Source organism: Oncorhynchus tshawytscha, linkage group LG33, assembly GCF_018296145.1.
Source record: "Oncorhynchus tshawytscha isolate Ot180627B linkage group LG33, Otsh_v2.0, whole genome shotgun sequence".
Classification (NCBI taxonomy): Eukaryota; Metazoa; Chordata; class Actinopteri; order Salmoniformes; family Salmonidae; genus Oncorhynchus; species Oncorhynchus tshawytscha.
This window is the reverse complement of record NC_056461.1, coordinates 33,795,416-34,057,507: the sequence shown is the minus strand read 5'-3', so window position 1 is coordinate 34,057,507 and position 262,092 is coordinate 33,795,416. Positions and strand designations below refer to the sequence as shown.

Genomic DNA, 262,092 nt, shown 5'->3' with positions numbered 1-262,092 from the left:
CCGGAAAACCCTATGCAACTTACATGTCTAGGCAAACAGAAATTCAGAAGGTTTAACATCATTTATCATTCAGCAACTGTTACATTGAGTACATGGTTATATTCTGTTATACTATGTGTATACTCTAAACGCATTCATAAGGGGCAGTCCCCCTTTTTGCACATGGCACAGAAAATTCAGTCTGCATGATGAAAATGTCCAAGTTTCACATCATCTAGTTTGCACCATTTGCACAAACATCAAAACGTTGCAGGTTTATGCACTATTACTGTACCTGTCATGGGGGATTTGCTACACAGTATACAATTGTCCATTCTATGTTTGTTTTTCTGCTGCCACACTGAGCCCACTTATACCAAACATTTTTATGTTGCTTTTCTAAATTATGGGTCAATGCTTGATTCTGGGGTAGTTTCTTGTGTGACCCCCCAAAGGAGCGGACTCCCGGCCACCACCTAAATCCATAGGGGAGGGACTGGGTGGGCGTCTGTCCACGGTGGCGGCTCTGGCGCTGGACGTGGACCCCATTCCAACATAGTCTCTGTCCACCTCCTTCGCGTCCCTTGATTGGCGACCCGCCGCCGACCCAGGCCTACTAACCCCAACAAAGGGCCCACCTGGACTGAGGGGTGCCTCACGACTGAGGAAGTTCAGGACCGAGGGGAAGCTCGGGACTGAGGGGAAGCTCGGGACTGAGAGGAAGCTCGGGACTGAGAGGAAGCTCGGGACTGAGAGGAATCTCAGGCAGGTTGATGGATCTGGCAGATCCTGGCTGGCTGGTGGTTCTGGCAGATCCTGGCTGACTGGTGGTTCCGGCAGATCCTGGCCCACTGGTGGTTCCGGCAGATCCTGGCAGTTCCGGCAGATCCTGGCTGACTGGCGGATCCTGGCTGACTGGTGGTTCCAGCAGATCCTGGCTGACTGGCAGTTCTGGCAGATCGTGGCTGACTGGTGGTTCCGGCAGATCCTGGCTGACTGGCAGATCCTGGCTGACTGGCGGATCCTGGCTGAACGGTGGATCCTGGCTGAATGGCGGATCCTGGCAGACTATTTTTTTTAATTTCACCTTTATTTAACAAGGTAGGCTAGTTGAGAACAAGTTCTCATTTGCAACTGCGACCTGGCCAAGATAAAGCATAGCAGTGTGAACAGACAACACAGAGTTACACATGGAGTAAACAATTAACAAGTCAATAACACAGTAGAAAAAAAAGAGAGTCTATATACATTGTGTGCAAAAGGCATGAGGAGGTAGGCGAATAATTACAATTTTGCAGATTAACACTGCAGTGATAAATGATCAGATGGTCATGTACAGGTAGAGATATTGGTGTGCAAAAGAGCAGAAAAGTAAATAAATAAAAACAGTATGGGGATGAGGTAGGTAAAAATGGGTGGGCTATTTACCGATAGACTATGTACAGCTGCAGCGATCGGTAAGCTGCTCAGGTAGCAGATGTTTGAAGTTGGTGAGGGAGATAAAAGTCTCCAACTTCAGCGATTTTGCAATTGCTCCAGTCACAGGCAGCAGAGAACTGGAACGAAAGGCGGCCAAATGAGGTGTTGGCTTTAGGATGATCAGTGAGATACACCTGCTGGAGCGCGTGCTACGGGTGGGTGTTGCCATCGTGACCAGTGAACTGAGATAAGGAGGAGCTTTACCTAGCATGGACTTGTAGATGACCTGGAGCCAGTGGGTCTGGCGACGAATATGTAGCGAGGGCCAGCCGACTAGAGCATACAGATCGCAGTGGTGGGTGGTATAAGGTGCAGCTGCAGATTTTCACCGTCTCTGGTCCCTTTTCGCCACTCCTGGCAAGCTCGCCATTTACGTGGTGGAAATATTCAGTCAATAATATTTCTCATAAACCGGAGCCTTACAATTACAATAGTAACAAGTGACAAGCCGAGCTGGATCATGAAAACAATTGACTTTCCAGCCTCTACACACATTTCTTATACATATTTCCTCCTTACGTCACACACACATAGTAACTCCTCTTTATGTTAATGATTCATCCCCTCTGGCATTTAGCCACCATTATGTTTTTGCCTTGCACTCATTTTAGTTTGGTTTCACATTAGGGCATGGAAACATTAGAGCCATAGCAATGGTTCAAAAATAAACAGACATTTAATCCTGCTAACTCCTCTGAAATGAGCACACATGTTCTGGAAAATTCCCTTTAGTGTCTGTGTCATAGACCACATTTCCCATCAGACATCAGCCTCCTGTGAGTAAAGTGTGACAGTTCAGAGACCTTCAGTTCATATCTGGCTGTTGTTTGGTTGTCTGGCTGTTGTCTGACTGTGACTCTCATGTTGTCACTAGTTACCTGAACACGGTGACGACGTCAAGTCTGTGGGACCCGCACCTTCTCAACCCTCTACCTTGTAAGTCATTGATACATTATTGTATGAATTAGGTCAAATCACATTTGATTTGATTTGTCACATACGCCGAATACACCAGGTGTAGACTTTACTGTGAAATGCTTACTTACAAGCCCTTAACCAACAATGCAGTTCAAGAAATAGAGTTAAGAAAATATTTATCAAAAATAATAATAATAACACAATAAAATAACAATAACGAGGTTATATGCAGGGGCTACCGGTACCGAGTCAATGTGCAGGGGTACAGGTTAGTTGAGGTAATTTGTACATGTAGGTAGAGGTCAAGTGACTATGCATAGGTAATAAATTATGCAACATTGCTTTCATTAAATACAAAATAAACGTTGCCAGTGTTCTTAATGAATTGTGGCAAGAGAATCGATGAGAATACTTTTCCTAGTCTAGAAGATACCAGATATCTGAACGTGATTCTCTTCCGTTTTTAAGCTTCTCTGTTCTATAGGTGAACTGATAGTCCAGTGTTAAACACTCAGTGCCAGTCTGACTTTCTCCCTTTCTCCTCAGGGGTCTGAATGGTGACAGAAACATGCCGGTGGTCCGGGGACTGGGCTCAGGTATGAGTTGCTAACACAAGATGTGCAAAGTATATGTAACAAAATGCTTTACAAACAACACAGACCTGAAGTACACCGAAGAAAACACAATGTAAAGGTGTAATGTAATGTTTATCTGTCTGCAGCTGACCCAGAAGAGGTGAAGAGGCTGAAGGACACCAGCTTCTTCATCTGTAATCGATAGCTGCTTCTATGATTAGGGTATGCAACAAATTGCATTTTTTTAAATATTGTAATTTATTTAATTTTAATTGACAACAAATCAGTACAGAAAGTACATGGGGAACACAAGTATATATAAATAATATACAAAGGACAATTGGGATAGGGGCGGGGCTAGGGGGTACAATATCACATTACACAAGGACCTTAAGGGACATACAGTGGGGAGAACAAGTATTTGATACACTGCCGATTTTGCAGGTTTTCCCAGCATGACAACGACCCGAAATACACAGCCAGGGCAACTAAGGAGTGGCTCCGTAAGAAGCATCTCAAGGTCCTGGAGTGGCCTAGCCAGTTTCCAGACCTGAACCCAATAGAAAATCTTTGAAGGGAGCTGAAAGTCCATATTACCCAGCGACAGCCCCGAAACCTGAAAGATCTGGAGAAGGTCTATATGGAGGATTGGGACAAAATGCCTGCTGCAGTGTGTGCAAACCTGGTCAAGAACTACAGGAAACGTATGATCTCTGTAATTGCAAACAAAAGTTTCTGTACCAAATATTAAGTTCTGCTTTTCTGATGTATCAAATACTTATGTCATGCAATAAAATGCAAATTAATTACTTAAAAATCATACAATGTGAATTTCTGGATTTTTGTTTTAGATTCTTTCTATCACAGTTGAAGTGGACCTATGATAAAAAAAATTACAGACCTCTACATGCTTTGTAAGTAGGAAAACCTGCAAAATCGGCAGTGTATCAAATACTTGTTCTCCCCACTGTACATGCACTTATTATTCTAACAGCTTTTTTGTTAGTAGAGTATTTAATTGTCTCAAAATACAGTTCAATTTATTTTTGTAAGGTAAGAAAATGTGGTGTTTTGTTTGTAAATTTACATTTGTGAATATGAAATTTGGCCAAAAGAATAAAGAAATTAATTACATAAAATTATTTAAATGAAATATTATACTTAATATTATGCTTAAAATTAGGCTTATAAATTAAGGACCATGACAAAAGAACCTGCTGATGAAAGGCAGAGAGTTTCACTGGAACTTTGTCAATATTATAATTGCAAACCAACATGATGTTAAGGCCACCAAAAGTAGAGAAGACATGATGAGGAATACAATTCCACATAGAAGTGGGTCTTCTTAGAAATTGATATATCCAATTGACCTTAAAAGTATTATTTAAGGTAGTCAAGTCCAGAAATATTCAGCCCACCATACTCATAAGTGTTCATTATAACAGTTTTCCTAACGTAATGTGCAATATGTTAGCCTAGAGATACCTTCAGCCTTAGTTATTAGGACTCTTCCTTTTAAAGATAAGTCCTTCTGTAGCCATTGACTTAGCTTCTTCTGGGGTTTTTTTAATAAGAGGGTTAAAATGTAGTAAGCTTCTAGTCTTCTGATCCTTAGTAATGGTTATGCCGAAATATGTAAGTTCTTCTTTCACTGAAATACCATTATATGAAGGTGTCACACAATCTTTGAAGGCCATGAGTTCACATTTATTAATGTTAATATATAGACCAGATGCTTTGGAAAAAGATTATCACATTGACCGATATGGGAATTTGGTCTTTAGCGTCTTTCAGAAAAATTGTAGTATCGTCAGCCAGCTGGCTCATAATAATTTCTTTACCAGCTATGGAAATACCTTGTAGAGAACTATCATTTAAATAATTTGAAAGAAGTTGGGTGATTTATAAAAACAGATACGGAGAGATCGGACAACCTTGCCTAATTCCTCTCTTTAACACAAATTTAGGTGAGGTGCCATGTTTCAGTTTGATAGAGCTGTTACCATTTGTATAGAGAGTCTTAATCGCCTTTCAGAAAAAATCCCCAAAGCCAAGTCTCTCAAGGGAGTGGAAGAGGAACTGATGCGCTACTGTGCCAAATGCTTTATAACAATCTAAAAATAATATGAAGCTATCCTCGGTTATTAGGTCTGAGTAGTCAAGTATGTCTAATACTAGTCTGATATTGTTAGAAATATGTATGTTCCTCATAAAGCCAGACTGTGTTTCATCAATGATTGCATACAGGAATTCTTTAATTATTTTTGCAAGTAGTAATATATTTAGTCATTATTAAGAAGACAAATTGGACGCCAGTTATCGATGAGCAGCACTTCTTTTTAGGCTTAGGTATCAGTGTTATTAACCCCTGACTCATTGTAGGAGGCAGAACAATGTTTTTAATACTCTAAAAATACTTCAAGTAGGAAGGGAGCTACTTGTTCAGAAAATAATTTGTAAAATTCTGATGTAATTCCATCAACACCTGGTGATGTATTGTTCTTTAGATGTTTGATAGACTCTATACTCTTTTCAACTTTGATGGGTTCATCACACTGTTTCGATTCTGTATCACTGATAGAGTGAACATTATTCAGTGAATTAAAAAACATATCTGTGGATTCCTGAGAGTACGTAGAGCTATACAATTTCCTGTCAAAATTACTACAGTATTAAGCGTTACATTTTTGGTCATCTGTAATAACACCATGAATGTTTAACTTATGGATAGTGTTATTTGTAGAGTGAAATGTCTCAAGTCTAAAGAAATAAGATGAATTCTGTTCTCCCTCCTCAATCCATTTTTTCCCCAGATGTAATAAAGGCTCCTTCTGCTTTTAATCTATATATATTATCCAGTTGATGTAATCTATATATATTATCCAGTTGATGTAATCTATACATATTATCCAGTTCATGTAATCTATATATATTATCCAGTTGATGTAATCCATATATATTATCCAGTTTATTTTGTAACTCAATCAGTTCCATCTTCTCCACCGAGAGGCCGGCTGGGGACCTCTGAGAAAGGGAAGTTATCTTAATGATCACCTTTTCCTCCTCAGCTCTTCTGGTCTCAGCAAGATTACTATCATATTTTCTAAGGTATTTGGACACCTCAAATTTAATGAGCTCCCATTTCTTGCAATAAGATTTTTCTTCACAAGTACTTTCCCAAAAGTGTGAGAGCAGATCTTTAACCTCAAACTTGACTATATAACTATTTAATAACAAACTATTTAGCTTCCAGTAGGATCTACCAAGGTTAGTATTGGGGATAAATATTTATATATCAATGTGAATGGCCCTATGGTCTGTGAGGGAGTTGTACAAATATTGTTAGTAACACACTCCCTATCAATACATTTGGATATAAGCCAACAATCTATTCTGGACTGTCTGGAACCTGTTTTGTTACTCCAAGTGAACAATCTGTCAGCTGGAAACCTCTCTCCATATATCAGTAAGATCAATCTTTTCCATAAAAAGTTAAATCCACATTCTGACTGGTTGGCCTATGTACCCGGGGACATCTATCAGATGGAATATGCATAAAATGCATCCTCCAATTGCAACCTCTTGTCTATGCCCACACATATTGTCTGAAGAAAATGTTAGGCATATGTCAGTAACACCAAATGTTAGTCACACCAAATTAGTCATTGGTCATTTCTAAATAGGACATCATTACTGTCGATCATGAACGTTTCCCGATGAAACGTCCAAAGACGCAAATGTGCGTCTACATTATTTGATCTCATTATTTGATCTCAATCAGTTTCATGGGATATGAATTTAGATCTTCTTCAATCACTGTTTCGTGAGTGAATTACAGCAGTTGGTGACACCCCCTCGTTCAGCTGAAACGGTGGCGCAGGGAATGCAAAAATATTCGTAGAAATATTTAACCTCCACACATTAACATTATTAAGTCCAATACCTCAAATGAAAGATAAACACCTTGTTCATCTACCCAGCGTGTGTCATGCCCTGGTCAAAGTATTTTGTGTTTATCTTTATGTATTTGGTCAGGCCAGGGTGTGGCATGGGGTTTTGTAATTGTGGTGTGTTTGTCTTGGGGTTTTGGTGGTGGTATTGGGATTGTAGTTTAGTGGGTTGTCTAGCAAGGTCTATGGCTGTCTGGAGTGGTTCTCAATCAGAGGCAGGTGCTTATCGTTGTCTCTGATTGGGAACCATATTTAGGCAGCCATATTCTTTGAGTTTGTCGTGGGTGATTGTCCTTAGTGTCTTACTTGTACTCTCTGTTAGTTTGCACTAGATAGGCTGTTTTCGGTTTTCATTACGTTTATTGTTTTGTAGTGTTTAGTGTTTAGTCGTGTTTACGTTTTGTTTAATAAATATGGATCGCAATCGACACGCTGCAGTTTGGTCCGACTCTCCTTCATCACCACTAGAAAACCGTTACAGAATCACCCACCACCAACGGACCAAGCGGCGTGTCAACAGGCAGGAGCAGCCGAAAGAGGAGAGGCAACAAAGGCAGCAACAGCGCCGCAATGAGGATTGGACATGGGACGATATATTGGATGGCAAGGGTTGCTACACATGGGAGGAGATCCTGGCGGGAAGGGATCGCCTTCCATGGGAACAGGTGGAGGCACTTAGGAGAGCAGAGGCAGCCGGAGAGAGGAGCCGGCGATACGAGGGAACACGGTTGGCAAGAAAGCCCGGGAGTCAGCCCCAAAAATTTCTTGGGGGCTCACAGGGAGTATGGCTATGCCAGGTAGGAGACCTGCGCAAACTCCCTGTGCTTACCGGGGGCTGGAGAGAGGGGCAGGCACCGTGTTATGCTGTGGAGCGCACGGTGTCTCCAGTGCGTTCCAGCTTCGCGTATCGGCCGGGCTAGATTGAGCGTCGAGCCAAATGCCATGAAGCCAGCTCTACGCATTTGGTCCCCAGTGCGTCTCCTTGGGCCGGCTTACATGGCACCAGCCTTGCGCTCGGTGTCTCCGGTTCGCCTGCATAGCCCAGTGCGGGCTATTCCACCTCGCCGCACTGGCAGGGCAACCGAGAGCATTCAACCAGGTAAGGTTGGGCAGGCTCGGTGCTCAAGAGCTCCAGTGTGCCTGCACGGCCCGGTCTATCCGTCACCACCTCCACGCACCAGTCCTCCGGTGGCAGCCCCCCGCACTAGGCTGTCTCTCCGGCCCATCCTTACGGGGGCTCCCTCTTCTCCAGCGCTGCCAGAGCCTTTCTCCTCTCCTGCGCTGCAGGAGTCTCCCGCCTGTCCAGCGCTACCAGAGCCTTTCTCCTCTCCTGCGCTGCCGGAGTCTCCCGCCTATCTAGCGCTGTTAGAGCTTTCCTCATCTCCAGCGCTGCCGGAGTCTCCCGCCTGTTCAGCGCAGCCAGAGCCTTACTCCGACACAGCGCTGCAGGAGTCTCCCGCCTGTTCAGCGCAGCCAGAACTGTCAGTCTGCATGGAGCAGTCAGAGCTGTCAGTCTGCATGGAGCAGCCAGAGCTGTCAGTCTACATGAAGCAGCCCGAGCTGCCAGTCTGCATGAAGCAGCCAGTCTACATGGAGCAGCCAGAGCTGTCAGTCTGCATGGAGCAGCCAGAGCTGTCAGTCTACATGAAGCAGCCCGAGCTGCCAGTCTGCATGAAGCAGCCAGTCTGCATGAAGCAGCCAGAGCTGTCAGTCTGCATAGAGCAGCCAGTCTGCATGGAGCAGCCAGTCTGCATGGAGCTGCCAGAGCTGTCAGTCTGCATGGAGCTGCCAGTCTGCATGGAGCTGCCAGTCTGCAAGGAGCTGCCAGTCTGCACGGAGCTGTCAGTCTGTAAGGAGCTGCCAGTCTGCAAGGAGCTGCCAGTCAGCACGGAGCCACCAGAGCGGTCAGTCTGTAAGAAGCCGCCAGAGCTGTCAGCCTATATGGAGCAGCTAGTGCCGCCAGTCTGTCCAGCGCCGCCAGTGCCCCCAGTCTGCCCAGCGTCGCCAGTCTGCCCAGCGCCGTCAGTCTGCCCAGCGCCGTCAGTCTGCCCAGCATCGCCAGTCTGCCCAGCACCGCCAGTCGGCCCAGCACCGCCAGTCTGCCCAGCGTTGTCAGTCTGCCCAGCGCCACCAGTCTGCCCAGCACCGTCAGTCTGCCCAGCACCGCCAATCTGCCCAGCGCCGCCAGTCTGCCCAGCATCGCCAGTCTGCCCAGCGCCGCCAGTCTGCCCAGCACCGCCAGTCTGCCCAGCGCCGCCAGTCTGCCCAGCGCCGCCAGTCTGCCCAGCGCCGCCAGTCTGCCCAGCGCCGCCAGTCTGCCCAGCGCCGCCAGATCTGCCAGTCAGCCAGACTCTTCCAGATCTGCCAGTCAGCCAGACTCTTCCAGATCTGCCAGTCAGCCAGACTCTTCCAGATCTGCCAGTCAGCCAGACTCTTCCAGATCTGCCAGTCAACCAGACTCTTCCAGATCTGCCAGTCAACCAGACTCTTCCAGATCTGCCAGTCAACCAGACTCTTCCAGATCTGCCAGTCAACCAGACTCTTCCAGATCTGCCAGTCAACCAGACTCTTCCAGATCTGCTAGTCAACCAGACTCTTCCAGATCTGCCAGTCAACCAGACTCTTCCAGATCTGCCAGTCAACCAGACTCTTCCAGATCTGCCAGTCAGCCAGGATCTGCCAGTCAGCCAGGATCTGCCAGTCAGCCAGGATCTGCTGAAACCACCAGCCAGCCAGGAGCTGGTAGATCTATCTACCTGCCTGAGCTTCCTCTCACTCCTGAGCTTCCTCTCACTCCTGAGCTTCCTCTCACTCCTGAGCTTCCTCTCACTCCCGAGCTTCCCCTCAGTCCCGAGCTGTCCTTCAGTCCCGATCTGCTCCTCAGTCCAGTGGGGTTCTGGGTGAGGACTACTAGGCCATGGTCGGCGGCGAGGGTGGACTATCCAGGGACGAAGGGAGAGGGGACTAAGACATTAAAGGAGTGGGGTCCACGTCCCCGCGCCGGAGCCGCCACCATGGACAGACGCCCACCCGGACCCTCCCTATTGTTTTGAGGTGCGTTCGGGAGTCCGCACCTTAGGGGGGTTCTGTCACGCCCTGGTCAAAGTATTTTGTGTTTATCTTTATGTATTTGGTCAGGCCAGGGTGTGGCATGGGGTTTTTGTAATTGTGGTGTGTTTGTCTTGGGGTTTTGGTGGTGGTATTGGGATTGTAGTTTAGTGGGTTGTCTAGCAAGGTCTATGGCTGTCTGGAGTGGTTCTCAATCAGAGGCAGGTGCTTATCGTTGTCTCTGATTGGGAACCATATTTAGGCAGCCATATTCTTTGAGTTTGTCGTGGGTGATTGTCCTTAGTGTCTTACTTGTACTCTCTGTTAGTTTGCACTAGATAGGCTGTTTTCGGTTTTCATTACGTTTATTGTTTTGTAGTGTTTAGTGTTTAGTCGTGTTTACGTTTTGTTTAATAAATATGGATCGCAATCGACACGCTGCAGTTTGGTCCGACTCTCCTTCATCACCACTAGAAAACCGTTACAGCGTGTCAGATTTTTAAATGTTTTACGGCGAAAACACAACATATATTTATGTTAGACCACCACCAAAACAAAGAAAAAAAACGTAGCCATTTTGTACTGCAAAAGATAAAATGACAAAAGCAGGATTTTTTTAAATCAATCACTAACCTCTTGAAAATCTTCATCAGATGACAGTCATATGACATGTTACACAGTACATTTATGTTTTGTTCGATAATATGCATTTTATATCCATAAATCTCAGTTTACATTGACGCCATGTTCAGAAAATTCTCCAAAATATCCGGAGGAATTATAGAAAGCTATGCCAGATAACAGAAATAGTCATCATAAACTTTGACTAAAGATACATGTTCTACATATAATTAAAAAGATACACTGGTTCTTAATGCAACCGCTGTGTCACATTTTTTTACGTTACGGAAAAAGCCTAACATTGCAATAATCTGAGACGGCGCTCAGACGTAACAATATTTCTCCGCCATGTTGGAGTCAACAGAAATACAAAATTACAACATAAATATTCCCTTACCTTTGATGATCTTCCATCAGAATGTAGTGCAAGGAGTCCTAGTTCAACAATAAATCGTTTTGTTTCATAATGTTCAATTCTAGTGTCCAAGTAGCAGCATTTGCTACCCCTTTCAGCTCAAATGCCCAAAAATGACTTCTGGTCCAGGATAACTTTGCATCAAAACTTCCAAATTACATATTACAGGTCGACGAAACTGGTCAGACTAAGTGCAGAATCAATCTTCAGGATGTTATAATCATATAGATCCAATAGCATTCCAACCGGACCATTCATTTTCATCTGGGGCTGATTGGAACAGCCAAAGCACTCAAACGCAAGCGCGCCTCAACAAAATGTAAATCGTTTGCGACACTTACTACTTTCCTTCCCATTAGGTCAAAGTTCACAGCAAATGCTCCATTACACTTTCTACTGAATGAGGACATCTAGTGGAAGACATAGGAAGTGTTTCCAGATCCATAACTTGTTGGGAAGAGAGGGGGCGATGATATCAAAGTTGCTCCAACTTTCAGGATTCCAAAACTAGTTTGGAAGATTGCCTGCCCTGTGAGTTCTGTTATACTCACAGACATAATTCAAACGGTTTTAGAAACTTCAGAGTGTTTTCTAGCCAATAATAATAATAATATGCATATATTAGCAATTTAGGACAGATTTTGATGCAGTTCACTATGGGCACGCAATTCATCCAAAGGGGAAATACTGCCCCTATCTCTAACAGGTAAACTATCCTGTATTTAGCGCGTATTCTGGCTGGTGGTGCGCACTGTGGCGTCTACATTAGATGTTTTTTAGGACTATTCAGCTAACCATTCTACTATCTCCTAAGAAATTAGGTGATGTTTTTGGTGTAACAGTAACGTTATAACATGTTATTATATTTGGTTTTATGTTGAAAATGTATTAATTATTATGTGATCTGGCGAAACATTGATTCAGCTTTGATCTAACTTTACAAACTATTACCATTGTGATAAACGGCGGAGCGATGCTCTGGTGCAGTTCGGCAGCACTGCACCCCTGCCTAGTGATAAAAAGTATGGATACAACTTTCCTGAAGACTAGTAGAACAGGGGTCCTAAACCTGTCATTCAGTGCTACAGTGTCTTCTAGACCAGTGGTTTCCGACCAGCGGTACTAGGACCCCTAGGGGTACTGTACTTGGCCTAACCACAGGGGGTACTTGAAGACTCATGAGACCATAGGCTTACTGGTAAAATGCACATGAGTGGGTACTTCAGGGGTACTCCGTACAGAGCAAGATTCAGTTGGTGGTACAGTAACTGGAAAAGTTTGGGAACCACTGTTCTAGACCATTAGTTCCCAAACTATGGGGCGTTGGCAGGGACCCCCCCCCCCCTCCAAAACAATATAGATATACATACATACATATAGTGAAGGGGTTTGAATAGTTTCTGTATGTACTGTATGTATATGTTTGCAAAGCTGTCATCAAGGCAAAGGGTGGCTACTTTGAAGAATCTCCCATATATATTTTTTTTGGTTACTACGACGTAATTACATGTGTTCTTTCATAGTTTTGATGTCTTCACTATTATTCTACAATGTAGAAATAGTGAAAATAAAGACAAACCCTGGAATGAGCGGGTGTGTCCAAACTTTTGACTGGTACTGTATATATAAGCATTTGGAAAGAATTCACTTTTTCCACATTGTGTTACATACAGCCTTATTTTACAATGGATTAAATCATTTTTCTCCTCATCCCATCTACACTACACCAAAGCAAAAAACGTTTTTTAGAAGTTTTTTTGTAAATTTCTAAAATATAAAAATTGAAATCACATTTACATACGTTTTCAGACCCTTTACTCAGTACTTTGTTGAAGCACCTTTGGCAGCGGTTACAGCCTGGAGTCTTTTTGGTTATGAAGCTACAGGCTTGGCACACCTGTATATATGGAGAGACTTGAAAATAGCTGTGCAGCGACGCTCCCCGTCCAACCTGAAAGAGCTTGAGAGGATTTGCACAGACAAATGGGAGAAGCTCCCTAAATACAGGTGTGCCAAGCTTGTAGTGTCTTACCCAAGTGTCACGGTTCCACCTGTCACCAGAGGGCAGCAGAGACTGTCCTAGAGACATTAATGACACTCAGGTGTGTCCTATTACTCATTTTGATTTCACTGTTAAAAGAGGTGTGTTCTCTGGTTTCCTTTGCAGAAGCTTGAAGCGTGTGTGCGTGCGTGTTGCCTGAGTGAGTTTGAGACTTAGTGTTTGTTGTGTTGCTGTGATCCTCCGATTAGCGTTTCTCAGTAAAGTTATGTTTATCCTTAACTCATTTGCATATTTGTTTTTATATATAAATAAAACTTGCAATACGATAATATTTATTATTATTATTTATGTATAGTTTCAGTCTGATGAGAGTTTTAAAAAAATAGCCTGTGGTGCCTGACCTTAAGGCATGAAGGATATACTCTAGGCATGAATGCATATACTCTAGAATGTTATGAAGAGTGATCAGATGAATTGCAATTAATTGCAAAGTCCCTCTTTGCCATGCAAATGAACTGAATCCCCCAAAAACATTTTGACTGAATTTCAGCCCTGCCACAAAAGGACCAGCTGACATCATGTCAGTGATTCTCTCGTTAACACAGGTGTGAGTGTTGACGAGGACAAGGCTGGAGATAACTCTGTCATGCTGATTGAGTTTGAATAACAGACTGGAAGCTTCAAAAGGAGGGTGGTGCTTGGAATCATTGTTCATCCTCTGTCAATCATGGTTAACTGCAAGGAAACACGTGCCGTCCTCATTGCTTTGCACAAAAAGGGCTTCACAGGCAAGGATATTGCTGCCAGTAAGATTGCACCTAAATCAACCATTTATCGGATCATCAAGAACTTCAAGGAGTTCAATTGTTGTGAAGAAGGCTTCAGGGCGCCCAAGAAAGTCCAGCAAGCGCCAGGACCGTCTCCTGAACTTGATTCAGCTGCGGGATCGGGGCACCACCAGTACAGAACTTGCTCAGGAATGGCAGCAGGTAGGTGTGAGTGCATCTGCAAGAAGGGAAGCAAAGAAACCACTTCTCTACAGGAAAAACATCAGGGACAGACTGATATTCTGCAAAAGGTACAGGGATTGGACTGCTGAGGACTGGGGTAAAGTCATTTTCTCTGATGACTCCCCTTTCTGATTGGGACATCTGGAAAAAAGCTTGTCCGGAGAAGACCAGGTGAGCGCTACCATCAGTCCTACCATCAGTACCATCAGTCAGTGTCATGCCAACAGTAAAGCATCCTGAGACCATTCATGTGTGGGGTTGCTTCTCGGCCAAGGGAGTCACTCACAACTCACACTCACAATGCCTAAGAACACAGCCATGAATAAAGAATGGTACCAACACATCCTCTGAGAGCAACTTCTCCCAACCATCCAGGAACAGTCTGGTGTTGAACAATGCCTTTTCCAGCATGATGGAGCACCTTGCCATAAGGCAAAAGTGATAACTAAGTGGCTCGGAGAACAAAACATCAATATTTTGGGTTCATGGCCAGGAAACTCCCCAGACCTTAATCCCATTGAAAACTTGTGGTCAATCATCAAGAGGCGGGTGGACAAACAAAAACCCACAAATTCTGAAACTCAAGCGTTGATTATGCAAGAATGGGCTGCCATCAGTCCGGATGTGGCCCAGAAGTTCATTGACAGCATGCCAGGAAGGATTGCAGAGGTCTTGAAAAAGAAGGGTCAACACTGCAAATATTGACTCTTAGCATCAACTTCATGTAATTGTCAATAAAAGCCTTTGACACTTATGAAATCTCTAAAGACACTGAAGCAGAAAACTTTGTGGAAATTAATATTTGTGTCATTCTCCAACTTTTGGCCAGGACTGTACAAAGCTGTTAAAGGCAAAGGGTGTCTACTTTGAAGAGTATAAAATATATTTGATTTAACACTTTTTTGGTTACTACATGATTCCATATGTGTTATTTCATCGTTTTGATGTCTACACTATTATTCTATAATGTTGAAAATTGTTTTAAAAAATAAAATAAAGAAACCCATGAATGAGTAGATTTGTCCAAACTTTTGACTGGTACTATCTATTTATCTCTACATAATGCCTCCCGAGTGGCGCAGCGGTCTAAGGCGCTGCATCACAGTGCTAGCTGCATTACTACAGATCCTGGTTCAATAACGACCGGGAGACCCGGATGCAAAGCACAATTAGCCCAGCGTCGTCCATGTTAGGAGAGGGTTTGGCCGGCTGGGATGTCCTTGTCACATCGCGTTCTATCGACTCCTGACAAAGTTTACACTGTATTTATGATCAATTTGATGCTATTTTAAATCAAATCAAATCCAATTTTATTTGTCACATACACATGGTTAGCAGATGTTAATGCGAGTGTAGCGAAATGCTTCTAGTTCCGACAATGCAGTAATAACGAACAAGTAATCTAACTAACAATTCCAAAAAAAAAACTACTGTCTTATACACAGTGTAAGGGGATAAAGAATATGTACATAAGGATATATGAATGAGTGATGGTACAGAGCAGCATAGGCAAGATACAGTAGATGATATCGAGTACAGTATATACATATGAGATGAGTATGTAAACCAAGTGGCATAGTTAAAGTGGCTAGTGATACATGTATTACATAAGGATGCAGTCGATGATATAGAGTACAGTATCTACGTATGCATATGAGATGAATAATGTAGGGTAAGTAACATTATATAAGGTAGCATTGTTTAAAGTGGCTAGTGATATATTTACATCATTTCCCATCAATTCCCATGATTAAAGTGGCTGGAGTAGAGTCAGTGTCATTGACAGTGTGTTGGCAGTAGCCACTCAATGTTAGTGGTGGCTGTTTAACAGTCTGATGGCCTTGAGATAGAAGCTGTTTTTCAGTCTCTCGGTCCCAGCTTTGATGCACCTGTACTGACCTCGCCTTCTGGATGACAGCGGGGTGAACAGGCAGTGGCTCGGGTGGTTGATGTCCGGACAGAAAATTGACAATGACGGCCTGCCCGGCTAAACCCGGACGACGCTGGGCCAACAAATTGAAAAGACATTACAACCTTGCATAACATCAATTCACATCCCAAGTTTAGATAAGAAGAATAACCTCATACAATGCAAAAAAATAATATTCACCTGAAGTGCTGGTACTGCTTGATCTGTGGCTGTGGCCTGAAGTACGCAGTCAGGTGTTGTTGCCAGCCATAGCTTTCCACCAGCACCGTACCATCCTCCAGTCAAACCAGCTAAAGCACCAGTCGGGGGCAAACTTAGTGTAGCCTGTGATCAGGAAGTGAAGGTCCAGACTGTGGTGGAGCTTGTGCATGGTCCGCCAGGCACAATACCAGAGCACAAACTTGTTCTTGTTTTGTCCACTGCAGTTATCACAATAAAAGGTTCACACGTGTTTCTCCAACTACGTAGTTGGTGGGGAAAAAATGGTGCATGTAGTTGATGACGCCGCTGCTGCCTTTGCTGGATGACATGCCTTCATCAATCAAGTAGTTGCCTTGTTGTGGAAATACTTCACAGCAGACACCGTCAGTCTGTCTTTACACAGCTCAGTGAAGGGCATTTGCCTGCTTCCCATATACACTGCCGTTCAAAAGTTTGGAGTCACATAGAAATGTCCTTGTTTTTGAAAGTAAAGCACATTTTTCTGTCCGGCTGGGGAGAACAGGGTCCTCTCAATACCTCTGGGTTGTATATGATGTGGTTTTGGCCATGAACCAGTCAGTGGTAATAAGGCTGTATCTCAGGCTGTATCACACACCCGGATGTGATTGGGAGTCCCATAGTGCGGCGCACAGTTGGCCCAGCGTCGTCCGGGTTTAGCCGGGGCAGGCCGTCATTGTCAATAAGAATTTGTTCTTAACTGACTTGCCTAGTTAAATAAAGGTGACATTACATCCCTCCCCTAGACCCCCTTATCCAATGTGATTTGATTTGAGTGAGGAGGCGGTGAGGAGACAGGATGCAAGAAAAAAACAGTGTTTTCTCGATTGGATTTGCTAAACTCCTGCATCAGTCAGTCTTAAACATGTCTAGATTGATGTCCACCAACTGTCTGCTTTCGATGATGTCATCATACATATTAACAATGCATTCGGAAAGTATTTTGATAAGGCACACACCTGTCTATCCCCCAGTTGACAGTGCATGTCAGAGCAAAAACCAAGCCATGAGGTCGAAGGAATTGTCCATAGAGCTCCGAGACAGGATTGTGTCGAGGCACAGGTCTGGGGAAGGGTACCAAAAAATGTCTGTAGCATTGAAGGTCCACAAGAACACAGTGGCCTCCATCATTCTTAAATGGAAGAAGTGTGGAACCACCAAGACTCTTCCTAGAGCTGGTCGCCCGGCCAAACTGAGCAATCGGGGGAGAAGGGCCTTGGTCAGGGAGGTGACTAAGAACCCGATGACCACTCTGAACGAGCTACAAAGTTCCTCTGTCTTGATGGGTGAACCTTCCAGAAGGACAACCATCTCTGCAGCACTCCACCAATCAGGCCTTTATGGTAGAGTGGCCAGACGAAAGCCACTCCTCAGTAAAAGGCACAACAGCCCGCTTGGAGTTTGCCAAAAGGCACCTAAAGGACACTCAGACCATGAAAAACTAGATTCTCTCGTCTGATGAAACCAAGATTGAAGTCTTTGGCCTGAACTGAAGGCCAAGCGTCACATCTGGAGGAAACCTGGCACCATCCCTACGGTGAAGCATGGTTGGCAGCATCATGCTGTGGAGATGTTTTCAACATAGGAGTCTCTGAATATCCTTGAGTGGCCCAGTCAGAGCCCGAACCCGATTGAACATCTCTGGAGAGACCCGAAAATAGCTGTGCAGCGACTCTCTCCATCCAAGAGTCACACCCAAGAGGACTCGAGTCTGTAATCGCTGCCGAAGGTGTTTCAACAAAGTATTGAGTAAAGGGTCTGAATACCTATGTAAATGGGATATTTCCGGGGGGTTAATACATTTTGCAAGAAATTCTAAACTTGTTTTTGCTTTGTCATTATGGGGTATTGTGTGTAGATTGATGATGGGGAAAAATAACAATTTAATCAATTTTAGAATAAGGCTGTAATGTAACGAAATGTGGAAAAAGTCAAGGGGTCTGAATACTTTCTGAATGCACTGTACGTTCAGTATATTGTGAGTTTGACATGGATGACTTATGCCCCACAGACTGAACTAACACACATCTGGGTTCTGCTGTCTCTCTCTTTCTGTTCTCAGGAACATGGAGAAGGAAAGAAGAGAACAGACAAGCTGCCTGATAGGACAGATAGAAACAGGTAGATAGACGGATGGACGGATGTGTGTATGACATCTGTCCTGTATTCTGTTACTGGTTGTTTTCAGAAGTGTTTAATGTAATTCATAATAATAATGATCAATTGATTGGATTTCATGAAGCACTTTTTTATTTTAACGTAACCTTCATTTATACAAGTAAGTCAATTAAGAACAAATTCTTATTTACAATGATGGCCTGTCCAGAGGTGGAGACGACAGTTAAATAGAACGCAACACACAGAAATCACAAGGGATTAGCAAGACAGATATACAGTACGATTCAAAAGTTTGGACACACATACTCCAGGGTTTATCTTAATTTTTACTATTTTCTACATTGTATAAAAGTAGTGAAGACATCAAAACTATGAAATAGCACATATGGAATCATGTAGTAACCACAAGTGTTTAACAAATTAAAATATATTTGAGATTCTTCAAAGTAGCCACCCTTTGCCTTGTTGACAGCTTTGCACACTCTTGGAATTCTCTTAACCACCTTTATGAGGTAGTCACCTGGAATGCATTTCAATTAACAGGTGTGCCTTGTTAATTTGTGGAATTTCTTTCCTTCTTAATGTGTTTGAGCCAATTAGTTGTGTTGTGACAAGGTAGGGGTGGTATACAGGAGATAGCCCTATTTGGTAAAATACCAAGTCCATATTATGGCAAGAACAGCTCAAATAAGCCAAGAGAAATGTATTACAGGAATTTTATTCCTCTGTTCTAATACCCAATTAAAATTAAACACTCTGTCAATTCATAAGAATTTGTAAGACCCTTATTTTATAGGAATGGACAGAGCCCGGTCTTAACGTCAAATAGCAGCCTTTATTCACGAGAGTACTGCCACAATACAGGTTACCACAGGTTATAAACTGAAAATGACGTCAGTAGTTCCAGCACCACCCCGTGCCATCTCCGTTCCAGTACAAAGGCTGTATCTCAAGCCTTCCCACATCCGTCTCCCTACCAATTTAATATAATTTACGAGTCAAGGTTGTCTCATTCTAGCCAGTCTGATTCATTTGTACCAAGGAACAGACAGTCATTGTTCTAACTCTTGACCACATTCACACACATTATATTCAGTACCGGGAACAAGAAAGAAAATTCATACATATACAGTAACATTTAGTATTCTGATTAGTACATATACAGTAACATAACAGTATTCTGATTAGTACATCCTGATTGAAATGTATACATAATTAGTCATTATAGATAAAAATTCCCTTAACATATCCACCCTTTGATTAAATATTATACATCCAATCACACATGGTAGTTATATTGTAATATTAAAAAGCCTATTTCTATTTTTATTAGAAATATTTCTTGACATCACACATCACCTAAACATAACCCCATACTTGCATTCACCATAACTGTTTCTCAGGCCTACATCAGAATCATAACTCTTCTTATCTGGATTTTCGTGACAATCTTCAAAAAAAAACAGTCTAATATTGAGACGGGATACAACCTAGCCTCCCTAAACATCAAAAATGGTCTCATCAAATATAAATTCCCCGCAAATAAAAGATCCAGATTCGTCCACTTGTTCTGTAGACATGCATTCAGTACTCCACGGGTCAGAACCTGGAATCGGCCCATACCGCACCATCTGTTGTGTCATCGATTTCTCCAGAGTCCTGGAAATAAGGCCTTGCACACAGGGAATTAGACAACAGCCACATAAAACTAAAACAGTCACACAGGTGAATGTAGCCCATAACACAGTGATCATAACATTTTTCCATTTTCCAAACGTACTATCAAACCAATTAGTCAGAGAAGTATCCACCCCAGAGTTTTCTGCCAACTCGTGAGCTGGAGTGGTCAAACCAGCTAAGGCTTTGGTCACTGATCCTTATTGAAATCCCCAGAGTTCAACCAGCCTGTCAAATCAGACATGGTCTCGTCAGTGATAATATTTTCTGTCCTATTGCAGGTACTAACTTCCCCCACATATTTCCCATGTGTACTGTACCGGGCCAAACAACAATATTCTCCTCTGGTCACTGTGAAGGGAGGAAGTCTTGATTTAAGGGGAACCTGGGGATATAAATAGTGCAAATCAATACAACTGTCATTATCTGGCATTCCTGCTTTCATGAACAGCTTTACCATACAGGCCATTCCCTTAGGGGAATTAATTCCGTTTAGTGGAAAAGGGATAGTTGTTAACTGGGGTTTTGCATTTGCACAGGCATAGCATTATTCTTTAGCTACTGATCTGGCCGTATATTGAATCCATTCCAACCACACGTTCAAATCCCCAAACCCAGTCTCCACCTCTATAACTTCTTTAAGGTCTTTGGTCTAAACTATTCGTACTGGTCCTTTACCCTGGACGATTACACTAGGAATAGCCGTTGTGTTAGAGAGATTGGTTGAACTTCGGCCAGTCATATTCTCCTTATCAACTCTAACTTCTGCCACCTGGAACGGTACCATAGTATCAGTTGAAAACTGGTCAAAGCCTACATACCATAACCCGAGATCCTGGGTATTGACCGCCTTAATGTTAATTCGCACCTTTATATAATACTTCCTCTGCTCGGGAACACAGTCCGAAACACCAACCCTTACTATACTTCATCTGGTCCCAAATTGGGTGTATGGGTTTACATAGCCATCCCTTTCAGTGTGAGCTATGACCTGGCTCCATGAATTACATGGTGATTTACACAAATACTTCCCATAGAGACCCATGGTTCTAGACTGCCAAGGAGTGAATGACCCCATTTGGTCTACATAAAATTCTACTGAGATATCCCTGCCCAATTCCACTCTCACTTCCTTACTGTTTTGTTTCAGGGACCTTTTGAGATGCTTTGGTAACATCAAAGTTCCCTCGTCTAGCACATGAGTCAAGTTATCCTCTTTGGCATTCTCCGGGGGATCATGGTGGATCAGGAATATGGCCCCCACAATTAAACAGCTCAGGACGGTCAGCGCACATGTGAAGCCCCACCCTCTCCCCGAGAACATATCAACAGCCAGAGGCCAAGCCATCACTTCACTTCTATGAACACTCACAGCTGGGGAAAAGTCGGGTATAGGGAATCATCAGAAGGAGTTTGACCCCCGTTCCATATGGGTCACGGTTCCTCTCCTACTCCTGTGATTGTTCGACAGTGTCAGTGTGTCTTACCCTCTTACAATGTGTGATATGCACCCAGGTAGCTCTTTCGGCTAATCTCACCGCGAAGGCAGTCACCAGGAATACTTGGAATGGTCCCTCCCACCGTGGCTGCTTCCAGTTTTTTTTCTTTGGTGATTGGACCCAGACCCAGTCTCCTGGTTGAATCTTGTGTGCCACCTCCTTCTGTAGTTCTCCTGTTGGGCATAAAACTTTTGACATATGGGTTTGGATAATGAACAACCTCCTCATGTGTTCCACCATACTGCTTTCTATTTCTATATCTGCTTCCTCCAATCGTCTTAATTGGGGCATTCTATAGGGTCTACCAAAAACCTCAAATGGAGATAGCCCCTCCCTATCAGGGGTTATTCTAATGGTCATTAACACTATGGGCAGGCATTTTACCCAGTTCATTCCGGTACTTAGGTGTGTTTTCCTTAATCGACCTTTTACCGATTGATTCATGCGCTCGATAAGGCCAGCGCTCTGGGGATGATAAGAACAATGTTTCTTCATATTTATATTCCATTTCTGACCTATATTATCAATTACTTGATTAGAAAAATGGGAACCATTGTCACTATAAATAGTTTCTGGCAGTCCAAATCGTGGGATAATCTCTTGACATAATGCTCTAGCCACTGTTTCTGCATCTGCTGAAGATGTAGGAAATGCCTCTATCCATTTAGTATATTTGTCAATAATTGTTAAACACCATTTCTTATTTTCACTTTTAGTTAATTCAATAAAGTCCATTTCCAATTGTTGGAATGGATACTTAGCCGCCAGGTATTCCCCCTGTGGTGCCCTCACTTTACCTTGGTGGTTACTTTGTGCGCATATAGTGCACCGTGAGCAAAAGTTTTTAAAATAGTTAGTTATTCCATATGCTACAAAGTGTTGTTTAATTAACCCTACCATACCCCCTGTTGATACATGGCTTTGGCCATGTATCAATATAGCAGCATATTTTAACAGTGACTTTGGTCAAATTGGTAGATTCCCTTTGTGCCAGATACCTCCTCTATCTACGGCTCCCATTTTGACCCATTTAGTAACTTCCTTAATGGGGGCTCCAAGCTGACTTTCCCTCAGTATTTCGGTGTTGATATAAACTTCCTCCTTTAAGCGTGAGTCTATGTGTGAGTGTGGTTTCCCCCCCGCTCTCTTCGCTTCCTCATCTGCCCGTCTATTCCCAATACTGACGCTGTCCATGCCCTTAGTATGTGCCTCGCATATACAAATGGCTAATTTTTTTGGTAGTAGAATTGCCTCTAGTAAATTCAAGATTAGTTGCGTGTGAGTAATGGGATTACCTGCTGTGGTTATCATGCCCCTGTTTCTCCACTGTGCTGCGAATACATGAACAGTGTTAAAGGCATAAGCACTATCAATATGTATCGTTATGCATTTACCCTTTCCTAATATACAAGCCCTGGTAAGGGCCACAATTTCAGCTTGTTGAGCAGAGTAATTCTTTGGTAAAGCTTCAGCTTCCAGCACCTTAGTAAGAGTCACTACTGCATAACCCGTAGCATTTGAGCCATCTGGGTTCTTCCTAGAAGACCCATCAACAAACATAGTTATTTCTGCATCTGGCAAAGGCAGATCAGTTAGATCTGGCCTGGGGAGAACCATTTTCTCTGTCTCTGTTACACAATCATGGGGACTCCCATCTGTGGCTATAGGAATTAGAGTGGAGGGGTTCAAAGTGGTACAACGCTCAATTGTCAGGTTTGGCATATTCAACAGAATAATCATACAAGACAAATGTCTTGATGGTGACATGTACGCCATTTTATGTTCCAATAACAAAATTGAGACAGCATGTGGGACCCTCAATGTCAAATCATGGTATAGTACTACAGAGGCAGAGTCCTCCACAGCCCGTGCTGCAGCCACCACTGACTGCAAACACAGGGGCATTGCTTGTGCCACCTCATCGAGACGGGAGGGATAATAGGCCACCGGCTTATTCTTCCCTCCGTGTTTCTGAGTCAACACTGCTGTCATGAACCCCTCCCTGCAATCCACAGTCTGTGTGAATTCACGGTCACACCTAGGGAATGCCAGAACAGTGTCAGATATCAATAGCTGTTTAACACAAACTGTTTCTCCGCCTCTTTTGTCCATACTATTTAGTCTTTAGCTGTCATAGCCTTACCATAGATCAAATTACTAAGTAACCCTGTATGCAATGCAAAGTGTGGGACCCACACCCTACAATAGTTCATCATTCCCAAGAAACTCATCATCTGTTTTTTGTTCAATGGTTTGGGTGTTTCTAGAATGGCTGTGTTCCTGGTTGAATTGAGAGTCCTCCCTTCCTGAGTTATGGTGTGTCCTAAATAGATAACTTGTTTCTGCCAGAGCTGTAACTTCCTCTTATTAACTTTGTGACCTTGGTCAGCTAAGGAGAGGAACAGAGCAAGAATATCCTCTTTACAGGCCTCCTGTGAGGAGTTAGACAACAGGATATCATCCACGTATGTCAAAATTTGACTTCCCTGGGGAGGGTCGCATTTTCCAAGATTCCTAGTAATAGCCTGATTGTAGATAGTGGGGCTTTCCAAATAACCTTGAACTAGACGGCTGTAAGTCCATTTCTTTCCTAAAAATGTGAACCCGAACCACCCCTGGCTGTCTGGGTGTAATGGAATACTAAAGAAAGCATTAGCAAGGTCTATCACAGTAAAGGAAGCATTCTCAGGCCTCAGCTGGTTTAACAGAGTATGCGGATCTGGTACACAAGGTGTTCTTGGTATCACACTGTTATTGACCGCCTGTAGGTCCATTACCATTCTCCAGTCAGTGCTAGGGAATGCCTTCTTTACTGGAAAAAGAGGTGAGTTACAGAACGCTTCATCCCCCGGTATGATAACCCCTCCCTTTCTTAACTGTTCAAAAGTGGGTGTTATTCCTTTAATCGCTTCTGGCTTTAATGGGTATTGTTTTTGGTAAGGCCTATAATTTGATTTTGGGACTACTTATACCGGTGTTACTCCTTTAACTAATCCCACATCCCCGCGACCCTGAGACCACAGATATTCAGGTATTCCTTTTAAATCTTCTTCCTGTTTTTCTGTTAACAGGTATTCTGCTTCTCAGAACTCTCACTAATGTGCACTGCGGGGGCACAGTTTGCTCTCCAGTTCAGTTTACGTCTGTACAGTGCCTTGCGAAAGTATTCGGCCCCCTTGAACTTTGAGACCTTTTGCCACATTTCAGGCTTCAAACATAGAGGTATAAAACTGTATTTTTTTGTGAAGAATCAACAACAAGTGGGACACAATCATGAAGTGGAACGACATTTATTGGATATTTCAAACTTTTTTAACAAATCAAAAACTGAAAAATTGGGCGTGCAAAATTATTACTATCATTTGTTTTTCAACCGGACAATGACCCAACACACCTCCAGGCTGTGTAAGGGCTATTTGACCAAGGATATTGATGGAGTGCTGCATCAGATGACCTGGCCTCCACAATCACTCAACCTCAACCCAATTGAGATGGTTTGGGATGAGTTAAACCACAGAGTGAAGGAAAAGCAGCCAACAAGTACTCAGCATATGTTGGAAAGACTGTCTGAAAAGCATTCCAGGTGAAGCTGGTTGAGAGAATGCCAAGAATATGCAAAGCTATCATAAAGGCAAAAGGTGGCTACTTTGAAGAATCTCAAATATAAAATAACCGTACGGCCGTGATGGGGCCGACCCGGTGTGCACGTTCTCCGAGCTACAGTCTGAGTACCGCCTGAAGCCACACTTCCTGCAGAACCTCTCAACAGCTGGACTCAGCATGCACGCGCACACCCACACACACACACACCCACACACACACACACACACACACACACACACACACACACACACACACACACACACACACACACACACACACACACACACACACACACACACACACACACACACACACACACACACACACACATACACAGCTGAATGACTGCCTATGAATATATGTAATGTAACACTAAGCCTTCTTGTCTTTGTATGTATCTTGAATCTCTCCTTCCCCAGGGTCATGAGTTGTTGGCGGGTGCTCCAACAGGTTCTGTCTCCCTCTCCTCACACACCTCCAACAGTCTGCTAACCTGGGCTTCAGAGCACTGGTCATCTCCCCAACCAGAGAACTGGCCAGCCAGATACACACACACTCACCTTAAATATCCAGCTAACCTGAGCTTTATTTAGAACAGTGTTTCCCAACTCCAGTCCTCCAGTATGCCCAAAAGCACACATTTGTGTTACGGGCCCAGCTCCAACAGTAATATGGTAAGAAATACAGGCCCAGCTCCAACAGTAATATGGTAAGAAATACAGGCCCAGCTCCAACAGTAATATGGTTAGAAATACAGGCCCAGCTCCAACAGTAATATGGTTAGAAATACAGGCCCAGCTCCAACAGTAATATGGTAAGAAATACAGGCCCAGCTCCAACAGTAATATGGTTAGAAATACAGGCCCAGCTCCAACAGTAATATGGTTAGAAATACAGGCCCAGCTCCAACAGTAATATGGTTAGAAATACAGGCCCAGCTCCAACAGTATGGTAAGAAATACAGGCCCAGCTCCAACAGTACTATGGTAAGAAATACAGGCCCAGCTCCAACAGTACTATGGTAAGAAATACAGGCCCAGCTCCAACAGTAATACGGTAAGAAATACAGGCCCAGCTCCAACAGTAATATGGTAAGAAATATATGCCCATCTACAACAATAACTACAATACATAGGCAGGGAATATATTCAAATGATATATAAATACACTGAGCTCTTTCTTTTTTCTCTCTATCCTCTCATCCTGGCCTCTCTCTCTCCCAACCCTCCCCCTCTCACTCTCTACCTACTTCATCTCCCACCTGCTCCTCCCTCCCCCTCTCACACCCTACCTACTTCATCTCCCACCCGGTCCTCCCTCCCCTCTCACTCCCATTCCTACTTCCCCTCCCACCCCTTCCTCTCTCTCCCTTTCTTTTTTTCTCTCTCTCTCTCCCTTCCCTCTCTTCCTCTTCCTCACAGCCAGGGGAAAGAAAACAGCAGTAAACAACTGTCTGGCTCTTTATTCCACAGAAATAATATTCTATTGCGTATGTTGTTAGAAACAGTGATTTCATTGGATTTCTTCTTTGTTTTGTTGAAGTCAATTAAGAACTAATTATTATTTACAATGACAACCTGTCCAGAGGTGGAGACAACAGTTAAATAGAACAACACAACACACAGACATCAGACATTAAAAGAGATCACCATGACAGATACACAAGACAGATATACATGGCAACAGGGCTTTCATTGTTAGCAGTACTGCTAAAAACTCTGTGCACCTCTATTCAGTCGAATAGGTTTTGATTTTGCATTTTTTTGCATATGTTGATAGAATGATAGAAACCATAGTGCACGTCAGATCTGTTGTTACTCAGACTTGTAGGAAAACCTCTGAGTTTGAGCACCTCGTTTTGTAGATTTTGTAGTGTTATTGATCTTCAACCAGATATGAAGGAGAGGAGAAAACATGAAGGGGAAAGAGGAAGGTGGAAGTCTTCGGGATTGAACCCTTACCACTAGGATTACATCCTGAATCCAGGATGCAACGCTACCACTAGACCAAACTCAAACTAGTCATGGAACAGATAAAGTTATTTTACAGTTCAACCTGATTACATTATTTTACAGTTCAACCTGAACAGACGTCCACATGATGGAGAAGCAAGGTATGTTGGGACAGTTTACCTCACTATTAAACTTGAGGGGCAGTGTTTCCAGACTCGTATTAAGCCTAGTCCAAAACTAAAACCCTTTTAATGGAGATTCTCTATTGAGAATTTGTGGGATCAAATTTTTGGGCAACATTTTTTAACACACTGCAATGTATGAAGGGTAATATCGTTTAAAATAAATTTAAAAATATATATATAGAGAATTTTGTTTGTACGTCACTAGGTTCAGCGACAGATACTCAAGTCTCTTCCGGTAATATCTACCACGTTATACAAGTTCCAGACAGCAAGGGACATAGCTCTGTCAAAGTAAAAAAAATTCAGTTCAGTATTCAACATAGTTGCCTATTGTACCATGATGGTAAGTTGATTAGCTAATATCATATTTTGTTAAAGGTTTACTGTTGTATATGTTGTGAACTGGGAGTATATCATTGAACTTTCTCTGATGTGCAGCGGTTTCCATCTTGAGCAGCGCAAGTGATTGCAGCAATTTCCCGACCATGCTAAGTTAGCATTGACTAAATTATAACAGAATCTACCTATGAATGTTGTAAATATATGTGGTGATATGGCTAGTCAGCAGACATCCGGGCTACAGTACTTTGTTCTGATCTGATGCTTGTGATAAACATTTGAATGATTAGAAGGTTTTAAGTTTTGGATGAGGCCTGCTAACGACACAGCAGCACCACGTGTCGAGCAGATCAGCAGACAAAAGAGGGACAAAAAGTTGTGATTCACAAATACAGTATATTACAATACAGCTTTTAGAAACATTAACAGGTGTTTAGATTTGGCCTTTTGGTATTTTTTTGTGAAGAGAATTTGGCGTTTCAGGTACCATTGTTGAACTCCATAGCTGGGACTGACATCCTTAGCCTATAATGGTGCAGTTTATAAAGATAATATAAGCATATTTGGATGAAAATGTGTTGAGGGTAGATACTGCTATTTTACAAGTGTAGTAGTATTGTGCATTAAGTTTGTTTTATTGCAGCCAATGTTTCGTCTCCATTGCACTGCCTTTTCAGACATGAGATGTTTTATTGCATCGTGGTTGTAGGACAGATGTTTTATTGGATCGTGGTTGTAGGACAGGTGTGTTTATTGCATCGTGGTTGTAGGACAGATGTGTTTATTAGCTAATGGCATCTTGTTTTATTCTTCTACCTCTCAATCATATTAACATGTCTTGATTACTTATTACAATGTAATAAATTATAACCTAATTCACAAAATGAACACTCAAATTATCAACTATACCAGGAAGTCCCCGAACCCCTCTCTGGAGAGACCAACCCTCCTCCCAGCATCACCCCTCTTCCTGTGAGTGTAGACATACACACAAATTGGCAAATAATCAGTGACTATGGTTAAAAACAGTTTTCAGACACATTGATACTGTAGGTTACTATGTTTACTATGTGTTGTGTTTCAGGGTCCAGTCCAGTGTGTAGACAACCCCTCAGGTGATCCTGGAGAGGTGGTCTATGACACAGACACATTTCCCTTCAGACATCAGCCTCCTGTGAGTAAAGTGTGACAGTTCAGAGACCTTCAGTTCATATCTGGCTGTTGTTTGGTTGTCTGACTGCTGTCTGTGAAAAATAGAGGTAGGGTTGTAGAGAATCGAAGGACCATGAATGTAACCACTTTAGAATGTCCGGTCAGAACAAGGATGAGGTGGCTTTCCAGGTTAAGGGGAGTTTAACGGAAGAAGATGTCCACATTCACACATCACACACATCTGACCACTCATGGTTCATATCACTGAGAATCATGTCCAGTGAGAACTGACATGAACTATATGTTGTTTAGATGCACAATTAAACATCAGACATACAGGGATTCAGTCCACAGGAGGAAAAGTGCAACAGGAGGGTAAACTGTGGAAGTGCTCATCAGGATAGGGAAAGCACGTCTTTGACCACACAGTGTGCTGGGGTCAGACTAACTAAAACTGTAGTCCCGGGAATCAAGGCTGCTGATAGGCTGAACGAGATGTGGTGATAAGTATTTGGTGTGACCTTGACCAATAAGACACTAACAAAAGTGGGGGTCCTCTGAATAGGAGACTAACACCGTACCCAAACCGGCCGCAGGTGTCGCAGGTGTGCGCTGTCTTGCGCAAATAGATTTTGTTTTTATGGTTAAAAACAGTTTTCAGAAACATTGATACTGTAGGTTACTATGTTTATTATGTGTTGTGTTTCAGGGTCCAGTCCAGTGTGTAGACAACCCCTCATCCGCCTCCTGTGAAGTGTAAATAGTGACGGTTCATCCTCCTAGATCTATCTGCTGCCTTACACACCATGAACAATCAGATCCTCTCACGGTTGGGTGCCTCGGGCTCTGCACACTCTTGGCTTACAGATTGTAAAATAAACAAACATTTTTGCTAAAATAATGATTATATTATTGATTGATTGACTATGGCTTTTCAAATCACCCAGTATTGCTATCTGCAATGTTAGTTCTAGGCAAATGTTGCATTTCTTCAGCCATTCCTGGACCTGTGACCAAAAACAAGCTACATATGGACAATACCAAAATAAATGATCCAATGACTGCCTCCTCTCAGCAAGATCTGCAGAGCTTGGTTGCAAGAATTTTGTATAGTAATTTAAATTGAAAAATGTAAAGCTTTGAATCCAGCGTTGTTTTGCGTATCAATTCATAAACCATGTGCCATGGAATGGGTCGAAAAACATCGAAAATCTCTTCCCAACTATTTTGCAATTTATATGGCACAGCTGTCAGTGTTTTGGTCCTTAAATGAAATTGCTATATGTTTTCATTTATCACGCTTTTCTTTAATCATTTATGTTCTTTAATGCAGGGCCGACATATAAGTTCCTGTTACGGTTTTCTTGCGGTGAAGGAGAGTCGGACCAAAATGCAGCGTGGTTAATTCGATACATCTTTAATGAAGATGAAACACGAACAATACAAAAACAATAAACGTAACGTGAAAACCGAAACAGCCTAAACTGGTGCAAACTAACACAGAGACAGGAACAATCACCCACGAAACACTCAAAGAATATGGCTGCCTAAATATGGTTCCCAATCAGAGACAACGATAATCACCTGCCTCTGATTGAGAACCAATTCAGACAGCCATAGACTATGCTAGAAAACCCCACTAAGCCACAATCCTAAATCCTACGGAAAACCCCAATACTAAACACACCACATAATAAACCCATGTCACACCCTGGCCTGACCGAAATAATAAAGAAAACACAAAATACTAAGACCAGGGTGTGACAGTTCCTTACTTTTTTCTCCTTCTACTTGCCTGTTCCATTTTTTGGTTGTAATTTTGGGTGGAGCAGACATTTCTATATGTGTGTGTTAACTGCATGTGTAACATAACTCCACCAGTCCTATTTATAATATCATTCACTAAGATTATACCTTTTTTTTTTAAGTTTCTTCGAAAAATACGTATTTTTTTTATTATAAATTAGCATATTCGAGTTTAACCACAATATTAGTTGTATTATTTGTTCTGTCTTTTCAGATGGATTCAACTGAAATTGCAACCAACTTTCTAAGGCTTGTTTAAAAAATAAAACATTTTTGACATTATTTCCTTTTCAAACAACCGGAAGTGAGCAGGTGTAATCTGAATAAATGGGAAAAGGTCATTCTTGAACATAGCATGAGACATTCCTACCAATTTACTAGAGAACCAGTTTGGATTTAAGTATAACTTCTGCATGACTGATGTCTTTAGTGAGAGGTCTAATGCTTTAATATTTAATAATTTCTGCCCTCTGAATTCATATTTGTAATATAAAGAGGCCCTTTTAATTTTGTCTCGCTTGCCATTCCAAATCAATATTTTTTGTTGTTGATATAATTTAAAAAGCAGGTCACTAGGTGTAGGCAAAACCATAAGAAAATAGATAAATTGTGATATGATTAAAGAGTTAATCATGGTGATTTTCCACAAATAGACAGGTATTTTCCTTTCAGAGTTAGCAAGATCTTTTCTATTTTTGCTAACTTTCTATAAAAATGTATTGGAGTGAGAATTTATTTATTTTGGGATTTGTTTTCCGAGTATGTTCACATCTCCGTCAGACCATTTAATTGGTAAATTACATGGTAATGCAAAATGTGAATTTTTTTGTGATCCAATATGTAATACTTGGTTTTATGTCATTTGGTTTTCCAGAGAGGATAGCAAAAGTATCCAGATCCTCTATGAGGCCGTGGAGAGATTCTAATTGTGGTTTAAAAAGAAACGTGAATCATCAGCGTACAATGACACCTTCGTTTTTAAACCACGGATTTCTAATCCCTTAATTTTAATGTTTGATCTCATTTTAACAGCTAAAAACCTTGTTTTACTCCTCTAGATAGTTTAAATCTTTCTGAGATGTACCCATTATTTACTATTTTACACCTAAGGTTACTATATAGAACTTTAACCCATTTTATAAGAGATTCCCCAAAATGGAAATATTCTAGGCATTTATATATAAACTCCAGTCATACTTTATCAAAAGCCTTTTCAAAATCAGCTTTGAAAAGTAGGCCTGGTGTCCCCGATATTTCATATTAGTCTATTGTTTCCAGTACTTGTCTTATATTATCTCCAATGTATCGTCCATGTAATAAACCTGTCTGAATAGGATGAATAATATCTGACAATATATTTTTAATTCTATGCGCCAAGCATTTTTGCATCACAAACACTGACGTGTAAGAGGCCTCCAATTTTTTTTAAATAGACTGGATCTTTATATATATACCACTTGGGTCCTGTTTCAGTAATAATGATATCAGACCTTCTTGTTGCATGTCCGATAATCTACCATTTATATAGGCATGGTTAAAACATGCTAATAAATGTCCTCTGAGTGTATCAAAAAATGTTGTGTATACTTCCACTGTTATGCCATCCAGCCCTGGAGTTTTCCCAGCCATAAAGGCTTTAATTGCATCAAGAAGTTCCTCCTCTGTAATTTGGCCTTCACATGAGTCTTTCTGTACAGATGTTCATTTTACATTATTGTTGGGGAAAAAATCCATACAATTAGCTTCGGTTAGTGGAGATGGAGGAGACTGAAATGAAAACATATTCTTAAAGTACTTTACTTCCTCTTTCAAAATATCATTCGGTGAATCATGCGTGACTCCATCATTTGTAACAAGTTTCAATAAAAAACTGTTGGTAGCATTTCTATACTGAAGATTGAAAAATAATTTGGTGCATTTTTCCCCATATTCCATCCAGTTCGCCTTATTTTTTATAATATATTACACTGGATCTTTCTTTAAACAAGTTCCTCCATTTCTTTTTGTTTTTCCTCTAACTTATTATGTGGCTCTATGGTACAGTTTTATTGCTATCTAATTGTACTGTTAGTCCTTCAATTTCCTTTGTTAATATGGACTTTTTTTTAATCTAAATTGCTTTTGTTTTATACATGAATACTGAATTGCATGGCCTCTAAAGGCACATTTAAAAGTGTCCCATACAATAAGGGGATCTGCTGTACCTGTGTTATGTCTGAAAAAGTCAGTTATAAATTCTTCTGTCCTAGTTCTAAACACTTTATCATCTAGTAGGCTTTGATTACATTTCTAATATCCTCATCCACGTGGAAATTCTGTAAGAGTAATATTCTGTAAGAGTATATATATATATATATATATATATATATATATATATATATATATATATATATATATATTATATACATATATTATATATATATATATATATATATATATATATATATATTTATATATATATTTATATATATATATATATATATATATATATATATATATATATATATATATATATATATATATATATATATATATATACACAAAAAAAAAGTTCAATAAATTAAATACAATAATGTGATGATCCGACCGCATTCTGTCCCCTATCAACATTTTTTAAAACTTTTGGTGCCGGAGAGAATAGCATAGGAAAGTAGTCAAGACGACTAGCCTGATTAAGCCTCTGCCATGTATATCTCACTAGGTCAGGGTATTTAAGCCTCCATATAGCCACTAATTCAAATATATCCATGACATTCATAATTTCCTTAAGTGCCTGAGGGTGATAGTTTGTAGTGTGATTTCCTTTACGGTCCATAGAGGTATTTAAGACCGTATTAAAATCTCCCACCATAATAATAGAGTCTAGTGTTGCTTGTAGAGTTGATCAATTCTTATATATATTTTCAAAGAAGCTTGGATCTGTAGTATCTGGGATCTACATCTGTTTATATTAGTTACTATGCTGTATTACGGCAGTGTTACGTTACTACACCTATTAGGAAATGCACATGCGCACTGGGGTGCCGGGAACTGTAGAGCACGAGGGGTTTTGACTAAAGGAAAACTAACTGTACTCCCGTCTCCTGCCTGGTCATTTCTCCACAACACAAATATTACAGTGACGACGAGGTGATTAAACTTCTTAAACGGACATTGCTTGAAGGGAAGAATGTTGCGTGAGTAATGAAACTCAAAATAATTATGTAATTCTTCAGTTATTTTTTATTTTCTTTCGCCAGTGGAAAAGGCTAAGCACTTCTAGTAGGTACAGTGTTCAGGAGCTGCCAAGTAGCAAGACTATTGGAGTCCAGAATAGCGACACTGTCCTCTGGTGGTTAAATAAATAAAAACTAATTGAACCTATTGAAATTAGGCGATCTCAGTGGAGAAATATTGGGGGGATAAAAGGAAGAAGGAACGTAACACGGTGTGTACATTATTACAAATGAGTACAGTGAATGAAGTAATTGCAGAAACTTCTGAAGTGAAGACTTAGATGAAAATTAAGGAATAAGGAAACTGAACAATTAACTATGAAAATGGCAACCATTGGTCGAGTACCAGAGTTTGAGGCTACAAAATAGGATTTTGATTCCTATTTGAAGCGTTTTGAGCGTTGGCTGGCTGCAAATGAAATCGAAGATGAAAAGAAAGCAGACGTATTTCTCAGTGGTTTGGGTCCAACTGAGTATGAATTGCTGAAAGGTCTCATTGAACCAATAAAAGAAGTGGAGTTGAACTATGCAGAACTGACTGAAACTCTTTCAAGCCAATTCTCATTGCAGAACGTTTCAGATTTTACCAACGTCACCAGAGTCAAGGGGAAACCGTGGCTGACTACATCCTTGCTTTGAAAAGGCTGGCAAGTACATGTGACTTTGCACGATTTCTTAATGATGCTCTTCGAGACAAGTTTGTATGTGGTCTCACAGGTAAAGCATATCACAGAAGGCTTTTGTCAGAGAAGGATCTGACCTTTAAGAAAGCCTGTGATATCGCACTTGGACTCGAGCTTGCCCACAGGGATACTATTGAGCTATCGGGACATGCAAAACGTCAGAAAGGTGTTCACAAGGTCAGGGATGCACGTGGTGAAAAAGGCTCACAAAAGTCACACTTTTCTCCGTCCCGTCCTCAAGTTTACACAAGAACAAAGCAGCCCACATCTCAAAAGTTCTAAGCCAAGTTGCTACAGATGTGGGGGAGATAATCATCAGCCCAGTGATTGTCAATTCCAAAATGAAAAGTGCCACAATTGTGGAAAGGTTGGACATTTACAGAGAGTGTGTAAAGCTCCAAAATGCACAGGAAGAGCGCACAAAGTGTCAGACGCAGCACAAGAAGAGGAAGGTACAACTGAAACAGTATTGGAACTGTTCACAGTGTACACAGCTCAACAACTAAAAGATGGAATCTATCTCAGCATGGAGTTAGTGGGAAAACCAGTACTAATGCAGCTGGACACCGGAGCGTCTGTATCCCTGGTTCCAGAGAGACTCTACAAAGAAAAACTGAGTGTGCCCTCTTCAGCCAGCGTCCATCTGCCTTTCTTCATATACTGGTGACACTATTCCTGTTTTAGCACAGATCCAGGTACCAGTCCGGTACTGCTGCAGGCAGTTGGTGAACTTGGCGGAACTTGGTGGAATGGGTCCCCACAACACAGAGATTAAGCTGAGACTCGCGTGTGATGCATCTCCATACGGAGTAGGAGCCGTCATCTCACATGTTCTACCGTCAGGTGAAGAACACCCTATTGCATTTGCATCACGGACTCTGTCACCAAGTGAGAAAAATTATGCTCAAATTGAGAAGGAAGCCCTGAGCATAATATTCGGAGTGAAGAAGTTTCACAAATACCTCTACGGAAGGAAGTTCCAAATGCTGACAGATCACAAGCTGTCAGCCAAGCTGTCGGCTATACCAATCCTTGCTGCACTTCGAATGCAACGTTGGGCTCTGATATTGTTAGCCTACGACTATGAGATTGAGTACAGACTATCCAGTGATCACGCAAATGCAGATGCACTATCAAGACTACCATGCAATAATGACTCAGACAGTGAAGATGATAGAGCAGTCTCCCAGATCTCTCTCATTGACGAACTGCCCATATCTGCTCCAGACATAGCAGAGGAAACAAGGAAAGACCCAGTGCTTTCCAAAGTCTTGGACTTAACATTAGGCGGTTGGCCAATCTTTGTAAATGACGATAACCTTCGTCCATTCATCGACAAGAAAGACCAGTTGTCCACTGATCAAGGATGTGTTCTGTGGGGATCAAGGGTGGTAGTACCTCACAAAGCACTCGCCCGCAGGTACAGTGGGGCAAAAAAAGTATTTAGTCATTATGGTGGAAAATAAGTATTTGGTCAATAACAAAAGTTTATCTCAATACTTTGTTATATACCCTGTGTTGGCAATGACAGAGGTCAAACGTTTTCTGTAAGTCTTCACAAGGTTTTCACACACTGTTGCTGGTATTTTGGCCCATTCCTCCATTCAGATCTCCTCTAGAGCAGTGATGTTTTGGGGCTGTTGCTGGGCAACACGGACTTTCAACTCCCTCCAAAGATTTTCTATGGGGTTGAGATCTGGAGACTGGCTAGGCCACTCCAGGACCTTGAAATGCTTCTTACGAAGCCACTCCTTCGTTGCCCGGGCAGTGTGTTTGGGATCATTGTCATGCTGAAAGACCCAGCCACGTTTCATCTTCAATGCCCTTACTGATGGAAGGAGGTTTTCACTCAAAATCTCACGATACATGGCCCCATTCATTCTTTCCTTTACACGGATCAGTCGTCCTGGTCCCTTTGCAGAAAAACAGCCCCAAAGCATGATGTTTCCACCCCCATGCTTCACAGTAGGTATGGTGTTCTTTGGATGCAACTCAGCATTTTTTGTCCTCCAAACATGACGAGTTGAGTTTTTACAAAAAAGTTATATTTTGGTTTCATCTGACCATATGACATTCTCCCAATCTTCTTCTGGATCATCCAAATGCTCTCTAGCAAACTTCAGACGGGCCTGGACATGTACTGGCTTAAGCAGGGGGACACGTCTGGCACTGCAGGATTTGAGTCCCTGGCGGCGTAGTGTTTTACTGATGGTAGGCTTTGTTACTTTGGTCCCAGCTCTCTGCAGGTCATTCACTAGGTCCCCCCATGTGGTTCTGGGATTTTTGCTCACTGTTCTTATGATCATTTTGACCCCACTGGGTGAGATCTTGCGTGGAGCCCCAGATCAAGGGATATTATCAGTGGTCTTGTATGTCTTCCATTTCCAAATAATTGCTCCCACAGTTGATTTCTTCAAACCAAGCTGCTTACCTATTGCAGATTCAGTCTTCCCAGCCTGGTGCAGGTTTACAATTTTGTTTCTGGTGTCCTTTGACAGCTCTTTGGTCTGGCCATAGTGGAGTTTGGAGTGTGACTGTTTGAGGTTGTGGACAGGTGTCTTTTATACTGATAACAAGTTCAAACAGGTGCCATTAATACAGGTAACGAGTGGAGGACAGAGGAGCCTCTTAAAGAAGAAGTTACAGGTCTGTGAGAGCCAGAAACCTTGCTTGTTTGTAGGTGACCAAATACTTATTTTCCACCATAATTGGCAAATAAATTCATTCAAAATCCTACAATGTGATTTTCTGGATTTTTTTTCACATTTTGTCTGTCATAGTTGAAGTGTACCTATGATGAAAATTACAGGCCTCTGTCATCTTTTTAAGTGGAAGAACTTGCACAATTGGTGGCTGACTAAATACTTTTTTGCCCCACTGTAGCTATGGTGGCCTGGACTGGATCAGGACATTCAACAGCATGTAGGCCACTGCTCACCTTGTGAAGCTGTTCGCAACAAGCCTGCTGCTGCACCTCTGCATCCATGGTCCTGGGCTGCTACACCTTGGGAACACATCCATGTTGATTACGTCGAGATTGACAAGCAACATTTCCTTGTTGTTGTCGATGTCCATTCCAAGTGGATGGAAGTGTTCCCTACTCAACTGACCACAGCTGAGAAGACAATCAATCTTCTCAGACACCTGTTTGCATCGTTGGACTAATCAAGGAGCTCGTATCGGACAATGGCCCTCCTTTCACATCAAACGATTTTGAAATGTTTCTCAAGAACAACGGAGTAAGGCACATCCTGTCACCACCTTACCATCCGGCATCAAATAGAGCAGCGGAGAGAGCCGTGCAAACCTTTAAGAAGGCCTGGACTAGACTCGAGGTTCAGTCTGTGCCCACCCACCAAAGGCTTCCCCGGTTCCTGTTTACTTACCGTAACACACCACGCACAGTAACGGAATGTACACCAGCGGAACTGTTTCTGAAATGCCAACCAAGCACCTGCCTGACATTGCTGAAACCAGACTTGTCAAGCACTGTGGCAAAGCACCAGCTACAGCAGAAGAAAGCTCATGACAGACACTCAAAGACTGTCAGAGAATTCAAAGAGGGAGAGAGGGTGATGGTACGTGATTTCAGACACCCCAAGCGCCTGTCATGGCGTTGCCCTCTTTGGGTACAGCGAGCACCATCCCCCGCTCTCTGCTTCCAGAACCAGACTGCTGTGGTCAAAGTGAGGTTGTAAATTCCTAGGGAATACCCTGCCATATGGCCACACAGTATAGAGATAGAGTGAAGTTTCATAGAGAACAAAGGAATTTCTTCCACCTCACAGGACTTGAGGTCTGAACAACGTTTACGTTCCGGAGAAGGTATAAAATATCGGTGAAGAATCCAGCTACGAACTGGTCCGTTTGTTACAACTTGGGGAAGCTCATGGGAGACGGTGTGGCCACATTACCATAACACTGTTTATATAATAGCCTCAGATATGAGGTTTACATCTAATTGTTGAATAAGATGAATGAGTGAGTGTGACACTGTTTGTAAAATTGTGTAATGTGATTTTGGACTGTTTAATTGTTGCAGGAATTAAATTCCTCTGTTTTAATACCCAATTAAAATTAAACACTCTGTCAATTCATAAGAATTTGTATGACTCTTATTAGTATAAAATGGACAGAGCCCAGTCTTAAAGTCAACCAGCAGCGTTTATTCACGAGAGTACTGCCCATTATACATTTTATCGCAGGATATAATCTGAAAATGACGTCAGCGTTTTCTAAACTGTTCCGTCTCTTCTCGACACTGGTACAAAGGCTGTATAATTCTCAAGCCTTCCCACATCGTCTAGAGTTGAGGTCAGCCTGTGTAGATAAGCATTCTAGCCAGTCTGGCGATATAGTTCATTCATTTCTACCAAGGAACAGACAGTCATTGTTCTAATTCTTGATTATATTTACACACATTATATTCAGTACTAGGATTAAAAAGAAAATTCATACATATACAGAAACATAATAGTATTCTGATTAGTCAGTCCTGATTGAAATGTATACATAATTAGTCATTATTGATAAAAATTCCCTTAACATTAATGAAGGAAATTCCAATACCCTTTTGAGTTGAACTAAATCAAAGGACCGTCCATGAGCCCAGTTAGGGTCAGGCATCCTGGGACAGCCCCTTTTCTGCAATTCCGAATAAAACCCAACTTTGAGAAATTCTCAGCAGACTATGTTTCTCTCAATCACGGGTGGACGAAGGTTGCAGACCATTGCTGAATCTTTTAACCATACCACGTGGTTAAACTCTTAGACTATCGATACTGACAGAATAAGAACAAGTCTTTGATATTAATTACTCGTCTGCAGCTAGGAATTCAGTATCATTGAACGCGAAGAACGACAACCGCCAAAACATCCATTCTACAACAACATGAATGAATGTCACTCTGAACTATCCACTATAACCACGATAGAGAGAGAGAGAGACGGACAATTCTACAAAAGAAACAAACTTTTCAACAGCGATCAAGAAGACACACTGAGCGTAAATATATACACTGCTCAAAAAAATAAAGGGAACACTTAAACAACACAATGTAACTCCAAGTCAATCACACTTCTGTGAAATCAAACTGTCCACTTAGGAAGCAACATTGATTGACAATAAATGTCACATGCTGTTGTGCAAATGGAATAGACAACAGGTGGAAATTATAGGCAATTAGCAAGACACCCCCAATAAAGGAGTGGTTCTGCAGGTGATAACCACAGACCACAAACCATAAACACTTTGCTTCCTGGCTGATGTTTTGGTCACTTTTGAATGCTGGCGGTGCTTTCACTCTAGTGGTAGCATGAGACGGAGTCTACAACCCACACAAGTGGCTCAGGTAGTGCAGCTCATCCAGGATGGCACATCAATGCGAGCTGTGGCAAGAAGGTTTGCTGTGTCTGTCAGCGTAGTGTCCAGAGCATGGAGGCGCTACCAGGAGACAGGCCAGTACATCAGGAGACGTGGAGGAGGCCGTAGGAGGGCAACAACCCAGCAGCAGGACCGCTACCTCCGCCTTTGTGCAAGGAGGAGCAGGAGGAGCACTGCCAGAGCCCTGCAAAATGACCTCCAGCAGGCCACAAATGTGCATGTGTCTGCTCAAACGGTCAGAAACAGACTCCATGAGGGTGGTATGAGGGCCTGACGTCCACAGGTGGGGGTTGTGCTTACAGCCCAACGCCGTGCAGGACGTTTGGCATTTGCCAGAGAACACCAAGATTGGCAAATTCGCCACTGGCGCCCTGTGCTCTTCACAGGTGAAAGCAGGTTCACACTGAGCACGTGACAGACGTGACAGTCTGAAAATGCCGTGGAGAACATTCTGCTGCCTGCAACATCCTCCAGCATGACCGGTTTGGCGGTGGGTCAGTCATGGTGTGGGGTGGCATTTCTTTGGGGAGGCGCACAGCCCTCCATGTGCTCACCCGAGGTAGCCTGACTGCCATTAGGTACCGAGATGAGATCCTCAGACCCCTTGTGAGACCATATGCTGGTGCGGTTGGCCCTGGGTTCCTCCTAATGCAAGACAATGCTAGACCTCATGTGTCTAGAGTGTGTCAGCAGTTCCTGCAAGAGGAAGGCATTGATGCTATGGACTGGCCCGCCCGTTCCCCAGACCTGAATCCAATTGAGCACATCTGGGACATCATGTCTCGCTCCATCCACCAACGCCACATTGCACCACAGACTGTCCAGGAGTTGGCGGATGCTTTAGTCCAGGTCTGGGAGGAGATCCCTCAGGAGACCATCCGCCACCTCATCAGGAGCATGCCCAGGCGTTGTAGGGAGGTCATACAGGCACGTGGAGGCCACACACACTACTGAGCCTCGTTTTGACTTGTTTTAAGGACATTACATCAAAGTTGGATCAGCCTGTAGTGTGGTTTTCAACTTTAATTTTGAGTGTGACTCCAAATCCAGACCTCCATGGGTTGATAAATTTGATTTCCATTGATAATTTTTGTGTGCTTTTGTTGTCAGCACATTCAACTATGTAAAGAAAAAAGTATTTCATAAGAATATTTCATTCATTCAGATCTAGGATGTGTTATTTTAGTGTTCCCTTTATTTTTTTGAGCAGTGTATATTGATTGCAATTGTTCCCGAATGAGTTAGCATTCATGTGTAAAGGATTAGCATTTCAATTGTTATAATTATTAACTCTGTAGTGACTTCTTAGTCGACCCCCACTTCCCTTTTGTCTAACAATCCGCCATGCCGGTTTAACCCACTAGGGCACATTCTCCTACCATTTCTTGTAACCATATTTTCTTTGTTGTTTTGTGTATGCATTTCTGTGAATTACTAAGTTAGTTATAAATAAATGATTTAAGACAATTGATGTATAGATGACTCATAGTGAAGACTGGGTTCGTGCAGATAACCAACAATTTACAACGTTTGGAATGAGACTAACGTGAGGTAAAGTAAATCATTCATTAATCAGAAGACTATGGATCAGATATGAAAACACCTGAAAAGTTATTTTAGGAAATGATAACTTTGTAATCTGAATATTTTCCTTGGTGCCCCAACTTCCTAGTTAATTACAGTTACATGATTAATCAGTTTGATCACGTAATACTAAAACTACTAAAACTAAGTCTTCAAGATCATCTGCTACGGTCCAACACCCCAGCAGAGACATGCCGAGAGAACAAGAACAATAACGACCCCCAGGACTAGTCTCCTGACTGTGGACATACGGGAGAGACAGAGCCTGACCATCTACCCGAACCTGGTCCACCACCGGAAGCCCAGGAGGAGCGGAGATATCCTATTCGACAGCAAAGGGCACCTCAAAAGCTTGACCTGTGAGTTGAGCTGTTTAAGGAGGTAACAGTGTCACGACTTCCGCTGAAGTTGGCTCCCGGTGCTCGGTGGTCATCGTCACCGTCCTACTAGCCGCCACCAATCCCTTTTTCGTTTGTCTGTTTGTTTTGTCTTATTAGTTTCACCTGTGTTCTGTTGTATGGCTTAATGAGCTTCCCTATTTTAAGTACCTGTACCCGCCCTTGTTTTGTGCGGGATTGTCTTTATGTTACGTGTTTTAGGTAGAGGTGTTTATATTTTCTGGACTTGGCACCCTGTGTTTTTGGGTAGTCACTTTGTTGTCCGCGCCCTGTGTTGTTGGGCTTGTCATTTTTGTGTGCTGTATTAAAGAGCACTTTTCCCCAGTGGAACTCTGCGCCTGTGTCACGTTCTGACCTTTATTTCCTGTGTTTTGTATTTAGTGAGTATGGTCAGGGCGTGAGTTGGGTGGGCAGTCTATGTTTGATTTTCTATGATTTGGGGTTTTCTATGTTTCGGCCTAGTATGGTTCTCAATCAGAGGCAGGTGTCATTAGTTGTCTCTGATTGAGAATCATACTTAGGTAGCCTGGGTGTCACTGTGTGTTTGTGGGTGATTGTTCCTGTCTTTGTGTTTTGCACCAGATAGGGCTGTTTAGGGTTTCACACGTTTCTTGTTTTGTTGTATCAGTTGTTCATGTGTAAGTTTACATATTAAATGAACCATGGACACTTACCACGCCGCATATTGGTCCTCTGACCCTTTTCGCCTCTCCTCTTCGGAAGAAGTCCCTTACAGAAACACCCACCCAACTCGGACCAAGCGGCGTGGTAAACAGCAGCGACGACAGCAGCAGCAGCAGCAACAACAGCTGCCAGCATCACAGGACTACACAACTTGGGAGGAGATAGACAGGTGGGCGGTCGACCCAGGGAGAGTGCCGGAGCCCGCCTGGGATTCAATGGAGCAGTGCAAGGAGGGTTACAGGAGGATGAGGTTGGCGAAGCCAGCACGGCAGTGCGACAGGTACGAGAGGCAGCCCCAAAAAATTTTTGGGAGGGGGCAGACGAGGTGTGGTACTAAGCCAGGTAGCAGACCTGAGCTCACTCCTCGTGCTTATGATAAGCAGCGCATTACTGGTCAGGCACCGTGTTATGCGGTTAAGCGCACGGTGTCGCCAGTGCGTGTCCATAGCCCGGTGCGCTATAGGGCAGCCCCCCGAAAGTGCCATGCGAGTGTGGGCATTGAGCCAGGGCGTATGGTGCCTGCTCAGCGGGTCTGGTCGCCGGTACGCAGTTTTGGTCCAGGTTATCCTGCGCCGGCTCTGCGTGCTGTGTCTCCGGGGCGCTGGGAGGGTGCAGTGCGTCCTCTGCCTGCGCTCCGCTCATGCCGGGCAAATGTGGGAGTGGAGCCTAGGGGAGAGGTGCGTGTAGTGAGCACTAGATCTCCCGTGCTTATCCACAGCCCGGTTCAACCTGTGCCTGCACTCTGGAGGGTCCGGGCTAGAGTAGTTGTCCAGCCTGGGGAAGTGGTGCCAAGGTTGCGCACCAGAGCTCCAGTGCTCCCCCACAGCCCGGTCCTTCAGGTGCCTCCTCCTAACACCAAGCCTCCTGAAGGTCTCCCCAGCCTGGTGGTTCCTGTGGCAGCCCCACGCACCAGGCTGTCTCTCCGTCTCCTCCCTGCAGGTGGTCCCGCCTGTCCGGCGCTGCTGCCGGAGCCTCCCGCCTGTCCGGCGCCACTGCCGGAGCCTCCCGCCTGTCCGGCGCCACTGCTGGAGCCTCCCGCCTGTCCGGCGCCGCTGCCGGAGCCTCCCGCCTGTCCGGAGCCTCCCGCCTGTCCGGCGCCGCTGCCGGAGCCTCCCGCCTGTCCCTCCCGCCTGTCCGGCGCCGCTGCTGTCCGGCGCCGCTGCCGGAGCCTCCCGCCTGTCCGGCGCCGCTGCCGGAGCCTCCCGCCTGTCCGGCGCCACTGCCGGAGCCTCCCGCCTGTCCGGCGCCGCTGCCGGAGCCTCCCGCCTGTCCGGCGCCACTGCCGGAGCCCCGCCTGTCCGGCGCCGCTGCCGGAGCCTCCCGCCTGTCCGGAGCCTCCCGCCTGTCCGGCGCCGCTGCCGGAGCCTCCCGCCTGTCCGGCGCCGCTGCCGGAGTCTCCCGCCTGTCCGGCGCTGCGGCCGGAGTCTCCCGCCTGTCCGGCGCTGCTGCCGGAGCCTCCCGCCTGTCCGGCGCCGCTGCCGGAGTCGGAGGCGCCAGAGCCCGTCAGCCCAGAGGCGCCAGAGCCCCTCAGTCCAGAGGCGCCAGAGCTTCTGCCCCTCTGTCCAGAGCTTCTGCCCCTCTGTCCAGAGCTTCTGCCCCTCTGTCCAGAGCTGCCCCTCTGTCCAGTGGGGTCATTGAGAGGGGTGGCCATGGTGAGAAAGCCACGGAGGCGGACAATAAGGCGGACTAAGACAATGGTGAAGTGGGGTCCGCGTCCTGCGCCAGAGCCGCCACCGCGGACAGACGCCCACCCAGACCCTCCCCTATAGGTCAAGGTTTTGCGGCCGGAGTCCGCACCTTTGGGGGTACTGTCACGTTCTGACCTTTATTTCCTGTGTTTTGTATTTAGTTAGTATGGTCAGGGCGTGAGTTGGGTGGGCAGTCTATGTTTGATTTTCTATGATTTGGGGTTTTCTATGTTTCGGCCTAGTATGGTTCTCAATCAGAGGCAGGTGTCATTAGTTGTCTCTGATTGAGAATCATACTTAGGTAGCCTGGGTGTCACTGTGTGTTTGTGGGTGATTGTTCCTGTCTTTGTGTTTTGCACCAGATAGGGCTGTTTAGGGTTTCACACGTTTCTTGTTTTGTTGTATCAGTTGTTCATGTGTAAGTTTACATATTAAAAGAACCATGGACACTTACCACGCCGCATATTGGTCCTCTGATCCGTTTCGCCTCTCCTCTTCGGAAGAAGAGGAGGAAATCCTTTACAGCCTGATTCCTTCACCCACCTAGTCCCGTGTGACAAACAGACAGTAAAACAAACAAACACTTTAATATGTACTAGATAAAAGGAAAGAAAAAGGACATTACCTGGGTTAGTTATTAGGACACAAACTCCATCTTCGGGGCAGAATAATCCCCTGGATTTGTGCTGGGCTTTGAAAAGTCTGCTTCAACCCAGTAGTTGAAAAATGTTTAAGAATGCATTGTTCAGATATTGCATTAGTAGTTACCTAACATATTTACCTTGTTCTCTGGGAGTTAAACACTATGGGGGAGGAGTGTAGTACCTGGGATCTACATCTGTTTATATTAGTTACTGTGCTGTTACTAAGCAGTAATGCATTACGGCAGTGTTACGTTACTACACCTAATAGGAAATGCACATGTGCACTGGGGTGCCGCGAACTGTAGAGCACGAGGGGTTTTGACTAAACGAAAACTAACTGTACTCCCTTCTGCCTGGTCATTTCTCCACAACACAAATATTACAGGATCATTATTATTTGGACCATATAGGTTAATAAGCCATATCTGTTTATTGCCCAATAACACATATAAAATTATCTATCTACCATGACGATCTGTTTGGACAATTTGCACATTTGGATCAAAATTACTGTTAATTAAAACAATCACCCTTTTTGAATTTCTATGCCCATGGGAGAAATATATTTCCTGTAAACAATAGATATTATATTCCTTCTCCGTTAGCCAGGTAAATACTGATGGTCTTTTCTTATTATCTGCCAAGCCATTACATTTGTAACTGGCTATACTTATTTCACCACTTACCAGAGAGAGTTGCATCCCGATAGGCCATGTATCGAGCTAGAAAGATCCGCGGATGTACGGTGGAGTTCAAAATCAGGGTCTGTGAGTAAAGTGCTGTTACTGCTAGATGTCGTTTTTTGAGGTTCTTGCAGAGTTTTCAGAGGCTTGTGGACAAACCAAATTAGAACCAAATTTTATTCCTATTAGTCACGTTTAGTAAATTGTTTGACACTAGTGATTTTGCTACAGCACGAAGCGATTACAAAGCTCTACATTGTCTGTGATGGACTGTATTGGTTTAATTGAAATCCTCAAAAGCAGTTTTTCTACGTACAGAGATAACTCGGGGGACTTTGATAAAGTTCTCAAGCTAACTGAAGAGATGATGATTAAGCATGATATTATTAATTGGGATGTGAGCGCATCACGGCAGCGAAAACTGCCTGTAAATTATCAGACAGTGTAGTCACAACTTCATTAGGGAAAACATCCAGCATCAAGAGTGACAGTGACCTGAGGCAATTTTGGAACAATATTCTAGAAAGACAGATTACTGAGTTGAACTCAAGATTTCAAGAACACACATAGGGGATCATGCAAGGGCAGCCTCCTTTTCCAAAGAATTCAAAACCTGAGGCCTTAAGGAGCACCTGAAGACCATGTTTCCTCCTTACATCACACACATAGTATCACATTTATTTGTATAGCCCTTCTTACATCAGCTGATATATCAAAGTGCTGTACAGAAACCCAGCCTAAAACCCCAAACAGCAAGCAATGCAGGTTTAGAAGCACGGTGGCTAGGAAAAACTCCCTAAAAAGGCCAAAACCTAGGAAGAGAGAACCAGAACCAACCTAGAGAGGAACCAGGCTATGAGGGGTGGCTAGTCCTCTTCTGGCTGTGCCGGTTGGAGATTATAACAGAACATGGCCAAGATGTTCAAATGTTCATAGATGACCAGCACGGTCAAATAATATTAATCACAGTGAACAGGTCAGGTTTCATAACCACAGGCAGAACAGTTGAAACTGGAGCAGCAGCACGGCCAGGTGGACTGGGGACAACAAGGAGTCATCATGCCAGGTAGTCCTGAGGCATGGTCCTAGGGCTCAGGTCCTCCGAGAGAGAGAATTAGAGAGAGATACTTAAATTCACACAGGATACCGGATAAGACAGGAGAAATACTCCAGATATAAAAGACTGACCCTAGCCCCCGACACAAAATACTGCAGCATAAATACTGGAGGCTGAGATAGGAGGGGTCAGGAGGCACTGTGGCCCCATCCGATCATAACCCCGGACAGGGCCCCCACACCACAAGAGGGATATCTTCAACCACCAACTTACCATCCTGAGACAAGGCCGAGTATAGCTCACAAATATCTCTGCCATGGCACAACCCAAGGGGGGGTACCAACCCAGACAGGAAGACCACGTCAGTGACTCAGCCCACTCAAGTGACGCACCCATCCTAGGGACGGCATGGAAGAGCACCAGTAAGCCAGTGACTCGGACCCTGTAATAGGGTTAGAGGCAGAGAGAATCCAGGTGGAGAGAAGGGAACCGGCTTGGCAGAGACAGCAAGGGCAGTTTGTTGCTCCAGTGCCTTTCCGTTCACCTTCACACTCCTGGGCCAGACTACACTCAATCATAGGACCTACTGAAGAGATGAGTCTTCAATAAAGACTTAAAGGTTGAGACCGAGTCTGCATCTCTCACATGGGTAGGGAGACCATTCCATAAAAATTGAGCTCTATAGGAGAAAGCCCTGCCTCCAGCTGTTTGCTTAGAAATTCTAGGGACAATTAGGAGGCCTGCGTCTTGTGACCGTAGCGTACGTGTAGGCCTGTACGGCAGGACCAAATTCTGAAAGATAGGTACGAGCAAGCCCATGTCTTGCTTTGTAGGTTAGCAGTAAAACCTTGAAATCAGCCCTTGCCTTAACAGCAAGCCAGTGTAGGGAGGCTAGCACTGGAGTAATATGATCAAATGTTTTTGTTCTATTCAGGATTCTAGCAGCCGTATTTAGCACTAACTGAAGTTTATTTAGTGCTTTATCCGGGTAGCCGGAAAGTAGAGCATTGCAGTAGTCTAACCTAGAAGTAACAAAAGAATGGATGAATTTTTCTGCATCCAGTTTGGACAGAAAATGTCAGATTCTTGCAATGTTACGCAGATGGAAAAAGCTGTCCTTGAAACATTCTTGATATGTTCGTCAAAAGAGATATCAGTGTCCAGTGTAACGCCGAGGTGCTTCACAGTTTTCCTTGAGACGACTGTACAACCATCAAGATTAATTGTCAGATTCAACAGAAGATCTCTTTGTTTCTTGGGACCTAGAACAAGCATCTCTGTTTTGTCCGAGTTTAAAAGTAGAAAGTTTGCAGCCATCCACTTCCTTATGTCTGAAACACAGGCTTCCCGCGAGGGCAATTTTGGGGCTTCGCCATGTTTCATTGAAATGTACAGCTGTGTGTCATCCGCATAGCAGTGAAAGTTAACATTATATTTTTGAATGACATCCCCAAGAGGTAAAATATATAGTGAAAACAATAGTGGTCCTAAAACGGAACCTTGAGGAACACCGAAATTTACAGTTGATTTGTCAGAGGACAAACCATTCACAGAGACAAACTGATATCTTTCCGACAGATAAGATCTAAACCAGGCCAGAACTTGTCCTTGTAGACCAATTTGGGTTTCCAATCTCTCCAAAATAATGATGCAGAGCCTCGGTCTGACGCCATTAAAAGGTAATTTACCACCTTCACAAGTGCAGTCTCAGTGCTATGATGGGGTCTAAAACCAGACTGAAGCATTTCGTATACATTGTTTGTCTTCAGGAAGGCAGTGAGTTGCTGTGCAACAGCTTTTTTTAAAATGTTTAAGAGGAATGGGAGATTCGATATAGGCCGACAGTTTTTATATTTTCTGGGTCAAGGTTTGGCTTTTTCAAGAGAGGCTTTATTACTTTATAGAGAGACGTTTATTATGTTCAACATAGGAGGGCCAAGCACAGGAAACAGCTCTTTCAGTAGTTTAGTTGGAATAGGGTCCAGTATGCAGCTTGACGGTTAAGAGGCCATGATTATTTTCATCATTGTGTCAAGAGATATAATACTAAAACACTTGAGTGTCTCCCTTGATCCTAGGTCCAGAGTTGTGCAGACTCAGGACAACTGAGCTTTGGAGGAATACACAGATTTAAAGAGGAGTCCATAATTTGCTTTCTAATGATCATGATCTTTTCCTCAAAGAAGTTCATGAATTTATTACAGCTGAAGTGAAAACCATCCTCTCTTGGGGAATGCTGCTTTTTAGTTAGCTTTGCGACAGTATCAAAAATCAATTTCGGATTGTTCTTATTTTCCTCAATTAGGTTGGAAAAATAGGATGATCGAGCAGCAGTGAGGGCTCTTCGATACTGCACGGCACTGTCTTTCCAAGCTAGTCGGAAGACTTCCAGTTTGGTGTGGCGTTCCAATTTTCTGGAAGCTTGCTTCAGAGCTCGGGTATTTTCTGTATACCAGGGAGCTAGTTTCTTATGACAAATGTTTTTAGTTTTTGGGGGTGCAACTGCATCTAGGGTATTGCGCAAGGTTAAATTGAGTTCCTCAGTTAGGTAGTTAACTGATTTTTGTCCTCTGATGTCCTTGGGTAGGCAGAGGGAGTCTGGAAGGGCATCAAGGAATCTTTGGGTTGTCTGAGAATTTATAGCACGACATTTGATGCTCCTTGGTTTGGGTCTGAGCAGATTATTTGTTGCGATTGCAAACGTAATAAAATGGTGGTCCGATAGTCCAGGATTATGAGGAAAAACATTGAGGTCCACAACATTTATTCCATGGGACAAAACTAGGTCCAGAGTATGACTGTGTCAGTGAGTAGGTCCGGAGACATGTTGGACAAACCCAACTGAGTCGATGATGGCTCCAAAAGTGTTTTGGAGTGGGTCTGTGGACTTTTCCATGTGAATATTAAAGTCATCAAAAATTAGAATATTATCTGCTATGACTACAAGGTCCGATGGGAATTCAGGGAACTCCGTGAGGAACGCTGTATATGGCCCAGGAGGCCTGTAAACAGTAGCTATAAAAAGTGATTGAGTCGGCTGCATAGATTTCATGACTAGAAGCTCAAAAGATGAAAACGTCATAGTAACTCCTCTTAATGACTCATCCCCTCTGGCATTTAGCCACCGTTATCTTTTTGCCATGCACTAATTTTAGTTTGGTTTCACATTAGGGCATGGAAAGTTTAGAGCCATAGCAATGTTTAAAAAATAAACAGTCATGATTGATTTGCACTTTCCGCACCAAAGTACATTCATCTCTAGGAGACAGAACACGTCTCCTTTCTGAGCGGTATGACGACTGCATGGTCCCATGGTGTTTATACTTGTGTACTATTGTTTGTACAGATGAACGTGGTACCTTCAGCCGTTTGGAAATTTCTCCCAATGATGAACCAGACTTGTGGAGGTCTACATTTTTTTCTGAGGTCTTGGCCTAATGGTCTAATTTATTTTAATTTTGCAATGATGTCAAGCAAAGAAGCACGGAGTTTGAAGGTAGGCCATGAAATACATCCACAGGTACACCTCCAATTGACTCAAATGATGTCAATTAGCCTATCAGAAGCTTCTAAAGCCATGACATCATTTTCTGGAATTTTCCAAGCTGTTTAAAGGCACAGTCAACTTAGTGTATATAAACTTCTGACCCACTGGAATTGTGACACAGTGAATTATAAGTGAAATAATCTGTCAGTAAACAATTGTTTGAAAAAGTACTTGTCATGCACAAAGTAGATGTCCTAACCGACTTGTCAAAACTATAGTTTGTAAGCAAGAAATTTGTGGAGGGGTTGAAAAACGAGTTTTAATGACTCCAACCTAAGTGTATGTAAACTTCTGACTTCAACTGTATATGTAGCAAAAAAAATGAAAAATCAACAAAGACAGTTGTCCTCCAATGAGGGGGGTGGTGGAGGGGTTAAAAATAGTAATAATAATAATACATTAAAAAATAAACACACCCAAGCCCCCACCCTGCCACTGATTGGATCCTTTGAACCATCTGTATATATCCTTAAAAACATAAAACCTATTCTCTCTCCACACCTCTCACGTCCTCACCCCCTCTCTGCTGCCCTCAATCATGTCCACATCTACACTTGGTTTCGGAAACAGCCACGGAGGAACATTCCCCGGTTTAATTGCTGGCCCTCTCTCTCTCTCCCCCAGTCCATATTCTTGTTAGAGGTGCACACCGTCACCTACTGTATGGGTTGTAAACTACGTGCGTATGTATATACAGTGGGGCAAAAAAGTATTTAGTCAAATCAAATCAAATCAAATTTTATTTGTCACATACACATGGTTAGCAGATGTTAATGCGAGTGTAGCGAAATGCTTGTGCTTCTAGTTCCGACAATGCAGTAATAACGAACAAGTAATCTAACTAACAATTCCAAAAAAAAACTACTGTCTTATACACAGTGTAAGGGGATAAAGAATATGTACATAAGGATATATGAATGAGTGATGGTACAGAGCAGCATAGGCAAGATACAGTAGATGATATCGAGTACAGTATATACATATGAGATGAGTATGTAAACCAAGTGGCATAGTTAAAGTGGCTAGTGATACATGTATTACATAAGGATGCAGTCGATGATATAGAGTACAGTATCTACGTATGCATATGAGATGAATAATGTAGGGTAAGTAACATTATATAAGGTAGCATTGTTTAAAGTGGCTAGTGATATATTTACATCATTTCCCATCAATTCCCATGATTAAAGTGGCTGGAGTAGAGTCAGTGTCATTGACAGTGTGTTGGCAGTAGCCACTCAATGTTAGTGGTGGCTGTTTAACAGTCTGATGGCCTTGAGATAGAAGCTGTTTTTCAGTCTCTCGGTCCCAGCTTTGATGCACCTGTACTGACCTCGCCTTCTGGATGACAGCGGGGTGAACAGGCAGTGGCTCTTTGCAAATAAATTCATAAAAAATCCTACAATGTGATTTTCTGGATTTTTTTCCCTCATTTTGTCTGTCATAGTTGAAGTGTACCTATGATAAAAATTACAGGCCTCTGTCATCTTTTTAAGTGGGAGAACTTGCACAATTGGTGGCTGACTAAATACTTTTTTGCCCCACTGTACAGTGCATTCGGGAAGTATTCAGACCCCTTAACTTTTTCCACATTTTGTAACATTACAGCCTTATTCTAAAATTGATTAAATTGTTTGTTCTTATCAATCTACACACTATACCCCATAATGACAAAGCAAAAACAGTTATTTAGAAATGTATTACAAATACAAAACTGAAATATGACATTTCCAAGTGTTCAGACCCTTTACTCAGTACAACGCTCCCCATCCAACCTGACAGTGCTTGAGAAGACCCGCAGAGAAGAATGGGATAAACTCCCCAAATACAGATGTGCCAAACTTGTAGCGTCATACCCAAGAAGACTCAAGGCTGTAATCGCTACCAAAGGTGCTTCAACAAAGTACTGAGTAAAGGGTCTGAATACTTATGTAAGTGTAAATAATATTTCCGTTTTTATTTTGAATACATTTGCAAAAATATCTACAAACCTGTTTTTACTTTGTCATTATGGGGTATTGTATGTAGATGGATGATTGAAAAAAAACAATTTTATCAATTTTAGAATAAGGCTTTAACTTAACAAAATGTGGAAATAGTCAAGGGGTCTGAATACATTTTGAATGCACTGCATTGCCCACTAGAGGTCCCTGTTGGATTATACATCATTCTTCAATAGACAAGGATGGCAAACTGAGAAAGTTTAATTTAGCAGAGGGAAATTCACAATGATGCTGTACACTCAACAGTACTCATATTGGGTCACCACTCACTGTACTGTTCAGAGCTAGCAAGAAAGACATTTCACTGTACTTGTGTACGTATCATTAAAGTTTGAAATTTGATATTGGGTCACTGTACTACTGCACTATTTTGCTTGATTAATATCCTATGTATTTTCAATCATGGAATGCAAACATTACATCTGTGCACTTTCCGATGCTAAAATAGGCTACATTTTGTGATATTTGGTAACTGTTCTGTATCAGGCTACCACAATATGAGTGCTGAAAGGAAAACACTGGCTGAGTAGTACTTGCAAAACTTTTGATATTGATAAGAGTTTATTAAATATCAGGCAACACAATGCAGTAGGTCAGCATGTCGGGTTATTATAGGCAGTGATTGTAGGGTTCTGGAGAGACATGGTTTTGTGTTAGATCGTCACTCAGTGTCAGATCCTGAACATGCCAAGAAAGGTGGAGTGAGGCTTGAGGACAAGCCCAGCAGATTTCCTGGGAATGGAGAGTTCCAGAGTGGATCCTGGCTCCAGGTAATGGACACCTGGGAGAGAAACACCAGTAACTTCAGCACTGGGTGTAGTAGTGCTGTAATTGTGTTCCGTATTCTAAGTAATTAATTTGAATGTCATTTGTAACACACGCTGGCCGGGGTTGAGTCGACTCACCGGCTGTGTAGCAGGTGTTTTGGGCCACGGTGATGTTGCTGGGCATACTCTGTATGCACTTCATCAAGATGGTCTCAATACCATGTAGACGCTTCTTGATCACATGACCCATAGTCCATGTGGTGTCTTTATACAGCACCTGTACACAAACATAGTGATGGTATAGAGGGACCTTGGCTTGACCGCCTCTCAAGAGATGACAACGTCTAGTTTTAATAGGCTACCTGACTGTAGATGAAGTAAGTCCCTTCGGTTACCACGGTGACCTTTTCTCCAAAGACCTGCAGCCCCTCCCCTAGACGACTCAGTCCTAGAGCCCATTCTACCAGAGTGTAGTCATCTTCATCTGAGACAACATAGTGGTTAAAAACATGGAGTATGTGTATGTTGGAGACAAAATAATGTTTGAGAGTATTGTAGTTAATGCAAAGCGCCGTTTATACCGGGTTCTAACATGTGTCCTTTTTTCAGATGTTGTCCACGTTCCGATTGTGCCCACATTTTTAGCCAGGTGTAGACAATTAAAAGACGCATAGTGATCTAATTTTGAAAATATCTTATAGGTTTAAACGGGCATGATCAGGACAAGATAAGGACGCATGTTAGTGGCAGGTGTAAACAGGGCTATAGCGTGTGTGTGTGTGTGTGTGAGAGAGAGAGAGAGAGAGAGAAAGAGAATGTACAGTATAGATGTGAATTCATTGCCCATTCGACTCACCATATGAGTGTGATGACAGAGGAACAAGATGAAGAAAGGCACTACTCCCTGCTGGATGACATGGAAATTATAAATGATTAAGTAAATTGTGTGTATGTGTGTGCGCGTCGGAAGGGACTGACCAGTGCGCCGCTGTCTCCGTCTCCCATGTCTTGAAATCTCCCTCTTTCCTCGAATTCCATTCCATTGTGTATGTCTGTGAGAGTCAGATATCTGTGTCAAATGCCAGATGACATCAGATGTGAACCTCATAGTGTGACAAGAATCCGTTGTTTCAGATATGTGGTAAACAATCAAGTAATTGTCATCCTTTTCCAGACTTCAACTCCATTGAGAAGTGTGGTGGATAATAAACCTTATTGCTCGAACTCCAAAGCATTAATAACTTAAAAATAGCCCAGTAGCCTAAGAATATTCATTGATGTCTCATAAATTCTCAAATCATACTTTACACATCAGCTGATAGCATGATAGGAGTCAAATGTTTCAGATATGTAGTAAATAGGGTTGGTGTAGGTTACTTTCTAAATGTAAACTGTTCCAGTTATTAGTTACCTGTCCAAAATTGTAATCAGCAACGTAACTTTAGGATTACTCAAAATCAGTAACGTAATCAGATTACTTTGTTACTTTTGGATTACTTTCCCCTTATGGGGCATGAGGTGGGGTACTCCAGTCCTCGTGCATGATTGTCACACTTTCTCTCCATCCCTAGAAAATGCAGCTGATTAATCAAATTGCATTCTGAACTGAAGATCATGATTAGGTGATTATTGAAGTCAGGTGTGTTAGCTGGACCTGGGGAAAAACTGTGACACCAATCAGGCTCTCGAGGACTGGAATTGCCCACCCCTGTAAGACTAAAAGGATCCATCAAATGCATTTGGTGTGTCATCATAGTGGTCTCTGGCTTGTGGTCAGGCTGAACAAAGTTAAACTTGCACCTATTTTAGATTCTGAATTGAATGTCATTGAGGAAACCGAAAGGTATGATCATGTATTTTTTCACAAACATCCTTTCTGGCTTTAAAAGTAATCCAATAAATAATCATCTAGTTTTTCAAAAGCATGTCTTCTGATTTCAATATTTTTCCAGGTTATTTTGTAATCACAGTACAAGCATCTTGATTCCTTACTTCAAAATCTGAAATGTCCTAGTGGGTAGGCCTAGCCTACGAATATTTATTGACTTCTTATACATTCTCAAAAACATAGACCTACTTCACACCTCAAGCAAAGTTTCACAATAGTGTTTTCTTTTTCGTGTAGCCTATAACCTATTAGTAAATGTATGAACTCACCTACCCCGCAGCGCGAGATATCAGTAGACGATTCCTTTATGTCCCCGCACACCAGACTGGTCCACTGACGCAGCTCCCGCAGTTCGACCTGCATCTCTCTGACCCGGTTGGACTGCAGGACCATCAAGCAGGCCAAGAACAGCGACACAGCGTACAGCAGATATGAGCCATGAAAATGTACTGTATAACGGTTTGTCATTATGTCACACAGGCGATACCAACTGTTACGAGGACGAGGGGATGGCGTCCTTTTTCAATGAAGGCTTTGTCAGGGCCGTAATGATCCCGTTACAATGTGCACTTTCACTTTCTTCATGTCATCATCCCATCATTTGGAAAACGATGACTCATGCAGTCTCGGATTACAAAACTGCTATGAAGACCTGGAGGACGTGTGAAAACAAAGTGATAGGCTACAGTAGGCCTGAAGTCTGAAGCTAAAGTTAATGTCTTTATTAAATGTTTGTACTACAATTTGTTTTGAGAAAGGCAGTGACCAAGACAGGCAAGTGGTTCATAAAAATAACTGATTGTAATAACTGAATGAAAAGGGAATACAGTTCAGTAGGTTTGAAGCACTGTAGACTACATTATAATTAATTAATGTATATATGCTTGGCTCTCAAGGGAAAAGGAGTACTTGACAGCCAAACATGAATACATGTACTTCTAGTCAGGCCTATGTGCTTGTCTGGCTATGACAGAACAGGTCAAAGGGTCCTTTGAGAGATGGACTCAGTTGAAGGCTGATGCCACCAGTTTCGCACTCCACTACCTCAAAGACCGCCTCGCCAGCCCTTCAAGGAACTTCTCAGAGGAGAGGGATGGGCTTGGTCTGTCAAAACAGGAGCAGGGTGAGTAGCCAAGTCAAATCCTTTTTTTCTCCAATTCATTTCTTCATATAACGCTCCCCAGTTCAAGACCATACTAGTCACACTGGAATGCAATGTTATGTATTTATTTACATTTTTTTCATTGCTTGGCTATCCAGTATAAAATTAACTGACCAAATGTTGTACATCATTTTTAAGTAGTAAAATCTGATCAAATTAATTGTAACATTGCAAAACATATCCCTTAAACTCTGAATCTGATCAATACAAACTATGAGCCCTTATACAATGTGAACTCTACAAGTGCTTTGGAGAAATGTAACAAAAATTAAATTATTCCTCTGGAGTGTGCCCAATACCCCAAAATTCATTGTGGGACAGACGAGGGCCTTGCCAACCCCCCTTGGCTTGTCTATCAGCAGTTGCCAGGACAAATGACAGCATCGGATTTCCTCCAGGAGCAAGATGGGATGCTTGTTCAAATCCTCCAAACAGACCCTGCAAAGACATCACAGTCGAATAAGGGATATCCACATTTGCTTCCTCAATTCCAGTTACTCTTAAATATAATATCAGTCAGTGAGAGTTGAGTCCATGCCTCCTTCTGGGTGTAAGGGCGAGTGAGGGTTGGACTGAGGTAGTCCGTAGCTTCATCCTGCTTCTCCACTGTTGTGCTGATAGTCATGCTGCTGTCCTCTGCTTGCTTCTGGGAATGGCCCTTTTCTGCCTTACACCTGGGTTTGGAGCCCCACCAACTCCCCCGCTTCAACCTGGGACATGATCGTGTTTGGGTTCATTTGAAGAACTACTGTTCTATATTTAATGCTTATCGTCCAAAGGCAACCAACAATGGTAAAAGTAGGAATAATATGAGTTTCTGTTTTATTTAGTCACCTATGATATTCTACTATGACTCAACAGCCTTTCAGAGTTGCCTTTGTATATTTCTATCCCTGTGTAGCACATGGGGATGTGTGAAACTTAATCCTCAGCCTGAAGTGTCCCCACTTGCACCAGCGAATAGCTACAGTAGCTTTTTGCGTGGCGCTGACTGGTAAGACGGTTCAGGAGGGCGGTCACGTGTCCTAGCAAGGCAGAGTTCCTGCCAGGTATGGGCCGAATCGGTAAGTGGTATTCGCTAAGCAAGCAGCATGATGTCCTTTACACCTGCACTGAATGTATAACCACATTTCTGCCCCCATGGCATCCAATTAAAATCAGTTTCCCCTCATTCTACCCTGAGGGTACAGTAAAACCAACAAGTAATACCAACGAGCCACAGGCCATCCATCTCCAATGTCCCCTCTGCACTATCTAGCATCAGAAACCTTTCACTTACTGGTCAATAGAGCTCTGTCTCCTGCGGAGGTCCCCAATGTGCTGCAGCACTGCTGCCACCCTGGGTTGCACCACCTGGCTGCTCTGTGCTGCACCCCCTGTCCTCCCCTTCTTCTTCCGGCCCATCAGTTCCACTGGAGAAGGTAGCTTTCCTAGACCCAGCCTTCCCCTTTTTTTAACTCTCTGTCCTGCTGGAGGTGATCCTGCCATGTCCATGCCAACCTGCATGTAAACATAATGGCAAATAAAATCTGAAAACGTTTTACCTCAATCGTAGGATGTGCCATTTTAAAAATGACAGCCACAGTGAAACATGTTTACCAAGTCTTAGGGTACTCACTAGTCCTTCAGGTTTATTTGATAACATCTGCATCTGAAATGGGCTGTAGGATGGGGTGGGCTCAGGAGACACTTCACTAAGAAACAGCATACAGACCTCTATCAGTAAGAGTGAATTTGACTGGAGCATTTCTAAACCTTGTGTTTATAAAAAAGTGAGATTGTTGGTGGTGAAAGTGAAGAGGACATCCACCTTGGCTGACATAGAATCCTGTGCCAGAAATTGTCTCTACTCTGAGACAAGGAGCTAGACTGTGGGGGAGGACTAGGCTCAGTCTCCATCTCTGAACACTGACGCTGCACAACCTTGGACCTCCTGAGGGTGTGAAGAATACAACACAAAGCAAGCCTCATATTACCTGAAATAATGGCTTAACTTTCAAAAATAATACGTTCTGAACTCTTGCAACATAAGCAACTCACTTGGCAAACGAGAGGAACTGATCACCATCTTCTGCCTCTGGTTGTTCTACCGGAGTAAACTGCCTAGCATTATTAACAACTCTGTCTGCTAGGTGCCACATTGTTACCCTGGGAGGGAAGAGCAGCTGAAATACGAATACTAATGTAGAACGTGACCTTTAATCAATTAATAATAGTCTTGAAATAAAACTATTGCCTGGTATCCTAGCCAATACCAGAACGGCCCTACAATAAAAACATATTTTAATAGGCTAACGTTAGCCAGCCGGTTTCCAATCCAGCCTGCATTTAAGGCCAACAAACGATATCAAAGTCCCGCGCAAAACGTGAGCGCGTGCCATAAAGTCAGCAGCACGCGAGGAAAATACACAGCAGATCAACGTAATAGATCTACTCCTTGGCGTCACCTCTTCAAGTCCATATTGCTTGGCATGCAACATTTCTCGGGGTAGTTCTTGTTAAAAGTCCTCCCCATGATGTCTGTCTGCATTCCTCACTATACATCTTGGAAATGGTGTTGTGCTTTAGTCTACTTCCAACTCACTGCAAAGAAGGTGAGATCACCTCTGAAAATGTTATGCCAATTATCTCTTCCAGTTATCCTTTATAGTCTTGTGTGCAGTTTCACTCAATTTCCAATAAATAATAGCTAATGCAAAACAGGCCTGAGAGACGGGAACACAAATGTATCTAAGGTTCAGTATTTTTTTATTGCATGACAAATCTTAGTTTGCAAAACAAAAATAAATGAGACACATTCACATGGCTTTCCAAAGTCCTACACTGCACAGGACTAGGTATAGCGCTTAAGTGGATGGACTTGACAGGGGGTGCGTTGTCTGCACAGCAAAGGAATTTCCCCTCTGCTCCTTGTCTAGGCGTTGGAGAATTTGGGCAGCTGGTTTCCCAGAACAACCCGTCTCTCCAGGCCCTCCTCTGTGATGGCTGCCAGACGAGCCACTCCTCCACTAGAACCGTCCCGCTCCATGGCCAGTGCCAAGGCTGTATGGAGAGAGACATTAACAACACCTAGATGTGACCCTACAACCAACATATTACAGATCCAACTATCAAGTATTTTCAGTTCAGTTGTCATGACATATGGTGGAAGAGAGATTAGAAAAGCTACAGCTGAAGATATTTGAAACAGCCTAATGACAGTGTAAAGATCATAGGTGGGCTACAGGGTCCGCTGTGCTTGTGCAGGCAAATGTTCCTTCCCAACAGATTCAAATAATCTACTTATCAAGGTCTTACATTTTAAACAACACTATTAGGTATATTTCAATCAGCTTTGTTAGTACAGGGCTCAAACAATTGCCTGCAGACACTGTTGCTCTCCAGGATTGGAATTACCCACCACTGTGCTAGACTGTCAACCTCTGGTCCAACTCACCCTGGGTACAGAAGTGAAGACACTCCTCCTTGGTCATCCCAGGCTTGTAGTTAGAATCCATGAAGCCATATATGTAGGAGCTGCCAGAACCACCTACTGACACTGGCTGCCTCACTATCATACCTCCCATTGGGACTGTGTACACCTGTGTAAGAGGGAAGGGTCACTGGAGAGTCAATCCATGTAATCTCAGCAAGCCATGACACCCACCACCAGGGCCTAAAATGTCATTTTTGGTCACCAGCCACTGTGGCAAGTAGATAAAAAAAAATACATCTACCAGCTACTAGGATTTCTTACCAGCCAAAATATGTTTTCGCCATAATTACATCAAAAACACAAAACGGATGACCATGCTTTGTAATGTTTCTAAAACAATAAATGTATTAGTAAGAAGTAATGTGGTGTATTGCTCAATTTCCATTTCCAGAGTCTTTTAATCAAAATATCAGAGACAAAATGTTTAGCTGCCCCTTTAATGATGTGAGTTTACCATGTTAACGACACCACTTAATTCCTGTCACGATTTGAGATCTGACTAGTGTGTGTCTTCACTATCAGTTGAAGCAGATGACTCAAACTACCATTGAAAAACAACTGAGCTTGAGGGCTAAATGTAAATTGCCCAAAAAAACATAAGGACAAAGTCTTAGTAGACTTATAGTAGACTTGAGTAAATTAGACCAACTTTTATGCCTGTGGGCAGTGCTTTCAAAAAGGAATCCATCAGCTCTTCATTCATTGCACACAGCAGCTCCCCTGTCAGGCAGTGTTCCTGTGCGAGGTGGGATATAGTATTCCTATTTCTTTGTGTATTTAATATCTAATGAATCAAAACAGCTACTGCAGAATTTTTCTAGCCCTAACTCGCACGTGCTCACACTGTACTATTTTTTTTAAATTTGCGAATGTAATGCTCTCACTGTAGAGCCCTGCAAATTGACCAACATGGCTGGTGAAACAGACATTCTTACCCGCCAATACCCAGATCTTCCCACATTTGGCAGGTGCTAATTTTATACCCTGCCCACCACCATCCCAGATTGTTCTGAAATCCTTTCTTTGCTTTTTGCGGTGGAATGACCCTACACATTTCTCTGAGACAGTGGGGGAAAAGTGGTTGGAGTGTATGATCCAAATACAGATGCTTATAACTCACCTGTCCACCCCTTCTTTTGTCCCAGCCAGCCACAATGATGCCAGCCATCAGCTCCTCTCTGTATCTGTAGCATGTCTGTTTGAAGAGATTGGCTGCCGTTTGCACAAGTGGAGGCTCATCCAGCTCAATACTGCAGCAGGCACAGAGGGAGAGATATTTCACAGTGAATAAATATAGAATGACACTCAAGAAAGGCATTTCACTGTGCTTGTACATTAAAACTTGAATCAGACACTCAAGACAATATTTTGATAGTTCTCAAAGCACTTATTTTATCCTGGGAGTGGTATGAAGATAACCACTAACTATATAGCTGTGCTGAAGAGTTTTGATCTTTGTGTAGAGGTATAGCCGGTGTGTTACCTGTGAAAGCCCAGCTGATAGGTGACTATATCAGCAACAGCCTGTGTGTCAGCTGCAGAACCAGAGCGGCAGCAGAAGATGCGGTCGTGAATGGGAGTCAACTTGTCAGTAACTCGATTGGCAATGTAAGCACTACAACCAGTTGGGGAAAAAATAACGATTGGGAGTATTAGGCAGCTCTAGCTATAATGTTTTTAAAACACAAAAATGTCAATGGAATAGAAGCCGACTTAATCAGCAATCTATTTCTATTAGGTCATGAAGCCGGTAAGACAGTTGCTTGATTTAAAGTAGCTTAACTTACCCTGTTGTTGTTCTAGAGTCCGCGCCAATCACAACCCCTCCATCAAACTCCACTGCCATAATGGTAGTCTGCGATTAGACATGAAGAATCAGAACAACATTTTTGCTTTATTTATGTGAAAATAATCCCAATGACATTATGTAGAAAGAAACGGTAATGGCTAGCTGGCTACCAACAAAATCAGCTGTAAAAAGCTATAGCTAGGTACATACATGGCGAGCGCTTCTGCAGTCTCATTGTTAGCTAGCTAGCTAGCTAGCTGAAGTGGCATGTAAATGCCTGTGTTCAGTTTGGGCAACGCAATCAAACCTATGTAAAGTGAACGGTGCTATACTACATTTCCTCACCCCAGTGCTAACTTCTTCTTGTGCCCACTCTGGCACCAAATCAACTGTACTAAAAGCATTTTCGGACCGGTTCGCTGACATGTACACAGCAGCCATCTTGACAGTTGATGAAATAATGTTCTTCTTCGCTGGTCTGGTTTAACAAATTATGTTGTGCTGACTATCGCCACCTGTTGGATTGCATGAGAATAACAACTTCAAAAATCAAATCAAATTGTATTTGTCATATGCGCCGACTACAACAGGTGTAGTAGACCTTACAGTGAAATGCTTACTTACAAGCCCTTAACCAACAATGCAGTTTTAAGAAAAATACAAACAAAAATAAGAAATATAAGTAACAAATAATTAAAGAGCAGCTGTAAAACACCAATAGCAAGGCAATATACACGCAGTACCGGTATAGAGTGAATGTGCGGGGAACCAGTTAGTCGAGGTAATTGAGGTAATATATATACATGTGGGTAGAGTTATTAAAGTGACTTATACATAGATAATAACAGAGAGTAGCAGTAGCATAAAAGGGGGGGGCAAATGCAAATAGTCTGGGTAGCCATTTGATTAGATTTTTCAGTAGTCTTGTGACTTGGGGGTAGAAGTTGTTTGGAAGACTCTTGTACCTAGACTTGGTGCTCCATTAGCGCTTGCCATGCGGTAGCAGAGAGAACAGTCTATGACTAGGGTGGCTGGAGTCTTTGACAAGTTTTAGGACCTTCCTCTGACACCGCCTGGTATAGAGGTCCTGGATGGCAGGAAGCTTGGCCGCAGTGATGTACTGGGCCGTACGCACTACCCTCTGTAGTGCCTTGCGTCGGAGGCCGAGCAGTTGCCATACCAGGCAGTGATGCAACCAGTCAGGATGCTCTCAATGGTGCAGCTGTAGAACCTTTTGAGGATCTGAGGACCCATGACAAATATTTTCAGTGTCCTGAGGGGTAATAGGTTTTGTCATGCCCTCTTCATGATAAAGGTGGGAGTGCCAGTTCTAGATGATAGTCAAATCATGAATTTAGAAAATTCTCGATTTTCAGTATATATGAGCAAGCCCAATGCCAGACTTTCTTTAATTATTATTGTATGCTTTGATAACAGGATATGAAGGGAATTGTCAAATATTCTCAGTAAGATTATTTGTGAAACACTGAACCACTCTCTGGTATTGGATCTGCTACAACTATTTCTTAAGGCGAGATTGAATTTTGCTCCATGGATTTTGCTATTGATTGGGATGATGGTTAAAACATGTAGTGTGATTCATGGGGAACTGAGGAAAAGCTTTGCAAGAGTACTGTATAGATGGGAGTACTATGAAAGAGCAGCAGATTTGATTTGATTTGACTGCAGAAGATGGAAGTGACCATTAGTGTTCTGGCCATTCATTCAAACCATTCATTTTTCAACCAAAAAAAACACTTGAATACATTACTTTGACTTTTTTCAGAAAAGAAGAAGGTCTGCACAAGGTTGAATGCAACTCTAAACTACCATTTCTAAAGACTTCTGGTGTGAATACACTGATTGTGTTACAAGGACTATGACGCAAATCGCCATTTTTAGGAAAAAACACCCGATATTGTGTATTTGTAAGCTGTGAGAGAGCCTCAGGATACCCACAGATGTGATGGTGGTGGTACTCTCGCTGCATTGCAGATGTAGTCACCATGTCCTCTGGCTGTTCCTGTGCCCTTCTAGGTCCATCCTGTCTCAAACAATCACATCCGCTTTCTTATTGTGTGTGTGTGTGTGTTTCTATTTGCAGGCATCTGTAGGATTATCAAAGTGCCAGGTTCTTACATCTCTATACAGTTATGCAGCAGATAATAATACTAATAACCGGCACTGCAGTGGAGGCTGCTGAGGGGAGGACGGCTCATAATAATGTCTGGAATGGAGTAAATGGGATCGTATCAAACACATGGAAACCACATCTTTGATGTGTTTGACACCATTCCATTGACTCCATTCCAGACATTATTATGAGCTCTCCTTCCCTCAGCAGCTTCCACTGCTGCACTGGATTAGCCTAGATAATTATTTGAGGGCATCAAATTGGGGATGAAGCACACAGACACACGCTATATGTGCACACTCATTTTGTTTGCAAAAGAAAATGCCTTAATCGTCCAGACTGACCTCTTCTTCTGTGCCTTGAGGCGCAGGTCAATATAGGCAGACGGCGAATAAAATGTGTTTTAGGTCAAACTCGTGTAATGTGAGTATGAAACATAACCTGAAATGTACTCCACTGCAGTCCTGGAGGCACTGAAGGAGAATAAAGGCCAACCCATTATTTCTGTTTAAAACAGCCTAGATCCTAGTAATGCATACACACTGGCTCTCTCCCTCACTATTAGTAACCATGGTTTCCTAAGCTCTAAGGTGCCTAGTTGTTAGAGAACCTTGGGGTCTGTAATGTTCAACGGGAAAAGAGAGATTGGCTTTAGCCAGCTGCCAGTGTGATTTGAGTCAATCAAAAGAGCGCTTAGAGAAGCTTAATCCCAGATAATCGCCACTGCAGCATAGACCAGGACTAACACAGCATTGAAATAGTCCCTACTGCCATCTCCACAAGACTAACCGATGGCCCTGCACAAGACAGACATATCAAAAATAGACCTAATGATAAATCCACTCAAACATCAATGAGTTTTGATGGAATCACTGAGTTGTTCTGTATTGATGCTCACTCATTCATTCATGCATTCAAAAGCTGTCATCAGTCAGACCTCACATTGTATCCAAACAGAGTTCCAGATTCCTTTAGGCGTAATCATATTCTCCTTAGTTTAGAATAGTAACCTATACCTATATCTATCTGTTTCATAAAACATGAGATTTCTATGAGGGCTCAGGGCTATTGATCCACAATGTCTCCCCAAGTGTGTGTGTGTGACAGGTTCATTACTTTCTGTCATTACTAAAGCCATGTTTACATTGGCAGTCTGAAGTGACGCAAATTCTATTTATTTGCATATCCAATTCAAATCTGTTATTTTTCCTGCAGTCTGAACAGCCAAAAAGCACATGGAATCGGATATTTCAAGACACATTTAAAGTCAGATACAAATCTGATTCCTGGCCATGTGACTTGTGTCTGAATGGTCAAATCTGTTTTATTTGCCCTCAAGTGGTTTTAAGACTGTTATTTGACATATTTTGTTGCTTGATAGCTACTCCCTTCACAGTTTGACAAGAACATGTGGTAGCTAACTAGCTTGTTAATTGTTTACAAACAAATGAGTGAATGTGCTAGAAAGCTAAACAGCTACCAAGCTATCTAGTTGACTGCTGTGGCTAGCTAAACAGCTACCAAGCTATCTAGTTGACTGCTGTGGCTCGCTAAACAGCTACCTAGCTATCTAGTTGACTGCTGTGGCTAGCTAAACAGCTACCTAGCTATCTAGTTGACTGCTGTGGCTAGCTAAACAGCTACCAAGCTATCTAGTTGACTGCTGTGGCTAGTTAAACAGCTACCTAGCTATCTAGTTGACTGCTGTGGCTAGCTAAACAGCTACCTAGCTATCTAGTTGACTGCTGTGGCTAGCTAAACAGCTACCTAGCTATCTAGTTGACTGCTGTGGCTAGCTAAACTGCTACCTAGTTGACTGCTGTGGCTAGCTAAACAGCTACCGAGCTATCTAGTTGACTGCTGTGGCTAGCTAAACTGCTACCTAGTTATCTAGTTGACTGCTGTGGCTAGTTAAACAGCTACCTAGCTATCTAGTTGACTGCTGTGGCTAGTTAAACTGCTACCTAGTTGACTGCTGTGACTAGCCAAAATGGACTTGTTTTGAAAGTTGGAAAATTGTATCCTATGAGGCATTAACAGTGTTTTTACCCAATGGTTTTGAATATTCAAAGCAACTGGGAAAGTCCACCTTACCTTGCTACATAACTTCTGAGTGATAGGAAGCACAATCACCACCACCAATCAACCTACATCACTGCACATACACCTGTCATTACTATGACAACTAGCATGGCCTTGTCTGCTGTCTGAATACACACAAGTCCATTTAGTCACTTGTAACTTGCTGTTTGGACAGTCAGTTGTCCAAAACGGATTTGAAAAACAAAGTTGATTTGAGCATTAAGGCCTGCAGTTAAACAGGACTTAACAGTCTGGTTTCTCAGAAACAAATTTGGTTGAGGCATTATTCTTAGGGCCCATGTGTCTTGCTCTAAATGTTCATGAGGGCAACATGCCTCTCTCACTCTTTATACTTCATTCCATCTGCTCTTTCTTGTATCTTCTTCCTCTTTTCTCTCACTACTTCCCCAACAGTCTCTGTGAGATGGACTGACAGAGGAGCCCACTGCATTACATAGCAGATGCACCCAGATGATCCTGTCCTGTACTGTCCTACATAATCAGTGAGAGATGGAATGGTGGCTTTTCTCCAATGAGGAGAGGAGATGTTCTCTCATTAAGTACTGGGGCTCAGCCAGAACACCAGCCCAGAACCTGCCAATTACACTCACCGCTGGCCAGATGCCTGTGCCAGCTGCCGGCTGGACGCCACCCTCTCACTTTAGTAGCCAATGGAAACTGGCGAACATGAGCTTCAGTTGTTACATCCAAATCCATTATTCACGAGGAAGATAATATCTGAATAGATTTTTGGATCAATAAGATTGTTTTTTTTTCGATAATGTTAGAGTATGTGGTTGTAAGTGCCCCAGGAAAACGTCAGAGAACAGATCTTTGGACACCTTCACTGAGCTGGTGTTACGTGCCTCCTTGAAGGAGGGAGGTGCACAAATCAGGAGCAGGAGAGCAAGGAAATCCCAGTGGCACAATAGTTTATTTAGAAGTCCCAACTCAACAACAACATGGAGGGGAATACGCCCAAACGAGGTCGCCACACAGGGAAATAAACGTCGCACACGGAGGAGAAACCTCTACTCCTAAACACATATCAAACTGGTACAACTGCCGTGTGAAAGAAAACCCTGTGGTGCAGACACGCACCCCTAACAAAGTAACCACAGCGAACAATCCAAAAAGACTAGCAGGCAGCGGAGGTGAATAAACCCACCAAAATCAACTAATAGGACACAGGTGTAAACAATACAGACAGACACAAACGAAAAGGAAAAATGGATCTGTGGCAGCTAGTAGGCCGGCCATGAAGACCGACGAGCACCGCCCGAACAGGGAGAGGAGCCACCTTCGGTGGAAGTCGTGACAGCTGGCTCCTATTGGCATGGCTATAATCCCTGTGGAGCGGGAGATAAAGACCATTAGGGGGTTCAATGTGGTGTGGACCCTCATAATGTTTAGCTGGTGGATAGGTTTGGTCTCGCTGTCTTCTGTTCCTATCTTATTTTTCTTTCATCCAGGCCTTGTGCTAATCTGGGTAAATGTAAGCTGGTAGGGCTTCAACATAAACCCCCCTCTGTCCCTCATCTCAGAGGGACATAAAGAGAGAGAGAGAGATGCAGATTGTTGTTTCTGTCCATCTTCAGTAAAAGAAGCAATGCTCATAAATCCGTCTCAGTGTTTGAATGTTGTTGTCACTTTAGGATTGATTTAGATTCATACTGGATTAAGACATCAGAAAAGAGCAATCAAGACTTGTTGACGTTTAACAGGTGTTTTGAATCAGCGGGACCAGTGAAGAGTTTTTTCTGCTTCAAGATGGATTTTTTAACTCTTCATCTCAGCCATATCCTACCTGCATAAACATGTAGATCTGTAACAGTGATACTGGTTTGCATAACATTTTTGGTGGGCATATTGTTTGCTACTTTTTGGTCACATAGATGCAAAAGAAAGAGGACTTGTAGGCAACAAGTAAGAGCAGAGGAGTGAGTCAGAGCTGGCCTCCCAAATCCTGGAGGCCACCCACAGGCTGGTGGAGAAACGCAGACTGATGCTGTACCTCAGAGAATGTGCAATCTCCCTGACTGACTATGAGGCTGAATGCACTTCCATGATATACAGGTGAGAGAAAGAGGTAGACGGAGAGCACTGCCATGATATACAGGTAGGAAAGAGGTAGACGGAGAGCACTGCCATGATATACAGGTAGGAAAGAGGTAGACAGAGAGCACTGCCATGATATACAGACAGAAGAGAGGTAGACAGAGAGCACTGCCATGATATACAGGTAGGAGAGTGAGGTAGACGGAGAACACTGCCATGATATACAGGTGAGAGAGAGGTAGCCTGAGAGCACTGCCATGATATACAGGTAGGAGAGTTAGACAGAGAGCACTGCCATGATATACAGGTAGGAGAGGTAGACAGAGAGCACTGCCATGATATACAGGTAGGAGAGGTAGACAGAGAGCACTGCCATGATAACAGGTAGGAGAGGTAGATAGAGAGCACTGCCATGATATACAGGTAGGAGAGGTAGACAGAGAGCACTGCCATGATAACAGGTAGGAGAGGTAGACAGAGAGCACTGCCATGATAAAAGGTAGGAGAGGTAGACAGACAGCACTGCCATGATATACAGGTAGGAGAGGTAGACAGAGAGCACTACCATGATAACAGGTAGGAGAGAGGTAGATGGAGAACACTGCCATGATATACAGTTGAGAGAGAGGGAGACAGAGAGCACTGCCATGATATACAGGTAGGAGAGGTAGACAGAGAGCACTGCCATGATATACAGGTAGGAGAGGTAGACAGAGAGCACTGCCATGATATACAGGTAGGAGAGGTAGACAGAGAGCACTACCATGATAACAGGTAGGAGAGAGGTAGATGGAGAGCACAGCCATGATATACAGGTAGGAGAGGGTAGACAGAGAGCACTGCCATGATATACAGGTAGGAGAGGTAGACAGAGAGCACTGCCATGATATACAGGTAGGAGAGGTAGACAGTGAGCACTGCCATGATATACAGGTAGGAGAGAGGTAGATGGAGAGCACTGCCATGTTATACAGGTAGGAGAGGTAGACAGAGAGCACTGCCATGATATACAGGTAGGAGAGTGAGGTAGACGGAGAACACTGCCATGATATACAGGTAGGAGAGGTAGACTGAGAGCACTGCCATGTTATACAGGTAGGAGAGGTAGACAGAGAGCACTGCCATGATATACAGGTAGGAGAGGTAGACAGAGAGCACTACCATGATAACAGGTAGGAGAGAGGTAGATGGAGAGCACAGCCATGATATACAGGTAGGAGAGAGGTAGACAGAGAGCACTGCCATGATATACAGGTAGGAGAGGTAGACAGAGAGCACTGCCATGATATACAGGTAGGAGAGGTAGACAGTGAGCACTGCCATGATATACAGGTAGGAGAGAGGTAGATGGAGAGCACTGCCATGTTATACAGGTAGGAGAGGTAGACAGAGAGCACTGCCATGATATACAGGTAGGAGAGGTAGACAGAGAGCACTGCCATGATATACAGGTAGGAGAGGTAGACTGAGAGCACTGCCATGTTATACAGGTAGGAGAGGTAGACAGAGAGCACTGCCATGATATACAGGTAGGAGAGGGGTAGACAAAGAGACAGAGAGAGTGAAGATAAAGATGAAAGAGAGAGTGTAGCCCCACTCTCTCTAAAATTAGTGATACATAGTATTCAAATGTTTGATGGTAAAAAACATAATCATCTCCTTTTAACACCTTGTATGTCCTGTCCTATTATCAGTGGTAGTACACTCTTTAAAAAAAGTGCCATCTAGAATCTAAAACGGATCTTTGGCTGTCCCTATAGGAGAACCCTTTTTGGTTCAGGGTATAACCCTTTTGGTTCTGGGTAGAACCCTTTTGGGTTACATGTAAAAACCCTTTCCACAGAGAGTTCTACCTGGAACCAAAAAAGGGTCCTCCTATGGGTACAGCCAAAGAACCACTTTGGAACCTTTTTTTCTACGATTGTAGCCTAAAAAAGGAATGTATGTTCTCATCACTTTCACATTGATTCCATCAATCTGCAAATGATAATAGGTTTATATTCCAATGTGTTTTAAATCGGATTTCCTAGTGTAGTGGAGGTAAGCCTCCTGATTTCACACACACAGAATCAAATGAATTCTGAGAAAGAGAGAGAGGATGGGATTATGTTCTTATATGAGGAAGGGAGGGAGGGCGTAGGGTGTGGTTTGTGACAAATAAAACATCAGTCTTTGGCAGAGCAACAGACAGGGGCACAGCCTGCTCTCATTACTCCTGCTATCTGTGGCTAATACACTGGCAAACTGTTTTAAAAATACATTTTTGGTATGGAGTTGTCACTTTGAATGGCCTGTTGTTGGTGTGTGTGTTGTTTTCTACTCCAGAACCCAGGTGAAAGCCCCTGGCTTGTTTATCATCACTAAGAGATGATGGTGATATGACCTAAAAGAAAGTGACAGATGTGCATGCTGCTTGTGAAAAATGTTCACCTTGCAGTTATACATTTCCCCCACTAGAGACCAACAGAATGCCAGTGTGTCCCTATAGCTCAGCACCGGATAACAGGATTTCAACACACAGATGGTGTAAAATATGGTTGTGTGAACCATTTTTCTGACTGTAAAAATGTTTGTGCCTGACATTCTAATCACAATCATGTTAGTAGGATGTGAGCCGCTTGTCACACTCTTACCCTCAGTTTGACAGGGTTATGGTTAAGGTTAAAGGTCAATGTTAGATACATGATTTTACAGCAGAAGGTTAAGGTTTGGACTAATGCTAGGTTTAGGGGTCAAAGGTTGTGGTTGAGGTCAGGATTATGTATTTTCAGTATCATCAGTTGGATAGGGACCTGGCCATGGTTCTGCAATTATTCCAGGTATGATTTCCCAGTTTAGGCCCAATGTAGTCAAAATGCTTTAAAAAAAAATCTGTGTTTTATATCATATGGTACCACAGCTGATGAAACTAACACCTTAAAAGTGTGAAAACATTTGATCAGTGTTATTTCCTGATAGTTGCTGGTTGAAAATACAATCTACACAGGACCTTCTAATCAGCAGGTTTTCACGGGGGAGAGTTTTGGCTTTCCATGGTGACATCACCATGCTGTAAATTGGTTAATAGACCAAACCTCTCTGTCTGTAACAGCTATACTGAACAAAAATATAATTGCAACATGCAACAATTTCAAAGATTTTACTGAGTTACAGTTCATATGAGGAAATCATTCAATTGAAATAAATTCATTAGGCCCTAATCTATGGAATCCACATGACTGGGAATACAGATATGCATCTGTTGGTCAAAGATTCCTCCCCAAAAATGGGTCTCACAATAGGCCTCAGGATCTTGTTGCGGTATTTCTGTGCATTCAAATTGCCATTCATAAAATGCAATTGTGTGTTATGCCTGCCCATACCATAACCCCACATCCACCATGGGGCACTCTGTTCACAACGTTGAAATCAGCAAACCGCTTGCCCACACGACGCTATATACATGGTCTGTGGTTATGAGGCCGGTTGGATGTACTGCCAAACTCTCTAAAACAACGTTGGAAGCGGCTTATGGTAGATAAATTAACAATAAATTAACATTAAATTATCTGGCAACAGCTCTGGAGGACATTCCTGCAGTCAGCTAATTGCACACTCCCGCAAAACTTGAGACGCCTCCCGAATGGCGCGGCAGTTTAAGGCACTGCATTGCAATGCTAGCTGCGTCACTACAGATCCTGATTTGATACCAGGCTGTGTCACAAACAGCCATGACTGGGAGACCCATGCGGCGTCGAACAATTGGCCTAGCATCGTTCGGGTTAGGGGAGCTTTTGGCCAGCTGGGTTGTTCTTGTCCCATCGCACTCTAGCGACTCCTCTGGTGGGCCGGGCGCAATGCACACTGACACGGTCGCCAGGTGTACTTTGTTTCCTCCGACACATTGGTGCGACTGGCTTCCGGGTTAAGCGAGCATTGTGTCAAGAAGCAGTGTGGCTTGGCTGGGTCGCCTCTCCCGAGTCTGTATGGGAGTTGCAGAGATGGGACCAGACTGTAACTACCAATTGAATATCATGAAATTGGGGAGAAAAAGGGCAAAAACATTTTTTTTTTTAAACTTTGAGACATCTGTGGTATTGTGATGTGTGACAGAACTGCACATTTTAGAGTGGCCTTTTATTGTCCCCAGCACAAGGTGCACCTGTGTAATGATCATGTTCTTTAATCAGCTTCTTGATATGCCACACCTGTCAAAGGATAAATGTTCACTAACAGGGATGTAAACAAATTTGTGCACAAAATATGAGAGAAATCAGCTTTTTGTGCGTATGAAACATTTCTGGTATCTTTTATTTCAGCTCATGAAACATGGGACCAACGCTTTCAGCTCATGGAACATGGGACCAATGTTGCGTTATATTTTTTGTTCAGTGTAGTTTTCAGTTTTCCCCTACCCACTTCTTTTTGTTGCTAAAAATCTATTTATGCCAATTTGAATGGAAATCTTTTACAGTAAGGGATTTGATATTGATATAAACATGTCTGCATTGGGTCTTTAACCCTCACATCATCACTGGTGCTGAAATAGCAAATACATACATCAGAAACTCTGCACGCCAATGAAAAAGCAAGTGTATTTGTATTTCACACAGCTGAAATGAACTTATCTACTGTATATTAATGTCCGTTTTACATGGGATATTATGATGACACATTTTATTTAATCATAAGGTAAATGTTAGTAAATGTTACAGGTAAACAGGTAACTGTAAATGTATCATTTTGACATAGACATTTATTAATATAGTCTGTGTATGTAATCCTAGTTGGATGAGTTTGTGGGGCACTCAGATTCCAAACAAAAAGATCAATGCTTAGTTTTGCTTTTAGGATCATTGATTTGTTTTGGTCTCACTCAGTACACTAGCCAACCATCTGGCACCAATACTGTAGACTGCCTGATAACTTATGTCATGGTTCCCTCAAAAGCCAATTGAATAAGAGCTGTCTCAACCATTGTCTCCTATCCACATGTATCCCTGTCCCCACCATTCACTCTGAACTGCCAACAGTACTAGGCTGTATAATACTAACACTACCTCACAGACTGTAGAGTTAATCAAGCAATTGATCAACTGTATGCCTGTGTTTCAATACAGGGGGAGAGAGAGGGTGACAGAGACAGAGACAGAGAGATGGAATGAAACATAGGGGGAGGGGGAATCATCATCCATATGCTTGAGTATTTATTGAAAAGGGAGTGGTCATTAAGGGTTTATTGAAAAAAGTGAGGTTGCTTTTAACAGACATGCGTCTGCGTGTATACAATGTGTTGAATTTAAGGCTGGCAGTGCAGTCCCGGTTTGTCGATGTGTATGTCTGTGCACCAGTGAAAGGGAAGAGTGAGATTCTTTATTTGTGAATTGTCAGACTGGTCTTATAGACTAGACGTAACATAGTACATGTAAATCCGGGCCACTGAGGTTAGTTTAATATGTTATGTTTGGTATGGTTACATAAGATATAAGGTTACTTAAGGCAAACTTGAAAGGAAGGTCGTTGGGTAGGCGTGTAACGAGAACTTCTAGCAACCCGAAGATTCTATGTTCAGATCTCATCAAGAACAACAGTATTTGAGCTAATTAGCAACTTAGCATGTTAGCTAACCCTAACCTTAACCCTTTAAACTAACTCCTGAATGTAACCCTAACCCCTAACCCCTAGAGCTAGCTAACTAGTGGTGCAGCGGTCTAAGGCACTGTATTGCAGTGCTAGAGGCGTCACTACAGAGCCTGGTTCCATCCCGGGCTGTATCACAACCGGCAGTGATCAGGAGTCCCATAGAGGTGCGCACAATTGGTCCAGCGTCGTCCTGGTTAGGGTTTGGCCAGTGTAGGCCGTCATTGTTAATAAGAATTTGTTCTTAACTGCCGAATTAAAGTAAAGGTGAAAAAAATTGCCACAATAAATTGGAATTCGTAACATATCATACGAATTCGTAGCGGATGATGGACGATGATGATGGACGTCCACAAATTGACACATACCATACAAAATGTAACATATCATACTTCGAGTGTCTCGGATTTGCTTACAGAATAAAATGAAATGCCCTAAAACCACGTTGGAATTGTGCTATTAGAATAGATTGTTATTTTCTGTTAGAAAGCACCCGTTTTGTTTAATTTGTACAGAGTGTGTGAGAGAGAGGAGGGGGGGGCCGCCTTTCGCAATCATCGACTTTGAATGTTTCGTGATTAACACGTTGGGACCCGCTGCAAGGAGAACCAGGGATTGGAATGATACTTCTGAAGAGAATTGCCACCATCATCAGCATCTCAAATGAAACAGATGGGACACAGGGTAACTGTGGCATCGATTTATGCATTTGATTAAATCATCACATTTTTGCCGATCATGCCAATTATGCTGTGAAATGGTTACTGTGTGCCAGGATCCTTTTTGATTGGGGAAATATATAGCCGGACTGATATCCGAAATAGATTATTATAGCAGTTATGCTATTGACAATATTCAACAAAGTGGATAAAATTACCACACGATTTGGCGCTGCTGATGCTGCCTTTTGCATCAGTTCGATGTTGCCTGAGTTTGGGCACTGTGCCAGATAGGGGAAATATACTGGATGTGTGCATTAGAAGACTATGGTGTTTTAGCGCGTGTTGAATTCTGTTAGCATATACATTTATGGGAATGTGCGAAAAAATGTCTGAAGCTCATCTACAGTGTGGTTGTTGCGAAGCACTCCGGGGCTCAAGCTGGGCTCGACACTGATAGACTAACCTACGTTTGTAGCTGAAGAGGAGACAAGCAAGCTGATTAATGCTTTACCACCCTGCCTATCAATCAAGCTGTATCAAAAACATATAGCAAGCGTCTTCCTCGCCACCACGATCTTTCCGAATGTCTCTGCAAGACTAGGCAAGTCAGTCAAGTGAGGAATCTGTTGCGCTCGCCTTCCTTGGAGAGTGCGGTTCGAGAGGTAGCCTACCCGAGCCCGTGGAGCTGCGCCCCTTGATCAGCCTACGAGGACGACACTATGTACCAGCTTCCCGCTGATGATGATGGGAGGAATCAATGTTCTCACTAGAAACCTCTTGAGACTAAGCGAACTCTGAGGAGCTCTGCCTGGGCTGCAACAGGACCAGACAGGAGAGAAGAGACCGAGACAGAGCAGACGCTGACTGAGTGCGCCAGGTTGGGCCTGGGTTCTTGCCTGCGCCTGTGGCTCTGGACAGATAAGACAAACCTTCCCTCTTTGGGCATTTGTCTGGACAGGTACATCTTAGCTCTATCCCATCTACACTCTACCAAAGCAACTTTAAGTTGTAGTATCAATTTAGCAGACATTAGTATTTTGGGGTCTGACCCTAAGCCGCATCCCAAAGAGCCTCTCCAGGGGCCAGTTTTGTTTACCAGACTAGGCAGTGGTCACCATGCAGGTCTCTTTTGCCTGCACGGAGCACAACCTGAAGAGCCGCAGTGAGGACCGGCTTTGTGGTCTTCGCACTGCGCCACCCCCTGGGGGAAGCAGTGGGGGAAGTGGTGGAGGGAGCAGCCAAGGGGGTAATGGCAACTACAACACCCAGGGCTCAGCCAAGTCCAGGGAGCAGTCAGGGTCCCGCCCGGTCCCCCAGGGCCATGCCCACATGAAGGAGGCAATAGGGCGCCACAGCAGTATGAAATACAGGTGAGCAGGGGGAGGGAGGGATACGGAGAGAAGTGCTGATTATTTGGGGTGTAGAGTCAAAGGGCATGCCAACAGAGTTGGCACAAACAGGTTGGGAGTGTATCTAATTCAATTAGTGTTTTTTTAATGTTGTTCCTGAAGAGTAATGAAGGCTCATGAACCTCTACCTAAACGATGGATGATTATGATGAAGGACTCAGACACTGCCCTCTCTCTCCCTGGAACATGATGGCAGCTCAGGTTACCCCAGAGCACTTCCACTTACCATGAAGGGCCTCTCAGACAGCACCGGCTGCCAGGGGTAACTTCATTGTATTTCAGTTAACACCTGAGTTGTTGTGGACAGTGAGCAGCTGCATGAGGATGACATCATTTATGGGGCTGGGAGTTTTGGTGTTTGTGTCTCTCATGTCTGTTCTTGCATGTATGTGTAAGCTACGGTGAAAATCACAACAGCCTCGTCATATTTAGATGGTTTCCCGAGCATTTATAAACGTTGAATTCATCCAGCTGTGAACGTTATAGTTGGAAGTACAGTACGTACTATGTGCTCCTTTGATAGAATTAGCATCACCAGATAAAAACAATAATGGTCTGTTTCTATTGCACATATTGTGATATTGAAATACAGCAGACAGACATCTCTAATCCCTTTTATTCATTCCAGAATCAGATGGAATGGGATAGAATTGAACAGTCTTTATCAGATTGAAAGCTGCCTATACCAGATGATGTAGGAAGGCAGCTATATTCTGGATGGGTAAAGGAACATGCCCCTTAGCTCAATCCTGACACCATTCTCTTCACTCAATTATGTTTTAATTTAAGAGGCAGTTTAAGTAGGGAATGAGGCTCAGGAGGAAATGCCAGGACATAGTGGTTTATTTCATTTATGCATATATTGATTTAATTGGATGGGGAATACTACCCCTGAAGGGGTGACAGGTAGCCTAGCGGTTAAGTGCGTTGGGCCGATAATCAAAGGTCACTGGTTTGAATCCCTGAGCTGACTAGGTGAAAGATCTGTCAATGTGCCCTTGAACAAGGCACTTAACCCTAAGTTCCTCTGGATAAAAGCATCTGCTAAAATGTAAATGGTTCTGTCATAGTTTTTTTTTTGTTTTTATAAGGTTGCAGCCAATAGGCGATGGAATAGTGACAGCCGCTCCAGTTGCCAACGGTAACACCCCTGTGGTGCCTAGTGCCCACAATTTATGTTATTTCCAAAAGCAGAAGACTTATTAGTCTGCCTCTACTGGAGCACTCATCTCAAAATTCACCCTGCTGCCACCACCAGGGAACAGTGTCACTAAGCCCCATGTGCAAGGACGATTATCAGAGAGCACTTTATATACATTTATATCATTATTATTCATCTGAAACATTCTTTTGACCCAAACATTTTGGACACGTGTTACACCAAAATGTTATGCATGAGAATCAGTTTGAATATGATCATAGAATATGAAGTCCTTTTCCCACGCTAACTTAAATGGCCAGCGAAGACTAGGCCTTCTCTCCTAAAACAAGCTTAATCAGCATCACTATCACTATCCCCACCATCATAAAGTGACTTTACCTCACACACGTATCTACTATAAGACATGCTCATTTCACTTCTCGTAAGGAGAACAGCAGACAATGATGATACTGATTGTAGTGAGCCCCGCTGTGTTGACTGTGTGAGTCTTCTCCTTCTGAGGGAAACAGCTGTGAAAGGGGAGGAGAGGTGGAGGTTGGGGAACTCACAACCTCCCTCCGCCTCCCTTTTCTCTAATTGTTCCTTAACTGCATATTTTAACTCATTAGCCAGAGTATTCATCAGAGCTGAGAGGGACTCCTCTTTGGCAGGTTGCAAAATAGAGGAGAAAAACACATGTACAAGTGTGTATATTATACACGGGTGGAAATGTTTATTTATTTTTAATAATCTATTTCAAACATGCATATAATACATACCTGTACATGTGTAAAACAGGACAAATTTAAGCTCCCACCAAATTATTATAATTATAAATCGCCACCAGTCCCTCTATCTATCTATCTATCTATCTATCTATCTATCTATCTATCTATCTATCTATCTATCTATCTATCTATCTATCTATCTATCTATCTATCTATCTATCTATCTATCTATCTATCTATCTATCTATCTATCTATCTATCTATCTATCTATCTATCTATCTATCTATCTATCTATCTATCTATCTATCTATCTATCTATCTATCTGTCTGTCTGTCTGTCTGTCTGTCTGTCTGTCTGTCTGTCTGTCTGTCTGTCTGTCTGTCTGTCTGTCTGTCTGTCTGTCTGTCTGTCTGTCTGTCTGTCTGTATATTGGTGTCTCTCTCTCACTCCTGTCTCCTTTCTAATTCTCTAAATGTTCTCTCTCCCTGTAATCTCTCTTCACCATTCTACCCCTCTCTCTTTTTCCCTGTTACACTCCCTTCCTCTCCTCTTCTCAGTCAACACTTGCGGTGCATTGCAGCATTCTCTGCACGGTAGTCTTGAGAATCTGTTGTGTGTATGTGTGTGTCTTTGTATAAATGTGTGTGTTTTATATTCATTTTCATATAGAACGTCAGCAGGTGTAGATGATGTATGAGAGTATGCATGCATTAGTATATATGAACATAAAGGCTTGTTTGTATTATGTGTGTGTGTGTGTGTGTGTGTGCGACACATCTTCATGTGTTAAACTACTCCTTTGGGTGATGTTTAAGCAATGCAGTGTACATGTATATTTGCATACTCTGTCTATCCAGTTTGAGATGAAACTCCCCTGTCTTGTTGCATGTTCCAGTTCTCTGAGTCTTGGTGTGAGTTGGAGCAAAATGGTTCTTTGGCTGTCACCATAGGAGAACCGTTTTTGATTCCAGGTAGAACCATTTTGGTTCCAGGTAGAACCCTCTGTGGAAAGTGTTCTACATGGAACCCAAAAGGGTTCTAACTGGAACCAAAAGGGTTCTACCTTGAACCAAAAAGGGTTGCAAAGGGTCCTCCTATGGGGACAGCTGAAGAACCCTTTTAGGTTTTAGATAGCTCCTTTTTTTCTGAGTGTAGTTTGAGGGAAGCCTCCAGGACCTGGTTTCCCCATAGCGATGGAACTTAGGCTTACTAGTGTCTTTAACAATGCATCTTACTAGTGTCTTTAACAATGCATCTTACTAGTGTCTTTAACAATGCATCTTACTAGTGTCTTTAACAATGCATCTTACTAGTGTCTTTAACAATGCATCTTACTAGTGTCTTTAACAATGCATCTTACTAGTGTCTTTAACAATGCATCTTACTAGTGTCTTTAACAATGCATGCCGAAGATGTAACATGTGTTTCCCAAAACACCACACAGAGAGAACAGTGTGTCGTTGGAGCATGTGTCGATACTGATAGGATCAAAAGAAAGACAGCGCTGTTCTCGGATCAGCTTTCTCAATTTAAATCTTACCTTGACATTAGAATTATTTCACAATACTGAAGACGAATCAGCAAGAGATGTTACCACATATGGCTTCAACAATTGAGGCAGCTTTTTCTAATAAATTCTTACCCAATTGAAATGCACAAAATCACAGATTTGGCACGTCATTGTGCATGTTAGGCTACACATCATGAAATATATTGAGACAAATTACAGACGGTAGCCCACAAGTAGCAAAATAGAATTGATTGAACATTACATTTATTTCAATATGAATGAAATGGGCCTATAGCTTACAGTAGACTATTTATATTTGAATGCGGTCATCTCGGTTTTCATTTGAACCGTCTTTTTATATGTGGCTTGTTTATATCAATTGCAAAGACAATGGCAACTTTGTTCTGAAGTTATTGGTGGTCACAGAGAGACAGATAAACCATATGATTCTATGTTTAGCGGAGATCTTCTGTGTATAAAGTGACTCGGGAGGGCAAAAATGCATCTAACGAAGCACTTAGCTGTTCTACGAGTGGTCTGAGGCAGGCTGCTGAATGTTTTCAAGAGCAACGTTAATAATGATGGTTTCAGCTCGGAGAGTTAACAATGCTCCTACAAAGGTTCTAAGAAGTGCTAAGCATTAAGATGCTTTCAGGAAACCCGGGCCCAGGATTAGAAGAACAAGGTCAGGGTAGGGTTGTTAGGAGAAGGTTGTGTGGAGACCAGCTCACAGTCCAGCTCACAGACCAACACACAGACCAGCTCACAGACCAACACACAGACCAGCTCACAGACCAACACACAGACCAGCTCACAGACAGCTCAGACCAGCTCCAGACAGCTCACAGACCCAGCTCACAGACCAGCTCTGCACACCACACAAAGACCAGCTCAGACACCAGCTCACAGACCAGCTCACAGTCCAGCTCAGACCAACACACAGACCAGCTCACAGACCAGCTCACAGACCAACAGACACCAGCTCAGACACCAGCTCACAGACCAACACACAGACCAGCTCAGAGACCAGCCCACAGACCAGCTCACAGACCAGCTCACAGACCAGCTCACAGACCAGCCCACAGACAAGCTCACGGAACAACACACAGACCAGCTCACAACCATCTCAGGCCAGCTCAGACCAGCTCACAGACCAACACACAGACCAGCTCACAGACCAACACACAGACCAACACAGACCAGCTCAGAGACCAGCTCACAGACCAACACACAGACCAGCTCACAGACCAACACACAGACCAGCTCACAGACCAACACACAGACCAGCTCACAGACCAGCTCACAGACCAGCCCACAGACAAGCTCACGGAACAACACACAGACCAGCTCAGACCAGCTCACAGACCAGGTCACAGACCAACACAGCAGACCAGCTCACAGACCAGCTCACAGACCAACACACAGACCAGCTCACAGACAAAGACACAGACCAGCTCAGACACCAGCTCACAGACCAGCTCACAGTCCAGCTCACAGACCAACACACAGACCAGCTCACAGACCAGCTCACAGACCAACATACAGACCAGCCCACAGACAAGCTCACAGAACAACACACAGACCAGCTCAGACACCAGCTCAGACCAGCTCACAGACCAGCTCACACACCAGCTCACAACCATCTCAGACCAGCTCACAGACCAGTTCACAGACCAACACACAGACCAGCTCACAAACCAGCTCACAGACCAACACACAGACCAGCTCACAGACAAACACACAGACCAGCTCAGACACCAGCTCACAGTCCAGCTCACAGACCAACACACAGACCAGCTCACAGACCAGCTCACAGACCAACACAAAGACCAGCTCAGACACCAGCTCACAGACCAGCTCACAGTCCAGCTCACAGACCAACACACAGAACAGCTCACAGACCAGCTCACAGACCAACATACAGACCAGCCCACAGACAAGCTCACAGAACAACACACAGACCAGCTCAGACACCAGCTCACAGTCAAGCTCACAGACCAACACACAGAACAGCTCACAGACCAACATACAGACCAGCCCACAGACAAGCTCACAGAACAACACACAGACCAGCTCAGACACCAGCTCAGACCAGCTCACAGACCAGCTCACACACCAGCTCACAACCATCTCAGACCAGCTCACAGACCAGCTCACAGACCAACACACAGACCAGCTCACAGACCAGCTCACAGACCAACACACAGACCAGCTCACAGACAAACACACAGACCAGCTCAGACACCAGCTCACAGACCAGCTCACAGACCAGCTCACACACCAGCTCACAACCATCTCAGACCAGCTCACAGACCAGCTCACAGACCAACACACAGACCAGCTCACAGACCAGCTCACACACCAGCTCACAACCATCTCAGACCAGCTCAGACACCAGCTCACAGTCAAGCTCACAGACCAACACACAGAACAGCTCACAGACCAACATACAGACCAGCCCACAGACAAGCTCACAGAACAACACACAAACCAGCTCAGACACCAGCTCAGACCAGCTCACAGACCAGCTCACACACCAGCTCACAACCATCTCAGACCAGCTCACAGACCAGCTCACAGACCAACACACAGACCAGCTCACAGACCAGCTCACAGACCAACACACAGACCAGCTCACAGACAAACACACAGACCAGCTCAGACACCAGCTCACAGACCAGCTCACAGTCCAGCTCACAGACCAACACACAGACCAGCTCACAGACCAGCTCACAGACCAACACAAAGACCAGCTCAGACACCAGCTCACAGACCAGCTCACAGTCCAGCTCACAGAACAGCTCACAGACCAGCTCACAGACCAACATACAGACCAGCCCACAGACAAGCTCACAGAACAACACACAGACCAGCTCAGACACCAGCTCACAGACCAGCTCACAGTCCAGCTCACAGACCAACACACAGAACAGCTCACAGACCAACATACAGACCAGCCCACAGACAAGCTCACAGAACAACACACAGACCAGCTCAGCCACCAGCTCAGACCAGCTCACAGACCAGCTCACACACCAGCTCACAACCATCTCAGACCAGCTCACAGACCAGCTCACAGACCAACACACAGACCAGCTCACAGACCAGCTCACAGACCAACACACAGACCAGCTCACAGACAAACACACAGACCAGCTCAGACACCAGCTCACAGACCAGCTCACAGTCCAGCTCACAGACCAACACACAGAACAGCTCACAGACCAGCTCACAGACCAACATACAGACCAGCCCACAGACAAGCTCACAGAACAACACACAGACCAGCTCAGACACCAGCTCACAGTCAAGCTCACAGACCAACACACAGAACAGCTCACAGACCAACATACAGACCAGCCCACAGACAAGCTCACAGAACAACACACAGACCAGCTCAGACACCAGCTCAGACCAGCTCACAGACCAGCTCACACACCAGCTCACAACCATCTCAGACCAGCTCACAGACCAGCTCACAGACCAACACACAGACCAGCTCACAGACCAGCTCACAGACCAACACACAGACCAGCTCACAGACAAACACACAGACCAGCTCAGACACCAGCTCACAGACCAGCTCACAGTCCAGCTCACACACCAGCTCACAACCATCTCAGACCAGCTCACAGACCAGCTCACAGACCAACACACAGACCAGCTCACAGACCAGCTCACACACCAGCTCACAACCATCTCAGACCAGCTCAGACACCAGCTCACAGTCAAGCTCACAGACCAACACACAGAACAGCTCACAGACCAACATACAGACCAGCCCACAGACAAGCTCACAGAACAACACACAAACCAGCTCAGACACCAGCTCAGACCAGCTCACAGACCAGCTCACACACCAGCTCACAACCATCTCAGACCAGCTCACAGACCAGCTCACAGACCAACACACAGACCAGCTCACAGACCAGCTCACAGACCAACACACAGACCAGCTCACAGACAAACACACAGACCAGCTCAGACACCAGCTCACAGACCAGCTCACAGTCCAGCTCACAGACCAACACACAGACCAGCTCACAGACCAGCTCACAGACCAACACAAAGACCAGCTCAGACACCAGCTCACAGACCAGCTCACAGTCCAGCTCACAGAACAGCTCACAGACCAGCTCACAGACCAACATACAGACCAGCCCACAGACAAGCTCACAGAACAACACACAGACCAGCTCAGACACCAGCTCACAGACCAGCTCACAGTCCAGCTCACAGACCAACACACAGAACAGCTCACAGACCAACATACAGACCAGCCCACAGACAAGCTCACAGAACAACACACAGACCAGCTCAGCCACCAGCTCAGACCAGCTCACAGACCAGCTCACACACCAGCTCACAACCATCTCAGACCAGCTCACAGACCAGCTCACAGACCAACACACAGACCAGCTCACAGACCAGCTCACAGACCAACACACAGACCAGCTCACAGACAAACACACAGACCAGCTCAGACACCAGCTCACAGACCAGCTCACAGTCCAGCTCACAGACCCAACACAAAGACCAGCTCAGACACTAGCTCACAGACCAGCTCACAGTCCAGCTCACAGACCAAAACACAGAACAGCTCACAGACCAGCTCACAGACCAGCCCACAGACAAGCTCACAGAACAACACACAGACCAGCTCAGACACCAGCTCAGACCAGCTCACAGACCAGCTCACACACCAGCTCAGACACCAGCTCACAGACCAGCTCAGAGACCAGCTCACAGACCAGCCCACAGACCAGCCCACAGACCAGCCCACAGACCAGCTGACAGACTAGCTCAGAGACCAACACACAGACCAGCTCAGAGACCAGCTCACAGACCAGCTCACAGACCAACATGCAGACCAGCTCACAGACCAGCTCACATGTACGCATGTTTTATGCTCATATACTGTAGTATAAACTGTAGTATGTACTGTAGGCGTATATACTGTAGTATGTACTGTAGTATATATACTGTTGTATGTACTGTAGGCTATATAATGTAGTATGTACTGTAGCATGTACTGTAGGCTATATACTGTATTATGTACTGTAGTATGTACTGTAGTATATACTGTAGTATGTACTGTAGGCTATATACTGTAGTATGTACTGTAGGCTATATAATGCCGCAAGTACTGTAGTATGTACTGCAATATATACTGTAGTACGTAATATAGTATGTAATGTAGGCTATATACAGTAGTATGTCAAATCAAATCAAATCACATTTATTTGTCACATACACATGGTTAGCAGATGTTAATGCGATTGTAGCGAAATGCTTGTGCTTCTAGTTCCGATAATGAGGTAATAACCAACGAGTAATCTAACCTAACAATTCCAAAACTGCTACCTTATACACACAAGTGTAGAGGGATAAAGAATATGTACATAAAGATATATGAATGAGTGATGGTACAGAGCGGCATAGGCAAGATGCAGTAGATGGTATAGAGTACAGTATATACATATGAGATGAGTAATGTAGGGTATGTAAACAAAGTGGCATAGTTTAAAGTGGCTAGTGATACATGTATTACATAAAGATGCAGTCGATGATATAGAGTACAGTATATACATATACATATGAGATGAGTAATGTAGGGTATGTAAACATTATATTAAGTAGCATATGTACTGTAGTATGTACTGTAGGCTATATACTGTAGTGTATACTGTAGTATGTGCTGTAGTATGTACTGTAGGGTATATACTGTAGTATGTACTGTAGGCTATATACTGTAGTATGTACTGCAATATGTACTGTAGGCTATACACTGTAGTATGTTCTGCTGTATGTACTGCAGGCTATTTGCGTTTATGTGTGTACTGTATGTTTATTTGTGTATGTTTTGTTTCTCCTTATGCTTTTTTCTTTCTGTTAGCGTGTGTGTGTGTGTATGTGTGTGTGTGTGTGTGTGTGTGTGTGCCTATAGTCCCCCACAGACTGACAGACAGCAGCTTTGTGGATCACAACACTGCAGAGGGAGGAGGGGGGGTAGTTGTCACACATACTGACAATGACAGTGACACTCCATCACCCTGAACCCAATATAATAATAAGAATAATAAGAATAATATGAATATGAACAATGTATATGAATATTGATAATAAGTGTGTTTTGCATATCTAGCAGTGGCAGCTCTAATTCATACATGCCCCTCTGTTTGTGTGTTTGTCTCTCTGACTGTCCCAGGGCCAGATATTAACTTGATTTCAACTCTCAAAGTGACATTGATGCATGATATACGCTAAAGGCTCCAGCCTCAGTTTGTGTTCTCCAAAGAAATTTGAGGATATAATTAAGCAAGCATATTGAGCTACACACTGAGAAAAAAAGGTGCTATCTATAGCCTAAAAGGGTTCTTCGGCTGTCCCCATAGGAGAACCAATTGAAGAACCCTCTTGGGTTCCATTTAGAACCCTTTCCACGGAGGATTCTACTGTACATGGAACCCAAAAGGGTTCAACCTGGATTCCAAAAGAGTTCTCCTATGAGGACAGCGGAATAACACTTTTTTTCTAAGAGCATAGGTACATGGGAGCTGTAAAAACATAAGCTTTCAGGAAAGGCTTGAGATTTTGTGTAGATATCAGCTAAATTGTAATATATCTGTGTTGATGTGGTCAGTATGTTGTGATTTGAATCCCTGTCAGCGTTGAAAGTGAGAGCTAGACTGTTGCCCAGAGGCTGGATTATTTTGGGGAAATAGAATGACTAATGTAATTTACAAAAAAGTACTCCATCCTCTCCTTGCAGATACATCTACATTGGATCAATTACACATGCGTTATTTCATGAGAGTACATGTGACAGGCACACAAACACACAACATGCCTATGTACGTACACACACAAGGGCACACAAAAGCACAATTCCAAAAATAGCTGGCCAGGCAAATAACAATAGAGCAGAGAAAATAAAGCAGCTCTCGTCTGCCTCGATCTAAACGCTCTGACAGTCTGTCTCTTTCGATAGAGCTATTTGTAGCGGACGCAGACAGACAGACAGACAGACAGACAGACAGACAGACAGACAGACAGACAGACAGACAGACAGGCAGGCAGGCAGGCAGGCAGGCAGATAGACAGGTGTACAGACAGGCATGGAGGTAGACAGGTATACAGGCAGACAGACAGGCAGGCGGGCTGGCAGATAGACAGGCAGATAGATAGACAGGCAGATTGGTAGACAGGCAGGTAGACAGACAGGCAGGCAGGTAGACAGACAGACAGTTTGACAGGCAGGTAGATAGGCAGTCAGACAGGCAGGCAGGCAGATAGACAGACAGACAGACAGACAGACAGCGAGGTAGACAGGCAAACAGGCAGGTAAACAGAAAGACAGGCAGATAGCCAGGCAGACAGGTAGACAGACAGTCAGATAGAGAGACAGGTAAACAGGCAGGTAGACAGGCAGGCAGGTATACAGGCAGACAGGTAGATAGGCGAGGCGCTGGAGATGAAGACAGTGAGCAGCAATGAGTTCTGCTGCAATTCTACTGCCTTCCCAGCTGGCTCCTCGGCTAATTAGAATGGAGGAGAGCGCCAGCAAAGGAGGGGAGTAGGAGGAGGAGGGCAGGGATGAAGCCCGCAGAATTTCAGTGGCACATGCTTGCATGACCAGGGCTCACTGCAGCTCTCTGATTCCAGTTCTATCCTTCTCTTCAACAATCAGCTTTCTGGTAATCAGATGTGGCATGCCCAGCACTGGACTCCAACCATATAAACAATTTCAGTCAACCCATGTGGAAAGGAGAATGTTATTATGGATATACAAGTATATACTGTACAGCTTTATCTGGTGTAGGGGTTAAACCACCCAGTGCCCTATTGTTATAGCCAAGTACACTATAATACACTGAACTGTTGATGTGAGAAGGGTAGAGGTCACCTGTTCAACAGGGGCCGTCTGGGTACTCAGGCGATAATCACTGCCAGAAATACACTCACTTATCCAGATTGATAAAGCAGTGTTATTCAGAATGCGTATCTGCAGATTGTGTTGTAAAATTTAGTTGAGAGGTGTAGGCTTTTAACCTAGTTATTTAGGAACCTCATTCTGTGACTGTTCGTACTATGCTAGAAAGCACAAGAAGTGCAAACGTAGGTAGATTTTGGGGTAATGGTATACTGTACATCTTTGTCATGTCCCTAAGAAAGTGTTCATAACTCTTATTGTCATCGGGTAGGGAACTGTGGATCTGTCTCCGTTCATTCGTACGTTAGTCACACGCGATATCTCAGAAAGCACTGGGATGATTTTGATGAAACTTGATGGTGAATGATGCGTCTTGCCATAGAGATCGGGCATTTACAAAGTTACACTGATTACACACGCGATATCTCAATTGGCCCATGGGGGGGAGGAGGGCTGCATAATTTGTGGGGGATGACATGTTTACTGTTGCCTTGTTTTCTCTTCCCTGACCCCTGTCTTTCTCAGGAACCTGGGGAAGTCTGGTCTGCGTGTGTCCTGCTTAGGGCTGGGTAGGTACAAAATAAATGGACCAGAAAAATATGCATTAGAGACTCCCTGAGCAATGTAACAGAACTGATAACAATATGCATTAGACTCCCTGAGCAATGTAACAGAACTGTCTCTCGCCATCTGTCTACCTGTCTGTCTGTCTCTCTGTCTGTCTGACCGTAGGCACCTGGGTGACATTTGGATCACAGATATCTGACGAGGTGAGTTATGTAACAATGTTTTGGGACACCTTGTTTAATTACTGCAGTGTGCTAAATCAGGGTCACACAGAGTGTTTCTTGGTAGTCTTAAATAAATCTACGTTGAAACAAAAGTACACACCTCACACACATGGTTATGGGCTTAACAAAAAGAGGACACCTGTACCATGTCAGATATTTTGAGTTTGCATCCCAATATTACACTTTATATACATTACTGAAATATAACAAAACTGTTTGACTTAGGTTTTTTCTAATAATCTTTATGAATTAGGTCATTATAAAAAATACTAATAACATTCCACCCATGAGGCCAAAGAGAGCTTTTTTGGTCATTGACTGCAGGAAAGGGCTACCCCATTCTGAGGCTGCACCTTTTTGACCTCTCAGTCTCTCTATCACAATGTTAGTGTCTATGTCTGTCTCACTCTGTCTCTTTCTCTCTCTCTCGCTCTGTCTCTCTCTCAGTCCCAGTCTCTCTCTCTTTCTCTCTCAGTCTCTCTCTGTCCACTGTCTCTCTCTCAGTCCCAGTCTCTCTCTCAGTCTCTCTCTGTCCACTGTCTCTCTCTCAGTCCCAGTCTCTCTCTCAGTCTCTCTCTGTCCACTGTCTCTCCCTCAGTTTCTCTCTCTCAGTGTCTGTCTCTTTGTCCCCTCAGATGGCTGAGAACCTGATGACCATTGCCTATGAGGCCGGGGTGAACCTCTTTGACACAGCAGAGGTGTATGCCTCCGGCAGGTCAGCTTTTCACACCTCCTTTCACTGCTCTGTTCTATTCCTTATCTTTGTCTGTATTCACTTCCTGCCTCTGTCTATCACTCCATCTCTTTCTGTCAATCTTTCTGTCTCCCCACTGATTTTTATTCCATCACATCTTCTCTCCACAGGGCTGAAATCACCCTAGGGAACATCGTCAAGAAGAAAAGATGGAGGTGATATTACTCATATTTCTAATGTGACTCATGTGGATATGAATAGCTGTCTGTCTAACTATATTACATCATAAATATTTTTCTGTGAACTTTGCTTTTCACATTTATTAAGAACAGACAGACCTTTTTTAAATATGATAGATTGTTTGAATAAATAGATTGTTTATTTTCATACTTGTTTTATTATTGCTGGTTCTGTTGGCACTTTTTCAAATGCTTTTAGTTTCTCTGTGGTTGACATCAAATTACTATGTGATGAAAAGATTTAGTCTATTTCCTTGTCCCCTCTAACCTCTCCTCCCATTTCTTTGGCAGGCGTTCTAGTTATGTTGTGACAACCAAGATCTATTGGGGAGGGCAGTAAGTATCCTGGGAAAAAGATGCCAGATATAACAGTCATAAGTTCTTCATTGTTCTGACAAAGTGACTCTGTATTGTTGCTGTCACTCAGGGCAGAGACAGAAAGGGGACTTTCCAGAAAGCACATCATTGAAGGTAGAGTGAAATTGACTTATAATAGGATACAGTGGCAATAGTGATTATGAAGATGATGACGATAATGATGATGTGAATTATGATGATGTGAATTATGAGGATAATGACCATACTGATGAAGATGATGATGTGAATGATGATGAAGATGATGATGATGCCCATTACGTTGCAGGTTTGAGAGGATCCCTGTCCAGACTCCAGTTAGATTATGTGGACATTGTCTTTGCCAACCGGAATGACGTCAACAGCCCTATGGAAGGTCAGTCATAGTCACACCAGTCCTTCGACTTTATTGTCCATCTGTTACAACGGAAATGTGTCTTCTGCTCTGCTCACAAGCCTTTGTAGCGTTTATTACTGAATGCACTCGTTAAAAAGTGTCTTAATGTTTACATTCTAAGCATGCAATATCTTTGTTGCAGTATGTTTATTACCCACGTATAACAAGTTGGTTCATGTTATTTGCAGAGATTGTCCGGGCCATGACCTTTGTAATAAATCAGGGCATGGCAATGTACTGGGGCACCTCTCGCTGGAGTGCCATGGAGATCATGGTTAGTCCCCTGTTATTGCTCCCTGTTACCTAATACATTCCAGTCAACCTGCTCTTGTCAGTCAATGATGTAAGGCCATGGGTTCTCTGTGGTGATGGTGTTATTCTGTTTCCCTGCCACCAGGAGGCGTACTCAGTGGCGCGTCAGTTCAACCTGATCCCACCTGTATGTGAGCAGGCTGAGTATCACTACTTCCAGAGGGACAAGGTGGAGGTGCAGCTCCCTGAACTCTACCACAAGATAGGTCAGTCATCCACACTCACACAGCCCAGCGAACAGCACCGGATGTCCTCTCAACAGGATCTCTCTGTCTCCCTCTCTTGTCTAGGTGTAGGGGCAATGACCTGGTCTCCTCTTGCATGTGGACTGATCACAGGGAAGTACAGTGAGGGTGTACCTGACATCTCCAGGGCTAATATGAAAGTGAGTTCTCCAGACAAAATAAACATGTTTTTAATTAGTGGATGTGTGTTTTCTATTTAATTGGAGTTCTGTAGGTGCTCCCCGACTGTGTGTCTATTAGGCCTACAACCGTGCATGACACCGTTAAATATTTCCGGGTTTGTTCCGTCTAATATTGGTGCAGGGTTACCAGTGGCTGAAGGAGCGTGTCAACAGTGAGGAGGGACGCAACCAGCTGGCCAAGATTAAAGAGCTCCACCTAATGGCCGACAGACTGGGCTGCACCGCCGCACAGCTAGCCATCGGTATGGTGTGTGTTTGTGTATGCGTGCGTGTATGTGTATGTGTGTTAATTGTTTTGTCCATCTCTGTTATCTTATGACTGTCTGACACTCAGAGGCTGCGTTTAAACAGGCAGACGAATTCTGATATTTTTTTCACTTAATCGTCTTTTGACCAATCAGATCAGCTCTGAAAAAGATCTGATGTGAAAGAAAATATCAGAATTGGGATAAACGTAGCCTAACATACTGTTTAGAATTTTTTCAATTAATTAAAAAGGATGTGTCAATCTGCCACATCCACACAGCCTCCATCTCTAAGCCCTCTCTGTGTTCTCTCCCTCTTTTCTGTCCTCTCAGCCTGGTGTCTGCGCAGTGAGGGAGTGAGCTCAGTGCTGATGGGTGTCTCCAACACTGACCAGCTGGTGGAAAACCTGGGTGCCCTTAGGGTAACCACCCTCCCCTCAACATCACACCATCTTGATGTTACACTGCAATGCACACTCAATCAGAGCTCATCAAACTAATGACATTGTTGTGATATAAGCACACCTGCATATACATTAATATACAGTGGGGAGAACAAGTATTTGATACACTGCCGATTTTGCAGGTTTTCCTACTTACAAAGCATATAGAGGTCTGTCATTTTTATCATAGGTACACTTCAACTGTGAAAGATGGAATCTAAAACAAAAATGCAGAAAATCACATTGTTTGATTTTTAAGTAATTAATGTGCATTTTATTGCATGACATAAGTATTTGATACATCAGAAAAGCAGAACTTAATATTTGGTACAGAAACCTTTGTTTGCAATTACAGAGATCATACGTTTCCTGTAGTTCGTGACCAGGTTTGCACACACTGCAGCAGGGATTTTGGCCCACTCCTCCATACAGACCTTCTCCAGATCCTTCAGGTTTCGGGGCTGTCGCTGGGCAATATGGACTTTCAGCTCCCTCCAAAGATTTTCTATTGGGTTCAGGTCTTGAGACTGGCTTGGCCACTCCAGGACCTTGAGATGCTTCTTACAGAGCCACTCCTTAGTTGCCCTGGCTGTGTGTTTCAGGTCGTTGTCATGCTGGAAGACCCAGCCACGGCCCATCTTCAATGATCTTACTGAGGGAAGGAGGTTGTTGGCCAAGATCTCGCGATACATGGCCCCATCCATCCTCCCCTCAATACGGTGCAGTCGTCCTGTCCCCTTTGCAGAAAAGCATCCCCAAAGAATGATGTTTCCACCTCCATGCTTCACTGTTGGGATGGTGTTCTTGGGGTTGAACTCATCCTTCTTCTTCCTCCAAACACGGCGAGTGGAGTTTAGACCAAAAAGCTCTCTTTTTGTCTCATCAGACCACATGACCTTCTCCCATTCCTCCTCTGGATCATCCAGATGGTCATTGGCAAACTTCAGACGGGCCTGGACAAGCGCTGGCTTGAGCAGAGGGACCTTGCATGCGCTGCAGGATTTTAATCCATGACGGCGTAGTGTGTTACTAATGGTTTTCTTTGAGACTGTGGTCCCAGCTCTCTTCAGGTCATTGACCAGGTCCTGCCGCGTAGTTCTGGGCTGATCCCTCACCTTCCTCATGATCATTGATGCCCCACGAGGTGAGATCTTGCATGGAGCCCCAGACTGAGAGTGATTGACCGTCATCTTGAACTTCTTCCATTTTCTAATAATTGCGCCAACAGTTGTTGCCTTCTCACCAAGCTGCTTGCCTATTGTCCTGTAGCTCATCCCAGCCTTGTGCAGGTCTACAATTTTATCCCTGATGTCCTTACACAGCTCTTGTCACGGCTTTCTTCTGTTGAAGGAGAGGCGGACCAAAACGCAACGTGGTTATTTTGATACATCTTTAATCAAGATGAAAATAGAACAATATACAAAAACAAGAAACGTGAAAAACCGAAAACAGCCCTATCTGGTGTAACAAACACAAAGACAGGAACAATCACCCACAAAACCCAACACCAAACAGGCTACCTAAATATGGTTCCCAATCACAGAAACAGACAAACAAGACATCCAACATAGAATGCCCACTCAGATCACACCCTGACCAAACAAAACATAGAACATACAAAGCAAACTATGGTCAGGGTGTGACAGCTCTCTGGTCTTGGCCATTGTGGAGAGGTTGGAGTCTGTTTGATTGAGGGTGTGGACAGTTGTCTTTTCTACAGGTAACAAGTAAAAAAAAGGTGCAGTTCATACAGGTAATGAGTGGAGAACAGGGGGGCTTCTTAAAGAAAAACTAACAGATCTGTGAGAGCCAGAATTCTTACTTACTTATGTCATGCAATAAAATGCAAATTAATTACTTAAAAATCATACAATGTGATTTTCTGGATTTTTGTTTTAGATTCCGTCTCTCACAGTTGAAGTGTACCTATGATAAAAATTACAGACCTCTACATGCTTTGTAAGTAGGGAAAACTGCAAAATCGGCAGTGTATCAAATACTTGTTCTCCCCACTGTATATATATTTATGATTTTAAAAAATTGAGGCATTCTTATTTATGTCACTTAAAATTCCATTATAGATTGCGCAAACAAGCAAGCAATCACCAAATCATTATGTCCTAGTCCTAAACTGACATGCCATGTTATGCCTGCAGCTTATTTCACAGATGACTCCTCAGACCGTGGCTGAGATTGACTCACTCTTGGGAAACAAGCCCCACTCTAAGAAAGAGTCGCGAGCATGAAGAGGAAACGATGGAGCCAAAGACAATCAGAGAAAGATGAAGAACAGCCGAGGAACATCGCTCTTTCACCATCCAGTATAATCAAAAACTTGCATGTCCTCAGTAACATTTTGCTTCAAGAATTTGCGCATATCCATTTTGCGCATTGCATTGTACCATGTATGAAAAAAGGAAATATTTTAACGTGCAAAATCAAAGATTATAAACTGGGTGGTTTGAACCCTGAATGCGGGTTGTCTGAAAGCCGTGGTATATCAGACTGTATACATCAGGTATGACAAAACATTTATTTTTACTGCTCTAATTATGTTGGTAACCAGTTTATAATAGCAGTAAGGCACCTCGGGATTTGGGGTATATGGCAAATATACCACGGCTAAGAGCTGTGTCCAGGCAATCCGTGTTGCGTTGTGCATAAGAACAGCCCATAGCAATGGTATATTGGGCATATACCACACCCCCTCTGTGCCTTATTGCTTAATTAGATCACATATATTACAGATCCCTCACTGACTGATCATGTCCACAAACAGAGGGTGAGGCCAAAGCATGGAGCATTAGGTTTCTGTCTTCCAGAGAGGCCAATGAGGGCAAAGTTGGAGATGGAGAGAGATGGTGGTTGAATGAAGGAGGCGCTGCACTCTACTTTATCAAACATGATGGTGTTATCAATGAAAGGAGAACTCTTTGATGCCATGAAGCAACATGAGGCTCAGCTCTCTCACTGAATGTGTGACCAGCGCTACCATAGGGCACTCTTTCTCTGCAGCTGCCTCTGAGTCCGCAGAATGCCTAGTACCCAGCAGAAAGCCAAAGGTTAGCATCACCTCGTCATCTCCGTATGTGACTGGCCTGTCACTCTATGTCCTTTAACAGCAGTTTCTTCCTTTTTATCTTCTCTGTGTGTAAACTGTGCACATGTCCCTTTAAGAGAGACCAGCCCAAGCAGGGTGTAAATGTGGCATGGCTTTAGTTATTTGTGCAGATTTGCAGTGCCCCTGTAAGCAGTCTTTTTGCACTAGCAGGTGGGATGGGCTGATCCAGGCTCTGCACTGGCAGGCACATCGTGGAGCTTCGCTTTATTCACTGTTTGCAGCCCGCTGACATAGTCTGTGTTCATGTGATGTGTATTGTCCTCCATATCAAACCATTTCTGCGTCAATGACAATTAAAACCAAGGCTTTCCCTGCTTGTTTGGAAGAACCTCTACTCCTTCATTAAAGACTGGAGTGTGGACCCCGTAATGAGAGGCACAGTAGATCATTCCTACTCAGCCTGAGACACAGGGTAGAACCCACTGTGGTAAACTAGCAGTCTTTTAATGTGTTTATGATGCTTTGTTTTAGCAACAAAAACATTTAAATGAGGCCAGATAACATGCAAATCATAACCTTTACATCAAGAATTCCGCTGTCCTCAAAGTGCAATGTTCACACCATAATATTGTCTGTGTTCAGTCTCACTGAGACTGAGTCAGACAGAGAGATTGGTAGCAGAGTGATGTCAAGTCCCACTGGGCAAAAACTGGTTGAATCAACGTTGTAATTTCCAAAATAATCAATGTGATGATGTTGAATCAACGTGGAAAACTGATTGGATTTGTAAAAAGTCATCAATGTCGGGGAATGTCGTCTTTTTTTCACCCAACCTTTAACCTCAATCCAATGACAGGGTGCCATTGTTGTTGATGATTTAAACTTGAATTCACACTATTTGACAACTCAACCAAATGCAACTCAAAACTAGACGTTGAACTGACGTCTGTGCCCAATGGGGTGTTTGAATTGATGAGACTATCATTTTAGACATAGGAAGTTAGGAACTCTTTTAGCAGTGGACAAATGATGGGTGAGCACACTGACATACAACAAAACAGAAACACATGTACACACTCGCTTACACTGTCATCAGCCTGTGAAAAAATATTTCTATATGTTGCAAAAGATGCAAATAAATGCACAGGACCTAAGGTCGATCAGGATTTAGACTGGTGGGAGGTGTTATATTTGGGGGCAGGGACATAAATGATGATTCTGTGTCACGGCCGTTGAAAGAACTGGACCAAGGTGCAGCGTGGTGAGCGTACATATTCTTTTTATTAGAAAAGACGCCGAACAAAACAATAAACACTACACCACAAACCATGCCACTAAAGGCTATGTGCCATAAACAAGGTCAACTTCCCACAAAGACAGCTGGGAAAAAGGGCTACCTAAGTATGGTTCTCAATCAGAGACAACGATAGACAGCTGTCCCTGATTGAGAACCATACCCGGCCAATCATAGAAATACAAATAATAGAACATAGAATACCCACCCCAAATCACACCCTGACCAAACCAAATAGAGACATAAAAAGGGTCTCTAAGGTCAGGGAGTGACATTCTGACTGATTGAGATTTAGACTGTTGTTTTGGAAGCAGATTATATTGTGTATTTTATTGGACAGCTTGGACACACAGCTGCTTAGCATATTTCTGTAGCTCATTGTAGTTTTTCTTTCAAACCAAATATAAATATTGTCGAATCTCTCCCAATTTTATTATATATCTCTGTCAATTTTCGTCACTATTTAACATCTGTTAATTACATGTAGATATTACCCCCAGTATCAGGTTTACTCCTGCTATGTGAACCTGTCATGTAAACCCTTGGTTTGTGATAAGGCTCAGGAAATACTCCAGGGCACTAGTGAATTTGGAATGAGAGAGATTTGTTCCACCATTGTTATCCCCCTGTCATTACTGATGAGTGTTCCCGGTGCTTTTCGATACATGTCTGTTTATGTTTTAATCCCTGGTGTATGTAAATACTTTACTGTTATTAATTGGAATATGTTGAATTCATGTGAAGATTCTGAAGTGAGCAAATGACAGATCCAACCAGCTTGACATGTGGTTTTGTTCTGTGTTTCTGTACCGTTATTAACAGAATCTAAGTTGAACTGAAAATCAACTACCCAATGAACATAAATGCCTAGACTGTAACTTGCCTGCATAACTTATATTTTACTGTCTTGAAACAAAGAAAAGTAAACAAAAAAAGAGAGAAAGAACCCCTGTTTTGAATGTATTATGCTCGCCCTTAAAATATCAGAGAAAATGATATCTCATATAACTCCTATGTCTTTTGTAGGTGGCCATGCAAACAGATATACTGCCAGCTTGGCAGGGCCACACACACACACGTCACACACACACAGTAGATTTCATGGTCTGTCTGCCTTCCGACTATTGTGAAAATTAAGATAAATATTTTTCATTTATTTTAAATAATATCAAGCTTCCGTACTGTATATCCATGTTCCCACAATAACCATTAAATGGCTAAAGTGTTTTACAATATTACATTTTTTAATAGGGAAGAGCAGTATTTCAATGACAGGTAATGTTGATAGTTATTTCATGCTACAAACAGGTTATAGAAAATATTCTAGTGGCTTTCTATTAATGCATCCCTTATACTGTATGCATCAAATCTGATGTTATTTACATACTCATCGCACACAGTCACTCATTGAGCGATCTGGTTATCAATTTGGGTGTGAGCAGAAAGAAAACAAGGTGGTTTACATTTAGCAGACAGCCTTGTGTAAGGGGAACGTCAAGAGAATCATTACCCTGGCAGCAGTGGACAGAGGTATTTTGGAGATGAGATGACAAGACATTCATCATCACCACCTTGTGCCTGTGTGATTAGATGGACTGGTCACCACCTGCTGTGCTCACCATCCCTAATGGATCCACACCAGTTCCTAGTGCATTTTACAGGCTCTTCTCAACCATGTGGAATGTATTTTTCACAGGACACAGACGCTATGTGAGTGAATAATAGCCAGCCAGAGTACAGAAGTGTCCTGGTGAGTCTGCTTGCACTCTCACTGCTGCACGTCACATCTTCCCTCTCCAGTCTGCTGTCTGTCACTAGTCTGTCATCACTACTTCCTTGACTCTCTCCTTCTGCCTCACTTCCTGTGTTGAAGTAAACCCTCGAGACAACTGGAGGTCTGACCTTTGCAGAGTGAGAAGCGGGGAGTGGGGAGAGATATCAAGGTTACTTGTGTTGCCAATACTGACCGCTTCTGTGTTATGCACTGCACATACTGGAAAACCAGAATTTATGTCAGATTACATCGTTGAAACACCATCATTTTGCTGGAAAAGGTATACAAGTGCTACAAGTTCTACTTGCTGCTCCTTCCATTTGTGTGTGAATGAAAGAGCTGATTCATACCTCATCTTAAGATCAACAATATTCTTCACCTCTTGACAGAGAGAAATCACATTGACTGATACAATGCCAATGAAGTTCAATGTCGCATACGTATACACACTGCATGGTTTACTGTTTACGGAGGTCCTCTTTTCATACATTTAGTGTGACTTTAACTGTAAGATATAATCCTCCCTTCATCTGATCAATCGCTAATTGTATTTTTTCATGAAAAGGGATATTAATGCTTTATATTTAATGTTTTACATTTTAGCAGACACTCTTATCCTGAGCAATTTACAGGAGCAATTAGGGTTGATCACTAGGCTCAAGGGAACATAGACAGATTGTTCACCTAAACTCCTTGGCTTAGGGATTCGAACCATCAACCTTTCGGTTACAGGCCCAATGCTCGTAACCGCTAACGCTGGGCTACCTGCTATTTATTTCATGAAGAAAATGTTCTATCATTGATTAGAGCTATTATAAAAATTTGATAAACGTATATTGCAAATTGCAATACATTGAAAAAACGTGTTTTTTATTTACACCGTAATTAAACTCAAGAAACAAAAAATGTATATTATTTCAGTACATTCACTAATACAACCCACCATTTGTCAATAGAAGGCTATAATAAATAGCCTGTTATTCTAATATTATTTGTTGATATGCGCATGCGTATTCCCTCCCCACGAATGATTTTAAACATCGTGCTTCCGGTAGTGATCATTCAGTCCAAAATGGCGGACCTCCTGGGCTCAATTTTGAGTTCGATGGAAAAACCTCCCACAGTCGGAGACAAGGAGAGCCGACGAAAGGCCCGAGGTATATTCAGTATTACTCTACAGTTATTTATCCCCAATTCGTTTGTATTATTCGATTGTAAAGATAAGAGTATTTCGTAAATGTAGCTGTTTACAGGATCCCTTCCGTGGAGTTCTCAACCTCCCTATCGTCTATACAGAAAAGTATCCAGTCACGAACGAGTATTTGCCCTTGTAGTGAATTACGTTTTTGTATAAGATGCATCCTATTGGTCAAAGTCAGTCCTTCTAGTGCTCTCATTGGCCAAATGAGCCATCATTCATTTTTTGTTTGCGCACGCAAAGCAGCACAAACTGGTTGAATCAATGTTGTTTTGATGTAATTTGTCAACGTATTGTGACGTTGAATCTACGTAAAAAATATTTGATTTGAAAAAATATCATGAACTTAAACTACATGATTATGCCCGCATGGTTACCAAATATTAAAACAGACAAACCTTGTATAAAATGTTGAATGTATGCCTATTAAAATAATAGACTTTCAACATCTGCTATCAGAAAACAAAATAGTCTGGGCAGCACCTCCTACTGGAGGACTATCTATCTGCCCTTTGGGCTCCCTTCAAGGGTTTTAACCAAGCCCAGCTATGTTTGACACTGACTATTACCCATGCACTATCGTGAGAATGATTTGTTGAGAGATCTGCCCTTAACTTCACTGTTGCTTTCGAAGTCATTCCAAAGAGTAGGTTTAAGAGAGCAAATGAAATGTGACCTTACTTTGTCAATCACCAACTATGTTTTTTAGGCCTACAGTGCATACGGAAAATGTATTCAGACCCCTTGACTTTTTCAACATTTTGTAACGTTACAGCTTGAATCTAAAATGTATTTTTGTCCCCCTCCTCAACCCACACAATTCCCCATAATGAAAAAGCAAAAACTGGTTTTAAACATTTTTGAAAAGGTATTACAAATAAATAAAATATCACACATACATAAGACCCTTTACGCAGTACTTTGTTGAAGCACGTTTGGCAGCGATTACAGCCTTGAGTCTTCTTGGGTATGAGTCTCAAACCACTGGAAGACTGAAACAGGTTTCCCTCAAGAATTTCCCTGTATTTAGCGCCATCCATCATTCCTTCAATTCTGACCAGTTTCCCCGTCCCTGCCGATGGAAAAACATCCCCACAGCATGATGCTGTGCTTCACTGTGGGGATGTTGTTCTCGGGGTGATGAGAGGTGTTGGGTTTGCACCAGACATAGTGTTTTCCTTGATGGACAAAAAGCTCAATTTTAGTCTTATCTGACCAGATTACCTTCTTTGATATGTTTGGGGAGTCTCCCACACACCTTTTGGAGAGCACTAAATGTGTTCGCTTGGTTTTTTTCTCTTTAAGCAACAGTTTTTTTCTGGCCACTCTTCCATAAAGCCCTGCTCTGTGGAGTGTACGGCTTAAAGTGGTCCTATGAACAGATACTCCAATCTCTGCTGTGGAGCTTTGCAGATCCTTCAGGGTTGTCTTTGGTCTCTTTGTTGCCTCTCTGATAAATTCCCTCCTTTCCTGGTCTGTGTGTTTTAGTGGGCGGCCCTATCTTGGTAGGTTTGTTGTGGTGCCATATTCTTTCCAATTTATAATAATGGATATAATGGCGCTCCGTGGGATGTTCAAAGTTTCAGATATATATTTTTTATAACTCAACACTGATCTGTACTTCTCCACAACTTTGTCCCTGACCTGTTTGGAGAGCTCCTTGGTCTTCATGGTGGTGGTGCCCCTTGCTTAGTGGTGTTGCAGGCTTATGGGCCTTTCAGAACAGGTTTGTGTGTGTGTAGTGATCTATATATATATATCTCTGAGATCATGTGACACTTAGATTGCACACAGGTGGACTTTATTTAACTAATTATGTTACTTCTGAAGGTGGGCTTCATAGCAAAGGGGGTGAATACATATGCACACACTTTTCTGTTTTTTGGGGGGGGTCGAAGAAAATGTCAACATGTTTTTTTTCACTTCACCAATTTGGATAATTTTGTATGTCCATTACATGAAATCCAAATAAATAAATAAATCATTTAAATTACAGGTTGTAATGCAACAAAATAGGAAAAATGCCAAGGGGGATGAATACTTTTGCAAGGCACTGTAACCTTTATTTAACTTTTAAATGGGTGAAAGTGCTGTAATTGGCATTTGGGTGAAAACTAAACAAAAAACAGACATTGTTTTTCCATTGGAATTTGGTTGTGCTTTTAGATAACCTATAAGTTAGTTGAATTTCTAATGTGTTATCTTATTGAACAACGTCTCAACCAAATATTATCCACATTGAAATGACGTAGTGTGCCCAGTGGGTGCGTTATTTGGTAATAATGAACATCATACTGAACACTTGTTATGCAAGTCACATGTGCTATGTCAGTAGTCCGTCATCCAAAAATGATGTGAATTACACTTAAGCAGCTATAGCATAGGATCTTGTTGCTCTATGGATTCATTTGCTCAGATGACACTAAATCCAGAGTTTACCAACATAATTAAAGTGATGTCCAGGTAATTTAAAGTATAGTCTGAATAGCATATATTTCCTATACCATCTGTTATAACATCTCATGGGAATTAATAGGCCTATATTTTCAGTATGAAAACAATTGAATAATATAACCTTGTTTTCTATCCCTCAACAGAACAGGCAGCAAGAATGAAGAAGATGCAGGAGGATGAGAAGAAAAAGAAAGCCGAGTTCAGGAAAAGGGTGAGAGGCTCTGCCTGCTGGCGGAGGATTATATTCTGTCTATCTCCTTTGTGGGGTCATTTTCTGCTCATCCAGCTGAATGTCCAGTCAGTAACTTGGACAACCTAAATCCCAAGAAACAAATCCAAAAATTGTTTCCAATTCTTCGTTGACTGATCTTTGGTGGGTAAAGAACAATCCAGTTTATACTGCCTTCATCTCTTTTTCAGATGGAGAAAGAGGTGTCAGAATTCATTCAAGACACTAAGCAACAGAAGAGGAAGTACAATCCCATGGGAAAGATTGAAAGGAGCATATTGTAAGTGAAAAATTATAAATATATCCTTGAATCTATAAATAGAGAGCATTATGTAATAAGTTTATTTTATGAGAAGACTACAAACATAATATTTAACAGTTTGCATGTAAACTTTTACTGACATCCTGGCTTGTTAAAGGCATGATGTAGCAGAAGTTGCTGGTCTGGCATCGTTTTCTTTCGGAGAGGATGAGGAAAGCAGATACGTCATGATTTTTAAGAAGGTCAGACCTCTTTTGGATGTTCTTTATGGCTGCGTTCACAAATATCACCAGATTTACATGCCCTTCCCATGAGTTGCACTGTTATTTTAGTGCATAGTGGTGGCATTTTATTATGTGTTGTATATGTGTTATTCTTCCTGATGCGTAACTGAATGTATGTATTCAAAATGACTGTGGCAGGAGTTTGCTCCATCAGACGACGAGCTGGAGGCTTATCGGAAAGGAGAGGAGTGGGACCCCCAAAAAGCTGAATACCGCCGCAGACTTAAAGTACGACTGGAGACTCAGTCACACTCACCGAGGAACAAAACTGAATAGAAACACATACTCTAGTATACATGTCCATAACTGTATATCATTTGGCAGAATACATTCATTTACACAGTGAAATCCGATTTCAAGTAATGTAAACTTGTTATAACATTGCAAGTACTGATGGTTCACACTTTCTGCACCTTAATAGATCTAATCACTCTAACTGTAGTCCTTGACATGTTGCAGGTAACCCTTTGCTCTATAATATGTTGCTGTCTTTTGTTCACTCAGTGTAATATCTACGGAGTATAGGTTGGGTTCAGAGCTATTGCTCAAAGAAAGTGTTTGATAATTAAACCTGTCCACTGCTCTTCAGGAGCAGGCTGCGTTAGAAGAGGAGACCACCGGTAAGACACAGAAGAGGGCAGCGTCTCCCAGCTCCAATTACCGTGACAAGTACAGCCATCTGATCGGCACCTCTTCTGCTAAGGATGCAGCACATACGCTAGAGGCCAACCAGGCATATGGCATGGGTCAGTGTGAAGAGGCTCAGTATTGATTTCTCATCCTCAGTGAATCACATCTCCTCATGGTGTGTGCTGTGTACTTTGCCTAACAAAATGTATTTGTCTCTCCTCCCTCAGTACCTGTGGCCAACAAAAGGGACACCCGCTCCATAGAGCAGGCCATGAATGAGATTCGGGCCAAGAAACGTCAGAAGACAGGAGATGAAGACACCGGGGCAGGGAGCACCTCCACCTCTTGAGGGGGCTTTTGTGTGTGTGTGTGTGTGTGTGTGTGTGTGTGTGTGTGTGTGTGTGTGTGTGTGTGTGTGTGTGTGTGTAAAAGACAGAAAACAGCAGTTAGTCTGAGTGTAAAAGAAAGAAAACGTATGAGGGGCACAGAGGGAGTACCTCAAATCTGTATTAACCTAATGGAAGCCTACTACATTGAAAGATCCTACATGTTTCCCAGGACATATACAGTAGGTGAAACTTGTAGGTATGTAAGGAAGGTTCTTGAATTATGTTTCTCCTCTGTCCTTGACTCGGGTTGACTGTTTTTATGTTCCAACCAAATTGGTCGTGTGGAAGTCTGATTTAAGAGCATTTTGTCTATTGGCTTTCTTTCTGTTTACCCCAAAGTCCTGTAATTTCTCCCACACAAATTAATCCTTTTTCTCAGTGAACGCAAAGAGGAGAGTAGCACAACCATGAGGGGCAACAGTAGGTTGCCGGTAGTTTAGCATTTGTCTGTTTTCACCTTTACGAGGAAAATAATTCCTATTGTGACATATCGTGGCAGTTAGGAGTTACAGGATATGTTTTTATTATGTTTGTTTTTAGCTACATTATGGGCTCTATTCAGTCTCATCGTTGAAGCGTTACAGATTACCTGATAGGTCATTTCAGAGTGAGCGGACATATGCAGCGTTTACTGTGAATGCAGTCTCCGCTAAATGTCAGTCACGCTGTACCCACTTGGACACACACTGGTTGAACCAATGTCTTTTCCATGTCATTTCAATGAAATTACGTTGAACCAATGTGGAATAGATGCTGAATTGACGGCTGCGCCCAGAGGGTAACACTGAACTTTTGCGGTACGGCTTGAATAGAGCCCTAAGTCTTTGTTCTCGGGCCCATATAGTGTTTCGATCCCACAAATGAAAAGTGAATGGAGGCTGAAGATTTAATTTGAGAATGAAATCACTGCAGTTTGTAGGCCTACATGGTAGATATACTAGCAAACATCAAGTTGATGATGATTACATTTCTGGGGTCATATTCATGGGGAAGTGTCTCATTTAGAGACGCAAAGCACTGTTTGAATCTCACTGTCTATAAATCATTGTTACCTTCAGCAAATGTAATACAGCTCTGCTCCGTTGTGTAGTCTGGTCAAACTGAATCAGTCACATTTTTAAATGAGAATTGAAATACGTGTCCTATGCTAGGTGGACAATGTTGTGTTGTCAATGTTTTATTCTACGCGCTCGTTCACTTGCTCAGTGTGTAAAGATGTTGGCATGATGGCATCTAGCTGTAACCATTTTAATCCCTTTCCTGTATGTTTTAATAAATGCTGGAGAAATGTTGATTTAATAGGCCTTTTATGTTGTGTCCCATAACATTGCAGTGTGTTGGTAGCACTTGTAGCCCCTTTCACCATTTTTAGGAGGGTAGCTAGATGTCTAGCGAACAAAAACAGTAGGCCTAAAAGTATCTTTACAAATGTTTTAATGCTTTGAGGCCTCAATCTGCACTTTAATTTCTAATTGGGCAATTCTCCAACACGAAGTACCACCCGTCGGCCCTTCAGTCCTCGTCTCACATCTGCGAATGATCTTGACTGTGGAAGCAAGCTTAATCGTTTTCGTGGCCATCTCCATTTCTCAACCATCGGACCCACTTGACATCGGGGGCGTCGACTCCGAGGCCTCTCTCTCTGAGGTCTGTCATGACGGGGCCTCGGACTTTGTGGCCCTCCACGGCGACCCAGATGCTGGTCGTTGCGTTGAGCAAGCAGCGCCACTTGCGCACGGGTCCTAACCATTGTGCTCCAGTAGGAATGTGGTTCTCGGTATTGAAAGGTCTTACCTGCCTTAGAATCTTTGACAAATTAGTAGCAGGCTTTTGACCTCAAGGAGGTCATGTCATTTAAATTATGACATCATAGGCTCCCATTTTTATTATGACATCACAGGCTCCCATCCCACTTTCATTAGCGGGTGTGTTCAATCTGGAGTGCCAGAGTGTGCTCTGGGTGTTCGTAAATTGAGTGTTCTAGCCGAGGAGTAGGGTTGATCGAGCGTTCTGACCTCACAACGGCAGTCAAGCACCTAAGCTAACATTGGCTAGTTTGCTCTACTTCCAGACACAAATGAGAGAATCTCATTCTGACCATTTTACTCGCCCTAGCAGAGTTGGTTAGGGTGTTATCTTGTCCAGAGCGTTGGTGACTAACTGCTGTTGACAATGTAATTGTTTTTTTGCCGACGTTTACTGACACCGGCTATATTCAACGGGGTTTAAGTGTTTGTAAATTAATCAGTTATTCTGCGCTCTGGCACACAGACGAGAGTGCTCTGAAATCGAAGTAGATAGCCAGAGTGAATTTGCTAGACACTGACATATCTAGCAGGGTGTTATACTGTTTATGTTAGGGCTACTGTGCATTTGAGAGACACTAATATGTTCTGACTCCATTAAGTTATTTGACAATATCTATAGGCTTTATTCCTACTTTAGGCCTACTTGACAACCAACAAACTTTGACTTATTCATTCCATTTTCTTTGACATCACATCATTCACTTCACCCAGTTTATAAATTGGCGTATTCTTCCTGTAGGAGGCGCCTTCGATGAAAACCAAGAATAAATTCGTGATTTTATGGGGAGTTTCACACTGTCCTGGGGTTTGCTGTCGCAGTTGCTGCTATTTCATTTCATATTGACAAGGATTTATCCCCCAACATGAAGCATATATTCTTATTAATTAGCATCTGTTTGTTCGTTGGTTGTGCTTCGGATGTTATAAGAGCAAGAAAAGGTAGGACAGACTTTCTCTGTAAATCTAAAGTTAAACCGTTATCCACAATTGATGAAATGCGCCTGTAGCTCAAATCAAACGAAGAGTTTTACTATAGGTATACACTACAACTACTCACAACTGGCGATTAAACATGGGTTTATGTTATTTTTTTCCTTTTCTGGATTTCATCATTGTTCCAACCAACTTTTAAAAAATATATTTGGCAAGTTTATACAGCGTGTATTTCTAGCCTGTCTATAAGGTCAGTGTAGTATTAAACTGTATTTAGTATTAAACTGTATTTAGTATTCAATTGTGCTAATTCCGGTTGAAATGTATTAATTATATAACCACAACATTAATTATATAACCACATAACATCAATTATGACAGTATACTGATTTAATCCACGTGTTTTTTTGCCAGAAGATATTAGCAGTTATTACTCTGACAGGTTTGTGAGCCATGGAAGATCATTTTTTATTAGATTAGTCTCTTTCGTTTTCTGTTTATGAAAATTCCTGCTTTGCGTCATATTAAAGTGCTTCTACTGCTAAAATAACTTTCCATCTTACCTTCCATCTTTACTTTCCATTTTTTTCACCCAGTGTCTGCAGTGTTCTGTTCTTTCAAAGAGAAAACATACAGTCCTGGAGACAGCTGGCATCCTTATCTGGAACCCTTTGGTTTCATGTTTTGTATGCGGTGTTCCTGCACTGAGGTACTGTACCCATAGAATTAGAGTACATCATTGGTCAGTTTTGTCACATCTGTAGCCTAATATGAAACCATGTACAAGTGTACCAAAAGAAGCCCAACACTGCCCTATACTCTACTGTATCAAACTGTCCAAATCTGAGTATTGGATTGTAGGCTACTGTGTGCAAATAGGATTTAGGCTACTGGCTATACAGCCTATTGGCAGTTGCTTTAAAGGGTTCTGATGGGTGGGATTTCAAGGTATGCCTGTAAACCATGTAACATTTCCCTCATAGACAGGCCATGTGAAATGTAACACAATTAAGTGTCCTACTCTGCGGTGTGACAACCCAGTGACTGACTCTCAGCAATGCTGCCCTCGCTGTACAGGTACGATCAAGCATTCTCATACAATAAGCACACACAGGCAGAACAATGAAGTTATTTAATCATTTCTATGACACCATTTGGTAAAGTAGTACCTGTGTGCTTTTATGCCATGTCTAGTCACAGGACTTCAATTGCATACAGCAGTTCTATCATTGAGGGAAAAAAGGCTAGAGGTGTGTAAAACAAAAACATCCTGCTTTGGCATTCACTTATTCATCTTGTGCTTACCATTCATTATCTGCTCAGATGAGCCTAGGATCCCAGCAGGCTTGAGAGCCCCAGTGAAGTCCTGCAGGTATAATGGAACGTTCTACCAACCAGGGGAGACCTTTGCCAACCATGACCTCTTCCCATCTCGACAAACCAACCAGTGTGTCATGTGCACATGTTCAGTAAGTCACACTCTCTCTTCCTCTAGTTTATGGTGTACAGCTCATCACTCTGAGAACGTAACTGGAAGTTTTTCCTCATGTGTCAGCCATAATACTGGCAGTAAGCGACTTTTCTTTTTTTTTTAGGAACTCAGTTTGGTCTCAACTTATTGTTGAGAGTTAGAATAGTAGAATACACAAGGTGCAATTTTGAAATTTGGTTGTGCATCAGCAGTTTTTTTCTTGTTATTTCAGTCACTGACAATCACTCAATTAGCCCATGTCAGCAAAACATTTTCAGATTGGTATGTTAGTCTAGCCAACTATCTAAACTTGTAGTAATCATGGTTGAATTATCGACCGGGCAAGAAATGGTATGTGCCCACATTTCTATCCATTGGTTTTGTTAGTCACTCTCACTCAGATATCATATTAACATGACAAAGTGTGTAGAACTGCAAGAAATTAGCTTTAAAACGGCAAAAATGTATCCCCACCCTTTGGCATTGCACTGAATTGCAGGAAATTGGCTTTAAAACGGCACATTTTTATCTCCGCCCCATGGCAAAATGTGTAGAATTGCAGGAATTAACTTGTAAAAAAAATGATCTCTCTGCCGTCAAGAGGGAAGCCACTAAAATGTTTTGCTCGCGAGTTGGGGGCCCCGAAACAACATTTAGCTTAGGGCCTCCAAAAAGCTAGGGCTGGCAATGTCTACAATCACTTCTGTTCTTCCTTCACCTTTGGCTTTCTTCCACATTTGTTTTTAGAATGGAAATATTTTCTGTGCCCTGAAAACTTGCCAGCCGCTGACCTGCTCCTCACCAGTCTCATTCCCAGATACCTGCTGTCTGGTGTGCAAAGGTGATCACATTTGTTTCTTACCACAGCAGATTTCCCCCCTACTTTCTATTGTTATCAAAGTCAATGTATATCCTCTTCATTTGTCTTTGATTAGATGGTGGCATTAATGGGTACTCATCAGTGGAGGATGTAGGCCAACAGCTGAACCGAGGCGTTGTAGGTGGCTTTCTGTTCATTCCTTGATGGGTTTAGTCTTGTAGATTTGTCCAACCATAACATCCAAAACACCACACATTTGCAGAGAAGGGAGTGGGGTGGGGTTCCAACTCACTGGCATTGGAACGGCACATACATCCAAAATAACCCCATAATAACTGTGTCTATTTGTCTCTGTGAATACACAAGAGGCATTCAGTGGACCAGTGTGCTGGAGAGCAGTTCCGAGGGCGGTCTGTCCGCTCTACTCCATCCACTGTCAGGGGTACTCCCAGAGGCCTGAGCCTGCCCAAGCTCCACTTCAAAGGTGCTGCAGAGACCACTGTCAGGGGTACTCCCAGAGGCCTGAGCCTGCCCAAGCTCCACTTCAAAGGTGCTGCAGAGACCACTGTGAATTTCCTGCTGCAGAAAAAGCACCAGAAGGGTGAGAGTTAAATGATAGCCCTACAATAATTAATCATATTAATTAATGCTATTCATCTTATTATTATTATTATCATATTAATAGTAGTACTATTTTCATGGCCTACAATAGAGAGTCACTTACCTGGTCATTGAGCAGTCAATGTATTCTAACTCTTACAGCTCTGTCATTGTAATAATATGTAGTACTAGAGCATATATGTTGTTCCTATTTCTCTCAGCATGTCAGTACAGCGGCAACACCTACTCTCATGGTGATGTGTGGCACCCAGTCCTGGGGAAGGTCCTGGAGTGCATTTTGTGCATCTGTAAGGATGGCATACAGGACTGCAAACGCCTCTCATGTCCCAGCCAGTATCCATGCCAACATCCCGTTAAAACCGTGGGGAAATGCTGCAAGATTTGTCCAGGTACTGTGGCTCAGCAGTATTTACAATGCACTTCCAGAATATAATTTTAACAATAGGTTTTGAACAATATACATTTTTAATCTCTCTGATTTCTGCCCCTAGAACATAATGCTGAGAGCAACAGGACTGACTGTTACATGAATCTTGGACATGACAATAACAACCTCTTGGTGTACAAAGTTAAGCCATCGTCAAAGGTTCACACAGAGGACACAGTTAGGATAATTGCTATTGAAAGACAAGGGACTGCTGAAGTTGAAGTGCAAGTATGGAAGACAGTAGGAGGTAATAGGAGGGGGACGTATTAGAGGGCACTAGCATGGCAGTGTTAATAACAATGTTACAGCTGTGGATTACCTAACTATTCAGAATGTCACCCAATATGTATTTTCACTTTTCCCAGAAGTTTTACAATTAATGGAAACTGGGGAAGTTCTGAAGAAAGATCTTCTAGATAATCCAGATAACTACACTTTACTGGCGACATTGGATGAAGGTGAGTTTATCCATGTTTTTTGTGTGTTTTTTGTTGTTTTTGCATGCATACCTTTATTTTCCAGTAATTGAAAAGTTCTCTAGGTATAAATCTTGTAATACTTTAGTTTCTTTTTTTTCCATTTCTAGACATAAGGTCATAGACCAACCAGACATATTGTAGACCAAAGGAAATTTCATTTCATTTCAACTGATTAAAAAATGGCTGCTTCCTCTTGTCAGTGACCATCTTGTTTCCTGCTGAGGGAAAAAAAAGTTATGGATTTGTACGCTTTTTGTCTGCTGTTGGATGGCAACATGTCAATTCTTTGTTCTTTTTACACAGAGACTTGGAAAAGATTCAAGGAGGAAGAAGACAACCAGAAGGAATTTCCCAAGACCAGGACCTGTGAGGATGGTATCAGGGAGGTAGTGAAGTTCTTGTATCCAGACCAGCTAGAAAGCCTGTGCTCTTCTTAACTCTCATCCCCTGACTTTGACATCAATGGAAAATGCACAGCATTAATGTGCATTTCATTAAACATGAAACATAGCACTGCTTATTGGTTATAGAATAACAAGCTTTTGTTTATTTTTTAAATGTCATCATAACTCATTACAATGTGATGTTCCATATTCTCAGTAACAATTAGTCAGCAGAATTGTCAACATTGTCGGTAGCATTTGGTAGTAGAAGAAACCAAAATGGAAAAAATACTTTCAATGAATTACAGTTGTTTTCTGGCATACTGGAATACAGTAAAAACAGTATTATCTAAAAAATACAGGTGTACATGTATATAATAGAAAAATACACTGGGCAAATTAGACAGCCATCTGGCAATAACACCTTTATAGAGTAGACCATATTTACAATCACTTTACTGTTCTGCTAAATACTGCTGTTTGAAATTGTATGCCTTTTCAGAATGGACCGAGAAATATTCATTAACATATTTATTGTAAATACAAATATGCTAACAGATGTCATTTTGAGGCAGAGCGTACAACATTGGTTTGTTTGACATGTTTGTTTGTACATTCTGTAGACATTTGAGTGTGTACTGGAAGGTCCTTGCCTGAGACGCCATGGCTTTAGTTCATTGGGCTATACTGCCCTACCAAGCAAAAAGGCAGTAACTGCTCATTTGGTTGAAAATTGGTTAATGTCATTTTTCTACATTAAATACATGCTTAAACATGTGGACAAGTATCCTGCCTCTATTGTATTGGGTTTTGGAGAAAATGGGGGTCATGTTAGCAGTTACTGCATAAAGTTACTGTGAAACCAAGGTAAATAAAAACCATTTTTCTCAGTTCCACGCTCTGAGCAGTTACTGCCTTTTTGCTGGTAGGGCAGTGAACATATAGGGCTTTCCTCAGAAAATGTGGGTTTGATATCTGGGCATCGGTATTGCCCTGCAACAGCAGTTGTATCTATTCTTTCATAAGAGTGGCTACATTGATTTGCTGGAACTACTTTCTATTATGTTCTCTGAGGTGTTTATCATTATGTTTGGCCAGTTTTCTACAGACTAAGTTTCCATAGGATTATGTGTGATTTCAGGACTTGATGCATCTTTCTTCCCTTTGCACAGTGGCAAGGCATTCTTGCACGTGATTGACAAGGCTAAAAGTTGGAGCCAACCAAAAATATGATATAGTTGAGCTCTACCTGAGGCAAGAATTCCTGCACAAATCAGGCTGTTGTTATTCCTTGGACTACCCTCCAGTGAACCCAGTCAGACCAGGGGAATTTCTCCTTTATAAATTGTGCCTGTAATTTGGATTTGTGCTCCAGTGCTATAGTTTGTTTTCTCAAGGGTTGTAATGGCCTAACAGGATGAGCACAACAATAGAGCTCTGTTAATTTGATATAAATGTAGGTCATGAGTTGGAAGGACACCAACATTTTCCAATACAGAGAACTGAAGAAGAAGAGAGGGCTCAGGGAGGAATAATATTGAAAAATAAGAATACTGTTGATGGAGGACCCAGTCTTTAAAAAAAGGTATAGAGCATGGTTTCCCAAACTCAGTGTTGCCCCTCAGGTGCACATTTGGGTCTTTGCCCTAGCGCTACACAGTTGATTCAAATAGCAAACTCATCATCAAGCTTTGATGATTTGAATCAGCTGTGTAGTGCTAGGGCAAAAACCTAAACGTACACCCAGGGGGGGCCCAAGGACCAGGTTTGGAACACACTGGGATGGAGCACAACAGTAACATGCTTGCCAAATAGTTAGACACAATTAGATGATTTGCCGTATGTATAATACACCAAACCCAAGAAAAATAAATCCTTGGTCTTTAAAAATGTAGGATATTATTGGAGTGTTCTTCTATCACATCAAAGAACTATTATGAAACGTTATTGAGATAGAATGTCATTACTGTTCTACACACATTGAGATAGCCTGTCATTACTGTTCTACACACATTGAGATAGCATGTCATTACTGTTCTACACACGTTGAGATAGCCTGTCATTACTGTTCTACACACATTGAGATAGCCTGTCATTACTGTTCTACACACAATGAGATAGCCTGTCATTACTGTTCTACACACATTGAGATAGCCTGTCATTACTGTTCTACACACATTGAGATAGCATGTCATTACTGTTCTACACACATTGAGATAGCCTGTCATTACTGTTCTACACACAGTGAGATAGCATGTCATTACTGTTCTACACACGTTGAGATAGCCTGTCATTACTGTTCTACACACATTGAGATAGCATGTCATTACTGTTCTACACACATTGAGATAGCCTGTCATTACTGTTCTACACACAGTGAGATAGCATGTCATTACTGTTCTACACACGTTGAGATAGCCTGTCATTACTGTTCTACACACATTGAGATAGCCTGTCATTACTGTTCTACACACATTGAGATAGCCTGTCATTACTGTTCTACACACAATGAGATAGCCTGTCATTACTGTTCTACACACATTGAGATAGCATGTCATTACTGTTCTACACACATTGAGATAGCCTGTCATTACTGTTCTACACACAGTGAGATAGCATGTCATTACTGTTCTACACACGTTGAGATAGCCTGTCATTACTGTTCTACACACATTGAGATAGCATGTCATTACTGTTCTACACACATTGAGATAGCCTGTCATTACTGTTCTACACACAGTGAGATAGCATGTCATTACTGTTCTACACACGTTGAGATAGCCTGTCATTACTGTTCTACACACATTGAGATAGCCTGTCATTACTGTTCTACACACAGTGAGATAGCCTGTCATTACTGTTCTACACACGTTGAGATAGCCTGTCATTACTGTTCTACACACATTGAGATAGCCTGTCATTACTGTTCTACACACAATGAGATAGCCTGTCATTACTGTTCTACACACATTGAGATAGCCTGTCATTACTGTTCTACACACAATGAGATAGCCTGTCATTACTGTTCTACACACATTGAGATAGCCTGTCATTACTGTTCTACACACATTGAGATAGCCTGTCATTACTGTTCTACACACAGTGAGATAGCATGTCATTACTGTTCTACACACAGTGAGAAGCTGGCTTATCATCTGAAATCCATGTTTGCCTTTGAGTTGAGCTGCCCTGTGAACAGCTTGTCAAAAGGCTTGTTTAGGTCAACAGGTGTAAGATAAGCCCATTTGTCCCTGTGCCATTTTCATTGCAGTAACAAGAGCCATACACCGAGTCCTGTCGATATGGGAACGGTGCACAGACTTGTGACTAATATCCCTCATCTGTGAACCCCAACAGTCCACTCTCTCCCTTCACAGCTACAATGACTCATTGTGTTGGCTTCACACATTGCGCCAGACATTGCTGCCCATCTCTCACTAAAGGTCTGACAAAATATTTTGAAACAGAAGCCCCTCAGTTGTAGACCTTAATAGTTTTACAATGAAGCTGTGACTTATTTCTACAGGCTGTTGGACTTGACAGTTCCTGGCAATATCTTATTTTGAGAGGTTCAAGGTGGTCCTCTTCCATAAAGGAGGTAGATGTGCCTCTTTCCACTTCTCCATAAAAAAACACATCTCATTTCTCTTCCAAATTGATGAATGAGAAAGTATTTGCTATATGCCAGAATGCAGTGTTATATTTAGAGGAAGTAACTTGATCCCGGATAATAACGCAAAGTACAGCATCCCTCATTGTGGCAGGCCAGGTAGTGAACAGGGGTGGTGGGACTGAATTTTTTTGTCACATTGACATTTTTATACCTCAAGGTTCTATATTTTATTGCTGGTGGAAAATCTTGAAACTTTTCAGCATTTATATGGTCTGTTAATTTTTTGGAGGGGAACGTTTCAAATTCCCTCTAAGTAGCATTTGGCCAATTCAGCTATGCATGCTTAGTCTTGGCTCAGGCAATAGTAACAGCTGGGGGCAGTCAGTGGGTATAAATCAGGTAGTGGGGTCAGCTCTCTGTAGGAGCATGTCTACTCAACCCTGCTGCTGCCCATTGTTAGAGAATATGTCAGACCAGGGAATTCTCCCAGAACTGAAGAAACCTCACCATTTCAAGTACATTAAGGGTTAGAATCGGAGTAAGAATATTTACTACAACACTGTAATTACATTGTAGTGTTATTGAAAAGTGTCTCAACGTGTGAGTAGCAACAATATATTATTGTTAACTTATTATCCAAAATGTAGCCATTTCCTGTGGATAACGGGCTACAGCGAGCCGTTAGTTGCAGTAGATGGAGGCAGGTGAGGTGAGCAAACTAAATAAATATTAGAAATATCTGTCCCTGTGCTGCTACACCATAACTATGGTGCCTCACAGAAACAGTGTTTGTGAGGAACTGAAGCATTGCAAATCAATCAAGCAGTCTTTTGATTCAAAGGGAGCCAAATTGTGTTAAGTTAATTAAGTCTGATAGATGTGTTTGCTTTCATAGCTGATTAAGGTGTTCAAGAGAACCCCTGAGTTTTTGCTTCATCAAAATACTTCCGAAATCTATTAAGGGCACTGTTTTTTACACCCTACCCCTTTCCTTAATTAAGTTGGCCCTGATCATTTCAGCTGATGATCTGGGCAGTGCCAAGAAAATATGGACAATACTGGGATTCATGTCATAAACACTTCAGTCATTACACCCTCTTTCCTGAACCCCACTGTTAGAGGTTCACATTTTTAAACACATGCTTGTAATGGAGGCATGACTGATAAACCAAGACCATGTTTCACAGGAATATTTTTGTTCATCGCTGAAATTATTATTGTTCAAGAGAAAAATTGACTACAAATGTACAATTATGGACCATTCAATCCCTCTCCCTATGATTTCATGTTAAGTGTGTACTACAGTTTCTAAGTATACTTGTGCATCAAAAAGACTATGATGAATGGGGCCAATCTTGAATAAACTCATTTGGCACATTGATTAATGAGGAGTGTTGGTGAGGTAATCAGCTGTTTGGCCTCAGAGCCAAATGAACTGTTTCAGCCTCCCCACACAGTAGTATTCTCCTACTGTTAGGCCTCAATTTATGATCCAAAACAACAGTTGTATCTAAACATCTCTCAGGCTTGATTGCAACGATTAAGCCAGATGTGGAGATACTGGCGCACCCAGATACACTGAAATTGACCCGAGGATATAAATTCCTGAAGATCCTCAGACTCCTCATTGCCTTTCTCAGCTATGTCTGCCTATGTTTTCTTTTGGACAGAGAGCAGAGCCAGGTTCTATTACATCACCAAGTCCTAAGAGCATGTGTAAAAACCTGTTTTCAATTAATCACTTTCTTTTGAAGAGTTTTTCAAGAAGAGAGAGAAAGGGATTATAAAAGTAAATTACAAGTGAATGTTTATTTGCCTTTAAAGTTGTTTGTTGATATTAATCTGAACAAGAACTCAAAATAGACAAGAACAAAAACTTTTTTTCTCTCAAACGGTTTTTCTCAAACGCAATTCACAACCACATGTTTCTCTAACATCTAGAATCAGAGAGAGAGAGAGATCTGTTCAATAAGGATTACTGGCAATCAGTGCCATTGCAATTTAGTCAATTGTATCAAGAGGTTGAGCAGTGGCTGTACCAGTAGTGAAATGTGTGCTGTATTTGTATAGTGTAGTGTGTCTTCACATTGTAGATGTAGATCTATTACAGCATGCTTTACCTTGAGATAACTGCATACTTATGGTTTTCTGCGGACCTAAAATAAACATAAATATAACCGCGAACATTATTTTATACATAAAAACAAACAGGAGGGCAATGAACCGTCTAACAACCTCCAGATGTACTCGGTAAATCATAGGATTTCATGTGATGATGACAGATAGTATTTAAACGCAACTCAACATATGTATTATTTGTATGCATGAAATCAATCATAGATGTTTTTCTACAGGCAAGTGTTTTTTTGATAACACTTCTAACTAAAATGTGCAGGTAAAATGTGCAGGTAAATTACCATGCCATATTATCTTCTGATTTCAACATGTATTTCTGCTTGTTAGAATATGAATGTAATGTATGTTAGTTGTTTTATGTGATTATTGACAGAGAATTAAGACTGCAGAAGGAATGTGCATGGGCTGCGCATGCTTAACACAGACAACACCATATCTAATGTATTCAGAGACTGGGAAGAAATCCAGTGCTCAAGGCCTGTTTGAATATAGTAATGTGGAATCACTTGATATATTTTTTTAAATGCCCACTGATTTATTCCACCTGGGTTTTAAAGTGCATTCCACATCTGCCTAGCTGGAATATAATTTAAATCGTACGGTGGGCAAGACCATGCAATCAAGGAGAAGGACAGAACAAGGGATGGACAGAGAAACCAAAATGTGGGATGGGCAGTGATCAAGGGATGGACAGTGAGTGCACATTCAGGACCACATTCAGGTGGTGTGGCAACACTAAACCACAATTACAGAGTCGGAGTACTTTGTAATTGACTGTATGTTACACAGTAGAGATCTTTAATCTACGCTGATTGTATAACTAATTCTGAAATGTGTGAAATAATGTCCCTCCTTTAGCAAACTCACAGCTGACTGACACTGTGTTTTAATTTCTTTCCTTGAATTGAGTTTTAATCATAAAGTCTCAGCCTGTCAGTTTTGAATAATACATAATGCTATAGGCTTCTAGACTCCGTAGGTAACTATCTGTAGAGTACATTTGATGTTGTGCTGTTGTTGGGTTCGGAAACTTCAGATCTGCAAATAAGTCATTGTGTTTTCACTTTTATTTGCCTGGTTTAATTTGTTTTGTTCACAGCTTTCACCGTGTTTCTTTGAGTATCACTTTTATCAGTCTAGATGCAGGGATTTTGACTGTTTTGTTTTATGTACCAAAAAACAAAGATTCATTAGTCCACATACCTGCATGCCCCATCCTCTCGTAAAGAGTTCTTTCCTGCTGTGTGTGATAGTGTATGAATCTCCCAGCCCCTCCCTCACACGAATGTACCTTTGAAGAAACCTGGAAACAGTTCATCATGTTCCCTCATTGCATAGCCAAGTCATGGAGAGGGAACCCTGCCTCAGTTTAGACCATCCGTGGCCTGTTTTTCCATTGCATGGGTTTGCTCAACAGTTGCCTTTTACTCATGAAAGCAACTCTGCTTACTGCATGGCACACGCAATGTGTTATTTTATTATTCACTAATATGATATATTACAGATGTGTAATGTCTTACGTTGGCATCTAAAATAAGACAACTTTCATGCTCTTGACCCAGAGCACCTAAAGTAAGATTGGGGTCAGTTCAGATTTGGTAACTGTTGATTGATGAAATTAATCCAAACATACATTCCCAAAGCACATGAATGTCATTTCATCTGGTCCTGTGAAATTCAGAGAGAAAGTTTCAATTGATAAGCCTGTCAAAGGGACAGGGTACTATCCTGCATCAAGGGACGTTGCAAGCCGTGCGGCAAGCAATAACACGGCTGTGGCACTGGATCAGACACCAGTTGATTCCAAAGTGTGCTTCCAGAGTTAAGCCCTGCCAAAGGCAGACCATTGTGTATCAAACATAACCTGAGTGCCTATTGTGCCAAAGTGATATCATGCATGTCAAAACCATAGGAAGCAAACCTATTACTCAAAGATACGATGCATCTAAATGGCCACCGCTGTGTTTTCTACACCAGTGGTTCCCAAACTTTATAGTCCTATACCCCTTCAAACATTCAACCTCCAGCTGCATACCCCCTCTAAAGCACCAGGGTCAGCACACTCTCAAATGTTGTTTTTTGCCATCATTGTAAGCCTGCCACACACACACAGTATACAATACAGTTATTAAACAGAAGAATGAGTGTGAGTTTTTGTCACAACCCGGCTCATGGGAAGTGACAAAGAGCTCTTATAGGACCAGGGCACAAATAATCATATAATAATAATCAATAATTCTGCTCTTTATTTAACCATCTTACATATAAAACCTTGTTTTTTTATCGAAAATTGTGAATAACTCACCACAGGTTAATGAGAAGGGTGTGCTTGAAAGGATGCACATAACTCTGCAATGTTGGGTTGTATTGCAATGTTGGGTTGTATTGGAGAGTCTCAGTCTTAAATCATTTTCCACACAGTCTGTGCCTGTACTTGGTTTTCATGCTAGTGAGGGCCGAGAATCCACTCTCACATAGGTACGTGGTTGCAAAGGGCATCAGTGTCTTAACAGCGCGATTTGCCAAGGCAGCATACTCTGAGCGCAGCCCAATCCAGAAATCTGCTATTGGCTTCTGATAAAAATCTATTTTCACAGAACCGCTTGTTGCAATTTCGATGAGGCACTCTTGTTCAGATATCGGTAAGTGGACTGGAGGCAGGGTATGAAAGGGATAACGAATCCAGTTGTTTGTGTCATCCGCTTCAGAAAAGTACCGCCGTAATTGCACACCCAACTTACTCAGGTGCTTCGCTATATCACATTTAGCATTGTCCGTAAGCTTGAGTTCATTTGCACACAAAATATCATACATTGATGTAAAGACCTGGGTGTTGTCCTTGTTAATGCAGACAGAAAAGAGCTCCAACTTCTTAATCATAGCCTCAATTTTGTCCCGTACATTAAATATAGTTGTGGAGTCCCTGTAATCCTAGATTCAGATCATTCAGGCAAGAAAAAACATCACCCAGATAGGCCAGTCGTGTAAGAAACTCATGCAAGCGGTCAGACAAGTAAAAATTATGGTCAGTAAAGAAAACTTTAAGCTCGTCTCTCAATTTAAAAAAATGTGTCACTACTTTGCCCCTTAATAACCAGCGCACTTCTGTATGTTGTAAAAGCGTTACATGGTCGCTGCCCATATCATTGCATAGTGTAGAAAATACGAGAGTTCAGGGGCCTTGCTTTAACAAAGTTAACCATTTTCACTGTAGTGTCCAAAACGTCTTTCAATCTGTCAGGCATTCCCTTGGCAGCAAGAGCCTCTCGGTGGATGCTGCAGTGTACCCAAGTGACGTCGGGAGCAACTGCTTGCCTACTCGTTACTACTCCACTGTCTCCGTCATGTCTTTTGCACCATCAGTACAGATACCAACATGAGCAGCAGCTACATACGGACCATTAGTGGAAATCCCAGGAGAGATTAAGGGTTAATGTGATTGGATGTTAATTATTTGATATGGCTACCTATATCTGACATGGTGTTATTTCACTGAATACTAGATGGTTTAATTAGATTTTTGGCAGTGAAACAAGGCTCCTCAGGTGAGAAAAAAACCTGTATAGCCCCACCGGAAAATATAAATGGACTGTTTAAAACTGCGAGGGGAAAAAAAAGTTCTTGATTCACATTTTTATACCCATTTTCTACACAAACCATTTCCGTGATTGGATCAGACTGTATATTGTGAATATTGAAAATGTTTCAACTTGGCTTTAATATACTGTAGCGAACACAAGTAAATATATGAAAACACCATCTTTAATGAATATGCAGATTAAACTTTCAAGTTCATTTTCTACCATAAAAAAAATAAAAATGCATTCCGACAGACATTTTTTTCCCCACAAGACCCAAGGAAAGGCACCAGTTGAGGAGGCAGGTAAGAGCGTGCCGTACTGCGGCTGTTCAGAATCTGTTCTGGTTCCCCACAGTATGAACCCTTCAATACTTGCAGAATTGTAACCAATTTCAAACCCACAAAATAAATGCTACAATAACATGGCAATGGTCAACTAGCTCTGACGGTACTTTACAATGTGTTGTGGATATATTTATGCCACTTTATCATATACAGTAATGTGGAAATATATTCAAAAATTGTTTGTTTTTTTAAATAGGAAAAAAATGACAGCATTCTTCCAAATGTTGCCGGGACATTTGATAATGTGCGTCACTCTAGATTCTCTCCATCTGGGCCTCAAGTCCCTCAAAATGGATGTTAATCTTCTCAGTGTTCAGTACATTGCGAGTATGTCGGACATTTCTTTTGAAAGAATCCCATAATAGAAGCCTGCTTAGTTGATTTATTAGAGGCTGCAACATTCTTCCTTCTCTTCTCCTCCCCTTTCTTGCCAGTTGAGGGTTTTGGTAGGTCTGGATTCATCTGGGATGGTTTACTTGCCTTAAAGTCATCCTCCGTCTCAGAGTAGGATTCACTCTCATAGCTTTTCTCAGTCACTGGAAGGTAGACAGTTTAAAATGTTTTTGAGATGAGACATCATTAAGACATTGAGATAATATATATATATATATATTATCTTAGCTTTAACAGACACACACTTCGAGAAGAAATAGGCGTCATGTGTATGTCAGAGGCGTTATACTTAAGCAAAATGTTAACAAGAAAATTTTGAATAGAAAAAAAACAAAAAAAAAAATATTTTACCAATGCACCCCTCGTCATCCAAAAAGGTTTCAAGACAGGTCTCCTCTTCCTCCTCTTACAATCCGAAAGCTCCTGCATGGACTGCTAGGTAGATAACGGTCAATACAAATTGGTGATTTAAAAAAAAAACAGATTAAAAAAAAAAGTCTTACTAATTATATCCTGCAACTTCAACAGTTTAGTACTTAAATCAATAAAATGGGAACGCTTACAAAAATAGCAAAAGCTTCTCTTTTTTTGATTCAGAAGGCTTGGTGATGGGCCCCTCTGTTCTTGCAACCTTGGAGGACAATCTGGAATAACTAACATAGAATAGTTCTGTTATTAACCATGAAACAGTTGAACTCTGAAGTCCAGTGTGAATGTCGAGGGGAGCCTGAGCAATAAGCATGCCCTCCCTTTACAGCTCATCTTAACCTCATCATCAGTACTGTCTGACTGAGGCTTCTTTATCCTCCGACGCTTGTTCTTCTTCTCTTCACTATCGGAATGGTCAAGACGCTTGCTCTTACTACTGAAAGGAAAATATTCTGTTAAAGCATATTCTGGAAATGCCATTCAAAACACTCGCCGTTCACCAAGATGACAAGGTTTCTGTGAGATGTTGGTTCTGAGCAGGGATGGAAGTTAAGCTAGCCCGCTAGCATTTTTCAGACTGGGCTAGTAGAACATGTGCCAACGAGCCCGGTGGCCAGTGAATTATTGTTATTAGAATTTTTTTTTATAAGTATCGCTCGGCACAGACTTTGAATACGAATAAGACCCAGGCTAGTTTTAAAAAAAACTGTCTACTAGCCCGGCTGGATGGTGACCAAAATCTTTAAGATTCATCACTGGTTCTAATATACTATACAAGCCCTGTGTCAAACAAATACTTCCTCTTATAATCACTGCAGTGTCCATGGTATTTTTTAATTATGACACAAGTTGTATATTCATACAAGGACTCCTATAAGAGTTAGTAATACACACCTAATATCTTTCTCAACCACAGCACCTTTTGGTAGTTCCTCCTTGACAGGAGTCTCTGCTTTAGGGACTGGGCTTGAGGGCTTCTCATCCACTGAAGAGGACATATGGGCTGCTTCTACCTCTTCCTTGATGGATTTGTCAGATGTAAGCCAGATGTGGCAGACATACAGGATTTATCTTAAGAGATGTAAAGGACAATAGTGCAGTATTTACATGTGAAATTATAGAACAATATCTCCATATATGATATGCGAATGTTGAAAAACTCACTGGTTGCTTGATTCCCAAAGAAGTTACTCATAGGATGTGTCTTTGGAGCTGGTTTAGTTTTGGAGGGCTCAACCTACAATATCAAATAAATGTGACATCACAAGGTATAGCATTATGTGTTGTATCGGATTAAATGAACATCACATGGCTTTTGCAGAGCACAGAAACACGCACCGCAGGTGCATCCTCTCTGCTCCAATGTTCACTCTTTGCTTGACTCTTGGAGACATTCTTGTTTGCAAACATTCCCATAACGCCTTTGGACTGCTTGGAGGTGGGTTTAGAGGCCAGACTAGAATGACCATTGATGCCAGATTTGGTGTGCGACGTCTCTAGCGGTGGGGCCTGTGTCATCTCATGAGCCTGCTGCACCTCTGTCGAGGACATGGGTACTGCATCAGCACAGCGAATTGCACTGTACCTGCAAATAGATTGGTATGTTCTGATAAATAACTCACCAAACTTTATATTTAACAGCAATTTCTCAATCTATTATTTGGACTGCGTCAAGTAAGAAGTGTGAAGACGGATATACCTGCTGCAGTTCCTTAGGTTCTCTTTCACAGCATCATAATCCGCACTGTACAGGGGACCACTGTCTTTCAGCACTGCCGTCTGAACACTGTACACTGACGGTCAGGCTCTGCTTCGACTTCACATCTACAACACATGACAGATGACATTTATACATTCACAACACTTCATATTCATCCAGATGGAGTTAGGAAAGGAGGTAGGTGAACTGGTCATTTACCCTCCAACTGATCCTCTTGCACTAATGACACCTTGTGACACTTAAGGGGAAAAAAAGCATTGAAAAATAACCTAAGTACAAACTCAGACATACCAAAACAAAGCAAGAATCCTATGTCCAACGTTGTTTCCAAATGGGCCTACTGTTTAATGTCGAGTTATGTAGGGGCATGGTGAATGAAATTGGGCTTTTTGGCTTGTTCTCTTACCGTGGTATCATTCTTGACAAACTTGCCAGACACAAGGTAGGTAGCATGGAGCAGAGCTGAGCTGTCCAGGTAATGATATAGCACTGAAATATACACATCATGATGGACTCGGTTGTAAAAGGCAGTTTAGGAGGTTGGATCTGGATACACATTGCTTGGCTAAGTTGACATGGACCCCAAGAGTGAGACTCAGCCATTTGTATGTCACCTGTTAGCACACACACAGTTTTTAAAGTCTGTTGTCAGAGATCTGTGGGATCCATACAAATCAAATTGTATTGGTCACATACACAAGGTTAGCAGATTTTAATGCGAGTGTAGCGAAATGCTTGTGCTTCTAGTTCCGACCCAATTTATGTAGTTTACCCTGAGACTTGCAAGCTCGATCTGGTATGTTATATTCCTATCTTCTAGGAAGGAATACTGCTCGAAGTTTCCCCCAACCGACTGTGTAGTCACACAATTTCGGGACCTGATGCGGTCTTAAAACTACACTGCATCATTCGACAATAGCAAGGTGGGCAAGTGATAGCTATCTAGCGTAGCTAGCCTGAGCAGTCAGGTAGCTGACCCGAACAGCTAGTTGGATCGATCGAGATAGATTAGTTAGCTAAGTGACTTACGATTTTATTCTGGTCGTTGACAAATTCATCAATATTATCCAAAGAAAGGTCATCCATTGTCCAATGTATGTTGCTATCTATTCGATAACTCTTTTGCCTCCGTTTCAGGCGGGAACACACCGACGTCACTTACGGTCCTTTATTTACTTCCTGTCATGAGTGTTTGTGTGGGATATGTTCAAGAGTATCAAGCGTTCAGGGTCTGTTGCATAGTATTTGTACAGAATCATAACGACACACAAAGTTGAAGTGATGACAGGTCACCCCATATCACATTGGCACCTTGTTAGATTGTTTTACCAACTAATTTATTAAAACAGATTTTATTGATACCCCACTGAAATACAAAACTGCCATGAGCCTGGGTGACAGTGCCTCCATTTGCAAGATCCACTGTTACCTTCTTGTCAAGGTTGAATATAGTTGAAACAGAGCTATTTAATAATGAAAGACAAACAAATGCATGATGATAATGTTATACATATACATTATGTTATACATTAACAGTTGTCATAGATGGGCTAAATAAACTCAATAAGAACGTTTTCCCTTCAGCCCAGAAATAATTTGTAGCTGATCATTCTCTTCACCTAAATTGGAAGAAGAGTGTTTGGTTGCTTGTTTAATGTTCATGTTTCCTGAAAGTACCAGAGTTTGTGAATCTCTACTTGTGGTTGGTGGTCCTCTCATACTCCATATGTGTTGCTTGCTCCACTGCCTTCATGTGAACCATCTTGTACCTTTTCTTCATATCCCTCAGCAAAGTCAAAGCCTCTTCATACTCATCCTTGAAGACGCCCTTGCCTTCTAAGACGTTAGCTATGAAAGAACAGGATTACATACTTAACAAATAATATGACATATAATAAATAGATAGATATTCACTTCCCATGTTATTGATGACAATAAAAAGAGGTTTAGTACTTAGAGGGATTTCGCTGATTGTTTTCCTCTCGTTTATTTGTATGAGCATCTCTTCAACTCTTTCTCCTCTCTGCTTTCTTGGTCTCAGAGATGGTAGATTTCCAATCTGAGAATTAAAGGTTGTTGTTGTTTTATTATTAAATATGGATGACTGACACACAACTCAATAGGTTGAAGCAGATAACACGTGACAGATGAGATCATATGACATTTTCACTAGTAGGCATGTGCTTCGAATGTTATTCACATAGCTCACCCTTTTCTCCTTCTCTTCATATGGCTTCTGCAGGCAATCAAGGTTAGGTTTGGAATCTCTGTAAACTAGGAGATTCTTGAGTTTTTGTTCCAACATTCTCACAGTGTGTTGTAGTCCTGTAGAACACATAAGATCACATTACTTAAGGGAGTGCAGCATTGAAATTGCCCACAATCCCGTTGACTCGTAGGAAAATTCGACTTAAATGATTCATAAAAGGGTCCTCCTCACCAACAGGCTCCACCATGTCTGGATCTGGTTTGGCATCCAATAGCAATTCAAAGCCTCTGAATTTTCCTGGAATTGCATTTGACTCATTTTTCTCCTCAATCTCTTTGACTTCTTCTGTCTCATCAGATAGCAGATGGTATTCAGATTCATCATGTAAATCTGTCACCTGAGAATAACAAGTTAACTATTATACTCATGTCACCATACTGTACATTGGCATGTTCAACCAAAGCAAATAACTGTCCTCCTGAATATCATGAAAGAGACCATGCAAATCACCTGTGTCACAAAGAATGACTCTCCATGTTGGAAGGTATCATCTGATGATTCTATTGCATCCTCTATTGCCTTGACTCTATGAGCAGTTCCCATGGATTTCTGTTTATTTTCCTCATCCATTGCGTGTGAGGAGCAGCCAGACTTTTCTGTTGACTTTCTCTCTACTGAGAGAGGATTCGTACAATGATCTTCAACATGCTTCTCCTCCAGAGAGCCAGGATCAAGTAAGGCAGGACTAGAAGATTCTTCAAGGAGAATCAATAAAGGCACCTTTGTTACCTTTGGGATTTTGTTTTTTACCTGAAGAAAAAGATAAATATGAATGTTCCTCAATTAGTTTCAAAATCAAAAGTTAGTCTCTGTTAGACCCGAATGATGTAAGATGCATTGAGTTTGAAAAATATTGAAATGAAAACTAAGACTGTGCAGTCAAAAATGTGCAGTTATATCTTACTTCCTAGTTAAATGAGTATGTGCTGTGCCGAAATGTGGATTAAGAATATTGCATTCAAACCTTTCGTTTTGAGTCAATACATAATATCAAAGGGGGCTTCACAACTTCTGATGTCTTTTTGCGCCTAATTCTAATACCCAACCTTTCCTGGAGAAAGTATGTCAGAAGTGGTGGGTCACCTGGATGGAAATACAAGAAATGACAAGAATAAAAAGTTAAAGGCCCAGTGCAATCAAACACTTTATTTCCTGTGTTTTATATATATTTCCACTCTATGAGTTAGGAACAATACTGTGAAATTATGAAAATTCTGATAAATGCCATTTTAGTGTAACAGCTGTTTGAAAAGACCGCCTGAAATTGCAGCCTGTTTTGGTGGGATGGAGTATTGGCTTTCCTGGTGACATCACCAGGCGGTAAATTAGCCAATAAGAAAGAGAGTTCCAAACCTCTTTGCCAACAGCTAGTTTTCATTTTTCTCCTACCCACTCAGACCACTCCCAGACAGTCCTAGCAAAAATGTTGCTTGAGAAATTGCTCTTTCCTAAGAAGCTATTTTTGGTTGTTTTTTTTACCATATTAAATGATTTGATATTGAGATTCAAATGGCTGCATTGGAACTTTAATAAAATGTCTGTGTTGATACTTAAATAGATTATTTAACAAAAGCTCAAATTCATATCTAATAAAGGCTTCAAATAAATATGGAGAGTCAACATACCACTTCTCTGTGTGGTCAGTGGGTTGGAGTGAATAACAATCTCACTGAGCATAGGAAACAGGGCCACAGACAACAGTGCTTCTTCCTCAACAATCTGGAGGCAATAATGAGACACAAGTGACTCCACTTACTCACAGTATAGTCTTCCCAAATATATTCAGACAATATACAGACCTTATTGTCAGCCAGATTGAGGAAACAAAGCTCTGGTAGTGGCAAACCGTATGCTCCAGAAAATTTCTCAGTGTCAAGGGATATGCGAATGGGGGAATCGTCTTTGGATTGACCACACTCATCCTATAACAGAAAGACCATGCAGAAAAAAGAGCAATAAGTTGCAAGTGTTAGTGTTATAGAGTATGAAGAAGTAATAAAAGCACAAAGAAGTGATACAAATCACCATAACAACTTTGTACCTCTGAACTGTTCTTGATATGTTCATGCTGGTGTTTCGGAACACCGGAGACAGCTAGATTTAAGAAATAGTAAACACATGAATATTGTCCAAAGAAGTGTACAAGCCAGCTACGTTATTTTAAAAATATAGTATACCAACCATTCATGTATTCAGTCTCTAACCCCTCAAAGACATGGTGATTCCTGAGGTCCTGTAGGTCACAATTTTGTTTGTGAAACACCTGCTGGTGTTGCAGATATCCCTTCTGTTGCAGGTTCCTCGGCAACACCTCTGGTACCTCTGAGATACGATTCCCTTGCAGGTTTAAATGCTGTAGCCTAAAATGGACATGCCATATTGCTATGGAAGTTTACAGATATATACAGTAGGTATACAGGTAGGTGTGTATTATGCACTGTAATGTATTGGAGTATTTTCTTAATTTACCATACTGTGGACAGTAAAAATACTAACTTTATAAACAATGACTGACCTTTTCAGGTTGGCAAGGCTGCTGAAGACACCAGAGGACAGCTTATTGTCATCTAGCATCAGCACTTCAAGAGTTTGAAATCGCATGCCATTATCCTTTGCACTATTCAGTAGGAGTAAATATTAGCTTATTATTCGCCATACTTATAGTTTTCATAAAATTACTTTAAGTGTGTATTGTCCATCACTGTTTGCAGGTATTCAGTGCAAACTTGTATAACGAGACAGAATGTAAATCTCTCTTCTTTGTAATTCTATACTGCCACCTAATGGAAGGTAGGGTACTACACCATAAACTTTAAGCAGATAACAATTAACAAGAGCCACGTTTCTGAACACTTGCACACCAGGAAGCCACTCATTTCATTCCTGTCGTTAAACCCTGTTGAGTAGGAATATTTCATCAATGACTGGGTGAACTAAACCAGAAAACTGCACCTACCTACAGTAAAAAGTTGACTATTTACAATAAAAACAATTTGATTCCAGTAACATAAACTTACCGTTGTGAGGGGCCATGGGGAGGGGCTGCCAGGTTGGGAGGAAGAAACTGAAGTTGATTCCCGGTGAGATGAAGGACTTTCAGACAGGGAAGTAGACCAACGGACATGATGTCATCACCAGACAGATTGTTGTAAGACAAATCCAACACCTGTGCCACATGAAATACAGTTAAACATAATTTAGTTGGGAGAGATGAAGGTAATTCCTTCTCAATCCAAGTCAGTGTAGTGATTCAATTAGAACATCTAAAAACATCTGGCTTAAACAATGAATGTATCTGCCTTTCCAATATAGCTTTGCCAACATGTTAATTATGAGAGTACAGGGTATTGTAGAACCATAGTGTTATTTTACCTCCAGGTGAGGGAAATCTTCCGCATTGAGTGTCACATTGCAGAGGCCATTCAAGGATAGCTCAAGTTCCCTCAGAGAGGGGAATTTACCAAAAGGCTCTGAAACAGAAAATCATTTTTGTTGTTGTTACTTTTCTATTCTGTTTAAATGAACATTTATGTATAAGATGTTAAATAATGAAGAAAAAACACATAATTACATGATATACCTATGGTAAGACTGTTGTCAGATGCGTTGACATAAGCAACATTCTCAAAATCCAGGAAATCTTCTGTATTGATCTGTTGAAGAAAGAAAAAAACGTCAAACATTACTGAACTTTATGAAGCTATGTGTCTACCTATAAACTATCTCCCATTGGAATTAAGACTGTTTGAATTCATCCAACACTAAATTAAATGAATCGCTCAAAGAGCAAATCTTACCAAATTCAATCTCTGATCACTGATGTCAACAGAGCACAGGTCAGATGGCTTGTCCACACAATGCAATGACAACTACAAGGCAATATAAAACAATCTCAAAATAGTTATTTTTATTAACTAATGAGATTAAATATATTATTTCATAGATACATTGTTCATTGTTTACTGCATGGGTTGGCGATTTATTGAAAAAGAGTTGTAAACCAAATGTGTTCTTTGCTTACCAGGAGAGGAGCATCCAATGTATAGCCAGGAATATCTGATGTCGCACACTCTTCAACCCGTGTGCACTCAGACACAATTGAGTTTGAGGCAAAACTGTTTCCCTCTGATTTCTTAGTTCGTGTATATTTGTATTTATGTTCCACTGCATTTCTGTGAGCAACCAGCCAGTGACCAGCCCCTAACGAATCAACAGAAAACAAGCACCATGCTGAATTATTTTATTCCAGACAGTCTTGGATAGATTAATCAAATGCCATTCGATAGGCCTATCAGTGAAGTGATAAGACTACAGTGAACAGTGAATACTATTGCTGTTAGAGAGTGGTGAATTCATACCGTTTTTTCGTTGATGAAACAATGGTCGGATGGGAAAACAATTGACGGGGTAACTGTCTCCCACATCGAATTTGTAGAGTCCGGCTGCAGCCATTAACGTCCACTGTTACATCTACAGCAAGTACCTTTTTGTTGAGAGCTATCCAGACACAATTTACAGCCCAAATTGACCTATTTTACCATAACTGTTAATTTACCAGCCAGACATCATTAAAAAAAAACAATTTTCATGATGTACGTACATGGATAAACATCCAATCAGTCAAGACTCCGGTATCCTAGCAACACGTCAACAAGTCGGGACTACATTCCCTCCAGCTGTTGGCAGTATAGAATGTTTTGGTCTCTTTTGCCGCCACTGACTTTTCACACAACATGGGTGTATTCATTACAACAATTATGTTGCAAAACGTTTAGCAACAGACACGTTTACTCCAAATGGAAATGTGCAAATTTGCAACAAAAACGAGAGTTTCAATTGGACAAATTCATGTTGGTAGCGGTGTTGTTCCATATGCTCTGTTTGCCCCCGTTTGGTTCTTCAACGGTAAACGGTTTCCGTTGCAGGACGTAATGAATACACCCCAGACGAGCTACGTACGCTGTTATTTCACGACACGCTTCCACATTTAATAGCGAAAGGAAAAATAATAATAATAAATAGTTTTAGAGGTAGCTAACGCTATGCTCGTTTTAACTGGGTCTCACGACTCAACGGTGTGATTTGTAGGCTAAGAAGCCTGCTCCTGTAAGTATGTGTTCTGGCTTATAACGACGTCGACGTAGTAGACCATCTTTTTGCATGTAAAATAGCTTGATGATTTACTTGTAAGCTAGCAGTCGTGCGAAGCGTTTATCCGATTCAACCTATACGCCTTTCTTTCATGTCAAGGGAATAAATATAGTGAATTTAGTGGCTCAGGTGATATGTCATGTGTGTTTGAAGTAATCCCTCTGTTAGCAGGAACCAGCAATTTCAGCTATGGGGAATACATCATCAAGGAGTTATTTACCAGGAATCGAAATGCAACCTGCAAAAACAACTCTGTTCAAACAGGAGCAAACTGGGACAAGATACAGAATTCCAGCTCTCATTTACCTAAAAGAGAGTCAGACATTCCTTGCCTTTGCAGAAAAGCGCTCTTCCCTCAGTGACAGTGATGCAAAAAGTATTGTTATGAGGCGAGGAACTCAACAAAATGGATCCACTCAGGTAAATGTCCCCTCCAAATCTAAACACATCACAGGCATAATACACAGTTGAAGGTGTTCATCTTTAATTGAGTTGTTTCATACAGCTTACAGTTTCTACTTGTTCATTTTTGTTTAAATTCTTTTCCATTGTTCCCCAGTGGTCAGAATCCCAGGAGCTGTTGTCAGCATGTTTACCAGACCACCGCACCATGAACCCCTGCCCGGTGTATGAGAAGAATACCAAGACTCTATTCCTGTTTTTCATCTGCATTTTAGGGAACACTTCGGAGCACCATCAGATCTGGACAGGCAAGAATAAGGCCCACCTGTGCTACATCACCAGTAATGATGAGGGCCAGAGCTGGAGCCCGACAAAGGACTTGACAGAGAGTGTGATTGGCAAAACAGTCAGAAGGTGGGCTACATTTGCTGTGGGACCAGGCCATGGCATTCAAATGGAGAGTGGAAGATTGATCATACCTACCTATGCCTATTATATCCACTTCAAATGCTTCTCCTTCCCCTTCCCCTTCACGGTACAGCCTCATGCTCTCTCAATATACAGTGACGACTTCGGTCAGACATGGCAAATGGGCAGGATGCTTCAAAGAAAGTCCTGTGAATGTGAGATGGCAGAGATCATAGACCACGAGGGCAGGAGTCACCTGTACTGCAACGCCCGCCATGGAGGACATAGAGTGGAGGCTCTGAGTGAGAGCAGTGGGGTTTACTATGACAAGCCTCGCTTGGCTCCGAGGTTAGTGGAGCCAGGCCATGGTGGTTGCCAAGGTAGTGTGATTGGCTTCCCTGCCCCTGAGCAAGGTGAAGAGGGCATGGGTGGTACCACATCATCACCACGGGCCTCAGACACACAAACCTGGCTTCTCTTCACCCATCCGACCAATAAGAGGACGAGGAAAGACTTGGGAGTGTATTTGAACCGTTCCCCACTGCACACGTCAGGTTGGGACCGGCCCTGGATCGTCCACAGTGGACCCAGTGGTTACTCAGACCTGGCCTACAGTGAGGACACTGAGCACTTTGCTTGCCTGATGGAATGTGGGGAGAAGAGTGAGATTGAACAGATTGCTTTTGTGTCTTTTCCACTCAGTGATGTCATGCAGACCATTGATGAGAAAGAAAAGACCTTCTAGGTTTTCGTTAGGGTTGTATTTCAGAAATACACTCTAACTCCAATCAGATTCAGTGGTCAGTAGATGCATTATCATCCCTATACTTTATTAGTATAGAAAAAGAAGCAATCTGAAAAGAATATGATCATTTATATCAAAGTCGTTTTGTGTAGAAAAGGCAACTTACACTAAAATGTCATTGAAATGCAATCATAGTTAAATGTGATATAATCTGTAGATGTGATCATTTTATGAAGTCGGACTATGAACTGCAATGCATGCTGTCATGGGACGACAGTCTATTTAAACAGCATACGTTTGTTACTTAGTTCTGCAATATAACTCCTTTCACCTCTACATTGATTCAAAGGATTCAGTTCCTCATGCTTGTCAAGCACACTGTGAAGAGAACAACCTGCTCAGCCACAACTCTGCTCCCTGTTGAATGAACAGACATCCCTCGATCATGAAGTTGTTTGTTATCTACTGTGACTCATCTGTTCAAACTGCATGGGCTTCCCAATGCCACACTATCCAACCCTGTCTTTATGCACATTGTATCCCTGTCTGGACAGTTCAAACATTCCCCATAGCATTATAAATGTTATGACTATGTAATTTGTGAATGTTATTGATGTAATTTATGCTGTTGTTCAGACCCACTGTAATGACAGTGAGCCACTCTGAAAAGTGTCTGCTAAATGACAGATCAGCTTCATTTGCTGAGAACTCCAATGTGCCAAATTAGATTATTTTTCCCTGTCTCTAAGTAATGCTACAATATTAGTCCTGTCTCAACTATCTGCACAATCCTGTCCCTGCCTGTATCCATGGCTATGCAGAAAACATATTGTTAATCATTTCTGTGAATGGCATGCAGAACTATCTTTTGAAAATAAATGTAAAAAATCTGATAAACTATGTTTAGCTTTTTGATTTACAAAGTGTTGTGAGCAAACAATGTGGTGCAACTGCCTTCCACCTTTATCTCCAGGCCAGGGTTGAACTTATTTAGCAGGTACATGAAGAAATCAGTTTACTTATTAACATGTTATTATCAATTATGTAACAAAAGTGAACAATCTTGCTTTCTTATAAAATACAGTGCATTCGGAAAGTATTCAGACCCTTTGACTTTTTCCACATTTTGTTACGTTACAACCTTATTCTAAAATTGATTAAATGGCTTTTTTTCACATCATTAATATACACACAATACCCCATAATTACAAAGCAAAAAGAGGTTATAATTCTTTGCAAATTTATAAATAAATAAAAATACTTTACTATCATATTTACATAAGTATTCAGACCCTTTACTCAGTACTTTGTTGAAGTACCTTTGGCAGCGATTACAGCCTCAAGTCTTCTTGGGTATGACGCTAGAAGCTTAGCACACCTGTATTTGGGAAATTTTCCCATTCCTCTCTGTAGATCCTCTTATGCGCTGTCAGCTTAGATGGGGAGCGTCGCTACACAGCTATTTTCAGGTCTCCAGAGACGTTCGATTGGGTTCAAGTCCAGGCTCTGGCTGGGCCACTCAAGGACATTCAGAGACTTGTCCCAAAGCCACTCCTGCATTGTCTTGGCTGTGTGCTTAGGGTTGTTTCCTGTCGGAAGGTGAACCTTCGCCCCAGTCTGAGGTGCTGAGCGCTCTGGAGCAGGTTTTCAACAAGGATCTCACTGTACTTTGCTCCGTTCATCTTTCCCTCGATTCTGACTAGTCTCCCAGACCCTGCCGCTGAAAAACATCCCCACAGCATGATGCTGCCACCACCATGCTTCACTATACAAGGTTTCCTCCAAAAGACTTCAATCTTGGTTTCATCAGACCAGATAATCTTGTTGAGAATCTCTGTTTCTCATGGTCTGAGAGTCTTTAGGTGCCTTTTACTGAGGAGTGGCTTCTGTCTGGCCACTCTACCATAAAGGCCTGATTGGTGGAGCGCTGCAGAGATGGTTGTCCTGGAAGGTTCTCCCATCTCCACAGAGGAACTCTGGAGCTCTGTCAGAGTGACCATCAGGTTCTTGGTCAAATCCCTGACCAAGGCCCTTCTCCCCCGATTGCTCAGTTTGGACCGTCAGCCAGCTCTAGGAAGAGTCTTAGTGGTTCCAAACTTCTTTCATTTAAGAATGATGGAGGCAACTGTGTTCTTGGGGGCCTCCAAAGCTGCAGAAACGTTTTGGTACCCTTCCCCAGATCTGTGCCTCGACACAATCCTGTCTCGGAGCTCTACGAACAATTCCTTTGACCTCATGGCTTGGTTTCTGCTCTGACATGCACTTTCAACTGTGGGACCTTATATAGACAGGTGTGTGCCTTTCCAAATCATGTCCAATCAATTGAATTTACCACAGGTGGACTCCAATCAAGTTGTAGAAACATCGCACGGGTGATTAATGGAAACAGGATGCACCTGAGCTCAATTTCGAGTCTCATAGCAAAGGGTCTGAATACTTATGTAAATAAGATATTTCTGTTTTTATTTTTTATACATTTGCAAAAATGTATAAAACCTGTTTTCGCTTTGTCATTACGGGATATTGTGTGTAGATTGATGAGGGGAAAAAATATCAATTTTAGAATAAGGCTGTAACGTAACAACATGTGGAAAAAGTCAAGGGGTCTGAATACTTTTCGAATGCATTGTATAATAATATAAACTCAGAATACCTCTTCCATAATGCAACGTTGTGTACAGTTTAAGAATAACTACTCATAGTATGTAATAACTACTCATAGCATGGAACAACTACTCATAGCATGGAACAACTACTCATAGTATGGAATAACTACTCATAGCATGGAATAACTACTCATAGCATGGAATAACTACTCATAGCATGGAACAACTACTCATAGTATGTAATAACTACTCATAGCATGGAACAACTACTCATAGTATGTAATAACTACTCCTAGTATGTAATAACTACTCATAGCATGGAACAACTACTCCTAGTATGGAACAACTACTCATAGCATGGAACAACTACTCATAGCATGGAATAACTACTCATAGCATTGAATAACTACTCATAGCATTGAATAACTACTCATAGCATTGAATAACTACTCATAACAGTGTATTTTTACATCATCTTATCCCATCACAATAAATTGTGCTTTACAGAGGATGTTTTTTCCTTACATAGTTACATAATGAAAAAAATATTTAGACTTCAGGCAAGGTCCAAAGCTGTGTAATGATTAACATTGAACTGTAAGTTTGTTTGAATGTCAACAGCTGGCAGTGGCTTTGTCGACCCAGTCCCATAGATGCACAGACCCGTCTACAGCAGCAGAAAGGACAGTCTTAGGTCGACTTGGATGCCAAACATGAGTGGTGACCACAGCTGATGAAGTGTCAAACTGATCCTCAGACATCGTGTGACCACGGTGGACAAAAATAAGCTGGAATTCCACCAACTCCGGTCTCCAAGAGGCAGTGTTGTAGATTTCCACCATTCCATCAAAACCTAGAAGAGGAGATAAATTAAATTGGTAATTGAGGAAAAGTTGCTTTATTATGACAGCCGTTCTAAAAAAGCAAGAACAGCTTTGTTCTGTCCATAAGACATTCACTAATGTCATTAATCCAACAAAAATGAAAGAGTGACATGGTGCTTACCTGAAACAGCAAGGCAGTTGTCTAAAGCTGGCGCCCATGTCACCTTCAGGAAGTCATTATCGGTAGTTTTCCTCTGGACATCAAGCTGGGCTTTACTCACGGGGGCTCTTAGGTCCCTAAGACCAGACACAAACACTTGGCAGGAGGAGGAGAGCCGTGCTACACTACAGGAGGATGGGTCTGATGAGAACAGGTCTGTCTTAACACCCATACACCATTGGGCTCCCTCTCTCCCTCCAGCTGGGGTTTGCTGAAGAGCTGAAGGCTTCCGTGTGTCCCCCACATACAGGTCACCAGGCACAAGCGAGAAATACACTGCCACTCACAAACTGCAGGGAGCTCAGTGCATCTGGACTGTCTGTTTCTGTGATAGAAGGAAACAAAATAACTGTTATAGATGTGTTTCTACACCCAATATCATATTGTAAAGGAAATTATAAATCGACACAGTCCAAAAAGGCTACAGTGTATATAAAACAGGTTATTATCTACAGAGTAAAGTGGTTTCCCTGACATCAGCTCAGTCAGTTGAATATCGCTGATCTGAGAGCCATGGAGAATGCTGGGGTTTCCAGTTCATCCGGAGGCTGGCTTGACACCTTTATCTGACGATGCACTCTTCAGTTGTATGTCTCCAGTACTCTTTATGACATCTATCATTTGAAGACAAATCACGCAACAGAAATGTGCTTTCAATGTGGGCAAGACCAATGTGTACTGTGACCTAATCAGGTTGTAAATCATCCATGCCTAGTGGATGTAGCTACAGTATAAAGTGGAGAGTCGATTACACTGTAATACACTGAAAATATGACGAGGAGACAGTAGGTTTACTCACCACAATCCCCTCCTCCTAAGTCCCACACCAGGAGCTTGGAGCTGAAGCCATCATTGGTAACGACACAAGAAACAAGAGTTTGAAAGTAGCCATTTACAGTTTTTTCAAATGCTTACAAGCATTTTTTGGAACAATGTTGTCTATTTTAAAAACAGAGTCCACAAGACACAGAACTCTGTTGCAAAACAGTAAATGTGTTTTCAAAATGTAGTTGCCTTCCTAAAATATAAATAGTCATCAAAACTATATTATACTGTCATAATAGCAAATACATTCATTTAAAAAAATGACTGCCTGCAAAAAGACTAATGCAACCATACTTATCTCTTGGCTCCATGCAGACAAAACAAAAAGTGAATCTGTCTTTTAAAAATCCCAGTACATTTTTTGCAGTCACTAAATCATGATGATCAAAATTGGAAGTACAACTATCCAAAGGTGCAGAATTATGGGTAATTACTGTCCTTTCATGCATATTTCAGGAAACAATTCCATACACATCAAATCAAATATTAATCCTGATTAAAGAAAGAAAAGAAAATAAGCACATTGTGTGCAGGACTTATTCATCACATACCAATTCCATGTATTCAATACATACAGTGCATTCGAAACCCCCTCCCTTTATCCGCATTTTGTTACATTACAGCCGTATTCTAAAATTGATTCATAAAAAAATAAAAAATACTTATCAATCTATACACAATACACCATAATGACAAAGCAAAAACAGGTTTAGAAATTTTTGCAAATTTATAAAAACAAAACCAAAATATCTTATTTACATAAATATTCAGACCCTTTGCTGAGACTCAGGTGCATCTTTTTTTCCATTGATCATCATTCTACAACTTGGAGTCCACCTGTGGTAAATTCAATTAATTGGACATGATTTGGAAAAGCACACACCTGTCTATATAAGGTCCCACAGTTGACAGTAAATGTCAGAGCAAAAACCAAGCCATGATGTCGAAGGAATTGTCCGTAGAGCTCCAAGACAGGATTGTGTCATGGCACAGACCTGGGGAAAGGTACCAAAAAAACTCTGCAGTATTGAAGGTCCCCAAGAACACAGTGGCCTCCATCATTCTTAAGTGGAAGAAATTTGGAACCACCAAGACTCTTCCTAGAAGATAGTTCCTATTGCCTAGGTCTTTCCCTATATTGTACATGGTATGAACCTGATGGGATGATTAGAAATGTAGTACAGTAGTATTTACTGATTGCTGTAAACAGTGAACACAATTGCAGACATTTCTCATCTGATTAAAACAATGTGTTAATATTATGTAAACAAAACACTTAAGTGTGTTTTGTATTTACTAATGACATTTTGTATTTAAAGTTTTGCAAAAAGTGTTTTAAGATATGCAAGTGAGGTACAAAAAAAAGAAAATGAACAAGAGTTGTGTATATTTGAGCATTTGGCCATTGCTGTTCTGCTATAGATGCGTTTCAACACATATCCCAAAATGACTTGTACGCGGTTGAGAAAAACTGTAAGAAGATGAATATTAATGACAGCAAAAGGAAGTTACATAAGCAATGGCTACTATGATCCGTCTACCTTGTTCCTGGGATGTGTTTAAGGCAATGAACGGCGCCATCTGAGAAACCTCCATGGACCACTTTGGCATCTCGCTCTGCACAAAGACCCTGCACACATTGAATAGACAGACACCTTGGCAGTCACTGACATTCCAATTCATCACTGATATCGTGAAGCATTTATCATTTCAATCCATTACCTGATTGTCATCAGCAAAGAGCTTCAGAGGCAAAAGCAGCTCTAAAATGTCATTTTTAGATCAACTGTAACCTGCGACACAGATAGCTGTGAGGTAAAGACAAAAGGGCAATAAAACACAATCAATGTTGTTGGTTATAATCCAAATGTACTGCCTTATAACATGGGCCAATTATGAATAGGCCTACCTTTTTCTGCGGTCCATTCAATTACTTTTGTAGGATGTTCAAGTTGATACTCATGAATATTATTGTATCTGAAAGGAACCTTGCCACCTACCGGATTGGAGTGTTGGCCAAAGTCTAGCAGAGTCAGAGCCACACTCCATAATGTGCATACAATCCCAGAGTGGGCCAGGGCCACCAACCAAAACAGACAATGAAGCAACTACATCCCATGAGATTTTCACAATGGAAATAGCACTTGATTTCTATAATATACCTGTAGTGTTCAAGAAATTACATTTTAAGAGAGAATAATTACTTTAAATATATATATATACATCATATATTATTTGTCTTTCATATGACAACCTAAACATAAACAATGGTGTAATAGATAGGATTTTTCCTTAGTTTAAATTACTGGAAATATTACAGACTGTCGCTACAAATCATGGTCAACCCCTGACCCCTACTTTACCTTCATCTTGATGCTTAGCCTACCATTGATGACAAGCCAGGAAGTTGATTGTAGTTTCTTATGTGTAATGGTTAAATATTACACTTGGCTTAGAGCAGAAACATACAGACGAGCTATCTGTCAAGATAAGGTCATGTAATGGAGGTAGGTTTGCTCTGCCAACGTGATCACAACATTAAATGAATAAGGTATGTCTTTTTGACTCCCTTTCAAAGCAAAAGCATGTATTTAATTGGCCACCCATAACTTCATCTTAATCTTAATTATTTTTTTACACACAAACAGAACTGTACTAAAGGTGATCAAATACAGGGAGAAAACTGTCTGAAGTTACACCATCCTGTTCCAGAAAATAAAATGTATGATTCTGTTTAACAACATTCAACTCTGCACAACTAAGCTAACTTTCAAATAGTTGACTACATGTTAACATCTATTTTTCAAAATAAAATGTTTTATTTTATCAAAATAAAGTACTAGTAAATAACATCCGTTACAGGTATCATTAGACTGTCAGTCACTGCTAAAACCGCACAACACAGCACCTGCGAATGATGAACAAAGACACAGTGAGGGCTTGTGCAAAAAGGTATCTTGGACAGTTCTTAACTCAAGAAAAAACAAGTGTAACATCATAACAGCAACTCTTATTGTGTATGTCTGACAAAGCTGATCTGTCTCCATCAGGGTCTCTCTGACAATATACATGATATACAATCTCACCATGGTTACATGTGTACTGTACATTTCAATAGATCATTCATGTACCTGTATCTGCGAGGACAACCGAAGTGTCCAACAATATATTCTTGGGCATAACAGAACCGTCTGCAGAGTCCTCTATAACCACACGTCCAATATTGCATCTCTGCATCATCAGCTGTTAGAACAACAGTAAAACAATCATGGAACAATTAGTAGAAGAACATTTCAACTACACTATTTTTGTAATTTGTTATGACTAGAATACTTATGAGCTGTTATTATATTACCTTTAATGATGATCAATCAATGTTAACAGTATAACCAATGTCAAGCTAAAACATTACCATTGAAGATCTTACATTTACCGTATGATCCGTATAATCAGAAATGTGCAATTTCTTTTACATTTATTTAACCAGGTAGGCTAGTTGAGAACGAGTTCAATGTCTTTAGAGCAATGTCTTTAATGGTAAAATAAGAACTAATGATCCAAAACATTTCTCCCAAATACACATCAGCAAGTACACTGATGAAATCCCATTTTACAGGTATGATGCAGACCTGCGGCATTACATAACAAAGCCAAGGCACTGTATCCACTGCATACCCTCAACAGCCAAAAGCATCAGTAGAAGTACAAGGACAACCAAGCCCAATCGCTTCATGTTTTGTCAACACTAAGTTCTCAGGCAAATGCAGTTCTCAGGGCTGATGCTGCATTTATACAGTATTTCACCCCCAGGGGGAGGAGACAATGGGTTCTGTCCAAATCACAATTGCAGAGTATTATTGAAAGATAGGTGTTTTGGGGGGTAAAAATGGGTACTATATCCTCCTTACAGAACTCCTCAGGTGCAGGTTCTTGAAAAGGAGGAAATATATATTTTTTAAAAATTGTTGAAAAATAATGTTTTCACAAAATGTATGCACAGGGCCTTTACTAGTATTAGCAGACCAATATAGACATCTGGAGCGCAGGCAACAACGAAAAATATTCAACTTCTCTGCATTGGCAAAAAAGGTAGTTGTATAATTAACAACAGTATCTTGCAGGATTCATTAGTAGGAATTGTAAGAGTTGTTGCCCTGTTCCTTTCTCTGCAATTGTCGTTCTAATGGAATCCAGAAAGAACAAAAACCTGTCCTCAAACATTTACATTAAAAAGTACAAAGTTATAGGCAAAAACACAAAACATCCCTTAAATGTTTTTCTTGATCAAAAAACATGGAAAACAACCACTTTGTGTGAAGTATTAATTTACCATAAATGTACATTACTGTATTGTACACAGGCTGGTCATCTACCTGTTGACCTTCCATCACCATGAAGAAAAACAATGTGCAGTACATTGAGACATCAAGTGGTTCAGTTGGTAATTGTTTTACCTTTATTTAACTAGGCAAGTAAGTTAAGAACAAATTCTTAGTTTCAATTATGGCCTAGGAACAGTGGGTTAACAGCCTGTTCAAGGGCAGAACGACAGATTTATACCTTGTCAGCTCGGGGGTTTGAACTTGCAACCTTCTGGTTACTAGTCCAACACTCTAACCACTAGGCTACCCTGCCACCCCAATGCTTGGGTTGTGGGTTTGATTCCCACTCATTACTGTAAATTGCTCTGGATAAGATCGCCTATGGAAAATAGACCATTTCAGTTTTCACAATATGTTGCAAAGTATTTCAAGAAACTGGAAAAAATACACCAAGCAAGTATTTTTATATTCCGCAAGTATTATCAGATTAACTCAAGTTGCAAATGCTGGTAAACACTCAAATATATTTAGTTTACATTTTAATTCCACAAAAGTAGTGCACTGGGCCTTTACTAGTCCTGTATTAGAGGACCAATATTGACTCTTCAGCGCGGGCAAAAAACTCGCAGCACCCCACCCACAAACTACTTCCTGCGACTATGGTGAATTATCTCAATAACCATTTAATTAAGATACAAACAACTCATCCAGCTGTGTCTTTTCCACAGTGTTTAATACTGGTCTTTCAGTACACCGCTCGGCACAGATCTAAATATGGCTGTCGTTTTTATGATACTGCCGATGCTGTCAAACTGCAATGAAACTGCACGAAACACACCACTCTGATGACGCAGGAGCTATTGTTAACTGCACAACAACCGCGTAGACTCACTGTCATATTGAAATGGTATACTACGCCCTCTAGTGTTGCGGGATCAGACAGACTACTGGCCCTCCAGTGAGAGACATATACCGTATAATATAGTGTGTGGTCTAAGCATACCAATTTGTAGTCGTATAATGACATCGGTTTAGGTCCTCAACAAGCCTACTTCTTTCCATATCTTTATTTGATCTAAATGGCAGTGATTTGTCTTCTGTTTGATAGTCACTAGCCCTGAGAGGAACTCAGAGCTGTTGGTCCTGCAAACCAAACATTTTCTGGGATTCAAAATGAACAAATATTACAGGATACAAAACTATGACCAGGAAAGGGTGGTCTAAACTGAAGACATCAGGATTGTAATAGTAACCTATGGGTGAGCACAATATGTGCCACAGGTTTTATTTCCTCGTTCATCTCTATTCAGCCAGTCGCCTTCTCCCCCACTGTTCAGTGTATCACCTGTACACAGGAAGTCGAATGGATAGGCGGCTTGGTTTCTGTCTACAATAGGCTTAATATCGACGTTTTTTTTTAGTTACGCTAAATAAACACAAATTAGTTTCGGAATTAATGAACTTTTCGGTTGTTCTGATATCCTTCAGAATACTTTCTATAGGGGAAAAATGACAACCTATTCTTAATGACTGGTGTGGATTTACCTGCGAGACACCTGTCGCTGTTGCCATCCTATTGAAGACAATGGACCGAGGCTGTCGATAATCATTCTCAAGGCTTGTAGAATTTGATCGAAACTAGAACAATAATTAAACATTTCAAGCACAGTGAAATCAAATTTGGATCAATTTCCAAACGTGACGTTCTTCTATCATGGATTTGTTGGATTCTGGAACGAAGTTTACCCCGAAAACGCAGGTATTGTAATGCTACTAATACAGTTGTTATAACGCTATCGATAATCTATTTTGTCTAATCTAAGCAAATCTTTATAGCAAGTTTCATAAAATGTAGGCTATGTGTAATTGTAATATAATTGTGTGAATACACCCCTGATTTCCACTCTACAAATACACTGAGTGTACAAAACATTCCCACATACATACGCTCAGTGTATTTCTAGAGTGGAAACCAGGGGTGTATTCATTGCACCGATTCTGTTAAAAAAAAGCAACAGAAAATCAACAAAACCATTTTACTCCAAACGCTGTTGAGTTCTGTTTTGTTCTTAAACAGATGTTGTAGTTCAGTCATATCTCTTAAAAAACAAACAAGAGAATGGGATAATTTGGATGGAACCCTGTGGACTTCACTCCAGTCTTCGTGGGGCATGCTCTACAAGGTGTCGAAAGCTTCCACAGGGATGCTGGCCCATGTTGACTCCAATGCTTCCCACAGTTGTGTAAAGTTGGCTGGATGTCATTTGGGTGGTGGACCATTCTTGATACACAGGGGAAACTGTTGAGCATGAAAAACCTAGCAGCGTTGCACTTCTTGACACACTCAAACTGGTGCGCCTGGCATTTACTACCATAACCTGTTCAAAGCCACTTAAATCTTTTGTCCTGCCCATTCATCATCTAAATGGCACACATACACAATCCATGTCTCAATTGTCTCAAGGCTTAAAAATATTTTAACCTGTCTCCTCCCCTTCATCTACACTGATTGAAGTGGATTTAACAAGTGACATCAATAAGGGATCATAACTTTCACCTGGATTCATCTGGTCAGACTATGTCATGGAAAGAGCAGGTGTATTATGTAAGCAGCATTCCTCTCAGTGCTGCTCCCTTTGAATTGGAATGCCTGGTAGATCATATGGCCTAGGCTGCATGTGAGTCAATTTGTCAAAAAGGGTATGGCTCTTTAGACACATAAGAGTAGTCTATAACTGATACGTTCAAGTAGGGTGTGGTTGTTGGAAAATGTAGTAACTGTTGAATCTGACAGGACTTGACTTGCACTGGTTAGTTCAATTGCAGTAACAATTAATATAACTGTGTTATGCAGGCACCATAAGTAGTATAACACCCAAGGACAGATCATTTGACAAGTTAGTATATTCATGTTGTCATGGATTGATTGAATGTGCTGTCGATATAAACCCAATTACTATCTAGGGAGACATTTCTCTTTTGCTGCCATTGACATGAGCACTGAAATGTTTATGTTGAAATTAAATGCAAGTAAAATAACATTTATTTTCTCACTTGTAGGATGATGACTGGGAAAATTCTGTCACTTTCTTGCCAGCCCCAGACACCAAGAAGCTGGAGAAAAACAGAGGGAGTAAAACACTTTATGTTGGGATTGGCCTCGTGGGGTTGGCAGCTGTCATTGCGCTGACGACAGGCCTGCTGGTTTGGCATTTTCACTGTGAGTATATTGTCCACCTTGACTAAATCCCTATAGAGCCATTACCCATTATTATAGTTATTCTGGTCCCATTAGTATACTTATTCTGGTCCCAGTAGTATAATTATTTTGGCCTCATTAGTATACTTATTCTGGTCCCAGTAGTATACTTATTCTGGCCTCATTAGTATACTTACTCTAGCCTCATTAGCATACTTATTCTGGTCCCAGTAGTATACTTATTCTGGCCTCATTAGTATACTTATTCTGGTCCAGTAGTATACTTATTCTGGTCCCAGTAGTATACTTATTCTGGTCCGATTAGTATACTTATTCTGGTCCAGTAGTATCCTTATTCTGGTCCCAGTACTATACTTATTCTGGCCTCATTAGTATACTTATTCTGGTCCTATTAGTATACTTATTCTGGTCCCAGTACTATACTTATTCTGGCCTCATTAGTATACTTATTCTGGTCCTATTAGTATACTTATTCTGGTCCCAGTAGTATACTTACTCTAGCCTCATTAGTATACATACTCTAGCCTCATTAGTATACTTATTCTGGTCATATTAGTATACTTATTCTGGTCCAGTAGTATACTTATTCTGGCCTCATTAGTATACTTATTCTGGTCCTATTAGTATACTTATTCTGGTCCCAGTAGTATACTTATTCTGGTCCCATTAGTATACCTATTCTGGTCCCAGTAGTGTACTTATTCCGGCCTCATTAGTATACTTATTCTGGTCCCAGTAGTATACATATTCTGGTCCTCACTCCTGTCCCTCTCTTATTTTGCAGTGCGGAGAGGAGAGGTGCGATTGACAAAGATGTACATTGGCTCTATGAGTATCACCAACCAAAGATTTATAGATTCCTACGACAACCCCGACAGCAATGAGTTCAAACAACTGGCCATGCAGGTGTCACAGCAGGTAAGACAGGGTGATGATGACCTTCTCTATTATTTGTAGCAAATCCTGGTAGCTACAATAACGCGTTTCATCTTGCTGCTTTTCAGCTGAAGGGGATCTACTCTAAATACCAAGATCTGGATAAATATTTAGTGGGATCCACAGTGCAAGCCTTCAGGTATTTGTTCCCCATTTAACCACTCCCCTAAGGTCACTTTAAATTCAGAGATAGTTATGGTTGCTTACTTGAAGATGATGACATTATAAAGACATTACAACAAAGGGTAGCAGACAGAACATTTGTTTCAATTCAACCCACAATTGTTATGTTTTCTTGCTGCTTAACATATTCAAAATTACAATGCACTATGTCTTTCCACTGTAGTGAAGGCAACAGAGGGAGTGAGGACAATGTAGTGGCCTACTACCTGTCTGAGTTTGATGTACCGATCGGTCGGGGGTCTGCGGTGGATGAAGCTATTGGCACCATGGATCCGATGAAGGGAAGTCTGAAGGGGAGGATGGGGATGGGTCGCCGGCCAACCAGCTCCCTGCTCATCAACAACGTGATCTCTGGAGGTACAGTAAAGGGTGAATATCACTCTGCCTTTGGATGTGAAAAGTTACCTATACTCTTGTATGCATCCCTGTTTATTAAGGCCTATGTTAATAGGAGCTTTTGTAGTCATTTCCTTCACATTCTCTATCCCTCAGTTAAAAAAAGAGCTGTTAAAGGTCAGAGCAGATGTTTTTATTTGCTCCATGCTAATGTCTCATATGTGCTTCCATTTCACAGCTCTGGATGCACGTATGACAAAGGCCTTATTGGCTGGTGAGAAACAACATTCGCTGTTATGGTTTCAACTATTATCTTTCTGGATGTCACAGGCCGTCCTTGTACAGCTCACTAAGCTTGTCTACTGTATCTGTCTGTCCGTTTCCCAGCCTCCCAAACCTATTCCTATCACATCAGTGAGAATCACACGGCCACATTACAGTCACCTGGCTTTCCTGATTCTCCATACCCTCCAAACACATATGTGTTGTGGAGACTACATGCTGACCGAGGCTACAGGATTAAACTGGAGTTTGACACCTTCAACTTGGAGGGTGACTGTCAGAATGACTTCATCAAGGTGTATGACTCCCTGGTGCCATTGGAGCAACAGGTCATGGCAGAGTGAGTAGTTGTACAGTACTTTTAGGATCAAGAGAAAGTAGAGACAAGAAACACAGTCAACATTTTCCCATTGATATTCCCTTCAGATACTAGCCTCATGACTAATGAGTTCCATCCAAGTGCAACTGTCTGCCTCAGTTAAGTCATGTGTTGATCTCTGTCCAGGAAATGTGGATATTACACTCGCAATGAGCCTCTGTCGTTCATTTCCTCTGGAAACGTCATGCTGCTGACACTGGTAACCAACAAGGAGAAGGACTTCCCTGGCTTCAGAGCCACCTACTCTCAGGTTCCCCTCAATAGCCAAGGTGCAGCTACTATTATGATGATCACGGGGTGTACCATGTTGTGTCCCTAATGGGCATTCATTATCTGTTACTCTTTCTGTGTAGATTGTGGTGGTCAATTATCAGGACTTAATGGCACCTTCACATCTCCAAACTTTCCCTCCCATTACCCACCTCTGACCAAGTGTGTCTGGGATATTGAGGTAAACAAATGTTCAATTTGTGTTGTGGAGCCTGCTGCTGACCTTTTAGAGTGAGAATATGTTTATTTCTGAAGTTCCACCTACCATTCTATTCTCTTTCAGGTCCCAAAAGGGAAGTCTGTCAAGGTGCAGTTCAACAAGCTGTTGATGTCTGAGCCAGGACAGAACAATAATAATTGTCCTAAGGACTACGTAGAGATCAACAGTGAAAAGTGAGTCATGGGATCTTCTTGGTGTCAGTATATCCGTTAGGAATTTGGAAGAATTTACTATTAATATCAGCAATGACTCTGCAATGTCCCTAATTGATGAACATTGCTGATCTTTGCCTCTTTAACCTTTTGTGTTGCAGGCTATGTGGCGATAAGCCCTACAGCACTGTGGTCACCAGCACAGTCAACAAGATAGTCGTGATATTTAACTCTGACATGTCCTATGTGGATTCAGGTTTCACTGCTGAGTTTGAAGCCTTTGTGCCAACTACTCGTAAGCCAGAAACATTGTTATCAGTACACAGTTGTTTCTTAAACTAACATCTACAGTGTATACTGTTATCAGTACAGATCTGCAGTGAGTACAGACCTATAACTACGTTATAACATGTCTATTCTTCTCAAGTGTTTCCATCTGAGTGTGTTTAACTTTTATAACGTCACCTTTGTAAACAGATGCTTGATTTGCCTCTACAAGAGAGATTAGGTTACCTCCAAATGATTATGATGTAATCTGAGTTGTCTTGTCTCTGTACAGAGTGTGAGCCAGATCAAATCAAATGTAGAAATGGTCTTTGTAAAGTCAAGTTCTGGCAGTGTGATGGAGTCAATGACTGTGGGGACAGCACAGATGAGGAAAACTGTGGTAAGTCAACACTATACATCAGTAGAGAGGTCACACAAGATTATATCATCATTGCTACCACTGTGTATTACTGTGTCCTCTCTGTAGGGAGTTGTAAATCAGGTGAGTTTACCTGTCGGAATGGAAGCTGTATCTCCGAGAGACTGAAATGTGATGGCCGTGCTGACTGTGCTGACGGCTCTGATGAATCAAAATGCGCAAAATGTACGTATCCAAAGATAAATAGCTGTAGTAGAATACAACTGGCTACCATATAAACATGACCTTTGACCTTTGTGTGACTGACTCCCCATCTCCTTGTATCCAGCTCTAGCCCTGCAATGCTCAGAGTATACTTACAAGTGTAAGAACAACATGTGCATCAGCAAGCTGAACCCAGAGTGCGATGAAGAAGAGGACTGTGATGATGGCTCAGACGAGGCAGACTGTCGTAAGTTTAGATATCTCACACAGCTTCCTCTACATCATCAGACCAACTTTTACCACCATTACCCTGACTTCTGAATGTAATTTGGATTACATTTTATTTGACTATTTAAAACAACAGGCAAACAATACATGTACCAAAATCACAGAGGGTGTATTATGTAGACAAAAAGTCTGACTTGTTTCCATTGTGGTCCTCCTTTATTTACTGATTGTTTTTTCTGTGTGTCTGTGTGCAGAGTGTGGTATACGGCCTTATAGACACTCCCGTATTGTGGGAGGGCAGGCCTCCATTGAGGGGGAGTGGCCCTGGCAGGTTAGCCTTCACATCCGAGGGTCTAGCCATGTGTGTGGAGCCTCAGTTATCAACGACCGCTGGCTCGTCACTGCTGCCCACTGTGTCCAGGATGACGTCAAAGTCAAGTACGTCAAAGTCACGTGCTCACCTTATTGTTCCTCTTTCTACTCTTTCTACGTTTAATTCACACCATTGTACGTTTCCCCAATTGATTAACTGCTCTAAGGACTGTTCCCTGTAACCTCTCCTGTTTACAGTTCAGCTTTCAAAATCTTTGTGGTCTTGAGGATTGAGGACCGTGAACTAATAGTATGTTTTCTAACAGATATTCTCAACCTCAACAATGGGAAGCATACCTTGGACTTCATGTTCAGAGTCAGACAAACAAGTGGACGCTGAAGAAGAACCTGAAACAGATCATCCAGCACCCTGGCTACCAAGCCCAGACCTATGACAATGACATAGCTCTTATGGAACTGGACAGTCCTGTCACACTCAACCAGAACATCTGGCCAATCTGTCTGCCCACGGCCAGGCATTACTTCCCTGCTGGCAAGCCAGTGTGGATCACTGGCTGGGGGACCACCAGAGAGGGGGGTGAGTTGAATCCGGTGTATAGCTGCAGTAGTTTCCCCCACCTTGTTCTGTAGTAATACACTTGACATTTCCTCATGTTTTAACCTCTGACTACTGTTGATGCTGACTGAGTGTCATTCACTATCCCAGGTTTCGAGGCATCAATGTTGCAGAAGGCAGAGGTCCGTATCATCAATGCCACAGTATGTAACACCCTGATGGAAGGACAGACCACTTCCAACATGTTATGTGCTGGTGTACTGGACGGAGGAGTAGATGCCTGTCAGGTAACCCCGCCAGCAGCAAGATGATCTTTCTTGTTGCATATTTACTTTCCCCCTCTTTACATCATCATCATCATCATGCTGTCTTTGCCCTGCTCTTTTTGTCAGGGAGACTCTGGAGGTCCGTTGTCCTCCATGGAGAACAGTGGACGTTTCTTCTTGGCTGGAGTGGTGAGCTGGGGGGATGGCTGTGCCCGCAGGAACAAGCCTGGCGTCTACACCCAAGTCACCAAATACAGGGACTGGATAAAGCAGAAGACCGGAGTGTAGCTGAGAAGACCAGGGTCTAGCTGAGTGGGAAACCTGGTTGTCAAGCCTGAGCAATACTTAGCCCTCAGAAGATTGGTCTTTGTCCAAGTTCTTAAAATCCCCAGACCTTTGATTGGTATGCATTAAGGTTATTATAGTAAACTAATGCAGAAACTAAAACAAAAATTAATCTTGAAAAAACAATTTAGTAAACTGAAATAAAATAATGATAATAATGAACAAACCTGTTTCAAAAAACTAAAACTATACTGAAACGATTATCTTTGACTCCAAAACTAACTAAAATTAAATAAAAACGATAATGAGTTATGTTCAGTTTTAGTTTTTTTCTAAACTTCTGATTGGGTTTTCAATGGGGTTCAAAGGCGGATGAAGGCTGCAACTGATACCTTACAAATGTATGCACTCAATACCCTAAGTCGCTCTGGATAAGAGCATTTGCTAAATTACTCAAATGTAAATGTAAAAAGTTGTGAAGCTTTATGGGGGGTTTTCAGCTACTGAATCTGGTGGGTAAATGCTTCCAGGAGATGTTTCAAATAGGCCTAGTTTGTGCATCACTATCCCTAGCTATCACTAGCTAACAGGGAAAAAATTGTCTAGGTAGCTAACTTGATTCCTCTTACATGTACTACTACGTTTAAAAAAAGCACTGGATTGGTGTAAATATGGGGTTTCCTTCTACATGATTATTTGTCACCAGTCTCAGCTCTATTACCTTTAAATCCAAGTCACAATGAGATTGACTTTATAATATAAACCTATCCTATGAGCTGACCCATCAGCTTGTGTATAACTGCCCGGTGTCATGTAAAACTCTTATTGGGAACTATTTCACACTGGGAATATTTTTACATGACACCTTTCAGTGGTAAGAAGTGACATCCCAAAAACAACACACATGCTATACAACCCAAATGGCTCATAGCAATACTAAAACTGAAACTAAATAATATAAAAACTAAATATACACATTTTTAGCAAATTCAAACTAAATAAAAAAACTAGCAAATCAGGTCCGAAAACTAACTTAAAATAAAATTAATTTCAAATTTTAAAAAATTCAACGAATAGAAATAAAAAACTAATTTAAAAACAAAACTATAATAACCTTGGTATGCACACTACAGTATGTGACTACTGGGACTCTACAAGACTCAACAAGGAGTTTTCATTATTTTACACTTATGTTGTAAATGGTGTTTGGTTCTATCCAAAAGTATTACTTTATACAGAATATACCATTCTTACATACTTATACATACACTTACTTAAAAATAGACTGGGCATTACATTAGCTGTGTTATTATCTTGTTTAAATAAATATTTAGTAAGCATTGGTTGCAGGTTAAAGATGGATTTTTGCACCCAAGTGCATTAAATTGCCTGCTTTTGTGACCTTGTAGGCATTTTTCCACCCTGGGTTTCTTTATTTAGAATTTGCTTTGTTCATGTGTTAGAATCCTTATCCTTACATTGCCTAGGCAATCGTTTGTTTTTCCAAAAGTGATGTGTTATATGAAGTTTTCTGGATTCTTAAAATCTCATGTCTTTGTATTTTTATATTATGTTTTGTTAATGTAAGTGTTTTCTTTTTAGGATATGTTTTCATTTCCTGTTTATATGTATTTTTTAAATTGATCTTCAGACTGCTGTACCTCAGTAAACCTGACAGCTTGTGTACCTGCATTTTTCAAATATCTTTCTAATATGCTCTGAGATGTAGGGCCCTTTTCTGTCAAAACAGGTGACTGGGTTTCTGAGATACCATACGACTAAAAATGACTGTCCTGGGTACTTAGTTAATGGTTTGATTGAACAGGGAAATGGTAAAGAAAAATATTTCACATATTCAGAGAGCTATACTTCACACATTTTAGCTATGAATTAAGGTATTTTGTGATTTTATACTAAACTCAGTTCATTGATTTTTATATTTTCTTCCCGAGACATATTTAAATTTGTAAACAATATGTAAATGTCATAGAGCATAGAGAGCTTTTGGTGTGTAATATATTTCTGGTTTATATTATGTCAATATGGTTGGTTGCTTGGTCCATCATTCTCTGAAAATGTTAGATTGTGGGAGTGCCAATGTGCCTTATTTCAGTGTAATTCTATGTAAAGCCTAGTTTCATATTAAATTACAATACCCTGTATGATTGGGGAAATGAGTCTGAAGTGAAATGTCTTTTGTTGTGTATTATCTAAAGAACTTCTTTTAATTTCGTGCATCGAATGCAACCAGAATCGAGGAAATTGGAAGTACTCACGGTAGACTTAGCGGACGGGACGGAAACCGTATTGGTACGTCGTTGTTATGATTCCCCTCTGAGTCTTTTATCCGATGTCCAATGTGCTCTATTTTCTGGTAAACTAGGTAATTGTGTCTTTGTTAGCTAAACGAGTTATCTATTGGTTAAGCTCACATTGCTAACTAGATAATCATATCCAAAGTGCGCAGAATACTTCATTGAATCGTATTTTTCCTGGTTTAGTTATCTTGCCTTGGGTAGCTGGCTAGCATAATTTAGCTAGTAGCTCACGTTGACATGTGTTTTTGGTTTGTATTTCATCCTTGACATGATAATGTAATATCTAGTTAGCCAGCCAACAAGATCGATAATGTTTTCTGTAGAAATGCAGACTAAACTGTTCTATTTTACGTTAGCTAGCTAGCTAACAAGGCCAATGGACTCGTGATTTTAGTTAGATGGCGAACGTTACTGTAGCTACCAATGTAATTCATTTTTTCCCCTTCAGATTGTGAAGGAAGATCAGAATGGATGAACTTGATCACATGCTGACCGACCCCCTAGACTCAGGGGAGGGCAGTGATGGGCGCATCACTGAAGAGTGCATGTTGGGAAACTGTCAAGTGAGTCTTCCCGAAGACCTGCTTGAGGATGTGAGTAGCTAATAATAGCATACTGCAGTGATTTCTGTGTTAACTTGATCATATGCTGTTTATCCATTGTGTACACTGCATAGACAGTATATATAAAGGTGTACTGTATGTCGATTGTTGCATTTACAGTTCTGTTTATATATATTTTTTTGTTTTGTTGGGCAAACAGCCTGAAATATTCTTCTCTGTGCTGAGTGAAAGCACTTGGTCTGAAGTACTGACAGATGACCAGAGGCAGCATCTCCGTCAACTGTTACCACACTTTCAAGAAGACAACACTTGTGAGCAGGACAGCACCATCAGCAAACTCTTCAACAAACAGAACTTCTGCTTCGGAAACCCCTTGCACCTTGCACAGAAACTGTTCCAAGGTAACATTCCGCCTCTCTCAAACGGCTTGATTTTGAGTGAGTTTTTGGACTGTTTATGGCATATCAGTGATATCATGTACCACTGTGCTCTCCCCAGATGGCCATTTCAATCCAGAAGTGGTTAAGTACAGACAACTGTGTGCCAAGTCCCAGAAAAAACGCCAGCTGAACTCATTGCAGCAGTACTACCACAAACTCCTTAAACAGATCCTGGTCTCTAGAAAGGTATGTGTAACAGTATTGCTTCCGTCCCTCTCCTCGCCCCTACCTGGGCTTGAACCAGGGACCCTCTGCACACATCAACAACAGTCACCCACTAAGCATCGTTACCCATCGCGCCACAAAAGCCACGGCCCTTGCAGAGCAAGGGGAACAACTACTTCAAGGTCTCAGAGCGAGTGACGTCACCGATTGAAACGCTATTAGCGCGCACCACCGCTAACTAGCTAGCCATTTCACATCAGTTACATATGCATATATCTTCAAGCTTCAGTCTCAAGCACAAGGTGAAAAGCCTTCCTCAGTATGTTCACATATATCATTTCTTTGTGTTTAGGAACTGCTAGAGTTGGCTGTCCGCAGTGGCCCTGACATTGCGGTGAACAGAAAGTATCCCACCCAGACACATGGTGAGGTGCAGGAACAGAGGGTCAGAGGAAGAGTGTGCCGGATACTGAGGGAAGTTAAAACTGAGTGTGGAGACAGCAATGCCTCATCTGACGATGATGGTGAGTCTGCTTTCATCAGCCTAGAATGTTGAAATGTAATTGCATTTAGCAGCATTGAATAAGTGTCAGAGTTCCTCTTTCAATGTTTTCTCGATGTCACATACTTGTCCTTTGCGTTGTATTTGCAGATACAGCCTCTTGGCTGCCAACACCTCAATCTCCTTCCTCTCCAACGCCCACAGTCTCTGTCAGGGTTTTGCCCAGTCTCTCCACCCAGGACATGAAGACCACCGGTCAGTTACAGTAGATCTATACAATTACTGTATAATGATTGGGGGAAAACATTTATGGTTACATATCGCAATATTGTTTTGGACGATATTAAATCGATACTTTGACTTCCAAGTATCGATTTTGCTAGATAGCACTATCTTGCGCTAGTCAGCTAGCTGTAACTGCGCCAAAACTCCGGTATTTTTCGTCCTATAGCTTTTTCTCCATCTTTCTAAAATAGTGAGCCAACGTGTTTTCAGCACTTGTATTTCCATGACTGATCAAAACTCTCTGCCTCGCTGCAGCAGTCTATATAGTGAACAATATGTTTTGAACATCGAATCGCAATACATATCGTATCGGCACCTAAGTATCGTGATAATATAATATTGTATCGTGAGGTCCCTGGCAATCCCCAGCCCTACTGCTGTAATGTACATAAAGACACTGCAGATGTAGTGATTGAAGATATGTGGTGCCTGCTTACACAGATAAGCAAGAACTGGGAGAGAAGGACATGAGAGCCATGCTACGGAGACATAGAGAGAAGAGGAGACGACAACCGGTTAGTTTCTTCTTTGCTTCTCCATTCACAAAAACAGCAGAGAATTCTGCTATCCATAAAATCAAGGTGTGAATGGAAATTGGGGACACTGTTTATCTACCTAATATCATCTTGTACAACATTTCCTTGTATCCTAATCCTAGTCATTCTTATTTGTACAGGATCATCCAGACTTGATGACTTCTGACATCCGCCTGGGTGACATGATGTCTAGAGTGAACATAGGTCGTAAAGGCTCCATGATGAGTGAGTACAAGTCAAGTCTATAACCAAAACACCAAAATCATAATCATAAAGACAAATTAATCATGCTCTACTTGGCCAAAAGTATGTGGACAAATGCTCGTCAAACATCTCATTCCAAAATCATGGGCATTAATGGAGTTGGTCCCCCCCTTTTGCTGCAAAACAGTCTCCACCCTTCTGGGAAGGCTTTCCGCTTGACATTGGAACATTGCTGCGGGACTTGCTTCAATTCAGCCACAGGAGCATTTAGTGAGGTTGGGCACTGATGTTGGGCGATTAGGTCTGGCTCGCAGTCGGTGTTCCAATTCATCCCAAAGTTGTTCGATGGATTTGAGGTCAGGGCTCTGTGCAGGCCTGTCAAGTTCTTCCACACCGATATTGAGAAACTATTTTTGCATGGACCTCTCTTTTGTGCATGGGGGCATTGTCATGCTGAAAGAGGAAAGGGCCTTCCCCAAACTGTTGCCACAAATTTGTAAGCACAGAATCGTCTAGAAGCATTGTATGCTGTAACGTTAAGATTTTCCAGAATTTCCACTGCTCCAGAGTCCACTGGCGGCAAGCTTTACACCTTTCCAGCCGACTTTTACGGCTGCTCGGCCATGGAAACCCGTTTCATGAAGCTCCCGATGAACAGTTATTTTGCTGATGTTTCTTCCAGAGGCAGTTTGGAACTCGGTAGTGAGTGTTGCAACTGAGGACAGACAGTTTTTGGGCGCTATGCCCTTCAGCACTCGGCGGTCCCGCTCTGTAAGCTTGTGTGGCCTACCACTTTGCGGCTGAGCCGTTGTTGCTCCTAGATGTTTCCACTTCACAAAAACAGCACTTACAGTTGACCTGGGCAGCTCTAGCAGGGCAGACATTTGATGAACTGACTTGTTGGAAAGGTGACATCCTATGGCGGTGCCACGTTGAAAGTCACTGAAATCTTCAATACAGGCCATTCTACTGCTAAATGTTTGTCTATGGCTGTGTGCTCGATATTTTACACCTGTCAGCAACAGCTGTGGCTGAAATAGCCGAATACACAAATTTCAAAGGGTGTCCACATACTTGTGGTTAGTAGTGTATGTAGCTAGATTCAATTAGATCCTCTGAATGATGTAAGGCACAACTAGTGTAGAAACATTCTTAACTAGTATCTTCTATGATCTAGCACTGTTTGACCTGGCTCTGCCCAAGAGGAAGATGAGGGAGGAGAGGAGAAAGAAGAAGATGAGGACAATTAAAGTGGAGTCTGAGGATCCCTGTGAGGCTCTGATGCCTTCAGAAGCCCCAGCTCCATCAGTTAACATCACAGCTGCTCTGCCTGAGACCCCAGTCACTCCACTGCCCAGTGTCAAGGAAGAGTGAGTCGATTTGATTTGATTCATTAGAAATATAGTTTACATGTTGTCAACAATCTAAGCCAACGCCATCTGTTTTGCCACATAGTTAAGCATGCGTAGGTTTTGTTGCTAAACAACCAACCCCTCTAGGGTTAGCAGAAACCCAGCCTAAACCCTAAAAAGCAAGCAATGTAGATGTAGAAGCACGGTGGCTAGGAAAAACTCCCTAGAAAGGCAGGAACCTAGGAAGAAACCTAGAGAGGAACCAGGGGTGGCCAGTCCTCTTCTGGCTGTGCCGGGTTGAGATTATAAACAGAACATGGCCAAGATGTTCAAACGTTCATAGATGACCAGCAGGGTCAAATAATAATAATAATAACAGTGGTTGTAGAGGGTGAAACAGGTCAGCACCTCAAATGTCAGTTGGCTTTTCATAGCCGAGCATTCAGAGTTAGAGACAGCAGGTGTAGTAGAGAGAGAGAGTCGAAAACAGCAGGTCCGGGACAAGGTAGCACGTCCTGTGAACAGGTCAGGGTTCCATAGCCGCAGGCAGAACAGTTGAAACTGGAGCAGCAGTTACCAGATTCAGCTGAGGTATAGAACATAAGGAATGATTTGAACCAAATACAATGCTCTTAGTTTTAAAGATGTTCAGGACCAATTTAGTACTGGTCACCCATTCCAAACAGACTGCAACGGTTTAGCTTTAAGGGTTTAGCTGTGGTTGCTGATGTGTACATTGCTTTCGGAAAGTATTCAGACCCCTTGACTTTTTCCACATTTTGTTACGTTACAACCTTCTACTAAAATTGACAAAATGTTTTTTCACCTAATCAATCTACACGCAATACCCCATAATGACAAAGCAAAAACAGGTTTTTAGAATTTTTTTGCAAATGTTTTACTTTGTTGAAGCACCTTTTGACAGCATTTTACAGCCTTGAGTTTTCTTGGGTATGACGCTACAAGCTTTGCACACCTGTATTTGAGGAGTGTCTCCCATTCTTATCTGCAGATCCTCTCAAGCTCTGTCAGGTTGGATGGGGAGCGTCACTGCACAGCTATTTTCAGGTCTCCAGAGATGTTCGATCGTCCAGGCTCTGGCTGGGTGACTCAAGGACATTCAGAGACTTGTCCCGAAGCCACTTCTGCGTTATGTTGCCTGGGTTCTTAGGGTCATTGTCCTGTTGGAATGTGAACCTTCGCCCCAGTCTGAGGTCCTGAGCGCTCTGGAACAGGTTTTCATCAAGGATCTTTCTGTACTTTGCTCCGTTCTTCTTTCCCTCGATCCTGACTAGTCTCCCAGTCCCTGCGGCTGAAAAACATCCCCACAGCATGATGCTGCCACCACCATGCTTCAATGTAGGTATGGTACCTGGTTTCCTCTAGACGTGATGCTTGGCATTCAGGCCAAAGAGTTTAATCTTGGTTTCATCAGACCAGAGAATCTTGTTTCTCATGGTCTGAGAGTCCTTTAGGTGCCTTTTGGCAAACTCCAAGTGGGCTGTCATGTGCCTTTTACTGAGGAGTGGCTTCTGTCTAGCTGCTTTACCATAAAAGCCTGATTGGTGGAGAGCTTCATAGATGGTTGTCCTTCTGGAAGGTTCTCCCATCACCACAGAAGAACTCTGGAGCTCTGTCAGAGTGACCATTGGGTTCTTGGTCACCTTCCTGACCAAGGCCCTTCTCCCCCGATTGCTCAGTTTGTCCGGTCAGCCAGCTCTAGGAAGAGTCTTGGTGGTTCCAAATTTCTGCCATTTAAGAATGATGGAGGCCACGGCCTCCCAAGTGGCGTAGTGGTCTAAGGCACTGCATCGCAGTGCTAGCTGTGCCACCAGAGATTCTGGGTTTGAGTCCAGGCTCTGTCGCCACCGGCCGCAACCGAGACCCATGGGTCGGCGCACAATTGGCCCAGCGCCGTCTGGGTTTGTGGAGGGTTTGGCTGGCAGGGATGTCCTTGTCCCATCGTGCACTAGCAACCCCTGTGGTGGGCCGGGCACAGTGCACGCTGACACGGTCACCAGGTGCACGATGTTTCCTCCGACACATTGGTGTGGCTGACTTCCGGGTTAAGTGGGCATTGTGTCAAGAAGCAGTGCGGCTTGGTTGGGTTGTGTTTCGGAGGAGGCAGGGCTCTCGACCTTCGCCTCTCCCGAGTCCGTATGAGAGTTGCAGCGATGAGACAAGACTGTAACTACCACTTAGATACCACAAAATTGGGGGGAGAAAAGGGGTACAAATTCCGAGTTTCCGAGTTTATTTTTTATTTTTACAGGGACAGTGCACATTAATCAACGTTTCAGTAAAAGTGCCGGTTTTAGCCAGCCGGCTAATTTTCAACCGCAGTCCCTGGGCAGGTTATAAAAAACAATTACAATATAGACAATAGTAACATAGAACAAGCAAGACATAGCAACATAGGACAAGCAAGACATAGCATACAGACAGAGCAACATAGAACAAAAAGCAGCAAGACAAAATTCATAAAAGCAACAAAGTGTTTCCACACCTCACAAGCTACAGACAACAGACAACATGGAAAGCGGCAACACACAGCTAGGGACTATGTTCACAAATCTGATTGACCTTTAGCCATGTCTTCAAGCATTTTGTGAAAGTGTGATATGTGGTGCAGTTATGTGTGTCTGATGGCAGTGTATTCCAGACATGGGAAGCTCTCACAGAGAATGCAGATTTACTAAAGGTGCTTTTCCTTAGGGAACTATACAGTCACCTCTCATGGCAGACCTTGTGGATCTGCTGCCATATGTCTGGGTTTTCTGTTTAACAAAAATATTGAGTGGAGGGGGAGCCAGGCCATTAAGGATCTTGAATACAAGACATGCGTCGGTGTATTGCACAAGATTTTCCCAACTCAAGAGCTCATGCTTTCTAAGGATGTGACAATGATGATGGCTATTGGGCTTCCTATCAAGCACTTTGAGAGCCTGTTTGTAGACAGACTGAATAAGTTTTAATGTTGTACAGCAAGCTTGGGCCCAACTAGTCAAGCAGTATGTTAAGTGGGGGAGTATCATAGATTCGAAGTACAGTTTTGCTACCTCTGTAGTCAAACAATTTCGTATAAATCGGAAATTAGCTAGGTTGAATTTGGTTATTTGAATTACCTTTTTCACATGCTTTTTAAAAGAGAGGTTGGAATCAAGTATGATGCCAAGGTACTTAAAATCGGATACCACCTGGAGCTTCTCCCCTGACACATAGACATCTGGCTCAGTAGCATCTGTTGCCCTCTTTGTGAAGAACATGCAAACAGTTTTTTTCACATTGAGATGCAAACACGAGTCACTGAGCCACTTTGTAACCTGGACCATTACAGTAGTGAGTTCTTGTGCAGCTTGTTGTTTGCTCTTTGCATGCACATATATCACTGTATCATCTGCATACATTTGAACTTCAGACCCATTACAGACAGAAGGCAGATCATTAATGTACAGGCTGAACAGGAGGGGCCCCAGTATTGACCCTTGGGGCACGCCCACATCATAGCTACGAGTGGGCGACATCTCATTGCTCACTCTGACACACTGAGTTCTGCCTTCAAGGTATGATTTCATCCATCTCAAGGCATCAGGGGAAAAGTTGAACTTGGACAATTTTGTGATGAGAATCTCATGGTTAACAGTATCAAAAGCCTTCCTTAGGTCCAGAAACACAGCCCCAACAGCACCCCCTTTGTCCATCTTGGACTTCACATTTTCCAGAAGAAAGCAGTTGGCCGTTTCTGTGGAGTGTTTCGCTCTGAAGCCAAACTGCATGGAGTGTAATGTAACGCTTTGCTTGATATCATGGGAAAATCAAAAGAATTTCCAGATATGGAGGCTACTGTGTTCTTGGGGACCTTCAATGCTGCAGAAATGTTTTGCTACCCTTCCCCAGATCTGTGCCTCAACACAATCTTGTCTCTGAGCTCTGTGGACAATTCCTTCGACCTCATGGCTTGCCTTTTGCTCTGACATGCACTGTCAACTGTGTGTGCTTTTCCAAATCATGTCCAATCAATTGAATTTATCACAGATGGACTCCAAGTTGTAGAAACATCTCAAGGATTGTCAATGGAAACAGGATGCACCTGAGCTCAATTTCGAGTCTCATAGCAAAGGGTCCGAATACTTATGTAAATAAGGTATTTTGCAAACATTTCTAAAAACTTGTTTTTGCTTTGTCATTATGGGGTATTGTGTGTAGTTGAATTGGTGAAAAAATGTATTTAATCAATTTTAGAACAAGGCTGTAACGTAACAAAATGTGGAAAAAGGGGGGCATTTAACTGTATATGGTTGAATCATCAGCATACATGGACACAAATGCTTTGTTTAATGCCAGTGGCATGTCATTAGTAAAAATAGAAAAGAGTAGAGGGCCTAGAGAGCTGTCCTGCAGTACATCACAGGTTTGACATTAGAGAAGCTTCCCGTAAAAAAAAACCTCTGAGTTCTATTAGATGGATAGCTCTGAATCCATGATATGGCAGAGGTTGAAAAGCCATAACACACTAATTTTTTCAAGAACAGGATATGTTCAATAAAGTCAAAGACTGCACTGATCTCTAACAGTACAGCTCCCACAATCTTCGTTTTCTCAATTTCTTTCGTCCAACCATCAGTCATTTATGTCAGTGCCGTGTTGAGTGCCCTTCTCTATAATCATACTGAAAATCTGTTGTTAATTTGTTACCAGAGAAGTAGCATTGTATTTGCTCTAACAGTCCCAACGAATTTCACTCCGCATCTCGCTTCCCAATCCGATATTCCTACCGCATTAGTGATGTTGGAAGCAGAGAAGGCATCTGACCTACCTGAACTTGGCACTTAAGTAATTCGGTTTTAGTGCATACAGTTGAAGTCGGAAGTTTACATACACTTAGGTTGGAGTCATTAAAACTCATTTTTCAATCACTCCACAAATTTCTTGTTAACACACTGTAGTTTGGGCAAGTCGGTTAGGACATCTACTTTGTGCATGACACAAGTCATTTTTCCAACAATTGTTTACAGACAGATTATTTCACCTATAATTCACTGTATCACAATTCCAGTGGGTCAGAAGTTTACATACACTAAGTTGACTGTGCCTTTAAACAGCTTGGAAAATTCCAGAAAGTGATGTCATGGCTGTAGAAGCTCCTGATAGGCTAATTGACATCATTTGAGTCAATTGGAGGTGTACCTGTGGATGTATTTCAAGGCCTACCTTCAAACTCAGTGCCGCTTTGCTTGATATCATGGGAAAATCAAAAGAAATCAGCCAAGACCTCAGAAAACATATTGTAGACCTCCACAAGTCTGGTTCATCCTTGGGAGCAATTTCCAAATGCCTGAAGGTACCACGTTAATCTGTACAAACAATAGTATGCAAGTATAAACACCATGGGACCACGCTGCTGTCATACCACTCAGGAAGGAGACGCGTTCTGTCTCCTAGAGATTAATGTACTTTGGTGCGAAAAGTGCAAATCAATCCCAGAACAACAGCAAATGGCCTTGTGAAGATGCTGGGGGAAACAGGTACAAAAGTATCTATATCCACAGTAAAATGAGTCCTATATCGACATAACCTGAAAGGCCGCTCAGCAAGGAAGAAGCCACTGCTCCAAAACTGCCATAAAAAAGCCAGACTACGGTTTGCAACTGCACATGGAGACAAAGATCGTACTTTTTGGAGAAATGTCCTCTGGTCTGATGAAACAAAAATCGAACTGTTTGGCCATAATGACCATCGTTCTGTTTGGAGGGAAAAGGGGGAGGCTTGCAAGCCAAAGAACACCATCCCAACCATGAAGCACGGGGGTGGCAGCATCATGTTGTGGGGGTGCTTTGCTGCAGGAGGGACTGGTGCACTTCACAAAATAGATGGCATCATGAGAAAGTAAAATTATGTGGATATATTGAAGCATCGTCTCAAGACATCAGTCAGGAAGTTAAAGCTTGGTCGCAAATGGGTCTTCCAAATGGACAATGACCCCAAGCATACTTCCAAAGTTGTGGCAAAATGGCTTAAGGACAACAAAGTCCAGATATTGAAGTGGCCATAACAAAGCCCTGATCTCAATCCTATAGATAATTTGTGGGCAGAACTGAAAAAGCGTGTGTGAGCAAAGGAGGCCTACAAACCTGACTCAGTTACACCAGCTCTGTCAGGAGGAATGGGCCAAAATACACCCAACTTATTGTGGGAAGCTTGTGGAAGGCTACCCAAAACGTTTGACCCGAGTCAATTTTAAGGCAATGCTGCCAAATACTAATTCCGTGTATGTAAACTTCTGACCCACTGGGAATGTGATGAAAGAAATAAAAGCTGAAATAAATTATTCTCTCTACTATTATTCTGACATTTCACATTATTAAAATAAAGTGGTGATCCTAACTGACCCAAGACAGGGACTTTTTAATATGATTAAATGTTAGGAATTGTGAAAAACTGAGTTTAAATGAATTTGGCTAAGGTGTATGTAAACTTCCGACTTCAACTGTAATTTCTGATTTTGCAGTAAATCAGCCAGTCAGATGTGCAGCCAGACTTATTAGCCACTCCCTTTGCCCCATCTCTTTCAGCTTCAGCCATAGTTTTTCAATTCCTCATCAATCAATGGAGCCTTAACCGTTCTAACAGTCAGTTTCTTAATAGGTGCATGTTTATCAATAATAGGAAGAAGTTTCATAAATTCATCAAGTGCAGCGTCTGGATGCTCCTTTTCACATCAGACCAAAAAATATTTTTTAACATCATCCACATAAGAGTCACAGCAAAAAAATGTGTATGATCTCTTATACACTATTTTAGGCCCAGCTGTCGGAACGTTGTCTTTCCTGGATATGGCCACTATATTGTGATCACTGCATCCAATGGGTACGGATACAGGTTTAGAACAAAGTTTTACTGTACTAGTAAAAATGTGATCGACACATGTGGATGATCTTGTTCCTGTAGTGTTTGTAAACACCCTTGTAGGTTGATTAACAACCCAAACCAGATTACAGGCACTGGTAACATTGCGAAGTCTTATGTTCTCATCCCACAAAGATGGCACTTTAACCTGACATGTTAGTAATGAAATATCGCATGCTACAGTAGAGTAGGGTAGAGCTCAGCAGAGTAGGGTAGAGCTCAGCAGAGTAGGGTAGAGCTCAGCAGAGTAGGGTAGAGCTCAGCAGAGTAGGGTAGAGCTCAGCAGAGTAGGGTAGAGCTCAGCAGAGTAGGGTAGAGCTCAGCAGAGTAGGGTAGAGCTCAGCAGAGTAGGGTAGAGCTCAGCAGAGTAGGGAAGAGCTCAGTAGAGTAGGGTGGAGCTCAGCAGAGTAGGGTAGAGCTCAGCAGAGTAGGGTAGAGTACAGTAGAGTGCAGCAGGGTAGAGTAGAGTGGCTAGGAGTTTTTCTACATCTGCATTGCTTGCTGTTTGGGATTGTAGGCTGGGTTTCTGTACAACACTTTGACATCGGCTGATGTAAAAAAGGGCTCAATAAATACATTTGATTGATTGATGCTGTTATATGAACAGAGATGTTCTAACATGACATTCAATGAGTGAAGCAAAATGACAGCTTGACTGATATTCTTGTGCTCCGGACATTTAGATGCTATCATGAATTCAGTTGCACACTGCACACCGTACTTTTCTCTCTGCAGGCCGATGGAGGAGGTGCAGAACAGCCCTGTCATGGTGGAGGAGATCGCAGTGAGCTTCTTCAACCTGCTGGAGAACATCCTAAAACTAGACGGCCTCGCCAGCACCACCATGGTATTCAATCAGTTATACCATCACAAGTATATTGCTAGTAGGTTTGGCGACATGGTGGCGTATGTGATCAGTAAGAAGCTTTGCACAAGCGAGGCAGAAAGGCTCATAGGATCAGGAGCCTATCTCCTGTTTCTGTAGCATGAGGCAGCTTGATGTACAAGCACACCCCCTGGACAGGATGCTAGTCTATCACAGGGCCTTTCTACCCCCAATCTATCTCCTTATTTCCGAGTGCCAAGCAGAGTTGCATCAGGTCCCATTTTTAGTGTCTTTGGTATGACTTAGGGCAGACACTAACCACAAGACCACTGAGTTGTTATGTGATGAGCTGAACTGTTACTTTGAATTGGAACTGTTGTAACACTTTAAGAGTATGTAATGAATCGTGTATGTCCTGTTGTTAGTTGGAGGAGAAGGTCCAACAGTGGCAGACATCTCCAGCTAGTTCCCTGAACCCCTGGTTCTCCTCGGCCTCCTGCTGGTCAGAGATGGTGCTGCCGGCCCTGCACTTCCTAGCTGGGGAGACTAAAGGTGACCAGGCAGACATCCTCTTCTCTGCATCGTTAAAGCAGTAATATCATCATCCTCTCATCTTTCTTCTCTCTCTCTCTCTCTCTTCTTCGCTCATTGTCTTCCTCTCTCTCACTCAGTCGGTATGTTGGTTCTTCCCAGTGGCTTCACTCCCTATGTGGCGTTCAGGGAAAACTCACAGCGATGGAAATGGATTGGTAAGATCTCCTTTTTGTCAGTCAGATGATCTGTCCAAATTCTGTCACATTGCACGTTAAAATATTTATAGTTTGAGACATAGAGGTTTGTCTCGATCTCGTGTCTCAAAGGTCCCAGTCAGGATGGAGAGAAGGATTTGAGTGCTCTGTGTCAGCTATGGGTCGACTCCAAGGACTTGGTTGTGGTCAAGGTATTGCAAGTACACATTTCCACATCTCACTACTCTGTCAGTATGGTCCTTTTCTGTTCCCTCTAATACACTTGAATAAAAAAACAATGTCCTCTACAGACAGAATGTGAAGAACTAACAGAGATGACTTCTCCCACCCCTAGAGTGTAAGTTTCCACTTTACTCAATTCACAAATGCTCTTACTCTGAATGACTTGGGTAGTGTATGTGTTTATTGCCATAGTGGGATTTAGATTTGATTGAATTACTGTTTGCTGTTCTCTCTGTAACTAAGCAGTTGGACTGACTTCGTGGTGCGGCCCAGCACAGGAGACGAGAGGCATGTTTTCCAAGTGCAGGTCCATGTCACGTCTCTACCTTTTTAGTCTAGGGTTTGTTCTGTATTGAGTATTTACAACGATCACACAGTGTTCTCTGTAATCATTATGCGTCCATATTCTTGTTTTGATCATCAGGAGCAGCAGCGGTATGACCAGCCACACAAAGCCTTCACCTTCAGAATGCATGGCTTTGAGTCTGTGGTGGGGCCTGTTAAGGGGGTCTTTGACAAGGAGATGTCTCTCAACAAAGCCAGAGAACACACTCTGCTGCGCTCCGACCGCCCAGCTTATGTCACCATCCTCTCCTTGGGTAAGACATGTATACACCTGCCAATCAGTATGTGGTGTTGTTGCAGTAGCCACAGGTTAGATAGGACTATTCTGCTGCTCCTCTCCCTCAGTGCGGGACGCAGCAGCCCGGCTGCCCAACGGAGAGGGGACCAGAGCTGAGATCTGTGAGCTGCTCAAGGACTCTCAATTCCTGGCACCAGATGTCACCAGTGCTCAGGTTAGATCCTCACGGCGACTGGGTTATTGTTATCAGTCTGTCCTTGTTTGTCTGTGACTGAGCACTGCACCTCATGTAATGTTTCCTGCAGGTGAACACGGTTGTGAGTGGGGCTCTGGACAGGCTGCACTATGAGAAGGACCCCTGTGTGAAGTATGACATCGGCCGCAAGCTGTGGATCTACCTGCACCGTGACCGCGGTCAGGAGGAGTTTGGTGAGCAGCACTTTCTACCAATGGAAAGTGATAAGATCTGAATGTGCTTGACATTGCTTTCCTCAGTAGCCCACAGGCACATTGTTACAACTAATAATTCTGTCCTCATCTAGAGAGGATTCACCAGGCTCAAGCTGCTGCTGCCAAGGCCAGAAAGGCTCTGCAGCAGAAACCTAAACCTGCGTCTAAGCCTGTGAGTTCCACTGCCTCTACTCTGCTGTAATTGCTGTACCTCTGACAAATTGAGGTTTTATACCCTCTCAGCTCATGTACACTGACATACCCTCTCAGCTCATGTACACTGACATACCCTCTCAGCTCATGTACACTGACATACCCTCTCAGCTCATGTACACTGACATACCCTCTCAGCTCATGTACACTTGACATACCCTCTCAGCTCATGTACACTTGACATACCCTCTCAGCTCATGTACACTTGACACACCCTCTCAGCTCATGTACACTGACACACCCTCTCAGCTCATGTACACTGACACACCCTCTCAGCTCATGTACACTGACATACCCTCTCAGCTCATGTACACTGACACACCCTCTCAGCTCATGTACACTGACACACCCTCTCAGCTCATGTACACTGACACACCCTCTCAGCTCATGTACACTGACACACCCTCTCAGCTCATGTACACTGACACACCCTCTCAGCTTGTATGTAGACTGGAGGATGTGCAACTTTGTCTTGCTAAAACACTTGTCATTTCTGTCTAGAATCCTGATGATAGGCTGATACTATGGAATGAGCTCTGTTGTTGTCTAACATACAGTTGTGACAAAATATATTGGCACCCTTGCACTGTTCTTAAATAATTCCCTATTTCTTCACAAATATACTGAACAAAAATATAAACGCAACATGTAAAGTGTTGGTCCCATGTTTCATGACCTGAAATCAAATATCCCGGAAATGTTCCATACACACACATTTGAGCACAAATTCATGGGCACAAATTTGCAGTGGTGTAAAGTACTTAAGTAAAAAGTACTACTTAAGTAGTACAACTTTTACTTCACTACATTCCTAAAGAAAATCATGTACATTTTACTCCATACATTTTACCCGACTGGGGTTCCTAAGTGGCACAGCGGTCTAAAGCACTGCATCTCAGGGCTAGAGGCGTCACTACAGACACCCTGGTTCGAACCAGGCTGTATCACAAGCAGCCGTGATTAGGAGTCCCATAGGGCGGCGCGCAATTGACCCAGAGTTCTCTTGCTTTGGCTGGTGTAGGCCGTCATTGTAAACAAGAATTTGTTCTTAATTGACTTGCCTAGTTAAATAAAGGTACATATATATATATAAAAACAAAAACATGATGCATGTTTTGGAATATTTTTATTCTGTACAAGCTTCCTTCTTTTAACTCTGTCATTTAGGTTAGTATAGTGGAATAACTACAATGTTGTTGATCCATCCTCAGTTTTCTCCTATCACTGTTTTAAAGTCACCATTGGCCTCATGGTGTAATCCCTGAGCGGTTTCCTTCCTCTCCGGCAACTGAGTTAGGAAGGACACTTGTATCTTTGTAGTGACTGGGTGTATTGATACACCATCCAAAGTGTAATTAATAACTTCACCATGCTCAAAGGAATATTCAATGTTTGTGTTTTTTATTTTTACCCATCTAGCAATAGGTGCCCTTCTTTGCGAGGCATTGGAAAACCTCCCTCGTTTTTGTTGTTGAATCTGTGTTTGAAATGCACTGCTTGACTGAGGGACCTTTCAGATAATTGTATGGCAAATCAAATCACATTTTATTGGTCATGTACATGTTTCACAGATGTTGTTGCGGGTGAAGCGAAATGCTTGTGTTTCTAGCTCCAACAGTGCAGTAATATCTAACAATTCACAACAATCCACACAAATCTAAAAGTAAAATAATAGAATTAAGGAATATATTAATATTGGGATGAGCAATGTCAGAGTGGCATAGACTAAAGTACAGTAGAATAGAATACAGTATACACATATGAGCTGAATAAAGCAAAGCTATGTAAACATTATTATACACGTGTGGGGTACAGAGATGAGGTAGTCATTTAAAAAATCATGTTAGTGATAGAGTGAGTCCATCCAACTTAAATGTGTACTCCTGAAGAAGGAGGGGTGTGAATACTTTCTGAAGGCACTGTAGACATGGATAGTATATGAATAGAAAAGGTGTGTACAGAAGTATTTATATAGGATGAGCCTTTACTAGAATAAAGTATGTGGAACAGTGTGAAAATATTATTAAAGTGACCAGTGTTTAATGACTATGTACATAGGGCAGCACTTTCTAAGGCGCAGGGTAGAGTACCGGGTGGTATCCGGCTAGTAACAGTCACTAAGTTCAGGGAAGGGTACTGCTCAGAGGCCGGCTATTAATGGCTATTTAACATTCTGATTGGCTCGAGATAGAAGCTGTTTTTATATTTGCAATGGTGCCAATATAACTGCCTGTAACTGTATGTCATGGTTGTGGTATGTGTTGATGGTGACTATGCACCCTGTGTGTTATAGAAGTCTGGAAGTAAGGAGGGGGGTGGTAAGACCCCTGGAGGCCTGGAAGCAAGTGATGTGGGGGGTCCCATGTCTCCAACTCCGACCACCCCCACTACCAGCACGCCTGGAACCCCCAAATCACCCCTCGCCCCTGTAGCCACAACCCCCACCAAAGCTGGGATCCCAGATTCAGTCAAGACCAGTCCTGGGTCAGTATAACTCAGATACCATGGATGAACTTTTATCAGGCTCAATTATAGAACTTCTTTATGTTATGATAGTACTAATCCACTGCTCTCTTCGCCCTTAGTGTTCTATTGGTGTCTCCTCCCCCCATGCCCCAGCTGGGGACCCTGTTGTCCAGCAGCCAGTCTGGCCCCCAGGTCTCTCAGCCAGCTACCTCCCAACACACAGCCAGGGTAGTGGGCCACCAGTCAGGCACTCTCCCACAGGTACGAGTGGTTTCTTCCCAGACAGCAGGAGGACAGCATGCCACGCTGGTGCACCAAACCCCTCATCAAATCAGAGTGCCAGTCACCATGGGAACCAAGGGCATCACACAGGTTAATCACTGACCATTCTGTTACCCACAAAACAATGCAATGCTTACTATCAAGAGAACGGAGTCTCTTCAGTGTTACATCGATTTTGAGTAGAGTTAAAAACATTTACCTGGAATTTGCACCATATTTAACTGTATTAATCAGACATGGTCTTGAACCACAGATGAGAGGCATTTTTTTCTGTAATACACTGGTGCATGTAATTGAAGGGTTGTGTTTTTCCTTTCTCCACCCTGTAACTGAGCAGGCTGTGGTGTCATTACCACTGAGGACCCAGTCTGCTGGTAGCCCCATCCAGGTGCAGGCATCCAGAGGGCAAACAACCCTGTCAGTGTCAGGCCTGACCACTGCTGTTACTGTACTCAAACCTCAGACTGCATCCCCTGGCGGCCCAGCACACAACCCTACCTCCCCCGCTGTCCGACAGGGAGTCACCAGCCAGAACATCATCAAACAGGTGAACAGGAAGTTATTACAGTTCATTAGGAGGCATTTAAGGATTTACATGTAAATAAGGTTTCAGATATTTATAGTTTCGCTGTAATGTGTTCATGAAAGAGATTTGTTTTTTCATTTGTCAGAGTATTTCCTGTATGTTTTATTCTCATGTAATGTATCTCTCTAAAGGTGGCTATCACAGGCCAGTTGGGTATAAAGTCTCAAGGTAGACCGGGTCTTCCAATAACGACTACCAATCTGCGCATCCAGGGCAAGGATGTGCTCCGCCTGCCCCCCTCCTCCATCACCACAGACTCTAAAGGACAGACGGTGCTGCGGATCACTCCTGACATGATGGCCACCCTAACTAAGTCCCCTCTCACCACCGTCAAACTCACCCCCGACATGTTAGGCACTGCCACTACTAAGAGCATATCTGCTACTCTCCATGTAGCCCCACCCCACTCCACCTCTAGCCCAGCCTCCTCCTCGGGTGAAGTCCGGACCAGCAAGGCCTCTGCTGGCACCACCACCCTGTTGAAGGCTGCAGGGGACACTATCCGCCTGATGCCCACCCTAGCAGTCACTATGGCCGAGCAGAAGACCAGAACCTTCTCCACCGTCTCCTCGTCTGACTCGAAGAGTGGCACCACCATACGGATCATGCCCGGCCTCGGGGTCATCCCACAGAAACAGGGTCAAACCATCACCATGACAACCACCACTGGCAGCAAACCAGTCTCCACTGGAGCCGCCACTGTCACCATAGCCACCAGCGGACTGGCCGGAGCTAAAGGGGTGACGGTGGGCTCTTCTGCCTCAGGCTCCCTGACTCTGGGAACAGCCACAGCTACTGTCCGCCAGGTCCCCGTCACAGCCACAGTGGTGTCCACACAACCAGTAAGACCCACAGCTTCATTCACATCACCATTAACTCCCCTCTTATATCTACTGTGGGATTCAGGATGGTTGTGTAATAACTCTTTATCCAGACACCTTCTCTGCCTCTGTTGGGAGGGCTAACGTGGGATCTCTCTTATTTTCAAGACATTCTATATAGCCCCATTCTCTATAGCCACATTCTATATAGCCACATTCTCTATAGCCACATTCTATATAGCCACATTCTATATAGCCACATTCTCTATAGCCACATTCTCTATAGCCACATTCTCTATAGCCACATTCTCTATAGCCACATTCTCTATAGCCACATTCTCTATAGCCACATTCTCTATAGCCACATTCTCTATAGCCACATTCTCTATAGCCACATTCTCTATAGCCACATTCTCTATAGCCACATTCTATATAGCCACATTCTCTATAGCCACATTCTCTATAGCCACATTCTCTATAGCCACATTCTATATAGCCACATTCTATATAGCCACATTCTATATAGCCACATTCTATATAGCCACATTCTATATAGCCACATTCTATATAGCCACATTCTCTATAGCCACATTCTCTATAGCCACATTCTCTATAGCCACATTCTATACAGCCACATTCTATATAGCCACATTCTCTATAGCCACATTCTCTATAGCCACATTCTATATAGCCACATTCTATATAGCCACATTCTCTATAGCCACATTCTCTATAGCCACATTCTATATAGCTACATTCTATATAGCCACATTCTATATAGCCACATTCTCTATAGCCACATTCTCTATAGCCACATTCTATATAGCCACATTCTCTATAGCCCCCACCACCCCACCTTTGAAAGGATCATCCAATGATTGTCCCCCTCTTTTATTTCCCCAGGGGAAGTTACCAGCTCGGTTCACAGTGCCTCTGTCTGTCCTCAGCCAACCACTGAAAAGTAAGAGTGTGATGACCACGCCCATACTGAAAGGAAACCTCAGTACCAAGTGAGTCCTCATGTTCAGTTCAGCCTTAAAGGAAAACTCTACCCCAAAACTATCTTTTAGTCCATTGTTGACATAGTCCCAAAATGTTTTGCTTGTCAGCAATCAAGTTTTGAAGATATGTAACTTTAAAAATACATAAAGCATTCCCAAATTATGTTCAATTATTATTTATTATCATACGATGCAAAAGGCAGCATCCTATGAAGCAAAATGAATAGAATATGTTTATAAACACGTCTACATTAATGTGGATGCTACCATGATTACAGATGTCCTGAATTAATCGTGTATAATGATGAGTGAGAAAGTTAGACGCGCAAATAACATACTACTAACACATGCTAACCTCTCACCATTACCAATAACAGGGGAGGTTCGCATTTTTTGGGGGGTATGAAATTTATGCCTCTAACTTTCTCACTCATCGTTATTCACGATTCATTCAGGATGCGTGAATTTGTCCCAAGACTTTTGGTCCCCTAACATGTACAAAAAGTGCTGTAATTTCTGGATATATGGATGAAAATACCCTCAAATTAAAGCTGACAGTCTGCACTTTAACCTCGGTCATTTGATCATTTCAGAAGTGCTGGAGTACAGAGCCAAAACAAACAAAAATGTTTCACTGTCCCAATACATTTGTAGCTCACTGTGTATGTAAATGGTCGGTGCAGTATCAGCAGTCTCGGCAGGAACATCATCCTCACCACCATGCCTGCCGGTACCAAGCTGATAGCTGGGAACAAGCCAGTCAGCTTTGTCACGGCTCAACAGTTACAGCAGCTGCAGCAGCAGGGACAGGCCACACAGGTCAGTCAGCAGCTCACCTGTTATCCGTTACTCACCCAGCTCCCAAACAAACTGCATTTTGTTGCAGGACAATAATTGTTCCTGACCATATGATGGGGGAACACCTGACCCATCAGGTATAGTAGTTGGTTGGAGTGGCTGATGTATCTGTCTCCTCCAGGTGCGGATCCAGACGGTGCCAGCCCAGCAGCTCCAGCAGCGCTCCGCAGCAGGCTCCCCCAAGTCAATGTCCACTGTCGTAGTCACCACCGCACCCTCACCCAAACGGGCCCCGGACCCGCCACCACCAGCACAGTGATGCGTATTCCCTAAGCCAGCTACTGCTCTGTGCAGTGCCACCTCTCCAGAGGCAGGTGATGCTTAGGAGCCATAGCCCAACTCTGCTCTCTCAATGTTTAGGACGGATGTCTGGAGATGAACACACGAGTAATCTGGCAGCAGATGAACATCCCAGGACAGCATATCACTAGACCATTTATAGACAGTGGTTTCACCTGACATGTCTGTTGTGCAAGGCTAAGTTTCAGCAACACTAATGAAATAGCCTGCAATTAGGGAGTAAACGTTATTTATGATAAGAGTTACATGGAGAAAATTGGACCACTTTGAAATGAAAATGTATGGCCCTCCCTTCAGCAAAATATATTTGACCTAAACCCTCCCTGAACACACAATAATAATAAACCTAAGTGGATAGCAGAGTACGTCTAGCGTTTAGCCTCACTTCTGGGACAGACCAGAGCCTTACATGTGCAGTTTTACAAACTGTTCTTCGTCCTGTAAGCATTACATGGCAACAAATGAGACTTTTGATGGCTGAGGCTAGAAGGTTGTGGGTTCGCAGACCAATGTGAACAAGAGTAGGGGTAGAATGATCTCCTTTATAGTAAAAGCATTGCATGAATCTATTATCATGTCATGCAGTTCTACGTAATTTTACATATTATAATATTTTTTTAATGCTGCACAAATGACCAAACGAAGGGACGGAGAGAGAGGCTGTATCTGTTCATCTTGTCATATTTCTCTTGTCTTGTTTGCAACAACACGGGCCCTGTTTGCAAATAATTAAATCTGAGATGTCATTATGAATCTGAACATGGTACTTTCAAAAGTTAGGCCTACCTTTCCACCCCAGACAGAGTAGGCCTAACTTTCCACCCCAGACAGAGTAGGCCTAACTTTCCACCCCAGACAGAGTAGGCCTACTGACACAGAAAGCTTTAACTGCTGGCTACTCTTCCTCCATGGCTTAACCCAACGAGAGAAGGTCGTAAGAGTTTCCCTAGAAGCTGTCTGAGTTTAAACAGATTTTATTGTACAGAAAGTGAATAGCTCAATCAATTGATAGTGACAGAATTAGATTGCTTCCCAAGCAAAGTCATTTTTTTGTCTTCTCGGATATAAGAGGTTGTAGATCAGCCTCTCAATGTCAAAGAAACGAAACAATGATATCCCCAATGATACAGATTGTTTCTAGCATACAGAATCGCGGACGAAAGCGATTTTATAGATCACCCTATATAATCGGATCCATTCTATTTTCTTCAAAATCTTAAGATAACAAGGGGTAGGGCTGTGCTTTTTGCCATTCTCTTTAGTAAAAAGTAGGCATATGACATAACATAGCAGCCTAATTTCTTCTGTCAGACAGGTAGGCCTACCTCTTATTTCGTAAATAATAAGATACAGGCTCCAACACAAAGCCCTCTTGTTATTAAAGTCTAATAAAAATGAATATGGTTCAAATGAACTATGCCTACTTTCAGCACCATGAGCTGTTTCTGATTGATTGTGCCGTGGCTGCTGCTTCAAGTCTCAGCACCACAATGTAAGTTGCTGGAACCTGGCTTATTATTTACCTCTGGTAAATAGGCCTACATAATGGGAAAGAAACATATCATTTTTAATCAAATCTATTATAATAGCAAGCTATCAAAGTTTACCTCCGATCCTCCTCATCTTCACGCTCTCCTTCTCAAACTGAACTGAACAGAACATGGGCAAGATAGTCCATTTTTTGGACTAGGCCTAATAAAATATTATTTTTGGAAGAAGCTTTTGAGTCTCCTCCTGAACTACCAACATAGGCCTACACAGCACAGCATTGGTTAGGCAGTACACAAAAAAGGGTTTTGATCAGCAAGAGCAGAGCAGGCCGGGGCTCAGGGTTGGAATATCCATTGCAGTGTGTAATGCAGCCTAGTTTTATTGACACCATCCCGGCAGCTATCTTAGAAATATAACTTTCTTCTGTGCTTGTCTGAGGATGCACTTCGTAGCCTATAGCAGGGATCATCAACTAGATTCAGCCGCGGGACAATATTTTTCTGGAGCGGATGGTCAGGTGGCCAGAACATAATTACAAATCATTTGTAGACTGCAAATTGACCACAAGAAGCCCAAACGGATATAATGTTTGACTAAAACATAATAATTTCAAACCTTACTTACATTTGTATATGATCACGTGTCTATTATGCGTGGAAATACTTGGGAACAGATTTCTTAAATTAAAACCACTTGGAGCTGATTTCCTGGTGTCTTTACAGTCTTTTATGTGGGACCAAATAAAATGTGGCCCGCGGGCCGCCAGCTGGAGAACCCTGGCCTATAGGGTATGGGTCATTTGATTGAGACCATACTAAATAGCTTATAAGGGCACTCAAATAGCATTCCCAGTGGAGAATCATAGATGAGGGGTGGCATCGGGCACACATCAAACATCGGCACACATCTCCTTATAAGCAACTAATTCTAAAACACTGAGAAATATAGAAATTTCATCAATTACAAATTATGATGCTCCCCTGGACTAGATAGAAAAAAATACTAAACACTCCTCTTGAATAAAATTGACTAAGCATGACCCTCCTTCATTTTCCTCCAGGCACCCATTTATGTCCATTTCAATCCATCCTTACTGTAAGCTTTCTTACAGTAGGTGTCAGGCAAGGCTCGGTCAACAGCTTGTACATGTCACTATGCAAACTAGACTGAAACTAGCCTAGTTTTTACTAATGGTAAACAGACAAAGTGTATTTTCACCTTACTCATTGATCTTTATAAACAAATTCAAATTGATTGCTATTTATTTCTATCCAATTTAAAGCCAGAATGGTATGATGTCTTATCCAGTAAGCAGATACATTGTTCTAGGTATCCTTCATCTTTATGTCTATGGAGGGCCTTATCATTGCAATTACTGACGATTTGAATGCAAATTTGTGGTTCCATCTTTAAGACATGGTATAAAAATATGATCGCAGTGTAACCTCTCTTGACATCCTTGTCAGTGATTTGTCGTTGTTCATTTCATGATGATTCTGGTTGTAATATAGTGTTCTTTTTTTTCTGTGGTTGTGAAAGTATTTCATACCTAAAAAATAAATAACTACAGTACAATGAATTTTTTTTTATTTTAATTTTTTATGATTTATTGAAAATATTTACTGAAGAAAAATATAAATGCAACATGCAAAAATGTCTAAGATTTTACAGAGTTACAGTTCATATAAGGACATCACTCAACTGAAATAAATTCATTAGCTCTAATCTATGTATTTCACATGACTGGGAATACTGTTGGTCACAGACACCTTTGGTCATGTAGTGTATGTGGACATCTGCTCATCAAACATCGCATTCCAAAATCATGGGCATTAATATGGAGTCGGTCCCCCCTTTAACAGCCTCCACTCTTCTGGGAAGGCTTTCCACTAGATGTTGGAACATTGCTGAGGGGACTTCCATTCAGCCACAAGAGCATTAGTGAGGTCTGGCACTGATGTTGGGCGATTAGGCCTGGCTCGCAGTCGGTGTTCCAATTTATCCCAAAGGTGTTCGATGGGGTTAAGGTCAGTGCTTTGTGCAGGCCAGTCAGGTTCTTCCAAACCAATCTCGACAAACCATTTCTGTATGGATCTCACTTTGTGCATGGGAGCATTGTCATGCTGAAACAGGAAAGTGACTTCACCAAACTGTTGCCACAAGAACCATGAAAAACAGCCCCAGACCATTATTCCTCATCCACCAAACTTTACAGTTGGCACTATGAATTGGGGCAGGTAATGTTCTCCTTAGTTGATCAGGCTGTTGATTGGGGCTTGTGGAATGTTCCTCCCACTCCTCTTCAATGCCTAGTTAAAAAAATGGCTGCACAAAGTTGCTGGATATTGGTGGCAACTGGAACACGCTGTCATACATGTCGATCCAGAGCATCTGGTTAGTATTCAGGCCAAGGAAGAACTGGGATATTTTCAGCTTCCAGGAACTGTGTACAAATCCTTGTGACATGGGGCCGTGCATTATCATGCTGAAACATGAGGTGATGGTTGCGGATGAATGACACGACAATGGGCCTCAGGATCTCATCACGGTATCTCTGCATTCAGATTGCCATCGATAAAATACAAATGTGTTCGTTGTCAATAGCTTATGCCTGCCCATACCATTACCCCACCACCACCATGGAGCACTCTTAACAACGTTGACATCAGCAAACCGCTCGCCCACGCGACTCCATGCACGTGGTCTGTGAGGCCAGTTGGACGTACTGAAAAATTCTCTAAAATGACTTTGGAGGCGGATTCTGGTAGAGAAATGAAATTAAAATTACCCGGCGACAGCTCTGTTGGACAATCCTGCAGTCAGCATGCCAATTGCACCCTGCCTCAAAACATGAGACATCTGTGGCATTGTGTTGTGTGACAAAACTGCACATTTTAAAGTGGCCTTTTATTGTCCCCAGCAGAAGGTGCACCTGTATAATGATCATGCTGTTTAATCAGCTTCTTGATATGCCACACATTCAGATTGGAAACATAGGGTCAACACTTTACATGTTGAGTTTCTGTTTTTGTTCAGTGTATTATCTTTGGTAATCCATTAGACATTCTGTTTTTTCCAGGATGGAAGGAAGTACGTTGCTCTATAGCCACAGGCGGGATGAGCAAATGTTTAAACTGTCTTAAGAGGAGAGGAAACGCTGTCAGGTAACAATGTCCGGTGTTAATGTTTCACTACAGGAAAGAAACCTCAAAAGATTGCAAGTACATTTCACTTATCTTGACAATCATAAATGAGCTTTTATACTTTGAATTACATGCATTTGTAAATAATTTTATTTGCAATGAATTTGGCCTTAATCTGAACTCAACAATGCACCTCATTATTTCATTGAAAATCATCACTCAAAATAAAAAATACACACGCTAGCACTGATACAAACAGGAAAAAACTGTTAACCAAACTTCAGACAAAAAAAAACTATTGGGGAGAAAACAATAACAGTGATCTACTACTGAACACACCAGTGGAAGCTGGTGAGGGGAGGACGGCTCAATAATGGCTGGAACGTAGCTAATGGAATGGCATCAAACACTTCCATGTGTGTTGATGTAGTGTATTGATACTATTCCGCTCCAACCATTACCACTAATCCGTCCTCCCCAGTTAAGGTGCCACCAACCTCCTGTGTTACACTTCATGATCCATCTGCTTACTCTTCATCGGAATCCTGTAGCAGAGCCTTCTGGGAGCTGGATGTCTTTCTCATCCCGATCTCTATGTCACCTCCCTTCCCTGCACATCTTTGTACACAGCTGTTAGGACCAGAGAAGAAGAAGCCATAGGTGGAAGTTGGCTCATATTGGCAGTGAATTTAGCCAAGCTATATTAATGTAATGACTTAGTTTATTTCATTCAAGTTAAACTGACGTTTACATTTTAGTCATTTAGCATTCATCTTAAGATAGCTAGGTGGGATTACCACATCTCAGTCATAGTAAACACATTTTTCCTTAATAACGTAGCTGTCAGCAAATCAGTGCTTGTAGGGATAAAGTTAACTGACCTATTTGGAGACGGTATAAAAGCATATGGGTGAAACGTGGATAAAGGAAGATGCTCACCACCAGCCCATCCAGTAGTTGATGCCAACGATCAGCAGGGCCACAGCTAGATGCCAGCAGAAGCACATGGTGACGAACATGGTGTTATCGTGTGCCTGCAGATCCCACTGTACTCCGTTTAATGGGTACAGCACAAATCCAATCTGAAAGAACAAACACATATTTGCTCAGTTTTTCTCTGTGAGAGTGTGATTCATGAGATCGACTCGTTTGAAAATGAAAGTGGTTTTTTTTGGTGGTGATTTGCTACTGTATTACCTGAAAGAACCAGGAGCCTTGCAGGATGGTTAGGCTGACCCTGAGCAGCTCCAGTAGGATGTTATCTCGCATGAACACCTCCAACAGGGTGCTGGCCGCCACACCAAACACTGCCACAAACAGCAGGGAGTGGATGTGGGTATCCAGAGGAGGGCGCATGTGCACATGGAAGTAAAACAGAAACCCTGGAGGGGATTGGAACATCCTGGAATATTAACACAACATGACGATAACATCTAGTCAGTGTCTACAGTTCAAAGAGCAGGGAAATATTATTTGTAATAACTATAACAATTATCCTGATGGTAAGAATACCTGCAAATTAAAATACGCCTCAAGTCTGCTAATGACTAGAGATGTACAATCAACCTTTTCGACACTGTACCTTCAATGAAAAAAGCCAGAGAGAGAGCAAGACGGTCAAGACCAAGTGGGACTGGAAGCGGTGACATACTGAGGACTTTAACAATTCCCCAGATGCCGAAGAAGAAGTACATTGTGCTGTGCTGCCAGTTCATCAGCTTCACCCAGGACTTAGTCTCTCTGAGGTACAGGTGGCCATGGGGCCCATCTGGCACAAACTGCTCTGCCATGATGCCTACAGAATGACAGAACAACATCCCGGTCAAAAGTGGTTGAGAGATTCCATAGTGTAAAATCCTGAAAGAGAGAGTGGTACAAATAAGTTCACCAAGGAAGACACTCACCCACAAAGGCTAAGAAAATAATGAGTGTCCCCTCGGTTAAGTCGATTCTGTTAAAGAACAGGGGCAGTTTTTGTCTTCCTTTAGGCTGACGCCTCCTCCAGCAGTGTCGGAGAGGGTACATCACTGACCAACACAGGCCTAACAGCAGAAAGCAGCTGCCGGGAAGGGCATGTCCCTTGAAGTTGGCCATCCTCCTATCAAAACTGAAAAATGTGAAATATGAATGATACATTAAATGAGAAACAAATCATAAACAAGTTGTTTTGTGATAATAGAAAGTACCACAGAGAGTAATTGTTTGAGCAACTTTACAATTTTCACAACTTTAATAAAATATCCAAAAAAGGTGCGTATGAGCTAAACGATGCAGATGGAAATTATTTCTACTAGGCTTATTCAGTCATCCAGAATGAAAGTATATTTGTTTTTTTTATCTTGAGGTCAATTAAGAACACGCATTGAGTCCTGGCAATGACTCCCGTGTATCCGGGAGATAGATGTCCTAAATGTCCTAAAGACATTTGTCAAGCAAATTAAAATGCAAATCCATTTGTGCAGTCCAAAAGAGAGCTAGATGGTTAGAGAGAACCTAGAGGTGCATAGTAAAGAGAGAGACCAAGGCAAGAAAATGTGTAGTTTCCAGTCATGTCAGATAATTGACCCAAAAAAAGCACTTGTGTGATCATAGCAAATTTGACCTTTAATAAAAATGCTGTACTGAGTTGAATATGTATGTGCTGTTTATAATAGGTCAATGTTTCTATGTTGTCTGTACTGTGGAAAAAAACAAGAGTTGGTTGTGCGGGTGATGTCCTTTAAGTCATGCTGGTGGGATGTCACTTACTTATTAGGCATCACAGTAGGCTGGAGTTCCATCCTTTTCATTTTTTGGTTGTTGGTGTAATGTATTGTATACTTTTGGTTGGTTACTGTTTATTTTAGTTTCGACAGAGGGTGTGTGTGTGTGTGTGTGTGTGTGTGTGTGTGTGTGTGTGTGTGTGTGTGTGTGTGTGTGTGTGTGTGTGTGTGTGTGTGTGTGTGTGTGTGTGTGATCTACAAAAGAGGAGTGGTAAGCTATCTGTCAGACAAGTTTTTCTCGACTGTTCGCCTTGCATTCGCTTTCAACATTGCATAAAATATTGCCTTATTTTCTGTTCTCATCACAATTAAAACTAAGAATTGTTGATTTTGAGTTTAATTTGAGTATTTCTCCTCTTCTGTCTGGTCCTATAAATGAAACCGTCAGACTTGTTGACATATGGGCTGTTACCGGATTAACACCAGAGACTTTATACCCTTACTCATCAATCATGAAAGAACACTGTTTTTCTCCACTATTAATAAACTGTATACAAAACAACCATGACAATCCAGAGAAAGTTTAAAATGTGCATACCTTGTTTGTTGTTACAGAGCAGTTGGGCGACTGCTCCCTCTCAAATCAGTGAATCCTGTTAGTTGTGATGAATTGCAATAACAGTAGCCTACCTGTCCGCACACTGTGCACACCTGCTCGTCTACCTGTATTGAAAGCATCATGTGACGCTGCATTTGCTTGCTCTGCATGACTTGACTGCGACCAATGAGCACAGCCCCCAGGGTTCTAATTACAAATGGAAACACATGGTATGCTTATTTTAATGATCTATTTATGAAATTAATGTATTTTTTGTTGATCATTGTAGTGCATCAATGGAATTATGTGAGACACCTGCAGTGTTTATGCCTACTTCAATAGGCTAATAAATACTGGTTCCATATGCAAACAGTTTGATCTAGTAATATACAGTGCCTTCAGAAAGTAGTCACACCCCTTGATTTTTCCCCCCCACATTATGTTGTGTTACAGCCTGATTTTAAAATGGTTTAAATTTAGATTTTTTTGGTCACTGGCCTACACACAATACCCCCTACCCCATTTTCAAAAATTGTACCAATTAATTATGAAAAGCTGAAATGTCTTAAGTCAAGTATTTGACCCCTTTGTTATGGCAAGCATAAATAAGTTAAGGAGTAAACATTTGCTTAACAAGTCACAAAATAAGTAGCATAGACTCGCTCTGTGTGCAATACTAGCCAATAATTTATAACTAACCCAAGATAGTTCAAATGGGTGCTTCAGCTTTACAGCCCCTGTGACATGTCTGGGTTACCACTTCCGTCTTTGATAATAGTGTTTAATGTGATCTTTGATTGACTACCTAATCTCTGTTCCCCATACATACAATTATCTGTAAGGTACCTCAGTCGAGCAGCGAATTTCAAACACAGATTCAATCACAAAGACCAGGGAGGTTTTCCAGTGCCTCGCAAAGAAGTGCAGCTACAGTATTGGTAGATGTTTTTTTTTTTAAAGAAGCAGACATTAAATATCCCTTTGAGCATGGTGAAGTTATTAATCACACTTTGGATGGTGTATCAATACACCCAGTCACTACAAAGATACAGGCGTCCTTCCTAACTCAGTTGCCGGAGAGGAAGGAAACTGCTCAGGGATTTCACCAATGGTGACTTCAAAACAGTTACAGAGATTATTGGCTGTGACAAGAGAACTGAGGATGGATCAACAACATTGTAGTTACTCCACAATACTAACCTAATTGACAGTGAAAAGAAGGAAGCCTGCACAGAATAAATAATTGTCCAAAACATGCATACTGTTTTCAACAAGGCACTAAGGCAATACTGCAAAGGATGTGGCAAAGCAATTCACTTTTTGTCCTGAATACATTTGGGGAAAATCCAATAAACCACATTACTGAGTTGCATCCTCCATAATTTCAAGCATAGTGATGGTTGCATCATGTTATGGTATGCTTGTAATTGTTTTTCAGGATAGAAAATAAACGGAATGGAGCTAAGCATTGGCACAATCATATAGGAAAACCTGGTTCAGTCTTCTTTCCCGCTATATACAAGGAGATTAATTCACCTTTCAGCAGGACAATAACCTAAAACACAAAGCCAAATCTATACTGGAGTTGCTTACCAAGAAGACAGTGAATGTTCCTGAGTGGCCGAGTTACAGTTTTGACTTAAATCTACTTGAAAATCTATGGCAATACCTGAAACAACCAATCTGACAGAGCTTAAAGAATTGAGTAAATAATAATGGGCAAATATTGCACAATCCAGGTGTGCAAAGCTCTTAGAGACACACAGAAAGACTCAGCTGTAATCGCTGCCAAAGGTGCTTTTACAAAGTGTTGACTCAGGGGTGTGAATACTTGTGTAAATGTATGTCAAATATTTCTGTATTTCGTTTTCAGTAAATGTGCAAAAATGACTAAAAACAGGTTTAAACTTTGTCATCATGGAGTATGGTGCTTAGATGGGTGAGAGAAAAAAAACCTGATTGAATAAATGTTTAATTTAATTTACATTCCTAACTATAACATTTTCCGACAAGATAGAACTGCCAAAGGGGGCGGTGTTGCAATCTACTGCAGAGATAGCCTGCAGAGTTCTGTATTACTATCTAAGTCTGTACCCAAACAACTTGAGCTTCTACTTCTAAAAATTCACCTTTCCAGAAACAAGTCTCTCACTGTTGCCGCTTGCTATAGACCACCCTCTGCCCCCAGCTGTGCCCTCGATACCATATGTGAATTGATTGCCCCCATCTTCTGAGCTCGTGCTACTAGGTGACCTAAACTGGGACATGCTTAACACCCCGGCCATCCTACAAACTAAGCTTGATGCCCTCAATCTCACACAAATTATCAATGAACCTACCAGGTTCAACCCCAAATCAGTAAACACGGGCACCCTCATAGATGTCATCCTAACTAACTCGCCCTCCAAATACACCTCTGCTGTTTTCAATCTAGATCTCAGCGATCACTGCCTCATTACCTGCATCCGTAATGGGTCTGCAACCAAACGACCACCCCTCATCACTGTCAAACGCTCCCTGAAACATTTCTGCGAGCAGGCCTTTCTAATCGACCTGGCCGGGGTATCCTGGAATGACATTGACCTTTATCCCGTCAGTAGATGATGCCTGGCTATTCTTTAAAAGTGCCTTCCTCACCATCTTAAATAAGCACGCCCCTCTCAAAAAAATGTAGAACTAGGAATTTATATAGTCCTTGGTTCACTCCAGACCTGTCTGCCCTTGACCAGCACAAAAACATCCTGTGGCGTTCTGCATTAGCATCGAATAGCCCCTGTGATATGCAACTTTTCAGGGAAGTTAGGAAACAAATATACACAGGCAGTTAGAAAAGCTAAGGCAAGCTTTTTCAAACAGAAATATGCATCCTGTAGTACTAACTCAAAAGAGTTCTGGGACACTGTAAAGTCCATGGAGAATAAGAGCACCTCCTCCCAGCTGCCCACTGCTCTGAGGCTAGGAAGCACTGTCACCACCGATAAATCCACTATAATTGAACATTTCAATAAGCATTTCTCTACGGCTGGCCATGCTTTCCACTTGGCTACCCCTACTCCGGTCAACTGCCCGGCACCCTCCACAGCAACCCGCCAAAGCCCCCACCATATCTCCTTGACCCAAATCCAGATAGCTGATGTTCTGAAAGAGCTGCAAAATCTGGACCCCTACAAATCAGCCGGGCTAGACAATCTGAACCCTCTCTTTCAAAAAAATATCTGCAGAAATTGTTGCAACCCCTATTACTAGCCTGTTCAACCTCTCTTTCGTATCGTCTGAGATTCCCAAAGATTGGAAAGCTGCCGCGGTCATCCCCCTCTTCAAAGGGGGTGACACTCTAGACGCAAACTGCTACAGACCTATATCTATCCTACCCTGTCTTTCTAAGGTCTTCGAAAGTCAAGTTAACAAACAGATTACTGACCATTTCGAATCCCACCGTACCTTCTCCGCTATGCAATCTGGTTTCAGAGCTGGTCATGGGTGCACCTCAGCCACGCTCAAGGTCCTTAACGATATCATAACAACCATCGATAAGAGACATTACTGTGCAGCTGTATTCATCGACCTGGCCAAGGCTTTCGACTCTGTCAATCACAAAATTCTTATTGGCAGACTCGACAGCCTTGGTTTCTCAAATGATTGCCTTGCCTGGTTTACCAACTACTTCTCTGATAGAGTTCAGTGTGTCAAATCGGACAGTCTCTATAGGTGTGTCACAGGGTTCAATTCTCGGGCCGACTCTCTTTTCTGTATACATCAATGATGTTGCTCTTGCTGCTGGTGATTCTCTGATCCACCTCTACGCAGACGACACCATTCTGTATACTTCTGGCCCCTCCTTGGACACTGTGTTAACTAACCTCCAGACGAGCTTCAATGCCATACAACTCTCCTTCCGTGGCCTTCAACTGCTCTTAAACGCAAATAAAACTAAATGCATGCTATTCAATCGATCACTGCCGGCACCTGCCAGCCCGTCCAGCATCACTACTCTGGACCGCTCTGACTTAGAATACGTGGACAACTACAAATACCTGGGTGTCTGGTTAGACTGTAAACTCTCCTTCCAGACTCACATTAAACATCTCCAATCCAAAATTAAATCTAGAATCGGCTTCCTATATCGCAACAAAGCATCCTTCACTCATGCTGCCAAACATACCCTCGTAAAACTGACCATCCTACCGATCCTCGACTTCGGTGATGTCATCTATAAAATAGCCTCCAACACTCTACTCAACAAACTGGATGCAGTCTATCACAGTGCCATCCGTTTTGTCACCAAAGCCCCATACACTACCCACCATTGCGACCTGTACGCTCTCATTGGTTGGCCCTCGCTTCATACTCGTCGCCAAATCCACTGGCTACAGGTTATCTACAAGTCTCCGCTAGGTAAAGCCCCGCCTTATCTGAGCACACTGGTCACCCGAGCAGCACCCACTCGTAGCACGCGCTCCAGCAGGTATATCTCACTGGTCACCCCCAAAGCCAATTCCTCCTTTGGTCGTCTTTACTTCCAGTACTCTGCTGCCCATGACTGGAACGAATTGCAAAAATCTCTGAAGCTGGAGACTCACATCTCCCTCACTAGCTTTAAGCACCAGCTGTCAGAACAGCTTACAGATCACTGCACCTGTACATAGCCCATCTGTAAACAGCCCATCTATCGACCTACCTCATCCCCATACTGGTATTTATTTATTTTGCTCCTTTGCGCCCCAGTATCTCTACCTGCACATTCATCTTCTGCCGATCTACCATTCCAGTGTTTAATTGCTATATTGTAATTACTTCGCCACCATGGCCTATTTATTTCCTTAACTTACCTTATTTGCCCTCACTGTTTATAGACTTTTTGTTTTATTTTGTTCTACTGTATTATTGACTGTATGTTTTGTTTATTCCATGTGTAACTCTGTGTTGTTGTATGTGTCGAATTGCTACGCTTTATCTTGGCCAGGTCGCAGTTGCAAATGAGAACTTGTTCTCAACTAGCCTACCTGGTTAAATAAAGGTTTAATAAAAAATATAACAAATAATTCAGGCTGTAACAACAAAGTGGAATAAGTCAAGGGGTATGAATACTTTCTGAAGGCAGGTAGCTATTTTGTTGTCAATTTCAAAAGAACCGAAATTTGACTTTTCTATACCAGGGCTGTTCAAATCCAGTCCTGAAGGGCTGAAACACTTCTGTTTTTTGTTTCTACCTGGTAGTTAATTGCACTCACCTGGTATCCCAGGTCTGAATTATTCCCTGATTAGAAGGAGAGGATGAAAACCAGAAGTGGCATCACCCTCCATGACCGGAGTTGAACAGCCCTGTTCAACACTGTTGTGTAACCTCTGAAAAGGGTCATAGAACTCTGATGTCAGGCATTTTACAGTAGAGTATTGCTGTTTTTAGGAGGACTTAGGCGCAATTTCAGTTAATGTCTTACTTTCAGGGAGGTGTTTGCTGGAAGGGAGAGGCCAGTGTAAATGCCAGACTCAAATGAAATTTGCTCCCATCATCAATAATGTTTATTTCAGTCAATCAGATCAATCCAGATAAATATTTAAAGCATTTACTATACAGGTTTTTAAATACAAAATCATCACCCTGACTAGGCATAACAAAACCAACATTTTCAAGTGTTCTTCACTGTTACTATCAGATGTATTCCTTAGAACTGGCAATTAATTCTTGCTAATAATGACACAAAACTTGGAGTTATAAGTGTGGGGATCAGAGTATTGCACAGAAAAATTTCTTCTCCCGAAAGGGGTTCTCAGAGGATGGCACTGGTGTCACCAGCGGGTCCTCCTTGGCATGAGCCTCACAGAAGGCCATTAGATCAGCTGCTGCTTTGGACACCTGCACATATAAAACATGGTTAACAAAGACAAAGATAAAAAAATTGGAGAGTGGGGAAGAAGACAATGTGCTCTATTTACAATGTAGTTACTGATAATCAACAGTTTATTCGGTAACATGAAGAGATATAATCTACTACTGGTACTCCAGCGCGTATGCCCTGTAACCATTCGCTGCTCACCATCATTCTTTCAATGTTGACCTCCAGTTTCAGCTGTTCCACTGTCTTGCGAGCATCTGCAATCTTAGCCATGTTATTGGACATCCTGCTTCCTCTCGCTGTACCTCAGCCTGGTCCAACTGTTTGTAGATCATGCATTATGTTAATGCAAAATCACACTTTTCTTAAAATCCGTTACACGGGTAGTGCCATTTTCCAATAATACATACATGCCAAAGAGATAGTGTGTAATGGTTTCATGTGCTTGTTATTCCTTCTGCTGCCTGGGTCTCAGCTGGAAGTGTTACAGTGAGGGCCTCAGAGGGAGAGGTGCAGGGAGGGGCATGCATAGGCAGCAGCATTACCCAGGGGGCACCTCACTTGTTTCTCTGTATCTGTATATGTATCTGTAAATGACATTTGCTTAACACTTATTATCCTTTAATGAGGATCGTACTGTATTTGTGATGATTAAAAGTAGCATTCGTTCTCTTACACATTGCATTTGAAATAAAGAAAATAACAACCACCTCTCTCATCCCTCCATTTACAATGCCCAATTTTGTTGCTGGTAATCATGTAGCGGTTTGTCTCTTGATGACCGTTGCCCACTATGCCCATTCAGAGGGCAGTGAAACATCTCAACTTAACTGCAGTTTATTTTCTCAGTATTTTCTTTCATCGACAACTGAATGAACTGATGATGAAAACTACTTTTGTTTTTGACATGAACATTTACAAAACATGACCTGCACTTTAATGGACTGTACTACATAAAATATGTACAACTTTAGAATTATTTGCCTATATCAGAACACAGCCAAATGTATGTTTTATTTACCAAAACACAATGCCACTGTCACTATGGTCTACAACACATAAACATCAACACAATTTAATTCAAAGAGTCTAATTAGCCACTTACTGCAAAAACAAGACAGACGGGTTGGTAGGTCCAGGGTTCTACAGTTGAGGTGTGATAGTTGAACAAGGCACACTCCACCCACTTAGAGTTCCAAACGGAGAGAGATTAGGGGTAAGATGGGGAGGAGTGCTTGAATAGGTTGCCTCCTCTTATAATTAGCTGTCTTTCTACCCCCATGTTGGGCTCAATGCAACAGTAGTAGCAGGCGACATGGGGTGTGACCTTCCTTTCTTTATCATTTGCTTGTCATCAATTAGACTAGCATTTGATCTGTTTACCTTAGACAACTAGATCGTTCTTTGGAAAGGAGATTGTAATTTTGTTGTAAAGGTTGTACTTTTTTTCTCGTAATAATTTTTCTTGCAAATTTGGGTAATGCTTATTGGAGTTAATTATTTAAGCCAGTGATCTGCGTGTAACCAAGAGCCTTAGGCAGGACTGGTGTCATGAGAGATACGCCCAGTGGTTGTTTTCCCACATACTCCCACAACAAATATGTACCTGCAAGATTACACAAGACTCTACACATTTTATCTGTTGGGATTGAAGGGAGAGAATATCATCGTTATCTTAAAATACTCTTGATGGAGTGTAATACGGAATGTTTAATACCATATAGCTAGCCTATTATCATAATTCATTGTGCGGCTAGGGATCCTGACAGTCTGATATAGCATGTGAAGTGAAATCTCTCAAGGTGCAGTTACAGTAAGCTCCCAGTAACTCATAGTACTGCCTGGATTGTCAGTATCTCCAGCAGGGCTTGCAGGGTTGCCAGACAACAGCAGGGGGCACAGTGGCTGCCTCATAGTTGAATGCCAAGCGTCTCATTAGCAGGTGTTTTCCTGCATTAATTGGTCGTCTCACTGCAAGTAGTGGGCTCCAACCAGCCCAACCAGCTAGCCCTTCTACACTAACCCTTTCTCTGCTGCTGGGGCAGAGGTGGATAGTTTGCCCACAGAAATGTGTTCTGTTAAATGGTGATTTTTTTTATTGAATTCATGTTATTTTATGAAACTTTTACTCTAGAGTCTAGACCAGGGGTACTGAACTCTGACCCTACGAGGTCCGGAGCCTTCTGGACTTCTGTTCTACCTGATAATTAATTGCACACACCTGGTGTTCCAAGTCTAAATCAGTCCCTGATTAGAGGGGAACTGGCTTTGAGGTCCAGATTTAAGTTTGAGGGGTCTAGACCATGGTGTAATGATATATCATACCATGTATGGAAGTTGCCACAGAGGGCCAAGCAGCTGGTGAGTCATTGAGATGTTTAGAGGTTAAATAACAGCAGTTTATGTACACTTGTTGATGATATAATTGTTCTGGGCTAGGCCTTTGTGCAGCCCACCGGAGTTGGATGGCACCAACCTTTGTTGAAGAGCATTTTCCAGCCCAAGCACTACATGCACTTTTTTTGCTATATAAATTAACTCTATTATTATGTTTTATTGTTATATATTGTGCTAAAATCTATACTTCACACTGAACTGAATGAATTCTGCAGACGATAATGACGGCCCATTGTCAGACACTAACGTGTTCAGATTACACCTGAGACTATTCTGGTGCATTTTAAACTTGTTTTCTTTGCTGACTGGCCATTTCCCTTAACATTTAGACAATGAATACATTCAAAACACATTTTTAAAAGGGATACTTTGTTTTAAGGCCTGTTATTATGAACTGACATGGACAAAACATTTTCCCTGAAATAAATTCACATAGGCCCAAAGATGATTTGCAGAAATACATTTATTCTCCAGACACAGGATATCATTATCATGCACTCAACATAGTCTCTGATTTGATTGGCAGACTCTCCTGTTGGCAGACTCTCCTGCTGACAGATTCTCTTCTTGCATGATCTCTAAACTCGTCCTCAGGCTAATTGCGCATAACAATTCTGAGAAATGGGTAGAAGTGTCTGGTGAACGTGATGATGTTGGCCTCTAGCACACACAGTAGTATGCAGAGATGTCGTTTTCCCAATCGCCGAAAAGACCTTGCATCGTTTCTTTGAGGCGATATTTGATTCCAGCACCGAATTTAGATTTGCTTCCTCTCTTCTTGGTGTATTTCCAAACAGTAAGGCTGCAACCTCTTGACACCACCAAGGAAGAGATGCGGTTGTTCCAGCGCCATGGGATGATAGGGACGTCCTCACCTGGGTAAGCATCAAGGTACTCTCCCCCACAACTCTGCTCGTAATAATAGTGACTGTCCTCGAACATACGTGCGCAAAGCTTCACGCCATCTGCGTCTTTCAACGCATTGGCTTCTGGGCATTGGGCATTGAGGACTTCAAAGCACAAAGTGCTCAGAAGCAGAGCGATCATCACCTTCATGGTTGCTTCGTTGGTGTCTGGACAGAAGGGGTGCAGGTGTCTCCTTAAATAGCCTTAATAACCTCTGACCATGTGGATGTTTTGTCATGTGTGAGAATTTGTGTGTTTAAGCAGGTGTCCTGAAGGTTTCTCTTTTGGAACCAGATTAGAACCAGTTCAGAAACCAACATGATACATATTGACCTAGCTATATTACTTACAAATAGGCTATATCTTTTAGCCAAATAATGTGTAATACTTAATAACTTTCATGAACAATCCATTTTGCGGTTTTATAAATGTTTATAAATGCTTTATCAATTTTAACAAATAATGAAATTATTATTTATTAATGGTGTATAAATGCTTATTCATGAAAGGTTATAAAGTGTTACCAAATAAAATAATAAAAGACATCACTCTCAGTCTGGTCAAATCAGATATTTGTTTATTACCAGAAACACATCTAACTGATCTTGAACATGAAACATTAGAAATAAAGTGTATTGGCCAGATGTGTTATTTTTCCTTTAACTCCAAGAGCAGAGGGGTCGCTATCCTCATCAACAAAGAAACACCATTTAAACGAATATATTTTTAGGGTGCTTCATTTTAATTCATGGTACAATCAACAATCAATCATACACCATGCTGAATGTATATGGTCCCAAAACTGACTATCCTCAATTTGTCCATTTAATCTTAAAGCATTTACAAGATTTTACCAACTCCAGAATTCTAGTTGGAGGAGACATTAACGCTGTTATTGATCCACTAGCTGAGAAGTCCCACGGCAGTGCGCACAAGCATTTAACAAGCGCTCCAGGAACCATTAAAAGCTACATGGTAAAACAAGGTGTGGTGGATATTTGGCGTCACTTCAATCCGGACGAGAGAGAGTATACCTGTATCTCACCTCATCATAAAACGTAATCCCGTATAAACCTTTTCATCGGTAATGCATTTTTGCAATCCCAAATTTCCAAACCCCAAATTCATTCGAGTAGCACCTCCGATTACGCATTGTTCAGCCTTGTTTTAACCATCAACTCCGAACGTCATCCTTCAATATGGAAATTTCACACCTTGCTTCTATCAGATTCCAAATTCGATACTCATTTTAATGGGAAATGGAACAAATTCATTGAGTTTAAATGCATGGGAGTGTATCTGAGCCAGTGTATTTCAGTAATTTCAAATAATTTCCAAGTGTATTTAATAGCACATCTGAATGTACGCCGACACTACTCTTAGAAACTGCAAAAGTTGTACTTAGAGGAAAAAATATGTTTCTGCTCAGCAAAGAATAAAAAGGAAAATAAAAAAAGTAGAATTTGCGAAAATTGTCAAGGAGCTTGATACCCTCTTTACATCTACTCAAACGGATGATATAAGCGACTATTACAGGCCAAACTCAAATTTAATTGAATTATTTCTGCAGAAACAGAGGCTTTAATTATGAGAACGCAACAAAATGACCCTGAACTCGAGGATAAATCCGGGAATTTCTTGACTAATATGCTTAAACATAACAAGGAAATGTTGGTAATCCACTCTATTAAAAACATTGAAGGTAACGTAACCAAAATGAAAATATTAATTCCATCTCCAAAGTATTTTATTCCAAACTACTATATATACTGCGCTAACTTCCAACGAATTTCGCTAATTTCACTCCGTATCTCGCTTCCCAAACCGATATTCCTACCGCATTAGTGACGTTGGAAGCAGAGAAGGCAGCTGACAGTCGATATGACCTTCCTGAACTTGGCACTTGAGTAATTCGGTTTTAGTGCATACAGTTGAAGTCGGAAGTTTACATACACTTAGTTTGGAGTCATTAAAACTCGTTTTTCAACCACTCCACAAATTTCTTGTTAACAAACTATAGTTTTGGCAAGTCGGTTAGGACATCTAATTTGTGCATGACACAAGGCATTTTTCGATATAGGACTCGAATATATGTCGATATAGGACTCGTTTTACTGTGGATATATTTACTTTTGTACCTGCAAAACTATAGTTTGTTAACCAGAAATTTGTGCAGTAATTGAAAAACAAGTTATAATGACTCCAACCTAAGTATGTAAACTACCGACTTCAACTGTTGCTCACCACAAGCCTCCGTATATACCAATAATATAATCTCATATGTGTTCAAATTACTAAATGGGACCAGACAAGGCTGTCCAATGTCTCCACTTCTGTTTAAAAAAAATTCTTGAACCCTTGGCTGCTGCTGTTTGCCAAAACAGTTCAATCATAGGCGTCCGATCCCCCAAACAACTCACAAAATAAGTGTCTATGCTGATGATATTCTAATGTTCGTACAAGAACCCGATTGATCATTAGAACACTTGCTCTCGACAATCAACACATTAGGTAGTACAGTATATCAGGATATAAGATTAATTGGGGCAAATCAGAGATCCTCCCCATAAATCAATTTAATTGGAAGTCTTTAGCCAAAACAAATCAAAAATCCTACATAGATTCCACTACACCAATAGAATGTTGTCACCAATGGGGCTTGTTGATTCACCTCTGTGTCCATTCTGCCAAAAATACCTTCCAGACACTCATCTCCATGCATTCTGGTTTTGTCCCATCTGAGAATTACTGGGAAAAAACATTCTCTCAAACGTCCTCCATATTACAATTCCTGCATCCCCAATCACTCTGTATACTGCATTACTTTGATGATGACGTCCCGTGTGTTTTTGCTATCCCCAAGGACAAAAAACTGTTCCTATTAATTTCATTAACAATCTTCAAAAAAAGTGATACTGTTAAACTGGAAAACCAGATCCAATGTTCCAACCATACACAGGCTTAGTTTACTGTCTGACCTGGCCTCCCTGGAGAGATCCACCTTCAAACAAAATAACAACTTTAACACAATCTGGGAACCATTCCTATCCTACACTCCCCCAGGCAACCCCAGACAAGATCAAATATGGCACATCCTTCCTGTCCCGTTCCGTTCCATTCTATCCTGTCTTCTCCAGTCTGGTCATCTCTTGTTTTGGCCACTCTACCATAAAGGCCTGATTGGTGGAGTGCTGCAGAGATGGCTGTCCTTCTGGAAGGTTCTCCCATCTCTAGAGAGGAACTCTAGAACTATGTCAGAGTTACCATTGGGTTCTTTGTCACCTCCCTGACCAAGGCCCTTCTCCCCTGATTGCTCAGTTTGGCCGGGCGATCAGCTCTAGGAAGAGTCTTGGTGGTTCTCCCATTTAAGAATGATGGAGGCCACTGTGTTCTTGGGGACCTTCAATGCTGCAGAATTTTGAGTCTCAGGGCAAAGGGTCTGAATAGTTATGTAAATAAGGTATCTGTTTTTTTATTTATAATAAATGTGCAGAAATTTCAAAAAACGTTTCCCTTTGTCAATATGGGGTATTGTGTGTAGATTTCAGAGAAAATATATTGAATCAATTTTAGAATAAGGCTATAACTGTGGAAAAAGTCAAGGATTCTGAATACTTTCCAAAGGCGCTGTATATTTGACCCACTCTACTGACTCTTTATCTGAAACACCCTGTTTTTAAAATACATCTAAATAATGAAGTTGTCCTCCCATTATGGAGTGTGGAGGCGGGTAAAACATAAATAAATAAATGTAAATGCCTAGTGAAACCACAAAAGCTAAAAAAACAAACATTATTTACACGGTACTTGTGTACACTACAATAATGAAAATATAAAATGTTCTTATTCAGTGTAACTTATAGGCCTGTCCAATGGTGGAAATGTACTGGATTCACTGAAAAAAACCAACAAAGGGTCATCTGGGTTCGAAATTAATGCTGAAATAATTCACTCCCTGAATCCCCCTCATTTCCACCACTGCCAAAATCAAATTACCATTGACTCGGTCCTTAGGGGGACACAAAATCAGATCTACCTGCTCCATATGTTATTGGCCTCAATGTATTTTAAATGTGTTGATTTTTTAAATTTAACTAGGCAAGTCAGTTAAGAACAAATTCTACTTTACAATGACGGCCTGCCCCGGCCAAACCCAGAAGACGCTGGGCCAATTGTGCACCGCCTTATGTGCCCTATGGGACTCCCAATCACGGCCAGGTGTGATACAGCCTGGATTCGAACCAGGGACTGTAGTAACACCTCTTGCATTGAGATGCAGTGCCTTAGACCGCTGTGCCACTCGGGAGCCCTCTGGGCCACCATAACCACAACTTTCTTCAACTGGTCATTCAGTACAGTACCAACTCCATTGAATTAAACGTTGCACACCATTCTGTTCACTGAACATACCCCAAGTGAGTTCTGGGAAAGTAAGCACATGTCCTGGGAATGACTGCCATCTGGGTTACTCTCAAATACAACACTCCTTTAAAGACAAAAGGTCAGATGCACTTATGTTACTGTTGAGAATAACCCAGATGGCAGTCATTCCCAGGACATGTGCTTACTTTTACTTGACCATGAGCAGTCAGTGACTCACCTGGGGTATGTTTAGTACAACATAACGGTGTGCAACGTTTAGTTCAATGGAGTTGGTACTGTACTGAACAACCAGTTGAAGAACGTTGTGGTTATGGTGGTCCAGAGGGCGATTGTGTTACGGTGTGCTACAGGAGTTTAGAGATTTCAAAAATGGTCACGCCCATATCGATCAGGCCACACCATAGAAAGGGAGCAAACACACCTCAAAGGAATCGAACTGAACTCACCCCTGGGAAAGTACATGTGTCTATCGTGTGCAAACAGTTGAATACGTTCTTGTATCTAGGGCACTATATCTCCCTTGTCCAGCAAGGTGTCGTGTTCAGTATTAAAATATCACAGAACTGCAAATGTCACATTGCCAGTGCACCCACAGTTCTACCTGTTCTGAAGCCGGGAGGCTAGTATCAGCTACATTTATGCCTATACTAGACTCTGGGGATATTTTATAGGAAAGCTTCCGCTCAGTTTTCGAGATCAATTGACACCCTTTACCATGGAGCATTGAGATTTATTTTAAACTGCAAAACCCTTTCTCACCACTGTACTTTATATACCAGGGTTGGCTGGCCTTCTCTAGTCACTGTTAGGCTCAGTCACTGGTATACTTTTATTTACAAAGCCATTTTGGCTTTACTACCATTTTTATTTGGGCATTTGTATTGTTCAGAAATGTGATGGGTACTCTCTTCGTTCGCTGGACTTTATCCTGCTAACTGTTCCAAATGTCTGAGCTGAATTTGGTAAAATGGCTTTTATGTACTCTGCGCCATCGGCTTGGAACACCTTACAAAATACTTTTAAACTGGAATAACTTGTCCAATTGGCGTTTTTAAATCATTGATGAAGGATTTTGAGGTTGATTCCCTGACCTGTCAATATTTTTAATTGGCTGTTTTATGATTTTGTAATACTCTTGTGAATGCTATGTTTTTTTTACTATATTACCTGTAGATTACTTTACTAGATTATCTGTCTGTAATTGTGTAATGACTTGGTGCTGCCTATCTAAATTTCATTGAGCCCTTCCTGGTTAAATAAATACAAATAAAATTGCTTATGTTCTTCTTGAACTTTGCTGTTAAATATATTTTCAATGTATGTTAAAGGGGGAATCTGGAGTTCAAACAAATTGGTTCCCTGACACCTTTTTGGCTAAACAGCTTATCAAATTCATAGACATGATAGTTTTAATAATGTTTTGAAGCTATAGTGTTTTTTAGAATGACATGGTTTACAATGGAGAAAAACAAGCTTATGTTTTGGGGTCTGATGGAGTGTGACAGACAGTTGAACTAAGCTCATGAGGCTTAGTTTTATTTATTTTTCAAGAATCAATATATAGAATTAATGTAAAAGTCAAATGTATGGAGCATTCACATATTGCCACTTTAATGAAGTGGTTCCCAAATGTTTTCGGTGACTGTACCACCAATTTAATTTTGCTCTGCCCGGAGTACCCCTGAAGTACCCACTCATGTACATTATACCAGTAAGCCTATGGTCTCATGAGTCTTCTCAAGTACTCAAGTCCTAGTATTCCTGGTTGGGAACCACTGCTTTAATGCATCAAATGCATAGGTTGTTCTACCTTAATTGGAGACGGTTACCAGGGAGAAAGAGGCGAAGCGAGAGGGTACCCTCCCGTCAAAATCTGTCCACGTGGGAATACAGTGATTCTGCTTATCTGTCAAGCAGAGCGACTGCCTTCCTGCCTTTGGGACAACGACTCCCATTGTTAGGGTGGAGACAAGACCATCTCATCACTATATACAGTATCTCTGCTGTTACTGTTGAGAATGAACCAGATGGCAATCCTTCACATAGGGACACTTACATCTGCCACTATCTGCAAAATGCTAATTTCTGCCTTTTTACCAGCTTCACTCTGAAGGTGTAGTGATGTAACATTTTGAAAACAGACTTTGGTATCCTGAACAAATATTCAGAATGACTAATGAAAACCTAACTTTTATTGAGGGGTTGGATATAGAAGATTACATCATAGGACCTTGAAGAATCACATTTATAATAAAATATCACAGAAGTTTGTTGATGGATAGACATGTGAAAATGAGAATGTGTCTGGACATGTGCCATCTTGGTAGGGTCAATTATACACTGAGTGTACAAAACATTAAGGACACCTGCTCTTTCCAGGACAAAGACTAACCAGGTGAATGATATGATCCCTTATTGATGTCACTTGTTAAATCCATTTCAAATCAGTGTAGATGAAGGGGAGGAGACTTGTAAAAATAATACAAATTTAAGACATGAGACATAGATTGTGCCATTCAGAGGGTGAATGGGGAAGACAAAAGATTGAAGTGCCTTTGAAATGGGTATGGTAGTAGGTGCCAGGCGCACCGGTTTGTGTCAAGAACTGAAACGTTGCTAAATTTTTCACACTCACACCCAAAACCCAAATGACACTCAGCCAACTTACTACAACTGCGGGAAGCATTGGAGTCAATATTAGGAAGGTGTCCTTAACGTTTTGTACACTTGGTATACTCCTCTAACAAGTGCACAACCTACTGGTATCTACCATACCCAGGCAAGGGGATCATGTTTCACATGCTTGTCTCAAATATCACATCTGACAAATATTTCAGTTTCAACTTTCATTATGCATTAAACATGATCTAGTTTAAGAGAAGGGACACGTAACACCAATCTTGAATGTAGATTAAAACTACTGTAATGTTTATAGAAATGTGTATAAAACCCCAAATGAAAATAACACTAAATGGTTAACAGTCTTGTTTTTACACTAAATAGATGCTGTTTAAGATGAAAATGTATCCTATTTATCTGTCATAGAAAAGACACTCAAGAACCAGACAGTGCAGCTCTATAACTTTCCTTGAGGCATGTCTACCAAGGGTGTCACTGTCACTCACTAGTCTACTGGACATTGCAATATGCATTTCTATTGTCGAGGTGTTGGGTCTTCCTTTCCTTGTTTAATCAAAACATCAGGCCTTTTTAAAATACAGACAAACTAAGAGAAGAAAGTGGACATATATTTTGTTTGTAAGTTAAGAACTTGCATTTCATAGTCGCATCAACATTTGGGAAGATACATACAATGTTAAATGTTTTAAAGCTTGACCATGCCTAAAAGTAAAATTAATGGAACAATGTAAGAAGCTCAATTGAAATGTTATGTTTCAATGACAAATAAACAGTATATTCTCCCTTTGTATCACCCACCATCTTACAAAAGCAGTGCCACTGTAGGAGTTGAAGCAATCTGCAGGGCACCTCCCTGGCAGAGCAGGTTTCATCAAGCAGCACCCATGTCTTTGACAATTGGAGCACCACCATCATTATGCAATGTCAAGGAGATGACAAACAGAGATCAGACTGTGGAAAGAGAAAACGATCAAATTAAGAAAATGTACGTATGCTGCTACCAGTAACAGTGTACAAGAAAGAAGCCAAAGTAATATAAAAAATTACATTGTGTAACAATCGTGGAAACCATGTTAGATATATTTATTTTGTAACATTCCAACTATTCCGCTCCAGCCACTAACATGAGCCCGTCCTCCCCAATTAAGGTGCCACCAACCTCCTGTGGTTCATACCTCCATAATCAGCACTATCTTATTTCCCCAACACCTTATCAATGGCATCAACCAATGTTGCCATTTTCTGCTCGTTGTCCACAAAGCCTGACCCCTCCTGCAGAAAGCAAATGTTTGATTGATACAATATTTTTTAAATACATACTGTGCACACATGTTTTGTTGGGTAAAGAAACAAGTTCCACTGTTTGATACGGTACCTTCTTTGAGTGGACCAACTTGCCATTCACCTTCACCTCAAACCACCCAGAGGTTGAAGGTGTGCTTTCACCAGTCTGGTGAGTGAGTGATGGATAGAAATGATGTGAGACAGAAAGAGGGGTGTCAGTAACTTGAATCAAACATCTGGTAACATCCATCTGCAATTTTCTGCTCTTTAGGCTACTTAAAATGACTCACAATCTCAAGATCACCTGGGAATTCATCCTCAAGCTGTGTCTTGAGTCTGGTGAACTAAAAATTAAGGCATATATACCACTCAGATGTAGAAAGAATGATTAAATCAAAAGATTCATTTTTAATCAAATTGTTTTAATACACATTTAATGGACACGTACCTTGGGCCTGTACCCTCATCCACCGCTAGGCATGAGAAACAGAGAGGATTAGTGTCAAACAAACAGCATGCTTTCACTTCACTGTGCCATGTCTATGCAACTTTATTAGCAAATAGCTCCAGCAACTCATTTTCAGAGAACACACAAATTTGGGTGAAGGCCTACGATTTCTCCTACCTAACAATCAATCTAGCAATTTGCAAACGCAACCAAGCGGTAATGTTACCTAAATAAACCATTGCATGGAGGATAAACTGTACCGTCAGCAATAGTAAAAATAGCAACCTACCAGTAGATGATATGAACTTTGACTCCCATATCGCAAATCGCAGCAGCCCTTCTCCGAGAGAGATAGTAGTTGCAAAAGGGTTGTCGATGTAAGGCTATTTCCTTGATATTTGACGTTGTTATGAAATAATTAAGGCGGAGCGACCCACGAATCATCTTCATGAGGTCCCGGTTCACACAGGAGAGAACACATCTTTACCAAGGAGGAGAGATGTGTTTTTTGCATTACCAAAATATTTCACATGAAAACAAGTATGGCAAGAATAAGTGCATGTTCTAGTCTTGATTATTTGTATGCATATACATAACGTTTTCATACATAGATTTATTCACATAAGTAAATATATAAAACAGTACATTTTGTCTACCCCTAAAAGCTTGCATCAAATGGTTTGGTTGGGAAATTCGACCTTCCAGCTACGTCATCGTTGCGTTCACGTGACCACTAGACTTTAGAGAACGAAGCCCTTTTAGCCTGGAAACTGTGTAATGTCCACATCTTCTCCCGCCACAAAACACTTAAAGATATTGTCAAAAACAAGTCTTTATTCTTCCCTAAGTGATTTGAAATAACCATTATATTTTTGCTTGATTTATTTGATAAAGGGAATATACTCTCTTATAGAATGTTCTTAGAAACATAACTTCTCATTACATTAAATCATTTAATTCTACATGCAAAGCAATACCTTCAGGATTTACTCAATTTATTAAATCTAATTTGTTTTGTAGAACATGTCAAGATAGAGGCACAATTTATGTTGTATGGTTGCCCCCAGCTGGATAAGAAATGTATTAAGGGAACGTTTACATTCCAAGAACAAGCTCTCTCTCTGGGGGAAATTCTTCTGGAATGTAGACATTACTGAAATTGAATGGAAAAATGCTTGGTTGCTCCCTCACAAATGTTGTATTTCAAATGAAGTAAAACAAATGAACTTTAAAATATTGCACAAACTATACCATTGTAATAACTTTTAATAGCATGTTTTGTGATTTTAAAAAAAGGGGGAAACTATACGTTTTATGAGTGCGACTCTGTAAAGTTATTTTGGCGCGAGTTAAGTAATTGCATGTGTTATCTCATTAATAAGACCAATGTATTTACAATGAAAGTTGAATAATATATTACAAATGAAAACAAGCTACTGAATTAGTTGTTCATTTCTTAATTCTCTCTCATCCATTTTACATACACAAAAACAAATATTTGAAATCTGTCCCCATACAATCTCTAGAATTAGTCAATGACAAAACAATGTATTCTCTCAACTCTATCATAGTTTGATACAATTGTAACCCTGGACCTTTTTCTGATTATTTTATTTGAGATACTTGCATTTCTGTGAAATTGTTGTCACTGGCAATTCATTTGTAGTGATTTGTATTTCTTAAAATACAAATATACATATAATCAAATCAAGAAATGACAGAATGAGTCAAATTCACAATCCAGCGATCTATTGGAGTGAACCAGTGTCAGGATCCACAATATAAATGCATAGTGTTTGTAGACAGTACATCATTTGGAAGAAAAATCCTGCCAGGATTGTAGTTTCCCAGGGAAAATCAGTGGATGGCCTGACATGACCAAGTTGTTGGAAATCTATCCTGTACAGTCATTTTTTTTCTAGGAACAAATGTTTTGTTGAATTATTTCTCTTCATTCAAAAGTGTTGGTGTTTTTGACTGCATTATTTGATGTTCTCTAGTTTTGCTTTGCCCAGCCCATCATAGGTTCAACCTGCCAGACTAAGCTAAACAGCTAATCCTTAATGCAAACGTTTCGAAGGTGGCACCAGGTGGGCAGGCAGCTCTCCTGGGAGCCCATGGCCCTCCAGCTTGGCCTCAATGAGGTGGATGGCTAGGGCAAACTCCTCATCATCCAGCATGCCATCACAGTCCACATCAGAAAGCCTCCAGATATGGCCAAGTACTGAGTTTGGCAGGTGGGTGCTGACCATCCACTCCTTGGCCTTAGTACCGCTCAGTTTGCCCTCATTTGGACAGAGATTGTAGAATATCTCATCATATTTTTGTTTATCTTTTGTCACCACCCACTCACCATTCTGCATTTCCCTGCTTACTCCACTCTTTGTAACTTGCTCAAAGAGAGACCAAGAAGGTTCTAAGAAGGTTCCATCATGAATCCCTGGCAGGGAAGCCTTCTTCAGATCCTGTTGATGTAGTAAAGGCATCAGCTTTGCAATGTCATTGGACAGTAACTTGTCCAAGGAAGCCATTAGGCTGGGCTTGAGTGTCTTGAACTTTGTGAAATCTTGACCCATTAGCCGTTCCTGAGAACAGAAAAAAGCAGGAAAGTCATACGAGCATGATTTTGAGTAAGTGATAATCAACTAGTCTGATTTTCTAGAAGTTGTACTGATCCTGAGAGCTTTCTGTTTCCTGTAATAAACACATCAGCAATAACCATTATGAGTAGGGCCCTGTGTTTTGTGCAATCATGTGACATGACTGGATTTTAACCTTTATTTGAAGCCTTTTCATTAAATTTTTCCCTTTTGGTACAGCACCATTGTCAGACTAATGCTTACATTTTTTTGTGTAATTCTTATTTCTGGATGGCTTAAAATACAGGATAAAATATTACTATGTCACATTATGACTGCACAAAACATAGGACTCTAATTATGAGTACTTGGTAAATGGAATAGGTAATCCAACCAAATATGCATGCAACAAAATTGGGAGGGTAGCAGACCTGCATCTTGGCACAGTCAGGGAAGTCACCAGCTGGTACTCGCTGTTGCTGTTGAATCTTGGAGAAGATGAGAGGAAGCTTATAGATCAGGTTCTGCTTCTTGCTCTCCTTGCAGAAAACTGTGGGCATCTCCTGCTTGAGATGGTTAATGATATGTGCATGGGCCTAGAGTGAGGAGGACAAAGATGGGAAGCACTTAACCTTTGTTTCAAAAGAGTCCATAATTTTTATAGATTCATGCCTGTGCAAATGCTCTCCAAGTATACACTCATGTTTTATTTATAAACAATTATATCAAATGAATATAGACAATAAACGTGCCTCACCCTAACTAGGCGTGCCCTCTTAACTAGGTCATTAAGTTTCCGTATGGCAGCATTTCGAGGCAGGTTCCGGATATCCGCCAAAAGATCCAGTTCCTCAAGCTCCAGCAGTTGACAGTGGTCAGACAACAGACGTGGCTGTGACCAGAGGGAGACGATGTAAACCCGGAGTATTTCAGGTGTTTGAAACACCTTCCCCAGTGACCACATGAGAGCACCATACACTCGCATCAACTGTTGAGAGTCGACCCTGTCTGCTTTATTCAGTACCACACGCAGCTTGTCTTCATAGCCACACAGAGCCCCAAAGGCACGTGTGAGCTCATCAGAGAACTCCAGTTTATGTGCATCAAACAGAAGGATGATGTGGTCCACACGTTCTGCAAACCAGCGCAGCACTGCTGGGAAATCATATCCTAAATTAAGAAAAATAGCACAGAAGTTGTATGAAGCCATTAAAAGAAGTGGAACACTGAAATTGAATAACTATGAATTAGGTCAACATGCATAATCCCAGTGGACCTAAAATATTTCATTTGATTGAGCGGCTGTTAGCAGCTCCACCCTTGGATTAATATCTCCGCAGAGTCAAAATAATCTGCACAGTCCTCCCATCCCATACAATAAGTTGACATCATACATTCTGCTTCAAATCAAGACCCACCCTCTCTCTGAGGACCGAGGGTGTCTCAGGGAGAGTTGGGATATCCCCCAAAAACATTTCCAATTCACAAGTGTTTTAAACACACTTGTACAAATATAAGCACTCCAAATTATTATAATAGTTTTTTAATCAACATTAGTCTTACAAGTCAAAATTCCAGCAGGATAAGGTATACGCAGAATATATGGACTACTGAAAAGTTTTTCAATTCAAACAATTGATTTGAGATAATTAGGACAGTAGTTGAGATATATTAGGACAGTAGGACTTCTCCATCCCCCATTCAATGTATCTTTCTTGCATCTGACCTCGACTCATTCTCCTCTTAGCCGAAGATAAGATGCCTGGTGTGTCAATAATGCTGATACTCTCCAGGACTTGATTTGGCAGCAGGGCACACTGGAATCTTGGGGAAAGAGAAAACAAGAATTTGACTGTCTGCATCAAACTTTGCATGTTTTTCAAACATCACCAAAGATGCAATATGTGTTGAAATTTAAATTCTAAATAACATTTCCCAGCTTGTCCTCTTTGGTAGCACTAAAGTTAATGCAGCTCACTTTTTCATTTCTCATATCCCCCCTTTCCCTATTCTGTTTTCCATCCACTCCTTGATTTGCTTTGTTGGCATGGTTATATTTCCTGTCCCTGTACCTCAATTAAAACATTTATTTTGCCAACAGCCACTAACTTTGCCCTGATGTCCTCTTACCTGTTCAGGAAGGCATTTCCAAAAGAGTTGAGGTGGCGAAAGGGCTTTTTGTGGTCTACTGACAGAGCATTGCCTGGGATCAGTTGTTCTACCTCCCCATGCATGATGGCAGTGAAGCTGTCTGTCGTGGGCTCTGGACCAACACGGCTACCTGGAAAGTCTTGCTCAAGGAGATATCTTTATCACACACAAAAGAGATAATCAATATACATACACCATATAAAGAAAGACATTTGTATGGCAAATACTGTATCTGTGCCATAGGTCCGTGAGCCCTTACAATAGATTAAATAACTCAAGTCACCTGATAAAAGTAGTCTTCCCTGTCGAGTATTGACCCATCACCAGCACCATCGGTTTGTTGTCAAAATCGGCTTCCTCAAAGCTGGGAGAATGAAAGTGTTGGAAGCCATATTGCTTCTCTATGGGAAGCAGCCTCTTATAGTAAAGATACTTGAGCTCTTTTGTGACTGCGTTGACATCCTCCAGCGTTTCAGAATTTCTGTCCTTCAGCCCCCCACTAGACATGATGGTGGAGTAATATAGAACAAAAAGGTACTTGATGTGTTGGTGAGTCTCTTATTCTGCTGTAGAAGAATGTGAAAAGTAGTGACTGCAAAGAATGAGCTGTAAATTGTGAATAGAACACAGTGGTCTGAGCTGCCTGAGCTTATGCTGCCTCGGGGACATGCTCAGAGGGTGGAGATGGGTGTTGACCACAGCTGTTCAAGTGCACCTAACACAGACATATCAATTGGGATTGGGTGGAGGAGTGAAACAATGCAATTTTCTACTGAGAAGGCGAATAAGAAAAGCTCAGACATAATAAAAAATAAAAGCTCAGACACACATGGTACCAATAAAAAAATTGTCAGCCCTGGCCTCCTGAATGGCGCAGAGGTCTAAGGCACTGAATCGCAGTGTTGCTGCGTCATTACAACCTGGGGTTCGATCCCAGGCTGTGTCATTACCGTCCGTGACCGGGAGTCCCATAGGGCGGCGCACAATTGGCCCAGTATCGTCCGGGTTATGAGAGGGTTTGGCCGGGGGGCTTTACTTGGCTCATCACGCTCTAGAGACTTCTTATGGTGGGCTGGGTGCCTGCAAGCTGACACCGGTTGTCAGTTGAACGGTGTTTCCCCCGACACATTGGTGCGGCTGGCTTCCGGGTTATGCGAGCGGGTGTTAAGAGACGCGGTTTGGCGGGTCATGTTTCGGAGGACGCATGACTCGACCTTCCCCTCACCCTCTACCGTTGGGGAGTTGCAGCGATGAGACAAGATCGTAATCACGGAATTGGAAGAATTTTTTTTTTTTGAATAATAATATATATTTTTAAAGTTGGCAGCTCTTGTGCCAAACCAGAAGACTACTAGGAAACCAAGTATGCCTATGCAATTCATCAGCCAGTCAGGCCAGTTAGTTTGGCAGACTGGTCTCATAGACTATGCCGTAACATAGAAAACATAAATCCGGGACTCAAATTATACTGAACAAAAATATAAAACGCAACATTAATTTAAAAGAGTTACATACAGTTCATATAAGGAAATCAGTCTATTGAAATAAATAAATTAGGCCCTAATCTATGGATTTCACATGACTGGGAATGCAGATATGCATCTGTACCTTGAAAAAATAAATAATAATTTTAAAGGTTGGGGTGTGGATCAGAAAACCAGTCAGTATCTGGTGTGATCACCATTTGCCTCAAGAAGCGTGACATCTCCTTCGCATAGAGTTGATCAGGCTGTTGATTGTGACCTGTGGAATGTTGTCCCACTCCTCTTCAATGGCTGTGCAAAGTTTTTGGATATTGGCGGGAACTACAACACGCTGTCGTAACATGCTCAATGAGTGACATGTCTGGTTAATATGCAGGCCATGGAAGAACTGGGAAATGTTCAGCTTCCGGGAATTGTGTACAGATCCTTGCGGCATGGGGCCGTGCATTATCATGCTGAAACAGGAGGTGATAGCAACAGAAGAATGGCACGACAAGGAGCCTCGGGAACTCATATCTCTGTGCATTCAAATTGCCATTGATAAATTGCAATTGTGTTCGTAGATTATGCCTGCCCATACCATAACCCCACCATGGGGCACTCTGTTCACAACATTGACAACAGCAAACTGCTCGTCCACACAACGCCATACATGTGGTCTGCGGTTGTGAGGCTGGTTGGACACACTGCCAAATTCTGTAAAAAGACTTGAGGCAGCTCATGGTAAAGAAATGAACATTCAATTCTCTGGCAACAGCTCTGATGGACATTCCTGCAGACAGCATGGCAATTGCACGCTCCCTCAAAACTTGAGACATCTGTGGCATTGTGTTGTTTGACAAAACTGCACCTTTTAGAGTACACCTGTGTAATGATCATGTTGTTTAACCAGCTTCTTGATACGCCACACCGGTCTGTTGGATGGATTATCTTGGAAAAGGAGAAATGCTCACTAACAGGGATGTAAACAAATTTGTGCACAACATTTGAGAGAATAAGCTTTTTGTGCACATGGAACATTTCTGGGATTTTTTTTCTGCTCATGAAACATGGGACCAACACTTTACATGTTGCGTTTATATTTTTGTAGTTCAGGAAGTGTACTGGGCTTTAACTAAGTGGTATTTCCTCTATTGTGTGAGTGTTGATGAAAGTTACATTTGTCTTACTCAGGTGTTGTTTTAAAATAAATGTTATTTAAATACTTTTGTTTGTTTGAAAATTGTTTGAATGTTCTTGAACCATTCCTTTAATGCAACAGTTCTTCACGGATAGTGTTCGAGACATTTCTTACTTCTAAATGAACATCATGCTGCAATTATTGTACAAGCTTCGCTGCTGAACCCGTGTTTTTACTTCATGCAAACCAAGGACAAAGTGCAACAACTCCTCACAACTTTACATATAGGATACATATTATTTGGTATGGTACACATTGAAAGCACTTTACAACGACTTATGATGAAAATTCACAGCTCACATGTAGATATGTGGGCCAGACGCTAGAAGGCCAGGCACTTTTTTTTACATGTAAAAACAGACGGTACACAAGTGTGGCTTTGAGCCCAATAGCTGCATTATTTGTTTGCCTTGTCATTGATTTTTCAACTCTTTACCTAGATGAGTTGAAATCAGCTAAATCTTAAGCAGGAATGGATGGATATTTTCTCACAGGCCTATGTTGACTGTGCATATCCACAACTCTGTTCTTACTATGATACTGACTACAAGCTCACAACTCCTCCCCTCCCACCCAAGTCTTGCTCTCATAGGACACTAAAGACTGATACAGAGTCTCTCTTGTCTTCTTGGCTCCATTCTTGTCACTGCCCCGTTCTCCATGCACCGTAGACCCTCCCATCAGTTTCTCCACATAGTCACTGTTCTGGTGAAGGAAAAGAATATGATCCAAATGCTGGGGCCCCAGAATGGCCCTGCGTTGAGCAACAGTAGTCTCTCTAGGAGCAAAAGCTCTGTCTGCAGCCACAGCCGTAGTAGGAATAGCCAGAAATGTACGGGCAAGTCTGGCCACGGCAGGGAAGCGATGCTCCTTAGAGTGCCACCAGTGGAGAGGTGACAGGCTACGTTTGCACAAAGGCTCTGCAATGTAGTTCTCCAGCTGTTGGTGGATCTCAGGCATTCGCTCAGTGGGATCCTCTCCTAGCAGTATGTCGTACATGGTTTTGGCCACTGGGCTCACTTGATTATAGGAAGGGGGCTGCAGATGAACGATTGTTGACTGAGAGTTCATCAATCTCATATTAGTCACTCCCCTTTCCCTTCCCTCTTCGCCCTTATCACCTCCTTTATCACGCTCTCTGCTTATTTCCTCTGCCTCCATTTGCGCTTGAGCAGATAACAGTTCTTTAACCTTGTCGTGCAGCTTACTACGTGCATGTGGGCTGAGGAAGCGCAGCTCCTTAAACCTCGGGTCCAGGAATGAAGAGAGGACGGCAGGGCTGTCCAGTAAGGCCTCCTCTTCACCCAGTCTCCACTGTCGCTCCATTCCTGACTGCATGGTCTCCATGACTCCTCGAGCCACAGGGCAGCTGCTCTCTGCAATGTGTTGCCTTAGGACACGGAATACGCCATGCAGGCACGGCATAAGGGCGGAGATGGACACATTTATGTCCTCACTCAAAAAGGAGGCAGCGATGCGCATGGTCTTAAGAACTGGCACCAGCTCCTGGAGTAGACGCCACTGGTGGTCCACTAAATTTGGAGCAGCTTTCTGCTCCTCTAGAACAGAGCTCACCACCCATTTCAGCCCTAGCAGACTTTCACACATGTCGATAGTAGTTGCCCAGTGCCCTGGGTCATCCAGCGCCAGACAAGCACCGGCTTTATTAGCAGCTTCTGCTTTGTGGATCAGAGCGGCAGCAGCAGGTGTGTCATGCTGGAAATGTGAAATAATCCTGCGGGCCTCAGAAAGAGCCTGTCTGACAGGTTCCATCCATAGTCCTTCCTGGATGCAGAGTTTGAGGGCTTCCCCTGCACAGTGTAATGCTACCCAGGTTTCTGGGAGATCCTGAGGCAATTGGCCTGGTCCAGCAATTTGATTTTCTTTCTGAAGTCCCATATTCACAGTTCCTCTGGCCTCTGAGGTCTTGGGAGTATCGTGCACAACACAGAAAACAGAGCTCTGGGGGAGATGGAAGTCAGAGAGAACTGCCTTTAGGGTGTCACCAAATTGAGTGAACCCACTTCCACAAGCCCTCTCTCTGATAACGGTCATGGGACGGGTCTGCAGCACACAACGGGCCAAGCGCCAGTCTTTGTCAATAAAATGTGCACTTACAGTTAAGAACACCCGGCCGCTTGCTCCCACCTCACAACCTGCTACTGACCTCCAGTATTCAGTGCAAAGTGTTATGCCACGTGGTGCCAGGCCAGACTGAAGACACTGCTGCAGTTGCAGTTTAAGAACATCATAGCGATGCCAAATAAGGCTGCCGAGCTGAGAGGGAGATGGCACTGGGTACTGTGGTTCTAAGCAGCTCAATAGAAGACGAAATCCCCTCTCCTCCACCACAGACAGTGGCTGCAAGTCCCTGTACACCACTTCTAATATTAGGTCAGTCAGGAAGCCAGTTCGCTTATCATTGGATTCCTTGATACAAGTGCCACTGCGACTGCTATCACCAAAGTGGTTGTTCTCACTGTATAGTAATCCAGTATTTGAATTTGACGGTTCCAAATCTCGGCTGCAGACAGGGTTGGCATTGGCACCGCCTCCTACATCTGGGGGAGCACATGTGATTCGTGAACGTTTGGCCGTCCCTTGTTCAGGAGATAAGTCAGCATCCTGCTGCTCCTCTTTTACAACTACGTGCAAATCTGGCTGGAACATGAATGTGTTGGCAGTAGTAGATGTAGTGGAGATGTTGCAGGGGAATCTGGGCTGGGCCATTGGCTGAAGTGATGTAGCTGGAATCGGGGCCAAGCCCACCACTGTGTTATGGAGTACAGGTGGACCATTGTCACGTATATTATGTTTGCGGACAAGGTGCTCCCTCATAGTCGTAGTGCTGTTGTGAAAAGACAACTGTCTCTTGCATATATTACACTCAACATACATCTCATTAAGCTGGATATAGTAATTCCAAACTGTAGACTTGCGTCTATCCAGAACCAGTCCTGGTGGTCCCCGATCCCCCCTTCTCCTCAAATTTGGTCCCAGACTGCTGGACAACGGGTACCCTCGGAAATCCATGTTAGAGTTGTCAGAGATCACTGGAATGCAAGATAAATACACATTTGTTCAATGTTAGGTCAATCTGTGACCAATTGCCATTTAACTACTTTGGCAATAACAACTAATTAAAAAGGGCACAGAAAACATGCACTAATTGTATGATACACCATAATGTTTGGCATGCATTTTGATTTCCTTTTATATCTCAAAACGTGACTAAGGATCTCAAGATGTTCTCCTGACAGAAATATTTTCTCCATCAAAGAGTTAGAGGTCCCTTTGCACCTGCCCTGTCTGTCAGTTCAGACTAGGGTCCATTGATCTTTGATAATGGTATATTTCACCTGAGATGAACGACTATATCCAACTACTAATTATCTCGAGTCTAGAAAAATGTGATTATATACATTTTCTTTTTTTAAATGTATCACAAATATCGGAACTCCATCTGAATACCTAAATAAAATTACAGCGCCCGTAGATTCAAAATAAGGCCATATCTATCAAACTATAGACCTTTGAACGGGAACTGATCAAACACTTTGGGGTATAGTCAAAAGTGCATGCGCTGAGAAAAACGAGAAACATTCAAATAACCAAATACAATTTTGACCAAATGAAAGCATATGATCATGCAAAAATACCTGTGATTTCCGAGTCGGACTCTACATCTTCACTAGGTGTAGCTTTAGTGACAAGAGGATGTTTTTTTCGCAAATGGTATTGCAAGCTTGTTTTGCTGCGGTGGTAGGAAAAGCTCTGTTCGCAATGGAAACAGTAAACTATGCTTTTGTCTGTTAAGATTCCTTTCGCATCCAATTTAAAGCCAAAACTTCCATATAAACTTCCTTTGAGTGGTTTATAGCCTTCCATTGTTAGTAGTAATGGTCAATTATATAGATAACCTTTGCTAAAATGTCTCACAAAAGTACCATACCACCACGTGTTTTTATTACTGATCACCTGATTTTACACTTCCGGTTTCAGTGTGACGTGACGCGTAGTTAAACATAAATACATTTGACTGAGTTTACTGTTTTCTGCAGTGGACACCACGTACGATTTTCAGAGCTCACGAATAATAATTTGTTTTAAAAAGATGGATAATTCCGGGAAAGAGAAGGAGGCTTTGACTCTCATGGCCGAGGCTGATAAAAAGATGAAATCCTCACGAGGATTTGGGACGTTGTTCGGGTAAACTCAAACTGGCCTAGCCAACCTTTATTAGCTATCGTTAGCGTGTTTGTTTTGTATTAGCTAACGTTCGCTACTTGTTCCAGATCATGTATTTTAACAAGAAAGCATGTAGCTGCGAAACACAATAAAAATGACTAAAATAATAACGTTATGTACAGTGACGATAACGTTAACTAACTAACACCAAATGTTTAGCCACAGTCTCCTCAGATTCCCTATTCAACTGTGGTCTACTGACAGTGTTGTCATGTCACTTTGCTGGCTCCACCTGTTAAGTGGTTTAGCCAACTCCTTTTTGCCTCCCCCAAAATGTTTTTAAACAAGATGACAACAACAACACCTCTGTTCCTTTTCTGTTTCATGAGTTAGTAGTTTTGCATTATCTCTTTTTTTGCTTCTCTTTTTGAATTCTCTTTATTACATACTTAATAGTCTGCGTATATATTATTATGATTTTATTTTATTTCCTATATATTTCTCTAGTTTTTGGAATCAAACGAGGAAATTAGCATCAACATTCCTTACATTCCTTTCCTTTACAATCAATTTCAAAAAAGGATTTGAGATTGATTTTAAGGAAAGTTAAAATATCGAGAATATCCCATAATTTGCCCCCTCTGCTTTCTTAATCATAAACTTTGTTAACATCCAATTGGCAACAGATTTTCATGCTACTATTGAAAAATCTGCGTTAAAAACTATGTGCATTTTCCCAACAGAGATGTTTCCATTAAATTGGACTTGTTGCAGATAAAATACTGTGCGCGATGACGTAGTGCAAATAAAATACATTTTGCAGTTAAATTCCCATGTACGGAATAAAACACGTTAAATGGGTTTCCATCGCATTTTCCACTCTACTGATGGATATATCACACTTTTTTTTTGCTTTATATAGTCTGCTATTGGCAAATGCGCTCTATCCCACAGCGCTATCGAGGGTCTTATTCTGGTGACGCTATAATCGATGTTTGGCTGCCATTTGACAAACATAAATAGTCTCGATCTTTTGTCCATAATAATAATATCATGTAGGCTATATGTGCACTCTAGCCAACAGTGCTGTTGGTTAGAAACACGTGCCAATACCAGAGTTGGCACACTCGCTATATATGGCAATATTGTTTGGAAACCCATTTAACTTGTATTTTTTATTCAGTACATGGGAATTTAACTGCAAAATATATTTTATGTGCACTACGTCATCACGCACAGACTTGTATACGCAACAAGTCAATTTGACGGGAACATCTCTGTTGGGAAAATGTTCATATTGTTTTTAAACGGATTTTTGAATATTTGCATAAAAATCTGTCTCCAATTGGATGGGAAAAAATATCCGGAACACCTTTTTTTGTCTTGTTCCTTCATTGTCATGACCAACATGTTTTAATAGTGATATGTAGTATAAGGTCTAAATAACATTTTCTGTCTTTTTCTCCAGAGGTTCATCCCGCAAGTATGAGGAAGCCTGTGACATATATGTGAGGGCAGCAAACATGTTCAAAATGGCCAAGAATTGGAGTGGTAAGATTTGGTTAGAATTGAATAGTGGACATTTAGAACTGCAAGGGGTGTGGGGTGCAACCAACATAATATCTTGGTTCATATTTTGTTCCAGCTGCTGGCAACGCATTCTCTCAAGCAGCACACCTTCATCTGCAGATGGACAACAAACTAGATGGAGCCATCAATTTCCTTGATGCAGGCAATGCTTTCAAAAAAACAGACCCACAGGGTACATCCCATTTTACTTTACACCCTGAAAAAAGATTACAGTTGCATTATCAAGATTATTGGGGTTATGGGACAGACATGCATAAATGTTATTATATTCTCAAGGGTTGAAAAATGTATGCCACTGTATATGCCCTAGTATAATGTAACTGGGTTTCTAATTGAATGTACTTTGTATCTCCACAGAAGCCATCAACTGCCTGAACCAAGCCATTGAAATTTACACAGACATGGTGAGAAGCTGGGAGTATTTCTGCATTCACTACACAGTGTAATAATAAAGAAGTACATCTCAAGCCTGCTCAATGATAGACAATTGTGCCTAGTGTTCAGGAGCACTAGTTGTATGGTGTGTTGATTATTATTTCACTTCTTCTTGTCTGCAGGGCCGTTTCACCATCGCAGCCAAACACCACATATCTATTGCTGAGATCTACGAGAGTGAGCTATTAGATGTTGATAAGGCCAGTCACTCATAAGAGCCTAATAGAGAATGTGGTATCCTGTAATCTATTTTATATATATTTTTTAAATTTATTTAACCTTTATTTAACTAGGCAAGTCAGTTAAGAACAAATTCTTATTTTCAATGACAGCCCACACCGGCCAAACCCGGATGACACTGGGCCAATTGTGCGCTGACCTTTGGGACTCCCAGTCACGGCCGGTTGTGATATAGCCTGGATGTACTGTTTTCATAGATCTTTCGCACATATTTCAGCCTTTGATATCGTTGAGAGGCCAGGGAAAGTAAATGTGATTTTATTTTTTTATTTTTTATCCACAGGCCATTTGTCACTATGAACAGGCAGCAGATTACTACAAAGGGGAAGAGTCAAAGAGGTATTTTAACCTTCTTGCATAATCCCTTATGGGATTTACTGGTGTATTCCATCCTAATTTTCATACCTTTCTCTTGGTGTTGTGTAAATGTCTTTTGAACTGATGATTTACTTGCCAATCTAATTGTAGTGCTGCAAATAAATGCCTTTTGAAAGTTGCCACCTACACTGCCCAACTGGAACAGTACCAGAAAGCCATTGACATTTATGAACAGGTGTGTATTAACTCATGTACATTGCATTCAGAAAGTATTCAGACCCCTTGACTTTTTTTCCACATTTTGTTGCGTTACAGCCTTATTTGAAAACGTATTGAATTGTTTTTCCCCCTCATCAATCTACACACCATACCCCATAATAACAAAGTGAAAACAGGTTTTTAGAAATACTTTATTTACATAAGTATTCAGACTCTTTGCTATGAGACTTGAAATTGAGCTCGGGTGCATCCTGTTTCCATTGATCATCCTTGAGATGTTTCAACAACTTGAATGGAGTCCACCTGTGGTAAATTCAATTGATTGGTCATGATTTGGAAAGGCACACACCTGTCTATGTAGAGTCCCACAGATGACATTGCATGTCAGAGCAAAGACCAAGCCATGAGGTCAAAGGATTTGTCTGTAGAGCTCTGAGAGAGGATTGTGTCATGGCACAGATCTGGAGAAGGGTAGCAAAATATTTCTGCAGTATTGAAGGCCCCCAAGAACACAGTGGCTCCCATCATTCTTAAATGGAAGAAGTTTGTAACCACCAGGAATCTCCCTAGAGCTGGCCGCCCGGGAAAACTGAGCAATTGTGGGAGAATGGTCTTGGTCTGACAGAGCTCCAGAGTTCCTCTGTGGAGATGGGAGAACCTTCCAGAAGGACAACCATCTCTGCACTACTCCACCTTTATGGTAGTGGCCAGACGGAAACCACTCCTCAGTAAAAGGCACATGACAGTCCGCTTGGAGTTTGCCAAAAGGCACCTAAAGGACACTCACCATGAGAAACAAGATCAAATCAAATTGTATTTGTTATATGCAGTGAATACAACCTTACCGTGAAATGCTTACTTACAAGCCCTTAACTAACAATGCAGTTCAAGAAATAGAGTTAAGAAAATATTTACTAAATAAACTAAAGTGAATTTTCAAAAATAAATAAAAATAAAGTAGCACAAGAAAATTACATAACAATATTGAGGCTATATGCGGGGGTACAATTTAGTTGAGGTAATTTGTAAAGTGACTATGCATAGATAATAAAAAGTGAGTAGCAGCAGTGTAAAAACAAAGAGGGGGGGGTCTCAGTGTAAATAGTCTGGGTGGCCATTTGATTGAATTGTTCAGCAGTCTTATGGCTTGGGGGTAGAAGCTGTTAAGAAGCCTTTTGGTCCTAGATTTGGCTCTCCGGTAGCAGAGAGAAGAGTCTGACTGGTGACTGGAATCTTACAATATTTTGGGCCTTCCTCTGACACCGCCTAGTATATAGGTCCTGGATGTCAGGAATCTTGGCCCCAATGATTTACTGGGCTGTACCTACTACCCTCTAGCGCCTTACGGTCAGATGCCGAGCAGTTGCCATACAGGCGGTGATAGAAATGGACAGGATGCTCTCGATGGTGCAGCTGTAGAACTTTTTGAGGATCTGGGAACCCATGCCAAATCTTTTCAGTCTCCTGAGGGAGAAAAGGTGTTGTTGTGCCCTCTTCACGACTGTCTTGGTGTGTTTGGACCTTGATAGTTCATTGGTGATGTGGACACTAAGGAACTTGAAATTCTCGACCCACTCCACTTCAGCCCTGTCGATGTTAATGGGGGCTTGTTCGGCCCTCCTTTTCCATGTTCAGCTCCTTTATCTTGCTCACATTGAGGGAGAGGTTGTTGTCTGACTTCCTCCCTATAGGCTGTCTCATCATGGTCGGTGATCAGGCCTACCACTGTTGTGTTGTCAGCAAACTTAATGATGGTGTTCCAATGATGGTGTCGTGCTTGGCCACACAGTCGTGGGTGAACAGGGCGTACAGGAGGGGACTAAGCACCCACCCCTGAGGGGCCCCATTGTTGAGGATTAGTGTGGCAGATGTGTTGTTGCCTACCCTTACCACCTGGGGGCAGCCCATCAGGAAGTCCAAGATCCAGTTGCAGAGGGAGGTGCTTAGTCCCAGGGTCCTTTGCTTAATGATGATCTATCTTTGTGGGCACAATGGTGTTGAGCTGTAGTCAATGAAAAGCATTCTCACATGGGTATTCCTTTTGTGCAGGTGGGAAAGGGCAGTGTGAAGTGCAATAGAGCTGGCATCATCTGTGGATCTGTTAGGGCAGTATGCGAATTGGAGTGGGTCTAGTGTTTCCAGCATGATGGTGTTGATGTGAGCCATGACCAGCCTTTCAAAGCACTTCATGGCTACCGACTTGAGTGCTACTGGCGGTAATAATTTAAGCAGGTTACCTTTGCTTTCTTGGGTACAGGGATTATGGTGGTCTGTTTGAAACATGTAGGTATTACAGACTTAGACAGGGAGAGGTTGAAAATGTCAGTGAGGAAACTTGCCAGTTGGTCCACGCATGCTTTGAATACACATCCTGGTAATCCATCTGGCCCTCGGCTTTGTGAATGATGACCTGTTTAAAGGTCTTACTCACATCGGCCACGGAGAGCGTGATTACACAGTCTTCTGGAACATCTGGTGCTCTCATGCATGCCTCAGTGTTGCTTGCCTCGAAGCGAGCAAAACAAGGCATTTGGCTTGTCTGGTAGGCTCGCAGCACTGGGCAGCTCGCTGATGGGTTTCCCTTTGTAGTCCGTAATATTTTTCAAGCCCTGCCACATCCGATGAGCGTCAGAGCCATTGTAGTAGGATTCAATCTTAGTCCTGTGTTGACACTTTGCCTGTTTGATGGTTCGTCTGAGGGTATTTTGGGATTTCTTTATAAGCGTCCGGATTAGTGTCCCGCTCCTTGAAAGCGGCAGCTCTAGCCTTCAGCTCGGTGCAGATGTTGTCTGTAATCCATTGCTTCTGGTTGGGACATGTATGTAGTACAGTCACTGTGTGGACAATGTCGATGCACTTATTGACGAAGCCGGTGACTGAGGTGGTATATTCCTCAATGCCATTGGATGAATCCTGGAACATATTCCAGTCTGTGCTAGCAAAACAGTCCTGTAGCGTAGAATCCGCATCATCCGACCACTTCCATTTTTGAGTGAGTCACTGGCAATTCCTGCTTTAGTTTTTGCTCGTAAGTAGGAATCAGGAGGATAGGATTATGGTCAGATTTGCCAAATGGAGGGCAAGGGAGAGTTTTGTATGTGTCTATTTGTGGAGTAAAGGTGTTCTAGAGTTTTTTTTTTTTCCCTCTGGCTGCACATGTGACATGCTGGTAGAAATGAGGTAAAACCGATTTAAGTTTGCCTGCATTAAAGTCCCCAGCCGCTAGGAGCGCCACTTCTGGATGAGCATTTTCTTGTTTGCTTATTGCCTTATACAGCTCGTTGAGTGCAGTCTTAGTGCCACCATCGGTTTGTGGTGGTTAAGATGGCTACGAATAATATAGATAGGAACTCTCTTGGTAGATGGTGTGGTCTACAACTTATCATGAGGTATTTTTCATTCAAGGGATTTTCTTTATTTGACTATTTTCTACATTGTAGAATAATTGTGAAGACATCAAAAATATGAAATAACACATATGGAATCATGTTGTAACCAAAAAAGTGTTAATCAAATCATTTTGATATTCTTTAAATAGCCACCCTTTGCCTTGATGACAGCTTTGCACACTCTTGGCATTTCTCTCAACCAGCTTCATGAGGTAGCCACCTGGAATGCATTTCAATTAACAGGTGTGCCTTCTTAAAAGTTCATTTGTGGAATTGCTTTCCTTCTTAATGAGTCTGACCCAATCAGTTGTGTTGTGACAAGGTAGGGGTGGTATACAGAAGATAGCCCTATTTGGTAAAATACCAGGTCCATATTATGGCAAGAACATCTCAAATAAGCGAAGAGAAACGACAGTCCATCATTCCTTTGAAAGTTTCTGTCGCAAAAACTATCAAGCGCTATGATGAAACTGGCTCTCATGAGGACTGCCACAGGAATGGAAGACCCAGAATTACCTCTGCAGCATGGGATAAGTTAGTTGGAGTTACCAGCCTCAGAAATTGCAGCCCAAATAAATGCTTCAGAGTTCAAGTAACAGACACATCTCACCATGTGAATTAGGCCTTCATGGTCAAATTACTGCAAAGAAACCACTACTAAAAGACACCAATAAGAAGGAAAGACTTGCTTGGGCCAAGTATTACGAGCAATGGACATTTAGATTGGTGGAAATCTGTCCTTTTGGTCTAGAATCCAAGTTGGAGATTTTTAGTTCCAATTGCTGTGTCTTTGTGAGACGGTGTGGGTGAACGAATGATCTCCGCATGTGTGGTTCCCACCCTTAAGCATGGAGGAGGAGGTGGTGTTATGGTGTGGGGGTGCTTTGCTGGTGACACGGTCTGTGATTTATTTAGAATTCAAGGCACGCTTAACCAGCATGGCTACCACATCATTCTGCAGCGACACGCCATCCGCTTTGGGCTTAGTGGTACTATCATCCATTTTTCAACAGGACAATGACCCAACTCACCTCCAGGCTGTGTAAGGGCTATTTTACCAAGAAGGAGAGTGATTGAGTGCTGCATCAGATGACCTGGCCTCCACAATTCCCTGACCTCAACCAAATTGAGATGCTTTGTTTGGAATGAGTCGGACTGCAGAGTTAAGGAAAAGCAGACAACAAGTGCTCAGCATTTGTGGGAACTCCAAAACTGTTGGAAAAGTATTCCAGGTGAAGCTTGTTGAGAGAATGCTAAGGGTGGCTATTTGAAGAATCTCGAATATAAAATATATTTTAATTTATTTAACACTTCTTTTTGGTTACTACATGATTTCATAGTTTTGATGTCTTCACAATTATTCCACATTTGTAGAAAATAGTAAAAATCAAGAAAAACCCATGAATGAGTAGGTGTTCTAAAACTTTTGACCGGTAGCGTATAAGCTCTGTCCTGATGATGTCGTCGTTCAGCCACGTCTCGGTGACACTTCATATTTTACTTTTATGTAATGTCCGGTTGGTAGGATAGTCTTAATTGTATATCGCCCAGATTGTTTTCCAATGATGGAATGTTGGCCAATAATACGGAGGGAAGTGGTGGTTTACCCACTCGTCTGTGAATTCTTACAAGGCACCCTGCCCTCCTCCCCCTTTTCCTCTATCTTTTCTTCACACTGTTGGATGAGGGGAATTTGGGCCTTGTCTTGACAAGAAAATTATCTTTGTCCAGTTCGAGGTGAGTAATTGATGTCTAGAAGCTCTTTTCTGTCATAATAGATGGCAGCATCAACATTTATGTACAAAATGAGTTACAAACAATGTGAAAATACAGAAATAGCCCATTTTGGTTAGGAGCCCATAAAATGCAAAGGCTGTAACGTAACAAAATGTGGAAAAAGTCAAGGGGTCGGAATACTTTCAGAATGCACTGTATATTATGGTGATTTAAGTCACCAATTAACTTAGTGGGCTTTCCCAATTACCTCATTATGAGATTGTTTTGTGTAATTCCTAGATCGGAACATATGCAATGGACAGTGTCCTGTTGAAGTATGGCGCTAAAGACCACTTCTTCAAAGCAGCTCTTTGTCACTTCTGTGTGGACATGCTTAATGCAAGGGTGAGCTTTTTATTTCTGTATACCTACATCACACAGCCTCTATGTACTAGTTTTGAACCTGTTCATATCTCTTCTCTACCAATAGCTGTCTGTACAGAGATATGAGGATATGTTTCCAGCCTTCTCAGACGCTAGAGAGTGCAAACTGGTTAAGGTAAGTCTGTGTTTCAAAGTTAAACAGCTCTTTAAATGGCTTTTTATCTGAGTGGATACTGAATATAACATTTATGGTTATTTGTAGTAGAAACCTAAAATAAAACATGGCATTTCCTGAGTGTTGTATTGTCTACAATACATGTCTTATGCTTATTTTAACAGAAACTTCTAGATGCATATGAGGAGCAGGATGTTGACGCATTCACTGATGCGGTAGGTTTTTCTTATACTTGCCATTCCCATGATAACTGAATTATGTTTGTCTATTAAACCATTTCTACTTCTCTTAACAGGTGAAGGACTTTGACTCCATCTCAAGATTGGATCAGTGGAACACTACTATGTTACTTAGGATAAAGAAACAAATACAGGATGAGGAGAGCGACCTTCGCTAATCCCCTCCCCTCTACTAATCATCATCATCTCCCTCACTACTCCTGGAACTTTATCACATCACATTCCTGAATAACTTACCAATCTTACATTTTTCTCTCTGAGTGGTTTCATCCTTTAATCACCAGGCATTGAACCCTTTAGTGTTTCATAACTGTCTATCCACTTATCAATCTGTGTGATGTGTTGTCAAGCAATACCCCAGACCCCAAAGAACTACTGGCTAAAACCTGTGTAGAATAGCACCAGGTAGATAAAGGTGTAGCCTACTGTACTAGCTAGCCTATCAAATGAGGTGGATAATAACTTTGTTGTAGTTTATTTCTGTTGTGTTGTTTTCTGTAATAGTACCTCCACACAACTGTCTTAAGTGTTAATGGTTTTAGGTCATTTCTGATCTGGACATTTCCAGAGGCAACAGTATATTCTACTAGAACATACAGTATATGTCTTAAATTGGTTAGTTCATTAAAAATAGTGTTTGTCATTGAGGCTTCTACTTTGAAATATATTGGTCATTGCTCAATTATGCTGCTGTTGTGTTACCTAGTAGCAAAGTCTCATCAACCAAAAATGTGTTAGTTGCTATCTTATATTTAATTAAGACTTTGGAAGAGATGGAGCACATGTTTTTAACTCTGAGTATAATTATTTCAGTGGGTCTACTAGCAGCCATTCCCCTTTTTAATCATTATTTCTTGATCTCTGAACTGAACATTTTGAATTTTGTTTTATTATTATACTGTAGATACTATGTTTGTTGTCATTCCAAAGGAGATCTCTTAATTCTTCCACAGGAAGCTGGATTACCTCAGTGCTATTGGCAGAACTAGGATGATTCCATGGATTAACCTGTATTATCCCATGTTTTTATTTATTTCACAGCTTGATTAAACATTTGGTTTTCAATTATCTTCTGGCTTGATTAATAACAGGTAACATGTTGTACATTAATGTATTACTCAAGCAGCTGTATTACACAGCTACAGATGACTGTGATTGAAGGATGTGCAAGTTTGCAGTGAAACAAAAGCAGTTCATTATCCATATAATTGTCTGCCTCATTTGATCTACAGAATGGATTTTAACCCAATTCACTGGGATGACAGATTAATCAAATATGAATTAGATTTGACCTCAGACTTTTATTGCATTACATGTTTTGTTGTAATGCTAAATTAATTTGAAAAATTATGTATTTTTCTTATTCTCTGTAGTTTCTGTCATGCTCATTTATGGTTAGAGATATCTTATTGAAGGAACACCCCACACATTCTGAAAGGTCTTATCGTTGAGGTAATGAGTTCCTTGTCTGCTTCATATTGAAACTAATAAACAGTGAAGTCTGCCATGCCAACACATCTGACTACAATCTGATGTCCAAGAAAGATTATTCAACAAAAAGATGTGAATTTAATGCACAATTTTCTCAGTTCATCTTCAAAAACAGCTTTGTGATTGTAAAAAAAAAAAAAAAAAAAAAGAGGCACGGGACATTGCTCTGGAATTGTTTAATTTGTGCTTTCTTGCCAAATTATGGCTTTAGTCAACATTCAATTTTATAATGTAGTGTCTGTTTCCTACAAAGTCTTCCTCAATCATCATCCTCCTCTTCATCTCCACCCAGGCCCTCTGTCTCATCTTGGACAGCCTTCTGCTCCTCCATGGCTGCTTTCAGGGCCTGCTCTTCCTCCAGACTGGGGTCCAGGGCCTCTGTAATCTCTGGCCCGCTGGTGTATTCTCGCTGGGGCATTGTTGGAAAAGTTGGGGTGTAGGCTTCCCCTGCAAATTTCAGGCCCCAGCCAAAGTATATGTTCTCAAACTTCCTAAATTAGGAAACAACAAAAACATGTATTTGGGGATGTTGTCTATGCCACAGTTACAACAACATATAACAAAACATTCCCTGAATAACTTTCAGAAAATAAAGAACACAAACTTACTTTCCACTGGCATAAGCATAAGCCCCTGGCCAGAGGTTGGAGCGTAGCACTGCAATAGCAAACTGAGAGATGAGGGTGGAGGACATCTTGGAGCTCCAGGGAGGGGTCGTGGTAATCTCTGAAATGCACATACAAGCAAACAGTCAAAATTGGTTTAATACATAAAATGTTTTATAACAGACAGCATGCTACCAGAATCGAGTGAAAATGTCTCTTCACCTTATCCTAGGCCAACACAGACTAGAATATACTGACCTGCATCCTCAGAGAGTGGTGTGAGGAGCGGTGGGCCCACCTCTGGCTCAGGCTCATCAGCCTCCTCCTTCACCTCTTCATCTGCTTCCTCCTCAAAGTCATCCTCAGGCTTCTCAGCCAGGTTCACCCACACACAGCGACCCTATGAGAGGCCATATGATCATTTACAGGGCAAAAAAAACATGGTCTGGAGCATACCTGAAAATGGCTGATCAAAATCATGCAGAAAAAAATGAATGTTTTTGAGTCAGAGTTACCTGTTGGAGAATGTGCTGGACATGATGCACCCAGGTGGATAGAGATTCTGCCATTTCAGGAACAGGAATACCCTCAAAGTCAGGATTCTCTTCAAAGCTGTCTCGGGCTCCCTCCTCTTCCTCCTCACCTTCCTCCTCTCCAAACTGGTAGAACCCGAGGGGACTGACCTGTGTGCCGGCAGAGATGCGAGCAATTTGGGCTCGCAAATAGTTAGCCTCATTGCCAGGGAAAGGGGGATAGCTGACAATGGGGGCATCCAGTCTCCCTGTGAAGAATTTGCGGATGTGGCGCGCAGCTGTAATCTGGGTAGGAGTGACAGTGGGCAGCCTCATCCAGCGAAGGCCAGACTCTCTGCACACAAAGTAAGTGAATTTGTTCACACCTGTGCGGTTGTCCTCCTTTGGCACCACAGGTGGCGGCTTGAAAGTGGATCTTGGGAGTGTATCAATCTAAAAAGCAAAGTCATTATACATTTTTCATAAAAGAAGAAACGTAATATGAAAGCAACATAGACAGGTTTTTTCAGTAACTCACTACTTCCACCACCTCAGCTTCCTCATCATCATCCCGAGGTTCTCCTTCTGCATCTTCCGCTGTTTCCTCATTAATCCCTTCCTCCTCATCTCTGTACTCACCCTCAGCAACAAGATAGTTGCCCTCAGTGCCCAGGATTTTACCCCAGAGTCGGCAGCGTGCTAGTGGTTGGGAATTTACCAACTGCTTGAGTGCCAGGAAAACCCTCAGCGTCTCCTCTCTGCCCAGTCCCACTCCAGCCTGCTCCAGTAAGAAACCAACTTCACTCACATTGGGGAGCGGTGTTTCTACCTAATGAGACATAGGCACATTGAAATAATTATTGATCACACTATACAACTTGCTCATCCAATCCCCAGATCAGTCTTGGTAAAGTGAATGTGAAGGACCACTATCTTATTTGTTTTCTTACCAGTGACCTGATTTTGTAAAAGAAAATGAGGGGTGTCACTGCACAGAAATATATAAAAAACATTGGAATGGAACTATATTTTACTATCAATTTTCACTATAGCACTTATCAGGGCCGGTCCTTGCCGTTCTACCAGGCCAATGCTGCCCGAAACCTGGAATAGTCCCTTTAAGCAAAATGAAAGGTGAAAATATATTTTCTATATGTTTAAAATACATATTTTTTCCAGGACGTTGAAAAGGCATCTTTTTCGAACGTTGAAAAATACGTATTTTCCGGATGTTGGAATCAGGTTCGTTTTGGGTTCTGAATGAAAGTTAAAAATACTTATTTTACGGATGTTGAAAAACGCATTTTCCTGACGTTGAAAATATGTATTTTCCGGATGTTTAAATCAGGCAAATGTTTGGTTCTGAATGCAAGTTGAAAATAAGTAATTTATAGACATCTGTTTGGGCCAAATCAAGGCTGGTCCAGCCTGGACAAAATCACCAAAAATAGACCTCTATGATTGGTCAATGTCTGGTTCAGATTTGGTCCAGACCCAACCATAAATCAATGACCCTGGGCATGGAAATAAAGGCCAGTCTGGACCACACATCGACGTCTATGACTGGTTCAGATTTGTTCCGGACCGGACCAAAAACCAATCTCTGTGGATGTGGAAATCAAGGCCGGTCCGTAACTGCAACAAAAAAAAAGACATCCGAAAGGCGTCGCCCGGCCGTACTAAGGTGTAGCCCACAGTGTTGCCTGAAATTGAAATGATGAATTCCCATCTGTGGTAAGCCTACCGTTTGTAAAACACAAAAAAAGAAGTCCAAAAAACGTCGGCTCGTGCTTACTGGGGTGTAGCCTACAATTTCGGCCCGCAATTTAATTTTATGAATGCCCATCCATGTGGTACAGGCTCAGCATTTGTAAAACAGGCCATTACATCGGCTTTATTAGTCCTGATTCCTGTGACAAATAAATTTGGCTATTTAAGCTCTGAATATCTGCTACCAAACGTTATAAGGAGTTATAGTGAGCCTATTCGCTATGTGTTTACATAGCGAGAAATGCAGAATAATTTTATTTTTCGTTATGATCAGCTTGTCAAGAATTTATGGATACAAACAGGAAACCACACTGATCGTGACAATGGGGTGAAACTTAAGGACAACAGTTGTCATTGTCCATTCCAAATTGTCCATTTTACTTTGACCTGTGCTGTTTTTAGGGTATGTTGTTTGTTAAAATGACATCGCTTTTTTTATTTGATTAAGTGCCATTTAGGTTAGGCTATTTGATCTGAAAAACCTGCATGATGTAAAAACTGTCTCATTACATTGTCATACATTTTTATCTCCAGCATGTAGGCTAATGAAAAGGTCACAAACTATTTGTACCATATCCTATATCTGCTACATGATTTATGTTAGATTTTTGACGGAACGTTGGTGGAGCGCTGCAGCGATGCATCGCTCCAACAGCACCCTGGAGAGGCGCGCTGGGAATGGACAAGCGGTCACGGCTTGTCACAGGGCGACATCAGCGCACACCTAAAAGCCCATATGCCACTGTTTGAGAGAAATTGTCATAATTTTTTGACAGAATTATGTGAGTTTTTTTGTGTTGTTGTTGGTGGTGTGTATCGGCTAGTTTAGCTCATAAAATGCCACCCTCAATCAATATGCCACCATAGGCGGCTGCCCGTGCCCAAAGAGCGGACCGGCAGTGAGTACTTTCAAGTAACTTAAACTCACCCCATTCAGTTCAAATGTGCGCAACCGCAACACTCAAACGAGGCAACAAAGAAACTAATGGGATTGTAGCGACTGTGTTGACGTCAAAATCGGGGGTGTGAACTAGGTTTCTATTCAAGAGTTGATCGTCATGGTAATGGCTCTATAGTATTGGAGAAAAGTTGAAAAAACGGACCCTCGGGTTACATCGGGACGTGTCATGTCGTAACGTACAGTACGCATAAAGCAACTATTTCTGTCTTACAATCTCTCTCCACCAGGTGTAGCACTTCTATCACCCTTTAAAAACAAGAAACGGACAGTGACGGGCGTATACCTAGTCATTTTTTTCGTCATCATTGGATGCGATCATCATCTCAAAGCCGCTGTTTACTTCTAAGATCACTTTAGCACCGCCCTAAAAACCCGATTAAAATTCGACACAAACCTTCAAATAGGTATGTAATGACACATTATATAAACTCTTTATAGTGTTTTATTTACATTTTAGAGGCGATAAGTTGGGCAGATCGAGTGAAAAAAACAATTTTCCCACACATCTCTCCTTCTCACCATCACGCATTAGTTTCGCTTCCCCACCCGCCATTTAAAAAAAGACCCGACGGGGATCATTGCCTTCTTGAATTATGCAGAAAGGGGCAACGTTTAGGTCATGTAATTGATTTTGTTGGAAAGGGGAGAAATTGTGCTTTACAATGGTATTGACATTACAGTTGATCTGGAAGTATTACGTTTTTGGGGCGCTAAAATAAGGGCACTTGTACGGATCAAGGCGATGTACGAGTTTACGTTACTTGTATTAACTATAACACAACAATGTATTACCCCTCCATCGTTTTATTAATCTTAGCCTATTTAGTAATTTTTGAATTACCCAAGTTTGGTAGCCTATGCTGTTGGACGCACTTTCTGACCATGGGCATGGTTGATCATGCGGTGGTTACAATGTATCACTAACCAAACGTTCTCATAGAAGGTCGGCTGCAAAGCCGCTGGAGCAAACGAGTTGGGTACAGGGATATACAGCATTTTTACATGCGAATACAGCGTTTTATTATTGATAGGCTGGCTATATTAGCCTCAATTTAACTTCAGAGTTGCTTTTTTCTTTCTGAGGACTAACCAGGGACATTTCCGGGGACAGCTCTAGACAGGACACCTAAATCGGGGTCGTCACTGGTTACCACAGCCACAAAGAGATATTTCTAAAATGTATCTTAAAATCTCATTTTAAACCTAACCCCACTGCTAACCTTATGCCTAACCATAACCTTAAATTAAGACCAAAAAGTACATTTTTCTTCCCTCAATTAATTTTTTACAATATAGACATTGTGGCTGTGGTAAATAGTGCGTTCAGTTTACTGAACAACACGTTTTCCCAAAAACGTTCATGAACAGACTTTGAGATACTTTTGGTCATGTAGTGTATGTGGTCACCTGCCCATTTAACATCTCATTCCAAAATCATGGGCATTATTATGGAGTTGGTCCTCGCCATTTCTATAAAAGCACCCACTCTTCTGGGAAGGCTTTCCACTAGATGTTGGAACATTGCTGAGGGAACTTGCTTCCATTCAGCCACGAACATTAGTGAGGTCTGGCTCGCAGTCGGCATTCCAATTAATCCCAAAGGTGTTTGATGGGGTTGAGGTCAGGGCTATGTGCTGGCCAGTCAAGTTCTTCCACACCGATCTCGACAAACCATTTCTATATGGACCTTTCTTTGTGCACGGGGGCATTGTCATACTGAAACAGTAAAGGGCCTTCCCCAAACTGTTGCCACAAAGTTGGAAGCACAGAATCGTCTAGAATGCCAATGTATGCTGTAGCGTTAAGATTTCCCTTCACTGGAACTAAGGGGCCTAGCCTGAACCATGAAAAACATTCCCAGAACATTTTTCCTCCAACAAACTTCACAGTTGGCACTATGCATTCAGGCAGGTAGCGTTCTCCTGGAATCCTCCAAATTCATCCATCGACTCTCAGATGGTGAAGCATGACTCATCACTCCAGAGAACATGTTTCCACTGCTCCAGAGATTGCATGGCTGTGTGCTCAAATCTATACACCTGTCTGCAACGGGTGTGGCTGAAATAGCTGAATCCACTAATTTGAAGGGGTGTCCACATACTTGTTGTATATATTGTGTGTTTGTTTATCAACAGGTCATTCAGTACTGCAGCGTTTCCGTTCAATTGAACGCTCTATTACATTTCTGGTACTGAACGTAGCCCTGGCCACCTTACCTCTTGATCACCACCTCCCTGTGAAAACAGCAACATCTGCTGCTCAGCCAGGAGCTGTGCAGCAGGCGACGGAGGTATGTCTCTCAATGTGCTCTGCTTGTCCAGCAGCAATCCCCGCTTCACCTCATGGCTCATGTCTTCAATTACGTCAACCACATTTTCTGGGCGCTCATCCATCACCTTGGTCAGTACCCGTGCAAAATGGTCATAGCTGGAAAGGTTGGAGAAGTGTGTCATACTTTACTTACACGCTAGCATCACCCATCCACCCTGACAATCATACAAATACTCACAGGTTGAGGTTACTTTTTGTACTATTTTTTAGCATAAAGGCCTTGAAGCAGATCGATGTCTGCTCCCTTTGATTGTTCAGTGGTGCTCCCTCTGACTCCATATTTCTTTCGTTCCCAACACAACAGAAAACGGTCCTGTTGTGAAAACTCGCTAACACCCAGTACGCCACAGTGTCGCGGTTAAGTTTAGGTTGTTTATCATGCGTCAAAATCAACACTTCCAAAACATTAAAAAGGCCAATATCAACAGAAAGTTGCTATCCAAGTTCCTTACCAGAAAGTCCACGTTACCAGCGGCCTGTTTCTAGGGTAAACAATACTGTTGCTGTGGTACTTCATGCATAGAATGTCCACCAGTCGCCGCATATCCTCCACTCCTAACAATCTTTAAAAATGTAATGACATGCAGGATCTTGCTGCAGGTTGTCTCAATCGAAGCATGAAATAAAGGTTGAATTCACTGACCACCTTTGACAGAGAGTTGATCAGTACACATATGATATACCTAGTTTGTATAATTAGGGCACAATAAAAAGACATGGAACAAATAAACAAAAATCTTTTATTTTCATGACAAATACATTTTCTATTAAGGACTTTCAAAAGTAAAATAAATTGTAGTAAATCTTTTTCCTGACTAGAGTTCCGCAGTGCATTTCGCAATTTCGACAAATACAAAACTAAGGACACGTAACATAGATATTTTTGGATGACCAAGAATGTGTATGTTCAAGAGGTTCATACAGGTAAGAGCCAGTACAAACACAGAGGTGAAGTCAAAACAATTTTGCAACGGTTCATTAGTCTACTTTATGACTTCTCCTTAGATGGAACATCATTCTGCATCTCCTGTGCCAGTCTCAGGTTCTGTGGTACCTTCTTCGGTGACATCCTTTAATTGGTCAGTGACATCTGAAGGTTCAGTACGTGCCTCCTCCATTGGTTCCTCCACGGTCTCTATAGGATCCGGAGTGGGGTTTTCTTCCACTACTGGCAAATCCACCTGGTAGAAAACATCATTGATTAGAGTTATATTATACACACACACTATCTATCTATATGTAATAATATTTCAGCATGGCTTTTATACGTGCTATTTTGAGGGGATGCTCAGTGACTGTAGATTATTCTGCTGGTTGTCAGTTGCAAGACACCAGTTGTGTCAATCTACACCTTTTCAAAACATTCCACATAAATACAACCAACTTCTGTAACGGCGACAAAAGGATGACAATAGTCTCGACTTACCTGTAAAGTGGTGTCTGCAGTTTCCTCTTGACAAGTGGGGGCCGTCTCTCCTTCCTCCATGGGCTCCTCTTCCTCTTTTTTACTTGGCAGATGCTGCTGGAGTGCTGGCTCTGGATCTCTCAGCGGTACTGGAATAGGTTCTGCCCGTACTGGAGGGGTTGCAACAGGTGTGAAGGTTGCAACGGGTGTAATGGTTACATTGGCTGCGATGGTTGCAATGGGTGTCTCAACCTGTATGTAGTGAAAGAAGGGTGGTATAGAGAATCAAATAAAGTAAAAGACATAAGAGTTCAGACATGACAATCGTTAGTGACAGACACATAGCCATCTGTTGTTTCTGTGCCCATTACCTGTCTCTCCAATACTACAGGCTGCATGGCCTCTGGTTCTGGCTGCTTGCTGTTGGCCTCCAGGACTGTCATGATGGAGGCAGGAATGTGGGCTTGCTGTAACAACAACCAGGGAAGGATTTGTTATGAGAGACTGATAAATAGGGAGCTGGATCAGTTTGATAAACAATAGACTTTCTTACACTGGTGCATTTCATTGGTATGAGCTTAAAATGTCTCCCACTAAAATAAAGAGATACCGTTAGCTAGCTACCTGGTGGGGGGTGAAAGAGTGGACGTGCTGTAGAAGAGGTTCCCTCATCTCCGGGCAGCGCTCAAACACACTGGTAAGCTGGGCTGGTGGGAGCTGCAGCAGCACGCTGTAGGACTGCGGCTTGGTCCTCTGGCAGCACTTCACAAAGCCCTCCCACACCTTAGGATACTTCCACACCTGCACAACAAACAGAGACACATATGTATATACATTAGCAGTCAGAAGTTTGGACACCTGCTCATTCAAGGGGTTCTCTTTATTTTTACTATTTTCTGCAAGGTAGAATAATAGTGAAGACATCAAAACTATGAAATCACACATGTGGAATAATGTAGTAACCAAAAAAAAGTGTTAAACAAATCTAAATATATAGCATAGTCATTTACAACATTAACAATGTCCACTGTATTTCTGACCAATTATATGTTATTTTAAATGGACAAAAAAATATGCTTTTCTTTCAAAAACAAGGACACTTCTAAGTGACCACAAACCTTTGAATGGTAGTATATAAAAGTTTGGGGTCACTTAGAAATGTCCTTGTTTTTGAAAGAAAAGCACATTTTTTGTCCATTAAAATAACATCAAATTGATCAGAAATACAGTGTAGACATGGTTAATTAAGTAAATGACTATTGTAGCTACAAACGGCAGATTTTTAATGGAATATCTACATAGGCGTACAGAGGCCCATTATCAGCAACCATCACTCCTGTGTTCCAACGGCACGTTGTGTTGGCTGATCCAAGTTTATCATTTTAAAAGGCTAATTGATCATTACAAAACCCTTTTGCAATTATGTTAGCACAGCTGAAAACTGTTGTCCTGATTAAAGAAGCAATACAACTGTCTTTCTTTAGACTAGTTGAGTATCTGGAGCATCAGCATTTGTGGGTTTGATTACAGGCTCAAAAGGGCCAGAAACAAAGATCTTTCTTCTGAAACTCGTCAGTCTATTCTTGGTCTGAGAAATGAAGGCTATTCTATGTGAGAAATTGGCAAGAAACTGAAGATCTCATACAACGCTGTGTACTACTCCCTTCACAGAACAGGGCAAATGGGCTCTAACCAGAATAGAAAGAGGAGTGGGAGGCCCTGGTGCCCAACTGAGCAAAAGGACAAGTACATTAAAGTATCTAGTTTGAGAAACAGATGCCTCAAGTCCTCAACTGGCAGCTTCATTAAATAGTACCCACAAAACACCAGTCTCAATGTCAACAGTGAAGAGGCGACTCCGGGATGCTGGCCATCTAGGCAGAGTTGCAAAGCAAAAGCCATATCTCAGACTGGCCAATAAAAAATAAAAGATTACGATGGGCAAAAGAACACAGGCACTGGACAGAGGAACTCTGCCTAGAAGGCCAGCATCCCGGAGTCGCCTCTTCACTGTTGACGTTGAGATTGGTGTTTTGCGGGTACTATTTAATGAAGCTGCCAGTTGAGGACTTGTGAGGCATCTGTTTCTAAAACTAGACACTTTAATGTACTTGTCCTTTTGCTCAGTTGGGCACCGGGGCCTCACACTCCTCTTTCTATTCTGGTTTGACCCAGTTTGTGATGTTCTGTGGAGGAAGTAGTACTCAGTGTTGTACAAGATCTTCAGTTTCTTGGCAATTTCTCGGATGGAATAGCCTTCATTTCTCAGAACAAGAATTGACTGACGAGTTTCAGAAGAATATTATTTGTTTCTGTCCATTTTGAGCCTGTAATCGAACCCACAAATGCTGATCAATTGATGTTATTTTAAATGGACAATTATTTTTGCTTTTCTTGCAAAAACAAGGACATTCTGAAGTCACCCCAAACTTTTGAACGGTAGTGTATAATAACATATAGCAGGTTCCCGGCATCCTGTGTTCTTAAACAGCAAAGCCGTCAAATCAAGTCTGTGTCTAAATGTTGAGTGCTGAGCAACTGAATGCTCAGTGTAGGAGAAACACTCCTAGTTTACTGACCTGCTTGACAATGAGTCGGGACAGGATGTTCATAACGAAGCCTCCCAGGCGGGGGTACATGCTGAGGGACTGGATAACTGTTCTCATCAGCAGAATGGGGAGAGGACTCTGCTCCATCAGCTGCTGCATTACCACAGCCAGGACCTCTGACGTGTACACATTCTTCTCCCCAAAACACAGGTTGGTGGCTGCAGACATGGACACACAAATAATACACTTTGATCAACTCAGAAATGTTCCAACAGAAAAATATCACTGGTGACAATGTGTAATAGTGTACCAGAGAAAACAAAACTGAATGGTTGTCAGGTAGAAGACAACTTACCTTTTATGATGGACTTCATGTCACACTTTGTTGAGTCAACATTGTGTAAAGAAATTAGAAGCTCGCCAGGGGTGAGAGGAGACATTGAGGAACTACCCTCGCCTAGTAACGAGAGATGACAAGTGTTATTACACGTCATTCACACTTGTGACATACTGGAAGATGTGATGGGATCTTACTATGCTGGGTGCCCAGGAGACGGTTGAAGACTTCCTTCACCACAATGGGGTTGAGCTTGATAAGCTTGGGAAGAGCCTGGGTCACCTCTTTCTGTACACAGAAACACAGCAGAAACAGAGAGAACTCTGTTTATGATATATCCTGATTGCCCAGTCACTTTTACCCCTACCCATATGTACATACTGTGTTACCTCAATCTCGTACCCCTGCACATTGACGAGGTACTGGTACTCCTTGTATATAGCTTTGTTATTGTTTCCATTGTTACTGTTTCCTTTTTTATTTAGCAAATACTTGTCTTACTTTTTAATTCTGCATTGTTGGAACGGGCTTGTAAGTAAGCATTTCACTGCAAAGTCCACACATTGTACTCGGCACAAGTGACCAATAAAATTTGATTTGATCAAATTAACACTGCTCCTGTTGTTTTAATGTCACAGTTATCTCCCTGTTGTAGCACTTTGTGAAAGACACCATTGTTTTTTTGAGGAACTTACCTTTTCCAGGCCGTTGATGACAGGAATTAGGAAACGAACATCGGGCACTCGTTTGTGATACAGGTCCCTCACTCTCTCCACCAACTCTGGTGACGGAGGCACTAAGGAAAGACAAGAGTCCATGTAGAAGCTGACATTCCCGTCTCATCTCCCTTTTGCCAAGCACACAGACCATCTGTGAATAAACTGGGCAGTGGAGTGAAATACACTTTACCTTTATCAGTGAGAATGTGCAGGCAGCGAGTGACCAGAGTCTCTGCTCCTTTAGGACAGTTTTCAACCAACAGCAGAAGCTGTGGAGACTTCATCCCCATTCCACGGATCTATTGGGCAGGGAGAAAACTCACGAACACACACTGGTAGACAAGCAAGCCAAACGGAAGAGAGGACCAAAGACTGGTGCAGGGAGAGTGAAAGGAATTAGACAAAACTAAAGAGAGTGGGTAAGAAGAAGGGGCTTACTGGCTGCTCTATCACTCGAAGCACACTGCGCTTGATGTCGGCAATGGCTTCAGTGTAGACAGAGGCCAGCTCATGAACCAGGCGGTGGTTGAGAGGCAGAAGGGACAGGTAGAGGTACAGGCACTGCCTCACTGTGTCCTCTGTCCAGGGGGAGGCCACCTCTGTGGGAGTGAGAGGGACAAACAATTGTTAGGTTAGTGGGGAAGAGAGAGACATTGCCGTGTGTGTATAAAGGTTAAACTGGAAGTCAAACCTGTATCCTTGTCAGCCCCAAAAAGTAACGACGGAGGGTTAGGGTGTACAAGGAGCTGCATGTAGTTCAGGGCAAACTTCTCAATATAATCCCTCAGCTGGTCTTTCTCATACATCCGCTTTATGAAGGACAGGGCATTGGAGCGCACCTGGACAGAAAACAGTTAACGAAAGAAAAACACAAGCCAGCAGCAACAGAGACTCAGTTTTGTTCATTTTACTATGTTACCTTCTCCTTTTCATGTGAGCTGAGATCCAGAAGCACATGGAGATACTGGAACTGCCTTGAGGGCCGTTTTACAATCAGCTCTTTTAGAGTAGTCATGCCGAGGTACACCCGCGACTGAAACACATTCAACCAGAAAGGAAATCACTAGTGGCATGATGACAGAGCCGGTACGTCATTTGAATTTATTTGCTCAAGTTTAAAGACAATCAAATGTCATTACCTCATCTTCACAGTACCGTCGTATTACTTCCAAAGCAGATTCTGTAATTAACGGAGCCTCCAGCACAATCTTTGTGAAAAGCCTAGGAGGGATAGAAATGGATAGGAAAGTGGATTAGATAATTGCTATTTGACTGCGGAGCCCTTTAGCTGGTGTCCACAGAAGAACAACGTAACTGTCCTCACCCATCCCTCTGCTCGGGCTTCTCCTGCAGGCCGGACAGTAGAGTGAAGAGGCAGTGGTCGTAGCTGTCCAACAAGCCAGTGGGCTGCTGACTGAGGTATGTGTTATACTCCTGGTAGAGAAGAGAGAAGGCCAGGTCGCTCCTGGTCCTAATGTCCTCCAGAATGAACTCCAGCACATCATCCTTCATCATCCCCTCAAACTGAGTCACAAGTCTGGACAGCAGCTTCACGCGCACCTGCCAGGAAGAGTACATTTCCATTTATATTCTGGACTCAGACATCACTCGTTCTAATGTTTCTAGATTTCTTCATTTGAAGCAGTACAACTAATTATACTGTACTTCACCACTTATTCAAAATCAGATTCTGTACTCAAAATAGGAGACCAAGATCCTTTTCTGGGGCATTGATAAAGAAAACCTTGCTTCAGGTATCATACACATAAGTATGTGATCTTGTGTTTAATCTCACTGTAGTACCATACTGACCATGCATTCTAATATTTCTAGATTTTTATTTGGGGGATTTGCATGTATTGTTAGATATTACTGCACGGTTGGAGCTAGGAACATATGCATTTTGATACACCCACGATAACATCCGCAAAATGTGTACGAGACCAATCAAATATGACATATGTCTACATCATAGACTCAAATAAGATGTTTGTCTCTTCCTATAGATGTTAGTTACTATGGACATTGAGGCCTTTTATTATTTCTCTACTGGAGAGGAAGAATGTTTTGAAACACTCACATGGGCCATCCCACTCTGTGCTATAGCTTTTTCTGAGTGCAGGATGCGCTTGACAGCCATGTTGGTCAACTTTTCAAGCTGGGTGTCTGTCAAAGGCTGGATCACATCAGCTAATCTGAACACTTTCCTCTTCCCACTTGTCCCAGGTGTTCTAAAAAAAATCAAATCAAATAAAAAGCCACAAATGAAACAGTCAGAATGGTTAAATGGCAGGGTACTGGGTTTGCTTTTATGTGTGATAGTTGTACTGCTTCAGACTCACTTGATCTGTGTGGAGGGGAGGATGGGCTCAGGCAGCCTCTTGACCTGGGGGGCTTCCCCCGTTTCAGTTTGGCTCTTATCTCCATAGCCTCCTCCAACCACAGAGATGGCTTGACCCATAACTGGTACTTTGCGCTTGATGAGCAGGTCTTTGGAGGACTCCCCTATGCCTTCATCCATGCCCTCCTCCTTTCCAGCTTTCTCATCTCGTGCTTTGCACTGCTCCAGTCCTATAGGATAGATTGGAGAAGATTTTATTAGAATTAAGAATTTGGAGAACAGATTCAGAAATGAAAATCAACATTTCCATCTTTGAAATCTGTGAATTGGGTGGCCCATTGTGCTATCTTTATTTCATTGTTCTAGTTCCTCCTCTCTCTAACCTGGTCCAACTCCCGCTGCTGTCATCTGAGTGGCCATCATTCTGGCCAAGTGTTTGATTTGGGCATCTGTTCCTGCAGACTCCACTGGTGTGTATGTGGCCTGGAAGGACGCTGGCATGACATCAGGCAAATACACCATGCTGATTAGAACCTGTATGTGGAAGAGGAACAGAAACATGAAAATGGCCCTCACATCCTCCAGGTGTCAAATTAATATATCACATTCTACCACAGCAGTTTACCAGATTGGCCACGTTCTCTGGGGAGAGCAGGGGGCGCAAGAACTCTGCAGTGAGGTCGATGGCTGACTGGACTACTGGCACAGAGGAGGGCTTGGAGATGGAAGGTGGGGCTGGCTCTTCTTTATCTTCATCATCTTCTATAAGAGCGGGCTCTGAAAGTAAGACAACATTAGATTACAGATCTAGCATATGGAACCGCAGGTTGATTCTGGATTTATGGGGTGTGGGAGTCAACTAGGTACTTCTAAAAAAGGTATCAGTCTGAATTGTAACCGGTGCAATATCTTTACAACTAACCAATCTTGAGCTTTTTGCCCTCTGTGTATGGCTCATGGCGGGGCCTTTTGCGCGGTTCACGTGGGGCTGGTGTGTGACGGGTTATTTCATTCTGGGACATCCCCAGGTCTAGGAGCAGAGTGCTGATTTGTCCCTGGAACTCCAGGCTGCAGGGGTGCTTGAGCACTGCCATCAGGTGTAACTTTAGATTCTTGCGTACACTGCTCACCTGAGACTTTGCCAGTGTTGGGGGTAGGTTGGCTACAAAAACAAGTGAAATATGATTTAAATTATACTGAACTTCACCTCCAGCCAGTTCACTTACTCAAAATCAGATTCTGTACTCAAAATAGGAGACCAAGATCAATTTCTAGGGCATCGATAAAGAAATAAAAATGAACTTTGCTTCAGGTATCATACACATAAACTTGTGATCTTGTGTTTAATCTCACTGTAGTACCATACTGACCATGCAGAGTCTCATAAGCCTGGACCACTTCAGACATAAACATAGGCCTCTGTCGGGCCAGTGTGGCCAGGGAACCCAGGGCTGTGGTCAGGTTGATGCTGGAGATAGCAGGGTGGACCATGAACTTCAGAAGCTGCTCCAGCGCAGACTTGCCCTCCCCACACAGGGTATCTTAGGAAGACATTGCAGACACTGTGTAAGGTGAATCAAGACATGTAGAGACAGCAATGCTACATTTAAGCAATAAAGCACGAGGGGGTGTGGTATATGGCCAATATATCACGGCCAATATATCAAGTGATGTTCTTATGCACGAAGCAATGCGGAGTGCCTGGATACAGCCCTTAGCTGTGGTATATTGGCCATATACCACAAACCCCAGAGGTGCCTTATTGCTATTATAAACTGGTTACCAACATAATTAGAGCAGTAAAAATAAATATTTTTTCATACGGTCTGTTATAAATTGGGTGGTTTGAGCCCTGAATGATGATTGGCTGAAAGCCGTGGTATATCAGACCATATACCACAGGTATGACAAAAGTTATTTTTACTGCTCTAATTACGTTGATAAATAGTTTATAATAGCAATGCGTCGTGGATAACAGCAGCCCTTAGCCGTGGTATATTGGCCATATACCACACCACCTCAGGCCTTATTGCTTAAATATACCACGGCTGTCAGCCAATCAGCATTCAGGGCTCAAACCACCCAGTTTATAATCCTGCACAACACATTGGGGAAAACTCAACTGAAAATGTATGCATGTAAAATGTCACAGTAAAGAAAATCATCCCCTCTCACCGTAGCGGATATAGGCATGGTCTTTGGAGATTTTATCCAGGCTGATGTCTCCCTCTTGGCGCTTGGGAGTGTCAGAGTCTGACGTCCTCGGTGAAAGAGTGATGATGAGAGACTCTGTGAACTTGATAGCATGAGTGCGGACTCCATCATTGTCAACTTCCAGCATAGCCAGAACTTCCTCCTTCATCTGAGTCACCATGTCCCAGCATGCTTCCTGCATGTCTGACATGGTCTTGGAACGCACAAACCACTGGCATAGAAAACAAACAAGCCTCAGTACAGCAACACACATGGGTCCATAATATGGGTTGAATGGGATAACAATGAGAAGGCATTGATTAATGAAAGTGTGTACCTGCAGCGCCACTTTGTAGAGCTGAGTGAGTGTGAGGATAGCCTTCTTCACCACATTGACACTTTCGTCCTTCAGCAGCATGTTCAGGTTGGCAATCAGTTTAAGCAGGAGCTCGTTGTCCCTCTTACTGTTAAGACAAAAACAACCCAAGTTAAAAATATCACATTTATTGAACATGACTATCGTGAACTTGATATTCTAACAACTGTTCTATGTGTGTGTGCGCGACTGATGAACACTTACCATGCTTCCTCAATGAAGCCAATGACAAACTTTCTTACTTCCATTGACTTATCGGTCTGAAAGGCTATGATCTCCTACAGACACAGGGTGACAATGAGAGAGAGAGAGAACACATTTTACACTTAAACAATAAGGCCTGATGGGGTGTGGTATATAGCCAATATAACACAGCTAAGGGCTGTTCTTATTCACGACGCAACGCAGAGTGCTTGGATATAGCCGTTAGCCGTGGTATATTGGCCATATACCCCAAACTCCAGAGGTGCCTTATTGCTATTATAAACTGGTTATACGGTCTGATATACCACGGCTTTCAGCCAAATTCGCATTCAGAGCTCGAACCACCCAGTTTATAAAAGTGCTTTTACAACTGGTGTTAACCTAGCTGAGAAACGCTCAACTTTGTTATATTATATCAAGGCGGAGTTGGTCGCACGGTTTGCTAGCAACAACATTGCGTCACCATCATTCAATACTTGTAAAATGACAATTCTGAAAAAGCTTACCTGTACCTATGTTTCTCCACAGTCCTTTCGCAGGGTGCTGAAATTCCTACTTTTAATAAAAACTTATTGAATACAACCAATGACTTTTTCCTCATGTGTTGCACAACTCAGCGCGAGTGCACGTGCCAATTGAATCTCAGCTTACATGGTGTCAAGGCCACTACGTCTCCAGTTGAGCAACACAAATTAGGAAAAAGTCAGTGGTATTCAATAAAAGTTATACAAGACAAACATAGGTACAGGTAAGCATTTTCAGAATTGACATTTTTACAAGTATCGACTGATGATGACTCAATGTTTTTCCTAGCAAATTGTGCAACCAGTTATCAAAACTCAACTCCGCCCTCGATACAAGAGAATGGAGCTGAGTGTTCCTCAGCTAGTGGTAACCAATATACATCTATAACTACATACTTACATCTAAGAAATTGTCAAGTAAAGAGGGGTCCTTGTTGATGATCAATTCCTGGACCTGAATAATGAAAAGACACTTATAAATATTATATATTAAAAAATATATTTTTTACCTTTATTTAACTAGGCAAGTCAGTTAAGAACATTCTTATTTACAATGACGGCCTACCGGCGAACAGTGGGTTAACTGCCTTGTTCAGGGGCAAAATGACAGATTTTTACCTTGTCAGCTCGGGGATTCAATCCAGCAACCTTTTGGTTGCTCTAACCACTAGACTACCTACTCTAACCACTATACTACCTGCCGCCCCATATATATTACAGGTCTGAAGAAAAGGGTAGAATGTATAGCCATCCTAACATTCCTATCTGATCCCTTGAAGGAGCTTATTACTGATGGCCTTATACTGGCCTACCAGAGAGCTGATCACAAACCTGTTTGAGAACCGTGAGTTTGCTGTCTGTAGCAATAAGAGCTGCTTGGTTCAGGAGATCAACAACCTGTGGGTTGAGAACAGACAATCAGGTACATATGTTGGAACTATCAAACATAGATAATTTGACGCGATTTCATTCAAATATGGAACAAATCATTCCAAGGGTTGTTCGGGGATACCTTTTCACTGGTGGTCATATCGACAATAGCCGTGTCCTCGTCTTCATTGAAAAACTGTGATGCCACACTGGTCCTCACACCAGCACTTTCTCCGTTATTTGAGGCCATCTTCTAAACATACACGGAAACAAAGTTAAATTAAATAATAACATTAAATGAACTTACTAGTTAGTTACATGCGATGGAAAAATAAGTGCAAACCCTGGCGCACTTTGGTTAGAAACCCAACGTTAGCCGGCTATGCTAGTTAGGTGACGGAAGTTAGCCGTCACCTGCCCTGCAAAATAACTTTATTGACAACAACAATTACAGCACAAAATGAGGAAAACACATTACCTTATTAGATCCTTTATTATCCATATATGAAAATGAAATATTTGCACTGGTGTGACGAGTAACAAGGGCGCAACTTCGCTAATACACCGCCATATTTGGCGGAAGTACTAATAATGCAGCTGTGCAACAAAAGCTTCCCTCGGCTGCAACAACTGTTGGGTGTTTTAAGTTCCCCTTTACGCATAACTAGATAAATTTACCAAAGAAATTGGCAAATCTCTAGGATTTTAAACCCCTGAACCTATTATATTTATATACAGATGTTATATTTATGTTTTTATGTGCAAAATTGTAGCCTATAGAAGGACACGTGAGGTAAACCCATACAACTTGTAAAGGGTTGCAAACTGTACATAAAAAAACACTTGTCGGGATATTTAAAAAAAAAAAATACAGTACACCAAAGGTACTGATAGCCAACCCATTTCATCTGTCTGAACCATAGACCTAACATAATAACGTATCCATTTAATTGCTTGCAATAATTGTATTACGCTGTAACAAACAGCAACCCTTCCTCGCCCTCTGCTGCCTGTAGAGAGGCACAGCAACTGGAACACTGTTGTTCAAATATTACCTACAAGGCCTCTAGCCAATCACAGAGCAGACGGCAAGCGCTAACCTTTTCTGGCTACAACAGAATCGTCCATTTTGTTTCAGTTGAGTTGGTCGCTGCATGAATCGAGCAAGGAAATTATAAGAGTGAGAAAAGAGGTTAGTAATGTACGCTAGTGTATTTTGAATGTAAACTCGCATGATTTACAAATAGTAGCGACGCTAGCTATCATGCACATTTGTTTGTATACAGCTAGCTAGCTATGACGTTTCAGAATCCGTTGTTTTGGTGTCCGACCTTAGGTGACTATCCTGTAAAAATGTGCCTAGTTGCTAATGCTAACTACCGGTAGTTGGCAAGCAATACCGGCGTAGCAAATACCGTAGTGAAGTCTGTAATGTAACTAGGAACTAGCTAGTTTTATGAAAACTGTTGGCTTTGGACCTATGCGTTGTTTTGCCGTGGATTTTATGTTTCTGTTAACAGGAGCGATGCCCATGTAAGATTTTGTAATTGCAACGAAATGGCTACAGTAGCAAACATTGCCAATGCTAGACGTCTACTAAACTACATTCCTTGTCTGTAAACTAATTTCTTACAGATTGGAATTTCTGATCACTGAATAAGTTGCATGAAAGATGAGTGGAATCAATGTGAAGAAGCTCAAAGTCAATGAGCTGAAAGAGGAACTTCAGCAGCGAGGCCTGGATACTCGTGGGCTGAAGGCGGATCTTGTCATAAGGTTGCAATCAGCACTTGAGGCCGAGGCTGCAGGTGAAGAGGGCGGGCCACCGACTGCTGATGTTGGGGGGGATGAGGAACACGATATTGGCGCAGATGGCGACGACTACTCAGATGAAGGTAAACTAATATTTCGGGGTTTCTATGTGTATGTAGACAGTTGTACGATTTCATTGGTAGAGCCACGTTGAATGTTCACAGATTTTCCGTTTTTAAATTGGGCTGGTACTGTTTGTTTCAACGTGACTAGTGGGCTGTCAATTGTAAACATGCAGATGAAACTGCTGTTATACCAAAGTTGTAAATCAAGCAGGTTGTGATACTGACACTATGTTTTCCATACTAGTTAAAGATGATGGGGAAGAAGACCAAGATGGTGAGGACGATGAAGTACAGTTTGTCCCGCAGGCTAAAGAAGAAAAGTTTAATGAGGAGAAAGGTGATGGTGAACATAGTGAAGATGAGCAGGAAGAAGACAGCCGGGATGGGGCACAGGAAGACAGCCGAGAAGGGGCACAGGTGTTAGAACCAGAGATGGAGGAACCAGAGCCACCACAACCAGAACCTGTGCAACCAGTACTTGTGCAATCAGAGCCACCACAACCAGAGGCTATGAAACCTGAACCAGTGCAACCTAAGCCAGTGGACCCAGCATCAATTGAGCCTGAAGCAAAGCATGTGGAGATGTCTGAAATTAAGTCAGGTCAGTAATAACATAACTCAAATGAACAGATTAGTGCTTAGTATATTCTCTTAATTCACCCTGCTGCTCACGCTGTAATTATTGACAACATTGTCCTCTTTGGTGCAGATGAGTTTGTGATGAAAGCAGATTTCAAAAAAGAGGCAGATGAACCTCTGCAGCAGGAGCAGTTGAAGAAGGAGCCAAAGCAGTCAGAGGCACATCTTCCAGATGCTGCCAATGAATGCGAGGCCATGGAGGCTGAGCAGGTGAGCCAAGCAAAAACGGAGGATGACCGATGCAACCGTAAGAGGCCATACGATGAAGGCCGTGGCTATGGCTATTATGAACACCGAGAGGAAAGAAGGTAAGTGTGGGGGAACAGGTTTGAAAACTACTTCACTAAAGTGCCTTGAAATCAGTCTTCTGAACTATACCCCAAGCTTATGCTCCACGCTCTCGCACACACAGGGCACGTTCTCCACAGCCCCCAGCAGAGGAAGAGGAAGAAGATTTTGATGACACTCTTGTGGCTATTGATACGTGTAAGTGAACGTACTATGTTTGTTTTGTGATGGTAGTAGGATTTGTGTTGAATGGTTTATTGTGTGCATTAACAACATACAGTTGAAGTCGGAAGTTTACATGCACTTAGGCCGGAGTCATTAAAACTCATTTTTCAACCACTCCACAAATTTCTTGTTAACAAACTATAGTTTTGGCAAGTCGGTTAGGACATCTACTTTGTGCATGACACAAGTAATTTTTCCAACAATTGTTTATAGACAGATTATTTCACCTATAATTCATTGTATCACAATTCCAGTGGGTCAGAAGTTTACATACACTAAGTTGACTGTGCCTTTAAACAGCTTGGAAAATTCCAGAAAATTGTGTCATGGCTTTAGAAGCTTCTGATAATTTACATAATTTGAGTCAATTGGAGGTGTACCTGTGGATGTATTTCATGGCCTACCTTCAAACTCAATGTCTCTTTGCTTGACATCATGGGAAAATCAAAAGAAATCAGCCAAGACCTCAGAAAAAAATATTGTAGACCTCTACAAGTCTGGTTCATCCAAATGCCTGAAGGTACCACGTTCATCTGTACAAACAATAGTATGCAAGTATAAACACAATGGGACCACAGCAGTCATACCGCTCAGGAAGGAGACGTGTTCTGTCTCCTAGAGATGAAAGTACTTTGGTGCGAAAAGTGCAAATCAATCCCGGAACAACAGCAAAGGACCCTGTGGAGATGCTGGAGGAAACAGGTACACAAGCATCTATATTGACAGTAAAGCGAGTCCTATATCGACATAACCTGAAAGGCCGCTCAGCAAGGAAGAAGCCACTGCTCCACAACCGCCATAAAAAAAGCCAGACTACGGTTTGCACATGGAGACAAAGTTGACTTTTTGGAGAAATGTCCTCTGGTCCGATAAAACAAAAATAGAACTGTTTGGCCATAATGACCATCGTTCTGTTTGTAGGAAAAGGGGGAGGCTTGCAAGCCAAAGAACACCATCCCAACCGTGAAGCACGGGGGTGGCAACATCATGTTGGGGGTGGGGGGGGGTGCTTTGCTGCAGGAGGGACTGGTGCACTTCACAAAATAGATGCCATCATGAGGAGGGAAATTTATGTGGATATATTGATGTAACATCTCAAGACGTCAGCCAGGAAGTTAAAAGCTTGGTCGCAAATGGGTCTTCCAAATGGACAGTGACCCCAAGCATACTTCCAAATTTGTGGCAAAATGGCTTAAGGACAACAAAGTCAAGGTATTGGAGTGGCCATCACAAAGCCATGACCTCTATAGAAAATGTGTTGGCAGAACTGAAAAAGCGTGTGCGAGCAAGGAGGCCTACAAACCTGACTCCGTTACACCAACTGTCAGGAGGAATGGGCCAAAATTCACCCAACTTAGTGTGGGAAGCTTGTGGAAGGCTACCCGAAACGTTTGACCCAAGTTAAGCAATTTTAAGGCAATGCTACCAAATACTAATTGAGTGTATGTGAACTTTTGACCCACTGGGAATGTGATGAAAGAAATAAAAGCTGAAATAAATCATTCTCTATACTATTATTCTGACATTTCACATTCTTAAAATAAAGTGGTGATCCTAACTGATCTAAGACAGGGAATTTTTACTATGATTAAATGTCAGGAATTGTGAACCTGAGTTTAAATGTTTTTGGCTAAGGTGTATGTCAACTTCTGTCTTCAACTTTATTTATTTACTTTTGGGGGTATGGTTTTGTTTTTCACAGATAATTGCGATCTGCACTTCAAGGTATCACGTGACCGGTATAGTGGATACCCGCTCACCATCGAAGGTTTTGCATACCTGTGGTCAGGTGCACGAGCTTCCTATGGTGTCAACAAAGGGCAAGTCTGCTTTGAAATGAAGGTATTTCCTGTTTAAATTAAGTTGCATTTCACTTAGGCGCTTTGTAGATGGAATATTCAGGTTGTGTTTTCCGATTGAGGGGTCTCATCGGTTTGAGTAAATATGAATTTGGTGCATGTTTTGTTATCCAGATAAATGAGGAGATCTCTGTGAAGCACCTTCCCAGCAGTGAGCCTGATCCACATGTAGTGCGCATTGGCTGGTCCTTGGATACCTGCAACACCCAGCTCGGTCAGTTTGTGAAAATGCTTCTGTACTTGGATTTTGGATTATCTCATTGTTATTGAATATTTTATGCGATTTGAAACTAACAAAAACTCATTGTTTTTGACTCTATACCAGGTGAAGAACATTTCTCTTATGGCTATGGAGGAACTGGCAAGAAATCTTCAAATTGTAAATTTGAGGATTACGGGGAAAAGTTTAGTGAAAATGATGTCCTTGGATGCTACATTGTAAGTATTTGTGATAGTACAGAAGATTCACTTAGATTCATCTGCCTAATAAAAGCTGAGTACTCAATAAGCCTAAATGTTTTCCTCTCCATGTCTGGTTCAGGACTTCGATAGCGGTGAGGAAGTGGAGATGGCCTTCTCAAAGAACGGCAAGTGGCTGGATGTGGCCTTCCGTGTGTCACGGGAGGAGTTAGCTAAACAGCCACTCTTTCCCCACGTTCTTGTGAAGAACTGTGCAATTGAATTTAACTTCGGCCAGAAAGAGGAGCCCTTCTTCCCCCTGCCTGAGGGATACACCTTCATTCAGAACGTCCCTCTGGAAAACAGGATACGGGGAACAGTTGGGCCTGCAACGAAGGCTGACTGTGAGGTGAGTCTCTGCTGTATTGTTTCATTGAGTGGATTGTTGATTTGGATCATAAGACTAGATTCCTTCTGTCATCAGTAGCTGTGAGATGCCAACATAATTCCTCATGTTTGTCTCTTGTTTTTACCTCAGCTCTTGATGATGGTTGGCCTGCCTGCATCTGGGAAAACCACCTGGGCCTCAAAACACGCGACAGAGCACCCTGCAAAGAAATACAACATCCTGGGCACCAATGCCATAATGGAGAAGATGAAGGTCAGTTATCTTTGTTTGAACACAGAATCCTTCAGTCTTGGTCATTAGTGTCAAGTTCCCCACTAACGTAATGAAAACCTCCACCCTCAGGTGATGGGACTGCGTCGTCAGAAGAACTATGCTGGTCGCTGGGATGTCCTGATCCAGCAGGCCACACAGTGTCTGAACAGGTTGATCCAGATTGCTGCCCGCAAGAAGCGTAACTACATCCTGGATCAGGTATCTACTTTCTGATTTCTCACCCCATTCTATGTTAATGTGCTCAACCTCCCGCCCACTGCTGTTCACTGATGCACATGTCCATTAATGCACTCTTTGATATACTGTCTCTAGTGTAGAAGCCTTGATCAACAACTCATGGAAGTTATCACACTTTTCATTGTCCTGAACATGCTGCTGAAATCATTATTTCTGTTTTCGCTTAAATGAAAGCAGTATTGACATTGTATGTTTTTACTCAATATTTTTTATTTCCTCTCTGTATGTCCTGTTGAAAAAGAGCTCTAAGCTGTACAAATAGTCCATGTCTATAATAAGATGTTGAAAAACAAGTAAACACTGCCGGGTGGTGAGTAAGAAATACACCTTCTGTTGTTCGTTAACTGTAAGATTAGTTCAAGTTCAAACTCACATCACCTTTGATGTAAGATAGCTGATTTATACATACAGACAGCATATGGAACTTTTGAATGTTGTATGTAAAATGAATAAAACATTAAGGTAAGTGAGAACTAACATGTTTGAATTTTCAGGGCGTTTGCTCAAGTTACTCAAGGTAGGTAAGGTCTTGGACATTCTTATGGATGCCATGGAATTAGTGAGTATTGACAGGTAGGTAGTGTATGTTGTTATTGTCATGACAGATGGACTATTGACAAACAGGTAAGTTCTGGTAAGTAAATAGGGGGACCCTGTTATTGTAGGCAAGATATTACAGTTTTATAAACTATTAATTGTTAGTTTATTCAGCCAGTGACATTAAATCAATGACCGCACAGAGAATAGTTTGAAAAGCAGTACATTGATTGCCCTAAAAGGGTTTAACTGGAGACAATTCAATTGATTTTACAGATGTTTTTCTTCTGTTAATTGTATGGAAGTGAATGTGAGCTCTGTGGAAGAAGCGATTAACGGGAACATGTATCTATTTGCTCAAGCTTGTAAGAGTGAGCTGTCAATATGGCAAAAATAGATTCAAAGATGGAACATATTTAAAGATTCTACTATTTTTTTGTAATGTAGTATTTAGCATTTTAAGTAGCTAACGTTCTTAGCTCTTCATTGGAAATGTTGACCAGTTGAGAGCTTGCGAGAATTAACCCAATAGATGACTAACATGGGTCCCCAAAGTTCTTTCTCACAGGAAATGCATTCCAGACACAACGGTAAGTTGTGAGAGACAACCATATGTAGTTCCAGAACAGTAAATATAGGCATGAAGGAAAAAAACTCTCACTTTCATCATTGCAGGAATCCAATTTCCCTCCTATGGAACGCAAAGCTGTAACAAAACCAGACAAGTGAACAATAATGAACAGCTTCTACTTCTTTCTTGTCAACTTTGCTAGACAAATGTATATGGATCAGCCCAGAGACGAAAAATGCGTCCTTTTGAAGGTTTTCAACGCAAGGCTATTGTAATATGTCCCACGGACGAGGATTTAAAAGAGCGAACGTTAAAGCGAACTGATGAGGAAGGGAAGGATGTGCCCGATCATGCCGTATTAGAAATGAAAGGTAGGAATTCCATGGATAACAACATTTAAAAAGACAATGCATTTCCTATGTATTTTTTTTATTTTATGGAAACTTGGAAGATCCCAACCGTCCCCTTCCCCTCAGAGAGCTATTCCCACTTTCCCCCTATCATCCATCATTCTCTTATTTGAACCATTTCTGTCAAACTTCTCGTTCATCTATTTAGCACTGCAAACTCAGGGTGACGTCCATTTCAAGTGTTGGTTTTGATTCTGATCCTTGAAGGATGAGATGTGAATAGAGTATCAATTTAAATTTTAAACAAAACCATTGGCAGTGCAATTTCCATAACCAAGGGAGGAAATATTGAACATTTATCACTTAAGAACTGAGGACATACATGCGTCCATAGGCTATGCTCCCATAGGCTATGCTTGTGATTTGCAGTTGCAAACTTTCCCCTATCTACATATCCATAACTCTCTTTAGTTTTGCTATTTTATTTTTCTCTATTTCCTTGTCCTCCCTAAACTGGAGCAAATTCTCCCCTGTCCCTTGAGGTAATGTTTTGCTCCAATTCTGGTGCAACTCCACTCTCTCCCCCACTTCCCTCTTTCCCTTTCTACCCCTTCCTATTATTGTCTATCAGATAGTAATAATGATTTTCTTTGTCTTTCGACGGCGCCGCTATACTCGTCCTGACAACGTCCAACCCCTCTGCTTCCTGTAGCCAACTTTGTGCTCCCAGAAGCTGGTGAGTTTCTTGACAACGTGACTTTCATCGAGCTTCAAAAAGAAGAGGCTGACACGCTGGTGAAGCAGTACAACGAGGAGGGCCGCAAAGCCGGCCCACCCCCTGACAAACGCTTCGACAACCGCCAGGGAGGTTTCCGTGGTCGCGATGCACCATATCAGCGCTATGACAACCGTGGTGGCTCTCAAGGAGGAAGGGGAGGCTACCAGAGTCGTGGTGGACCCCAAGGTGGCAACTTCAGAGGAGGTGAGGAGCAAGGTTTATTTTTCTACATTTGTGTTATGAGCCTACTTAACTTCCTGCCCTTTATACATGACAGGCTATAACCGTGGAGGCTACCAGCAGAACCGTTGGGGAGGCAACCGTGAGGGCGCAGCAGGAGGGCAACATGGCTACAACCGCAACCAACAATCTGGAGGGAGCTACAATCAACACCGCCAAGGACAATATAACAAGGGAGCCACTGGCAGTTACAGCCAAGGACAGGTAAGCTGTCTTAATATATTGGTTACTTTTTAAGGGGAGTCTTCACACATTTTTCAACTTCATATTCATCGTCTCCAGTACCACCCCAACATCAACATGTGAAAATGCTGTGTTTATGTTTTGTAGTAAAACGGATAATGACATCATCAACTAATTAGTAGGCAATGCCCACTCACAATTGGTCAAAGTCACACGACTCGCACTCATGATGTAAATGAAAAACCTTATCTTCCTATCTCTTTTTACAACAAAACATAGAAATGCACCATTTTCACACGTTGATGTTGGGGTGGTGCTGGAGACAATGAATATGAAGTTGCAAAATGTTGGTGTTTCCCTTTAATGGCATCTCCTTATATGTGGTTCTTCCTCTGTCAACACTTCACCAGTCCTTCCAACTTTCCAACTTTCTGACATTGTATGTGTTAACTATAGCCACAGACATACAATCAGGGCTATAATCAAGGCTACAATCAAGGCAACTACAACCAGGGTTACAACTACGGCAGCTACAGCCAGTACCCAGGTTACAGCCAGAGCTATAGCCAAACTCCTGCTGCTCCTGCCGCTGCTGCTGCTGCTCCTGCCGCCACTGGACAGACCTACAGCCAGCAGCAGCAGAACTACAACCAGCAGTATCAACAGGTGACTAGCTAGTTTCTTAGGTTGGCCCATATATCAATGTTAACCTGTCACCTGTCTAAAACTCACGTCATAATGTCTTGCTCTCTTTCCCTCTGATCCAGTATGCACAGCAGTGGCAGCAGTATTACCAGAACCAGAGCCAATGGAATCAGTACTACAGCCAATACGGCAACTATGGCAACTACAGCCAGGGTTCTCAGGGCTCCCAGGGCACGCAGTAGGCCTACAGTAGTGCACTGATGAGACGGATCCATTCCCTGAGCAGCATTCCATTGCTTATCCTGCCTGCAGGCTACACCTGTCTTTTCGTCCTCATCTCCTTAATGATTAGTCTTCCCTTTCTTATAGCTAACATTTTCAAGGTTTTCTTTTCAGGGTCTAGTGGTTTTTCTCCCTGCCTTTCTGGTATAGGATTTATTTTTTCATGTCACGCCACAACATTAGCATTGTTTTTGCAGTAGGTCCTGCAACCATTTAGTAACATTAAGCTTATTTGTCTTGCCTGTTTGTAGACCCTGGCTATTTTAAATGAGCAACAGTGGTGTAGTTTAACATGCATATGTAGTACACTTTTCAGTGTTGTGCAGTGAATGTTTATTAGAGCTCATAAAAGGTAGCTGGGATTTGCATGTGTACATTTCAATGTGTTTTTAAGAGAGATGGAAGATTGTAGGACAACATTTTGTTTTTGTTTTAATATTTTGCTGTTTACGTGTCATTTTTAGTTTTAGATGTTAGATCAAAGAACCATACATTTTAAAGAAATTGGTGTAGAGTCTGGACTAATTATATATATAAAAAATGTATCTTCAACTGTTGAGGTTTTGATTTAATCCATTAATATTTTGCCCATATTTATTGAAATTAAAGTCTTGAAGACAAACATTTTGATTACTTTTTTCTATAACCTGTATAAAGAGAGCTTGTAAAACAACATTTACCAAAATGTATTGTTTCACACCATTTAAAACGTTCTGTAACAGTGGTGGTCATCTATTGTCCCTCCAACTTGTTTTTCCAATCTTTGTGATCATTAACTAGTTTCATGTGTGGTTGTAAAACTTTTTTATACCATATACCATGTATGTAAAACAGTATCTGCATGTGGTTCTGTGTTAAATCAAAACTTACTCTTTTTGTATTTGAGAATAAAATCTGAAGACTTTGTCTCTAGTTTATATTATTTTTTCTGTCTTGTTTCTTGATTCCTGGTCACAAGTTGATTTTAATTATGGATCATTATAAGACCTACATAGCTATAACAGATACTGTTAATTAACCCCTTTCGGCTGTGGCTATAACCTTTGAAACCAGTTTTAAAGGCACAGTGTAAAGGAGTAAAACATATTGCAAAATAACACCTTTAGGTAACGGATATTACGATAAATGTCCCAATGCACAATAATTATTGCAATTTACCTACAGAAATTAACAGCTACACTGGCTATTTCCTCCATGCATATGTCCTGTAATGCGTTATTCATAAAATGTGACATTCGCATCAAAGTGGATTGTCGATCTATTAACCTTGCCTTGAATCCATTGTATACATACAGAACCCGGAAGTACAGAGCTTCTGCAACTTTTTAACTAAACATTTGGGGAAGACGGGAAAGGAAAATTACTTGTTGCGAATGCAATAGCTACATGTTTGGATACATGTTTCAATGTGTTCTATTGAGTTTGTAATGGAGAGAGATATAGGAACAATATATGCTATAAGGGCTCTTGGGTGAGTATGTAGGTTTATTTTGAAAACAGATTAGATTGTCTCCTACCTAGCTAACGGATGTCAGAAGCCTAGCTAGCAGACGTACTGCACGTGCCAGTTGGGATAGACAAGTAAACAGCACAAGAGTAGCTCAGCTAGTCGCTTAGAGGCCCAGTTTAATACGTTTGCTTTCGCTACTGTGTGTTTTCTGAACCTTATCTATCTAGTTATTACACGTGTTGCTTGATCTCGGTCATTACTTTAACATTATTTCAGGTACACAAGCAGTGTCTGTGTCAGACGGTGCAGGTGTGATGAGCTTCCTTGTCCGCTGCTCACTTGGCTGGCGTCAGAATTGAGGGCTGTCTGCACAGAGTTACAGGGTATATAACCTTACAACTAAGTCATCATGCAATTGTACATGATACAAGGGTAGCAACTAGAAGGTGCACCTACAGACACTTGCTATATATGTGTATATATATATATATATACACTCACACACACCTACTAGTTTGGACACACCTACTAATTCCAGGTTGTTTAAAAAATATATATTTTCTACATTGTAGAATAATAGTGAAGACATCAAAACTATGAAATAACATATGGAATCATGTAGTAACCAACAAAAGTGTTAAATCAAAATGTTATATTTGAAATTCTTCAAAGTAGCCAAACTTTGCCTTGATGACAGCTTTGCACACATATATATATATATATATTTTTATAAATGTTTTATTTTCACATACACAGGACAGGTGAAGTTAAATGTGTTGTTTTACAGGGTCAGTCATAGTAGTGCGGTGTCCCTGAAGCACATTAGAGCTAAGTGCCTTGCTCAATTATGGTGTGTGTGTTTGGTATGCACGCATTTCAGACCAAAAGACTGGTATTGTCCTAGTGGGGGAGTTGCGGACCCTGCTGACCGAGCTACTTTGTCCCTACGCTGCACTGACCACAGATCCACTGAGTCCTCCTCTCCTCAACAAAGTCACTGGTGAGAGATTAGGCAGGTGGGAGTTATTGAAATGTAAAAGTGTTGAAACGAAGTGAATAATGTATGTTGTGTATTGTTGATGCTATTATCCTTATGGTCTTATTTGTAGAGTACATGGTGTCAGAATTACAAGCAGCACGTATACTTCAACATAAAGAATTACATCCAGAGGATGAGAAGAGTGAAGATAAATCTGAGAAAGAGCAGAGAGCGGAAGATCCCAGCATTGTTGATACAAAGAACTGGTGTAAAGAATATGAAGATGGCCAGGAGATGGAACAAGGTGACAGGAAGGAAGAAACAGAGCATGAATTGGCTCTGTTGCTTCAAACCCTAAACATGGACGAGTCTTCACGGCTTACAGATGTGTGCCATCAGGTAAGGAGGAGACCGACTCAGACAGGATGTGATATGAAAAGTGTCTGTAGAATGTTGCTGTTGATACAGTGCCCACTTCTCTATCACGCTTTACTATTCAGGTGGAGTCACGTCTTGCGGTATTGCCGTGTGGCGATATGACAGAACCTCTACTGGACACCAATCTCAACTCTGAGCAATGGGTAGGTTGTCAAAGGGGGGGGGGGGTTCCTCGTGACAGTGCTGAAGGTTGTCAGTGTTTTTGGTACCTTATTTATTCACCAGATTATTAATTTCTGTATTGGTTTTTCCACCTATTTAGAGGCAAGTCCAGAAGATAAATCAGGCTCTATTAGAGGACTATCATTGTCGACGCCAAATGATGATCAAACGTTTTCAGGTCACACTTCAGTCCTTTGCCTGGGGAGAGAAGGAAAAGGTATGCAACACTGCCTCTACTAAACGTTACTTTATATGCAGGCTAAATCGATACTGAGTGTACAAAACATTACAATCACCTTCCTAATATTGAGCTGCACCCCCTTTTGCCTTGCTTTTGAAAGCATTCCACAGGGATGCTGGCCCATGTTGACTCCAATGCTTCCCACAGTTGTGTCAAGTTGGCTGGATGTCCTTTGGGTGGTGGACCATTGTTGATACAAACGGGAAACTGTTGAGTTCTTGACATACTCAAACCAGTCTGCCTGGCACCTACTACCATAACCCGTTCAAAGGCACTTCAATATGTTGTCTTGCCCCTTCACCATCTGAATGGCAAACCTACACAATCCATGTCTCAAGGCTTAAAAATCATTCTTTAACCTGTCTCCTCCCCTTCATCTACATTGATTGAAGTGGATTTAACAAGTGACATCAATAAGGGGCCGTAGCTTTCACCTGTCAGTCTGTCATTGGAGAAAGCCGGTGTTCCTAATGTATGTCCATATTAAAAGCACTATAGTGCAAATTACTTAATTGTAGTCAATGGGGCGCAAACGCAAGGCCACTTCGAGCAGGATTAACAGGCATGTGCACAGCACAGGAACAAAGTCCATTTCTATCTTCACAGCTTCATGCTGCACCCCATGTGGAACAGTCTGTAAGGTGTTGCCAGCACTGACCTTTGGATCATATCTGCTAAATATGGCAGTGTGATAAGATATCCAACTCCTAAGGACCATATTCCATCAGACCTGGGTCTCTAGAATAAGTCCCAAAAATGACTGGAGTTGCAAGAATCAACAATTGTACTCCACAAAAATACATTACAGTATAAAACAAACATAAACATGCCCTTTTCTTGCATTGGCGCAATGTTTCCCTCCCCTCCCCCCTGGATACCAGGTGACAGGTTTTCATTGAATAGGGTCAGACAGAGGATCTTGAGGGAGAGTCTTCGCAGTGAACAGCAAGTTAAGGCATGTCAGTCAGGAGCAAAAAGTTTAAGTCCTCAGATGTAAAATCAAGGAAGAGGATTGAGAGTTTCTCCATGGTGACATGAGGTGTGATGAGCAACAATTTTTTGCATTCAGTGAGCATTCACTGAGAGCACAGCAAAGCGCAGGGACGAACTCAGAACCAGTAGTTCCACAGTCAGCAAGGAAATTAGGATTGACGATCTGTGTAAGTCAGCGTTAACTTTTTGCATATATATCTGAATATAGACTTGACAGTAACACAGATCCCAAAAATATATTGCTTAGTTTTATATTCCTTTATTGTTAGTAGCTACATGTATATTAATGGCAAACCTGTTTCCATGTTCTCCACAGGAGCGCAGTGAAGTGCTTGCCTCAATACCTCCACTCTCATCACTTCCCCTCATATCCCAAGTCTCCATGTCTCTTCTGCTTGCAGCAAGAAAAGACCAATCTTACATTTTACCAGTAAAGGCAGGGGAAAGCACTAAAGTCTACAAGGTATGCTGTAGCTAACTAGCTTTGAGTTTTGTTAGATTTTTAGAATGAAGATAAAGAGATGAACTATTCTGATTATTCTGTCTTCTCCTCTGTCTCTGTGAAGGTATTGATGGGCAGTGTACCAGACCGGGGTGGACGGCCAGGAGAAATTGAGGCCCCCATGCCCATGTGGGAGGGACGGAGAGAGGGAGGGAGGGGTCGTGGAGGAGGACGTGGAGGGCCACGCGGAGGGGGTGGTCAGAAACGACAGAACTTTTCTGGAAAAAAGAGAAACAAATGAGAGTAACACAATGGGTTGTATGAAGGAAATGACAAGGTAGAATTTAGCAACATGGCGATAAAGACAAACCCACAAGCAAGAAGATTTCAATATCAAAATACATTTTGTTTAACATTGATATAATTTATGCAGATCCACAAAGGTGCAGTCCTGAAATTTTGCTCAAAGTCAAATTCGACAACAAAATGTGTTGATGTGGAATTTAAATTAAATTGAAGAAATATGTTAATAAGGATAGGCTATAATCGATTTGTGATATTTTTGAGGGGGACAAATAGGAAGTTGATTATGTGGATTTAAAAAAAAGTGTATTTTTTAAAATACTTGAGAATATATTGCTTATGTTAGAAACCTGTAGAGTCTATTTGTTTGATTGATTACTTCAATATCGTTTAAATGTCACTGTTTAAATAAAGCCTTAAGTACTTCCTTGTACTTTTGTTTTATCATCATTAGAAAACACAGATATAAATGTCATAGTCCTGTATGGCAGGTATGTAGGAGGATGAAACATAACTCTGGATGAGCACCTATACATTATAGTATATTTTCCATTATATACTGACCACTTCAAATGATATATGTGGCTTCAGTACAGACCAATGATTAAAATATACACAGATGACTGATGGGGTCCGATGTTGAAAGCACCGTGCCTCTGTAACAGGGTTCTATTGGTGATTCCCCTTGCCACTTTATTGTTAAGCCAATGGGTTTTTTGGTTTATTTTTGTCTTGCCTTCACCTACTCAACATGGCATCTTATTGGCTGGTTTGCGCGGATTGCTTGGATGTTTCAGTTAGAATCGTCCCAGTAAACCAGCAGTAAGTTGTTGGTTGCAAAGCACTAAGTCAAAAGTGATTTTTATACTCCCAAGTGATTATTTAAATTTACAATTCATATCAATTTGTAAATGTTATTAGAACACCACACATAAGATGTCGTTTTTGGTGCATATTTGTTGTGCATTTTGTTGTAGAGAATTCCAGCTAATACTAGCTAGCAACTTACTGTGTCTGGTGGGGGGGTTCGTATATTTTGTACAGTGCGTGATTACAGAGTTGGATGGTAAACTGCATTGCATGACGTGCAATTGTGTGTTGTTTCTATCAGAATAAATCTTCATGACTGGTGCTACAAGTTGGAGTTCGTGTCGATGATTGTACACAACGCAAGAAGAGTACTGTTACACCTCCATATTGGCACTCCCCCACCGTTGTAAATGGAGTTATAGAAAAGCATTTCTATATTTTGTTTTTGCCACATTTATTCTATTAGTTTGATTTTCCATTTTAAATGTCTATCTTTAGGTATTTTTTTCCAGCAGTCCACTGTTTGCATCATTATGATGTGGCCGGCAATACTTTGAAGGCTTAACGCTGACATGCATAACTTTGTGGGACCTTTAACAGTGGACTAATTTTTAAAAAGTTGACTGGATCTTCACTTTTAGAATATATCTGTCCCCAATACAACAAAATATATGCCATTTTGTCCTTGAAACATTTAATTGAAATACTGTTGAATTCCATTCATGCTATGGGGGACTGCTTCTTCTGAGGAGTTTCAAAGTGTTTTTTCCACAAAGTTGCTGGAATGTCACGTCCTACTTATACCAGTACACTTGTAACAACCTAAGTATTACAAAACTTATATTCGATTAAATATGCCACACGTAGCAAATAAGGCATTACTTTTGTTTACCAAATTCGATACTCATTGACCTCAAAAACACCTCGCTTGATGAGCGAAAAAAACGAAAACACTGCACCTGCTGGAGAGGATAGATTTTGGGCCCAGCTATCCCTCTTGCTTCGTCTCTTCCTCTCTGTTTGAGCCGATGTCGTCGTGGATTTTGAACAGCGCGAGCCAGCCCGGTTACAAAACGAATGCAATCACTGTTCACCTGGTGCAAACTCCTCTCACCGGGGTAACCCGGGCCAGATAATCGAATCCCCTCAGTGGTTTAATTTTTTACTTTTTATTAACAAATATCAACAAACGAGGAATAGTCACAAGCAAACAAACTATTTACATTGCCAGGAATCCTAAACAAACTAATCGTATTCATTAATAATACAAGTTTTAATTGCCTGCTTGTTTTTCATTTTAGTTCAAATAGTGCCATATTGTTTAAACTAATTTATAAAGTGAAAAAAAGTTAGGTTTTGACTTAGACCATTTGCATTTGTGAATATGAAATTTACCTAGTATTATTAGCAGTTGAATTAAACTACTACATCTTTATCCATGTCAGAATTTCTGACATAAATAATTATATCAAACCATTAAATAGTACAATCAGTCCTATTCTTTTTGTAACAAAATTCTGTATGTCAATCCAAAAACTTCTACTATAAATACAGGCAAAAAACACATGCAAAACGGTCTCCTCCATTCCACAGAAATCACAGTTATATTCAATATTCAGCTTGAATCTTTCCAAAACATGTTTCACAGGATAAATTCTATGTAACATTTTAAGTGAAACTTCCTTTACGTTGTTACTGATACAATATCTGTTAGCAATTCTCAATGCTTTCCCCCCATTGTATATTACCATAGATATTTGACCAAAAGAATCTTGCTGAGGGAATTGTAGTATCACAAACAATATTCCTAATCGGTTTATTACTACATTTATCTTTGATGTTAATATTGCCAATGCATATATTTTCATGTAAATCTATGTTACTTACATCAACCACAGAGGAATTTCAAAGAGATACAACACCCATTGGAATCGCATCAAAAACAATTGCATATTATTTTGGGGTTATTGGAAATTGAATCTAATCAAGAAATTCCCTAAATGAGTAGATATCCATCCTCATTCAGTAACTGACCAACCAAAGTAATTTTATATTTAATTTGAACAGTTATGAAAAAAGAGACTTATTTTTAAATCGTATATCTGTGTTTTTCCATAAAAAGTATCTGTGAGGGGAAAAATTGTGTTTATAGCTAACATCCAAGCTAAAATTGCCTGCTTATGTAATTTGGCCAACTTTACTGGGATTTTATCAACATCAAAACTACATCGAAGCAAAAATTCTAAACCACCACCAGAGTCAAATAAATACTTAGGGAAGACATTCCAAATACTGTTCTGGTTCTTAACATACTTCAGAATCCAATTTATTTTACAAGTATTATTTAGAGTATTGAAATCTAAAACCTCAAGACCTCCTTGTTCTTGGGTATTAATGAGAATATCTTTTTGTAGATAGTGAGGCTTGTTGCTCCAAATAAAATGATAAAGAATCTTATCTAAGTCCTTTACAATTTTAGGGGGTAAGTCAAGTGATAACGAAACATAAACCGATCTGGATAACCCTTCAGCTTTGGATAATAAAACCCGACCGTATAACAAAATATCTCTCATCAACCAGGGGTTCAATTTCTTCTTTGTTTTCTCAATAATGGGGTTAAAGTTCAATTCACTCCTTTGTTTTTCATCCTTGCATATAACAATTTCAAGATAAGTAATACAGGAAACTGCTTTAGAAACCTCATTCCTGTCTCTTAAAAATATGGTGGTATCATCAGCCAGTTGACTTAGTTTAAATTCATTGCCAAGTGCTGAAACACCTTGAAAATTCCCTTTCTTGATATGAAGAGCCATAATTTGAGTAACCAATAAAAATTGACTAATTGGGCAGCCCTGCTTAATGCCAAATCTTTGGGATGTCCCGTGAGCTAATTTTACAGAGCTAATACAACCACTATATAAAGTTTGGACTGCTTTCAAAAAAAGTCACCAAACCCCCCAAAACATATTGCTTTGAACATAAACTCATGTTCTACAGTGTCAAAAGCTTTATAAAAATCAACAAACATAAGAAAACTATCATCAAGTATGAGGTCATTATAGTCAATCATATCTAAGATCAACCTGATGTTATTACTAATGTGTCGATCATGCATAAAACCAGATTGTTCTTCATCAATTATATGATGCAAGCCTTGTTTTAACCTCTTAGCAAATACAAGGGCAAATCATTTCCCATCATTATTCAACAGGCTAATGGGTCCCCAGTGGTCTATATAAAGAGTATCCTTATTAGGTTTGGAAATCAAAGTAATTACACCTTGCTTTAAGGAAGCTGGTAACTCCCCCTTTTTCTATTGATTCTTGAAACATAGCAAGAATGAAAGGAATCAATTTATTGTTGAATGCTTTATAAAACTTGCTTATTAAACCATCATTTCCAGGGGACCTATTGTCCTTAAGGCTTCTAATACAGTCTTTTATCTCAATTTCAGATAACTCATCACAAAAATCCCTGAAATCATTATCCATCTTTTCGCAATGTTTGCTACATTGTCTAAGAAAATATCCATATTGGAATTTGGCTGGGCTGATGTATACAGATTCTGATAAAACTGGGAAACATGCTGAGAGATTTCTTTTGGGTTTTCATTGGGAGTATTATTAATCATTAATATACATATGGAAGTCTTTTCGCTTGACCTTTTTTCTAAATTAAAAAAATATTTTGTATTTATCTCCTCCTCTTCCATCCATTTTCGTATTGATCTTACAAACGCTCCCCGGGCCTTTTCCTCGTAGATACAGTCTAACTGCATTTGCAATAATTATAGCTCCAGTAATTCCTGATTAGTTAGTTCAGTTTTTTTTAGTATAATCCATTATTCCCTTTATGATGTCATATTCTCTCTCACTCTCGGCACAGCAACTTCTTTCCCCAATAAAATAGCCAAAAGCCTTATATCAAATTTCATTATCTCCCAGTAACTTCCAAACATATTCATAACACAGGCACAATTCCAGTATTTAGCAATAATTCCTGCTACTTCCTTCTTAAATACTTCATTCTCTAGTGAACTCTTGTTCATTTTCCAGTAACCTTTACTAACTTTTTTTGTTGACAAATCATGCATATTTATCTTTATTGATATCCCTTTGTGGTCTGTTAAAATCAATGGTTCAATCGTATCAACCTTGTCAGCCATATCTTCAGATATCAGCCAGAAATCAATACGGGATTGTATAGATAAATCTTTGGTACTCCATGTAAACAATCTTCTCTGGGTTCTTATGTCTCCAAATATCTAGAACACCTAACCTTAGCCATATATTCCTTATCTCACAAACATAATTGCTATCCTTAGGAGGCCATCTATCTAGATTATCATGTAATACTGTATTAAAATATCCACCCCATATTACTTTGGCCAATGGAAATGTAGACATAATTTTACTTATTTTCCTCTCAATGTATCTAAATAAAATACAGTTACTTGACTTGTTATTGGAAGCATAAGTATTTACAACAATGAATTGAACGTGGTTGACATCTACCAATAGTATAATCCATCTCCCTGTATTATCTGCTTCATGACTCAATATATGACCCTTAAAGTTGCCTTTTAAAATAGCGACACCTGCTGACCGGTTAGTACCAAATGAAAACCAAATGTCATTCCCCCATTGACACTTCAAAACGCAGTATCTGTGGAACAGGCATGAGTTTCTTGAATGAAATAAAAGTCGGCACTCTTACCCCTACAATACAAAAATAAAGATTTCCTTTTCAAAATATTATGGATTCCCCTGGCAGTAATTGAAAAACAGAAATGGACATGTACTATCACAGTGACTTTATGGAGAATATTAAACTTGTATACGTTCACATTAATCGGGTTCTCACAAAAATAAAAGTTCTTACTAGTTGCAAATAAAAACAGTCGCTTTTTTTGTACTTTGCTCCACGCAAGTGGTTGACCTAAATTATATTGTTATACAATTGCAAATAACATTATACCATAGATTGGTAAACGAATAGCCACCAAGCTAACTAACACTAAGTGTCAGTGCGAATTTCCCTGCCATAAAAAAAAAAAATATATATATATATATATATATATATATATATACTCATGAGTGAGTTTCAACAATGCCTATTTTCTCCTTGGAAGTTTCAACATCCATTATCTCAGCAACAGTCTGGTCATGTCCTGATTCCATGCTACTAGATATGAAGACGTTAACAGGCTAACTTAACTGAAACTTTTCGATAGCTAGCTTGTTCGTTGGAAATCGTCAAAAATATATTTCAATGGTTTGATTAATTACAAAATTATTCAAAATAGCTAAATTGTATGGTTAGATATCATTTTTTTTTGTGGAAAAAACAAACACATTTCAACTGCAGTCTGTTGGATCCTGTATTTTACATTATAGCCATTACCATATATATGATTGAATATTATCTGCTGTTGGCTTGTGTGGATGTATGTATGTGTTATGCAACATAGCTGACTTGAAACATTGTTAAAAGTATCAGGGCTATGGGATTTTCTCATGATGGAACAATACAGAGAAGCATGAAGACAGGAACTGTTCAAATTAGTTGGGAGGGGGGCACATTCAGAGCGGGGTGTTGCGAGAACAAGCGGTCTTTTGTTAGATAACAGGAGCCAGGTGCGAGATAACCGTATGGAGCATGAGAGCCTGGATGTTCTTCACATCTATCAACAGAAGCGCCAAGAGGCGGGGACCCGCCTGAGCGCCTGCAATAGGCTGAGCAAGTTTAAACCATGCCCAGTCTCTACTGTGATAGGCCAACAGACGGGTTGGAACTGTCTATCACAGTATAAAGAATACTGTTTACATACATCTTGTCAGTTCTCTGTTCTGCCCTGCGTGGTATTACAGTGAGCCCGTATATACGAAAGTTGCATTTGCCATTTATTACTTAGCTAATAAAAAATACATAGTATAAAATCGGTGACTCATTGTTATATTTATCCTGATACCAGATTTGAATTTTGCAACTCTAACATGGTGACCACCGACGTGATCTGGTAGAAGGACGACGAGGACGCTGGAAATTGTCCGGCCAATTGGCCAGTACTGTCGTCGGACGGTGTGTCTCACAAATCCTGACCGGTCAACTAAAAGAGGTAAGCAGACACCTGTTGTGAAAAACTAAAGTTCTGCACATTGGAGTTATCCAAATTTAGTTTTGTGAGACACCTGTTTGATGTAAGTTACTAAATTTAAACTATTATGATGTGTGAGATTGGAAAATAGTTGAGAAAGTAATATCTCCATTGGCAACTGCAATTTTATTATTGATCAACAATACTTAATGATGCATTGTGTATGGGATGTACTAGTATGCCTGGCTGGTAGGTGAGAACACTTACTACATGAACAATGGTGGGTACTACCACCAAAGTGTGAATGGATAGTCTGGGACTACATGTAAGTGGTGGGTAACGACCCACCAAAGCTTGAATGGATAGTCTGGGACTACATGTATGATTCATTCTAGTTGATTATAAAAGTGTGACTGGATAGTCTGGGACTACATGTATGAGTGGTGGGTAACGAGTGACCACCAAAGTGTGACTGGATAGTCTGGGACTACATGTATGAGTGGTGGGTAACGAGTGACCACCAAAGTGTGACTGGATAGTCTGGGACTACATGTATGAGTGGTGGGTAACGAGTGACCACCAAAGTGTGACTGGATAGTCTGGGACTACATGTATGAGTGGTGGGTAACGAGTGACCACCAAAGTGTGACTGGATAGTCTGGGACTACATGTATGAGTGGTGGGTAACTGAGTGACCACCAAAGTGTGACTGGATAGTCTGGGACTACATGTATGAGTGGTGGGTAACGAGTGACCACCAAAGTGTGACTGGATAGTCTGGGACTACATGTATGAGTGGTGGGTAACGAGTGACCACCAAAGTGTGACTGGATAGTCTGGGACTACATGTATGAGTCTGGGACTGGACAGTCTGGGACTACATGTATGGTGGTGGGTAACGAGTGACCACCAAAGTGTGACTGGATAGTCTGGGACTACATGTATGAGTGGTGGGTAACGAGTGACCACCAAAGTGTGACTGGATAGTCTGGGACTACATGTATGAGTGGTGGGTAACGAGTGACCACCAAAGTGCGAATGGAAAGCCATATGATGTGAATGTGATGTACTAGGCAGGGCCAAGTGTTTATGACGGATAATTAAATTGACTAATTGGACTTGAGACCGATTTAGCCCTATGGAGAGGGTCTCTCTAAGGTCCTAACAAAGCATAGGTGTGTGTGAAGTACATCGGGGAGTAAAGTCGGCGCACTGACTACCAAGTTTGAATGAGACATTAAGTTGTTCTAGAAACGTGATCCGGTCGACACGTTAGTCATATGGAGTGATTGTATTTTTTATTTTGTACATTTGGTATTGAAGTAAAGGTGATAATCCGGGGGACACTAGACTACTTAATACCCCAGGGGACCCACAGTGCATAATTGAGTTCTTACTTTAGACCTAATTGGGGGCCGATTTTAGCCGTATGGAAAGGGTACCACTTGGGTTTGAGTAAAGGCATAGGTTGTTGACAGTATTGTAGTGTACATAAAATGTCGTCGGAAATAGAAAAGGTGTTGAAAACGCTGAAGTCCACTTTAGAAGTGAATGAAGGCAGAGAGGGTAAGGAGTGGAAGAGACGGGGTGAGAAGCTGTGCAGAGAATGGATAGAAGGCGGGGCCATTGCGTCTCCCACTGGTCTGCTTGCTGGGGTGAATGAAGATTTGTGTGTGTATGGTGTAAATTGAAGCTTACTGGCGTGAATGAAGATTTGTGAGACTCAAATCGTGTGCATGAAATACGCTTGACTAATATCGGTATGAATGAGGTCGGGGACCAAGCGAGTGTGGCACATTAGGTATTTCAGTTGGAGCTGGTACCGGGGAGAATGTTTAAAAAGTCGCAGGCTTGCTGATGAGATGTTTGCACAGAGTTATATCATAGAATATTGAGGGGGTGTGCATGACTGTTGGAAAAAGTGTTAAACTCTATTAACGTAAAATTCTGTGTGCAGATTTATATTATGAGGTTTGAACTATACTAATATTGTAGAATTACATAATCAACATCTGAACATACTTACGTTAAACATTAATTGAGCCACTGAGTAATAGATAAGATATACACTAGGTACGGGAGACGGTGCGACGGGTGTGGTCGATGTAAGACGGGAGTGGTGTTCTAACCAAGTGCTGAGAAATAAGGTAGATTTATTTTGTTCTTTTAATTAATTTACACAAGTACTTCCCGGTTATTGATTTTGGTTTGATTGTTCAGATAACACCATAGAAATTAAACAGGAGGTTAAGGTATACTAACATTAGAATCTGTTTTCATTATGGGGAACAATGAAAGGCCCGCAGAATGGATTGCAGGCTGAGTTTTTTTATGTTAAAGGGACAGTATACGTTTATCACAGTTGTGTGTGTGTGTGTGTCTAATGGCTGGGTATTTAAGAAGTATTTTGGGGAGACAATTTGGAGAAACACGAATAAAACATGAAACATCGAGACAAATTATTTGAGTTTGAGGGGATTATCATAATTATTAGGTTTTGTTTTTGTAGTAAACATTTGGGTTAAGGGGATTTCCATGTTCCCAGAGACATGATATCTTAAAGGGGTACACTCACATATGGAATATTATGAGTTTTATTCTGAGTTTTAATTACACAAGTGAATTTTTTAAGATAAAGGGTTCTTTAATATGTTTAATATGGTATGGAACACGAATGTAAGGGGATGGTGTAACCTTTGACCTGCTTTCATGGCTCTCTCGGGTGGTCTGATCAGCCACAAGGGGGTGCCATTTGAATAATTAATTTGTGGTCATGGGTAATACTGTTTGTTTTTATTTTTTTTATTTTTTAAGGTAAATTAATTATAGTGGAGTTTAATTAACCTATATAAGGACTTTAGAAATTGCCACCATAGACATGTTTTTCTAAAAATAAAAATAAAATCCATGAGTTTAGATAAAGCCAAACAGTGAGACATTTAGTTAAAATTTGGAAACATGAGAAAAAGAGCTACAGACAGATAGGGGGAAAAGGCAGACAGAAGAGCCCTCCCCCCGCACTGCAGAGACCTTGAAGGTTGGAGAGCAGAGAGGAGAAGTTTTAGAAGGGGAGCCAGGACGAGCAAAGTTAACAGAATGTGTACATAACAGTTACTGAGTGGAGACAAAAGGAAGAATTGGACATGGGGAGAATGAAAGGGGCGCTCCTACATGATAATGTCAGAACAGAAGGATAATATACTAATCTTACCTAAGTCATTATTTAGAGTAGGTAAGGTTGTTACCTGGGCAGAGCCAGGTATCAAAAGGGGGATGGGTAAATTGTGGTCTAGGATAGGATGGGGCCTATTGGATAAGAAACGAATAATAAATAAAAAAAATAGCTAACAAATGGGCATAGAAGTTAAAGATATAATCAGATAAAACATATGAGAAACTGTTTGTTAACCAAGCCTGTATGTCCAGGTTTTTATGCATTACAGGTGAACTACAGGTGAAGTCACTCAATCCAGTCCCAGAGGCTTGTTGGGGGGACCATACCAAGGTCTCCTGGTGACAGCCAGCTGAAAGAGCTACCCGGATTCATATCGCACGGCGGGAGGGTAAGACACACTGACACTGTCGAACAATAAACAGTGTTCGAGAGGAGAACTGGAATTAACAGAATTCCAGGGGCCATCTCTCAAATGAAGAAAATCCTTCCTGTCTTTTCACCCCTGTTTTTGTTCATAGAAGTGAAGGTGTGTCTGGCTCTTGCTAAGTGATGTGTTCTCAGGGAGAGGGTGGGGCTTCACATGGAAGCTGTTCGTCTGAGCTGTCTTATCGTGGGTGCCATATTCCTGATACAGCACGTCCTACCTGAGTATGCGGAGAGTGGTAATTTGACCCATGGTTTAGACGATGAGGATATTGTTCCAAAACAAGCATAAGAGATCCCTAGATCTGGGTAGACAGGAAGTTAGAGTAGAGGTTGGGAAGGATCTCTCAATGGAGTTTTATGTAGACTAAATGGGGTCTCTAACTACATGGCAGTCTAGAACTCTGAGCCATTATGGCATATATCGGTGCAGGTTCCCATATTGATCGTGGACACAGGTAATAGCTCGTTTGGAGAGAAAGGGATATATGAATCCACTCAAAATGGAGTCTCTAACTACATGGCAGTCTAAGGACTACTGTGGTATGATGGATATGCCATTATGGCATATATCGGTGCAGGTTCCCATAAAGATCGGAATGGACAATGAGGTCATAGCTTATATTTGTGAGAGAGATTAGGGGCTATATGAAATGATGTCACTCACCCAGTATGGAAGGACAAAGTATACATTTTAGATAACATTGATAACATTGGGGTTCCACGGAGTGAGTTCAAAGCTGAAATCAATTATATTTATTAACATGGACTAATTTATTATAATCAACGCTTTAACAATTATACCAGAGATGCTATTAAAGGTTTTGCAGAACAGACTGAAGCAACCAGCCTGATGGCTTGGCAGAATAGAATTGCATTAGATATGTTATTGGCTGAAAAGGGAGAAGTATGCGTGATTATCGGGACCATGTTTGTGCTTACATCCCAAATAAAACAGCACCGGACGAATCAGTGCCCGAAGCCTCAGCTGGTTTGACCACCCTGGCTCACGGTTTGGCAGAAAACTCTGGGGTGGATACTTCTCTGACTAATAGGTTTGATAGTATGTTCGCTGTATTATTGGCTGCATTCACCTGTGTGACTGTTTTAGTTTTATGGGGCTGTTGTCTAATTCCCTGTGTACGAGGCCTTATTTCCAGGACTCTGGAGAAATCGATGGAAATAGATGGTGAGGTACCAGCGGATTCCAGGTTCTGACCCGTGGAGTGCTGAATGCATGTCTACAGAACAAGTGGACGAAAATTATAAATTAAATGATATTAAATTGGGAGGGTGTCCGTATGGGGATTACATGATAACCAATTTGGGACAGTTCTAGGATTGGAGAAGAGGGTATCCTTATAGCAGAGGGGATCCCACAAAGGTGGATAGGTTTTCCATGATATGGGGGAAACCTGGGAGCACTGTTGAACTTTGTAAAGGTGATGAAATCCTACTAACCATCAAAACTATTAAGCTCTCTGATGCAGGCACTTACACCCTCGGACTACAAAGGACCGGGACAGACACGATGGGTGTGTTTTCTA

General features: G+C 41.8%; 21 protein-coding genes, 2 long non-coding RNA genes and 2 pseudogenes across 40 annotated transcripts in view; 11 read left to right on the top strand and 14 right to left on the bottom strand.

Annotated features, from left to right (window-relative positions):
- Positions 1-3,437, top strand: part of LOC112230610 — a 7,119-nt gene extending 3,682 nt beyond the window's left edge. The window contains exons 3-6 of the long non-coding RNA XR_006080698.1: positions 2,333-2,394; positions 2,923-2,972; positions 3,098-3,173; positions 3,396-3,437. This is a non-coding gene — a long non-coding RNA (uncharacterized LOC112230610). The remainder of the gene's footprint in view (positions 1-2,332; positions 2,395-2,922; positions 2,973-3,097; positions 3,174-3,395) is intronic.
- Positions 3,438-26,394: 22,957 nt separating this feature from the next.
- LOC112231272 lies at positions 26,395-29,873 on the top strand. The gene is made up of 4 exons (XR_002950432.2): positions 26,395-27,156; positions 28,432-28,491; positions 28,604-28,693; positions 29,381-29,873. It is a non-coding gene; the product is annotated as an uncharacterized LOC112231272 (long non-coding RNA).
- A 22,251-nt stretch (positions 29,874-52,124) lies between these two features.
- Positions 52,125-55,174, bottom strand: tnfsf13 (TNF superfamily member 13). Of its 5 annotated transcripts, none has more exons than XM_024397933.2 (6): positions 54,975-55,174; positions 53,792-53,882; positions 53,670-53,720; positions 53,176-53,297; positions 52,952-53,090; positions 52,125-52,827 (listed from the first exon to the last, which is right to left on the bottom strand). In XM_024397933.2, exons 1-6 carry the CDS (start codon positions 55,167-55,169, stop codon positions 52,718-52,720), a joined length of 708 nt encoding a protein of 235 aa, XP_024253701.1. In that variant the 5' UTR covers positions 55,170-55,174; the 3' UTR covers positions 52,125-52,717. The 5 variants fall into 5 exon arrangements, with proteins under 5 accessions (XP_024253701.1, XP_024253702.1, XP_024253703.1 ...); XM_024397934.2 differs by having other exon boundaries at positions 53,670-53,717; XM_024397935.2 differs by lacking the exon at positions 53,176-53,297 and having other exon boundaries at positions 53,792-53,865; positions 54,971-55,174.
- A 962-nt stretch (positions 55,175-56,136) lies between these two features.
- Positions 56,137-58,473, bottom strand: LOC121841660. The gene is made up of 6 exons (XM_042311440.1): positions 57,904-58,473; positions 57,674-57,796; positions 57,482-57,557; positions 57,143-57,363; positions 56,402-56,573; positions 56,137-56,301 (listed from the first exon to the last, which is right to left on the bottom strand). Exons 1-6 carry the CDS (start codon positions 58,002-58,004, stop codon positions 56,137-56,139), a joined length of 858 nt encoding a protein of 285 aa, XP_042167374.1. The 5' UTR covers positions 58,005-58,473.
- Positions 58,474-58,594: 121 nt separating this feature from the next.
- Positions 58,595-61,628, bottom strand: LOC112231271 (proteasome subunit beta type-6). Its single transcript, XM_024397938.2, has 6 exons — positions 61,473-61,628; positions 61,126-61,193; positions 60,822-60,953; positions 60,459-60,588; positions 59,300-59,444; positions 58,595-58,905 (listed from the first exon to the last, which is right to left on the bottom strand). The coding sequence occupies exons 1-6, from the start codon at positions 61,566-61,568 to the stop codon at positions 58,778-58,780; spliced, it is 699 nt and encodes a 232-aa protein (XP_024253706.1). The 5' UTR covers positions 61,569-61,628; the 3' UTR covers positions 58,595-58,777.
- An 11,834-nt stretch (positions 61,629-73,462) lies between these two features.
- LOC112230609 (voltage-gated potassium channel subunit beta-3) lies at positions 73,463-92,826 on the top strand. The gene is made up of 14 exons (XM_024396882.2): positions 73,463-75,052; positions 86,931-86,974; positions 87,138-87,175; positions 87,832-87,911; positions 88,061-88,105; positions 88,421-88,465; positions 88,557-88,600; positions 88,773-88,859; positions 89,069-89,154; positions 89,278-89,398; positions 89,483-89,577; positions 89,741-89,861; positions 90,198-90,286; positions 92,464-92,826. Exons 1-14 carry the CDS (start codon positions 74,799-74,801, stop codon positions 92,551-92,553), a joined length of 1,239 nt encoding a protein of 412 aa, XP_024252650.1. The 5' UTR covers positions 73,463-74,798; the 3' UTR covers positions 92,554-92,826.
- A 4,647-nt stretch (positions 92,827-97,473) lies between these two features.
- spag7 (sperm associated antigen 7) lies at positions 97,474-103,181 on the top strand. Its single transcript, XM_024397932.2, has 7 exons — positions 97,474-97,593; positions 100,232-100,299; positions 100,509-100,597; positions 100,737-100,821; positions 101,002-101,091; positions 101,453-101,609; positions 101,721-103,181. The coding sequence occupies exons 1-7, from the start codon at positions 97,509-97,511 to the stop codon at positions 101,840-101,842; spliced, it is 696 nt and encodes a 231-aa protein (XP_024253700.1). The 5' UTR covers positions 97,474-97,508; the 3' UTR covers positions 101,843-103,181.
- Positions 103,182-104,446: 1,265 nt separating this feature from the next.
- On the top strand, positions 104,447-110,718 carry chrdl2 (chordin-like 2). Of its 3 annotated transcripts, XM_024397930.2 has the most exons (12): positions 104,448-104,629; positions 105,220-105,332; positions 105,607-105,700; positions 105,947-106,092; positions 106,842-106,935; positions 107,030-107,091; positions 107,281-107,356; positions 107,423-107,515; positions 107,736-107,924; positions 108,027-108,209; positions 108,328-108,420; positions 108,745-110,718. In XM_024397930.2, the coding sequence occupies exons 1-12, from the start codon at positions 104,554-104,556 to the stop codon at positions 108,876-108,878; spliced, it is 1,353 nt and encodes a 450-aa protein (XP_024253698.2). In that variant the 5' UTR covers positions 104,448-104,553; the 3' UTR covers positions 108,879-110,718. The 3 variants fall into 3 exon arrangements, with proteins under 3 accessions (XP_024253697.2, XP_024253698.2, XP_024253696.2); XM_024397929.2 differs by having other exon boundaries at positions 104,447-104,629; positions 107,281-107,515; positions 108,331-108,420; XM_024397928.2 differs by having other exon boundaries at positions 104,449-104,629; positions 107,281-107,515.
- Positions 110,719-118,317: 7,599 nt separating this feature from the next.
- Positions 118,318-122,126, bottom strand: LOC112230656 (annotated as a pseudogene).
- A 182-nt stretch (positions 122,127-122,308) lies between these two features.
- xrra1 (X-ray radiation resistance associated 1) lies at positions 122,309-127,973 on the bottom strand. Its single transcript, XM_024397927.2, has 17 exons — positions 127,668-127,973; positions 127,331-127,509; positions 127,107-127,178; positions 126,890-126,962; positions 126,682-126,779; positions 126,327-126,475; positions 125,825-125,926; positions 125,491-125,669; positions 125,351-125,403; positions 125,109-125,231; positions 124,935-125,028; positions 124,274-124,392; positions 123,760-124,059; positions 123,481-123,646; positions 123,250-123,365; positions 122,994-123,099; positions 122,309-122,888 (listed from the first exon to the last, which is right to left on the bottom strand). The coding sequence occupies exons 1-17, from the start codon at positions 127,759-127,761 to the stop codon at positions 122,734-122,736; spliced, it is 2,178 nt and encodes a 725-aa protein (XP_024253695.1). The 5' UTR covers positions 127,762-127,973; the 3' UTR covers positions 122,309-122,733.
- Positions 127,974-128,219: 246 nt separating this feature from the next.
- Positions 128,220-131,139, top strand: LOC112231265 (sialidase-3). 2 transcript variants are annotated; one of them, XM_024397926.1, is made up of 3 exons: positions 128,220-128,415; positions 128,629-128,880; positions 129,020-131,139. In XM_024397926.1, exons 2-3 carry the CDS (start codon positions 128,650-128,652, stop codon positions 130,013-130,015), a joined length of 1,227 nt encoding a protein of 408 aa, XP_024253694.1. In that variant the 5' UTR covers positions 128,220-128,415; positions 128,629-128,649; the 3' UTR covers positions 130,016-131,139. The 2 variants fall into 2 exon arrangements, with proteins under 2 accessions (XP_024253694.1, XP_024253693.1); XM_024397925.2 differs by having other exon boundaries at positions 128,221-128,415; positions 128,632-128,880.
- Positions 131,140-132,575: 1,436 nt separating this feature from the next.
- Positions 132,576-139,839, bottom strand: LOC112230655 (annotated as a pseudogene).
- A 285-nt stretch (positions 139,840-140,124) lies between these two features.
- st14b (ST14 transmembrane serine protease matriptase b) lies at positions 140,125-149,485 on the top strand. Its single transcript, XM_024397924.2, has 18 exons — positions 140,125-140,571; positions 141,873-142,032; positions 142,817-142,950; positions 143,037-143,107; positions 143,315-143,508; positions 143,726-143,761; positions 143,875-144,109; positions 144,275-144,417; positions 144,502-144,599; positions 144,702-144,811; positions 144,952-145,085; positions 145,350-145,457; positions 145,545-145,661; positions 145,765-145,887; positions 146,123-146,306; positions 146,507-146,778; positions 146,908-147,044; positions 147,150-149,485. The coding sequence occupies exons 1-18, from the start codon at positions 140,527-140,529 to the stop codon at positions 147,309-147,311; spliced, it is 2,463 nt and encodes an 820-aa protein (XP_024253692.1). The 5' UTR covers positions 140,125-140,526; the 3' UTR covers positions 147,312-149,485.
- Positions 149,486-149,604: 119 nt separating this feature from the next.
- nfrkb (nuclear factor related to kappaB binding protein) lies at positions 149,605-173,006 on the top strand. Of its 5 annotated transcripts, none has more exons than XM_024397918.2 (26): positions 149,605-149,682; positions 150,075-150,219; positions 150,389-150,590; positions 150,688-150,815; positions 151,147-151,318; positions 151,447-151,551; positions 152,023-152,096; positions 152,258-152,342; positions 153,499-153,691; positions 161,315-161,426; positions 161,831-161,957; positions 162,077-162,154; positions 162,266-162,345; positions 162,445-162,491; positions 162,620-162,683; positions 162,801-162,975; positions 163,067-163,173; positions 163,265-163,388; positions 163,502-163,581; positions 165,916-166,106; positions 166,208-166,460; positions 166,708-166,917; positions 167,088-167,798; positions 168,681-168,787; positions 169,462-169,597; positions 169,758-173,006. In XM_024397918.2, exons 2-26 carry the CDS (start codon positions 150,094-150,096, stop codon positions 169,893-169,895), a joined length of 3,825 nt encoding a protein of 1,274 aa, XP_024253686.1. In that variant the 5' UTR covers positions 149,605-149,682; positions 150,075-150,093; the 3' UTR covers positions 169,896-173,006. The 5 variants fall into 5 exon arrangements, with proteins under 5 accessions (XP_024253686.1, XP_024253687.1, XP_024253689.1 ...); XM_024397919.2 differs by having other exon boundaries at positions 149,618-149,691; positions 162,623-162,683; XM_024397921.2 differs by having other exon boundaries at positions 149,618-149,691; positions 165,919-166,106.
- Positions 173,007-175,078: 2,072 nt separating this feature from the next.
- LOC112231262 (transmembrane protein 45B) lies at positions 175,079-178,006 on the bottom strand. Of its 2 annotated transcripts, none has more exons than XM_024397915.2 (6): positions 177,871-178,006; positions 176,475-176,677; positions 176,153-176,365; positions 175,768-175,952; positions 175,510-175,652; positions 175,079-175,200 (listed from the first exon to the last, which is right to left on the bottom strand). In XM_024397915.2, the coding sequence occupies exons 2-6, from the start codon at positions 176,662-176,664 to the stop codon at positions 175,098-175,100; spliced, it is 834 nt and encodes a 277-aa protein (XP_024253683.1). In that variant the 5' UTR covers positions 176,665-176,677; positions 177,871-178,006; the 3' UTR covers positions 175,079-175,097. The 2 variants fall into 2 exon arrangements, with proteins under 2 accessions (XP_024253683.1, XP_024253684.1); XM_024397916.2 differs by having other exon boundaries at positions 176,222-176,365.
- Positions 178,007-183,379: 5,373 nt separating this feature from the next.
- On the bottom strand, positions 183,380-184,917 carry gng8 (guanine nucleotide binding protein (G protein), gamma 8). Of its 2 annotated transcripts, none has more exons than XM_024397913.2 (3): positions 184,813-184,917; positions 183,909-184,027; positions 183,380-183,727 (listed from the first exon to the last, which is right to left on the bottom strand). In XM_024397913.2, exons 2-3 carry the CDS (start codon positions 183,990-183,992, stop codon positions 183,599-183,601), a joined length of 213 nt encoding a protein of 70 aa, XP_024253681.1. In that variant the 5' UTR covers positions 183,993-184,027; positions 184,813-184,917; the 3' UTR covers positions 183,380-183,598. The 2 variants fall into 2 exon arrangements, with proteins under 2 accessions (XP_024253681.1, XP_024253682.1); XM_024397914.2 differs by lacking the exon at positions 184,813-184,917 and adding an exon at positions 184,118-184,304.
- Positions 184,918-186,549: 1,632 nt separating this feature from the next.
- LOC112231260 (syncollin) lies at positions 186,550-187,202 on the bottom strand. The gene has a single exon (XM_024397912.2). It carries the CDS (start codon positions 187,158-187,160, stop codon positions 186,765-186,767), a length of 396 nt encoding a protein of 131 aa, XP_024253680.1. The 5' UTR covers positions 187,161-187,202; the 3' UTR covers positions 186,550-186,764.
- A 6,361-nt stretch (positions 187,203-193,563) lies between these two features.
- selenow1 (selenoprotein W, 1) lies at positions 193,564-196,245 on the bottom strand. 2 transcript variants are annotated; one of them, XM_024397910.2, is made up of 6 exons: positions 196,055-196,245; positions 195,766-195,790; positions 195,608-195,661; positions 195,409-195,483; positions 195,193-195,305; positions 193,564-194,984 (listed from the first exon to the last, which is right to left on the bottom strand). In XM_024397910.2, exons 1-5 carry the CDS (start codon positions 196,213-196,215, stop codon positions 195,228-195,230), a joined length of 393 nt encoding a protein of 130 aa, XP_024253678.1. In that variant the 5' UTR covers positions 196,216-196,245; the 3' UTR covers positions 193,564-194,984; positions 195,193-195,227. The 2 variants fall into 2 exon arrangements, with proteins under 2 accessions (XP_024253678.1, XP_024253677.1); XM_024397909.2 differs by having other exon boundaries at positions 195,209-195,305; positions 196,055-196,244.
- A 334-nt stretch (positions 196,246-196,579) lies between these two features.
- ehd2a (EH-domain containing 2a) lies at positions 196,580-201,646 on the bottom strand. The gene is made up of 6 exons (XM_024397908.2): positions 200,779-201,646; positions 200,475-200,651; positions 200,071-200,168; positions 199,102-199,514; positions 198,776-198,940; positions 196,580-198,350 (listed from the first exon to the last, which is right to left on the bottom strand). The coding sequence occupies exons 1-6, from the start codon at positions 201,000-201,002 to the stop codon at positions 197,826-197,828; spliced, it is 1,602 nt and encodes a 533-aa protein (XP_024253676.1). The 5' UTR covers positions 201,003-201,646; the 3' UTR covers positions 196,580-197,825.
- Positions 201,647-203,001: 1,355 nt separating this feature from the next.
- Positions 203,002-207,141, bottom strand: si:dkeyp-117b8.4 (E3 SUMO-protein ligase ZBED1). Of its 2 annotated transcripts, XM_024397904.2 has the most exons (3): positions 206,819-207,115; positions 206,056-206,212; positions 203,002-205,930 (listed from the first exon to the last, which is right to left on the bottom strand). In XM_024397904.2, exons 2-3 carry the CDS (start codon positions 206,060-206,062, stop codon positions 203,712-203,714), a joined length of 2,226 nt encoding a protein of 741 aa, XP_024253672.1. In that variant the 5' UTR covers positions 206,063-206,212; positions 206,819-207,115; the 3' UTR covers positions 203,002-203,711. The 2 variants fall into 2 exon arrangements, with proteins under 2 accessions (XP_024253672.1, XP_024253671.1); XM_024397903.2 differs by having other exon boundaries at positions 203,003-206,212; positions 206,819-207,141.
- A 5-nt stretch (positions 207,142-207,146) lies between these two features.
- On the top strand, positions 207,147-217,120 carry napaa (N-ethylmaleimide-sensitive factor attachment protein, alpha a). Of its 2 annotated transcripts, XM_024397906.2 has the most exons (11): positions 207,148-207,368; positions 208,816-208,898; positions 208,993-209,109; positions 209,295-209,341; positions 209,495-209,572; positions 209,896-209,951; positions 210,081-210,165; positions 215,555-215,659; positions 215,745-215,813; positions 215,978-216,028; positions 216,109-217,120. In XM_024397906.2, exons 1-11 carry the CDS (start codon positions 207,274-207,276, stop codon positions 216,208-216,210), a joined length of 888 nt encoding a protein of 295 aa, XP_024253674.1. In that variant the 5' UTR covers positions 207,148-207,273; the 3' UTR covers positions 216,211-217,120. The 2 variants fall into 2 exon arrangements, with proteins under 2 accessions (XP_024253675.1, XP_024253674.1); XM_024397907.2 differs by lacking the exon at positions 215,555-215,659 and having other exon boundaries at positions 207,147-207,368.
- A 581-nt stretch (positions 217,121-217,701) lies between these two features.
- Positions 217,702-224,293, bottom strand: rsph4a (radial spoke head component 4A). The gene is made up of 7 exons (XM_024397905.2): positions 223,901-224,293; positions 223,608-223,818; positions 219,199-219,489; positions 218,664-219,113; positions 218,407-218,548; positions 218,152-218,269; positions 217,702-218,034 (listed from the first exon to the last, which is right to left on the bottom strand). The coding sequence occupies exons 1-7, from the start codon at positions 223,999-224,001 to the stop codon at positions 217,803-217,805; spliced, it is 1,545 nt and encodes a 514-aa protein (XP_024253673.1). The 5' UTR covers positions 224,002-224,293; the 3' UTR covers positions 217,702-217,802.
- A 151-nt stretch (positions 224,294-224,444) lies between these two features.
- On the bottom strand, positions 224,445-235,865 carry sympk (symplekin). Of its 2 annotated transcripts, none has more exons than XM_024397901.2 (27): positions 235,719-235,865; positions 235,383-235,493; positions 235,202-235,267; positions 234,771-234,824; positions 233,847-233,920; positions 233,604-233,730; positions 233,249-233,498; positions 232,444-232,614; positions 231,996-232,235; positions 231,699-231,850; positions 231,457-231,607; positions 231,075-231,303; positions 230,813-230,963; positions 230,057-230,292; positions 229,872-229,953; positions 229,652-229,765; positions 229,424-229,571; positions 229,171-229,331; positions 228,923-229,031; positions 228,709-228,809; positions 228,211-228,301; positions 228,032-228,133; positions 227,707-227,894; positions 225,752-225,928; positions 225,499-225,594; positions 225,149-225,379; positions 224,445-224,903 (listed from the first exon to the last, which is right to left on the bottom strand). In XM_024397901.2, exons 1-27 carry the CDS (start codon positions 235,740-235,742, stop codon positions 224,736-224,738), a joined length of 3,804 nt encoding a protein of 1,267 aa, XP_024253669.1. In that variant the 5' UTR covers positions 235,743-235,865; the 3' UTR covers positions 224,445-224,735. The 2 variants fall into 2 exon arrangements, with proteins under 2 accessions (XP_024253669.1, XP_024253670.1); XM_024397902.2 differs by having other exon boundaries at positions 235,383-235,490.
- A 446-nt stretch (positions 235,866-236,311) lies between these two features.
- hnrnpul1l (heterogeneous nuclear ribonucleoprotein U-like 1 like) lies at positions 236,312-245,949 on the top strand. The gene is made up of 16 exons (XM_024397900.2): positions 236,312-236,432; positions 236,876-237,135; positions 237,362-237,718; positions 237,827-238,064; positions 238,169-238,242; positions 239,972-240,111; positions 240,243-240,342; positions 240,454-240,566; positions 240,670-240,936; positions 241,066-241,188; positions 241,279-241,407; positions 242,757-242,925; positions 243,617-243,886; positions 243,960-244,126; positions 244,562-244,771; positions 244,873-245,949. The coding sequence occupies exons 2-16, from the start codon at positions 236,913-236,915 to the stop codon at positions 244,990-244,992; spliced, it is 2,700 nt and encodes an 899-aa protein (XP_024253668.1). The 5' UTR covers positions 236,312-236,432; positions 236,876-236,912; the 3' UTR covers positions 244,993-245,949.
- A 375-nt stretch (positions 245,950-246,324) lies between these two features.
- On the top strand, positions 246,325-250,473 carry im:7138535 (uncharacterized protein LOC797998 homolog). The gene is made up of 8 exons (XM_024397899.2): positions 246,325-246,503; positions 246,759-246,865; positions 247,363-247,482; positions 247,592-247,860; positions 247,962-248,042; positions 248,162-248,278; positions 249,612-249,758; positions 249,862-250,473. The coding sequence occupies exons 1-8, from the start codon at positions 246,439-246,441 to the stop codon at positions 250,036-250,038; spliced, it is 1,083 nt and encodes a 360-aa protein (XP_024253667.1). The 5' UTR covers positions 246,325-246,438; the 3' UTR covers positions 250,039-250,473.
- The last annotated feature ends 11,619 nt before the right edge of the window (positions 250,474-262,092 follow it).

Bases quoted from the DNA above. Each gene is read 5' to 3' on its own strand.
- st14b (XM_024397924.2), top strand. From the start codon at position 140,527: ATGGATTTGTTGGATTCTGGAACGAAGTTTACCCCGAAAACGCAG. The intron at 144,600-144,701 runs GTAAACAAATGT...ATTCTCTTTCAG, and splicing joins AGTGTGTCTGGGATATTGAG to GTCCCAAAAGGGAAGTCTGT. The intron at 145,458-145,544 runs GTAAGTCAACAC...TCCTCTCTGTAG, and splicing joins CACAGATGAGGAAAACTGTG to GGAGTTGTAAATCAGGTGAG.
- napaa (XM_024397906.2), top strand. From the start codon at position 207,274: ATGGATAATTCCGGGAAAGAGAAGGAGGCTTTGACTCTCATGGCCGAG. The intron at 208,899-208,992 runs GTAAGATTTGGT...ATTTTGTTCCAG, and splicing joins AATGGCCAAGAATTGGAGTG to CTGCTGGCAACGCATTCTCT. The intron at 216,029-216,108 runs GTAGGTTTTTCT...TTCTCTTAACAG, and splicing joins TTGACGCATTCACTGATGCG to GTGAAGGACTTTGACTCCAT.
- xrra1 (XM_024397927.2), bottom strand. From the start codon at position 127,761: ATGGCTGCAGCCGGACTCTACAAATTCGATGTGGGAGACAGTTACCCC. The intron at 125,232-125,350 runs GTACAAAGTTGT...TTTCTGTTATAG, and splicing joins ATATCAAGAACAGTTCAGAG to GATGAGTGTGGTCAATCCAA. The intron at 123,366-123,480 runs GTGAGGAGGACC...TGTGTTCTACAG, and splicing joins AGACATGGTGGAGCCTGTTG to GACTACAACACACTGTGAGA.
- LOC121841660 (XM_042311440.1), bottom strand. From the start codon at position 58,004: ATGTGGCACCTAGCAGACAGAGTTGTTAATAATGCTAGGCAGTTTACT. The intron at 57,797-57,903 runs GTGAGTTGCTTA...TCACACCCTCAG, and splicing joins CAGTTCCTCTCGTTTGCCAA to GAGGTCCAAGGTTGTGCAGC. The intron at 57,558-57,673 runs GTGGATGTCCTC...GCTGTTTCTTAG, and splicing joins AGGATTCTATGTCAGCCAAG to TGAAGTGTCTCCTGAGCCCA.
- rsph4a (XM_024397905.2), bottom strand. From the start codon at position 224,001: ATGGAGTCAGAGGGAGCACCACTGAACAATCAAAGGGAGCAGACATCG. The intron at 219,114-219,198 runs GTGAGTTACTGA...TTTGCTTTTTAG, and splicing joins AAGCTGAGGTGGTGGAAGTA to ATTGATACACTCCCAAGATC. The intron at 218,035-218,151 runs GTAAGTTTGTGT...TTCCTAATTTAG, and splicing joins TATGCTTATGCCAGTGGAAA to GAAGTTTGAGAACATATACT.
- im:7138535 (XM_024397899.2), top strand. From the start codon at position 246,439: ATGTGTTCTATTGAGTTTGTAATGGAGAGAGATATAGGAACAATATAT. The intron at 247,861-247,961 runs GTAAGGAGGAGA...TTTACTATTCAG, and splicing joins TTACAGATGTGTGCCATCAG to GTGGAGTCACGTCTTGCGGT. The intron at 248,279-249,611 runs GTATGCAACACT...TGTTCTCCACAG, and splicing joins CCTGGGGAGAGAAGGAAAAG to GAGCGCAGTGAAGTGCTTGC.
- sympk (XM_024397901.2), bottom strand. From the start codon at position 235,742: ATGGATAATAAAGGATCTAATAAG. The intron at 235,268-235,382 runs GTATCCCCGAAC...CTCAACCCACAG, and splicing joins ATATGACCACCAGTGAAAAG to GTTGTTGATCTCCTGAACCA. The intron at 232,615-233,248 runs GTGAGAGGGGAT...TGTCTTCCTAAG, and splicing joins CCATGCCTATATCCGCTACG to ATACCCTGTGTGGGGAGGGC.
- LOC112231271 (XM_024397938.2), bottom strand. From the start codon at position 61,568: ATGGCTGCTGTGTACATGTCAGCGAACCGGTCCGAAAATGCTTTTAGT. The intron at 61,194-61,472 runs GTGAGGAAATGT...GTCTAATCGCAG, and splicing joins AAGAAGAAGTTAGCACTGGG to ACTACCATTATGGCAGTGGA. The intron at 59,445-60,458 runs GTGAGTTATAAG...CCTCTTACACAG, and splicing joins ACAAAAGAAGGGGTGGACAG to GTGTACACAGTCCCAATGGG.
- LOC112230609 (XM_024396882.2), top strand. From the start codon at position 74,799: ATGCAGGTCTCTTTTGCCTGCACGGAGCACAACCTGAAGAGCCGCAGT. The intron at 87,176-87,831 runs GTGAGTTATGTA...TTGTCCCCTCAG, and splicing joins GATCACAGATATCTGACGAG to ATGGCTGAGAACCTGATGAC. The intron at 89,155-89,277 runs GTTAGTCCCCTG...CCCTGCCACCAG, and splicing joins GGAGTGCCATGGAGATCATG to GAGGCGTACTCAGTGGCGCG.
- si:dkeyp-117b8.4 (XM_024397903.2), bottom strand. From the start codon at position 207,047: ATGGAAGGCTATAAACCACTCAAAGGAAGTTTATATGGAAGTTTTGGC. The intron at 206,213-206,818 runs GTATTTTTGCAT...CTTGCATTCCAG, and splicing joins GTCCGACTCGGAAATCACAG to TGATCTCTGACAACTCTAAC.
- LOC112231262 (XM_024397915.2), bottom strand. From the start codon at position 176,664: ATGGCCAACTTCAAGGGACATGCCCTTCCCGGCAGCTGCTTTCTGCTG. The intron at 175,953-176,152 runs GTACAGTGTCGA...AATCCCCTCCAG, and splicing joins TCTGGCTTTTTTCATTGAAG to GGTTTCTGTTTTACTTCCAT. The intron at 175,653-175,767 runs GTAATACAGTAG...TTGTTCTTTCAG, and splicing joins AAGGCTCCTGGTTCTTTCAG to ATTGGATTTGTGCTGTACCC.
- gng8 (XM_024397913.2), bottom strand. From the start codon at position 183,992: ATGTCCAATAACATGGCTAAGATTGCAGATGCTCGCAAGACAGTGGAA. The intron at 183,728-183,908 runs GTGAGCAGCGAA...TTATATGTGCAG, and splicing joins TCAACATTGAAAGAATGATG to GTGTCCAAAGCAGCAGCTGA.
- ehd2a (XM_024397908.2), bottom strand. From the start codon at position 201,002: ATGTCTAGTGGGGGGCTGAAGGACAGAAATTCTGAAACGCTGGAGGAT. The intron at 199,515-200,070 runs GTCAGATGCAAG...TTCTTAATTTAG, and splicing joins TAAGAGGAGAATGAGTCGAG to GATATGATTTCCCAGCAGTG. The intron at 198,941-199,101 runs GTGAGGCACGTT...TCCTCACTCTAG, and splicing joins AGAGGGCACGCCTAGTTAGG to GCCCATGCACATATCATTAA.
- spag7 (XM_024397932.2), top strand. From the start codon at position 97,509: ATGGCGGACCTCCTGGGCTCAATTTTGAGTTCGATGGAAAAACCTCCC. The intron at 100,300-100,508 runs GTGAGAGGCTCT...TCTCTTTTTCAG, and splicing joins AAGCCGAGTTCAGGAAAAGG to ATGGAGAAAGAGGTGTCAGA. The intron at 100,822-101,001 runs GTCAGACCTCTT...TGACTGTGGCAG, and splicing joins ACGTCATGATTTTTAAGAAG to GAGTTTGCTCCATCAGACGA.
- LOC112231265 (XM_024397926.1), top strand. From the start codon at position 128,650: ATGGGGAATACATCATCAAGGAGTTATTTACCAGGAATCGAAATGCAA. The intron at 128,881-129,019 runs GTAAATGTCCCC...ATTGTTCCCCAG, and splicing joins AACAAAATGGATCCACTCAG to TGGTCAGAATCCCAGGAGCT.
- tnfsf13 (XM_024397933.2), bottom strand. From the start codon at position 55,169: ATGACAAACCGTTATACAGTACATTTTCATGGCTCATATCTGCTGTAC. The intron at 53,298-53,669 runs GTGAGTCGAATG...ATGTTGTCTCAG, and splicing joins TCTGTCATCACACTCATATG to ATGAAGATGACTACACTCTG. The intron at 53,091-53,175 runs GTAGCCTATTAA...GTTTGTGTACAG, and splicing joins CTTACTTCATCTACAGTCAG to GTGCTGTATAAAGACACCAC.
- chrdl2 (XM_024397928.2), top strand. From the start codon at position 104,554: ATGAAGCATATATTCTTATTAATTAGCATCTGTTTGTTCGTTGGTTGT. The intron at 105,701-105,946 runs GTACGATCAAGC...TTATCTGCTCAG, and splicing joins ATGCTGCCCTCGCTGTACAG to ATGAGCCTAGGATCCCAGCA. The intron at 107,516-107,735 runs GTGAGAGTTAAA...TATTTCTCTCAG, and splicing joins GCAGAAAAAGCACCAGAAGG to CATGTCAGTACAGCGGCAAC.
- nfrkb (XM_024397918.2), top strand. From the start codon at position 150,094: ATGGATGAACTTGATCACATGCTGACCGACCCCCTAGACTCAGGGGAG. The intron at 150,816-151,146 runs GTATGTGTAACA...CTTTGTGTTTAG, and splicing joins AGATCCTGGTCTCTAGAAAG to GAACTGCTAGAGTTGGCTGT. The intron at 163,389-163,501 runs GTGAGCAGCACT...GTCCTCATCTAG, and splicing joins CCGCGGTCAGGAGGAGTTTG to AGAGGATTCACCAGGCTCAA.
- LOC112231260 (XM_024397912.2), bottom strand. From the start codon at position 187,160: ATGAAGGTGATGATCGCTCTGCTTCTGAGCACTTTGTGCTTTGAAGTC.
- hnrnpul1l (XM_024397900.2), top strand. From the start codon at position 236,913: ATGAGTGGAATCAATGTGAAGAAGCTCAAAGTCAATGAGCTGAAAGAG. The intron at 237,719-237,826 runs GTCAGTAATAAC...TCTTTGGTGCAG, and splicing joins GATGTCTGAAATTAAGTCAG to ATGAGTTTGTGATGAAAGCA. The intron at 240,567-240,669 runs GTAAGTATTTGT...TGTCTGGTTCAG, and splicing joins ATGTCCTTGGATGCTACATT to GACTTCGATAGCGGTGAGGA.